General features: G+C 44.9%; 1 protein-coding gene across 1 annotated transcript; it reads left to right on the top strand.

Annotated features, from left to right (window-relative positions):
• The first annotated feature begins 821 nt into the window (after nt 1–821).
• On the top strand, nt 822–186262 carry EXT1 (exostosin glycosyltransferase 1). Its single transcript, XM_009471107.2, has 11 exons — nt 822–2083; nt 155919–156012; nt 159219–159326; nt 163078–163197; nt 168226–168358; nt 169698–169816; nt 170544–170639; nt 173398–173487; nt 177213–177373; nt 178364–178535; nt 181081–186262. The coding sequence occupies exons 1-11, from the start codon at nt 1131–1133 to the stop codon at nt 181264–181266; spliced, it is 2232 nt and encodes a 743-aa protein (XP_009469382.2). The 5' UTR covers nt 822–1130; the 3' UTR covers nt 181267–186262.
• The last annotated feature ends 78873 nt before the right edge of the window (nt 186263–265135 follow it).

The raw sequence follows: 265135 nt of genomic DNA on the forward strand, positions 1-265135 counted from the left end.
GGCCGGGGGGTGCGGGCTGCACCGGGTGGGGGGCGGCGGACCGGGGCGGACCGGAGCGGAGCGGGCCGGGCGGGGGTGGTGAAGGACCCCAGGCGCTGCGCTGGGCCGGGCCCCGCCGGATCGGATCTGAGCCCAGCGGGGCGCGGCGGTGCCGGTGCCGCCGGGCGGGACCCCCAGTGCTTACCCCTCCCCGCCCGTCCCAGCGGCGGCAGCAGTAGCGGCGCCCCCCGCCCCTCAGGTTATGAATGGGTGCAGCGGAAGCCCCGCCCCCCCGGACGTGACGCCCCGCCAATGGGGGCGCGGGGCTGCGTGGCTGGATGAGGTCAGCGCGGCGGTGCCGGGGCGGGGGCGGCGCGCGGGGGGCCGGGTGAGGCGGGGGTCGCAGCCCGCGGGCGGGCAGGGCAGGGCGGGCAGCGTGCGGGCTCTGCGGCTCGGCGCCCGCTGCCGCCGCGGCCCGGGGGAGGCGGGGAAGGGGGGAGGGGCGAGGAGGAGAGGGAGGGGGCGGAGGAGGGGAGGAGGAGGAGGAGGAGGAGGGTCCTCGCCGCCGCCGCCGCCGCTCCGTCCCGGGGGCCATTCAGCGGGAGCGCGGCGAGGAGCGAGCGGCGCCGGGGCCGGGCGGGGGGCGCCGGGCCATGCAGGGCTTCGTCAGGCTGCGGCGCGGCGGCCGCGGGCTGTGAGCCGGCGGGGCCGGGCCGGGCCGGGCTGGGCTGGGCCGGGCCGGGCTGGGCTGGGCTGGGCTGGGCTGGGCTGGCGGCGCGGGGAGGGAAGGGGCGGGCGGGAGCGTGGCGGAGGAGAGGGCCGGCAGCGGCGGGAAGGCGGGAGCGGGGCTGCCCCGGTGCCCGCCCCGCGCGGGGGGCCGGCCCCTGAGTGCATGCGGGGCGCCCCGCCGGGCCGCCGCCGGCCCGCCGCCGCCCGCCGCCCCTGAGAGACCGGCGGGGAGAAAGTTGCGGCGGTCGCCCACATGCGCGGCCCCGGCCGGCGGCTTGGGGAACGGCGCCGAGCGGAGGTGGGCGAAGAGAGTTTGAAGCGCTCGCCGGCGGGAAGATGGCGGAGCGGAGCTGAGAGCGGCGCCCGGCGAGCTCGGGCCGCCCCCGCCTTCCTCCGCAGCCCCCCGGACCCCCGCCGGACACATGCAGGCCAAAAAACGCTACCTGACGCTGCTCTCCGCCGGCACCTGTCTCGCCCTGCTGCTCTACCTGGGAGGCGTGCGGCTGCGGGCGGCCCGGCACCCGCCGCCCGGTAGCCGGCATGGCCCGCCCCCGCGCCCCGGCGCCGAGCGGCCCTGGCCCCGCTTCCCCGACGCCCTGCGGCCCTTCGCGCCCGCCGAGCGGCCGGGCCCCGAGGGCGGCGGCGGGCGCGTCTCCCCCCGGCAGCGGCGGGACGCCAGCGCCGGCCTCTACCGCGGGCGCCGCTGCCGCATGGAGTCCTGCTTCGACTTCGCCCAGTGCCGGAAAAACGGCTTCAAGGTCTACGTCTACCCGCAGCAGAAGGGGGAGAAGATCGCCGAGAGCTACCAGAACGTCCTGGCCGCCATCGAGGGCTCCCGCTTCTACACCTCCGACCCCGGGCAGGCCTGCCTCTTCGTCCTCAGCCTGGACACGCTGGACCGGGACCAGCTCTCCCCCCAGTACGTGCACAACCTCCGCTCCAAGGTGCAGAGCCTTCACCTGTGGAACAACGGCAGAAACCACCTGATTTTTAATTTATACTCCGGCACCTGGCCCGACTACACCGAGGATGTGGGGTTCGACATCGGCCAGGCCATGCTGGCCAAAGCCAGCATCAGTACTGAAAACTTCAGACCCAACTTTGACGTTTCTATCCCGCTCTTTTCTAAGGATCATCCTAGGACAGGAGGGGAGAAGGGATTTTTGAGGTTTAACACCATCCCTCCTCTCAGGAAGTACATGTTGGTATTCAAGGGGAAAAGGTACCTGACGGGGATAGGGTCAGACACCAGGAATGCCTTATATCACGTCCATAACGGAGAGGATGTTGTCCTCCTGACCACCTGCAAGCATGGCAAAGACTGGCAAAAGCACAAGGATTCACGCTGCGATCGAGACAACGCCGAATATGAAAAGTAAGTGAGTGGCGTCCCTTCCCCGTGCGTGCGTCCCCAGGGGCATGCCGGCGTACCCTGCTCCGCAGGCGGCCCTGGCCCCTGGGCAGATGTGAGCAGATGTGCACCGAGGTGCTGGCAGTGGCCAGAGGAAAGTCGTGGTCTCTCCTTTGGGCGGGTCGGTCACTGCCCCGGGCCCCCGCGGGCTGCCGGCTGGCCCGGCGCTGCCTTGGCTGGGGAAGCCGATGGGGAGGTGTTGAAGGGCGACGCGGCATCCCGCAGCCGTGGCATCGCTCGCCCCGCAGACTGATGACCTGCGTCCGCAGCCCTTCGGCTTTGCGCTTGCAGCCGGCGGCGAAGACACTGCTGGAGGATGCTCTGGCACCTGGTGCTGCCCTGCATCCCCCCGGTGCCTCTGCCGGTAGATGCCCTGAGCCTTCCCTGTCCCCAAACAAAGTTTGTGCGAGTCCTCGGCCCTCTTCAGCACGCGGGTGAGCCTGGCTCCCGCCGCGGGGTAGATGCTGAGGGTGACTGCTGGGATGCTCGCTCCAAAAAGCGCTGCCCGGCGTCTGTGTATCTCCACAGACGAGGTAGTAACTTGCCTTGCCGTCTTTTTCCTCTCGGTTCAAACCGGCACAGCATCAGTAAGGAAAGGAGGAAAAAGAAACGCTGACTGTGTTCATGTCCTGTGTCTGAGTTTCTGATTTTTACACGAGGATACACCGGCGGCGCGAGCACAGTGTGTGTTTTCTGTGAATGCTTGGTTTCTTGGCTTTCCCCGATTTTTATTTTTATTTGCTGGTAATGTCACTGTGTAGCCAAATTTTGTGTCGCTGTGGTGCTACCCTTGTCTTGCAGTCTGCTTTTCAGGTTTGTATATATAGCTGCCGGGAAAATCGCTTCCTGGGAATTACCTCCAGGACTGCGATGCTGACTAAGCCGTTTGCAACTGATTAGTTCATTTAAATGCCGACCACCGCTATGTTTGCTGCAGAGTAGGTGTCTATAGATGAAGTTTTTTGCATGAGCGTGTTTCCCGTGTAGCAGGAGTCAGACGCTGAATTAAAACAGACCAGACGTACCGCACTGGGTTAGTAGCGTGTGGTGGAGCTGCACTGAGAGCTGCCAACAGCTGGAGGGGTTTGCGATGCATAGAGGAACGTGGGTGGAAAAATACTCCTGGAGAGCAGTCGGGAAGAAACTACGGTGGCATTAATGCTGATCAAAATTTCCAGCTGGCTGCCTGTTTCTCCACCGAAACTAGCCAAGGGGGTTGGGAGAGACGGGGAAGGTCAGCACCGCAACGCCGGGAAGCCTGCGTGTGCCTGGGCGAACTCTGCTCGCCCTCCGGTTACTGTAAATCCGCCGCAGAGGGGGAGAAGACAGCAGTGCAAATACTTGGTGGGCTTTTAATCCCATTCACTTCCAGAAAACTGATGGGCGAGTGGTGAAATGATGCACACGTGGAAGCAATCGAGCGGCAGTACCGAGTGATCAGTAGAGATGCTAAGCTAAGCTCGTGTTAGTCGTGACCTGGGAGTGCCTTTGGCTTGTGACCTCCTTTAGGCAATATTTGTTGGGGGGGAAGAAGGGAGACCTGACAACTGTAGCCTTGCAGGCTGTGCTGGTTTTTGGCATAGATCTCAGCAACTGGAGCTGATTTACAGATAGGAAAAGTCCTGGTTATTTGCTGTGTTCTACAGCATGTGTGCTGTTGAGTTGTCATAAAAACAAACGTACCCGCCCATCGTTTGGCATGATTAGGGCCATATTCAGTTTTTTTACAGCTATGCCATTTGGTCTAGTAAAAGATAGACCTTTCCCCGTAAGTTCTGCCCCTCCTAAAGTGTATTTGACGCTTATTTTGTAGCAAGGGGTGTACATAACGACCCTCAGGGGGTACGGAAGCATTAACCCAACTGATACACCGTGTTATTCATACAAAAAACCATACTTGCCGCTAAAATGCGGCCGTATCTGGGGTGGTGTATGGAGACTTCAACATTCGTCGCAATGCTGCTGTTAAAGACAGGAAGTAAAAAAAAGATGATTACAAGAAAATAAGATTACTCCAAGAATTGAGGCAGGCTGAATCTGTGGTCGGGCCACTGAGATGAACAGGCTCGCTCTGGTGAACGACTGCAAATGCTCTTGAACCCGGCATCTTATCTGAGCGAGCGCACCTGCCAGAGCGTGCTGCTGCCCCTTCGCGCTCCTGCTTCGGTGCCGATTCACGGCAAAGTATGCCATCTGCTGATCTCCCGGCACTGCGTCCTGCGGTGGCCTGCGTTCGCGGGCTCTCCTGTGCAAGTACAGACCGCGCCTGGCACTCTGCTCCCTTTGTAACATCCAACAAGGTCACATCCCCGGGGTGGTGTAACGGCGGTCAGCCGGTTGAACTGCTTCTGTGCGGCTGTGTAACCCAGGTGTGAAAGCTGTAGGAGGGACTCGGCTGTTCACCCCACCTAAAGCAGCATCCGATCAGGAACGAGGCTGGAGTGCTTGGCAAAGGGGTGTCTCTAAATGCAGTTTTGGGCCTTGAAAACTGCATGCAGAGCTGCTCTCGTGGGGCTTTTTGGGCTTGGATTTAACAATGCATCCTCAAGGTTTTAATCAAAAAGAAGAAAAACGCATTCTCCAAGATACATACGTTTGCATATCCATATAGAGTTGGGAAAGTCGCATATCGTGCTCTTCTGTGCCAGTTTTCCCATCCTCTGCTGTGACGCTTACGCTATTTCACTTCATGTGAAGGATAGGAGCATGGGTGTCCTGGCCATGGAGAGCTGGCCCCGAGGTACTGCTCCTTGCCAGGGTGAAATATGAATGATTGGCTCTAGGTAGAGGCCTTGCCAAGCCGGGTAAATTAAGTGACCAGATTTTAAAACATGATAATCTCATGTTAACAGTGTGGTAGGGTTATGTTGAGTTATGCTTGGTGCCAGTGCACATTGCAAGATAGTTGGGATGGGGTTTCATCTATGGCGCAACATTCGGTGTTGGGTTCGAAAAAGGTCCGCCTGTCTGCAGGATGTGTTGTTTCCTCTCTAGGAGATTGAAAAAGCCAAGAAAGGTGACTTCTTGACCTGTGGACAATGCATAGAGCGCCTTATTTCATTTGGAGGAAGGAGGGACGGGCATGTGCATATTTGACTCTGTCTCCCTGAATTGTATTGAAAGATCCATCTGTATGTTACAGCTCATTAATTTGCATCCCAGTTACGCATCTCAGCAGATAAAGCTGATGCAGACTAAAATGAATTGCATTATCATGATTAGCCTACTAGCAAACAGCATATAAAGGAAAACGAAGAAAAACTAGTTTCTTTACGGTGCCCTTGACTGTCAAAGTTGGCCTTTGTCACCCAGCGCTAGGGCAGCTGGGCTTTCTGAATTCCTCCACGGTAGGATTTCAGCATCAAGCTTTCTGTTTCACAAAGGGTTAAGCGAACAAACAGTGCTGCTGCTGAAGTTTGAAGACAGCCTCTTAAATATTTAATGACAGTCTAAATATATACATATGTACAATGTGTTTTAAACAAAGGCAGAATTCATGTACAGGCTTAACTGGTTCCAAATAATTACTTTTTGGAAGGTAATATAAATGACTATGGATACCAAAAGAAATGGAGGAATGCAATGTTCTAGTAAAGCCAGATGCAGAGAAGAGATTTGCACCAAAATGGGGGTCTTTCTAGGAAAGTAAATAGTGATATCTGTGGTGTACCCCCCGATCAGCAACAGCCCTGCCCTTGGAAGACTGAGAGGGCAATGGTATCCAAAAACATAAGGTCTTGTCAAAAGCTCATTCAAGGAGGCTTTTTGCTCATATCTGTGAAGGATAGCCGAAGTTAATGATGGTAATGAAACAAAGGGGTAAAACAAATAATTAACAGGGTTGAAGAGAGGAGGGTGGAGAAGAGGAAGTGAGCAAAAAATGTATTTTTTGAGAAATGTGAACTTACCATGGAGGACAGCTAGTGTAGCGAGATGTTATCTACAGACTTAAGTTTCTCGACTAGTTAGTGTTCAAAAAGCCTGTGTGATGAAGACTGAACTGAGAAAGGCAGGCAAAACACGCAGGACCTCACGAGGTGGGACTAGTTCTGCCAGAGGAGGTTGGAGATATGCGGTTGAGGAGGAGCCTACGGAAGGACCTACCTGGGGCTGCCGGGCGCTGGCAGAAGAGGGGGAGAGCAACAGTACACTGCGTGCTTACGCCTGTGAGACATCTCTGCAGGGCACACGACAGCGTTGAGCAGGGTTGTGTATATACTTTTACAGGTGAAAATATCCAGCCAAACATTTTCATTGATCACTAGTACCTGGTAGGTTTACCTGGTGTGCACTCTGCTGGTGGAACGTGTGTCGGTCATGGCTGAACCTCCTACCCATGAAAACGCTGTCCTGAGCAAAGGTTAAAGTCGTGCAATAAGCACAGAATGGGAAGAAAAGCAACTTCTAGTTTCGCTTCCTTCCCACCAGGAATAAAATACGCATATAAAAAAAGAAGTGGTAGTATTAGACGCTAGGGCTGACTTTGCCACTCACAAGACTGGCACAAAAACGTGAAGTAAGGCTTAGGCATGCCTGTCCAACATGTGATGATAATCTAGACGCTGCATACGCATGTATGTGCATGTTTGAACAAAGCCAAAATTCTTGCATTTTCAACGGACTGAGCTTCAGTGTATTGTACTGAAATATAAATATAAATGCCATGCTTTATCACTTACTGAATTATTTTTGGAATTATTTAAAAACCTTCACAAGTCAGCTCCTTTGCATCTATTTAGGACAAGGCCTAGAAATCACACGGGTTCAGGGTAGCTGTTGTCTGGGACATCTGAACTGAGATGGGAACCAGTCCGTGCATCTTGTATATCACCAGCCTGCTCCAGGAGCTTGGATGAAACTCAAGAACTACTGAGAGAGCTTGGGCATTTTCCCAGAGTGTCTTGGCTCCTGCAGAGACCTATCCCCACCAGACTGCTTTTTTATTTTAATATCAATTTTCAAGAAACTGGAAATTTGCCTGTTTTACAGTGCGTTTATTCCAAAATGCAGTAAGCAGGTAAATAACAAAGCTTGAACGTATGTCTGAGAAATATGGGATTTGCTCTATCGTGTTCCTCCTCCTGCTCTCTGTATGTATTGCAAAGTGTCCTTATGTGCCTGTCGATGCTGATTTAATGCAAGTAGTGCCCTGGGGGGGTAGGAGCTTCCAGCTGGGAGGCTCCAGGCTGATGCCCTGGCAGGAGCTGGGAGCAGGGGCGACAGGAACATCCCTGAGCTCACGGCCAGCGGTGCAGTCCGCAGCCTGGCTGTTTGCACCAGGCTCTTCCCTCTTGGAAGAGGGATGGAAGAGGGTGGACGCCTGTGCGTGTTTCCCCGTGCGAGCGGTGCCGAGCGCCTCAGCGTGTGTGGCCAGGTGTGTAGGGTCAGGCACCGGCAGAGGAGCACACCCTGCCCGTGGGCCTTAAACCAGGCACCCTCCTAACCTCAAGTAATTAAGTTTTCTTGTGGGGTGAGTTATTATTATAATTGCTTGCCCCAGGCTTTTCTGCATCTTTCTGTGAAGCATCTCATAGGAGGCTCTGTGGTGACAAAGCATTACAGTAGGTGGCTGATCTGGTCCGGAGCAGGCGTTTTCTGTATGCAGAAAAGTAGGTGAACGCTGCTTTCACAGCCCGAGGGGCTCTGCTTTTATTTTTTCTGCCTAGGAAAATTGTTCTGGGATAATTTATTGATAAATAATTACCACTTGGCGATAGAACAGAACTCAAACCAAAAAATTATCTGAGTCATTTTAATTTTAAGCAGAATTAATCCTGAAACGGGTAGTTTGAAGGGTTTGTTGAACCCGGATCAGAACTGAGCTAAAAGTAGTGTTTCCAGCTACCTGTTTGGGCAAGCTAAAGCCCTGCTGTGCCCCCATCGAGGCACTCTCGTCAAGAAGGTGCTGCACAGCATCCCGCTGTGCCCCTGCCTTCTTGCCCTCCCTGGCGGGTGTTCCTCAGGGCAAACCCCGACTTGTGCAGGACTTTTTGCGCCAGCCTAAGGCAAGCTTCACTGAAACTGCTCCTAAGGGAGAGGGATGGCCGAATTTGGGGTTCTCCTGGTGGCTTACATGCTGCTGCCTGCTGTTCCCCGCTGCATCGATGGTGTTCCCAGCCATGGACCTCTTTGCATCCGTGCAGCTCTGAAGTGGTGCATCTCCCTGGGAGGGTGGGATTGAATGAGAGGAGTTTCAGCTCAAGACAAACCCGAGTGAAAAAGGCTACTGGTTTGCCTCTGCTAGAAATAATCCTTTTGCCTCACATACAGCCCTGGAACAGCCCACTGGAAAGTAAACTGGCAGCCGCTTGCGGGAAAGGGAGGTAAATGAAACTGGTCGGCACAAAGCACTTATTTACTCAACAGATGTGAGTCAAGAGAATGTGCTGTAATCTGATGATTTCTGGAGTATTATCTGTGATTGTTTTCCCTTTCTCTCTGCAGGGTTTCTTTCAGAAAATCCACAGAGTTTTGTGGTCTTGGGTAAACAAACCGTTTTGCTAACCAGAGAAAAATAATCGGTAGGTACGTAGATAACTGTCTGGCCTGCGAAGGGAGTTTAATGCCGTGTTCCGTGCTGCTAAGGTGACCGACTTCTCAAGGACTTGGCTATATCTAGATGATGATGCAAGATATATACTCCTGTCCCATGTCATATGGAGATTAGTTCAGCATGTGGGAATGTGTGAGTATAACTTCAGGTTATATTTAAGGTTCTGCAGTTTTCCACATTGCCAAGTATTTTGGGACGTATAGGTTTCAAAACCTTCTCATGGTTTACACTGGGCAGTAGATTTGTTCCTTCTCTTCTGTTCATCTAGCTATGCTGTGCTTTTACTTAAGGGTTTGCATTGCTCTTTTTTAATCCAAATTTCAGGAGGAAACAGGACATACATCATCGCTGTCTTGCCCTTAATTTAGCAGCCTCCTCAGTCAACTGGAGGGAGCATCAATGCTACATAATACAACTCATCCCCGCATCTCTGGAGCAGGCAGGGAGGGAGCTGGGGCAGGAGGGGCCTGCAGCACCGGGCATGCACAGAGACGATTAAAGATCCAGGCCAGAGGATGGTGGGAGTCATTATTTCCTCCACTTATGGAGCAAATTATAATTTATAACAGTTGACACCTATGCATTAGAAGAAACCGAAGAGCGTGCTTAGAGCAGTCCCTGTCCTGGTATTGCAGCCTGGGCGCCACGGAGCCTGGGAGGTGGCTTGGAAGCAGAGAGATGGGAGATCAGCACGCCGCGGTGGCGCGGGAGAAACTAGTTTAAGGAATGAATTCCAAATGAGAACAAAAGAGAAGAGATTTGTTTCACATGAGAAGAGGGAAGTAATGCTTTAAGAAATAAAGGCCCTATCTCAGCAAAATGTTGTGCCTAACTGCTTTGCTGGGAAAGAACTGTTGTGAGTGCTGCCAGGCTGAAGGCTTTCCAAATGCAATCTGACGTCCTAAAACGTTATCGGTTCTTAGAATAAGAAAACATAACTTCAAGCCATTCAGGAGGGGTAGGCCTCCTCAATAACAAGAGAAAGATGCTGTTTTCTTTAAATATCTTGTGTTTTCCGTGCTCTTGTCTCCCACCACCTTTCGCTGAGATTTAACCTCCGTTTTTCGGGTGGTGTAGTGCTGTGTCCTCGGCAGGGATGCAAGTAGGGTGCTAAGCAGGTGTTCCCTCAAAGGTGGTAGAGTTGGGGTGTTTGTGTTGGCTCCCATTTGATATTCCAGTAAGATGGATTTCTCCATGCTCCTGCAGTCCCTGGGTGAAGCATGGTGCTAGCAGGGCTGTCGCAGGAGCTCCTGCCTTCTCCTGCCTGTAGCAGACGTGGCCTGGGGACCGCAGTCCGACGGCCAGGATTGCCACTGGCCACTGTGGTTACATTTCTGTACGCCTTTAAAATGGGGAAGAATGCTTTGCTTTCCGTAAGCCTTTTTGGGGGTTGCTTTAGGGATTTATAATGTTTTAGAGAAAGTGCTATGTAAAATTGAAATATTATTCGTTAATGTTTTCTGTGTCCCTTTCTCAGGAAGCATCAGTGAGTGTACGTCTAAATTGTGACTTTCTGACAAGAGGTGATAGTCATCAGAAGCAGCACAAAGCAGCTCTTGTCTGTGTGTATGGGCGGCGAAGTCCCCACGAAAGCTTTTTTGGGGTTTGACACTTGTCCTAGGTCAAGATACATGGTCAAGTTTGGTATATGAGCCTTTTAACTCTCCTTGCTTCGCTCAGACGCTAGCAAAAGCCACCACTTTCCAGGCGCTGAAGCACTGCCATTTCTGTTTCTTTCTCCAAAGGCTCTCACGGTGCAGTAAACAAATCCAGTAAAGCTCTTCTGCCTTAAGTTGACTTTTTTCCCCCGTGATGGTTTCTAGTCCAGAAATACATGAAAATGAAATAATTCCCAGGCTCCTAAGTGAATTTGCTGTTCGTTCACTTTTTCCCCCTCTAATATACTCTTTGTGTTTATGAATGAAACAGAATTAGGGCTAATTTAGTTGATTGGCTGCAAAACAAAAGTATTGAATTCTAAGAATGGGAAATGAGAAGGCCTTTCTGAAATGTTACTTCTTTGCATAATTGTAATAGATTATAATTATACAGTTGGGTGTTTAGCAGTGGATTTGCTGTAAACATGGTCATGGGAAATGTCTCGTCGCTCACTTGTGTCGGTTCGAGTCCCAGTGCGGTCCCGTCGATGGCAGTACTGGCATCTCTAACGACATTTTCTCTTCGAGCAGGATGGCGTGTTATAGAAAATGCTATCTCCAGTTCCCCTCCCAGCTCCTCCCACAAAATTACCGCTGGTCAATACGGCCATGTCAGACCATTGACACAAATCAATAAGAACAATCATTCTTCAGCTCCGAAACAAAACTGAGAGCGCAGTGCTGATGGGCTGCGCGTAGCAATACTGGCAGCGATTCCTAAATGGAAAATGCATACCGTAATGTTTGGAAAGTGTACATGGGGGACCTTGTCCTGTTAATAATTAGTTCTCTGAGGCTGTAAAAAGGAGCGTGGTATATATCATTTCCTACAACTGCAGTACACGTTATGACCCCCGCAGCCGTCAGGCTAATGGAGAACATCACCTGCGGTGCCGGAGAGGGGTGAGCGTGGCAGAGTTTGGTTAGGAATCCTGATTTTCTTCATTCTCCTAGAAGATCTTGACTTCTGATAGGTGTTTTTTGCCCCGCAAATAATTGTGAACATTTTATCACAATACTGGAATTCTTGGTGCAATCAGGTAGTTCAGTGCGTAACTGCTAGAAAGCCCATTGAAATTGTAGTTGCTGTAGTCTGCAAGAATAAAATCAGAGGTTGCTTCTAAAAATCAGAACCTTTATCTGAAGGGAAGGACAAATCTTTGTTTATAATGTCTGAATTTGTATCTCTGAAGGCTTGTTTGGATGTGTCTGCTCATAGACTCAACCAGCTGCTTCAGGAAGATAAACACATAAATGTTTCATCTCCTTGATTTGCCACCAACCATTGTGCTGGGTGCTAGCAGATTTTTCTTTTAATTAAATATAATTTATGTAATCCTAATGGGAAACATAATTATAGGATTTATTTTTTAATACTGTGATTTCAGAATTACTTTATAAAGAAGAGTAACATTTCCCCCTTAAGGGCTGTTTAAAAATGAGCAAACAAAATAAAAAACCAAAGTACACTTTGCTAAAAGTAATAAATCTCAGGCAAGAAGCAAAAAAAAAAAAAAAAGGCATCTGATATGTTGGAGCTGCAATAAAGCTGAAAATTAATGATCAGTAAGTTGGTGCTGCAAGAGAGTGAATGGAGTTGAGGAGATGCCTATAGCTTATTAAATGTCAGCAGATTTTAGCATAAGCAGTAGAAAACCCTGATCAGAAAATGCAAACCAGTGCAGCCTGCAGTTGGAAGATCCAGGGCCACAAAGGATGTGGGAATCGTGTGTGCAGCTGAAACGTAAGAAAGTGCTTTGCAAGATCAGGGTCTGAAATTGCATGCTAAACTCTCTTAGTTTCTGATCGGAGGGATTTAAATGTTTCAGTAAGGCATGACTGTAGTCTCAGGGAGGGATTTATTGTACTGTAAAACCTTTGCATGAGAAGGCAAGTATGACTGTTTAAAATAATTTAAAACAAATAACATCCCTTCACCCTCCCACTCTCTCTCACGCTTTTTTCCTAAAACCGAAAGGTAAGGCTACTGCTTGAATTGTAATGGAATAATATATCAAGTGAGTGATCACATCAGGCATGGACACTTACCAAATCACAGCGAGATAACTGTGAATAACTCTCTAGTTTCAACAATTTGCATGGCCATTAACAATTGATGGGTTTCCCTTAGAACCGCATTATCTATGGCAGCGGGATCTATTCCCGTGCACCGCTCCTGCATACTAAGTGCCAGAGAAATTCTCAAAAGTGAGAGTAATAAAAAAACGTGATAGCAGCAAGGCGAATGAAGCAGGTAGGAATTTCAAGGCGACATTTTTTGAAGGTGGGGAAATATTTCAGGTGATCATGCATTTTTGTAACTGCTTTCCCCCCCTTCCCTGCCTATTTTCTTGAAGTACAGTTCTGCAAGTTTTAATTCAGGCTGGTGTTAGGTTTCCCTTCACTGCTTGGCATAGTCTCAGGCTTGACGGTTGATGTGGCATGTGGATCAGTTTAAGCAAGATTTTAAAATACATTTTGGTTTAGTTTTGGATTGGACATGTGTCTTGAGGAGCTTTTATGCATATTCAACAAAAGATAAAACCGGTGCTAAATTTAGCAGTCCTAGATTGCTGGGTGGCTCTTTCATGGAAGTGATTTCAAGCAGGTGTCAAAGATGTGCTTTCCTTACGAGAATCATGCCACCATTTTAATAAACACGCGACACATCCCTTATTTCTGGTGCTTTCATCTCTGGCTGACAGCGCGTCAGATCTTTCCAGATTCCTCCATCAAGTTGACTTTTCCAGCCTCAAATCCCTTTTCTCTCTCTCTTTTTATTTCTCTTTCTCACCCTCTTCCCTCTCCCCCTTTCTTTTCACTGTGCTGTTGTTGTGGCAAGATTAAAGCGACGGAGGGAAGCAGTGGTGGGGAAAGCTCGGATAATCAAAGTGAGCGAGCGGCTGGAGCTGTGTGAAGGCGGGTGGGTGACACATCAAAGCCGGCGGGTACGGGCGCTCGCTGCTCTTGCCTCTGGTTGCAAATGACCCCCCTGCCATAAACAGAGTTCCTGGGGTTAATTCGTGAGCTCACACGTACACAAATGCGAGTGCTTTTCTACGCCCTTCCCAAAATTTAATTGCGGAGAATGGTAATAAAGCCTTAGCTTTGTTCCTTGGAAGATGGCTTCTGTAGACGTGGCGTGTTAGGAAACAAGTACCTGAGTTGTTGATAGCAGGAGGTCGTCGTTCACCTTCAGCTACCTTATTGTCCCATCTGCCTGTAAATGCCGTTTCTGGGTTGCTGCAGGTAGGGTGAGGAGAACTGGAAGATCTGAGCCGTGCCTGGTTGCCTGCGGCTGGGCCTTGCATGGGCAGAGACCCAGTGTCCCCCGTCTTGGCCACGCGCAAGTGCTGCTCCCTGGGCTCTGCACCCAGCGCGAGGGTGTCGGGTGCCCTCAGCTCAGGGGAAGCCCCGAATCCCCACTCATCTCTAAGCTCTGTGCACGCCTCTTGACGTGGAGCTAACCATGGGGCTGCCTCTTTTCTCACCTGCTGCCTCTGCCTGCCTTGCCCTTTCCCCAAACCCTGCTTTGTCTTTGCTGTGGAGCTCGGAGGTTGAGCGCTCCACGGTCTGGATGGACTCTTGCTCTATGCTTGTGCAAGGGGATCCTGGTCCTCGTCTTAACCGTTTGCTCTGAAGGTGTCAGAAAATCATTGCGCATTGCACCTGCCATCTTTCGCAGGACTCTTCTTCGCTGCCCTCAGGCTGCTTGGTGTCCGGTTTGGTTACTGCTGCCGAGAACCAAAATAACCAGCGGAGCCATTAGGACATGCGTCTCTTGGCTTTGTGCATTGAAACATCAGTGAACTGCAGTGAAAACAGGTTTTCAGCTTTTGTTCTGTTAACTATTTCTGGTGGCCTGTAATAATAGTCCTTTCTAGCAAAAAGGTTTTTTTACTGTAATTTTTAATGAAAAACCTTTCTGACACAGGTCATAGTAAAATAATTAATGCTGAAATTGTCTGCATTGTTTAGTAGAAAACTGGAGATCTAAGGATTTAAAGATACTGGTTTTGATCCCAGGTTGCCCTGCTGGTGTGGTTACTGGTTATAGCAGTAGTTCTTATTTACTTTAATTTCAGTCTTGGGGTAACCGTGTTTCACAATGATCAATGTGCTGATTACTATAATTGCATTTTGTGGTACTGTGGTCTTATAATTAACTGACTGGACTAATAAAGCGTGGAATCTAATGAATATTTGTAAACAAACTTCATTAGGAAGTAGGTTGAGAATATGCATTGGAGGAGGATAATAGAGGAGACCCGTCCTCAATTTCAATAATTACAATAGATGGAAACCTGGAAATGAACAGGAAAGCATGGAAACCATCCCACTGCTACTTACTTCGTGTTTGCTGCTGCACCGTGTCTTTGAAAATCTCTCTTTTTAAAAAATTTTTCTAGAAAAAGATTCCCCACTGCAATGAGATCCTGCATTCACAATTTCAGTCTCTTTTGCAGAACATTAAAGCATTATCAGGCATGATGTTGAAAACTGGATTTACGATGTAGGGCTGGTATCGGCCTTAAGTAAGAAGTGTCTATTGTCACCCTGTGATTGGATCTTAATGCAATTAAAATGAAAAAGGAAACCACCATTGAAAATGGGAAATAGATTTCCTAGTGGTGCCTCTGGGGGGTGGATGGCTGACATCTGGCTGTTGCGGAAACGTTGGCTGTGTTTTACTGTCCTTGAGGAACTGTGTCCCATTCTTGCTGTTGTACTGGGTGTGCTTTGTGTGCTGCCCGCCGGTTGTGTCCCTGTGTTTCGGATGCCTGCTCCTTGTTTCAGGCGCGGGGTCCGGTCCTACACACTATCAGACCATTTGGGAGCACGTTGTATGAGCCTGGCAAGTTAACAGTTGAACGATCCGGCCCATTTTGGATGGTTGCTTTATTTTAAGGTCGCCAGAAATCGCTTTACACCTCCTTGCCTTCTCTCCCCTCTTCCCCCATCTTTAAGCTACTTGATTCTAAATTACAGGTTTTCCTGGCTGAGTCAATGTGTGTATCTTTTACAGAAGTAGCATTAAATCCTACCACCTCCCCCCTGTTTTTTTTTTAAGCTTTTGTTTATTGCAAAGTTTGGTGTTAATTTTTCAGGGAAACACATACAGAAGGAGCCTTGCTCAGAGAGCACCAGCCCTGAGCCATAGGCTCATGAGTGGCTGCTCTTGCAGTAGGAGTTCGGGGGGGAGAGGGTCTTTCAGCAGCTACAGTTCATGCATTTGCTTCCTACCTGCTGGTTTCAAACAGTATTAATTTTTATGCATTTATTGTGTTTAATTAAACACAGGGCTGCTTACAGCAGTGCTCGCAGAGATTCCTCCTCCTCCTCCCCCCCCCCGCAAATGCAACAAATAGGCATCTGGTATTTGTTTTGTACAACACAATCCTCATAAAATGAAAGAGTAATAAAACATAATTATCTGTAAAGGCTTGTTTTATAAGCCTAAGAATGAGCTTGTTTCTGCCTTGTTTCGGTCTATTTGTAAGATAAAGGATGCCTTTGTATGGTTTTAGCCCATCTCCAAATTAGTAGAGAATCCGTTATTACAGTGTTTTAAACCCTGGTGTGTAAGGGTGGAAGGTAGTGTGAGTGCATGCACAGGATGGCACTGGTGGATCTCTAGGGGTGGGAAGAACCTTTTTGTGTTCCTTTTGGAAAATTTTCCCTTCCAGACAATGGGTTTCATTTGAAAGCTTTGCTAAAGTACTAGGGAGAAAAATCTGTGGGCTACAAGAACAAGGTCAGAGTTTGAGCTGTGGGCCTTAAAGCTGGGTTTGAGACCTTTCTGCTTATCCTCGTCAGCATAAAGGACAACAACATACATCCACGTTTGTGCTTGGATGTGTGTGAGGACTATTTGATTTGGCCCTTGCTGCTTTTCTGACAGACCTTAACTGCTGCCATATCTTCATCTCTTTGGAGCATTGCTGGCTTGGTCCACCTCCACTCCGGTCATCAGGACTCCCAGTGATGGATTCAGCATTTTTGAACAGCTAATTACACTCATTTCACCTTAGGTTTGCTGTTTGTTTGTAGGGCAGTATGCCTTTTTTCTTCCCTTTGGCTTGTTCTAACCCTGCAAAAGCCCTTCCTGCCACCGCTAGCGGTTTTTTTTCTGGGAGCAATTAGATCATTTAAAGCAATTAGATATTAAAGTGAGATGTGCGAGTGGCTTATGGTTGTTCTAAAGGTAAAGTGTGAAAACCAAATCCTTTTAGAAAACTCACAGTCTAAGCCTATTGTTTGTTTATTTTTCTTTAAAGTAGTAATAAGCAAAAATCTACTTTTTTGTAACGAAAACAAAAAACTTTGGGGCTGCAAGGCACCTTCAACTCCAGCGTGCTTTGGAATATGTTTGCTTTGACCCTGTTCTTCTTTGCACAATTAATTAAAGTGATAGAAGAGGAAATACAGCTTTGCTCAGCTATTATGTGAATTGTAGCCTTCTCAAAAGCAGGTATGACTTAGGTATTGCTTTCTATCTGCAAGGCGAGCCTTGTAATTTTGAATCTTGATGAGCAGCTGCTTTTGTTCTCCTGTGAGCCTCGGAAACAATGGGGTTGGGAGCACGTAACAAATTGCTAAACGATACCCTCGCAGAGAGAGAAATCTCCCCCTCCTGAAGCGCCTCATGCCCTGCATCTTCCGTTCTGCACAGAGGCTGCGACGATGCAGCCGCGGGTGCAGCGACCCGCTGCTGGGGCCAGGAGATGCTCCCCCGGCAAGCGCTGCTTCCCGGGCAGCAGCGGCGCCTGGGCACGGCCGTGGGCTGAGCTGCTGCTGCCCTGTGTTGGAGTTGTTTTCTTGAAATACATTTTCCTTGAAATATGTTTTTCTTGTCGTCTTCTCTGGAGATAGGAGTGTAACAGGCAGGTTGCTGGCTTTGGCTGTTTAACAGCACTGTTGTGGCAGCTTTGCGTCTTCAGCCAGCGAATGGCCAGCAGCAGCAGGTAGGGTGTTAGGAGGCACCTGGCTGCCTTATGTGAGCTTACATTATTTTCCATGGCCAGAATTCTTTGATCTATTCAAGTAGAAGCCTAGCCTCCTCCAGAGAAGGAGAGGATGGGTGCCAGATTGCAGGCCGATGTGTAAATGTGTCCTTCTGCAGCAAAATTTCGTGTCACACGTGGGCTAAATGTGCCATGTATGTCAGAGGCTGCAGAGTCCAGCTCCAAGTTAAATGGTCTGAGATGTCTGACACCTCCACACACTATATAATATTCCACTTAGTTTTTCATGCAAGGTCTGGAATGCCTGTTATTTTTTTTTTTCTGGGGTATTGCTTCTCTCATGTTTAGAGTTGGGAGATACCTCCCTGGAAAGTCTACTGGTCCTCAATTAATGAATGTCTGCAGAATGTTCCAAGACCGGTGTTGCTTTGCATTCACAGCAACAGAATTGTATTTAAAAGTTTGGGTAGCTTCTGATTCAGCCTCCTCATGTTTCCAGAATAAGTGGATTTCATTTTACCAATGTAAATGGCAGGGGGGGAAGAACCTCCCCCGAAACCATTAGCTTCAGTCGTGCTATCGGTGTGACATGGGCTTGTTATTTGTTCTCTTTCTCATTGTGTGCAGAGTGGTAGCATTGGGTGTGTTTTCTTTTAAATGTGACATAAAGTGAAATCCTGTTATTTGCACACATTCTGTGGCACTTGTCTTCAAAGTATCTAGGCAACCTTTATGTAGATGACACTTCTAACTCAAACTCTTCCATCATTATGAGTGTGGTCCTGTGAAGAGAAGTAGGGTGAAAAAGGGAGGGAAGAAAGAGCTGGCTTGAACTCACGTTGGGCAGCTTGAGTCACTTGTGAGACTCTTTGTAGGAAATACAATACACTGAAGATCTCTGCTCCCATACACTTAAATGCTCTACTTCAAACTATTCCATGTTTTTCCTTTGAGCTTGGGCAGGTAAGGGGATCTCCTGGCCTTGCTGGAGCTGACAGTAGAACTGCCAGGAAAAGGGGATTTCAGGGCTTCTACAGTCCGGTGCCAAGTGGTGGACTTCCTTGCATGGTTCTCCGCTCCAGGCTCAGGAGGATGAGTGCTCCAAAATGTCTGCAGCTGCAGCCCTGGGAGGTACGTGTGTTCAGAAAGCTTTTGAGTTCGGCTGTGCTTCCCAGAAGACAAGAGCTGAATGGGAGGCTCGAAAGACTTCAAGAGGAAGCCACCGTTGCTTTGTTAGTTTGCTTTCAACCCCCCCCAAGGAAGAAGTAAAGATTACTTAGAGGAGATTCTCTGAATAAAGGCGTGTCCGTGGGGTTAGGTGTGACCATGACCCATCAACAGTTCAGATGGAGCAGGCATCACTACTGCAGTGGTGTGATCTCCAGTTGGGAATTGGTCTCTGAAGCCAAAGCCACTCAGATATGCCGCACAGGGAGCGATGTGACCCTAGACTTTGTGGCAAGCTGGGCGAGATCTCTTAGAGCAGTTCTGGCTTCATTAGATCAAGCAGGCATCCTCCAGGAGGGAGGCAATGCCACATACTGTGGCTAGTTTGACAGAAATGTGATTTGTGTCCTCATGCTTAATACTAATCGAATTGGGGCTGCCAGATGATCAGCAGTGTGCACATTGGTGTTAAGGAGCACCAGTGAGTGCAAGGAAGAAGGTGGGAATGCTTGGATGGGGCAGTTGTGGAGGACAGGGGGCATTACCTGGGTATCCCCAACAGAGACCAGTTAAGGCTGTTGTGGGTCTGTCACCCAGGTGTAGCAGAGCTGGACCTTGATCTCCAGCAGTAGAGGGAAAGTTTTAAGAAAAATCCTTAGTGTTGATGAGCAGGTGCAGCTGGGATCAATTGCCTGCATACCTTATGATCAATTAATTGCAATTTAGCTTCACTTACAGCTCCTTACTTTAAATCTTTGGGCCAAACCCATTGCAAGGGAAAGAAAAGCGCTTTTTTTTTTTTTTTTTGCTATTGTTTGTAGATGGAGAAGCCTCTGCCTATTATTGGAGTCCTCATTTAATGACAGAGTTCAACATATGACCAGACGTTCCCTGCTGCCTCGAAACACCCCGCCTTGGTTGTGTGATCTACATGGACCGTGGCTGATGTTTGTGTAACTCAGAACAATCGAGCCCTGCATTTTCTTTAATTAGCCCATGGCTTTCTTATGAAAACACAACAAATCAACCCCCACAGCCCCTCGACATGCAGCATACACAAATGTCGCTTTGGCCCCCTTGCCCTGGCCTGGTGCTTTTCACTACATGATGCATTCCCCATCCAATTCTAAAAGAATGGGACGTTCGGAGGACCGATGCCAGAAGACTGGGACGGTGGTTTGGGGAGATAAAACGTTGGGTGTCTGTGATTTACATTTGCTGGGAGGCGATTCGCTTGGGCTCTTGTTGCATTCGTGGTGTCAGCCCAAATGTCCGTGACCGCGACGGCGTCTTGCCACAGGCAGTTGGGCTGGCCCAAATGAGGAGGCCGAGCTGGTGGGGGGAGGGACGGGAGGCACCGTGGGCCACTGTGGCCCCACACGCTGGGTTTTGGGAGGTGGCGGTCCCGGCAGCTCACCCAGGTGGCCCGGGAAGCTGGTGCAGAACAGAAAATGAAGCTCAGGTTTCTCAGACTCCTGTTGCTGGATCCCCTTCCCCATCCTCGTGTTGCCCCTCTGGTCTTTATCAACAGCTGAGCCTGAGTGTCTAGCCACAGCAGGACAGTGAGCGTAGCGGTTTCTTAGGGAATGCTGAAAGGGAAAAGTTGGGGATGGCCTAGACACATATTGAAAGTGCACGGAGGAAGAAACCAGATTTCTGTGTTTGAATGCTTTGGGCGGTAAATGAAAGCTTCCTGTCGCAAGGCAAGACAACTGTGTTTGTAGCCAGAGATTGGTTGTTGTTTTTTTTTTTTTTTCTTTTTCTTTCTGCTGTACAGAACAGTGTGATTCCTTGTGAGACTTGTTGGGGCAGCCGGGAGGAATTGCATGCACTAAACCAAAAATCATACCGTAATTAGATACAGCGCATGGTGTTGCTAGTAATGTATACATAAATAGAGACTCCAGCACTCAGCTCTTCGGTGGAAGACAAGTCTTCTATATTTATCAGGTTTTGCTATTTTTGTAACATGCCATGTTACACAGTTGTTAAAAAAAAATACATATTGGTTCCTAAATATTACTGTTGTATCATTCTGGAATCAATTGTACCAGACCTTTCTCTTTGACTCTGACCTCACCGCGTTTAAATAGCTGGAAATTACAAGTACTACTTCTCCACAGGAGCATCGAAATGGTGACAGCCGAGTTTCTGTTGATGGTCTCCTTTTCTATAGGATTGCTTTCCTCTGCTGGGAGGAGGTTCTTCGTTCCTACGGAAGCCACCAGGAGCAGCTGCCGCTACGGATTCCCTGTAGGACCAGGACGGGAGTCTGCAGGGCGGACTTGCTAGTGGAGGCAGCGGGCGGCTCCTCAGCTCGCCATGAGCTTGACTGATTGCAGTGAAGCTGGCAGGGTCAATTAGCAGAATAATAAGTCTTTGGAGCTTAAAGAAATAGAATATATATTTTCAAAAATGCACTGTCTTAAAATAGTACCTACCTCGTAAAAGGGTGAAAACAGTTTTTACTGCCTTAGACATAGCATGTGAAAGTAAAAAAAGAAAAACCAGTCTGCTGTGCTGTGCAGCGTAGTAAGCAGAGATGAGGGTTTTGTTTGCTCCAGCTCCGTTTCTTTTGAGCAGTTTTGCTGTATGTTAGCTTGTTTGTCTGCAAGATGCGATTACTGACTTTTTAGAAGGGCTTCACGATCCTCACATAAAGCTACTTCTGTTCCTAAATGGGGGGTTCGGGTTAGCTTTCGGTAATATTTTACATTTATATAAAGCTATGCTCCTGCATGTGGGAAATGTAGCAGGGGATGTTTCCAATTTCTTTTTTCAGATGAGGTTTTGTCTTTCTAAGGCTGCATCCAGAGCCATTCACAACTAGCCTTCATGGTTACTTAGGAAATGGTGAAAGTCTAGGTTTGTCTTTTTTTTTAATGGGATTTACACTTCCAGGCACAGTAGTTATTTCAAGTTAAAGGACTTAGTTAAGAGAAAGACAGGGCTGGTGAGACAGGAAGGAGTGCTTGATGAGTCGTCTTATTGATAGCCTATCTATATGTATAATCTTGACTTCATTTCTCTGCTACAAAAAGCTAAAACCACCATCTTGGACCTCATGATTAATGACAGATTTGCCTGTAATGAGGATGCTGCTGGTAAGTATCCCCGTGCAGTGATATTTCTTTATTTGACCTCGTGTCTGTGGGTTGGTCATGAAAGCTGAGATGGATATTGACTACTCTAATCTTGACTGTATGCTTAATTACAGGGCAGTAAGAGTCAAGCGGATAGCATTTCGGGTAGTTGGTGCAGAGAATAAAGCAACATGGTAAACTGAGCCCTGGTAGTTCACTTGGGACAGTGTGGTCGGTTGTTATTACGTTATGGTGGGAGAAGCTGCCAAGTGAATACTACTGTACAATTAAGTGGGGCTGTTAACGGCATGACTGAGCCAATTCATTAATGACAGTGGTGTATTCTTGTATCTGCTTTCCCTTACAACTGCTGGGTGAAGATACTCAGGGGAAGCAAGACCAGTGGGAAGAAGGGAGGAGGAAAGGAGACTCCGAAGATCTGGTGCAGATGCAGTGACTTTCTTTAAGCCTTTATTCCCTGAGTCATCTGAAACGCAGCCGTTTCCCAGACGGGTTTTGTGGAAACCTGGCAGTTCGCCGTCAGAGCGATGTATTCCTGACGAAACATCTTCATGTAGATGTTGTTTCTGTACATCTGCTTGTTTGGTAGGTTGGAAAGAAGTGGAGGAAAGGATGGGTGTCCTTTGGCAGAGGATATTGTCAGTTACTGGTATTTTCACAGGCAAATAGCAGTAAACTGCAGGGGCGTTTGAGATAAAAAAATGCATAGGCAAAGGTGCCATCTTTGGGGTTGCAAAGGAAAGCCAAAGTGAAGAGCTGGAGGCTGCATGCACTGCAATATTTCCTTAAATATAGACAAAGCTGTTGTCTGACCCATTCCTGTTTATGATTATCAGCATCTTTGTTAGGAATTAGTCTGTTGCTGGACCTTGTAATTTTTGGAGTTAGATAGTAAAAGAAGATAATAAAGAAGACCCTAAAGCAACCTGCTGTTAGGAAGTAGTAGCAGGAATGGCTTAGGAAAAAAACAACACACATTTTGTTTTAAACACTAAAATACACCCCTGTAGTAGGGGGTATGTTCACGACCAAGGGCACGAAGGTCTACGCTTCCTGCTGTAAAAAAAAAAAACAAACCCAAACAAAAAAAAAAACCAAAAAAACAAAACCAAAAAAACCAAACCAACAAAAAACCCAACAGAGTCTCTGGTTGAGCTTTGCCGGTGTGGGAGATGGCCTCTGCCCTGCCGGGGTGGCTCAGCTCCAGGGCTGGATGCTTACTGGGCGAGACGTCTGCTGGGCATCAAGAGAAGCAGGGCGAGCTTCAAGGAGATATCAAGGAGATACATGTTGTGTGTGAAAGCTCAAGGATGGGAGGAGGGGGAGAATTAAGAATTTGCAAAGCAGCACTACATCTTTCAGCGCAACAGCTTTTTCTTCCCTCTCAGCTCTGTTTCTTCCCGTATTTGCTAGAAGTAGGGTTACACTGTTTTGGTTTGGGTAGCGAGGAGGTGAGAAGGTTACTCTCAATTTCTAATGTGAGATATAAACTGTAAACCACATGGGCAACCACATAGTTGAAACAAACACACCTGCAGCAGAGATGTTCACCATGGCTAGAAACACATCCACGTTGACCTGGAGGGCTTCTTGTGTGAGGGCATTTGTGTCTGGCACCTCGATTCAAAAACAAACCAAATCTGAGAGCTGCCAGTGCCGGATGGTACACCACAAGAAACATGATTTCAAAGCACAAACCTGGTGTGAACTCATTCTGCTGATGCAAATTTACTTACAAACCAAACCGAAACACCAAAGTGTGACGATTTGAGGTAGACCTGGCAGGGTTTGTGCTGAGCCAGCTATCCACTGGGGTATCCTAACTCAGATCAGGTTCTGTCTCGCCTGAAACTGGTGTGAAACCAGGATGGAGGCAGAGGGGACGCAGCCGGTGGGGAGATGCCTTCCCCACCGCAGGCTCCCTGGGTGTTGCAGCTGGGCTTTGGGGAAGGCCCAGGGCTGATGGAGCCCTGAACTTCTGCAAATGGCTCTGGTTTAAAGAGCGTGATTTTCTTTTAAACATGGTAAAAGTGGTGTGTGAGATGTGTTTTTAGATAGAGTATGTTTGTCTCGTGTCCCTTTGGCAGAGTTTATGTCTCTCTAATCACTTACGTTAAATTGTCTTCTTTTCTGTCTCCCTCCCATTATGCAAATTTTATATTACGTGTTTATGTGTTTTAGGTTTTTTTTTGTACAAAGAATTGGGCACGGTTGCATCGGGGAAGCAGGTGTTGTGGTGGTATTTGAGGCACTTTGCTGTGACATGGGATGGGAGATGCAGGCAGCAGGCGGGGAGCGGAGGCAGAGCTGGTGCAGGCAGGGAGGAGGTGCCCAGGATGGGCAGCGCTGCCACTGCGGGCTTTTGTAGCCTGGCTGGAGGAGGTCCTCAGCGTGCCGCCCAGCACTGCTGCACCAAGAGTTTAACGGTGGTTGAAGCTTTGCCATAAATGATATCTTGGAGAGCTGTAAAAGATGAGGCGTTGCCTGCTTTTGGTCCCTGTGCAAGGGATCAAGTCAGGCAGCAGCCCGAGCCTCAGCTTCCAGAGACTGAAACATCCAAACGATGTCATCTGCTGTGGTATTAAAATGCAATGCTTGAAAGTGTCTCACAACACCGCGGTTTGTTCAGTGCCGCAGTTGGAGGACACTGGGAAGCGCTGAGGTGACCTCTGTGTGTGCGTTTGGGCAACCAAGCACAAATAGGATGCCTTGTAAATGATTTTTTTTTTTTTTATCTCCTCCTTTCCTTTATGGGGCCAGTGTGTGTCTAAGTACTTGTTATTGAAATAAACTCTGAGCATGTTTGGACACCACGTCTGACAAATGGTGACTTTTTTCTTCTTAATCACAAATGCAGTCTGTGTTTTTACTCCACTTTTTTTTTGTAATACCACAAAGGCTGATCCGACATGCAGTGCACGTTTTCCCTGTTAAATTATGCCCTGGAAGTTTTGACCTCTAGCATTTCATAGTAGCTTGTAAATTATGTATGGAAATGTTCTGTATTGTTACCGTATGAACTCCACGGAGATGGGGTGTCTGAGTTGCTCAGTTTGGTACTGAGCTTGGGAATGTTTCCCTGTGCCTCCCCAAACTCACAGCATCGCGCTATTTGATACTCATTTATTGCATTGAAGAGAACTTTTGTCTGTGTGTGCAGAAAACCTGGAGTTGCACTTAGCCAGATTAGAATAATGGATCACCTGAAAGAATATTGCCTAGTATTTATTGCTGCTCACCAGAGGATAATTTCAATAAGAATTTATCATATTTATTCAGCAGCAGTCTACTAAATTCAGATTTGTTTAAACAAAGACTCGAGGAGGAATCTGCTAAATGCTTATGGTTATATTCATTGCAGGCATAAGCTACCCCATTTCACTCAATGTACTTGTACCTGCTTATGTCACCAATTAATTTGGCTCTTAATGTCTTATTTTCAGCACGTTACTTTCTTTCCTCTGGGTACTGCAAGTCATGTTCATCCCTGATGTAAGTCTATTGTGGATAATGGCATCTCTGATGCTTTCTGGCTTTGGATGGGTTTGATTTGTTGTTGTGGCAGAGTCTACATAAACACTATTGCAGGGAAGAGTGATCTAATACGCTGAACTTGAATCTGGGAAGGTCTTGAATACAAATTCTCCTGTGCTGTGTTTGTGGCTTTGAATAGTTCACCTGGTCTGTCTTTTTTCCCTTATTTAAAATCAAGCTCAATGCTTACCATGTGAAAGGTTCTGCTATTTGGTACCTGTACAGTGTTTGTGTACGGAAAGTGCAAGTATATTAGTAGTTTGAGATTTTTGTTGGGAGATACTCTAAAAATGAGGAAACTGGGAAGGAAGTCAGTGGCCAAATGATGACTGGGAGCACACGTGGAATGGGTGAGGGGTATGTATTGATAAAATATGAGCATAAAGCTGCACGGTCTTCTGGTATGCCTTGCTCTGTTTGTGTTGGGGGTCACTTCAGGAAGCCAAATGGATGCTGTTAAAAATAAATGCTCTTAAAAAAGATAGAAGTTTTCACCCAAACTGAAGTTTCTTGCACCAAAGTTAAATTTGCAGAGCCTTGTCCTCTGCAGGAATGAGAGTACTCTGAGTCAGTCGAGTATGTTATGTCTGATGGTGTCCAAATTTTGTTCTGGTATTGGGGGGGGGTTGTGTGATTTGGGTGTCTGTGCATGTTCAGAACCGACGTGTAGACCATGTTTTTCATTTACGCACACACACACACACACGTTTTTAATGGAATTGAATACACTGTGCCTTTCTCCGTTTTGCTGGTTGTCATCCCACCAACTCCCCCTCTTTTCTTTGCATTTAATCGTCTTTACAGTTAGGCCACTGCAAACTCTTTGAAATAACATTTACCTCGTATGTTAGCTGTGAAAACCAAACCAACCCACAAAGATTGAAGAGTTGGTCTTACAGAGCACAGGCGCCACAAACAGAAAGCTCAGCACGTGAAACACTGTGCGTTTTGCAGGTTTTATTCACGACCGTTTCATAAATCCATGCGTCAGACCTAGCCGCAGCAGTGAGAAGAGCAGCACAACCCAGCCCAAGTCCTGCTCCCCTTTCTGTGCTGGGCAGGGTTTAACCAGTGCTCGAGGTCCACAGGAGAGCTCAGGGTTCACAAAAGACCGTGACAACTTGGAAAGCTCTGCCACGGTGAAAGTCTGGTGTTTGGGCCTGCAGAATATGGAGGGTTAATAATGTTTAGGAAGAAAATGCAATGATGATGGCGATCTTTTCTGTGTAAAATAAAGCCAAGGAATGCCATGGGTATTAACCTAAAAAGGCCCACCGACAGTTGTTGGCTTTCTAGGAAATGTTTGTGTGTGTTGGTGGTTTCTTTTCCATCACAAATGGATTTTTCTGTGTCCTGGGAGTGAGTCACAATATTTTTTCCACTCTGTTTTTAATTAAAAAGTAAAAGAGAGGAAACCTTTTTATACAAGTGGCTGGAAAGCTGAGCAAGCGATAGGAGATAAATAAACCAGTACAGATTAATTGAACCAAGCAATGGAAGTGACAGTGACAGTGCCTTCAAATCCTTGACAAATTTATTAATATGACTAATACGTTGGTTTCTTAATGTTATCTACTCGTGCATTGCAAACAATTTTACATGGGCACTATGCTTTCTGAAATCCAGAGTAAAACAAAGCAACTGGTGTCTCGGTCTTTGCCATTAGAAATAGTATTAGAAGTGCAGTGCTGATGCAGCAGGAGCTGCATATCGATTAAAATTATCAGCCAACAGGGAGCAAGAGAGATCTGGGCAATTTTTTGTAAAGTCTTCCAATATACATTTAAAACAGCTGGGCACGCTTGTCTGTGTGGTCTTTGCGCTGCAAGTAGTTATGTGCCTGGTGACCTTCTGCAGGCAGCACTTACCTGGCAGCCTCAAAGTTGCCCGTGTGGTTAGTATTCATCACGTAGATGTTACAGGTTTTTAATTGCCTTTGTGTCTTGGTGGCAGGGCTCTGTAGTTTATCATCCTTATTATTTGCATGGCATTAATGCTGGAAGACTGGCATCAGAACTGCAATGCTGGTGTGCTGGGGCTTGTGGATACATAGATGGTATGAGATGGGGCTCCTAACAGAAGGCTGCTATCGTTGGCTGCATCTGCGGTTCTGCTTGAAAAAGAGAGGCGAGAGTCAACATACGGTGTTCAAAACTGGTGCTTTTTATTCTGGCTGATGTGATCCTGCAGGACCTCTCTGTTAAAATAGCTGGAGGTGGTTTTAAACGGTGCTCTCCTGCGTTGTCAAGAGGGAGCGAACCACAGCACCAAGATCAGTTGTCTGGAAATACCCGCTCCTTCCGTCTGTGCTGCTGGTGGGGAGATGGGTGCGTGATGGGAGAAGCTGGAGCTTAGCTGGATCTGCTGCAGCTCCTGCTCTGCCCAGGAAACCCAAATGTTCCTCTGCATGGCCTGGGGTGGGGTGGGATTGGAGGTTCAACTTCTTTGCTGTTCAGAATGAAATAGTGATAAAAAATCTGCAAAAATCAGAGTTTGCAACTATCGATTTGGGGTAACTGATTTATTTTGAGGACCAGGGGAAGGAACAGAACTGGGTGCTTTGGCAAATTGTAGTTGTGTTGATTGGGCCTTGGAGCATCAGATGTTTTGCTCTCTCTCCTAAAAGCACAGGGGTATCGAGGTTTGTATGTGGCTTTGTTATGAAATTGAGATAGTGAAGACAAGTGGCCTGCATGGTGTTTCTGTAGATGTGTTTTGCTTACTAACCACATCTGAGCCTCACTGCAGGGCGGAGATCACTGGAGATTATGTGGATTTTGGCCCTTACCTCTTAGCATGAGACAGGGGAAGGTGGCACTGAGTGTGCACCTCCATCCTTGGGTCTGGGAGCCTCCTTTCTGCTGAAAACCAAAATCTGGTGTTAGGATCATAAGGGGAGGTTTTAATGGCTGTGCAGCTGAGCGGCCAGCTACCAGGAGCAGTGTTAATGAGTGTTTATGACCCTTCCTGGTGCCGTCAGTGGTTTTGGTGCAGTAAATGGATACCTTTTTAGTGCTGGTTTGAAAAGGGACAAACTATTTTTGTTCTGTTGCTCCTGATTTGCACCAACCGTGCTGTGACCTCTGCCAGTCTCCGTGCATTAACAAACTTCTTAAAGGTTTTACGGACACTTTCCATTAGCCACGCCATAGCTGTTGCCATGAATATTTAATGTCAAGAGCAATACTTTTTATTATTATTATTCTTTTTTTGGTCGCTCTGGTTCGACAAAAGTGGATATTCATCCTCAGACCAAGTGGTAGCCGGCACGCCCTGCGCACCCCACTTGTACCTTCCTCTTCACCCTCTCCCTTTTTCGGCTGTAGCTGTGAGAAGGTGTACCCTAATGCCTTAGTGGCCTTGATGATTTTTTTTTTTTTTTTTTTTAACCGCCCCTCGCCCTTTTTATCTGCAGTTTGGCAAGGACCTAAACTTCTCTTCCTCCTCCTCCCCCTATCCCTCCTCCGCAGCCCCCGGGAGCGGTGCCATTTCTGATGGGATTCGCAGTTGAACTTCACTCGAGCACAGTGGCCGTCCCGTGCCTCGCCTGGGCGCCGGGGGCTGAATTCCCTGCACTTCATGGGTCGCTGGCCCCTCTTTATCTGCAGTAGAAACAGAGGAATGCCTGCAAGGCAGCCATTTCTGAGGGCGCACATGGATCCGCCATGTCTGGGGCATCCCCCGAGCATTTCATTTCTTTGCTGAAGAAAACACGTTTTTCCGATTTGTAGCCTAAGTCCTCTTCATTGGTAATTTATTTGATGAATATTTTTTCCCTTGTCATCTTTTTGGTATCTGTGTTGTCTCTTGTCCCCCACTTTTTGTGCACATCCACAGTCTGTGTTCCACCTTTTCCTCTCAAGGAAGGCTCTTACTTCTTCCAGGAGGAAGAGGAAGGCATGCCCAGGATACCCAGCTGCACCGGGCAAAGGTGGTGGTGTTTTGGCATTAGAATAACTTTTGTAAATGGCGTGTGTGTCTGCTTGGGTACGTTTGAATGTGTCCTAATCACTGATGCAGAACAGCCCTGCTGTTGCTGTAGGGTAGGGGCTTACGTTCCCCGCTGGCCAGGCGGAGATGCAGGATGGATGATGGAATTTGTCCGAGCTGCGCAGCATCTCCGTGTCAGAGCCAAGGGCAGGACACGGGACTCCTCGCTGGCCATCCAACGTGGGTGCTCTTCGCAGGCATTGCTTGTGCTCTGAATGAGGCTCGTGGCCACCAGCAAGATGAGCTACAGACCAGGGATTTCTGCTGGTGGTGCCCAGTGATGCCAAAAAGTCAGCAACTGGTTTTGGGAGTCTTCCACACGTCTGTGCTGAGTGCTTCAGAAAGCCGCTGCTGTGTCCTCCTCTGGAGGGAGGAGCAGTAGCAATCTGTACACCTCGGAGGAGACCTACTTGTTTTCATTCGATGACATTCCTACCTGAGAAACGAAACCATACCAAAACATACATAAACCCAATTAAAGTCAGTGCCTGTTGTACCCAAAGTTACGAATGTTTCCTTTGCAGTGGCGGGATCATTGATCATTTGTTCCCTTTTAGTTTTCCCGAAATGGATCTACTTTCAGGTCTTTAGTAGCTCCCAGTGCCACTCATGGGGTTTTTACTGGGTTTAAGTTGCCATCAGCCAACAGGAAGAGTGTGCCCCCAATGTTAAAATTGTTTTAGGAGGGTTTTTTTAGGTGGAACCTCTAAAAATAATAAAGTGGAAACTTATCGATACATTATCTGTGCTGAACACACCTCTCGGTTGTATCTCATTGTGTTTGAGCTTGTCCTAAGTGATTTATAGACCCAGGTACACCCTCCCTAAATCAGGCGGCCTCATTGTTTAGCATCTGTGCTGCCTCAAGTGTGAGCAGCCTGTAACAGAGCGCCCTGGAAACGCATCAAAGCCGTGAACTGCTGTGTACGAAGGGCAAAACTGCCACCATTGGTTTTGGCTCCTGGTGCGTATCTCCTTTAATGCAAGTTTGGGGGTGGAGCCCATAAATTCATTTTATGTGAACCACAGTCACTGATTAATTGATTTCCGTGTGTGCACATGCTGGTGCTGGTTAACGTGTAGGTGGCCAAATCTGTCAGAAAGCCCCAGCGAGCCCTTTTTGCAGAAGCAGGTTCCCACCACCTCTGTGCTGTGTTGGTGTGCTGTAGGAGCCTGTGTCACGCGTTTGGGTTTCTGAGGTTTGAGAGGAACCGAACTGCATGCTGTAACTGATGAGTATGTAGTTATCTCAACTGTGGTCCACACTGGCGAGAACACAGGTAGGATGCTGCACGCGTTGTCTGTTTGGAGAAGCCTCGTGCTGGTTGAAGGCATCTTCCTGCTGGGGACTGTATCAGTAGGTCTCTTTTTCTAATTGTTAATCTAGGTGTAACTTGGCCTCTGGTCAGCCAAGTTATAACCACACGGCCCGGATTGGTTTGTATGTCAGCTCTTAGTGTTAAGGTGAGTCTGACTGATTGAAGAATATTTGTCTGATGGTAGGAGGAAGGCTTGGAGGCAAGAGGCTTTTCCTTCACCATCATTCCCATGACTGGAGCAGCTGCAATGCTTTGTTCTCCAAAGCCTCCTGCAAACCTCTGCCTTTGGTCCCTTTACTTGTAAAGCCTAACTCAACCTGAGCCATGGAGAGTTTGAAAGCTCTTGCTTTGCAAATTGGTTCCTGAAGCCTGCGATTGCAGTCATGACATTATGGTTGTCATAACTGCGGGGGCCTCATCTGCCCCGCGTCTCTCCCAGGCTGCTTTTCTGGGATGTGAAAATTGAAATGTTCAGTTCTGGACGCAGGTGCCAACTGGTGGTTTGGGGTTGGGGAAGGAGGGCTGGGGCTTGAGAGGGCAAAGCTCTTCTCATCACAGCTTCCCTGAGGTGACACTGGATAGTGACGGGAGTGAGACTGGCCTCTGCAAAACCCACTTGAAATTTCACAATTTGCTCCACAGGTAAGTAATAGCTACGAGGCAGCAAATGCATTTGTTCTAACTCCCTGGGATCCAAATTGGCTCCTGTCTGCGCAGACCTGCCAGGCCGGCAGCTGCTCATCGCAGCGGTTGCAGACACGTAGGGGCGAGGGAACGGGGCTGCTGGTGTGCCGCTCTGCCCGGCCCCCTGCCCCTTTCGCTGGGGAGGGAGGGAGGGAGGGAGGGACAGACCGCGTCCACAAGACCCTTTGGGACGGGAAGGGAAATGCTGCTGGTGTCCTGCAGGTACGGAGAAGAACACAGAAGGCAGGAGGAGTGTAGCCATATTGTCGGTGAATATTTAACTATGGTTTCAGGTTTTTCTTTCTAAGAACAAAGAAGAAAATGTTTCTTGGGTAGGGAATTCTTAAGAAGTGTAAAGCATTACTGGAAAGCAAGTGGTCGTTGTGTTGTAGAGCTAAAGCTTGCTTGCTTTCCCATGCGAAAAGCTGTTGTCTCCTTGCAGGTACCCCCCATCACCCATGGTATGCTTCTGTGCCAGATTAAACTGATGCAAGTCGTGTTGTTTCCCTTGGATTTAGAGTGAGAACCTGTGATTGATCTCTTTGCCTACCACTCTGTGCTGAGGATGGGACTGGAGCTGGGGTGCGGTTTTCCTGGAGGTGAGCAGGGCTGCCTCCTTGCCAGCACAGGGCTTTTAACATTGGACATGCATAACAAAAACGCACTAACAAGCTCCTCTCTTTTTAATTACCTTGATATGACATGCATTGGAAACAGCCAGGCTTCCCTGCTCTTCCCTGTCCTGTCCCTGGGGGTGAAAACGTCTCTGATTGCTTAAACTTGGTTTTCCCTAAATGAGAGTTTACAAGCAATTGGGAAACTTCCATCATTGCTCTAGCCTTTTATTCAAGATAATATTAAGAGACATCATAACATCACAGTGTCAGAGCAAACAAAGCGCTATGTAATTTTATCCCATATTAATGCAGAGTGTCGCAGATGGTGCTGTCATTAGACAGCAATCTATAAAAATGGCCCATGAGACAAAGCCCTGGCACAATTATTTATTCTTCAATTATTTATTCAGCCCTTTAGGATGTGTAATACTGACAGACAGCACAGAATGTACTGCCTACCAATTTGCAGATCTTGACTGACTGAGTCCTCCATCATGGATGGAATAAAACACGTATGGGGGGAGGGTGATGTAGCATAGCTTTGGGTTTTATTTTTTGCTTGTTTTCCTGTTTACTACATGGCTTCAAGGCTACCTCTTTTAAGCAGCCTTCTACACCCTGATGTTCATCTTTTTATTTCAGTTAATTGCAAGGAAGACTTAGTGATCTCGGCCCGAGGTTTTTAATCCCTCGTGTGTTTGGAGCCAGGGGCTGGTTTCCCCGCGGGGCTAACATCAGCTGGCCAGCCTTGCGGGGCAGGCTAATTGGGCGGGCGCCCGCTCTCCTGCCAGCCCCATCAGTCCCGGGGAGCTCTGCTCTCCTTGCCGATCGACGGTGCTGTGGGATTCTGCACGGACCCCATGGGAAGCAGGATGGGACCTGCTGGTTACCAGTCAGATTAATGGGCGAAGATGCAGGCTCGTTTGGTTCAGACTCTCCAGCCCAAGCCATTGCCTGCTCCTGACAGCTATTACTGTTGCAGCGGCATTTTCGGAGAGGAATTTATCGCCTGCCAAATTTTTACTGTTGCTTTACCATCACAATGATGTCACTGCCATCAAAAGGAGCACATCTGCCTCTGACTGTACCTTTGCCTCCCCTGTGATGAGACAAATATTTCTGCGGTTGCCCCCTGTGAACCAGAACTGGGAACTGATCTGGTTTAAAGCTAAAGACTGGTTTAGGTTTAGGCTTTGGGTGACTATGTGTCTGCTTAAGTGTCATTGTCCAAAATGGCTCACATTCATCTGGAAAAATCCTCCTAAGTGGCTATGTTATATTAAAAGTAACTTTAATTCTGTAGGGTTTTAGAGTCCCAATAAAATGCAAATTTATCTGTCACCAGTGTGTCCTTTCTCTTTCCAGTGTATGTCGGTTAGGTTCATCCCTTTGGCATCTATAGTGTCAAAGCTCCTGCCCCTGTACTGAAGCACACCTGCAACTACTGCCCCAAAGGTATCCTTCTGTATTGTTGGGTTGGTTTTTTTATAAAATAAATCTAAAATGTTCCTTTGGAAAGCCTCCCTTGCCTTCCCCATAGCACTTCTCTTCATACCCGTGATAAAAATGAACAATAGCCCTTTCACTCAGAAACACAATTTCAGTTATTTATAGATTATATTAACTACATGTCTTTAAAACTGTAAAATCCAGCCCTGCCCTTTTATTTGATGTTGAGTCATTCTGGCAAGTCCTTTGTATAAAGCTGGTAAATTGTGGGCCAGTGTAAGTAACCTCCCATTTTTTTAATTTACTGATAAATCTATAACAAGTGGCTTGTAACTGACAAGATAAAGTCTCTAATTAGATTAGTTTGTAATTTCTAAAGTGCCTGTTTAGAGAGCCAAGTTAGCTAGTTTTGTTCCTGCTGAGATAGGATCTCTTGGCCGCTTGCTGTCATTTAAGTAATTCTTAAGTTTGCAGACAGTCTTGGTCTGGATTTTGAAAGTGGATGGGGGAAAATGTGGGTATGGGCTGTACCCCTTCCGCCGTCTCAGCCCTAAGGGCAGCTGTAGCTGCCGTTGCTTGACAGGACGTGTAAATCGTGTGGAAAGGAGCAGGTTTTGGTTCAGAGCTGGGGGCTGCCGTGCTGTCACCTGTTTAACCCTGGCAGCCTCCCCCAGCTCCCCCTTTTCCAGCTGGCATGACCGAGACTTCGCCTGCTTCAGCGTTCCCAAGACAGCAGGTCCCGATCCAAGCAGTGCCTGCGTGGGACGTTTTGTGCATGCCGGACCCCGGGGACCCACCGGGGCTGTAATCCCCGGTGCTGGGGACATGCTGTCTGCGGTGGGAGCCGCGGTGAAGCCAGCGAGGGGATCAGCCCGATGCCTCCCGGCAGCCTGTGCCCAGGCAAGCTGTCCCGCAGGGGAGGGCTCACCCGCTCGGGTGGTTTCACAGTTTAACCTGATTTAAGCTGCGCCCCTGGTGCATTAGCCACCAGTCACGCAAGCAGAAATGGGTGAAAATTGCACCTCCTTATTGCTCTTTTTTTTTTTTTTCTTCTCCTGCCCTGCAGTAATTTTTAGTTAGAGAAGCCCCTCGAGGGGGCTGGGGCAGCAGCTGTGGCTGTGCCCTCTGGCAGCCAGCCCAGGCCCACCGCTGCCATTGGGATGGACATATTTCCCCTTTTTGGGAAGTCACTTCCCAGTAAATTCCCCCAAAGCTTCCTATCCTCACCCTGCTATTTAAAGAGCGACTAAATGAATTCGGTGGGGGTGAGTGAAAGAGGCAAGACTCAGTTCACCCTGGCCACGGCTAATCCCCAGGGTCCTTCTCCCACCCACCTTCCCGGGTTTCGGGGGGGAGCCAAAGCCGGATCCTTGGGATGTGACACTGCTCTGAAATACCGATTGCTACGGTTACCCAGGTCTGTTTGTCAGCGCTATTCAGTGCTGCTTAATCCCCCTTTGTGTCCACTTTGGAATGATGGCTGGGATTTTGCAAGTTGGTTCATGCCTTATTCACAGCCCTTGGGGAGAAAGAAGGTGAAACCGCACATGGAAGGCATGGTGAGTGTGCGTGCATGTGTGCTTCATAAGGCCTTCGTATAATGTTAAGAAGAATATATATGAGTGATGCTAGCAGCTTGACTTAAGCAAAGAAATTTGTGGCGAAGCCTGAAAAATCTCTGCTGACATGCAGGCTTTAACCCAGGCAGTTGTGCCAAAAGATGCAGAAAAGGCTTAATGGCAGGAGATAATGCTGCTGTGTCAGCACACATTTTCAGCCCTAGCTGTGAATTTCCTGGCTTTTGTGTACTTGAGTTAAACCCCGATGTTAGTAGCCCATCACCCCCTCCAAATAAGTACCCTCAAACAAAGAGAGAATCAAATCCCAGCAGTTTGATACTTAGCGGGGGAGACTGGTGGGGAATAACGTGTTTGGAGGCATGAACCTGATGAACATGGAGACCGATGTTACAGTCCGCGAGCGACCTATTAAACCTGCAGTAGTTGGGGTCAGTATGGACGTTCCTGGCCAGACTTTCCCAGAAAAATGTATTTAGTTCGTGGATCAATAGCTAGAGCTAACGAGTCCTTGGGACTCGAGATGCAATCACCGGTAATCTTTGTGCTGTTGCCAATAGCAAAACATATGTGAGCTAAAAAAAAAATCTTTCTTAAAGAATTGTTTGGTTGTACTTTTTTAACGAATGCAGGCTGCAACCAAACACTTCCATATTCACGATGACTGTGTAATCTAATTACTGTAGCAACTTACCTATTGCTTTTTTATATTTTGCTGTTTAGTCCTTGCACCCTGCAAGTTCCGAGGCAGGAGCGTGTGCTGCCATAATCCCTGTTGTGTCCTAGGCGCTGGAAATGCCATGAGCTCCTGGAGTACGGCAACAGTGGCACCCGGGGCATTCGCATGCTAAGGAAACATGATCATTCTGACAGCATCGAAACAAGAAGACAGGTATTGGAAAGAATAACAAAGATACCTAGCAACATTTCAGCAGCAGCAGGATTTGGTTTTGAGACTCTGATTCTGTGCTGGAATCCATTAGGTGTGATCTCCAGGTGTCCTGCTCCCTCAATCTCCTCTAACAACTAGCATTCAAGAGAAAGGAAAGGGAAATCTCTCTCTTGAACTTGAAATTGTAACTGGTGTGCGAGCGAATCTATCTAATTCAGCAAAGTGGGGGCAGAGGGAAGGGTTTATCTTTTGCCCCAACCAAGCCCTTTGCGGTGTTACAGTGAGAAAACATGCAAAAGCATAATGTTCTTGGTAATCCGTCCTATGTGCGTGCCTCGAGGTAGCCCTGGGACCGCCCTGCGTCCTGTGGTGTATTCCCTCCGTTTGCACCCTGCCTGAGCTCAGCCATCCTGCCAGCCCCTTCCCTGAACGCCGGCCGGGAGCGGGGCAGAGGACTGGGTGTCTGAGGGACTGATGCCAAACGGGGGGTGATGCCAGATGCAGCCCTGCCAGTTGTACCCCGGGTGGATACTTACTGTGACCAGTGTTAAGGCTTAGCGTGGTTGGAAATATGGGCTTGAGCATTGGTTTTGCAGACTAAATAAATGGGACACATAATTAAATCAAATGCAGACGTGTTTTGTGCAAGGTGGGTTGTCTGGATTTGCATGATAGTTGCTGAAGAGAAATGCGCGCTCCAGGGTGCAGTTCTCCTCCTGATGTGGCATTAAAAAATAGGTCAGATGACACAGGCCCTACAGCTGACCATGAACTCTGCAGAGAGACTAGAAGACTAGCTCAGATTGTAGTTACTTGATGAGTATATGACTTGTGCCTGGATTAGATGAATATGGGCTTGGACTTGTGCTTAAAACCAGTCTAAGCAACGGTGGTGCTTTCATGGAAGAACAAATATTTCAATTTCCACTACCTGTGGAAAAGCTCCATGCTATGTTTGTCTGGAAAATGAACAGCTTTCCCTGTTGCTTGTTTTGGCTGTTGTACTGGGACAAAGCTCAGAGGTACCATTCTATGTTCTTTTGGCATCAGAAATTTCCCCTGGTGTTTTTGCCTTTGGCCTACCCTCGCAGGCAAGCAAGCACACCCATGGGCATGCAGGACCCCCCGTTCGCCCTCTCCCTTGGAATTCTCATGGTGCCCTTGCTACTAAATTGTTTTGTGGCAAATGGCCTGTAGGAATGAGTGGGGCCATCAATCTGTTGTAAGTCACAGGTTCTGGAGCACGTTGATTTGCAGAGCTGATCTCTAAAAATTGCTGATCACCGTGGTTGCGTACTGCTTATCGTTATGAGTGATGCTTGTGGTCCACAGTGAGGAATACAGTGCAGGACCCATGAAATGACAGGTTATGGAATGAATCTGCCTATTTTAGTAAGGTTTGAATAGCGTGTGGAAGATCTATGCTGTGGTGACTGGAGATAGGAGGAGGAAATCCTTTCAAAAGCCAGCTCTTCTTTTAAATCACCTTTGCCCCCTGTATCCAGATTGCTGAGCCTTTGGTCCCACTTCCCTCCTCCATCTTCCCAAAAAGAGGAAAGTATTTCACCTTCCACTGTTGTACATGGGTTCAGGTAACACCAAAGCACGTACCAGAGCTAGTTAGGATCACTATAAAGTGACTGCCCTGCTTTAATCCTGAAAGTGCTTATTAAAAGCCCCCTTTCTATGCAAGGCAGCGCCTGTGTGCTTCGCATACATAGCTGGCTTTGGACGCGGGTGTTTCACGGGTGTCCGTGCGCTCCTCGTTCAGAAGCGCAGCTTGGGGAGGCCCTGAGGGGGCTGACCCAGCCGCTCGGGGCTGCTGCAGCTGCGCCTGGGGTTTTGCTCTGGAGCACTTCAGCTGCCTTGCACCCGCGGGGTTCGGAAGTTCATGAACTACCAGCGCTGTGAGTGGGAAGAAGGAAATGAAGCATCTTCCTCCCCCTTTTTTTTTGTGAAACTAATACAAACCCAAACCTTCTTTTTCGTCTTTCAGACAGAAATGAGTTAAAATATTAATGAATAGTTAGCACTGTCACTGAGTCAAGCAATCACCATCTACTTATTTTTCTCCAGTGGGCCTCCAACTTCTGAGTCATATGGACAGTATAGATATTGCACATAGCTGCCATGTAAACATACAGATCGTGTTTTCAGTAAAACCAGAAAACACTAAATTGGAAAGTGAAGTTTATTCCACGTTACTCTGCTTCTGCCACTTCACTCTGAAAGCAGAATTTGGCCCGTTCTTTCTTTGACTTTTTAAAGAAGTGGAACATCTATTACCCGTTTACTTTACCTCTCTAGTACTTCAAATATTACAAATAGATGTAGCATCTAAAATAAGGGGGAAGTTTTGTCAGTGATTCGTTGGTGTACAGGATTTATTTTTTACAGAAAAAGAAAAGCAGACAAATCAGGTGGAATTCTTGTCTTTGAAGATTTTCCTACAGAGTAGTGGTTTTCACAGTTGGCTTCTATCATGTGTGACTCATTCTTCTCGAGGTGGTGGTGGACATAGGCTTTGCTGACTGCTCCTGGCCGTGGCTGGTAGCCTGCCTAGGAGCCAGCTTCAAACTACGCAGAGCAGGGAATGTGTCATCTAAATATGTAAGTGAATAAAAATAAAAATAAAAAGCAAGTCAGCAAAATAAAATGAAATCTGAAAGAGGGCATGGGAGGAGGCAGCAATGAGGATGTTCTTTTCTCAGTTTCTCTTTCTCTTCAAGGTTCCTTCAGATTGTGAAACCTGATGAAAAGGATGAATATGGGAACCTTGTAGTAGTCCCCAGTGGAGCTCTTCTGCATTGGGCTACAGGTTTTCGGAAGTATCTTGCTGACAGACACAGAGAAAATGGTAGCTTCTTGTGACTGCATAGGCTGCTTGGAAAAAAGTGCTGCTTAATGGATACAATATTACAGAGCCTTAAGGATGAACTGTGGTGTGTTGTTCAATAGCTGAGTTTTGTCAGACAGATACAAGTCTTCATTTTGGAAAGCAATGCTTCTGCGCCATGCAGAGAAACATCCAATAAAGGTTTTAATCTGTGGGAAGCTGAATTTCCCCTGTGTGGTGTGAGACCTAGATGTCACTTAAATCCCATGTATCTGCGAAAATACTTCACAGGTGGATGAAAGTAGCATCTCGGCTTCGTGGTGACCCCCTGCGCTGGGGACCATTTCCTCCCTGGGAACATCACAAGGAAAACCTGAGGGAGCAGAAATGTTAAGGATCTTTATTTCACTTGGTCAGTCACTTGCCTTTCTGTAGCATCTTTTTTCCAGGCCTCTACAATGGTAAATCAGGAAAAAAAAAAATCGCATCTTCAGCTGGTGTCTCATGGGCTGGCCCATGCAGAGCCTGTGTGCTATAGGAGCTGAACCCCCTGGGGCAGGATGGTCTCAAGTAGCTGGGGGGCAGTAAGGCCACGCAGGGTTTGAGCAGTTAGGTACTGAACCAGGGTTTGCTCAGCAAATGTGGCTTGGAGCCTGCGGCTTGCTGCGTGCACAGACCTCTGCCGGGGGACAGGACGGCTCGCCTGGGTCGTGGCGGCGTAGCTGGCGTGTGGGCATGCTGCAGTAACCCTAGGTGCACGTCTCCTCTTGCCTCCGTGTTGGGAAAAAGGCTCAAGTTGCCCATCCGCTTGAAAGGCGCCTGCAGAAATGATTTGAAACCAGCTTCCAGAGTTTCATTCTGGGGAAAGTCGGGGTGTGGGAGAAGAGACGGCTGTGAACAGGGGGAGTGGGGTGGGAGAAGGCAGCAGGCCGGCGTGTCTGTGTAGCCCCAGTTTGGGATTGAGTGGGCTACCAGTGGTGTGGTGCTTGCGGGAGGATTAGAGCAATAAGGGCTTCGGTATCTCTGAAATGAGAAAAGAAAGAGTCTGGTGTATTGTGCTCACGTTCCTGAATGAAACTGTTTTACAGTGGTTCTGCTAAAAGGTTTTAGCACCAGAGAGAAAATGGGAATGTTTCAATTCTCTTTACAAGGGCAGTCTATTTGCATTAATTCTTTTGTGTTACATTGAAGGGAATGTCCTGGCAAAATGTCATTTGAAAGGATTATTTTAGAGTTTAAATGTGTCTTGCCAATCCCTTCTTTCTTTTCTTCACCTCCAAGAAGAGCAGGGAAATGTATGCTAAAATAAATTCTGGCTTCCTAGCTATTTAGGGGCATATGAGTAAAAAATAATTCAAAAAAACTTAAGGCTTACAGAATGGAAAACATTTGCTCCTGCAGTTCATTGCAGCTGAAGGAATTTGTTACATTTACATCTCCACTTTTCAGTTTTGGTTTGATGTGCTAGGACACAGGTTTACAGCCTGAAAAAGGTAGAAGCTTGGCTTTGATGTTCATGTTTATTATACAGTCTTGTCCAGGTCTGGCTTCTCTCCTTGTCTACAGCACTTGGTGAAGTTGCTTTTATTGAGATTTCGATGTATGTAAATTCTGCAAAGCAGTGATGAATTGAAAGTGAATAATAATTTAGCACTTGATTTTGAGTAGTACTCTTGACACAGTGAAATTAGACTTTTATTGAATTCTATTTTTAATATATTTAAAAAAGAAAGGAAGATAATTGACTGTTTCTCACTGAATTTTATAAATGGCTTTATAACTGTTAGTGGTTCCAAAAAGAAATAAACTTGAGTGAGGCGTAACGGGATCTGCTCTATGACTTTTGGCAGAAGATAAGCAGTACTGCAAGATGTACTTTTCACAGATGCTGCAGTCTGAACAAAACTTTGTCATAGGCCATTCCTAATTTCTCGTCCGCTTGTGACCATATTGTGTTCTTCTTGTAACTGCTTCTGAAGAGCTGGGACAGTCAAGAATATTAGTATTTTCTACTGTGACTTAGCAGGTGAGCTTGGTGGGAACTGAATACCACCTAACCTGTTCTGTAAACCTAAAGCTATAGTTGGGGAGCTGTATGTCGGCAGTCAGCTGGGTTTCCATTTTCTCCTTGTGCCCCTGCTGATCTTGCAAAGTTGATTGTTGGTTTGCCACTGCCCTCTTTTGCTATATTCAGTAATCAAGGATTGAGGGCATGCTTGTGTAGCACATTTCGTTCTTAAAAAATATTTTAAGCTTGTTTCTTTATTGATGTTCACCTCTGATAACTTTTGACCTTACAGTGGAGGTGCAGCAGGGGCCAAGACCAATTCTGAGCAGAGAACCCTTGTGCTAATAAGGTCACAGGGTCCTTCAAACAGAGGTGAAGCTCCTGTCCTACCAAAAAAGGTCCCCTGGTGGGTAAGCATGCTGTTCTCACCCTAACAAAACGTATACTGTACTCCGTGTGTCCATGCTTGTAAAAGGTTTTCCTTGTGGGAAGTTGCCTGAGAATTCACATTTGGTCCTGTCATTCAGGTAAGGTGTCTTGTGCAGCATGGCCAGGGCTCTACATTGCCAGAACAGATGACTTTGAGACTTTAAGCCAGTTGACAGAACAGTTATTTTGGATATATTCTTAAAAAAAAAGTGTTTTCTTCTGATGCAACATATCATAATTTTCTCCCCAAAATAAGGTCATCAGCACAAATACAAAGATGCACTCTTTACTGACACAGACATGGGACTGTTGAGTAACGTCCAGGACATAGCATGCTGTCCATTTTGCTTGCGATGTTTAGGAAGTATTTCCTCAGCGCAAGGAAAGAGAGTAAAAAATGTAGCTTGGGAAGCCTGAAAACCACCCCGACATGCTGCCGGTCCAGCAGCCACCTCGCCTAAGCACAAGGCCAAGATTTCTCGGCTCCTGGGTCAGGTCTGTGCAGAGTGGTGCTGGGATCCATAAATCAAGGTTATTCAATAACATAGTGGCTGTTAAACTGCATTTGCCTTTCATTCAGCGTTTATCAGAAAGAGCCATATAGAACTGAATAAACAAAAAAAAATTCCTTAATTTTAGGAGCAATTATTCTCGAAAAGAAAAAAAAGGCAAACCAAAGGAAACTGTGCAAAATACATTTTTGTTTCCAAGGGATATAGTAATGAGAAAAAGTTAGGTCATTGTGGAAAAAAAAACACACAGAAAACCTTTTTTAGCAAGGACGTGGAAACAGGGCTTATCTTTTTGGGCAGCTTTGCCTAATAGATAAGGTCCTGGACTGGAAGCGGGTTCAAATCCCAGCTCTGCTGGAGAATTTTTGTCAACTTAGACCTATCGGTTTGTGCCCTTGTAATTTCTTTTTGCGAGGTGAAGATAATAGAGTTTGCCCTCTGAGAAGTGTTGAGAGTAAGGATGAGGTGCTTGTGTGGCCCCCTGGTATGTTACAGTGCTAGGACACCCCTATGCAGGTACTTAGGATTTGAGGGCTGCAGTTGTGCGTGACAGGTTGTCCTGCTCGCTTTTATGTCCTGACTGAGATACCACTTTTTTTTCACCCGCCCTTAAGGAGACTGTTGTTATCTATCAATGGCAGTGCTCTCAGAGACCGGTATGGGGGAAAATGCCTCCCTTCCCCACCCACAACTTCAGAGATACCAAGTGACTATTGGTCACTGCAATACCTTTGAGCCAAGGCCCAGATGGTGATTAATTAAGCCTTGTAGCAGACTTTTGGAGTGTCTAAGCATTATCCCAGCTTTTCAAGTGGTGAATGAAGCATGGGGAGGTTGATTGGTGTGCTCAGGATTATACAGCCATGTGCACAGCCAAATACAACCCCAACCCCAGTCTCTTTGGTATTCCTTCCTCTGTCTGAGGACGAGGTTTAATGTATTTCACGCTACCAAACCCAACCTATAAGGGCTGGACCAGCGTTAGAATAGGAATTATCAAAGAGCTGGAGAACTAGAAGAGAAACTGAGGATTTACTTTCTGAATCGGGTGTCTTCCAAGACCACAGAAAATGAAATCTTGTGTGCTTGGTGTTACAAAACCTAGACTTGCTAACCCAGTGCTGAGCCAGACCCAAAGTGATGACGAGCAATGCTTGCTTGTTTTTCAGTTTTCAATATAATGCTGCACTCCTTGTTTCCTCTTTTTCTGATATGCAGTGTTTTCTATAAGCTGCAGAACAGCTATGATGTTATGGCACATGCTGACAGTGTCACGGGTACAAGTCCTTGAAGTCCACGGCAATGTTGGGAGATGCAGTGGAGAACGTCTGTTAGAAACAGGCCAGGCACACACTGGTGGACCTAACTTGTTACCGCAACTGTAAACCATGGGAGGGTAAAAACAATTGAATGAGAGTGTCTAAGCTTTTGTAAAGTCCATTTAAATTCAGCATCTAATGAATTTTCACAAGGAGCGAGCCCAAAGAGATGCATCACCTCAAAGCCTTCAGTTAAAGTGAAGGTGTCTTTAAGACTCATGTTTCAGTATCCCACTGGGGAAAACCAGATTTCTTCTATCTTAGAGCTCTAAGGTAAAAATTAACTGAGAAACCCAGTGCTGCTCCCCTACCCCTGAAGTATTCCAGGCCTGCTTTAAATCTCCTAAAGGAGCAGAGAAGTATAGGTAATCTATTGGAAAAAAACCCCAAACAGTTCCTAGAAAAATAAACTTTCTTTCCAGATATCTTTAAGGTGGTCATTGGGTCCACCAGTATTTGTAGCATCAGAAGCACCTCCCACAGGGTCATCACTGACCCTGCAGCCCCACATTCACTTCATGCATATCTGCTTAACAAGCTGGAAGCCTTTAAAGGGTGCCCAGGTTCCTCCTGGAGTTTTAACTGTGGTAAATCAAAGCCAAGCAGAGGCTTTGCAAGACTTCTATTTCAGCATCTTTTAATTTTCAAATGGTGGTGCTAGATTGTTGATAGTTATTTTTTTGATAGAAATTTTTTTTACGTGTAATCATTGTTTAATTAGCTTCTAAGTGAGAGAAGTAGTTGAAATCTGCCTGTTCTGAAGAGGGAAAACATTGTGGGTTCATCTGTCAGTGAAAACCGACGAGAATGGATGTAGTTCCATTTAAGAGCGTGTTAACTCCTTGGTTAACCAGCACAGTCCCAAACAAAACGTGACCACAACCTATGTGTTTATATTGGCCACGGCTTTTGGTATCATCAGGGTATGGGAAAAAAATATTTCATATTGACCCTTGTGCAAAAGCCAATGGTTAAGTTGCAGGCGACTTCAAAATGCAGTTACTCCCTACATAAAAAATGTACAGTGGAAAATTGCAGCTCAACCATGTGGAGAAATAAAGCCAGAAGAGAGAGTATATTTTCAGTAGCAATTTAGTGCATGATTGATCTTACTGATAGCAGTAGTGTAGTGTTCATAGCTGAGTAAGCCCACCAGCAACAACTTGCTTGTAATGTGTGTGTTGGAAAAATGCAAAGAAAATAAATTAAGTTTTAAGTAAAATTTACATTTGTATTAGAAAATCAACATGTTAGAGTTTAGCATGCTTAACATTTTATGAGAGCTAATTCCCTTTCCAAAATTGCTCTGTTTGTTTGTTTTGCCATTTCCTCTCTCTTCTGTGTCTGTTTGTCTTGATATCTCTAGTATATTGTTTTTTTTAAGATTAACACCTGAAAGGCAAAACCAACGATTTCAGATGCAGTTAACTTTGCCCCTGTGTGTTCATTTTCTTATTAAATTCCCTGTAATGCTTCCTCCCTTCCCACCAACCTCTCTGATGAGACAGCTGATAAAGTCATGCATCATTTTCACCTGGGGGTGTCCCAAAGCGGTTGTCTCCTGCCTGGGTTATGTGGACAAGAACCCATTTAGAGGAGCAAAGGCAAAGCACAGAGTGGTGTGAAAGACTGGTCACACCTACGGAGACACGGTGCCTCTGCGGCGGGGGCAGCCCTGCAGGGAGGTGTTGGTTTAAAGGGCTGCAGCCGCGCGACGTTGGCTGGGTACCCGGGGCATGGGTTTGCTCTAGTCGTGCTTTGCGGTTGAGTTCTGATTTCGGTGTTTGCAAGCACAAGCTCATTCTCCCTGATGATGTGAAGGGAAGCTTTTAAGCTGAAGTCTTTTACCTTGTGGAAATTTGAATATGAAAGCTGTCAAAACCACCTGCCAGTGGGTGAGTTTTCCCTTCTCGCCCTGACCTCTCTTTTACAATAACTACACATTCACATATGCTTCTGAACAGCCACCGTAATCGTAAGGACGATGTTCAGAAAGGGTCTGGCACAGGTGGGCAGCCTCGATGGGCACCTTCGCTTTTCCAGCTCTCCCTTGAGCGCTTCCCTTTGTAATGAGGGTGCTCAGAGTAACAGACATCCTTGAGCACTGCAATACCAGCGTCTTTATATTGGTTTATCCTTTTTCCAGCACACAGCTTTTTTTGCCATCCAAAACAAAGCAGCGGCTCTTACCTTCCTTCCCATCCCCTGCAAAGAGGGGATTTGAAAACAGTTCTGGTAATAGCCCCGAGTCCTGCGCTGAGGCAGCACTGATCGTGGCCAGCGGTGACCCTTTCCCTCACGCTCCTTGCGCTTCTCTGGCGGTTCTGCGTTCCTTGTCTGCAGACCTGCAGAAATCAGGCCACTGGGCTAAATTTCAGGTCCTAGCTGTTGGCACCTGTGTTCACAAATCTTAACGTGGTCTGGCAGGTTGATGTCTGCAAAATCTGACTTCTCTTTTGGTTTATCAGTGGTTCTGTTTGGCTGAAGGCATGTTGACAGTTATCTCGTCCTCCCTCATTGGGCTTTTGTGCGCCACTGAGACTTGGTACATCTTGCTGCAGCCTTTTAAGATGCTGCCGCTGTCAGCTGTTTATAGCTCTGCTGGAAGATAGGCTTGTAGCAGAGTTGGTGAAGCCCTTGTGTGCACCTGTATGTCAGCTGGGCTTCCGGGTTATTGTCCTAAATATCAGTGTAACCTGCTAGTAAAAATAGGTTTGCCCCCAAATCCAGGTAGTAGGATGGACAGGCTAAGGCGCAGCATGCCTCCCCTTCTGCTGGGAGTGCGCACGTGTTCAGGTGTGGAGTTTGGCTCAGCTCTGAAGCTCCTAGAAGAAGAAGTCCTGCTGCCTCATGCTCTTCATGGGATCTGGCAGAGGTGCGACTGAGCAAGCTGCAACCTTCATGAGCAGCTCAGATGGACTGAGCTCTGCCTAAGCAATGGGACTGGTATGAGCCTGAGCTGCAGCTGGGGTACAGCAAGCAACGAGGACAGAAACTGTTGAGGTCACTGGGTGGAGGACATGCTTGAGCCTGATTCTTATGTGTAGATACAAGAAAAATTCAAAGGCTGAAATAATAATGACAATATCTTGGAGCACAGAATGGACCCAGTGTTATCTAGATCCAGACAGCCTTGGTTTTGAAACAACCTTCTGTATTTTCCCCATTTGGTTATATCCAGATATTGTTTATCTTACTAAACTTTAGTTTTGATCTGTCTTATGCCAGGGCTGGGTTTTTTTTTTTTTTGCGTGCCTACAGTAGTTGTGCTGGGATCTCTAGATTAATAACACTGCTTCAGTATTTGCGTAAGGGCCTTATATATTTCAGTTCCACTTGGGAGGATGTAGATACCTAGCTTTTGAGCATGTATTAAAATGTCATTGTGGGTTATAAATTATTACAGGCTGTTCACATAGTGCCTTAAGATTTGCATGCCCTAGACTGATAAATAAAATGAGTGATCATGTTCTGAGTGAATTCAGGCTCTCTACCTTACTCCTGTTCCTTTGCAGAAGGGCAGACCTGATGTTGCATGTTGGATTTTACATGCATGGTCTGTGCAGCTAATCTTGTTTCATAATAACTTACTTTAGAGCCATTTTATTGTGAGGTGTTATCTTGTGGCCTGGAAACAGCAGGTTGTTTCAGCTTAGTTAGCCCAGTGGCAGCAGATCTTCAAGACAGTGCTCTCAGGTTGAAAGTCCACAGTTTGCACAATGGGCTTTAGGCTGTGTTCAGTTCTTTTTGTGTTATTTCCTCTCCCTTTTACTCGTTCATGACTGCCACACCATTTTTGCTCTGTGAAGAAGAAAGTGAGTTATTTCCTTTGGGAGGGTGTCTTCCCGTGCATAGAGAAGTGGCTTTGAGTATTTCTGTTTCCTGCTGCTACACTTCCATCACCCCATCAGCTCCTGTTTTGCTTATACAGTCTCCGTTTTCAGATGTGCCAGACAGGGCAGTGGTGAGCTGTATGGAATATTATAGGACATGTTCATATATGCCTGTTCTGGTGTATAAAGTAGACTTAAAGCTGCTGCATCTGGCTGACAGACCTGGGTAAGTGGTGGTTGTGTGCCACTGGCATGTCACAAAAGTAGAGTGCCCTGGTGTGTGCTACTTCCATCATTAATTGCTTCCAGTATTTGTATACGAGATGTGCTGAGATCTGTACATGAAAGTGGATAACATCTCTATCTGAGATGGACAAAGTACCTGCTATTAAAGAGTAGTTTGTATTGCTCTGAATTAGTCTTCTGAAACGTGAACACCTCGTCCAGGATGGACGCTGCTGTTCTAGGCAGTGAAAAGAGAGAGCAGCTCCAGAGGGTCGTCGTGCCCTCCTCAGGTTGGTATCCACATGGTTTACACCCATGTCGCTGTGGCCATGGACAGATGGAATAAAGCAGGTTTTGGGGAAACGCATCCCTTTCTCTTGACTTAGAGAGCCTGTATAGCTGACTTGCAGTGCCTGGCTTTCAGATGGCTGAAGTTAGGTGTCAGGAGACCCATCCTAAGTGTCTCACTCCAGCAGTGGATCCCTGATGAGGTTCCAGAACTTTACTTAACAACTTTGTCTCTCATCATATTATTTTCAAGTGCAAGCTGTGGATATTGTGGTTGTAACTGTGTTTTATTTTGAGGCAATTCTAAGTACCGTTCCTCTTGCCAAGCCTAGTTGTGTCTACATGTGTTTGCCCTGTTCAGTGGAGCTTTTCTTAGAGAAGCACATCTAGAACGTGTGGAGCTTCTCAGAAGATGAACAGAAGGAGATTCCTGAAACGTCTGTTGTGAAGGGAAAGAGGAGCATTTTCTGTGAAGAATGTAGAAAAAATTAACAGACCTAAAGCAAATAACCATCTGAAATGTGCTGCTTTTGGGAGGTTTCAAAAGACCAAAGGAGATCATGGAAAACAAATTATTCTGCTAATGTAGGACACAGCTTAAGTCCATGAAAATTATTAGTTTTTGGAAACTTTTTGTAATCATGTCAAACTCCTTACTAAACCATCTGGACCTTTTTTTACTTTCTTGGCTTGGTTAGTATGTGTAGCCTCTTTTATTTGGCGTGAATAGCATGGGGGCCAAAAGAAAAGACTTACTCCAGAGAAGGCAAGAGACCTTTTCCAGAGATCAAATTCATGAAGAGATCATGGGAGACAGAGTTTTGCCCTGCTTCGGGAAACTGCAAAATCTCAAGGAGCTGATGTGGCAAGTAGCAAAGGAGCAAGAAACGGTCATGCTAAATCAGACGCAGGTGCAAAGAGATAGCTGAACTTTGCCCAGGGAGTCATTTCTATGAGTCATATATATGTGTCTGCCTCCTAGCAGCCTGAACGAGAGAACTTTTAAAACCCTATTATCTAATTAAGATAACAAGGCATTTGAGGAAGAATCTTTCCCATCTGGATGATTTTATTGGATCAGCTAAATTGTATGGCTTTGTTAGCTGTAGTCTGCCTCGACTGAAAGCTACAGCTGGTGGAAGAAGATAGAAGAGGTGGCCTGGAGTGAGCTCCAAACTGCAAAATTCAAATCCAGATGTATTGCACCTCTGAAATTACAGGAGTCTGGGAACAAGTCTGACCAAGGTGTTTTGTGTATTTGAAAGTGTGACTTTCTTTTTCCTCCAGTGTTGTTGACCTGTTCGAGATTCATCTTGCTTTGAAGTGGCTTGGCTCTCTTCTGCAGTTGTCAAATTTCAGGGTAAGAATAATGGAGGGGAAGTTATTGTGTCTTGAGCGTATATGGATCAAAGACGTGTGTATGTACGTGACTGTACGTGTTCTTCATTTTCTCCTGAGGAGAAGTCAGATTTCGTGTCACGTGGCATGGGAGTGCAGAAGAGGTACCGCCTGGGGATGAGAGGCAGCGTGTATCAATATCCCCAAATATATATTGACAGATGCATTCAATGTGCCTGTCAGAATAGAGTCTTCTCCCTGAGACAGAGGGCAGCTGTCTGCTGCTGACTTGAGAGGTGTTTATGAGCAAATAAATCTTTGTCGTCTTTCCGTCTGCTAATGTGGATGTGCTAAATCAGTGGAAAGAAGTAGGAGGAAGGTGCAGGAGCCTACCTGCCAATGACAGTGTTTTGCCCAGATCCTCTTCTCATCAAAAAGCTACCATCAGAACTGTTTTTCTTACCACTTCTAAAATGTTGTTAAAGTACCCGGAAAGGGAAGAGTTGTATTTCTAGATACTGGGTCAAAGTATGATCTATGTAGAATATTTTTAAGGTAATAAACCTAGTGTAGTTCTAGACACCAATGAAAAAGCAAACATGCTTGCCAAAGAAGCTTTTCCCTTGTTTGTCCTGTGGTTTGTGGTCTGCTAATTAGGTCAGTTGGTTTATTCGAACTATACAGAGATTTGTTAAAATGCATACTTACAAAAGAAGGCATGGCCATCTCCCTGCAACAAGATGGCAGTTCTGAGTCAAGCCTTGTACTTTCTTGATTCCTGATTATATTTTTACAAGGCGACGTGATGCATGCCGGTTCCCTTTGTAGAAACCTGTGTTACTTTAGATAAATGCTAGAAATCAGGTGTAGAAGACTGGAAATTAAAATATTCACAAGTTTGCAACTGTTTGTGGATGGAATGCGGCTCGTTGCTTTCAGTCAGAGAGAGACTGGATATTGAATTTGTAGGAGATGATTCCAATTAAAATGCTTATTGTTTTGCTTTTCCTTTTATATTGGAAAATGCAGAGCCTGTTCTGTAAAAGTTCCCCACGGCTACTTCAGCACAAATATATCTATAGTTTTTCCTTCTTCATAGCTCCTCACTGCTAATTATAAATCCCAGTGTTTGACTCTACCTGCAGTTAAGAATTTATCTGCATTTTTCTGGAACTTCTTTTTTTCCCCAAGGTCTAAACTGGCCATGGCTTCATCAGATTAGGTGGGAAAAGAAAACTTAGAGTTATTAGCTAGGTCTCTTTTTATGTGGAGGACCAGGGGCCATGTCTGGCTATGTTCTCTCACTCCTTTTTTACCCCGACATCTAAACCAAAAATCGGTGCATTCTTGCCAACAGGCAAATTTAATTCCTTGGCATTCCCCAAGGTTCCTTCCTCCCACTGCCAGCTGTTCAGAAAGTAGCCTGGAATTAAGGATGTTCATGTTATATGGTCCTTAGCTGTGTTACTAATTTCCTATGATCTCTTAAGGATCAGTATTGTCTGATTTGGGATGCGTTGCTTAAAACACTAAGTAGCTGTTCCCTCCAGGGCTGCACAGGAGGGACAGTGCCGTGCCCAGTGGTTAGGGTTTATAGGGTTGATACTTTGCTCTCTGTGCAAAGGTTTGAAAGTTCCTTTTGAGCATTTATTGTGCTTCATATTTTATTATTTGAATCCCTCTATTATTCTTAAAAACACATGAAGAATTTCTCTTATGCTAATTAAAAACATATTACATGCTTTTAGACCAGGCCAACTGATGCAAGCTTTTTAAAATTGAATATTTTAAAAATTATTTTCAGCTGCTTGCAGGAAAGAAAATGGGTAAAAAGGAACTATTCTTTTTTTTGTTGCCTTTTTCCCCTCTCGTAACTTTGACTACAGATTTTTAAGTTGATTTTTTTTTTTAAGAAAAACAATCTAGTTTTGTCTTGTTACAAAAGATTAGGCTATTGTAATTACTAGCCAGAAGTTTGTACATTGAAGATGTTAACCCATGAGATAAATCTGTTTGGAGATGCTGGAAAGGAATTTGTCTTGTTCTACATTTTCTAGAAAGTAAAGACAGTAGTGAGGGTTGCTTGGTGCCTCTTAACTTGTTTTCATGGTCATTAATTTACCCTTAATTCTTTATCTCCTGTTGGTACCTTTAAGATGGATTTTAATGTACCATTTTGATACATTAAAAAAAAAAAAAACCACCAAATTTTGTAGTATTGGTGGTAAATTGCAGATAGGCAGTTAAATAGAAATGCATAATGATGTCTTTGCTTTGTGGCTGGTTTGGTTTTCTGATTACAGTAGTGCCAAATGCCGAAGTTGATGGAAGTTTAAAGTTCTTGTCTCACCTTAGCCCTTGATGAATTTGAATTTATACTCCAACTGTGCCATATATCCTTGTTTCAAATTAATTTCTGGAGCATAAATTTTTGTAGGCCGTCCATTTGAGTCTCTTCTGGCTTTCTGAGTGTTCAGCCCTAAGTGAAGTGACCGTGACAAAATCCATCCTCTGGGGTTGGGGGTGGGAAGGAGCCTGGAGTCCTTGTGCAACGAAGGGGAATTCAGTGAGAGGTTCCAATTTCTCTCCAAAGAGTTCGTTGCGTTTCCTAGCAAAGGCCAGATACTTGTTCCTAAAAACTGTTAATTGGATTGAATATGCTTGCAAACAATCATGGGGATAGTAACAAAGAACTGGTGGAGCGGATGGACAATGCCTGTTCTGACCTTCACGATAAATGACAGTCCCGTGCTCATTATGAACTGGTGGGGTGTTTCTCCATAGTTAAGGTTGCAACTAGTTTCCCATTGTATTTTGTTTCATCAGGTTATTTGTTTTGTTGTATGAGAAAACTTGGATTCAAAGATGTCTTTTGTCAGCTAACTTTATTTTTAACAAAGCTTTTCTTGTGTGTTCTCAGTGCTAATTGAGGTCCATCAGTGGCTATATGATTTAATGGTATTAATAGGAATCTATGAGCACAAACAAAACAGAACGCTATAAATCACAGCATGTGCAGAGAAATGTAATTCACTTTCTGTGGTGAGGTAAAGAGCAAAATTACTGAGCTGTATTATATTGCATACCCTGCAGGTCATTCAAAGAACTGGGATTTCAGATGTATCCACTTTTGTAGGATAATGTCACATAAACAGAGTATAGTATAAATATCAGTGACTTCTTTGTTTCCTTTGTGTGGCCATAACCAGTGCTGCTGTTGTCAGGGAGTCACAGCTGCTTACCACGCTTCCGCATGCTCACGCAGAGGTACAGAATCATAGAATCACAGAATCATTTAGGCTGGAGAAGACCTTTAAGATCATCAAGTCCAACCGTTAACCTAGCACTGCCAAGTCCACCACTAAACCATGTCCCTAAGCACCACATCTACACGTCTTTTAAATACCTCCAGGGATACTGACAGTAATTTAGTTGAGCACATTTGGTGGCAAATATTGTTGTAAACTAACTGAAGATAAGGTGTTTTTCAACTGTCCATCTGCCTGTGATTCCGGTAACCAAGGTTGCTTGCCCATGATATTATATGGAGATGCCTTACTTTTACTGGGACAACCTACTTTGTATTTCATTGTCAAGTAGGTGGCAACTATGCAGAAATTTTTACATGAAGATGGTGAGAACTGCTCTGCAATTACTGGTCTTGCTGGGGCATGTGGAATAGTGTTCTAGAAACTGTTTTTCAACATGCTGTATTTTAGTGTATGGACTATAAAATTGATCTTTTTATCCTTTTGCTAGCAAGACAAGTTTTAAATTTAAAAAAGAAATACAGCAAACATATTCACAGACATATGCCAGTAATGATTGCAGCTGAATAGGTGTTATTTCCCATCTTTTCTCTTTTGACCTTGTTAGCTAGAAAATCTAGGATGTCATCTCAGACTAATTGTACTGCTGGAGTGTATGCATTTTACCTGGCTGAGGGATGTCTTTTGATGTACATAGAGATTTAATTATCAATATATCTCTTGACAGCATTTCAAGAATGGTAGAGAACAGAACAAGTGTGCTATTTTTTAAGCTGTCGTTGACATCTTCGAACTCCATAGGATGTTGACAATGCATAATATTATATAAAATTTCATGGTGTGATATTGAGAGCTGCTATCAAGACTCAGAATAAGAAAAAAAAAATTGCTGAAGGAAGGAAAGACGCTGTGGATGGCAAGTTATTTCTTCTTGGAATAATGTGTCAAGAAATCTGTATTTTATTGCTGCTCTTTGCATCCCCCTGTTACCTTGTACGCAGAACTACCTACTGTATCTCGTGTGTTACCCCTTCCTGATATAAACTTCGTGTGAAGATCAGTTACTGAAGCTGGTAAGCCGCTAGCCAGTGTTAGTCCATGTGCTGTTTCCTGCTCTGCGCTTGGGATTTATGGAAAAGGAAGGCAATTAGTTGCTCTAATGGGAAGCATGCAGAGAGTACCCAGTGTGGGGTGGATGCAACCGAAAGTCTAAAGAGCAGAGCAGTTCTGGCTGCTGACTGGGATCAGCTCCGAGGAGCATACAGGAGGTGAGCAGGGTTTTCTTTTAAAAAAAGAAAAACAAAGAACGCTTTATCTTGAAGTAGATTGCAAGTTGTTTCCTTGGGTTTGTATCTGTAGTAGGAAGAAGTGAAATCTCATATTAATGACATTATAAATTCATATTTGGAATACTCAGGGTGGGGGGGGTGGGGAAGAAACAAGTTAAAAAACGACCAGCAAAATAAACTAGGACATTTCTAGTTACAGATGCAAAACCAGAATCTAACATTTGAAAACAGAAGAATTACAATTGCACTCACTTAAGTGCTTTTAACTTTTGATATGTTGTAAAGCCACATGTACAGTCCTTGAAACAAAATGCAATAAACCTTCTGCCTTTGTTTCTTTTGTTCCAATAATGTTGTAAACCATTTAGGATTAGCATTTGTAATCTGGTGCTACTTCCTGGATCGAAGTGTCACCGCACATGAAGTATGCATGTGTGTCTCCTGTCATTCCTCGTGACTTACATGCAAGGGGCATGCAGCTCGGCCTTGCTTATGCTGCCTTGGTGTGGAAAGGAAGGTCCTCTGCTTCACTTGCAAATATTTCAGTTTTAAACCGCAAAAGCATAACCCCCTTTTTTTTTTTTTTCACTGAAATGCTTTGATATGGTAATGATCAAAATATGGTGTGATTCCAAATGAGGTATACAAACTTTCTTGTTCTTGGCATGAAAATATTACTCTCTGGAAACACCTTCTGTGTCAAATGATGGATATGTTCCTGTGATTTATGTAAGTGATTGTCAGGAGGTTTTGTGGCTCATCCAATTTTAGCAGTTAAGTACTCTTTCCTTGTCACTTATGACATACTTGATGAATTTCCATGATTAGCTAATGTGCTTCATAATTGTCAAAACTTTGCCATGGTGTTCCTTAGAAATATTGAGAAGGGGGAAGTCAGCTCTACCTCCCATTTTTTCTGTATAGCCACTCATTTTTTTCAGTTCTCTTATTTACCCTGTCTAGTAGCCTTTTGCAAACCTCTCAGTTTGCTTTGGTTAACTCTCTCTCAGATTCATGCTTTGTTTGTCTGTTCTCTAGCAAACAGCGCTGCTATTGACTCGGGCACAGTAATACCTTAGTGCAGGAGCACTCCAGTTGCATTTAACGGGACTGTTTTGGTAGTAAGACACTGTGCTGCTGAGAATGTGACACTGGTATTTTCCATCCCGTGTTTTATCACTTGAGTTTTCTAGAGAAATGCTGATAAAAAGTGGTTTTTTTCCCCTACATACAACCTTTTCAGATGCCCTTGGCCTCCATTTTGAATTGGTGTACGCCTTGTTCCCTTGCTGTCCCTGTCATGAGTGCGGACGCTCCAGAGACCTGTCGAGTATGTCCCTCCTGTCACCAGAGAGATGTTGTTGTTGATGGTGCCTTTTATAAATCTTTAAATCTGCGATTCGGTAATTTCTGGCTTCGTGACTGGTGAGGCCCGTAATGGCCAACCTCTGCCCTGCGCGGCGTGGCGCCAGGGAAGGACCCCACCATTACAGGCGGCGAGGCCAGCACCTCCCTGCTGCTCTCTCTCCCCCTGTCACTTATCTGTCTGCCACGGCCGGTGATAATTACAGTGCAGGAAACCGGGAAGGCAGGGAAAATGCAGAGCCTCACAGCCCCGCTTTGGGTCTCGGTGCTCTGGGGAAAGGCAGAGAGGGCACAGCAGGGCTCCTCTGGCCGGCTGCAGGGCCAGCACTGGCCAAGGGGGCAAGCGGCCCTGCCAGTGCGTGGTGACGCCTGCTGTTTCACGTCTCTGCGGAGAGTGGGGCCCCAGCTGGTGCCCGCAGCGCGAGGGGTGCTCCTGCCTCTGAGGTGGAGAAACCCCTGTGCTTGTTCCTTAAGCAAAGCCCCCTCCGAGAGGGCAGGATTACTCCCTAAAAGGCAGAGGGATCCAGTTTATCCGCTGTGTCCCCCGGGCTGGCCAGGCGTGCCTGCCGGGTACCCCCGGGCGTCCCTCCCCGGCACCGGGGGAGCGGGGGCCATCGTGCTCCTCTGCCTGGCTCTGACGACTGCCGCGCGTGAACCAGGCTGTCACTCAGAGCTCCTGCGGGCAGATATTGAGAGATCTCTGTTTGATATATGACTTGTGTTTGAGGCGCGAATACATAAACTGCACCCTGTAAGGCTCTGGGGATGTATTTTATTAGTCGTTTTCCCTCCTACCTTCCATTTCAAACCTTTTTGTGAACTTGAATCCTCCCCTTAATTTGCCTGAAGGAAATGTGAGTCCACTGTTCTTGTATCTCGTTATGGACTCCTTGTTGCAGCAGGAGCCTTTTATCTTCTGGAGGCAGCGGCTGGGGGTGCCTGGGGGAGGATGCTGCGCGGCGCGGGCGGCGCAGCGCCTGTCAGGAGCGCTGCGGGCGTGGGACTGAGCACTAACGCTGCCGTCGTAACCTGATTGACTGGGGCCCTTGTATGTGCCAGGGACACCAAGAAGTTACCCATGGTAGCAATTGGTGCATCGTTGCTTGTTCCTAAAATAGTGTTATGGGGTTTTCATCTCTTTTGCTTTTTCTTTTCCTGGGTAAATTTTGGAATTGAAGCCTTTGTCCTTGAAGAGTCCCCACAAAAATAAAATCTCTCTGAGATGAGAAACCAGTGGATGTGCTTTCTGAATTGCTTACATAAATAACTAGAAAACTCATTTTCCTGTCTCTTGAAAGTATCGCAGCTCAGTATATCAGATGCGGTGCAGTGTTCCAGGCTTTCCCCTGGGGCTGTGCAAAGGCCGGTGTGTAATTACGCGTCTGTTTGCAGGAAAGTTGTGATGGTGAGACCTATCAAAACTTTTTGTGAATGAAGGGAAATATTTCTTCTACTGGGTTCTCCACTGCTTCTCCCTCTCTGCAAAGTTCAGCCTGCTTCTCTGCATCTTCTTCCCTGGAAAACACTGGATGTTGGCACCTTTGAAGACTAGACCCACCAAAGCCCATGAATCTTGTGGCAAAGTTGCTTGCTTTGTGGAAAAAGGGCACCAAAATGTTTTTAAAACTTTGAAAATGAACACTCAGAATGAAATCTGAAAATGAATATTCATAGAGAAAGTTCCTCAGCAGTGCTAATGTCTAGATGACTGCTGATCAAAGGCTTTGACATTTTTGTTGTGGGTTTAAGCAGGGATGAATTCATGCCAGAGCTGGCTCCTTCTGAAAATCCGACCCAGTTGTAGATAAAACATTATAGGAGACATAATGCAAAAGTGAAGAGGGATGGGGAGTATTTTAAAGAATGCTAAGCAGATACCAGTGAACAAATAGTAAGGTTTTCTAAAAACTCATAAACTGAACCCTGCTTTTCATATACCTAATGCTGATGCCATATTAAAAGCTGTCCTTTTAGCAAAGGAAGGAGCAAAGCCCCCTCCCTGTTCAGCATCAAAAGTGGTTTGAGAAGAGCTTGAAATTAAAAAAATAAAATAATGTTAAAGAGAATTTCTCATTTTTCTATTTAAAGTCTTGGCTGCATTAACAGAGTGGTCTGACAGCTCTGTAGCACTCGGTAGACTCCCGCTGACACGTACACCCATGCACTGTATCAAAACCTTTCTGTTTTTCCCTGCCCACGAGCCCTTCCAAGGCCAGGAGGAGAGGACGGGCTCCCTGACGCAGGCATCCGTCACCTTGGCATTTAGGCAGGTCACTCGCTGCAGCGAGACTTCAGAGGGAGCCTTCTGGTCGCCTCGGTATTCCTGGATAATTCCTAAAAAGCCCGCTGCCCCGAGCAATTGATCACAGAGACGCTATGGAGCAAATTCCTGGATGACACCCGGTGTCGGGTTCCCGCCTGTGTTTCCTCTTTCTGCCCCAGCAGGACGGTGTCCAGGGCCGTGCGGCGGGCACGCCGAGCTCCGTCCGCAGCTGGCCCCTGTGGGCTGGGGGGAGTGGGTGACCCGTGGCTGTCATGTGGCTCGTTGCTAACGCGGAGCTGACAGTAATACTGACGAGCGGCGATTGCATCGGGCTGGAATAGCTGAGGCGGGTAATATTTATGGCTGCATTAAACCCCACGGCCTGAAGCAGCCTGCCGGCTAGGCTCTCCGTGCTGCATTTCCACCTGCTTCAGATGTGTTTCCAGCAGTGCATTTCCCATGCGTTAGTGCGTGTGTGTACACGTGTGCATGTGCACATATTATTCCCCAAAGCGGTAATTTCCAGTGCAGTCTTAATCTCCAGTTTCCTTTTGTAAGGACCTGTCTGGCTGGAGAGTAGATGGGAGCCTTTTTTCCGGCGGGTCACAGGCAGGGCAGCCAGCCAGTGTGGATTTTCCTAGTCCTGCTATGCAGGTGACCTAAATCTTTTTACCTGACTGGGTTTTCCTTCTCAGCGGTGACGCATCTGTGATCCTTCCCTGCTCAAGCCTAGATTTCTCTCTTGAACAGACATTACCGAATTTGTCTGTGTAGTAGCTTTTGCATTTTTATGCCAGACCTGTTCTATGGCCTGGACCTAATAGCTCCTCAAGGACTGAGCTGAGATCAGCAGTTCCATGTTTATTTATTGTCCTCCCTCCAGCGAAGCACTGTGGATGGTGTTTAATCTACAGCTGTTACTCCACTTGGCCATCCCCGTTCTCCTCCCATTCCTTACTGAGTCTGATCTTGTATTACATGAATTGCAATGTATATTAAAATATCTAAATGCTTCATGCTGGCAAGCATTACAGTATGGGCTGTGACCATACGGGAAGTTGGAAGTTTCCCTGAATGTTCGTAATGGTGAAATTGGCCCTGGAGTGTGGTTTTGCCCGTCATGGCCACCACAGCAGCTGATAAAAGTCTTGTGTAAAATGGCATGAGGATGATAGCATTGTGGAGGGTAGAGCTGTTACAGAATATTCTTTTTCTCAATTACACGATACAAAGTGAGATTAAAGCTAAGTGAAATTTCTGGCCAGTACAAGAAAAATGTCAATCACTAAAAAGTCAGTGACCAGCTTTTAAGAGCAAGGTTCGTTGCTGGAAAATCTGGATAATCAAAGCCAGTTAGTGCTTATGAAAGAAATAAATTAGATTTTTCTAATGTAGATGAAATTAATTTCATTTTTCTAATGCTTACAAAGTCAGCTTCCTAAATGATATTAATCGACATTGCATAGGAGAGTCACTCAGTTTTCCCAGTAACTAGAGCAGCTGTGACCCGGGCCCACAGCACCAAGGTCTCCAGTTAGGGGACGTGGTAAGAGATGGGATGTGAAGAAAGATGAGGGCAGCAATGTGCTCTTCCAGGTGAGGTCGTTATGTTCTTTGTTGGGAGACGACCGTGAAGGGGTGAGATACCTTCTTCTGAGAATACTTGTAAGTATTATCAGGGGTTTATTCATAATTATAGTTCCTCCCCTTCCCTCACTTTCTGTTATCTCTGAGTTGTTCACCTGTGCGTAGGTGCAGAGGGCTGATGTAAAAGCTGTGATGCACACAACTTAGTGTCCATATTTTGAAGAACTGTTGGGTTCAAAAAGTAACATTTTTCTCTCCTGTTTATTGTCCAGCTGGCTTGAAGGAATCTTTTGGATTTCTTTTCCACTACAGCATATTTTTTTTCCCCTGGATATGGTGATAAGGTCTGTTAAAGTGACATTGTCTTGTCTTCAGAAGAAGTTTTGAATTCTGTCCTTCCATGTGGTTTTTGACATCTCTGTCTTTTGACCCTCACTTACAAACTCCTCCTGGCTAACGGGGTGGTGTCACCTGGATTGGGCCTGGTGATCCTTGCATGTGAAAGGATCCTTGCTGGGTCCCTTGCTGGGCAGGGTCACTGTGCCTTGGGACTTCTCCAGGTGGAGCAGCCAGGAAAGTGGAGGCAAATCAGCATCCCTCAGTGAAGTCAAAGCGCATACATTAAAATGTGAATGGTTTCATCCAGGTGTGAAATGGCCTTAAGAAGTACTGGCAGAGAAGGAAGTGTTGGGAATTTGGTTTCACATTTTGGAGTGTTGTCAGCTTGTGACTTTTAGAAATCTCTCTTAGATCTTGTTTTACATGAAGACAGTTGAAATCTTAACAGGCAATCCTTAACATCCATAAGCTTAATAAATACCTATTTACATCACCAAGCTAAATGTATGAGCTGAAGAACATGCGCTAGAGAAAAATCTGAACACTAGCAAAAGAGATCTTGGGTCTCTCTGCTAATGGTTGTTCAGTGGTTTGGCTTGGAGGCGCTACTTGATCAGGTTCTGAAATGCTGAATTTCAGGCTGGGAGCTCCAGGGATGGGCTGGGTGCCCTGGGTGGGGAAGGTGGCCTGTGCTGCTGAACGGGCTGCAGAGGGCTTGAGCCAGCTGGGGGTCTCCGGCCCATCCGCGGGATCGCTGAGGCGGTCCAGCAGAGCCGGATGATCCGGGCAGTCGGAGTGCCTATCCTGCCGCAAGTTAACGACCATCTGCTACAAGAAAGGCTCAAGAGGTGGTATCCAGAGTGACAGTTTACATTCAGGAAGTTCTCACCAATTAAGGGCTTTCTTTCTAATGAAAGTTTGCTTTTGCACAGTGAATGATTTATGGCAGGGTTTAAAATGTATTGCTTTGACTATGCCTACACACTTCGAACACTCTAAATAAAATCAGAAACCTTTGAAACAAACTCATAAATATTGTTTAAGCATTCGGAATATATTGCCTTCTGGAGGATGTGTAATGTAGTTTATCACCAAGCAGTTACAGGAAGATATTTAAACTATGTAGATGTTGTTGCTTAAACTCCTAGTAATATAATTATTCCATTAGTTACTGAATCCTGAAATAACCTCAAGCCCCTGAGATCTGAAGTAGTTAATGCCAGGGGGGCATATGTTGTATTTTAAACAAAGCAAGCTATTTTAAACAAGGATTAGTTACTTGTCTTTTGTAATGCTTTTGCAGTTGTATATTCGAAAAAAAGATTCACATATTCTGTCTGCTCAGATAATACAGTGAAATTTCTTACTGGATTTTGGAACCATAATATTTCCTAATGAAACACAGATAAGAAGAAGCTTCCCCCCAAGTAATTTGAAGTCCTCAGCCCCTCTGTCGCAGACAGATATGTCACCCTAAAACAAATCTGGCATGCAGTAGAGCAATCAGCCAGTGCTCTGTGGGGTAGGAAACCAGCACTGGTCATCCAGCTGGTGGACCAGTAGAGCGCAAATTGTCAGGAGTGCCCACACAAACCAGATTTACCTATGTAAAATGGAGTACTGGGTTGAAGGATATGCGCCCTGCAAAGCCAGGTTCTCGGGATGTAGAGGTAATTATTTCTCTTTTTTTAAACAGATGGAGAAAATCAGGCAAGGTTATCGGTATAGGAGGAGCAGGTGAATACTCTGTCACTGTAACTGCTGGTGGGTGTCTATTCTGAGCTGTCATAAATGCTTGCTGTGTGTTTTGTACAATGCAGAGCAGGGGTTGGTAGCCGAGGAGCCTGTGCAGGTGTTTCTGTTCATAGCATCAGTATCGCAGCACTGCTAACGAGTGTGACATCCACGGACATCCATGTGGGTCCCCTGTGCGGTTTTGATAATTAAGCATTTAGGTGCTTAAATCGTCGTTTGAGTCCCCGGGAGAGTTTGGGCCCACAGCAGCCGGCTGGCTGGAACACGTCAGCCCAGCTGGCGGTCGCCGGCCCGCTCTGGCCCCGGGCTGGTTGCGTGACCCCCGAATGATTTTTGATCCTGTTCGACTATGTCTGTACATGCTGCAGAATTGGACCCTCCGGACTTGGCTCCTTCTCTTTTGACTACGCAGGGGCATGCAGTTGGGCCAGAAAACAGCCTGGGTATAGTAACTGGCTCATTTCCTTAGTTCCTCCTTTTGACTTGATCCCTCCATTTCCATGCTGCTCCTTTTTTGAAAATTTTTAAGCCATGTAACAGCAGTGAAGGTATAAATATGCTAGAGGACTTGATCAAAAGCTTGGGGCTGAACTATTTTCAGGCTTGTATTTAATAGATGCTCTTTATACTGGGTAATGACAAAACAGTATCCCTCATGGGAGTCCTTACATTGTTTTGTCCTCTAGCCCAAATTAATTATCGATGTGAAAGAAGGGGCAAGAGTAAGAGAGGGCTTATTTCATCTAAGTTATCATCTTCTTAAATATTCTCATTGTAGACTGTAATTTTCTTTTACTTTGAGCACTGTCTAAGTAACCTTATATCAAGCATTGATCCTATTTTCTTGAGACATTTGCATGGTCCATTGCTTTTGATTTATTGAATAGCACATTTGAAGTCCTGTGAAGCACACCCATTCAGGCAAGCCGTGCCAGCCAGCCATAATTTTACTTGATATTAAATTGTACACGTTGGCTTTGAAAAAAACAGCTTGTAGGACTGTGTTCTCTGTGTTTCTTTTGAGTCTCTTCCAGAACTACAGTTTAAAGTTATTTCTGGTTCCACCTGAAATGTTAACTCCATGACATTTGTGTTCAAAAGTCTTCTGGTGAGGAGAGGGTCCATGTGCTACCAAACATCCTGAAACTAAAGAGTTAATAGTACAGCTTTGTTTCCCTCTGAACTTATGTATCTTTGGGTATTTGGATACATTTTTCTTAATCAGTTCTGACAAGAGATTGAAAACTTCCCAGTAGCCTAGGAGTTAGCTTCAGTAATTAAAATTTCTATGTAAGTAAACTGATTTTTTTTTTTTTAAACTTTTAAAGAGAAACAATCTGATAAGCAGAGTATAACCAAGTGCCCAGGTGGAATACAGCTATTTTCTTGTCTCCTTGCATTCTTCTTGGGGATTGAGAGCAAAATTCACATGCCTCCAATGTCAGGTATTAGAACATGTATGTGCAAGATACTGTTGGAGGAGACAAACCAAATCAAGACTGGGAACTGTTGCATTGCCAATTAATTCTTCCTTTGATTCTTTCCTGTCTCTCACTATGTAGACTGAGACATCACTGAATTAAGATCTTGCAGATAAGTATTTCTTTGGCAAGTTTAGAGAAATTAATTTTAAACTTAGAACTGAAACATTCTTATTATACAAATTTCTCTTTATTCTTAATCCACACTGTGGTCTGTGCCTGTCTTTTGATCAGCATGATTTTGTTTTGGGGGTAGTTTTATTTTTGCAGTTAGTGCAGCTACTGCAGCTGTATAATACCAGTTTTGCATACAACCAGAATCTGGCCTTAGTTAGCAGGTGCTTCACACTCAGTGGTGATGATTTCCTTTCTACCAGCCCAGACTTTTTAAGTGCCCAATTGCCACATTTTCTGCGCAATCGGAAACCTTTTCTAGACTAAAGTGCTTGTGGGCGGAGGTTATCTTTTATCCTAGACTTGTCTGGAGCTGTTGTTAAACACTGGATTTCCTTTAGGTGTAGAGGACTAAACCACAACAGAACCACAGTCCTAAAGGAATTAACAGATCTTTTTCCCAAAGTGCTTCTTGTCTTAGTCTCAAAATATGAAGCGTTTTTTTTTAGTGAGAGGAATCTTTCCTTCGTCCTCCACCCTCCTCCGGGCACTGTCTTCTTTTTTGGTTAACCTTAGTAAACTGCAATTACTGTACAGTCCTGTCTTTAATAATGCAGTTTTTCTTTCTTTCTGTGAAATACTTCTGCCTTTTGTAACGAAGCAAGCGGTGGCTTGATTTCTTTTTTTTTTTTTTTAAGATGAGATGGCAATTCTGATTTCAAGGCTCAGAGCATCTGCCCATACGAGGGAGTGGGCATGGCTGCCCACGCCGCCTGATTTTCCAGGGCTTGACATTTTGTGTGTGAATAATTAAGTATTTCACCAAATTCTGCTTTTGGGATGGCTGGCTACCTGTACTGGTTTGCCTGTCGTGTTGCAATACGCAGTGTATAGTCATAATCCTTGGTTTGAGAGGTAGTAATTATTGAGCAGATGTAGCATACGATGATAGTGAGGCTTTTAAGCGGCTTACTGATATAGCAGTTTAAAGAATGTTTACCGGCTAGAGTAACATTACTTCTGGTTGCCTGTCTTAATTCATTTCAGATTAATCTGTCTTGTAGTCGGAAGGAAAACAAATCGAGTCAGTAACTTCAAGAGTTATGTAAAACCTGTACAGTGCTAAATAATTGTGTGGTTTTATGTATGCTGCCGAAATTGCAATGTCAGTTTGACACAAATTCGCCCAAACAGAATGCTAGATGATCTGATCTCATCCTCAAATAAAAGCCTTGAAACCTCTCTTTATGCACTGCTCAGGAGTTTACCAATCTCCTTGTCTCCCTTCACAGGATGTCTTGGGCATGTTTGGTTTTCCATATGGCAATTAACGAGCTCTGCCCTCATGTGTGGGGGGGAGCGTGGGGGAGTCCGTGCAGCGTGTGTCGGAGAGCGGTGGTCGGAGGTGTATGTGAATGTGCACACAAACAGCATAGCCCATTCCCAAACGCTCATGTTGAACAAGTATCAAACTGAATCAGATAAGGATATGACAAACCAGAAACGTATAATTGTATCAAAAGCAAACAGACTAAAAGTGACTGAATATTTTGGCAGTGAGCCCTACTGAGGAAACTAGATTAAGTCTTTCTGTTACATTACATGGGAAGGAAGAGAGGGTCTGGATTCTCCCCTGCTCCAAAACTCTTAAGCCCAAAATGTGATTCTCTTTGTTTACAGCTGTTGAAAAATCGGTAAAAGGCAAGCCGGAACAGGACGAAGGATGCCAGTGCCAGCTATTAGAATTTGTCGTCTGGAACCCCTGGCTAAATCCTTTTGCTTGTTGAACTTTCTGTAGTTTGTGACTGTTAGTTAGTTTTTCCTATTTATTTTAGAAAGGGGCCAGTGGGAAAAGTCTGGGCTCCCCGCCCTAAACAAAATAAATTGTGATTTCATCATGTTTTGGCCTTATCTCCGTTGTTCTTTATTCATCGCAGGCATTCAAATCTGTCCTGACTGTTGGTTCTGCTCTTTCACTGCATCCAACTGGAGCTTTGCAATTGTGGCTTAGGGCTTATTTCAGTGTACATTATCAGCTGCTCTATATCAAAGTTCATCCAATTTCCTTAGTTGCTTAGTTCCTTTTAAATTTCTGGCTTTGTCGGTTACTTAGGCAAGAATCTCAGTTTTTTCATTTGATTTTTTTTCACCCTTTGTAGTTAGTGTGAGACGCTAGGAACAATAAATATAGACAATCTGAAATCAGAGGGATTGGTAATCTTTTGAGTCCAGTACAGACGTAGGGTTTTGTGTCCGTCACCTCACTGCTGAGCGTGGCTTCAGCATGGACGAAGGTTTGTGCCTGATCACTGGATGAAAGACAAGTTACGTGCTAAATTCATTTAGGTTTCAGTATGCACAGAATTGTGTTGCACGTAATTATGACCTCTGTTTTTTTAACATCAGTTTCTTTGATTCTTTTTCGGGAGAGCATGCATCTGAAGTCTATATATCTATTAGTCTTCTTCACTGCCATTTAAATTAAACTAAAAGGCAAGCTTCAGTGCAGTACACATAACCCAATGTGTTATGTAGTATCATCAACAAAGAGTAAATGACCGCTTTGTTGTTCTTCGCTTACCAGTGACAGTTCATGAGAAAAATTCCTCTACCTCAAAGGCCAAATGTGTGACTTCATTCTGTGTGCCTTGGGACAACATTTTTCTGTGGTAACTGGATACACAGACACTATTTCAGTCTTAAGAGCTGAATAATTCTGGTAAATGATGCTTATCATTGTTTTACTCCATTATCTGGTGTGTAGCTTGTTGCCTTGACCCTAGTTTGTAAAATGAGATGCACGGCACAAAGTGTGTCGTTATCTCAGTCTCTAGATGCGAGTCCTGCGTCCTCTGAGATGGAGCCCCGAGGTGCTCTGTGTGTGGCAGTGCAGAGCGAACGGGTGTGGAAGACCCAGCCATCAGGTTTAGGGGTGCTCTGAGAGTAAGGGGGGGATGAAGCGGAGAGAGGAAGGAGCTGTCTGATTTTAATATCCATCTTGGGATAGAGGAGGTCAGAGAGCATGAAGAGGAAACCTGCTCCTCTGGGAATCCTGGCTCAGTGCACATGGCTGTTTCAGCGTGAACCTGCCTCAAGACCTGACTGAACTGACCCCTCCTTGGTTTCTGACGAAACTTGCTGCTTGCACAGTTCCTTCTCCCGTGGCTTTGACCTCTGCAAAGGTCTTTGCAGAATGAAAAGAAATAACCATCATGCTGATTCTTGCGAAAGATGGATGTTTGCTTGCTTGCAAAAGAAAAAGTGTTGAATAACATGTGCCACCTGGAAAAGAACAGATAGTTTTTTCTCTGTCTCTAAGTGTGTGCTTGTGAACACAAATAACATGTATTATGATAATAATACATCACCCAGAAAGCAACACTTCAGTGCTTCTCTGTCTCTACTAGGACATGAATTAAAGTGAAGCAACAGAGATTGGGGGGAGCATCCTGTGGGAGGAAAATACAGTGCTTTCTGCCTTTTCACAGGAGAATTGAGATTTACATTTGAAAACATTCGGTTCGTCAGCTTTTGTGTCTTCATTTTGCCATTGAAAAAGTAGGTGAAATAGGATAGGTTGGCTGTGAAAAAGCAGAACTACAGAAACAGAGCACAGCCAGCATTTGTTTCTGGTTTGTTAAAACAGGCCATGCAGATGTCTGTGCAAGAACGCCAAAAGACTAACTCTCAGCAAAGTTCAAGATTTTCAAACTTTCTGACAAACCCTAGCACTGATTTGATACTACCTTAAGAGGGAAAATTCACTTTAACGAAGCACCGGTGCTGTTTCCTGTAGCACTTTGTAACTTCTGTAAAAGCCTTCAGTCTGAAGGCTTGACCTGTCCTGAACCTGCGGAGCGTGCGAGGCCTAATGAGAATGGATGCACATGGGATGTTTGAACGTGGGAGTGATCAGACAGGCGCGGGTAGGGAGTACGGGGCTGAGATTTGAGCTTCTCAAAGATACAATTTTTTTGCGTTTCTCGGGGATTAGGTCATGAAACCGCCATTAGCACTAATGGGAATTTGTGTGGCTTAATCTTCATAAACAGCATTAACATGCACCCCGCAATACTTAATGTGTTAACGTATATGAAAACTGGCTTTCAGCTAGCACATTTGAACGAGGCAAGATGGGGTTTTGGAGGTCATTATTACCACACATTAAAGTAAAATTTATGTTGCACAACTCAAAACTCTTAAACAGATGGAGCTGGAATTGCTCCCAGCATCTGGTCAGAACGCCAGAGCTTCCTCGGGAAGGGGGAGAAGCGGAGTAAGAATTCAAACCAGCCCTCCACTCCTTTTAAGTAAGTCCTCACCATGCAACGTGAGGAAGCTGTGATACAAAAAAACTTCCTTTGCTACCTGGCACATCGATTTTGTCTTTCCTGGGGGATTTAAAATGAAGGGGACAGGCTCCAGGCCGCTTGCTGCTGGGTTGAGGGTTTGCAGGAGAGCTGGCGTGCGGTCTCCTGTGGGGAGGGGGAGACGAACCCTCCAGCCTTGCACTTGCTGTCTGCTGGCATCTCCTGCCTGCCAGAGGAGCAGTGCTGAAACATAAAGAAATGCAAGGCTTGACGTCTTTATTGAATAGCAGAAAAGCAATGTCTTGGGCCGAGTTAAAGGTGGAGAGGCACGAAAGGACTATAGTTTCAGCTGTAAATCCGAAATGGTGTCATTCCTTGCCTGACCCCAAAGGAAGAGGGCTTTGAGGCAAGGCGCTTGCACAGGCACTCTCCAGGCTTTTTTCCCTGACTTGAAAGATGTGCTGAGTACTGTAAGTGATGTGCAAACTGCTGCCAACCCGGGAAGTTGTGAGTTTCTGCCATGGGTTGATACCGAAGGAGTCCGTCTGACTTTTCTTCCGACAAAGGACTGCAAGTCACCCTTCTACGCAAGCTCTTGCTTCTGTACCATCTCCTTCTTGATACCTATGTATAGCTTTTATGTGGTAAACCCTCCGTGTGAAAATAAAAACACTGGGAGTATTATGCCCGTGGCATTTTTTAACTTAGAGGTGAGATTACCTTAGCCTTTGCTACACGTGATTTAAAGTCTTGCTCTTTATGTCTTGATGTACATTTTAACGCCGTTACATTCCCCTGCTTGTAGACAGGATCCTCACGAGGAAGGGCCACAAACATTACCTACTAAACCAGGAATTTTCGTAGTCTGTAAACCACACCGTAAATTTTAACCTGACCATTTAAATAGAAAAAGGCCTGCTACCCATAATTAGCACTGTATTCGAAGCCCGTGCTGCTTGCATATTGTTTAAAGAATTTAAGAGAAATTAATTTCATCTGTGAGGCTTGCTTTGTAAGTAAAGGGTAAACCAAAAGGAATTTCCTGGGATTGTTGCATGTATTAGATCTGAAGAGCATTTGGGGTGGTGGTGTGTTTAAAATACTGTGAAAAGTGAACCTTAGGCACAAAAATTGAGGTCATTAGGATTTCTTTGTACTGAGAAATGATTGCATATGGACCAAAGCAAGGAATTTATCTGGATATCTGCCACTGCCTCCTACCTCACTCTTCATGAAAGCATTTTCTTCCAAACATAGCAGAATGGGAACTCATAGCTTAAAAGAGCTCGTGGTTTAGATGCCTTTACAATCACGATGCAGACAGGGGAAAAAAATGTTTAAAATTCTTAGGTTTTGACCAAGATCCTGTTACGTAATTCAGGGGCTCCTACGTACAGAAAATGTGAAACAGAGTTTTTTAAAAAAAAAAAGATCAGCTGCCAAAGACCATGTTGTAGTTTAGTCAGGAATGGTACTCTGTTCATGAGGGTGAAGGCTGGGGAAGAAACTTTTGGATTAACATGGATTTAATTCGTGAATTTTTTTTTTTTGGTAAAGGAAGTCTCTCAGACAAGTAGAAGAGGAGCCTGAACTAAGGCTGTACTGCTCTTTATATCAAGATGCAAGACTTACTGTAACGACAGAAATGATGGGTCTTTTTGTTGAAGTGGCCCATTGCTCTTCCCACTCCTACAATTTTAATGGCATGGGAGGAACTGTGTGTACCAGTAGCCTTGGGGTCTTGTTAATTCTGATCCTTGGTGTACTATAAAATATACTTCCACGGGTTGTAATTAGTGGAAGCCCCCCCCAATAATTAAATGGCATCTGCTTTTCATCAGAATCATGGCTTAGTTAACCCCAGAGCCATCGTTTTCCACAGGCTCTCCATAGTCTCCTAGGATGCTCGGACGTGACTGTTTAAATTGCTTGCTGTGGCCCGTCATTGCCCAAGAAGATTAACGGAAATAAAGAGTCCTGGGTTGTCCGGTTTGGCAGTCAAGATGTGGAAAGTGCCATCTGCATAGCAGCTGCTGTTTCTCTGGCCTCGATTAATTTATCTCATATTGTGTAATAGCCAACATTTTTTTCCTTTGTGCAGTATTTGACCTTCTGGGGCCATCATTTTCTGCTGGCTTGCGTGGGTGGTTTTTTTCCCCTTATCTCTTCTTTAACAAGCCTCATTTCAGGCCATGCTTTTAGGTCCTTTTGCACCATTCTGCCACCTTGATCTGGTTTTGCAGAATCTGGGTGAGCGTGGGCTCGCAGGGAGAGAGGGGCTCATGCAGCGCCCTCCTGCACGTGTGTCTGCGTGTCCCTGGTGTCCTGCTCCTCTTGTCTCACCTCCGTCCCCAGGAGCTTGTCAGACCCCAGGCCCCTGATGGATTAAGAGAGAAGGTCTGCCTGAGGCTTTTTTTGAGACACAGACTAGGGAGGGAAGTAGAAAGCAGCTGTTGATGAATTTATCTTGGAAATGCAACTGGTCAGTCTTGTTGCTTTCAGGCAATCTTGCAACTTAGTTCATCGAAACCTCTACAAATTTTGCATGGCCCCAGTGGTTTTGCTCTTATCGGCTTTGTTCCCTAATCAAACAAAAAAACCCCAAACCAACTCATTTGGACAGAATTACAATGCAACATCTGTCTGAAAAGCAAACAGTGTTTGTGAATATTATGGTTATGAAATGGTTGCTCCGAAACAAAAACCAAACACAGAATGAAACAAAAACCCCCAGCTTCTACAGCTTTGCTCCGTAAGTATAGTGTATTGCGGGGAAGAGGAGAAGGGGGCAAATCCAGAGGGAAAGGAAGGCAGCTTGAAAGTAGCCCACTTCTTCAGTTGAAGAGTTTTTCTCATTACTGTTGCCTAGCTGGAGCTAGCTTTGAGGATTATGTTCACCTGATCTACACCAGGTTCATTCAAACTCCCCTTTTCTAACCAGGTGTTTCTTTGCCTGGAAATGAAGTTTATCTTGCTGTTTTCTTGCAGCATGTAACCATTTTACACAGAGAATATTTGACTGGAATTTAATGAGGAATGCTTTTGGCTTTCTTCCCTCCAGATATGAATGTGGGTCTGTCCCATTCTCCCCCTCCATCTTCTTTGTTTTTTTCTCTTGGAAGGGGGGAATTACTTAAATGACTTAAACTTTTATTGTACCATGGAACAGATTCTCCTTCACAGCTCACTCCCAAGATGGCTCGGAAGGCAGAGCGCCACGCTCAGAGCACTGGAAGCAGAAGGCAGATAAAAGCTCAGTTTTTTGGATTCAACTGTATTTGCTGAAGAATTGTCACAATTTTTGCCACAGTCGAAAACCTGTTCCAGCTCCAGAGCTCTCTGTCAGTCCTGATCTGTTGCAAGAAAAAAATGAGTATATAGATAGGGAGATTTTACTTCTGTTTCCCAGGGGTTTTTTGCATTCATAGGTGATAGGTATTTGTAGGTGGCCTTGAGATGTGAAAAAAAAATATTTTTATTTTGGATCAGGAGAAAGATATACATCCTGTCATTTTAAATACACTAGGGAAATTACATTAAAGTAACATTTCCATGCAGAAAAAAAAAAATATCCATCAGGTTATTGATGGATTCTTCAAATGTGCTGAAAACTTTTAGATGCTGCTGCTGACTTCAGTAGCACTCGAATGCTCTGCAGGTTTGGCAACTAATCCCATTTGTACTTTACCTTTAGCGCTGGTTTTAGAGTTTTTTGGCTTATTTGCATAGTTTTAGCAAATAGCTCTGTTCTCCTGCGAGGCACATGTGGAGGCCAAAGAAAGGCGGCCGCATGTTTCGGAGAGCTCGGGCAGCTGAGGCACATTTGGGCGGCTGCTTTGGGGCGCTCCTGCCGTGCGAGCGGCAACGGGGTGTGGGGCTCCATCCAGGCAGCCTGCGAGAGGTGCGGAGCTTTGCAGGGCCAAAGTCCTGCCGGTGAGGGGGTGGGAAGCACGCAGTCAGACTTGGTCTGATTTAATGCTAAATGCCCATGCGATGCATCTCATTAGAGCAGGCTGACAGGAAACCTCCTTTTGTTAAGCCCCGGGATAAAGCATAGCACGGGTTTGCTTGCTTTGTCTCTCCCCAGTGGTTTTTGGAGGGGGTCGTGCCATTCCAACCACTGAGTGCAAGCGCCTTATGGCTCCCTCCCCCAAGGGAAGGGGGAGAGGAGGCTGGGGTGCTTTCAGCGTTAGACAGCCCGTTGCTTTCAGGATGAAAAAACATGATTTGGCAAGATTATTTTGTGCAGTGTGCTGCCTGACAAGTGCAGGACAAGAGTTGGGGCTGAGCCCCGCTTATCGACGCCCTGGGTCCCAGCTGATGGCGATCCCTGTTCGGCTGCCTGCCCTCTGGAGGGACGAGCGGCTGGGCCGGGGGCGTCCCCTCTGACCTCTGTCAGCCCTAGGAAGGGAGGCCCTGGCATCTCCACACTCACTGAGCGCCTCTATCTGCAGCTGCTGCTTAATATCAGGTAAAAATGACCGAAAAAGCCAGACAAAGCTCCTAGGATAACAGCAGCAGTGTAGCAGGGGAAAAAAAGGCGATGTCCAGGGTGTCTGTCTCATCCCCCAGCCTGTAGCAAAGCAACGGTAGGATTAAACCCCCGGTGAAAACCGAAGGTCCTCCCACCTGCAGCCTTTGATTTAATCTCGGTACTTTAAATCCACCTTTTGCTCAGTGGTTTTGAGCCTAGACCTTTTGATAGGAAGGCAAAGGAATAAAAATATCTTTGTGTGCAGGTTGTGTTTGCAAAATCAAACACTTTCTCTCCCACTCCCTCTTAAACCAAACAGATCCCTCCCACGAGAAAACTGGCAAATCTCGGCGCCGATCCCAACCCTGTTAAAAGTGTCAGACCAAAATAAAGACTCCCAAAGTGAGTGATAGCACGAAGAAAGGAGGGAGAAGGAAAACCCCCGACTTCCATATGAAGCTCTGCTTGCTTGGAGGGAAATAGATGTCAGCTTTCACTGGAGACCCAGTTTCTTGCTCTGCTTTGCCTATGAATGTCTGTGCCCTTGATCAAGTGACTTAATTTTTTGCCTGTATATTTTCTCATTTGCAATAATATATTTCTTAATATGAACTCCAGTGCTTTGGTATTAAACACTGGTTTTAGCGCCATGGAAAACTACAAATAATGAAGAATTAAGCGGAGGATGTTTATGTTGTTGTTCTATCTGCTATTCAGGGGAGAAAAGCGTCGAAGAGAAGGGAAGTGCTACTTTATATAAACTAAGTCCAACCAGCAAATTGGTATCAAAGTCTGAGTATTTCTAAATTGGTGTAATCAGTGAATTATCCTGAAACTGTTATTTTCAGGTGTGGAGATCATCACTTCCTCTTTCCCTTTGATCAACAAGGAAGATGGAGACAATTTCTCAAAGCAAATGTAAAATATAATGTAATTGCTACTGCGTTACTTTTTCCTAAGGTTTTGTATTTGGGGGTCGGCAGAAGATCAAATCAAAGGGGAGAGGGAGAAACACATGATGCCAACAGGAATGAGTCAGAAATTAAGCACGATTGCTGGGAGTTTGGGCTTTCCACATTAGCAACCAATGCCTCGGTTCTGCTGGGAGAACAAGTCCATTTTGGAGCCATCTCAGATACTGGTTAGTCATGTTTTCCAGCAGCGGAGGGAAATTTTCCCAGTCTGCTGCCCGTGACCCTACATGTAACTGTGTAGAGCAGTTTTCCATCCTGGAAAACTTGAAATCAGCGTGGAGAGTGTGGGTGTATGGAGGGAGGAGGGGGTAAGGTGGACGGGAGAATCGGCCGGTCCATCATTTTGTAGGTGGCATTGGCACCTAGGAGGATGATGCTCCCTTCTGACCAAAGGGCTAGAAGGAAACCACGTGTTTGCAAAATGTTATCCAAATGCAAAACAAAATTGGGGATTTGATCTAATGTGGGTCAGAAGGCTTAAATACGTTTCAGATGGGAACAAATTGTCGAACTTAATTATTTGCATTGGGGAGCTGTTAAAAAAAACCCACCAACTTCAACCCTCTGTGAACTTTCAAAAAATGAACCAGGTTTCTGAGTATTTCAGTGGATGGGGGGAAAACTTGATTTGCAAGACAAAGAGATCTTCTCTGCAGTACTACTGGCAGAGCCTTGCATTTCATGTAGGTGCTTCTGTTTATTTTTTCCTTCATGTATCTTCTGTCATGTAGCATATTTTTAGACAACCTCTTTCCCTCTCTGAGCCCTGCACAAAAAACATTTAATTGAAAATGAATGTAGAAACATCTGATGTTCAGTGGTGTTCAAATTTTGGATTCAGCTCGTCTGCTGAGCTCTGCGTTATGCCAGTGGAAAAATGCTGGCTGTGTTTCATCACATCTGACTGTTGACTAAGTTAGATGCATTTTAGCCGTTGCCAGATGTACAAGATACAGTAAAATGAGCATTTCCTGTAGCAAATTAAGACTTGTTGGCTCTGTGAGGATATTGGCTAAAACTGCTTGTTTGCACTGGGGATTTGGCCAGATTGTGCCGGTCAATACAGACAATAAACTGAGTTAGCAGAGGAGATCTCCTGATCCAGCCTGAATTCGTCTTATTCTTCTAATTAGTTAAGTTTGGGAATTGCAGGCTTCTGTTGTCACTGCTGTCTGTGATATCGGTTCTAGATACACCCACCATTAAGCAAAGCCAAACACCTTGCAGCATTTCTTAGCCAGACTGAACCGGTGAAGATAAGCCTCTCTGGAAGTGGGGGATGCTGGATGAAATGACTGAAGGAGCCTGTTTTCTGGGCCAAATCCCAAGCTGTCATGAACTGAAGATGCTGTGGGCTCAGGAACACATCGTATGGCTGTGGCAAAGGGTCTGGCTCATCACCTGAAGGCTTGTTGGTTTGCAGATAAACTGCCCATGGGTACTGGCAGGCAGGAGATCCATGACTGACTGCCTCCTGCCCCTAAGCTGCTGAAGGTTGGGGTGCCTACGGGGCTGGATTTTAGGGTCATATATAGTTCTTCATAGTGCTCATTGATTCCCAGGAGTGGGAATTTGGACTGTGGGATGTTGTATTGCAACTGCTGCTGTTGTGCGTTAGCAGATCTGGGATCTCACAGGGAGTTGCGGTTTGCCCTTCTGTGTCCCTGCAAGTGCTTACCAGAGATGCTGCCTGTCCTAAGCAGCAGATGAGTGGTTGTGGTAGATACAAGAAGTAAACGGGGAAAATTGCCGTGTTAACATGAGGTTGCTGATGGGAAGAGTAAGCAAGGATCACAGGGAGAGCAGAGAAGCTGGGTTAAGGCAATTTTGTCACTTGTCCTGTAGCTGACTTGGCATTTACTGCTTAAAAAGCTTATAAGCGCTGTTAGGGCAGGCAAACTAAAAAAAACAAACAAACAAAAACAAAAAAACCCCCAACCTTCCTGTGTACGAGCCCTGGTTATAGTTTAGTATCTGTATCAGAGAGGCCTTAGAAACCCGAGAGGAGCAATGACACTGTAAATACCTGACATTTGCTGAGCTTTAAAGGGGAAGGTTATCTGCCTCTGGAAAAAAAAAAAAATACTCACGGAGCCATTGAGCTATGAGAGGTGGAGCAAAGAGGGTTTTTTTGAGCTGGCGCAACATTTAGGACCTTTAAAAATATTTTTTTAAATCCCACCCATTCTGTTGGATGCAGTAAGTTGACCTCAATGGTGTCTGAGAGTCAATAAGGCCAGAAAGTGCCGTACTCCTGGCCTGGCGTGAGGGAGAGGATGGGTCACAGCCAAGACTGGGCTAATCTCGCCTGAGTTTAGATATCCAAGAGAGAAACATCCATGTTAATATCCATGAATCTACTATAGTCAGTGCAGAAACACAGAGGTCTTTGAGGGAATAGTTTAATCAGTGACAGTTGTTTTGAGATTGAAGAGCCCTAGAGCTGTGCTGGGTCTGTGAGACCTCAGGCACTGGGAGACCTGTCCCGGGATGAAAGATTTTGCCGCCAAGACAGCAAGTGCATATATGTATGTATGTAAGAGAAAAGCAAAGATCCAACAAGCTGTGGTCCCCCCCCAGCCAATGCAGCAGTTGCTGAAAGATGAAGCTGCTGTAGATGTGAAATTTTGAGCTTCAGGGCATGAGAGAGATGCTGAATCCGTTTTTCCCTCTCTGCCAGCACCAGTGCTGCCATGTAATGGGGGAATTCCAGAAAGTTGAAATTCAGAGATTGGAGGTCTACAGCTGTCTCTCCTCATGTCATGTTCGGTCTTGTTGCTGTTGAAGGTAGACTACCCTGCGCTAGAGCCACCTTAGCCGCTACATGGAAGGAAGTTATCTGCCTTGCACTGATTATCCTGTCATGAGACAACAGGGCTACAAAGTAGGTGCATGTGCAGTGTCAAGAGCAACTCTGCAGGGAGCTGAGAGCTTGGAAAGTCTGGGGAGAAAAATCCTGCGCTAATAATGTATGAGGCGTATAAGCTATGCCTTGTTTAAAAAAGATGCATGGGTCCCTGAGGAGTGGAGTAAATGGGCAAAGGCAAGGTTTGGGCCAAGTTGTAGTATTGCTTTATCTGTCTCCTTCAAAAATGCAAACCGATCTAAAGAAGGTAGTCCCTTTGGGAATATGTTTAAAAAAAAAAAATTGCAGTTATCTACTATTACCAGATCCCTTGGCTATTCAAAGCAAAGCTTAAGATTTACAATATCAAACCAACCCTGTTATTTAAAAAAAAAGAAAAAAGAAGTTGTATTGTGTAGGGCTGGTGGAGGGAGGATATCTCTCTATCGCATTTGGTGACCTGTATTAACATAATGTAAAAGACACTCAAAATTCATCCAACTGGGGTCTTCATCAATATCTCACCCAAGACCCCCAAATCCTTAGGGCCAGTCTAGATCCCGTTTACCCCTGTAAATAATCCCATGCAAATCAATTTACTTTCATGAGTAGACTAAACAGGATTTGTCCGTAATTAGCATGAAGTGGAACAGATTGTAGGCATGCTTATCTTCTAATATGGAGGTGCAGCCAGCGGAGGTTAGACACTGTGCCACTTCATCTGCAGAGCAGGGATGGCAGGACTGGCGGCTACCGGGAAGCTTTTGCTGAACGGAGGACCTTGGCCCCTTGTCATCATTCTCTAGTAAATGCTGTGGAAACGAGCAAACCTCAAAGTAAGTTTGCCAGATCAAAACAGTGCAAGATAAAACCTCATGTGGGATTAAAGTCCTTCCGTTTTATTTTTCCCTGTCACAGCACTGAATTCAGAGATGAATGCCATCTCAGTTGTTCTTAGTTATGTTGCATTTTTTCAGATTAAAGCCAGTGGTACTTCTGACTCAAATTGTAAAGCACGTTTCATCTTTAATTTATTAGTTCTAATACATTATTATTTAATATTTGATCTCCCAATTGGCTCTAAGTAGCTTCTTTCTAATACTTGAATCCCCCAAGCAGTAACAGTTTACTTACTGGATTATTCTTCATTTGTGTTTCTTATGCTGTCAAGATGAGGATGACTTTATTTCATGGTTTGTGACAACAGGCCCTCTTTCAAAGTTTTCTTTAGATGGGGCTATTCTTCCTCCTGTTGGGTAAGCGTTAAGCAATGATGGCCCCACACACGTGTCATCACCCTGAGTGGGTTATTTAACATGCCAGTGTACATCCATTCTGGATGATGCCCCCAGATGCGTTTGGATGGGTCTCTGTGCCTGCAGTGAAACTTGTTTGTGTCCATAGGATCTGAGGAGACATAGGATCTGAGAAGACACGTGGGCACCTTGTGGCTCATGTGTGAATGCAGTCTTCATCCTTAAGTTGGCTTCCTAATGTTGTGTGTTGCAACTGAAGTATATTTGGTTACACTCCCTCAAAATGAATGTTTCATTTTCCTTTGTAGGTTAGATTGGTTCTTCTGGTTCGTTAAGCATCTCTTAGTTTCATGCTTGCTTTGGCAGGGATGATAGCTCCCGTATACAGGGAGGGATTTCCCTCTCATCTGATATGGGCTGGAGGTGTGTTGTGGCCCTTTACACTGAAGGTAATAAAATGCTTTATTAATCTTTATTATTTTTTTGTATTTATAATGCTTTTATCAAGCCTCTTACGTGATGGATTCCAGCACCTACTCTGATAGGCCAACGTTTACAAAAAGTAAATCCTGTGTCTCTGAAGATACCGTGTTCTTGTCCACACGACTCGAACCTGCCTAAGCCAAGTTACGACAGAAAAATAGGAGTGAGGTCAGTAGAATAGCATTAAATTTACTCATGCAAAACTAACAGGAAAAGTTGGCCTTTACAAAGGTTAGTTTTTGCACAGGGAGTGGATGGATAATGATAGCATTTTTATGGCGCTTTTCACTTCCAACGTTTGGTGAAAACTACAGTTTTAGTATTTAACCTGGGACATAGAAAGCCTTGGACTTTCTCTTACCCTAAATGAAATTAGTAGCAAAATAACATTGAATTTAGCAGGAGTTAAATTTGTTCAGGGATGAGTAAACCTGTTTTTTCATTTCTGATTTGGGAGCTGCTAGCTCTAAAGCTGGGGGTTTAAACAAACAAACAAAAATGGAATGGCAATATTATGAGATTTATTTACACAGTATATGCAGTGAGCTGTTAACTGAGTTGGTTGAAGAAAATAAAATTGGGTATGTTTGATATATTGATATAAACAAATAAAACCGAATCTGTTTGATAAGTTGAGCACTAGTATTTACATTTACTGCATGCGTGTAAATAGGGGTCTGGCAGTCTATAACCTGTGCAGCGTTCCCTGCAGAGCAGAAGTCCACCTCATGCTAACCGATGAAATAAGCTCTTGATAACCTCTGATACTGAAAGAAAAAATGTAATTGATTTGATGTGATAGCAAGCGTTTTGGGGAAGATCTGTCAGCGAGGCAGGAAGCGACCCAGCACTTAATATCCGGGTTTGACCTTGGGATTGGTTGTTGGTTTTTCAGTTTCAGTAGTAATGAGCACTTAATATTCACAGCTAAACCTGCAAACAACAGAAAGGAAATTACAGGCAGGTTTCAAATCCATGTGCAGAAATGAGCAAAACTGAAATTTTTCATGCCTCGTACTGGATAACATAAATATTGTATTTAGCTTTAAGGAATAACCTTTGAAGTGAAAAGTGACAGCTGGCTGAAAAATGGCCTGGAGCGTGGAACTGAAAGGCTTCTACTTACAGTAGATTTTTAGGGATTTTTTTTTTTTTTTTAAAGTTGGGTCACTTCATATTTTCCAAATACCAACCCTCCTGGGTATATTTGTAGGCTCCCAAATACCTCTGTATCCGTATCATGTTGTGAGTAGTGCCTGCCAACAGCGCAGCCTTCCTCTCTTTCCAGTAGTTAGGAGGTGCCCAGGCAAGAGGTGGGCGTTGCGTCAGCTGCGCCCTTCCCTCTCCAAACCCCAGAGCGCCCAGGAGAAGCTTTTCCATCTCAGGGCCCGCCGCCACCTCCTGCTTCAGTTACTCCCTGGGCCGCTCAGCCTGACAAAGGCAATTTGAAGAAAAGCCTGGTGCTACAGTGGAGCCGCCTGAAATGAATGTGGGACGGCGGCCGCCGGGCAAGCAGGAGGCCAGAAGGCCCCTTCCCGCTGGCGGGCGATACCCCCAGCGCCCCTCCAGCCCGGAAACAGGGCACCGGGGGAGCCTGAGCTGAGGGGCGTCTCGCGTGTCCTTTGCCTGGCTCTCGTTTTTTACAGCTTCTTGTTGATAATCAATGACACAGATCTGTCACAGAGGGCTACTGGAGTCCGTTGTTTCCAAGGCAGAGACCCCGGCCCCGCCACGGGCGAGCAGCTGGCTGCCGGGCCGCCCCGGGGCGCAGCCTGCACGCCCCTGCCCGACGCGAGTGAGGAGCGGGCACGGCGGAGCAGCGGCTGCGAAGCGAGTCAGCATGTGTGTGCGCGACTAAAGAAAGGGGAGAGAAAGGAAGCCAGTGTTTCTCTCTCCAACCATCAGATGGGAAGAGCAGCCAGCGGGTAAGACTAGACAATCTGGAGGATTGCTTTTAAAACATTCGTGGCTTTCACTGGTGGTCACCGGCCGTGTGTGGAGTGGTTTTCAGGCAAACAGCCCCTTGTGATGAGAGCTGCCAGATATCTGGGAGGCACTGGGGTGCTGCCTGCATCTGTGGGGATGGCCTGCCTGCATCCCTGCCCATGTCCCTGCCCGCGCCCCTGCCCACGTCCCAGCCACAGCAGCGCGGGGGCCATCAGCAAGATCAGCAGCCATGCTGAGCACCTCCCTTATCTTAGGTATTAGTAATCCACACTTTTATTCCAATTATTACTCTGTCTTCCCTGCCATACAAACCTCAGGGCTGTTGCGCTCATCAGTGGCTGAACGATAGGCCTGCTCTAACATTCGATCTGCGGATCAAGAAATGGTGCTTGTCCTGGTGCATGTTTTGGCATATCTCTCGGGTCTAGATTAATTTTATAATTGTTACTGTAGGGTTCAAAACTGCTTTTTCTTTTAATTGTATTGAGACAGTTGTAAACTTCATTAAGACAGCTGTAAAAGTGTAGCTAAGGCCAGCACTGCTTGAGCTTAGCAAAGGAATGGATTTATTTACCAATGTATCTGTTTGTGTTCACAGTGCTTGCCAAATTTGTTATGTTTTGCCCAAATCCAAAACTGAAGAGCAAATGAGAAAATTCACACTTCCACTGTTTCCTCTTGCCATGTCTCCTGTAGCACACAGATATGAACACCACAGTTTGCTGTTGCGGCTGGCGACCAAGTCAGTTTGCAGGAGAGTGGAGGTGGGGATCGGGTGCAGGGAGCCAGCGCCCTGGATCCGTAAGCGTCCATTGATGGGAGACCACGTATTGCTGCACAAGCAGGGTGCGGCGTGTGGTGATTCAATCCGTAACGAATTTTCCCATCCAGGTTTACAAACCCTTGGAACAGGGCTTAAAAATGGAATTTCTAAACAGCCCCAGCGCTGTATGAACGGCAGCTCTGTTATAATAAGAAACTAGCAGACAACTGCTCCTTCTGCTGTTGTGCGCCTCTCTGCATGGGGCTGCCCTCGCAGCAGGACCATGTGTCTGTGCAGGCTATAATGAGACTGAGCTCTGGCTGGTTTTGTTTATGAGTGAAGGGCAGGGCTTGGGGAACAAAAAAAAAAGTCCACTTGCTAGCGGTGAGAAAGCTACGTTGTTTGACCAGAGAGGGAGTTTAAGAATTAAATTCACCCTGCTTTTTTTTGTTTTAAGTTTTAATTAAAAAGAGGAAGGTTTGGCCTTTCTGTGCCAAGACAGCCTTTCAAATTAATTTAAAAGGCATTAGTGAGTTCTGCTGAGGTCTACAAGTAGGTGACTCTTCTGTCACCACTGCTACTCATTCCTTTCCCAAGAAGCAAGAAAGCTAAACTGATAAAACTCTGCCATGTGATACAGCTTTGAAATGTAGAATTGAACACGACATTTATTAGGCAAGCCAAAAAAAAAAAGTCTTGTTAAAACAGCAAGATAAACAGCAATTTGGAATGTGTGTAGGAGCTGTGTGAAGGGTCGGAGGAGCAGGAGGGTTGCAGCTCAAGCTGGGTTTCCACAGTGGTCACCCAGAAGTTGCTCTGAAGAAGTGGAAGACCAGCGATGCAATTCTGGCCTTGGTTTACGTCTCATTTTTAAAAAGCGAATCTAGTTGAAATGTTTAAAGCAATTTCTATGCCATGGGAGTAGCTCCCAGATCTCTCTTTCTTCCCGGCAGCAGGATAAAGAGTCATTTTACAAAGACCTTTTCCCTAATAAATAGGATAGCAATCTCATAAAGAAAGTAATGTGCTTTTTAGGCTCAGTAACCATATTGAATTAAATGTTGTGCACACTGTAATTACATTTGCCTGTCAGTTGTATTAATGTGAATTTCCTTGATTAATTTTTCAAGTTAGTTGGTATTAAGTAGGTAGGAAGTTTAAGATCCCCCTAGACCTCCTCTGTCAGCCCGGCTCAGTTAGCAGAGGGAGGGTGAAGCTCAGCACAATCAGTGTTATTTCATTAACTCGACCACTTTAATAAGCACTTTGGATCTTGGTCTTTCCAGTCATTTGCAGTCACCCCATGCAATATGGTACAGTGTGAATCCCTGAGCTGCGAGGAGCAGTCCCGTCAGGTGTGGGGCGCAGCACTCAGAAGCAGTGTAAATGCCCAAATCCACGTGTGTTGTAGAGTTTTGACACCTGGATGCTGGCAGGGGGGTGAGTCTGTGGGGCGTAGCTTTGGCCACGCTGCCTGTGCAGAGCAGCACAGTGAGTGCACAGGTTGAGTCATCTCCCTGAAATTGTGTGGAGTATGTGATTCCCAAGGATACGGAGCAAGAGTTTGATAGCAGGGGTAACAAGACTTACCGAGGCGAGGTAACACCCTGCTCGTATACACTTCCTAGTTTAAAGCTGATCTCTCCCAGTTATCATCCTAAATGTCAGCTCACTGCCTTTACCAAAAGCTTTCAGTTCATTGCTCTGTACAGGCTCAGTTTACCTTTTGAGGAACTGAATTCTGGTCTTGGCCACGTGGAGAGTATTCTTTCCTCAGAGAGATACCTGGATAGCCAGTTACTGTACCCAGATATCTCACAACATGCAGCGCAGACCGTCTTGAAACCAGTGGATGTTGATATGTAAGTCTGACCTTCTCTGAATTAATAAAATACTTGAAGCTATTTTAGAGAGGAAGCTGGAGTCATTTGCACAGTGGGGGTCTGTGCATTACAGCTGTGCTTCTTTTTGCTTGGTGTCTGCAAACTTTATATTAAGCCTCTATTCCCGATTCATCTCTCAAACATCTGTGTTAACTCATGGGGCTCGGGGAGTCCCGGTGTAAGTGTGAAGTAGGAATGAACTGAAACAAGCTCCCTTAAACAGGGACCCCTCTTCTTGTGTAAATCAGTCTGGATTATAGTGATCCAAATAAACAATCATTTGGATGCATACATCCTGCAGCACTCTGTTTCTGTTACACAGCTCTGGGGAGATGAAAAAAGTCTGCTTAGTGTCTACTGAGAAGGAAGAAATAGGAGCAGGGCTGTGGAAAAATTTTTCAAGACTGGGAGTCTGTTTCATGTTACAGTGGCTTGCCAAATTTGATATAAAATTTCTTAAATATTGGTGCCTGTACACAACTGATTAGCAGTTAGCAACTGTAAAGCCATGGGATGCACTGTACTTTTCTTTCCAATGCACATAGCTTTTGCTCTTTCTTAAAGAACAGTATTTTAAAGCATTTTGGAAGAACATACAGAACCAAATACACATGATCAAGTAAGAAGAGATTTGGGAACAATCGGAAGCACTGTATAGGAAAGTCCAAGCTTATTGCCTTAGGATGACTTTTTTTGCTCTTACCCTCTTGTTCCCCTTCTGGTTTTAGTACACTATGAAGCATAGACTGTAGCAAACCATATGCTGCAGGCAAAGTTCAAAGTACCCTGCCGCCTGCAAGGCAATATGGTCAGGAACGAGTTCTCTGTGCTTTGCTTTCTTGCACTTCCAAGTAGTTGGCACATAGGCCAATTTTTAGTTTATTGTTATTTAAAACCAAAAAAAGAAGATTCCCCCAAGTAACAGTAGCTGGAAGATAAAAGATCACCACCAGTCAGGCTCTTGTCTTCCCTCTGCTTTTAGAGCAAGTGAGAAGAATACACTGCTTCAGCTGCATTTCAATTTCAGCCCCCTCCTAGCTGGACTGAGTCCTTGCCGTGCCGTACACTCGCTGTTTGGTTTGTTGTGAGCAAGTGCTTCTTTTTCCCTGTGACCAGCGGCTCATCAAGTAAGAGAAGGTGGGATCCTGGCCTGATTAAATAATACTGTGAAAGCTGCTGGTGAGTTCAGTGGAGCCATATTTGTACCTGGAGTTAAAGATTACAGAGAATGAACATGGGTACGGAAACCCAAATCATTGCACCTCGTTGTTGTGTGCTCCAGGGTACAAGAAATAAAAAGTAGCAGACCCCAAATTTCTTACCTAGTCTGCTGTTGACCTGTAGCAAATGAGGCAATACGCATTGTTGTTCTACAGAAGTCTTTTCTTCTGTAAAATGGGAGTGCTCATAAATGTTGCACCAGTACTGTAAGGACTAATTCATTACTGCCTGAACATTGACGAAACTTGTATTTTCTTGATTCAGTCATGTTGGTGCCTAAAGTGAGCAAAAGTTTCAGTAACCACAGTGTTGAATGTGATGCTAGGGAAGAGCATGGGCTAAGCCAGTGGATACATAGAAAGCCTGGAGAATCAGGGAAGCATTTACATATTTAAAGTTACAGCAGACTTACTTTTGCATTTCTAAATAGCCTGCATCTCCTGTTCTTTGGATGAGCTTCTGTCTTATCTCTATAGGGCAGAAAAGAAATTGGCCCTGTTCCACTTTGAAGGGGAAGAAACCATTCTGTGGGGAAATCCACTTGCCCTAGGGATCTAATGAGTTGAAATATTTTGAAATACTTGTGATTTAGATCATAATGAATAATACTAACGTTTCAAGTTAAAACTTAACGCTTTAAGGAGGTGGGGGTATTGGTATGTGTTGCAGGTAGTGGTAAGTCGTGTTTGGCAGTCTTCACAGATATTTTTGGTGTGCCCAGCGTGCCTAAATGCTCCTTAGTGAACCACAGAGAACAGGCTGGGATTGCTGCAAGCAGCTGAAACCTCTGGCACTGTCTCAGTGTCAGACAGGACCAGGGCAGGGACTGAAGCAGCGTGCTGTGAAGGACCTCTCCGTTTTCTGTAGGCGTTGTCTGGATGGCACTTGATAACCTTCTCCAGATCAGGCCCAGACCATACCTCTTGTGTTCTCTTCATGTAAATAAAGGCTGTTAAAGCAGGCCCAGTGTAGGAAAACCTGAGTTATTCAGGCAGCAGTGTGCCTTAGGAAAAGAGCTGCAGCATTTTCTTGGGGAAAGTCTGATTCATCACTTGTCTGCATGCCTGGACAAGAAAAGGGTCATATTTCTGCTAGACACCAAAGCGAGGGGGGGAGGGTGTTTCTGACTTGATTTATCAACTAGTAGAGATGAATTAGAACCCTCAGGGGAGGGAAAACTTCACAGAAACCGAAATATTTTTACATTGCAGATGACTGTGGCCTCCAGACTTTTTCTTGTATGGCATTTATGCAAGCACACATTCCAAAACAAAATTAAACAAACAGTCCCTTGAAGACTCCTAATTAGCCACTTTGCTCAATAGTCAATTAGAATAACCATGTAGGTAAAATATGACTGCAGTGCAGAGAATTTCATTTGAAGTTTCAGTCCGTAAGTAATGTTTAGGAACAAGTAATAGAGTTCATCAATGAATGTGTTTTGCTCGGAGCAAATTCGGCACTGAAAACGATTGGTAGGAGGGGAGGGTGAGATGCTATAAACCTGATGAAGTCTTGTAATTTAAAGCAGAGGCCTAGAGTTCAGAAGATTTGGGAAGATCATGCCTCTGCCAGAAACCTTGATGTGACCTCAGGCAAGTCACTTCACCTTTCTGTGCCTTATCTGAATAAATATCTCTGTTTCCTATCTGTAAAATGAAGATAATGCCTCATATGTCTTCTGAAACTTGAGTGTTAATAAGGTAGGTAATCATCAGATAGGAAGTCCTCCAGAAGAACAAATGCTCACTTGTATACATTTCTACAGCACTCAATAGCTAATTTTTTTTTTCTTAGGCCACTTGTAAAATACTTACTCTATCGAGACTTACTTGGCTCATCTTCCTTGTGAGGAGGATGGACCTGAACAAGACATTTGGATTCAAACCCTCTGAATACTTGAGGGAAAAAGAGCAGCTGGTTTCTCTATCCAAACTTAGATCTAAAGTGGAATTTTGGATGTAGTTGTCAGCAGCACAGTGAGTAAAACTTTGCTTTGGAGCCTGACACCAGAGCCCCGATAGGATGTGAGATTTTGTGGCTAGAACCTCTTTCTATCAAAGCATGATAACTATCAAGACATGCTAAAGAGCATTACACAAATTCCACTACTTAGAAAATACCATCTCTGCATGTCTCTTGTAGTTCCGTTTCCAGAAAAGGGCACAGCTCTCACAACTAGTAAATTATATACCTTCTATTGATACTTGATACACTGCACTACTAGCTAGTGGTTTTAGCTGACTATTCTGGTTTTTGTAGTACAGAGAATTACTTAGAAGTGCTAACACCCTAGATTTGTCTTCTCCCTACTCTACATCCCCTATTATAGTCACATTAAAGTGTCTGCTTTGTACTTGCTCACCCTTTGCTAACTGTTAGGAAAACTTAAGACCTTACCAAGGGATGCCTCCTCAGAAAGACATCTGGTTAAGAGATAATCATGCTTCTGAAATATTATGTCCGAGGTGAGGTAAAATGCAGAACATTCAAGAAAAGATTAGAGAGGAAAGCCTGAACACTTTTGGAAAAAGGTAGGTAAAATTTGATGCGCTTTTAATGATAGGTGTTAAAGTCATGGCTTAACTTTAGTATTATAGTATTAATACCACAGTATTAAAAGAGCTGTCACTTAAAGAAGTGCTTTGCCTAAACCAAAAAAGTGATGTACTGATTTATTAAAAAGCCAAAGGCTTGAAAAAACTTTTCTTAAAAGCCTGGGGAAATTTTAAATTTAGCTCGGGTGCTAACTACAGTTAACTAAGGGGCAACATCTTTTAGCTATATTCCTAGACAATTGTAATTCACAGGACACTGTGAAGACTAAGATCCTCTTCAAAATAACTTGCAGTCCAGCTCGTGACTTGGATCATGCATTTCTGCATGTGAACTGACCACCCAACCAAAATCAAAGGCTGCAGATGTAGCTGCAGGACTAAAGCCACAAAGACTGGAGGTGCGGGTTTGCATGGGAGGATGACCACAGCAGCGCAGGCTGCACGAATGAACCCTGTCAGATTTTTGTGTTGTTCACAGTGTAAGCGTTTTAAACGAATACAAAGAACATTTGATAGTTCCTAAAATCTTTTTGCTTAAATTCAAAAGCAGCGTTATGATTCTTGAAGACTGCTTTGGGAAGTTTTAAAAGATTTCCTTTTTCCAAGGTTGTACGTGCAGAATTCGGGAAACTGAGTCGCTGGATAGTTTCCTGGGATTGGGACAACTAAAAATAAAAAAAAGCAGTCATGGAGTATGTGAAAACATAGCCCTTTATCCATTCCTTATGGTAGACAGGAAAGGAGAGGTCACAATTGGTAACAGTTTGAAGTAGAACTATTTAAATATTTTGTACTTTTCCTACCTCTATTCATAAAATTCAAATCAGGTATTCTACCTGCAGGGACCTTCAAACAGGTCATTAAAAACAACCCAGCAGTTAGGAATCAATTTATTCTAAATTTTAATTTAAAATTGCACTTGCATAATTTTCCAAAAGGGTTGGAGCCTTTGTAAAACTTACTTCAATCATTTTTATTTTTATTTTTCAAAAGAAGTCAGGTGATATATCTTTACTTGTCTTCCTGATTAAATCTCTCCATACTGGAGAGAATTATCATTTCCTTCCCAACCTTCCCTTGTCTTTTGAAAATACCAATAGATAATTTTACCAACTTAGATAAGGAATCCCATTATAACTGGGAAGCCAATTATCTGTCAAGACGTTATTGCAATATTATTAGAAAACTGGATACTTAAGCAGCAGGTAATTTTTTTTTTCTGTTTCCTGCATAACTATCATGCACTCTGTTTTGATTAGATCCTAATGATACCAAGAACGTTTTAAACAAATACTCAGCCCGTGCAAATGAAAAACATTTTGCTTCTTCAGTTGCACTTGTGCAGCAATGGTAATTAATACATCTTGGGTTATTCAAACTATATCTGATTAAATCACAGTGCACCAAAGAGGGCTTTATAAAGAATCTTCCCATGAACCCCGCCGAGAGATCTGGGAGAAAAAAAGGAAATGTGTTAAACAATGTCATTGTGCCTAAAGGTGTCTACCAACAGTGGACTCACACCTATAGATTCCCTTGCCCATAACCCAGCTCCTGCCCCGGACCACCCATGGTGAACGAGACCAACTTGATTTTTCATATTTTTTATGATGATAGCAGGCTTTGCAGTCGTGGGCCTGGCAGATTGGCCAATTCCTGTCAAATAGTAACTCTGTTAGGTGCTTTACCCTGCAGTTATGTACCTTGTCCTGGTAGAGGACAACCTCTCCAAAAGAGCAGTCCCAACACCAAGGCATGTGCAGTCTAAGCCGTATCTCCCCAGTATGACCCTCACCAGTTGGTACTAGTCCTGGACTCTTGCATAAGTTTGTTCTATAACAGTTGGCATAAAGGATATGCCAAGCAGGATCTGCTTGGAATAAGCTACTGTGATGAGTTGTCCCTTGAGGACCATCGCCAAGCTTACATGCAAGTAGCCTCCAGGATTAAAGAACCTTAAATGCACTAGTTAATTAATAGTATTGTCAATCCCTTACCTCAGTGATGTAATATTTCCAAGCCAGAAAGAGAAGTTTGTTTTGGTTTTGAATTAAACATGTTTTAACTTCGCCAGTGCCCTTTCTGAAGGCTGAGATTAAGGCCCCATCAAGGAAGGGATACATTTTTCAAGGAGCAGTGCCAACCTAACAACAGCAAAAAAAAGAGCCCTTGTATTATTTTGCATGGGATCTCTTTTTCTCCATTCCTTCCACAAGAATATGTTGTAACTACATGAATTTAGAGGAAAGAGATTGCTGTTTTTCAGATGATTTATTTCACGTTTGTTAGGCAACTTCACTCTTTCCCCTGTGTCATCAGCTTCCCCTTGTTGTTTGCACGGCTCTTTCCTATAGCTACAGGAAACGGGTTCATAAAAATAGGAAAATATGATGTTAAAACAGCAAAAAAATAGGCAGGGTAGCTAATGGGCAGGGGACACTAGTCAGATTTTAAGGTTTCCAGTGTCTCTGTATAAGAGCCATCTTCTGTTGCTCTCCATATTGGTTCTTGACTGGATGGTAAGCAGGCACTAGCCTTGAACACTGTGTCATTTGCAAAACCTCATTTTCTGTGTGTGTTTGGGCATGTCAGCAGGCCTTTGAAGATTTATTAATAACAGATTATACTCTTTTTAAGAGGTGTTTTCAGTTCCTGGCTTAGATGAGGGAGTGGCCCATTTACCTCTGCAACCACCCGTATCTAACTGTCTAAACCAAATCATTCCAAACTCCTTTTATAACATAACCACCAAGAACTGGCACAAAATCCCTCCTCAGTGAAAGGTTGTGCGGAAGAGCATCCATGATGCTCCTCGGGGTGGCTCGGTGGTCTCCATGTCAGCTTGCGCACGAGCTGATGCATGCGGTCTGGGAGGACCTGCAAACCCACCTGTCCGGTGCTTGCTGTAGAACTGAAGCTCAGCCACATGAAAAAGCTTTCGGGTTGGAGATCATGGGAGGCAATGCCCTGGTGTTTTGGCTCTGCTAGACTTTTCTACCTACCTGCCTGCCTGGAGCACCAGAATGAATGCCTTGTGTTAGTGCATTTTTTTTTCCCCTTTGAAAACTAAAAGGCATTTTGTAAGGGCAGAGCGTTTCAGTAAGTCAACATGAGTTGCACCAGAAGGTCTCCCAGTAGACAGAGAAAGGAAGAGACTGGATTCAATTTAGTAGATTCATTTTAGATGTAGTTTGCTAATTTATTGTTCAAGTTAACCATGTAGGATCAGTACTCCTGAACACTCGTCCTTCATGAAAAACAGAGGAAAAAGGAGAAACAGAATAAGAGTGCGATGTGCTGAAATACCACAGAAGTACCGGGGAACCAGCCTCCATTTTGCTCTTCCCAAGTTGTACTTTCTCAGTGCTGGTGCCTGTGTTAATGTTTGCCACAGAGTGTACGAATCTTGGATCTCTCTGTGGATTTTCTGTGGGAAAATACTTGGGATCTCAAACATTGACAATTTTTTTAATTATAGCCCGTGGCAGTCCCAGCTTTACAGAAGGAATTTCATGGGGAGGTTTGGCTGGAAGTGGCATTTCTGTCCATCAGTGTACTTCATTTACATTTTTTAAAATATTTTGATTGTGGTTAAATAACTGGTAATCATGTGCAGGTGGTAGATTTTCAGTATGATCTGCATTACTTCTGGCAGGGAAGGAGAAACCTATCTTTATGAATAAATACTTCTTTCCTGAACTTAAACACTGAGATTCCATCTTTGTGGGAAAGAGAGTTTCTTTTCTCAGCCCGTGTTTCAGATCCATGACTTGCCCTTTTTGGGACACACATACTAAATACACTTTTAATCTCACAATATGCCCAGGTGTTCATTTTCTTCTTTTTCTTTCAGTTCTGGAGCTGTAAGTAATTCTGGACTCATTCCATCCACCTGGTTGAGTGCTTTTTTCTATTCTTGATTTCTATTTTTCTCCTTCTCTTTCCCCATCTCTCTCATGTTTCATTTCCTAAGCTTTTCTGCCAGAACAGCTTTTTATTTCAATCACCTCCGGGAATGGAGTGGACATAATGAATTGGGTATTTTATACGGGCTCCATGGGGGAATCAGGTGTGATGCTAGGCACCGCCGAGGCAGCGCTCCGAGCCCGTGCCAGCGGGCGCAGGGCGGCTGGCTGGCAGCGCCGTGCAGCCAAGGGGTGGGAACCTGTGACTTTTTTGCAATTGCTTCTGGTCCATAAAGCAAGCACGGGCCCGTCACCCAACTTCCCTGCAGTGTGGTTGGGGAGTATTTTCGGGAACAGAAATGTAACTACAGCAGAGATCTGTACTCTTCCATCCTTGCTAATCAAGATTGCTGATGAAACATTTATTTGTCAGGGTTGGATGTTTAGCTAAATATAGGAATACACTTCTGCAGCGTGAAGATGAACATCAAGGATTTTGGCACGGAATAGTGTCAGTGAAATGCAGATGCAATGAAGGTCTCTTGTCAAACTATTATCCTCCCCATGATCTGAAGAGGTGCTGGATGGGTGTGATTAATTTCTGTTTGTTTGTTTCTTTGTTCTGTCCTGGGTTGTTGCTACCTGTGTTACAGTTCCATCCTCAGCCTCAGGCATGGAGCAGGACTCCAGAAGAATCGGGAAGCAACGACACACATTTGCAAGAAATGATCCGGTTTCTGGCACTGGGGCAAGAAAAAGTCTTGCCCTGATCTCATTTGTCTAAGCTGCTGTTGAAAACTTCCATGAAGTTAATATCACAGCAGATTTAGGAAGCCTTGTTCCAGTGTTTCACTACCCTTATTGGTACCCAACTAAAATGCATTTTGTTGCAATTTGAGATTTTTTTGTCCATCCGCCATTGGATGTAGTCATCTTCAACTTTATTTTTTATATTTTAAATTCAATTTTTATTCAGCTTTACTATTTATGTTTTTACTTAGTAATCCTCTCGTATTTTAGACTTTGTACATCTAATTCTATCATCCTTAAGCCATTGGTTAAATTTCTTAAATCTCTTCTGACTTTTGTTCCTCTAGTCAAGGATTGGGCTGTTTTAAATTTGTGTGCTGCTGTATCTGTCTTAAAATGCATTGTCTGAGCCTGGACACAGGAATGTGGCTGAGGTCTCGCAAGGGCTGAATAAACAGAGCAATTATCTCCCATTTCTTATGTATGCCACTCCTCTTCCTAAAAATCAAGATTTTGGGTTTTTTGTAACGGCATTACTTTGTTGACTCATGTTTATGTTGTGATTCGCCATGACCCTCAGATGCTCATTCCTTGTTTTGCATTTGTGCGTCAGCATTTCCTTCCAAAGCATATTATGTAGTTTGTTAATTAGCTCTTCTGAGTGTACTAAGTTCTTTGGATTGAAGAGTAGCTCATATTTTCCCGTGTGAAGGTTTTTTTTTTTTCCCCCTTTATCCTTGCTCTTTCTTCTGTTGCTACGTGAAAGACAACACACAGAAAACAAAGAAACTGCCAGATATTCAGAAGAAATGGAGAAGCCAAGAATATACAAAATAAACAGGGTGAAAAAGAGAACACTATTTTTCTTTTTCAGCTGTGGTAATTTTAACTGCATTCTTAAGAATAGCAGGGGAAACAGTTATCAAAAATACATTTTTAAAGAAATAAAGGGTACATTGAGAGGGCACATTTAAAAAAAAAAGTAGAAAAATGAGCCACAACAAGATGGAAGGAACTATTAGATCTATTGCTTAGTGTTTCTAGGGACGATGTTATGATTTAGCCAGCTAGAAATGGCCGTAGCAGCTTTTGTAAATACGATGGATAGTGGAATAATTCATGGTTGACTTTCATTTTTCAATTCAAATATGTTTGCACATGAATTACCGTTTGTCCTGGGTATATTAAAATATCATCTTTCTGGATAAATAGATAGATCAGTGCATTCAATGTTAATCATGCCTTCAAATTTATTTTACCTGGGAATCATGAAGCTGAAGCCTTCTAAACATACGCATTTCTCAGTAATTTTGGTTTTTAATTCACTCAGGGAATGGGGAGTTAAAGTGGATTGCTAATACCATTTTATTGGGAAGGGAAAAATTGGGGTGGGATGAGCTGATTCAAGTCCAAATGTTTTGAAATTCATCAAATGGGCGGTGAGCCGTCAGTTTGCACCATCTGATACCACAGTGCCAGTGTTACTGGCCAATATAAGCTCTTGAAACATCCTGTAATGCAAATAAATTCATTTTACTGGGAAAATTTTAGGAAAGAATAGCTCAGGCTTTCATGCCAAGGTAAATGTTTCACTTTTATGCTAAATTTGTAATGAGAACATTTCTGCTGCTCGTAGGTGCTGCTCTCAAACCGCTGAACGCTCCTCTCGGAACACAGACCTCGTGTGGCCATCAGGCGGGGTGGAGCGCTTGCGTTTCAGGAGCGTTTATCTTTCTGAGGTCCCACCAGAAAGGATCCTGCTTTACAGAGCAGAATCCACCCGGCGCCTCCCCCCGCCCCGGCAGGAGGAAGGCAAGAGATCTTGAGTTTGGGCTTTTACTTACCTAGTCTTGATTCCTTTTTCTCTGCCCGCCTGAGGCAGTGGGGTAAGCCCAAGGATTAGGAAGATGTAAGGGGATACACGGCGACACACAACCGTTGGCGGATGGTGGAGTCCTTCATGGGCTTGGCGGAGCCTTTGCCAGATATGGGGTATGGTGCAAAAGGTTTTCCCATCTCAGGGTGGAGAGGATGGGGCAGGAGCCAGCTGCTGGGTATCTAGTACCTTAGTTCCCCTATCTTCAACCATTCTTTCCCTTTTTATGCCGGTGATGGAAGGCTACCAAATGGAGCTTGTGTTTTGACCCTTAGCTGCCATTGCAATTCACCCTTTTGTTACCTTTCATCCTTTCTCTTTGCACCGAGGAAAGAATTTATGGGTGCTCATGGGCTGCAACATGGGCTGCAACAGCAAGCATCGAGAAGAGAGGTCATCCAAAGTTTGGAGGATTGCTAATTAGCTTTTTTCTTCATGAATTAGTCAAAGCTAATTAGTGTCTGTCTTTGCAGAGGTTCTGATGCAAACACAAGAAGAGAGTAGTTAAGTCAGGAATTTTAAAGCACCCTTGTGTTATTAACAGTGCCAGCAGACCTTAAACCCCCCTCCCTTTCAGTTTTTTCGGACTTTCCCATGGTGGGTAAGATTTACCTGTTGCCAGACAATGCCTTTGCAATGCTCTGAAGTCAAATAACACATCTAAATCACCAGCCAAGCCAGACACGATAGCAATTCCTTCTGTTTACATCTTGGAGGCAACTTTGCATCTGGAGGAAGGAGTCTGAGGCTCACTGGGGGCTCGCTTTGAACGCTGCCCCATCTCCCCCTGCCCTTTCGCCTCCTGGGCTGACCTAGCTGTAAAAGTGTCAGCCTGGCTGGAGATCCACAACCAGCCAGACATGATGCATAGCTCCTCGGGCTCTCCGTGGTGTGCCGGTGGCTGTCGGGCTCAGGGAAGCTTTTCACTGGATTGCTGATGCAGAAGAGAGGCATTGCACTCCCGCTGCCAGCCCCCATGCTTATTTTGGGGGGACGTGGACAGAAAATTAATTGATTTCCAGACATTCCTGTTCCATAGAGCAAGGCTCTGTCGTTGTTCATCAGTGTAAAAGGAAATGAGGATTTATAGCATTACCTGTTAAATTTACAGGGGAAAAAAGATTGCCGGAATTTAAAATTATCCTGTTGGGAATATTTTTCTGTTTTTAATTATAAATTAGTATGCAAATAGTCCAAAGTCACTTTGGCTGCTGTTGTAAACTGCAACGCCTGGAAAAAGCTCCGTACGATAGATAGCATAAGTGATGAAAGCAGCATGTAGAAAATGCTCAGTAACTGCTAAATGAGGAGGAGAAGGGGAAGAGGGCAGAGGATTGAGCTTGTTCACAACTCGGAGGTCTTACAACACAGCAGATGTCCTCTGTATTTGATTGTCTGGGCCCTTGGGGGAGTCTGCTGCTCAACATGGTCGGCATCAGTTTGCCGTGCCGCCGCCGCTGCTGGTCTCGCCTGGGGAAACGTCGTGTGCAGCCGGAGTCCAGGCATGGTTCACCGGTGAGGACGCCGGCATCCTTCGTGGGGGGCAGTCAGAAATATTTCCATCCCCATGCTGGTTAACCTCCAGGTGCCCAACGAGAGACGTGCCATCTGAAGCGGAAAATGTGTTGCTCTGTGAAGCAGGGATGCAGTGTGATCTAGTGTGCTAAATATTGGTGCCCGAAACTCCCGGTTCAGTTTCCCTGTGTACCTTGCGCAGACCTCTGGGTGTGTTACCACATTTCTGCTGTGCACTGGGCCTGACTTGACCGAAATCTCCAGAAGTGATCTTGGTTTACCTCAGTGTAGCTGAGATCAGAGTCAGATCTCTATCTGACCTCTGTTTAGCACATGGATATAACAACCCTCCCCACTTCCAGGATTAATTATTGATCACAAAAAGCTTCTTTTTACACAGAGAGCATAATGTAATTACCATTACTTTTATATACTGCTCTCCTCCATCTTGCTCTTGGCTTCTGGACTTGCTGTCACAGAGGTTGTCACATCAGGAAGGTGGCTGTCTACAGCTGTTAGCTGAGAGAGACCATTTTAATTACCTTTTTTTTGTTTCAGATTCAAGTCACAGTTTTAGCCACGCTTAGATTGGTTTCTCAGCACGGGAACTTGGAGATGGCTTCTGCTGAGCCCAGTGGGGAGCCCCGTCCCTTCTGTGGCGGTCCCTCTTTGTTTCCCTCCCCGCTAGCGCTGCACAAGGAGCGGGTATTATCCTTTTGATAAGCGTGATATTAAAAATTAACTTTGAGTTTTCAATACCTGATACTCCTGAAACTTTGTAATGTACTCCTTACTGCCTGGCATTTGTGGTGTTTGAATTGTACCTATCTATAAAAGGTCTTTTTGTTGGGAACAGCCAATTCTTAATGAACAAAAAGTTCAGGAACGTTAGCCTAAGCACCAGACGATGGGGAGTATCAGCCTTTCAAGTTCCTCTGGTGCTTTGACTGAATATGCATGACAGTCTCTTAGAAACTTCCTTCAGGTTATTTAATTCATTGAATGGTGTAGTTTCATGTTGGACATTTACCGACTGGGAGGAGGATTGGATTGGATCCGAAATGTTCGGTGCGCCATGCTTACAATTTATCACCTATGGGAGCTGATAATTCAGGTGCAGCGGAGTACAGGCACCAGGAGGAAAGGCAGTGGTGGGGACCGCAAGCTCGGCCATTTGAACACTGTGCTTGGCTCTGTGCTGGCTGTGCTGCTCGGGGTCCTGTCTGCTTACAGTCGCAGCGCTGGCTTACAGCTCAGCGCCCCTCAGACTGGAGCTTCCCCCTTCCTTTTTAAACCTGGTTTGCTCGCGTACTGGGCTGGAGGTAAAAGGGCAGGTGCTGATCTCTGAGCCCAGTGTAAATCTGGCGTGGTGTTCCCTTTGAAGTCAGCAGTGTTTCCTCTACGTTTGCATCTGAGATCCAGATCCGGTACAAGGTGATGGGAGCTTTTTTTGCCCTTTTTTGTGGTTTTTGTTACTGGAGTGCTGCTACTTAGAGAACAGGTTTGGTTTCACTGATACCTAAATCAACACAGATGTTTTCCTGAACAGAAATTTCCATTATGGGCTGAAGCTAACGTGATTTCGTAAGTCAGATATCTCTGAATCATTCTGAGTTTTTCTGTTTACAAGGGATTGTTGTAAAATCATAAAAAATCCCCAGCCACCCCTCCAAGAGACTTTAATACAGCTGCTTTCTACCATGCTGCTGAGCTTCACCAACCCTCCTCCTCGCCCACCGCTTCCCAGATCTTAAAACAAGCTCAAGAGCTCTTGATAACCTGTTGAAAAAGTTACTGGTAAGATTTTATAGTAAGGGCTTTTCTTTACGTGTGTGCTTTTCCTCTTTCTGCCCTGATGAGCTCTCACCACTCAGTCTGCCGTGCTGGAAGGGGACAAGCATCTGCAGGAAAGCAGACATTTTGGGGCTGGTGCTGCAGATGGTGAGGTCCGATGAAGAGGCTGCTCTGCCCTGGGCTGGCCTGGCTGCTTTCTGGCCACGCATTCAGAAAAGCTATTGCTAATAGCTGGTTAAATGGATAAGATCACTTTGGTAATCTGATCCCAATAGCCTTATCTTACTGAGACCGGTTTGCAATTATAACGAAACACATTTCAATGGAAACACGGTTAAGCGCGTTAAACCGCTCAGATGCTTTAGGCCGTGAGTGGGAATCCTCGTGGGGTCAGCGTGGACATGGTCAGCTCGTCCCTGCCCCTCACCCCGCTCCCAGCACATCCCCGGTGGGTCCGGGAGCCGCGTAACCTGGAGAAGAAGCCAACAGCTCGGAAGATTACGTGGAAGGGGGGGATTTGCTCTGATGAAGTGACATGCATGGACCCTGCCAGGAGGGCTGGCTGCCTTGCTTGTCTTAATGCCAGTTTTGACTTTTTTTGTACCAAAGCAGCACTGCTATAGTTTCATCCCGAGGAAAGAGCTACAGCGGTGGGGAAGGCAGGCCTGACGGGTGTCCTCTAACAGAGCGGACGCGGAGCTGCGCAGCACCACTCGCTGTTTTAAACCGGGCTCTTGCCCCCGCGGGGACCATAGAACCGCGGGCTCTGCGTCCCCCTCCACCACCGGCATGGCTTGGCTGGCCGGGATGGTTCACAGCTTGGGCAAAAGGAGCTGATTAATCCCTTCAGCTGCCTAAGTCTAGACAGGAGCAGAAGCATTTTAGGCATGTTCTGTTTTGTTTTGGTTTGGTTTTTTTTTTCCTGAGGAGTGTAAGATGAGGCTGCATTCTTTGCTATAAAGTTATTGCTGGCTCACTCCGTCCGAGCAGAGCAGGACGCAAATTCCTTCCTCTGCTTTCGGCTTGCAGCAAGTGCCTGCAGTTGACTGTGAGAGCCTGGGAGTCACTTTATAAGGCTTGCGGTTTCATGCCCCTTCAGCCCCACATGGCTTTCACCTGACACCATTTTTCAGATTGTTTTTCTTTTTTTTTTTAATAGAGCTTTTTGTGTGTTCCAGAGTTTTATTCTGGTTTGTTTTTTTTTTTTACCTTTCTGTCTTTGTTTAATGCTTGCATGTCAGACTAAAATAAAGAAGACTCAAGAGCACTTCACATCCAGCCTTCCTGAGAAGCAGACACTTCTGGGCTGGAACCATAAACTGACAGGACAGAAGAAGGGAATCTTAGGCCAAACCCAAGGACCCAGAAATAAATGGCAGCATTCACTGTGCCATGGAAGCACGTCATGCCGTTAAACATTCGTTTCACTGAGACTTCTGGAGGACGTTGTCGAGCTTCAAAATAGACTAGAGGATAAACTGTTGGGAGCGTCATTACCAAACTATCTAGAGAATCCAGCGTCTGCAGCTACAAACTACTGGTTTCTATTTCTCGAGCTAAAGAGGAATCTCTGGGAGGTTGCCAGCAGTGAACTGGGCTCTGCCACTGGAGGACAATGGCGCAAGTAGGCATTAACCCTCGGTTCGAATACAGGCCACAATACTCACATCAGACAGCTCTCAAGTGCTGTTTCAGCAGATGCAATGAAGAGGAACAGCAGCCGAGCTGGAGAGGGGCAGGACCAGCAGCGGTGGCTCTAAGGCACAAGTTCAGCTCCCACATTTTCCTGGCTTCATCCTCTCCCTGCCACTGTCCCCTTGCCGTGGGTCTCGGGTGCATAAGTTGCCTTTGTGCTTTTGAAATTATCCCTCTTAATCTTTTCCACTGCAGATCTCCTTATTTAAAGCGCCATGCATTCTTATTTGAAAGGCAAATAAGGACCAAATAATGGAGGACCTTTTTTTAAATCAAAAAAGAAAGAATCTGGGGCTTGTGTACATGAAGGAAATCACAATGCAGCCTGCCTTGTGCTGTTTATACAACCTGGGTTTAGATCTAAACACTACCCGAGAAGTGTCAGTGACCATAAATGGGCAGGGCTAACACACAGCTGGTTTATATGGGTAGGTTAAAGCAGAGATCACTGAAGCGAGTCTCATAATCCTCGAAGAACTGAATGACTAGCAGCTGCTTAAGGCGTTATTCCTATTCATAATGCCTCTGCAAGTGCACTTGAAGTTGGTTACTCTTTTTGGAGACACGAGGCAGAAAATGCATAAACAACTGAGCCGGGGAGAAAATCAGGGAGCTTGTTCCCAGTCTCTTGGTCTAAGTTCAAGTCTAATTGCCGTAAAACCAAGCCAGTTTAAATCTAATTCAGGAGGGTGCCTGCCCCCCGCGTGAAGCCGGCGTTGGGGGCTGCCTGGCAGCACTGCTCAGTAGCCGTCTGCTCAGAGGTCAGGTCAAATTTGTAGCAGAAATGAGCACCTGGTCTTCCAGAGACTGAATGCCTGTTTTTCTGAGTACTCCACAGTCTTTAGGATTTTAGTCCTCCCCGGGTAGGAAGAGCTGTGCTCCAGAGGGACTGCAGGCACAGAGTCCCTGCTGGGCCAGCTTCAGGCGTAGGTCACGCTGCTGGGTCTGCATTGCCTACCGCTGGCGGGCCACCGGCTCCGCGTGCGATCGGCCGATCCCTTCTCCGGGAAATCTGGGATAGGGAATGGCACTTAGGGAAGGGTCCGGCCTGGCTGGGGGGGACGTTACCGTGGGGGGGCTGCAGAGATGCCGTGGAGCAGGCAGAGCATCTCTGCCTGCTAGTGCTGTGGCAGCATTCCTGCTGTTCTCCCTTACGTTGCGGAAAGGTCAATGCCTTCTTTTATATTCTCTTTTTTTTTAGTGTTTTTTTTTAAAGAGCATTAAATACAAAAAGGAGAAAAGCAAATTTATGTGAACCCTGGGTTAAAATTAAAGGGGAACGGGATATTTAAGGTCACATTGTACCATAAAAAGCACAGAAGAGTTTGAAGTTGCACTGGTTCTGTAGGTGTGGAAATGCAGGTTTTTGTGCATGTATGTGATTTCCCACATGGATTTGTGCATGCCTTTCTTGTGTAGTGTTGGTAGTGTTCATATTGCAGGGACCATCCTTTAAATGTTATTAATCAACCTGTTTCTTTCCCTATAGTAAAAAAAATCTTTGCATTAGCTTTCCTTATGTCTAGGTTTCTAACGGAGAAACTGTGCTGAACACAATTTAGCCAAATTAAAAAATAAGCTTTGCTTAAGAATGAGGAACTGATTGAGGGCTCCACTCCTTTCTTGTTGGGGGTGATGTAAATCATGAGTAAGTTTATTGGAGTTGATTAAATTATAGTGGTATAAGGAAACAGTGTATAATGAGATGTGAGTCAGGCCCAGAAAGTCCCATGCAGAGATGCCAAATGGCAGCAAGGGATCATCAGAAAATCCCACAGAGCAACTTGAAAGTTAATTATTAGGGACATTTTCTCTTCTGGAGCAAAGTCTGTTGTTTACTGAAGCAGGTTATGAACCTGTACAAATCCTGCTATGCTTATTTGGCCAAGATCACACCACACCATGGAAAAAACTGTGTTTTCTTTCTCCCATTTGTTAGTCTTATGTGCTACCCTGTTTTATGCCTTGTGTTTCCCTTGTGGTTTCCCATCTGGCAGCTTCCACCCTGTGTATCTTTTCAAGAAAGGAAGAAGGTGGAAAAAGGTTTTCCCTGGGGATGTGGGGCGCAACGGGAACATCCCCCGAGTCCTTTCTGCTTGCAAGTAGATAAATAGTTTAGTCCATAAGTACCTTCACTGAGCATCTTCAGAGTACATAGCGTATTTGTGCTGCCGTGCATGGGAAAAGGCTCCCTTGGCTCACATCTTTACATCAGTTCCTAGCAAGAGGAGCAGAAGAGAGTGATACCGTCTTATCTGACTTCAGCAATAGCTTCAGCCATCGGCCAGGGGAGGATTTCCCGTTACAGGATGGGGGTATGTTTCAGTTGAACCTCATTGGTGCTATTTCTAATCCTCAGCTAATTAATAAACAAAATTATACCCCAGAGAGACATTCTGGTATGTTCTTTATAAATTCACACTTCCTCGTGAGTAAGAAATCATTGTGGTTAAAATTGATAGGAGGAAACTGTTACAAGGACTGCAGGATACTCGCATGGCAGAGGCTGTAAGTGTCCTTCAGCTTGCGTGTGAGTAATGCTAGAAGAGTGGGAAAGACAAAGAAAAGCTCATTAAGGGCCAGTGCTGCCCGAGAAGGAAACTAAAATTTGGAGGAGAATCAGATGTGACTGCTGTATGCGAGAGCCTATTTTAGGGCTTCCTGCAGAAGAGTGAGCATTCAGGGGTCGGTGGGTGCAGGAAGGGTCGCTGTTGCCAGAATAGGTATGTGTTGCTCTGAGGCTGGAAGCTCTGGTTGCAAGAGCATTGCCATGGAAATGTTTTGGAACAGGGGAAATAAAAAGTTTCTGCAGGGGGACAGTGAACCAGTCCAGGATGTCTCACCAGCTAGCATGTCTGGAGGGCTAAGGGGTTTGGGTGAGGATGTACACCCTGGTGGGAAGGGAGTACTGCGATGCTGGGACTCAGGCTCCAAGTGCAGAGCATAACTGATGGGGAAGGTGATGCCTGATAGACCAGACGCCCCAAAAGGGGTGAAACAGAGATGCACAGACCATGGGAGACTGCTGGCATGAGCTGCCCTCTCTGGTATGCATTGAGAAGATGTTACTCTGCCCTTTTTGCTTCCTTCCTCCGTGTTTGATGGTCAAAAAGAAGCGCGTGCTGTTTCCTCCCCACAGCTTCTCCAGGGAATGGGGAGTTTGGGAGTTTTCTTCTTGGCGCGATGGCTGACATCCTTTGCGGTCCAGAAGGGACCTCCCTGGACCGTGTGAGCGGCTCTGCGCTCCCAGCCAGATGCAATATTGCACATGGGGCTGTGGCCCAAGGGAGACGGGCGTCAGCCGAGTCCTTCGGCACGAGGGGGCGGGAAGCCGAGCCGCTGGGCAAGCCTGCCCTTAAGCGTTGCTCCTTTGTAGTGTTCAAAAGTGGGGAGAAGGCTCTCACAAGCACAAAGGTTGTACTCCCTACGTCTGTACCATTGAAACCAAGCCGGAGGAGAGCTGTGAATTAACTGAGCGTTAGGGGAGGATGGATAAAATGGGCTGTCCTAGGCAGTGGGTGAGACCAGCCCTGCCTGCACATGCAGCAAGCCCTGCCTGAGGGGTGAGGAGGAGCTGGGGGGACATAGGGGTTGGGGATGGGGCAGAGATGGGCTATCGGGTACCTTGTCTTGTGCCAGGTTGACTGCTTGTGCTAGAAGGTAATACAACTTTGCAGAAAAAACATAGTGGAGGGAGGAGGAACAGTTTTCTTTTGTTTAAAAATATCATTAATGCCTAAAAAAAAATTGTAAAGGTTTTATGAAATTGTTGCTTTGAAGAAAATACAAAAGGTTTGCATTGTGTGAACGCAATTACCGAGAAAAGCATTCACAGGGCTTGTGGCAACCAACCTCTGCGTGGCGTTGGGTGTAGTGTCCTTGGAGCTGGCTCTGGAAGAGACGAGCATTTTGCAGAGGGGGTAGCAAGGTTGCCGTCTGAGTTAGCCTGAATGTTTTTCAAGTAAAAAAAAGTCACGCAATTCCCATGAACTTGTAAACTAGCTGTTCATAGTTTTGGCATTACCTCTTTAGGAGCAATCTGAGCCATCTCTGGCTGTGGATACTGTAGTCATCACAGAGTGACTTCAGAAATGTGAGTCAGATCATGACACCGGCTTCCTGCTTGCTGAGTAATCAGTCTGCATCCGACTTGCGGTATGTGCTGCTTTGCTAGCACACCCCGGCCCGTTCCCGCTTCGCCGCTCAGTATATACACCTTTTTTTCTTCAGTTTTTTTGTTGTATTTTTTTATGGGTTGGTTTGTTGACTGGTTGGCTCAGAGCAAACGCTGCACAGCACACCGAAGTGTGCTACATCCCAAGGTGGATTTTTGGGGGGTCTTTTTTTGCAACTATTATTATTAGTCTTCATGAGTGCCCCTCAGGGGAAGGGTTTGAGAAGCCTCTGCTTTGTGCTCCGGTGCCTGGCGGCGCGCCAGGGTATCCGCTCGCTCAGGCTTTGCACGGGCAGGCAGCGCTGAAAACCGAGAAGGGGTACGGGGGGGAAGCATGGCGGTCAGACTCAGTAAATCAGGGAGATTCAGGGAGATGCCATTCGAATTGACTCCCCACCAGCTGAACAGAATACATCATGCATCTAGGCTGAGGCTGACATTTTAATGGTTTGATTAGTTTAGGAAGAATACTTTTATTGTGTGTCTTCGATTATATTAAGTACTGTGTGAAGTTGTTACATTGGGATGAGCTTTTATTGCCTTCCTGGATACAGTGCAGTCTTGTCTGTCTATCCAGAATCCTACCAGTAAGCTGGTGGAATCCTCTTAAGTAAGGAGCTGTTAAATTAATAAAGCTGTTAATCACATGGAAAAAAAAAAAAGAGATAGAGAGGAGGAGAAAATCTTATGTAAAGATGCCAAATTGTAGCTTGAAGGGTTCCAGCTGGGATGGTCCTGCAGGGCCGGGTGGAATGGCTCCTCTGTTACAGAGCTGCTTTTCATATGGTGATTTTTATACATCCTCATTTTCTTAGATGTTCTCCATGTCGGGATTTGAGCCTTGCTCCTAATCAAACGTAACACTTCGATCGCGCTGCGCTTCTTAAATGTTAATCCCAACAGAACCCCTTTATACTCGATAAAACCCTGTTATTATTATCCTCTGCACAGAGGCAAAAATTACAGGCAGAGAAGTGAAGTGAATTGCTAAAGCCCTTCTGCAGAGTTGCCATCAGGGCCGGTTCTGGACTGACAGCCTGTGTTCAGAGCGTGGGACTGTGCTTCCACATTAAGTACAGTTTTAGGACTACATAAAAGGTATTGTAGGTGTATTTAGATCTGATGGAATTGACTTAGGTCTTATTGAAGTCAATGGGATTGAGGTGGCTTGCCAGACTTTTCAGTGCTTTCAAAATTTTGCTTTGCATCCATTACTCGTCAAAGTTGCATGGAAGAAAAGGCACTGGAATGGAGCATGATAAATAATTTGCATGCAAAATAATTGAAAATTGACTTTTTCTGTATGGTTAGCTACATGCGGCCATTATCCATGCTGATAATGACCTGGTTTTGATTGCTCTTTATTCGCCAAGCGTGGCTGTGACATGGTTTGCAGCTGCAGTAGGCACGAATGCACATGTGTCTGATTGTTCGTGTGTTGGAACAAACGGGGTCCTTGTCAGGCTGTTCGGTGTCAGAGTGGTTTTAATCTTTGCTGCTTTTTTTTCAGGGAGGAAGCGATTGCTTTGCCTCAGCCTTTCAGCACAGGATGCCCTGCCTCAAGCGCATATTTTGTTTTAAATGAGCTTGTTCACATCAGGAAGCAGGCGTGATGGTTCCTTCTTGGTCTAGAAAGGTCCTTGCATGTCAGATGTCCAGCATATGATGGTAAATGAAAGCAATTAAATTAAAAACACAGAAGAAAAAAAATAGATATCTTTATGGAGCGTTGGAAGAGTGGCACAGGGGAGCTGCAGAGCAGAGCTGCAGTGCTGACTGGTGTGCAGGGGCCAGGTCCATGCTGGGATGTGAGCGGTATGTGTCACCGGGAAACCTACAGGCAATCTTAAGCCATAATATGCCAGTGTTTTTGCATTTCTCTTTGAAGTCAAGGGAGTTGTGTTCTCCTAACGTGACCTTTGTATTCTCCTTTGGATCTTATTGTATTGACTGGAGGCCAGCGTGTCATTAACAAAGCGGCAGAAAAGCAGAGCTGTCTGGGCTTTTTTTTTGTTTTAAGACCCTTTCTGTTACAAACAGGCATGCCTGCGCTTTGCCTGAACAGGCAGGGAGGGAAAGGGAAGCGGCAGTGCTGGCGTACCACTGCCGTCCTCCGGCAGGACCCACACGTGGTGCCCCAGCTTCGGCCCCGCTCCCCGCCTCGGGGTTTGCTGTGGCTCTCCACAGGGCTGCTGCTGCCTGGTTCTGTGCCACCAAGCTGCTCCTAGCTGCCATGGCTGCACATCCAGATCCGCTCATCTGAGCTGATGAGCCTCACCTCTTGTCCTGTGAGCGGCTGGCAATGGCGCCTAATACCAGTAGCTGATGGGTTTTGGCATGAAGGGCAGGGTATTTGGCCTCATCTCCCCTGAATCCCCACTCTTGGCTTTCTTTCAGAGAGAGGCATTCAGAGCAGATCCATTTGACTGAGAAAATCTCTTTTTTAGATGATGAGCTGTGTCAGACGGATAAGGCTTTCGAGGAATGGGGACTCCAAGCCTAACTTTAGCACTTTGGCTCAATCTGCTGTGGTGTGTTTGAGATGCAGCAGGATTAGAAAGGTCAATCAATAGAAGCACTTTCCTGGCAGACGTGGAGCTTGCCAGTGACCCAGAGCTGGTGCCAGCTGTTGGCTGCTGGATGGCTCCAGGCCATTTTGGGGTGTCTCACTCCATCGCCACCTACAGCGGGGCTGGCACATGTGCTGGCAGCCTCTCAGCATTTTGCAAGCAGCCGTGAGCAAGGACCACATGTGCTCTTAGAGCCGAGAGCCCCATCTACATTGAGACCATGAAGCCACATTATGGAGGTACCGGGTCTGAAGAGCATGTCCCGCTGCTCCTCAAGGACCACTGATGGGTGCAGTCTCCCCGCACAGGCGCTGGGACGCGCAGCCCTGCACCAGGCTCCTCGGCATCTTCCTCCAGACCTTGCATTATTTCCCAGCAGGAGGGCACTAGAGCATCTCATCTCCATCTGATATTTGGCTTGCACTGGATGCAAGCAAAAAGAAATCCAAACACACCCACCAGCAGACCAAGGGACCTGCGTTATCTCCTGCAACTGAAGTTGACCAAAAAGCCTTGGAGGGCCCTTAGTGTACCGTTGAGAGAGACGCTTTTGCATCTCAGGAAGAGCGAGTGATGGTGACCTCAGACCCCAGGCAGAGGCAATATCTTTAATCTCATGTTGTACTGGATTCTTAATCTTCCTTACATTGCTGTATCTCATTTGCACATATTTTCCTGTGTACGTAGAGATAGGGGCTTTATTCAAATATTAATCAGCCTGACTGATGGTGGAGATTTGTGCATCTGACAACTTGACATCAGTACTGTGCAAGCCCAGTTGTTTGCAGGGTATTACAGAGCACCTCCTTGAAATGAATGTTTCACGGGACAAGTTTGGGGTTTTTAGGTGTTAGCTTTCCAACTTTTATTTACTTAGAGAAAAGGAGAAGGGACATGATTCTTTGGCACATTAATATCCTTATATGTTGCCATCTCAAATTTTGTTAGATGCTCGCTGAGGTTTTAAAATCCAATTTGTATCAGATTGCCAAAAGCTGTTAAGATTGCCTTGGGGATAAGTGTTGTTGTTGTTGTTGTTGTTGTCTTGCTTTCTCTCCGTCTCTTTCCCTCCCTCCCTCTCTCTTACACGGTACATTATCTACCGAGGTAAATTTATGAGCAGCCAAAACAGGGCTTGATTGATCATCGTGCAGGACTGGCGATAAATGACACCCCGCACTGTCGTTTGGGAGGTGCAGGGCGTGCAGCTGCCTTTCTGTTTCTGTCAGCGTACAGATAATCCGCCTTCGGTTACAGAGCGAGGAAGGCAAAATTGGGTTTTGTTTCTTATTTGTTGAGAGATACCACTTTTCTTTCTGTTTTTTTTTTTTTTTAATCCGAAGCAGCAGGCAGAAGCGGCTCGCTCCTGCCGGTGGGGCTGGGCCCCAGCAGGGCCAGCGCAGGGCAGTGGTTTGGGGGCAGGATCTGGCCCCTGCCCGGGCCCTGTGCTGGGCGGCGCAGAGGGGACTCTGGAGGTCCTGCTGCTGTGGGGGCCAGCAAGGGGCCGGTGGGATGAGAGGACGTGCGGCTCCTCGAGTCCTTCGCTTGTGAAGCAACCCCGGGTTAGCCAACAGCTCTGCAACAGCTCGCCATCTGGGAGATGCAAAAGCGTTCTTAAAATGACCTTTTTTGTTTCCTTTTTTTCCTTCCAGCCCTTTCTCCATGAAAGCTATCGCATCCTGGCTGTCAATTTAAGAGTTCGTTAAACCATTCCAGACGTGTTCATAGGATATCTGCTCTGAGCGTACATACACTGTGCTCCCTGGACCCCTCTGCTCTGTCACAGAAAAATAAGCTTAATAGAGTTAAAAGCTAAAATACAATATCCACTGAACTATGAGAATTGACTGCATAAGCCTCCTATGTAAACACAAAGCACCAATTTGTACAGCTCTGTGGTTAAATACTGCAGATTAATTTTTTCCAAATGTCAAATGTCTGTATTTAAATTTAATATACATGTTAAGCCTTTTCCCTCCTTCCTCAGCCTTTCATTTGTAACAGGAATCACTCCCATGGAGTCAGCTAGAATTACTCCTTTCCAAAAAAAAGGCCTAATTTCTGGGCCCCATGCTAGGCGTGGAAGAGGTTGCTTCCCTAAACAGGCTTTACCCACTCGCCCACGCCGGGCCGGTACATCCCAGGCTGCGCAGAGCCTTTGGCCCCACAGGGCTGTGCTCAGCTGAGGCAGGCAGCTGCCTGTATGCTGCCCGTATGCTGCCCGTAGGCTGCCAGCAGGGCTTCCTCCCTCCTCATTCTTGCAGTTCTTCAGCTCTTCACATTATTTTGGGAGTGATGGGTGGAAGAAGGAAAACCTCTCCCCCGTCTCTCTTCACAGTGTCTCCTTGCATCCGTGCATGTTTTAAAACCACAATAAATATGTTTTCTGGCCCAGATTCTGTTGCTAGGGTCTAGGCGCTGGGGAGTAATTGTTTGAAATGGTGGCACGCCTGTCAAGCGATGCGGGTTGTCTGCTGACACGGGTCTCCAGTTGTGCCTTGCTGGGGATTAGGCGTTCGGAGGGGAGCAGCGGTGGCCACCCCATCTCCTCGGCCTCTGCAGCATCCGTGCTCCCACCCCGCACAGGCACGCGCAGCCTCTCCATCGCCTGGTCCTGGGTTTGCTTGTGTAGCACATCATTGCTTCCAGGATGAAATTGCTCTTTCTCATGGGGAAAATAAGTCTCCTTGGCTTTATAGGCAAATTAGTCTCAAGGTGTTAGAGGAGGACTTGCAGGGCAGTAGCTTTGTGGATGACATTGGAGGCAAAATATGAGCACCAGTACATTGGGTTTTTTAGATTTTTTTCTGTGCGCCACTCATTTATTTAATTAACTTTTTCCCTTAATTAAGTCAAGTAAGTAACAGTAAAAAATAAAACATCATGCAGCATCATGCTTTATTAATAATCTCCACAATGTTTCTGACACTGTATCTTTTACCATGTATTTATTTTTTTAAAAATATCGAACAGGATGCATCTTTTGTTATTTGCTATTACCTTGTTCGCTTTTACCTTTCTGCTTGTCTTTATGTATTTGAATAATTCCCTTGAATCGACATGATTGGCACACACAAATATTTATGTGCATAACCGTCTGCAGATCAGGTAACGGGTGGGAATTAATGTCGATGTAGTTCAGGAAAAGGTGGCGAAATAGGAATAACCCTTTCACAAAAGCCATGAAATCTAAAAATGGCCCACGTGGCAGCATCTGAATAGCAGGCCTGTACAAAAGAGAAATGACAGTGACGTTGAACCTGGCGGTAAACACTTCACGCTTCCCTGTGGCATCGCAAACCCTTTGAGCTCCGTTCTCCTGGTCTATGCAGGGCCAGCTGGACCCCACGATGTGTTTTACAGCCTTGGAATTCTCCTCCCCAGCATATATTCACTGTATACGTCAGTGTGGCGTGACCATGCTCCCTGGCCTGCTGAAGACGAATGCCCAACCAAACTCAAACCTGTCCATGCCGTCTCTGTGTAGTACTTAGTCTTGGGAGGGGTCCCCTCGTAATTTTTCTTGTTGGTTTTATTGCTATAACTCAGAAGAGCTGAGCTGGTCTATAGAGGCAACAATGCTTTATCCTCGTGAATGAACAGTCTGAATAAAAGGTAGCATCTCACCAGCTCTCATTATTTATTTATGTTTGTCCCTGGCTGTCATAGAACACATAAAAGTGCACTGGGCAGTGTGTGATGTGGACCAGCTGAGGAGCTTGGCTGTCTCCTGATGGTATCCTTAGCGTCTTCAAAGCTTTGTTTCCTCTTCATCAGGTGCCGGGCATAACCAGGAGGCAGCGTGCGGGAGCAGGGATGGAGGCAGCAGCCGCATCAGCGGGTAGCGAGGGCAGCCCCCAGCTCAGCAACTTGGCTGAGACGGCTGGAAGTGTCCACGGGTTTTGTACTGCACGTAATGGAAGATGATCCAGGGAGATGCTGGTGCTAGCTGTGTCTGAGCGTATTCTAGGTTTGATTAGCTACCAGTTACACCGTGGCTGCTCATCTCCAAACGCAAGTGTACAACTGAGCAGTAGGGTCACAAATGGGGGCATGCAATTTTTAGCAGGTCATGAGAGGCGGTTATTGTACTGTTGCTGAGTTATAACATCTTCATACAAGATATGCTTGTGGCAGTGGAGATTCAATTTAGGGGTGACTGATTTACGAGATTGCACCAGTGATGTATGCAGCAATCTATGCACAGGCTGCTCAGAATGGATGCATGGGGAGTACTTCTCTGGGTATAAATGTGCCATATATTATAAATATGTAATGCTTATATAGACCAGTTTATGCCTTCCAGTAGTATGTGGAAGGAGTAGGGAATGGAGAGGTATCTGCCTCCACTCAAACATGGAGCATATTACTGGAGGTGGCAATATCTCCAGGATCAGAAGGGGCTTCTTAAGTGCATCCATTATACATAAATCTCACATGTGTGTGTAAAGATATATATGTAAATGAGTGCTGGGAGATGGAGTTTTGTATTCTGTCTGTGTATGTAAATGCCTACTCGTGCACTTAAAAGTATACTGTTAGCTGTAGGTTGCAAGTATAGCGAAACCATATGGCTTAAAAAATAACTTCAGCTCTGTGCTGTGAAATGGATGAGAAATGCAATGTAATATGCGGAGCTGCAGTCACTACTTTTACCTCTGGGATTTTGACACATCCATTAACAAGGAGACCTTGGTAGTGCAGTTGTTTTCAATCGCTGTGAGTCTCATGGAAAATTGAGGGGAAAAAAATCCACAAATAACTGTTAATATTGTTTAAACTGTAGTATTGAAACTCACTCATTTTATTTGGGATCCATATGCCCACATAAATAATATGTTTATATATAAGTGTATATGTATACATATTATTCTCATATGTATGAGTAAACATTCATATAGTACCTTCCATTCTAAAGTGTTAGGTTATGTAACCTAACATAAAAGACCTTAAAATTTGGGAAAAAAATGAGTTAAACTTGTACACAAACATGTTTTATTTCTTTTTGCTCATTAGTAAAACGACACAACCTCTATGAAACAGGTTATCTGCTTAAAAATATGTAGAAAGGCATCATCCCACTTAGAAGACCCAAGTGGAGTGTAATGTAGTATCCAACTTAACTGATGACTTGAAAACTGGGTAGGCATTATACCCAGAGCAGGGCTGAAGGTGACTGGGGACAATAATTTGATTTTAGATGGAAAAGGATTTTATTGGCTGCAAGATTATCTGGGAATCCAAGTACATATAATGGTATATGCATAAGGAAAACTCAATAATAGATACGCAAAAATAATAGAGAGATTGAAATAAGTAAGATAGAGATAAGTCTCAGCAGCAAAATCCAGATGTGGATTTCATAGCAGATACTTTTTTAATGAAAAATTTTGGGAAATGTTTTCCCTTCTTCCTTCCAGCTGGCTCTTGCTTGGGCCCCTCTCTAGTATCAGCCACATAAGAGAAATGCCAGTCATAATCTAATACTGCACTTGGTGAATATGAAGTATTAAGAAACAATGGGGAAATGAGAAGAAGAGACTGTAGGAGAACTAGTCTCCAGACCTGGCCTTTTTTTTCACGGGTTTATCCGTTCTAGGAAAGAGGATATATAATATTTTTCAGTAATGTTTTCCACAGTTATTCATTTGCAGCTTTGTTTTTAGCCTGGTTCTTGAGTCTCTGATTTTTTTCTTTCTTCATATTTGCAATGTGAGTCTGATATCCACCGTCATCACCAACAACCTGAAAACAAATTACTTTCATAAAGTGGGTGAGTTAAACCTCTGACTGTCCCTAGCCTCCACTGCCATTAATGGCCTTTTTGTTCATGCCCCCAGACGCCGGTCTTAAAAAACCCTTGTGCCTAGACATGAGTCAGAGGATAGATGTTCAAGCATGAATGACAAATTGGTTTATCGCAAATATACGAAAAAGAAATGAGGTGCAATGATCTCAAAGCTAGATAGGCTTCTGAAAAAGCCAGAGTGACCTTGTGCAACGTGTGTGCCGAGTCGCTAAATTTAACTGGGTGCAGTCTTGTTAAGAAAGTGCTAATGCTTCTTGTCCGGGACGAAAATGGGCTTTTTGGTTCCCTGGGCACCTGACCTCTTTCGGTGCAAATATTGAATAGCTTGCACATCCTGACCCGCTTCTATTTACAACCCTTCCAGCTGAGCCCAAGGAAATACCGCAGGGAGCAGGGGAGGGAGGAGACCGAAGCACGGACCAAGTTGGAGAAGGGAGGAGGAGGAGAGGGAACCGCATCTTCTCTTCACTGCTTTAGGCAGGAGGTCTAGAAGTGGAGGAAAGTGTTTTGACCCGGAGTGTTTTACCTGCAGAGCCTTAAAGGCCACTCTGTTAACCTGCTGGAAACAGGATCAGTGCTAACGCCAAGCAGGGGATGTGGAGGGGTAGGAGAGAGCTCATGGACCATTCCCCCTGCTCGGCGTCGCAGCTGCAGCGGTGCCCAGCAGGAGCACACCATTCCCAGCACACAGCTTTATTTCCAGAGCCATGGGGGCTGTCTTGGGTGGGCTGACACCTGTAGCTTCAGGTGTTTCCCCGGCTGTGCGCTGCTGGGGTCGCCAAATGTCCTCCATATCAGTTGTGCAGCAGAACTGGGCTGGCTAATCTCAACCGCATCCTCTTGGCCGCCTCAGTGGCATGACCCACAGCCAGCCTGGCAGCGTGGAACAGCAGAGCTGTCCAGTTGGAGGACTTTTCCCGTTCCCCTGGTGTACAACGTGGCCTCACTTGGGCTTTCTCTAGAAACTCAATTGCCCTACATATTTCTGGAGTCGCGTCACCTCTGCTCTGTCAGCTGGGGCCACGCGAGCCGTTGACAGCAGTGGAAAGATGACTTCATGCATCTTGCAGCCTGTGCTCCTGTCTCTGCTTTCGAGGCTGGGCTGTGTTTGGGGTTTTTCTTTTTGTTGTTTTTTGTTTTTTTTTTTTCGACAGGAGGATATATTGTGGCTTACACTCTCTTTATGATTCACTGTAATCTCCAGGTCCCTTTCTGAAAGCCTGTAATCTAATTAGTCGCTCCCCACCCTGCATGGAGTGTATTAATAACAACAGGAACAGTTCATTTCAGAAAACCCTTTGTAAGCTACGTGTTTGCCACGTATGCATGGCATAGTAAAAAGCTTACAGAATACTTTTTAGTCATAATCTCAAAGAGTTTTACAATGGAGATGGGTACCCCTGTTTCCATTTTATGGATGTGGAAGCTAGCCCATGGAGAAGACAACCGATGGGCTTTTTGCCACCCCAAAGTGAGCTGGAAGGGCAGAGCTGGAAAGGAGCCAAGCGGTCTGGAGTTCGTGTCCTGTCCTGTGTCTACCCTGCCTACGTGAAATGTGCTCTGTGCTCTGCTTATGTCTTATCTGACCCACTTCGCATTATTTCCCCATTAATTCTTGTCTCTCAAGCTCTTCAGTGCTATGGGATGGGCATTCTCGTCTCTGCGGCCATACGCGCATCAGAAAGATAAATGTTAAGTCCCGATATTCACGTTGGCTTCCCACCAGTCAATTACAATTTTTGCTTTGGAGAGGCAGCTCTTTTGAGAAGCCAGCGAATCAGGAGAATAGGAAGATGTGTGGTTTGCAGCTAGTCTACTGGCTGGAGGTGTTTGCTTCTTGAATTGCTCGTCGTCATTCTGCTTTGCGTATGAAATGTCTTGTATCAAATTACCTCTGTGCATTTTTGTCCTCTTTTTATATGCCTTCAAGGTACGGTGGTAACAATTATTCTGTTTTCATAAACCTGCTGGACAGCACTGCAGCCACTTGGTCAGATCTCCTATTTATTCGACTTGTTTAGGCTTGCGGTGGTAATTATTTTTTCTCTGAAGCATACGATATAACCCATGAGGCCAACGTGAGGTTGCCATGAGCCATGCAACGCAGCAATCACTGGCAAATGCTGATTACCTTTGTGCTCAGATGATTTGAGAGGATGTTGCATGAAGGTGTAAATAGATAATTTTCTTTTAGCTTCTGTTAGCAATGCAACCAAAGGGATTCCCACTCATTTAGCATTATTCCAGTTCACTTTGCAGCAGCCTTGTGAGCCAAGAAATACCCTGGTGAGCTTCTGGTCAAGAGTGGCTTCCTAAGTACCACTAGAAAAGCAGCCAGCCCCCCCCCCGGGAAAATTACTCCTTTTTTCTTGTCCATGTTCATTGATAGTAGCTGGCCTTAACGTTTACACCACCTAGTCACTATTCAAGGAAATAAAAAGGTGTAAAGTAATTTGCCTGATTTCTTTTACACTCATTCACAGAAAATCAAAATGAATAGTCCTCTTGAAACTGAGGGGGGTTTCTTTTCCCTTTGCCGTTTCCTTCTCCTTTTTCTTTGTGTTCAAGCAGGACTCCCAGGTCCTGCGACAAAGAAGGGGGGGTAGCAGCCTTGTTGCTAAAACTTAGGAGCTTTGAGAATGAGGTGGAAGTCTCTCAAAGACTTTTCTGTTTTCTCTCCAAGAATGGTTACAGTCGTCCCTAAATGGATTATCTTCTTCAGCAGGACAGCCCCGCTGAGCGTGAGAGAGCATTTTCCTTTCTTACAGGGATTTAAGGGACCTTTTTAATTGCCAACATAGCAGCAAACTATTTTGTGTATTAAATATGGGGAAGGGTTGGAAACTGAAGAGTTTCCATGGAAGGTTATTTCCACAGCTTAGAGAAAATTCTTCTTTTGGTTTTATGCGCCTTGTGTGGCTGCTGGATGGGCGGCCTTCGCCCGGGCAGGGGCTGCTGGCCAAGCAGCGTGGTGGCCATGGATGCCGCTGCCTCATCTCCCAAAAAGGCTGCTGCCATCAGAGCCAATCCAGTGCCATGGGATGGATCGGGGCTCCCCCCGATCCGTGTCTCCCTGTGCTAAGTGGGGTGCGTAGGGGCAGAGTGTTGGCAGAAGGGCGACCCAGGCTGGGCAGGTGTGAGGCTGGTCTTTGACTGCAAGTGCACGAGCGGGTTATTGCGATCCTTCAGCCAAGTTTTGCTCTGTGTCAAGGTCCAGCTGGAGAAGACTCAGTACTTTGACTAATTGCCGTTACTTGGTCCCAGTACTTCCCCATCAGGTATTTTAATTAAGTAAGTTTGAGTTCCAACTTAGCATAAATGCAGACTTCACACTGACTCCCATCATTTTGGCTGGGTTTGTACCCTTCACCAAGGGCCAGCACACTGCCACGTTGGAAATTTTAGGCTTGCACAGGACGACTGCTGATTTGAAATTGAGATAAATATCTTTTTACCGCCTCATAAACGGGGGGAAAAAAAGCAGAAGGACCAAGGTCGCATTCGTGCAGATTCATGTCTGAGTGGGAGCCCGGTCTGGAAAAGAAAGCTGGAGCGTTTTGCAGGGATGAAAGGAAGGGTGCCTGCTGGACAGCCCCCCTTGGGCCCAGAGCTGTGGTCGCACCTCTGTGTCGTAGCCGAGCTGTGCCCTGTGCTGGGGACTTGTCGCCGTCCCTCCCCTCGCTTCGCTGGGGCTGCCGCCATGGGGAGCCGGGTGGTGGCCAGAGGAAACCCGGTGGGAGAGAGGGCCTGTGGGTCATGGCCCATCTAGAGGGTGGATAAAAAAGCACCTTGTTTATTACAGCAAATGCCCTAACGAGGCTAATTCTTCATGTGTTTATTACGAAAGAATTCACTTCAGTGGCATTTTAATTTTCCTGCTCAGTTTTCGGCTTTAAACCCAGTCTCCCTCGTTTTAATTACTCGTATATTGATGCCATTTCCTCCGAGCCGGTTGCTAGGCGAGGGCAGGCCTCCTCGGGCTGTGACCGGCCAGCGGCTCGGTGGCCGATGCAGGCGCGTGGGGCGGCTTCCCCGGGCTGGGGCGGCCGGCGGCACCCCCCTGACCTGCAAACGCACCCGGGCTTCACCACCACCTCCGGCGGGGAAAGCACTTGCAGTGCGGGAATTACCGGTCCCATTACCACTCTGGTGTCAGGGAAATGAAGCTTTTCCATTACAAGATCACGGTAAATCACAGGGGGGGATGACAGCCTCGTTAGCATGGGCGAAGTTACTGTAATTTATGTATAAATAACTCCTTTGTGTCAAGATAATTCAGCTACCTTGAAATGCCTTCTCACAGTCTATAGAGATACCTGTGATTTACGCACCATAGTTCACGGCATTTTCCTAATTACATATAGACATTTTAAAGGATTTTTTGGGTGTTTGTGCTTGCAGGTCAGCCCTTAGCGGTACCCCCCTTCTGCAGGAGGTCCTGGAGGACAAGAGGCAGGTTGGCTCCTTCCTCCTCTGCTTTCCAGGCTGGGCTGGGACAGCGGAGCCGGTGTGCTCTCCAATGCTGGGGCTTTGCTTGGCAAGTTCACGCAGGATCCAAGGGCCACGAGCCACAAACCGCCTGAGGAGCAGAGGCACCAGGCAAAGCACACGATGCCCCCCACGGTGACAGGCCGTGTCATCGGTTTCCATCGGTTCTCAATACCTTCCTTTGGGAAGGATTTTTGCTTACAATTAAGCTTGGCTTTATAAATGGGGGACCGTTTCACCGCTTCCCTTTGGTCATATTGTTTGCTTGCTGAGGAGCGGTATGGCTGTCAGGTTTAATTTTGCGTCTACGTGAACTTGTTTAGATTTGCCTGCCTCCTGGTGGCTAACGCCAAATATCTGAAGGCACTTTTTCTTTTTTACTGCGAGAGAAAGGGTATTTTTTAAGTAAGTGTTTAAAAGTGTTTGGTGTTACTGGACTTGCAAACCCCGTCTTCCTTCTCCGTCAGAGCATTTTGACAGCCTTCGTTTTTTTCCAGCACATCAACACACTATAGGCACGTTCAATAGCATCAGTATTTTTTGTGTTAGCAATGTAGTGCTGCACAACCTTTTACCGACTGTAGTCTTTAGCCAGGTGATGATACACGCTGTCCGGTCTTCGAGGTAAAACATGAGCTGCTCAGGTGGACTCCTCTGGCTGGGAAACCCGCGTCCCTGCTGCCCCAGGCAGGTGCGCACGCAAGAACCTGCACCTCTCGTGTTTCTTCCACGTACTTTGCAGGGAAATAAGAGTCTCAGCCTTTTTGGATAGACCAGGCATGAAGCAGGCTGGAAGGTGGTGGCTGCAGGGACACAGGCTCCCCTCTGCATTTCTAGGTCTCTCTCCCTGGCATGTGCATTTTGTCCTGGCGCCCTGCGCAAGGCTCACTGGAATTACAGGCTCGAAAAGCCGGAGCACGAGTCTCTACGTTACAGTAGCTCCTGGTGTGGTTGACGATTTTACCTCTGTTATAGAAATTTCCACTCTACAGAAGAGCCAAGTAGGAAAACAGCTTTGGAGTTCGGACTTCAGTTACCGAGCAGTTAATGAAAGCGCTACATTCCTCCAGAAACTCATTGCATGTTGCAAACGGCAGCTGAATTGCATCATGGCCCAGTACGGTGCGGGCAGGCTCCTCCACCCATTTGAAAGACAGGAAAAAGAGAGGTGGTTCAGGTACTGTATGTGGACACTGAGGGTGTAAAGAAAGGAGTACCGACTTACTGTACACACACACTAACAAGAATAACTTTAAAAGAGCTGAGACAGCAGCCTCGGCTGGTCCGATGCCTTTGTCTTGATGGACAAAAGGCATGTTTTCCATTTTTGTTAAGCTTAACATGATTGAACTAACAAGATTGAAAATGCTCCCTTCATCGCTTCTGAGACACGCTCCCATCTGTGGCTGCCGTCATAGCGTTGGAGCCTGTTGAGGACCATTGGCAGCGTGTCCTTCATCGCGCCGTCTGAGACGGAGCTTGAGGGTATGCTCTGCCGTACCTGACAGGGGAGGCGTGACATTTTGATGATAGTGTTGTACCATGCAAGCAATATTTGGGCTGTTTTTTCAATTAGCCTTTGTCCAGCTCAGAGCACAGTGGGAGGAAGAAAAAAAGAAAAAACTAATGATGAGCTGCAGGCAGGCCAGGCTGGAGGCGAAGCGCCCTACCAATCTCCTTGGGGAAAAAACAAGGCCTTAGACATTGAACAATTTTGGAGACTTCATCCTTGACTTATTTTAGGGGGAGGAAACCCAGGCCTTAAGGCTCCAGTGGTAGAGCAGGACCTTTTGGTGGGTGCTCTGCGGTGGTGGCTGCAAGGAGAAAGGAGGGTTGATGGGGCTGGCAGATGCTCCGGCTGGTTTTTACTTGATACCTGGGCAGCACGGTGTTCAATCCTAGATTCAGAGTGGTCCAGCATGCCTTGAGCACCGTCTTCAGGTAAGGAGCTATTACAGAGAGGGACTTCAGGGTGTGGGTCTGAAGTATCTTGTGGTGCCTTTTCATGGCAGAGTGGTAGTATTACCCTCTGCTGCTGTATCTGCAAAGCCAGGCTCTCCGCAGTCGTCTTTTCCGATAGGGGATTTTTGCCTTAAATACAGAACTTGATAAAAATAATGATTCATCTGCTGTTCTCACGACTAAAAACAGTCATTCACCAAATAGTTTAATGTCTGAGCCTTTAAAAAAAAATGGAATAACTTAGACACTTTATAGGTTTTTTTAGCTTTAGCCTCAGAGACAGCAAGCAGGCGATTCAACTTGAAGAGAAAAACACATGTGCACTAAGGGAGTTTTGGAGTTTGGGGTTTTTTTCCAAGCCTTGCTTGGCTTTGGCGGGCTCCAGCCCCATGCTCCCCAAGCCACGCTTCCCAGGTGCATGTGTACTGCAGGGCTCGGGGGGAGCGAAGATTGCGGTGTCCTTCAGAAAACCCAGCTTGCCAAAGGCTTGAAATAAAGACTTTGCAACCGAGCTGCAGAGTTTTTAAGGGGAATTCTTTGGGGATGGAAACAAATAGCTTGTCATAGCATTTCACAGGATTTAGCGAAAGGCAGTGCTGCAGCAAGGGGCGGTTTGGATATTATTTTTTTTTTAAATAATGGCACGGGGGATTTCTTTTTCCTTTTGTCTCATAGCGAGTAGAGCATGTATGACTGACTTCTGAACCAAATACATTCCTTTCAGAAATTGGAACTAGTGTTAAACTGTGATTTGACCCGCTGATGAATTAATGAAACGCTGAAGCACTGCAAGTTTTAAATAACTCGCTCAGTCCCACAGGAAATTCAGAGCAGACCCGGGACCAGAGCCCACGTCTGTCGCTGCTGGAGCAGGCTTCTCCAGAGACTGATCAGGGCATGAAGTCCCTGGCAATTCCTCATCACCATCTATCTGGGAGAAGCTGCTGCTGCAGTGAGCCTTCCTCCAGGAAGGGAATCTGAATATTTTGGTTAATCACTTTTTTTTCCCATGGTCCATTTTTTTCCCCATTTTCATTTTTTTAAGTTGTCTGGATTTCCAGTGAACTAAAAAGGCACAGGATGCACGTGCCTAGATGCTTCTGTAGGTCTCGCTGTACCTTCTCTGGAAAGGATGGAGCAGACTCCAGAACGTGGTGCCAAGAGGATCATTTGCAAGGGAATGAATTTGCTGTAAGATGTAGTGTTGCCATGGGTAAATAGGCATGCTCGTAGGGGTTTAAAATACTCAAAGGGTCTTGCACAGCTCCGGAGATACAAAGGAAAAATGAGTTTAAAATTGCAAGCTCACTGCCACATTGGGGGAAGGCTGCTGCAGCAAGACATTGTTTAAGGGCTCTGTTTTCAGCATGCTCCTGAAAATGTGCTCTCGGAAACAGGGATTTGTGTCTAAATGGGAATCCAGACATACAAAACACTTCATTTATTCATGTAAATGTCTGCATAAAAATGCAAATGTGGTACCTATAGCTATTGCCTCCGTATTGGGCTACAGTATAGCATATAAAAGGCATACTAATGAGTTTTCAGCAAATTTTCTGGAAATACTTGAACAGTCATGGGCTCTGATGTATAAAGTTACCTTTTAAAGTCATTTAAAGAAATAGATACTTGATTTTGCATCCCAATGGCTCAGCTTCGTCACAACTTTGAAAATACTTCCAATTTAAAAGAAATCTGAATCTAGAGATCAGCTTTATTTCTAATTCTGCTGCTTGTTAACTTCACTCTGGGGTATATTTCCTAGATACTTCCAACCTCAGCTTATGCATTTATTTACTTAATTCAGGGTTTTGTAATTTTTTGAAAAGCATGTTTTGATCTTCAGGCAGATGCAATGCAGCTGAATCCAAAACACGGTATTTAAAAAGGATGGCTGAGGAACGAAGCCGCCTGTGCCTGGCAGAAATGGGAGTAGGCAGCAACATTGAGCTTACCAAGGAGTCAATTTAAAATTGGTGATTAATTTTAATTTTTAAACTTCCCTTAATTTGATACGATGTTGTAAATATCATTTGATGTTCTCCTGGTAGGAATTCCAAATAAGAATGTATCGGCTGACACTTAAATGAAATACCAGGTGATTTGGAAAGGTGGATATTGTCGGTGAGTTGTGCATAACCTGTGCCAGCGCTAATGCTATGCTGCCATTCTTTAATCCTTTTTTTAGAGGAAGAGTTAAAATACCATGCTGCCTGCGCTGCCATTCATCTGGCACCGCTTTTGACAAGAACAAGGAGGTTTATCTCCGGGTAAGGCCAGACACTGTCTGAGCTGTCTTCCCAGGAGAACAAGAAATGAAAAATGAGAAGGAGAAATGGAAAAGAGGGAACTCCGGCGCGCAAGTGCGCGCGTGGGGACGGACACACACCTCCCCACGGCTTGTCCAGGGGGAAGCAGCCTTCCTCATCTGCAGTGCATCAGAGGGAAGGATACATAGCAGTGTTTTTCCAGGCATTGTATGTTCTTTCTCTTCTCAGTCACATCTGGAGATGTTCAGCTGACTTCCCAGGATTTGGGGATAATCTAGAAGGGTTAAGTTTTCAATGCTGTGAGTCTGTTTTGCAATAAGGAAAAAAAAATAATCAAGTTTGGTGACTCCTGGTGCTATAGATTTCAAGACATGCCTGCCCCATGAGGTTCATTTCCACAGTCTAAGCTATTTTTAATCTTCAAATTGAGACCCTGTGCTCTGGCGTATCAGACGTAGTAGGGTTATAGTTAAATATGTGAACCTACAATATCAACTCTCACTCTCTTTTCTTCTCCCTCTGCTTGCTTTCCTGATGATTTTCCCTGCCTGCCTCCCTGGCGCTGTCTTCTTCCCCGACTCTTTGAAAAAAACAGCCTGGCTAAAATGGACAGGTTTTGTTGCTGCAGGCTCAGATTTCAGGAGCCTTGTCAGACAACCAAAGCCAGCAATACACTGGAATTGCCTTTATCCAGCCTGGGAAGTCGCTGGTGATCAAACGTGCCACGTCCTGGTTGAAGAAGCTTTCCTGGAGCGGGAGCGATCAGCTTTCTCCACGACAGCCTTGTCTCAGGGTGCCTGCTGCCTCCCTCAGCTCTCTGCTGAGCCAAGCCAAACTGCCTGGAGATGCCCTAATGAGGGACAAGCCAGGATGCTTTGTGCTCTAATTAATAAAAAATTAACCTCTGGTCGCTGACTGTTTCCAGCACTCCCAGCAGCACTTGTTTGCAGGGAGGCAGCTATTATTGTCTGTCTCGTTCTTTTAGACTGGCACAAACAAGAGACAAGGGAAGCACCCTTTGCCAAGAGATTTTCTGAAGATTTTTTGGAAAGCATCATATGTCCACACATATATGCTTTAAATCATCCCAGGATTAAGTGTACCAACCTTAATATTTAGTACTGGGTTTGAGGAGGGTTTTTTTCCCCCCCTACTTTTGCTCTTTTGCTGTCATCACAGTGAGCTTGCAGAGAGCAGTTTGTCCTCATCAGAAATTGTCCAAAATATGTATTTTTTGTTTTTCTCAGGGGAGAACATGATAAGACTAGCTGGCTTTGGGAAAACAGCCTTTCTAGCCCTGCTTGTGCTCACCAGAGTAGGCAAACTCATCGTTGACTTGGAGCGGGGCGAGGTTTGGGTCCCACCAGCCAGTTCCTGACCAGCTGCTGACTCCGCGACCTTGGAGGAGTTACTAAACCTGCGAACTTTATTTTCTCCAGCTATAAATCAACCATTATTTCCATAACAGGGAAGGATTTTTTGTTTTGAAATGATGGCAGAGCTTTCGGGTCTGACTTCTCAGCTCCATGCAGTGTTGCAGACTGTAGAGCAGTTAAATTGGTTGGGCTCAATCTTTACATTTCGCCCGTTCCATAGTTATAAATGTTAATGGAGGTAATTCTTCCTGGAATGACTAACTATGTTTTCAGGCTTGTACAGGATACTGGGAACCTTAATTTTGTGTTTTTATGCAGAGGCAAGATAATAGCAATACAGGATAGACTATGCTGCAAGAGGGTCATGAATGCAAGCAGTTTTGGAGTCATGAGTGGGTCTGCGGTAGTCGATGTTTGGCAGCAAACATCATCTTGGTATGATTTTGAATTGCTTCCACGGTGCGTAATCGTAAGCCTGGAGGAAGGATACAGCACTGGCCCACAAGTGCTGCTTTTTGCTCATTTGTTTTTGTATGTGCTCACCAGATGAGCACTTTTATGAAAATACCACTTCTGTCCTTCCTGAATTTCCTTTCACTTTGGCTGCTGATAAAGGTTTTATTTGATGAATAGCAGAATAATCCTGAGCTGGTCAGCCTTGGTTTCTGTGGCATGCTGGCTCTTCAAGGAAGGAGAAGGAAGGGGAGAGGGGAGGTCAAATTTATCATCTTGAGATGTCAGACCACCGTGGAAAGAAGCAGATGTTATCGTCCTTTGCACAGAATACCCCTGCCAGATTTCAGCAAAACAATGTATTAAATAGCTGATAGCGGCACAAGAATGTGGTCAATCTTAAATACCTTCTAGCCGTGTTAGTGGCTGAGCAGTGGAAGTGAGGAGATAGCTGTTGGAGGTTCATAGGCAGCCTGTCTAAAAGGGGATGCTGCAGTGATGGGGTCTCGGGGCTGTGGAAGCAGCCCCAGCAGTCGTACTCCAACACATCACGCTTCCAGCCCTCGGCCACCGTCACCAGGCGCAGTAGGTTTCATCTTCTCCCTCAGTAATGCTCTCCTTTCCTTTTCCATTGCTTTCAAGAGTTACAATCCACCAGCTATTACTGGAGGTCACTGTTGGTTCCTTGCTGAAGACAAAGGTAGAGTTTCATGCGGGCTGGAAAGAGCAACGTGCCGTTTGCAAGTAGGATAGTTTGTGGGAGTGATCAGCTTTTATTACAAGTCAGGAGGAGGCTATTCTTGTTCTTTAACTACTTTGATTCTTTTCTGCCTTGAGAGGAAAGGAAAAAGAAACCCTTTATGGAATATTCATCAAGATAAATCAAATTTGGCCAGGAAAGAGTGTTTGGGGAATAATTTTTTTAGAGCTAAAGGGAGCTATCTGATGAGAATGCTGTGCTGTATTCTTGGTTGAGATATATATATACATGCATATGCATAGAAACAAATATACTAGCTTGGTCTTTTTGTTTATTACTGTTGGTTTTGGCACTGAAGTGATGTAGTTCTTAAAGTGACACAGGAGAATATCTTCAGTGCGTTCAGAAATCAGAGGAAAAGAATAAAACCATCTCGGTGAACTGAGATGCTGGTGATCTAGCACACCGATTTTTTACACTTTTTGAAATCATTTCTAGCCAAAGAATGTAGCAATTTAAAATGCAGCAGCTCTCAGCTTGCTGGGCCCCTGCAAATGTGATAGTAATCTCCCAAAATTACCTATTTCAAGTCTAAATGTTTAATGAGTAACTGCCTACGAGTGGCAAAAATTAATCAAAATGAGAATGCTTTTAAGTCACATCTTTTAGCTGCTTCTTTTCAATAATAGATAATTATTGACATTTCTAGGAAGCAGATGTAGCCCCAGAAGAGGTAGCAGTGATACAGCAAACTCCTTCAGTCCTTCTTTCGACCTGAGTGTGGGGTTCCTTCTCTTGGATGAAGCGAAATCTTGGGTCTATCGATGGCAACAGCAGTGCTCCCTGCAATTGAAAATAGGCTGTTTCCAGCATTTAGTCATTTCTGTTTTGAGGCATATTCAGTCTTTGAGGTCTCTGCTGAGAATTGCCAGCAAGGGGAACAATAACCAAGGTTATAATTTTTGTGGTGCAGAAATATTAGCTCTCTGGCAACTGGACTAAACATACCAGACTCATTTCTCATAGGACACCGGAAAAGGTTCAGCGCAGACTGTAACTCAGACAAATTGTTGATATTTCGGAGCACAGACCAGGAAGGATTAATTTGCCCAATAACTCTCTTCATGTGGTCAGGAATTTTGAGCTGCAACAGTCCATTTGGCAAGTGACTTTGCTAATGTCGTCTGCAAAATCCAACTTCACTCACTAAACTTGAGAGTGTATTTTTTTTTGTTGATGAGTGCTGCTATCGGTATAAATTTCCCCTCTATCTATGAGAACGTAACCCTTGTCTCAGATGTGTGCGCTGAAGGAGAAAGGAGCAGAGCTGTTAATGCATTAAATCGGTTAGGGGTGTCGGTTTATCAGGCTTCGCAGGGTTTGGTTCTAGTTCAAAGTGCAGATTCTTGAAACAGTAGAGATGGCTGCTGAGCCTTACTGGAATTCGGGGTTTTTTTGGTCTTTTGTGTTGAGAACTGTGGTTCGTATAACTTGGGAACCCTTTTTCCTGCAACCTCAGGAATTTCTTGCATGTGTGTCCCCAGTGTACAACATACACACATTTCTAATGTAAAAGTGCAAGCTCACATATATGAAATGTATTTTTACTGGGTTGAGAGCTACATAAGTACAGTAAAGGGGTTTTGTGCATGCTGATGTGTATATATGTGCATATAAAGGTCCTGAGTCAGAGATGCGGCTAAGCATGCAGTTCAGTCTATGAACCTCTCTCTCATTTAAGTTACATTCTGAATTAATTTTGATATTGTTTTTAATCTGAGAGCCATCAACACATTTCTTTAAAACCAGTAAATCAGCTCCTTTGTGGATTTTCTAGCTCCCATCAGGTCCAGGAGTAGTAAAGCCTATTTCGGAAAGTGCTTTTGTAGCATTTCTAAATGTGAGTGCGGCTTCTGCAGTTGTTCTTCATGAAAAGCACTTTTTGACAATCTCAGAAAATGTAAATTTAATCTTGATAAGTGCTTTCCCTGAATGCAACCTTTCCTCTGTAGTGGGAGAGTGCATATTACATCAGCATAAATGCATTCAGATAGCTCTATATCCAGGCAAGTGACCTTTCATTCAAAAGATGTTTTAGGATCATTTTGAAGACCCTATTATCCATCATAAAGTTTTGTGTAGATTAGGAAAAACGTAATAGAGTTTTAGGTTTTCGGTAGTTTTTTTCCCCGTGTAACAAAGCGAATCAGGACTTTCCCTAGAAGTCATTTCCCACACTGTCTTCTGAGCTGATCGCTGTCATTATCTAAGGTCTAGAAAGTGCTATTCATTCATTTTTTCTGCCCTGCGATACAGCCAGAGCTAGCAGGTAATGCAGAGCTTTCTATTGTAAATAAATAGCACAGGTGAAATGGAAAAACTGGAGTCTTTATTTTGTACTCGTTGTTGCTTCTTTTCAGTTCACAAATGAAATTTTAAGTTTTTCAACAGCATTTTCAAGAAGCTTCACATCCTATCTTATCAGGAGAGTCACAAGGAAAAATACAGTGAGATTGTTTAAAAACAAACAGTAATTTTTTAGAGATCTTGTTGTGTGTAGGTAGTGTAAGTGTGAATGAACTACCTGGCTTGTAACCCTGAGACAGTGGTGGGATGTTGTGGGTTGAAAACGATCCCGAATTTATATTTTCTTCAGGCATTCAGCATCCCAATATTGTTCTGGTTTCCACAAGTATAATTGAAAGGGAGGATTTCTCAGAGCCCCCAGGCTGTTTTAATGAGGGTATGGTGTGTCAATCACGACTGAGCCGTTACCCTCCGGACAGCCAAAGCGCAGCACCAGCTGGGTTTGAAGGTTCCCGCGCAGTCTTGCTTCCTCATCAGCACTGTGAGGACCCCAGGAGAGGGATCCAGGCATCCCAGACAGCCGAGATGCATCCAAGGCATCTGCCCAGGCCTGGCAGATGTGGTTCGGGACACGATGGACATCTGCACCCTTTTGGAGTGGCAGCTGGAGGCTGGGCAGAAGACCCTGGGACACCTGAAAAGCTAGCAGACATCTGCATTCGGGCGTATGAGTTGCTCTCCCGGGATCAGTGCCAGTCAAAGTTAGCCTATTAGAAATTTTTTGAGCATATTTGTATGTGCACTAGGTGAGACCTTTGTGGTGCGTGGACGTGGTACGTGGTTATGGTACTAGGAAACCTTACCCCAGATTTTATTGTATAGTATGACTTTGCATCTTGCACCTTGACTTTCCTATATATGCCAGTTGAAAGGGTTTCCTCTCAAATGGCTTGTGCTAGCATAGAGCAGTATTCTTGGACCAGTTTAGGGCCCCCAAGTCTCTTCCTTACATATTATTATTCCAGTTGTTTTACATTCCTGTCAAGGCCTTGGAAAATATTTTGCTTCTTTGTTTTCAAGTTTTCTTAATGACTGTTTAGCTTGTCCAGCCAGCGCCTGTGCCTCAGCAGAAGGCACCCTTGGCTTCTAATCTTCCGATGCTCAAATAAGCTCAATTTCAAAGTTTGTGGAAACCAAGCTTTTTAATCTGATGATTGGATGGGAGCATAAAGCTAAGAACTTGGCAGCAGAGAGAAGAACGAGAGGATTTATCTTCTTTAGCTTAACACTTTGGAGGTTTCAGCCTTTGCCGTCGCCTTGAATTCTGCGATGATTCATGCATGTGGATGTGCGGAGGAGTTCCTGGGTAAAGCATGTGTGGGCATATAGATGTGCTGTAGTGAATACCGTGGTTGACGGTGATTTGGTTGAATTGCAGGTTTCTATAGACAATAAAAACCAGAGGGTGAGCTATGGCAAACGTGAGAGTGATTAGCATTTCCAGTGTGAAACCCTTCGGTCAGCAGGAAAGAGGAAAAGCAAAGCAGTTTGACACAAGAGAACAAGAACATTTCTTATTGCCTAGGCTGCTCCCCGAGACTTTGAAATGCCCCTCTTTGTCGAGGAAGCATGCAAATGTTCTCATTATTTTCTGTAATTTGCATTATTAAAGAAAAGTTATTACCCAGGCTCAAACTTCCTTAGAGCACTGAGTCAAAGATACTGTTTTGCTTGCTGACACTGCATGCTCAAATGGACCTAATGGCATACTGTTCAGGAGTATTTTATTTTTAAGGACCCTTAATTGCTTTAACATGCCGTGCTGTAAACAGGCTGAATCGTGGATAAACAGCAGTCCTTTCTGTCTCTGTGGTTAGGTAGGGTTAAAGGCACTGGCTCAAATGAAGAGTTAATCCTTATTCTTAAATCAAGGGAACTAAGTCCTTAAAAGGAACAGAAAAAAAGCCCCTTTAGTAGTTCGCAATCCTGATTTTTAGCCATGGGTGCTTCCAGAGCAATCCTGTCTCTGATTCTGGAATCCTATTTGTGGCTGTTTTTTTCTGTTGTCCGGGTTTGTCTCTCTCCCTGTTGATCACGGACCCGCGTTGCTGCTTTGAGGCTTGCCATGCCTTTTTCCTTTTTCTGAAAGTCCATCCCTGCGCAGACCCTGCATCTTTCTCTTTTTGATGGGCTGGGGATGCCCTGACGGAGCAGGGCTCTCCTCTCCTCTGGCAGTTCTGGAAAACATGCTCTGCCTGAAGGAGCTGGAGCAAGCTGGATGCTCTCCACAGAGAGGTGATGCTGTCGGCCACAGCGGGAGCCCTGTGGCTGCTGAGGGCACGAGGTGGGAGGCAATGGGGGTCTGTGAGACTGATTCCCAAAACTGGCAGCAGTCCCTCAGATTTTAAAAACAAATCACTGTGAAATGACCAGAGAGTTTTCCGTTGTGGTTTTCTTACCCGGGCTAAGGACAATCAAAGCGAGGTGGGTTCAGGGTGAAATGAAGTGGTGGCAGCGGCTGCAGCGCTGCGCTGGTGGGCGGCCGGGGAGCCCTGCTGCGGGAAGCACGGCAGAGCGGCCCTGCTGCTCCTTTTTATTCCCGATAAGGAAAAGGAGAAACGAGTTGTTGATGTCTGAGAAAGGCAAAGGGCAGAGGAAAAAGCAATAAAGTGCTTGTCTGGGACACAGGCTGGAGCAGCGGGGAGGGAAGCCGTGGGAGATGGAGGGCTGGCACTGATTCCAGCCTTCCCTCCGGCACCGAGCTGCGTTGAGGAGCACATTTGACTGCAGAAGTACAGATGCTGATCCACCCTGGAGGTCAGTTTGCTTATTCATTTCTCATCACTGGCTTTCCATTTACACCAGGGAGCAGTTCAGCTCTTTGAAAGACTGCTGGTGTGAGGCATTGCTCTGGTACCCATGTGGCCATATCACATCGGCTTATCTTGCCCCAGGGTTTTGTCTCTAAGGATTTGAGTGCTGGTGAGGATGTTTCCCGTGGTCCAGCTCTCCTGCGTGTGTACACAGACACAGTAGGAGATCTGCGTGCTTTGACTCCAGCTGTAGGACAGGACAACTACGTGATGGGTTGGAGTTCTGTGATAACAGAAAGGCAATTTCTCTAATCCAGATTGGCCTCTGCTTTTCTTGGAAAATGCCTTGTTCGCTCTTAGCCCCTCAAATGTTCTGTAAACAGCACTGAAGAGTGGATCATCCTAATCTGCCCCAGCCATTGATACACCATGTCCTAGCTCACCAGGACCGTTTTCACACGGTGATGATCTGCTTGCTGAAATGGGTATGAGGTTGCTCCCCAGTAGCCCCTGGCATGGGATGGGATAGCTGCTGGTGCTCTCGTCCCAAAGCCAGGTGAAGGTGGCCTCCAGGAGGTAAAAGGGCCTTTCCTCAGGCTGCAGCAGAGCCGGGCTGCACAAGCTTGGGGGCTCTCGCTGAGCTCTTCGGCCCAAGAGGGTGCATCTTGCTGTGGCTTCCCAGGCTTGCGCAGCGAAGGGCAGGGGGGGATCTGGGGGCTCTCTGGAACAAGGGCATCACTTGGACATTTGTCACCCTGCAGGACCTACCAGGATGGCATCACATTATTACACCAAATAATCCAGGAGTCCAGATGAGTATTTAAAGTATGTTGAATCAAGGGAGATGATTGTGATCAGGCCACTTTGTCTTCTTGACTTGGAGTATTTTCTCCTCAAGGGCGTTTAAAACAACGGAGTCGAGCCTTCAGATTCGTAGCTGCCACCTTATTATCCTATTAGTCAATTATGGCTGCTGAGGAACAGGAGTAAGTGACAGTATGGCAGATTACAGCAATTTATTTGCAGTTCTCATAGTCTGGTACCACATATCATCAGGCTGTTTAAATTTAATGATAGGGTTTTTGCATGTGTTTTAGTGTAGTTAAAGTTGTAATCAAAATGTTTAGGAAAACCCCCACTGACCTGCATAAATACTCCCATCTTCAGCACTGCTTTCATGCCCTGTTGTAATCTTTATTAGCAGAGCTGACTCACTAATTAGGGGAAGCAACCTGCCTTGGAAATAAAAGATCTTTTTTTTTCTTTTTTTACCACTTTACAAAGCTTTGAGGAGTAGAAGTTGCTGGTGACTCTGTGTCTTGGCTCTGCTTCTGAGCTGTTCCCTCACCGCCCACCCAACTGAAATTAAAACCTAGAAATAGGTACATGTTAGCGTATTTTCCCTCAAGCCTGGCATGGTATATTCCACGCAGGGGAAAATGGTCGCCCACTGGGCTTTAAGCATCAGGCAGTGGTGATGTTCTTCAGGAGGTGTCTGCGGTCAAACAGCGCAGCCTCCAGTGCGGTCCCAGCTCCCATCGCATTTGGTCTTCAGACATCACGGTTGGAGGAGAATGGAGAAACTACCAAGGTTTTGTCTCATCATGTTTCATGGGTTTGTAGCTGATGAGATGACAACCATGAGGTCCAAAAAGCTCAGACTGGGGGATCCTCCGCAGCATCTATGGCCTTTCAGCAGAGGTTTTATAGGGCTTACGAGCTGGCTGCTGGTGACTGCCTGCTCCCTCGGGACACTCAGCCTGTGGTGGGATGTGGACCAAGATGCCTTGCTGCTGTTGGCCCGATGTGCAGCCATTCAGTGGAGCATCCAAAAGCTCAGCAGCTCTCCTGGCCAGGGTACATAAACACCTGGTTTCTGAAAAATTTAAGAGATTTTTCTCAAGGATTCAGGGTCTAACTGGGATATTCAGTCACTTCATCCTGCACTAAAATAAAGGTATAATCATCAAACCCAAGAGCACATTCAGCCAGCGTGCTCAGAGACCAGGTGGGGGAGATGGATGAGATTGCAGCTGCCTGCCACTGTGTGCTTTGATGCAAAGCAGCAACCTAAATGAAATAGGGATATGTGGGATGAAATTTAGGGATAAAATGTTTCATGATATATGGGGAGCTCTACAAATAGCTGCTAAGCGCTGAGTCCATAAACCATGTTGCTTACACAGAGCAGAATGGGTGGCCGGGAGACAAACGGCTCTGGGAAAAGTACATGAAGAACGTGTTTCTGCTGTACTGCCCTGAAATGGAGTGGGGGATGATGAGAAGGCCTGGACTGAGGTTGTAGCCACAAGTGGACAGACCTTTCTCCTCTTCCACCCTTGAGAGGGGCTGGCAGGGCAGGATCTTCTTCACTTTTGTTTTTCTCGTCTGCAGCTCAGGTTTTTGGTTGAGTTGGGGCAGTTTTTTTTACTTGCCTTTCCATTCATCACCTGCATTTATTTAGTTACTATGTGTGAGATGCCTGGATCCCACTGCAGCCCTTCAGCAGCAGCACTTCAGGTTTTCTGCCCTGTTTTACCAAACCGCCATCAACTGCCCCCAAAGGTGAACCTCACCAACCCCCTCCGACTTGCCTCTCCGCCCTGCACTGGAGCTTTCCCAGTGGGAAACCGGCCAAGACCCCATGATTCCCATTCACAGGAGCCTCATGCACGTCGGTCGGCAATCCCAGGGCCGTTGGCACAGGGACCGCAAAGGGACCGTCTTCCCTGGGGACTTCCATGGGGCTGGGATAATCCTGCCTTTGCTTTGGAGGGAAGAATATTCTCTGAGCAGATGAGTGGCATCAGATTGAGATTCAGAAGTTGCTAATTAGTGAGTAATGGTATATAAAGCTGAGCTGGGCCTCCAGAAATATACCGGTCGTGTGTACGAGTTAGGGAATGGTTTACAAAGGATGGGTGTTACTTTCTGCAAGGGCAGGGACAATTAAATGGATTTTCTTTGAGCTGTTAACCAAGAGGCACAGTACCATTTATTATATCCATATTGGGAATATGTCACATAAAAATATAATTGATGAAAGTATTATCTTGCTTAATTGGGAAATCGAAAAAGCCACTTTCCCTTTATTTACAGATTATTAGCAGCAGTATCTCGTGTTTGGTCCATGATGGTTTGCACGTAAGTCACAGGCTTTGCGCATTATATTCAGCATATAATTCTCTTAAAGGACTCTGGCTTCTCAGTTTCAGAAATTACAACTTCTAGGGACATGCACTTGAAGCCTCATGGTATTTTACAAAGGCGCAGTACAGCCAACACCTAGGATAACTGAAAGATTAGGAGGAAAAGTAGCAAAAATATTTTTTCTATTTTATTAAGTAGGTGAATTCCCTAAATCTTGTGTTGGACCTCTTCATGGGAAGGAGTTTCACCTTGACTCCCTGTGACAGTGCCTTGCATAGTCAGGATAATTATTTTTCCAGTAGTGTTTGGTAATAAGTTGCTCTCTTGTGGTTTTGAGGATGTTCATCCAGTAACAAGAAACTTATTTTTAATGGAAAAATATGGTTATGAAATCATGAAAAATATGGGAAGAGTCTGAGGCAGAGATAAAATTCAAATGGAAGAAAACAGGAAATGAAAGAAGTAGAATTGGCCCCATTTGGATTTTAAGCTCTTGCTTTTCTTTTAAACTTCAATTAGTTTTTAAATCAAAAGCCTGTTTAAACAGAAATCCAGACTTTTTCCACCACTTAAAATATTAAAACCAAATATAATGACAAACTGATTTTGCCTCAAAAAATGTTAAATCAAATGTTTTCACTAAAAATGTTTATTTCAGTGAGTGGGCAGTGCCTACTGAAAAGAAATTAATCAGTGAAGGGTTGAGGTTTTTTTCATAATCATCTTTAAAGAAGATGTTGTCCTCAATTTAAAGCACTTTTTCTTTCAACTGTGGAACACATTTTTAGTGAACGTAAGACAGATTTCCTTCTCGTCAGCTCAGGGACGTTCATCTCCGTAGCTGCACCCAGAGCACAGCGGGAGAAAGTGGGTGGCCGTGCCAGGAGCGGGCAGCAGGGATGGGACAGGAGCCCCAGAGCACTCCAGCATCCTCCTGCAGAGCACAGCGCTGCGGTGGAAACGTGCCTGCTACCCCCAGGGCTTCACCCAAAGTGAACCTGCACCCGTGGTCGGTTTTGGGTGCTTATTTGGTGCCTGAGAGGTGTTGCCATGGGGGGGACAAAAAGTTGAAAACCAGTTGATTTTATTCTGTCAGTGTGAAAACAGATTTTAAAGAAACTTCCAAGCAGAAGCTCACTGTCTGAAACATATGGACATTTTTCAAGCAGAGTAATTTATTAACCTCTATTTGAGTAAGGAGAAGCCTACTGAGATGCTGTTTTCAAGCTTGATACAAAACGAGAGAGAAGCATATTTCTGAAAGAAAAATTACTCCTTTGGAGCCTCTGCTCCCCGTTGCACATTTTTGCCTTCCCAGGCTGAGTGTTCAGGTGCCACCATTGCAGAAGTGACGGGAAGGAAGGCGGTTTAGGCAGCGAGCCAAAACCTGCCCACTTGAAACCTGGGGAATGTTTCTGGGCTGCAGCCCATCACCTAAAGCTGGTCAAAAGGTCTTGGTTGACTTGGGGCTACGGTTGACTTGTGGCTACGGTGGACTTGTGGCTACGGTTGACTTAGGGCTACGGTTGATGCGTAGTCCCTAAAGGGACATGTCATTACACCTCCCTCATGTTCGGTCCCCACTCCCTGCACTGCAGGAACCAAATCCTGCTCTGTCGCCCCAGTGCTTTGGATGAGCACTCGTAGTTCAGCTGTTTTACAAGGGGACGTTGCCACGTAGTACGGGTCCTTGGCTGACGGGGTGCCAAACCAGGTAGGTATTCATCCAGCCCCTAACAGGGCTGAGCCTAGGAGCGTGGCTTCTGTTCACACAACCTTCCTTCCCCCTTGCTTTCTGTTTTCCAGCGACCTCCTTGAAATACAGGTTTATTTTCTGGCAGTGTTTGAAAATCCACAGCATTATGAGTGATAATGGGCAATGGCTTAAAGCATAGAAAGTTCAAAAGCGCAGTTCATCAGCACGGTAGAATAAAGCCCAGGTCTCTGAACACACAGCAAACCCTGCCAAATAACCTTTCAAAAATTGGCCAGTTTAAAAACTAGCTTGGGCCAGGATTTGCTTTGGTCCATCAGACATTCATTACTTCTGCTCTTGAGTTGCACAATGTCCTCATTTTTATAGGGAAAACCGCTCGAATCATCGGGAGCCGCTTCAAATGACTGGTGACATGACAGAGCCTCTTATTTACTCCTAGAATAACCATAAGCATTGCACGAAGGCAACGACATGCCTCGTGTCTGCTGCTGGTTATTGCCAGGAGCCTGGAGCCGGACAGTTGGCTCTGCGCTTGCGAGGCGGCTCCCTGGGATCGCGGTGGGACTGGTCTTGCCGAGGGAGCTGCTGGCGTGCAGCGGTGACTGCGTGTTCCTAGGTTAATCTGGAAGCTCTGGAGCCTAAATAATTAGGAGCACTGAAATTCGACAAGATGCGTTGTCCTAATCAGATGATGTCAGAAATTTATTATTTGTATCTCTTTATTATAAGGGATGATGTTAAATTCTTATTCAAAGGGTTTCAGGCTTTGTGTTTCCTTTCTGAGAAGGGAGGGCAGTGTGGAAGCTCTGGCTGGGTTGGTGCCGTGTCCTTCTCCAGTGCTGCCCCGGGCTAAAGGCCTGCAGGAGATGCATGGACCGCCTCTCTCCCAGGCGGACACTTGTCCAAAAGGACTCCCTGGACCAGCTCGAGGTGATGATTTTGGCCGTTGTCTGTCCCATCTACCCCCCAGTGACCTGAAATGGCCATGGCTGGGGGCACACAAGACTCATGCGGGACTGCCCCACACCACAGGCACTGTCAGACAAGCTAATTTGGGGGTGCCTGCCTGAAATGGGACGTGTGATCCGCTTCCATGGCACCCTTGTCCAACTTCTCTCCCAAAGTCCAAATAAATAAGAAGTTTACCTGTTACTTGGAGCGGACCATGTCAGCGTGAAATAAATGGCTGCTTCGGTTCATTTCTCAGCACCACGTTTGCTCACACCTCTCTCCCGCACCTCTTTGTGTGGTAAAATACCTGAATGCTGGGTTCGAGGCAGACGTGGCGCTGAGGTGAGCGACGGCAGCGGGGCAAGAGGCAGCGAGAGGCCATGCTGCGAATGCTCGTCATGGCTTCGTTCTCCCTGGGGATCTAGAGGGATCCAACCCCTTTCCAGTGCTCTCGGTGGCCATGTCCCAGAGCTGAGCAAACACGCCAGGACAGATATGCAGGACCGCATAGGCACCGTTCATGTATTTATTTTAACGTGAATTAAGCAAACATATAGCTTTCGACCTCCCTCGTGGTTCTCAGGATTAGGCCTTTAAATCCCATTGTGTTAAGCAAATAGGCGAATATCAGATGACATGCTGGTGTTCCCCAGCCAGGTGCGTGGAAGGGAGTCCCTCACGCCTGGATGTGCCTGGCATTGGGAGGCATCACGTCTCAGTAGTTACCACGGGAGCTCGTCACCCCCCAACCTGGACTAAGGGATGCTGCGTGGTTCAGTGCTGCTGCCTGCTGCTCAGTGTCTTGCCAAGGAGGGAGAGGCCTGAGACAGCCTTTCCATCACTAAAATTTTCCTTGCTGGTATTTTTAATTCTTTTTAATTGGTGCCGCACAAAAAGGCAAGAGGTTGTTGTTCAAGCAGCCTTTTTTGGGCATTTTTTTTCTCTCTGACAGCATGAAATGTCACATCTGTCTCCAAAGAGCCATCCAGTCGCAAGCAAAGTGCAGTCAGCCGGGCACTGAAGAGCACGTCTTTGAGGGGGGGATTTTCTGCCTGTTTGTGTGTGGGAATGTGCAGGATGTGAATCTGAAGTGTTAAAGACATGTTTTTGGGCGGGTTGGAAAGAATTAGGATGAGATTTTTCCTCTGTGTGAAAGGGGAAACATGCGGTGGATGATGCAGAAGCTGCTTCTGCTGTGGACAGATAATTTCCTCCCAGAGATGCGTGCAGTGGATGTGCAAGGCCTGACTCAAGGGTATTCACAAAACATTCTTGTAAGAAACCAAAACCTCAGAGTTTTGGGCATCAGCCTGAGAACTGAATCCAGGGCGCCGAGGCTCTGCTGGAACGTGATCTTGCAGTCTGTTCAAAAGTGATTTAAAAAAAAAGTAAAATCAAGCATCTGCTACCAAGGGACTGATGCAGAAAATCCTTCCGCTAGCTTCACGAAACAGTGGAGCGGCTCCTGCATTGTTTTTAATCTCAAAGGCAAAAAAAGCCCTCCTCACCCTTTTCTCCACTCAAGCCTGCTCACTCTGCAGCCTTGTCCTTCTCTTCTCCCCACCCTCTGCTCTCCCTTCCTTGCAGTGCCGGAGGGACGTGAGCATCCTCTCCCGTGTGTGGGCACGTCCCCGACCCTGCTCTGGACTTTGGCTTGCAAGTAGGATGCTTGTCTCAATGAAGCTGGGTCAAAAGGATTGGTGCTGGGACTTACTCTGTGTGAATGAAACTGATAAGCTCTGCTTTGGGTAGTTTATTATCCCAAAATATGGGAAATTATTCTGCAAGTAATCATAAGGCGCAAATGAGCTGTGGCTAATGAGGGTTCACCCTGGCTGCTGGAGTGACCGAGCCGAGTGTGCTCCTCGCCGCCCCCACACTGGCTCCAGCCGTATGTTTGTATTTCCAGGGACGACGGTCTTCACTCATTCCCCTCTTCTGTCACCGTTATCCTGGTTCCAAGTATCTTTACTGTAAAAACTTCCCACCAAGAAATTGAAACATGAAGACTTTTTCTGATCTTTTTAATATAGAATACCTAAAAATAGACTGCATGGGAACAGTTTTCCACTTGAAGAGCAAAATCCTGCAAAAATGTTTTAATGCAGATTTGGGACCTAATTATTTTTTCTCACTCACAGCCATAGTTTTGCCACAGTGTGAACACCAAGTCCATAACACTCCGGCTTCGTCCACTTAGAACCTGGCATTTTCCTTCCCCTCTTTAGGGCTTTACTGAGAGAGCAGAGAATCGGACTAATGAATGCCATCCCAAAAGTCCCAGAGCTGTTCCCCCCATTAATTCTACACCTCTCATTTCACTGGTCAGCTGGTTCAGCTGGATGGCCCCAGGTTAGTACAATGAGTCAAAATATCTATACTGGGCAAAGGCAAAGCATCCTTAACTGAAAAAATGGCAGGAGAAATGCTATAGTTAAAAATTGGTGTTTCAAAGCATTCATTAGATCAGCATTGAGGAGTGTCCAGTATGTGATCAGATCGTTTTAGAGTTGGCTAAAGCGCACAGAAATGTATGGATAATGTTGTCAAAGGCTCTTAAAAGCTTGCTGTCAGCAGCAGGGACTTCCCCAGGCTATTCTGCCTAAACCACAGTGTCACTCCCATCTTCTTTCCTAGCGAATGGTGCAGTGCATCTGCCGTGCCGGGAGGGGATGGGGCTCCTCAGCCACGAACGGACCCAAGACCAGTTTGAGCTGAAGGGAGCTGAGTGCGTTTGTGGGTGTGTGTACACGTAGGTCAGTTCTCCCTACCTGCTGCTCTGGCTGGTACGAGGGGAGATCTTCTTGTCCCTCCTAAGACCCGCATGCTAATAGCTCACTGGTAGGGCAAACAGGGTGGACAAGGCATGCAAAAGACATTCCAGTAGATTTGCAGAAGTATTTCTGTATGTCTGCAGTTTTGCGTATAAGTATTGTAGAAATATCCAAAGCATCAGGCTGCGTGCTCGCTGGGAAAAATGTGTGCTAACCATCGTGTTTCTTTGATTGACTCCTGAGAAGCAGAGACCTTAGCTGGCAGGGGCTGATGATTAACACATTGTGGTGGTGCAGATTAACAGACTGTGCTACCTCTTCGGTATTAAATGCGTTGGTGGCCTCAGACCTCTATTTCCTATTTTTCCATGGACAGATGTCCAAATTGTTCTTGATGGCCCTGACGGAGAGGCTGGGGTCAGGGCTGGAGCATCAGCTCCCTGCAGCGAAGGCGTTAGCAGTCCTTCGCTTCCACCACGTGCGTTCATTCATCCGCTTGGGTTTGGAGGCTGCTGCAAACAGGACTGTGTTGCTGGGAGCCTGGGCTGGTGCGAATGCCGCAGCCTTGTGCGGCCCTGTGCTGGGATAGCGGGATGGGTTCATCTGGATGCTTTATCACAGCTATTTGTTTTTAATCTGGCGATACCTCTAAGCACGCTGAAGAAGAAGCTGTGCCTGCTTCCAAAAGGCCATCTCAAGATCCACACAAGACAGGCCCAGGAGAAAAGGAGGGTGTGGAGGAGAGGGCTTGGGAAATGTCTCTGCCCTCTCAGCCTGGTGAAGTCCTCATCTAGAGAGACTTGAGCAGTTTTCTGTGAGGAATTGCATCCTCTCCTCAGGTGGGAAGTCCCATGCTGATGGGCACATCTTCCCCTCCGCTCGACGTGGCAATGTTTTGCTGCTGCTCTGCTGAAGCTGATGTAAAAGCCACGACACATGTAGGGGGTTCCTCAATACCAGGGGTACCTCCAGGGCCCCCCTCCTGCTTTCCCTATGAATAAGTAAAGACCTGTGCTCCTTTGACCCCCCCGCAGTATGTCTGAATTCAGTAAATAAACCGTAGGCAGCCCCAGACAATTCAATTACAGACTGTCACTTGGCTTTAAATCACAGCTGCGTGATTATAGGCAATGCCCTTTGGTGGTGTGACAATTTCAGACTTTTCCCCACCTTATTTTCCTCTCCCAACAGCTAAAATGAAAATATTGAGCGAGTCTTAAATAAGCTAAAGCTTGTCGGGAAGATCTGAGAGCATATACTGTCGTTTCAGAGGCAAGCCAAAAGCGGTATGCATATGAAATGTATTGTCAGCGGTAGACCCTGCTTGAGCGAGGTAAAAAGTGTCATCTGCTTTATATGAAAAATGTAGAAGAAATTGTGCTCTGCTCCTGCAATCCTCTGTATCGGGACAGTAATTTAGTGTGGCTGACATTAAGGCAGATGATACTGAGTATATTTTAATAGCTTAAGCCATTGCTAAAACAGGAGCTGGTTTTAATCAACCTTTTTCATGTTTCACAACCTTTGCATCTTTGGTCAGTGGCGGATGCATCTGTAGTTTATTAATAACTAAACCAGAGAAGTGTTGTCTGATTGCACAGTTTTGAAGTGGTACATTATAGCCAAGTATGCAAATATGTACAGCTTATAGGACAAGAAAGCTTCAAAGTGCGGGAAAGGAGGCAATCTCCTCTTGTTATTCAGGGGTTCGGAGGTCTTCAACCACAGGCTGGGGATGGAAGAAGGGTTAGGAGCAGCACGAGTGGGAAAGATTCTCAGATATTTAATCAAATCAATTAAATCAATTGATCTATTTAATTAATTTGATCAGTTTTCCGTAAGGGAACAAGATTGCACCCATGTCCATTGACAACCACATTGACCCACAAGGCGACCCACGGGAACCCAGTGCTCCCCCTGCTCGTCGAGCAACTGGTGTGCAGCAGCCTGCATTTCATAGTTCGGTCAGCAGCAGCTCAAACAGGCAGGGTTTCGAGTCAAAGGGTAGAAATAATTGAGGGCATTTATGAGGAGATTTTTGTGGTTTATTTGTGAAGTCACAAGAGCTTCATTTTCAGTCCTCAGTGGTTGTAGGTAGCTCTGTCTGTGACCACTGCAGCAAGCAAATAAATAGCTGCACTGCTTAATACTTCGGTTTGCATATGAGCAAAAATAAATGAATTTGAAAGCTTTTTGGAGGAATAATCAGCCACGTTGAGCCATGCGGGCAGGTCCTCCTGATGTAATGGGATGTGATAGGAAACTCGAACAGTTCATCTCACTGCCAAAGCCCTCCTTGTGCTCCTGGCCCTGTACCTGGGTGTTTGCTTTCTGCATGCTTCACCTGCAGCTGTAAAGGAAACAAATACGAAATAGAGTTAAAACTAGTTTCAGACCCTGTCTCTGCTCCTCAGTCCTCCACAACTTGTTTTCCATCCATTCTCCTCCATATCCCTCTTCTCCTGCTTCTCCTCTTCTCCCTGCTTATTCTGAAGCCGTTCCCTTGCCAGCTGGCACCCGTGGGCAGTTTCCTTCAGCCTCTGTCTGTGGTCGGTACGGATCCGCAAGGAAGATGTTACAGTCCCTAAGGGATGATTATAAAATAACTCCCCCAAGGTTTGGCTTCTCCTTCACCTCCGGACCAAGGTACACCACGGACATGCAGAGTTTAAGCATCCTTCGCTCATTTTATATAGAATATAATGTAGCCATGATAGTCACGTTACCTATTGCTTGTCCTTTCTCTGATCTCCCAGAAGTTCCTGGCCTCAATTATATTGAGAGACAATTAGTTCCATGTCTTAATTATAAACTGTGGCTTAAAAAAAAATTAAAATCTTGTAGTGCTTTAAATCCATCTTCTTTTTATTGGCTGTTCTTATTGTACGGGTAAAAATGAATGGGAGTGCCAAGCCTCCCTGCTTTGTATGGCTCGTTGTTTTGCATTCCCCATCGGACTGGCTCCGGTCTCCTCCCTGAACTTAAACACTTGCTTTCTTTTCGGGAAACTGTTTCTACTCCCTCTCATTAGCTGTCTTTGGACCCAGACCACCTTCTCTTGTGGGCGCATTCGGGGCTGCCTGAGCAGTGCCATTCATATCATGCCACTGAGCTTTAATGGTCCTTTCCTCCTCCTTCATCCCATTGCTTTCATATTTTTCTTGCCCTTCTGACAGTTGCTATACATCTAGGTATACATCTAGTCACCTGCAGAGTCGGTCGCTTTGCAGGTCATCCCCTCTTCCAGGTCAGTGCATGCTCAAAGTAACCACTTTAAAAATTAAATATAAGGAGGTGGGGGTAGATAGTGCACTTCTGCCTCCTTATGTCTTTGCCTTAAATATTGCTGCTAAAAATGTGAAAAGTGTGATTTTAAAATTGATAGTGTGCCCCAAGAGGTAGGGGTTTCACTCTTCCCCAGCTTTACTGGTCTTCCAACCTAATTCACCCACCCCCAGAACAGCTGGCTGGTCCTACCCCTTTTCTTTAATTAAGAAGAGTGCTGCCACCACTCTTGATTCCCGCGGAGGCCATCCCACTGGGCTGTCAAACCCCACGGGAGGTGCCGTGCCCCCCGTGGCCCCAGCCCCTTTCCCGGGGGCTCGGCGCTGCCGCTGATGGGTTCCTGCCACTCCAGTGCCCGTGGCCACGAGCAGCGCTTGATTTATGGAGCCTGCTGTGAGCACGTAGCTCTGGTGGCATGAAAACATCCTTGGGTGCATTTCGACGGCCTGGGGTTTGCAGGACCAAGAGATCTGGCTGCTGTTCCTAGCTCAGCCCCTGCTCCGTTGTGTGATGTGGGGCAAGTCCCGTATTTTTTAATGCATTACAGATACAGTTGGAGCGCCTTTCAGTATAGGAGCAGTCCCTTGTCCATGCATGTACGTAGAAGAACTGTAACTTGGTCTTAATTGACTGTGGTGCAACTGCGGTGTAATGAACTATAATAAAAATACTAAGTTGTTTGTCAAGTGAAGAAAACAGCTGTTTGGTATTAAGGTCTTCAAGAAGTAATTCTGTGCCCAGCGTATACATAAAAAGTATTTTTGTTTGTGCTAATGCTGTATAAAAAACTACTTGGAGAGTTAGTAACTAGGGAAGGGGTTTTTTTTGTGGTTGTTGTTGTTGTTGGGTGTTTTTTACTGAGCACAACAGCGCATCTCCTGTGCTTTCGAGAAGGTCGAGTGGAGCTGTGACTGATGCCACGCAATGGTGAATGATACAATCTCTCCAGTAGCTGGCAGAATTGAAACCAGCAGCCGCATTTTGTACCCACACAGCTATTGAGTTGGGGGGGGGGGAGCAAGCAGTTCCATGCGGCAATCAAGAACACGGCATCAGCTTTTTCTTTTCAACTCGCTTTGCACAAGTGCCGTCAATTAGAACTTGCGATTTCCCAGCCAACGGTGCTACCTGCGGAGGGAGGCGGGAGGAGCGGGGCTGGCCGGGGACACGGGTGTAATTCTCAATAGCAAATGAGCTGTGGCATCGCTTGGGCTGAGAGAAGAGTTTTACCAGCGCTGATGATGGATTATTTGTGTCTTTAAATTCTGCTGCAAGTTAAACGGACGTGGAAACCTCTCAGGGTATTCACGTTTCCACACTAGGTGTAGTAGTTTTGTGTTGCAAATGTATTAACAGCAGGTTTACACCAAACATGCAAAAACAAATTGGAAATGGGGAAATACAAACACATTTTCTCATTAGGGGATATAAGTATGTGCTGACTGTAGTACAAATATAATTTTTGTTCCATTTGTGTAACCTTTGGTATTTTAATGAAGTCCTGTTCCTGTGTGCAGCGTATGGTTCACAGTCAGATAATTTAACACTAAGAAAATCTGCCTTGAATAAATTAGAATATATTTGCAAATTAATTGGTTAATTAGATTTTAGACATCTCTTGAGGACAGGAGAGAAACAGATGTGTGCAAAAGCCACACAGATAGTTTGGGGATGAGTGTTTCTTATAGGGTTTTATCACTCCGTTTTGTGAAAAACAGCCTTTCACAGGTGCCAAAGATGAAAAACCCCTCGGCTTTAAATGCAGACCATTAAACTCCAATTTCCGTGGTGCTGCTGGTATTTTTTCTGGGGCATGGGCAGAGCCATTTGGACCTGTTAGCCGAATGACTGCACTCAGAACAGGTGAGATACCTCTTGAGCTGCTTTTTTTTCTGACAACTAAAAGTATCCGTGAAGCCGTCTGGAAATCCTCTGAGCTAAACACTGGCAGATCAGCAGAGAGATGCCAGCTGGCATCGTGGTGAAGACAGGCAACTTGTAAGAAGCAGCAGATCTAAGATGGGGCCCAAGATTTAGAAGAATGGCCATTGAAGAAGGAAAACTGACAGGGCAGGTTTTTTTTCTCAGCTACGTCGGTGTAAATCCAGAGCAACTCCACTGAGATTCACACCAGAGTAACTGAGAGCAGAATCTGGCCAACATCATCCACCTGACCCCAGGAGAGGGCTGGGATGGGGAACAGCTCGCTCACCTTCCTCTTACAAGCCCTTGGCACCTAATTTTCAGAGGCGTGAGTTCAGTTTTGCTCGGTTTGAGGACATGGTACAATCATACAGTAACCACCAATGTACTTTTACTGATTGGTAAAAGTAATTAGAGATTCTGCTACCAAAACCTGCACTTGTTTATTTCTTATTAACTTAGACCCCTTCAGAAACAAGCGCTGATTAAATCTACTTTGGAAATTGAGGGAATTCAAATTTTAAAGACTAGAGTTGCTCCAGAAGCTGAGTGGGAAAGGATTTTCAGCTTAAAAGCAGTGTGACAGCTCCCTGAAATCCGGGCTGATCCTAAGAGCAGCAGAGGTGGGTAGGTGACATTACTTGCATCTCTTTTTCACCTCTGCCGAAACAGTCCTGCAGGCTAAACCCAAATCAGAGGACATTGATCAGTCCCTCTTGGAAGGCAGCCGGTAATCACATTACATTGCTTTTGCAGTTTTATCTCCTGGATCCCAGTTTGGGTGTGTTCAGAACCATTTGGCAAAAACCTCATCGTTAAAAGCAATATTTGCAGTGTACAGTAAGACAAACAAGAGCCCATTTGCGTGCGTCATCGATCATTTTACAAACAGTCCTCGGGCTAAGGACAAAACTCGCTCGGTACTGGCTGTTCGGGGTCACGGTACGGACGTCAGAGGCAGAAGCGTTTTTCCTGCTGGTATAACCTCTGTTAGGCACCGAGACCCTGATGCTGCTGGGAAGAGCCTTCAAGTCATGTTCTGTCTTTGACCTTGGTGTGTTTTTCTAAGCAGCGGACAGAGCAAAGTAAAAGCCTTGCTGCTGTCAGTGTGTGAAAACTACAGCCAGATTTTTCAAACTCTGGAGGGTGAAGCTTGGGGGCTGAGGTTACGGAGGACACCGGCTGCTGCACCGTGTCCCTGGGCAGAAGGCACCGAAGCAGCCCACGGGGCCACCTGGCCACAGGCGCCCTGTGTCCTTGGCCCAGGACTGCTGTCAGCAGCCACATGCCTTCAGGAAGAGAGCACAGCTTTTAGCGGGGCTGTTGCAGACCGGGACATGCAAAAACCTGGCTGCTCGATGCACTAATTTATGAGAGCGTCGGGGCTGGCCCCTCAGGGCAGCGTGGCTCAGCAGCGTGTGGGTAAGAGCCTTGCGCAGCGGGATCGTGCCTGCAGGCTGCAGTCCTGGCCTTTGGGGACCCAGCCACTGCCGGGTCCCAGCCAGCCCACGGGGATGTCTCTGCTGGGCACTTGGCCTTTCAATCCCGGTTAACCCCAGAGCCAGCTCTCCCTGCGGAGGCCAGGAGCTCCTGTTCCCACGCAGCATCTGGCTGTCTCCTGAGCCTGCTCCCTTCTGATCTCGGCACTTCTTTCCTCTCCTGTGCAGCAGGGCTTACCGAGTCCTCTGCTGCTTGGAAATGAAATTGGATGAGACAGGTACCAGCTTTTGGTGGGATCTGGTTTGTATTACTGGGGAAGCAGCACTGCACCACCGCAGCTGGGACTCTGTGGAGCAGCGTATCCTCCAGTCCAGCCGAAGCTGCCCTTCCACATCTAGCACGTGCAGATTAGTTATGTTCCTGCAAATGAGTAAGCGTGTAGGTGCATTAAGACCCGAGGCTAAGAGACTGCTGGTTTGCAGCTGTGATGAATATAAACAGCTACAGAGGATGTACACGGACGTTTCCCTGCAGCATTTGTCTAAAAGCGCAGTGATTCAGTAACTGTGTGCTGGTGTCCTTGGGCAAAATGAATTTGCACATTCGTCAGGAGTCAGGAGGTTGAGGAGAGACCCAAAAATTACCAGCTACGATAAAATTCACAGAGTAACGGGTTAACATCATCTGCCATAACTTCTCTATGGGGCTTTTGTCAAATCTCTCATTCAAGCAGTGTTTGCCGAGGCTTTTGACATTTGTGGCAGCGCTGGGACAGACAGTAAGGTCATGTGTCACTTTAAAGGCTTAATTTTTTCCAAATTCCTCACAAAACTGGAGCTGAAAGCTCTCTCATAAATGTCTTGGGGAATCTGCTGAGGCAGCAATTACATTATCCTTCAAAACTCCATGGAAAAGGTCGCCGCAGAACCACGCCGAACCTGTCAGGCCACAAAGGGAGAAGGGGGCGAGAGGCGCTGAGAGCGAGGCGAGGTCCAAGGCTGCTCTGGGTGCCGGCTGAGCGGAGCTGGGAGACACCTGTGGAAACCGCAGCCAGCTCGAGATGCTGTGGTGCGGGCAAAGCACAAACCACACATCTCCTCGCCTGGTCGGGTTTCTGCCGAAGATGTATTTACTCAGCAGAGCGAGAAAACCCGAAGCAGAGGAAGGTGTAAACCAAGAAAACTGTATTTGTGAGGTGTGACTGCAGCGCTCAGACCTTCCTCCCCTCTGAACGCAGACTAACCTGGGGGACGATAAAACAGGCAAGGAGCTGCCTTCAAATTTATTTCTTGTTCTTTCTCTGTTTCTGCAAACCTCCCATACCAGAATATTAATGTGTGATGAGAAACTAGTTTTAAACAGGACTGCTCACTGCAAAAGATAATAAACACCAATGTTCCCGACTAAGTTACAGAGGACTTGGTACGTTTCGTGGAAAAACTGTCCGCATTACTAGACAGAGATCATAAACCTTTGAAAGGTGGAGGGAGGAGAAAGCAAAATATTCCACATAAGGAAAATGCAATTGTGGTAATGACTTTGCTAATCCCTAGGCTTCCAGTTTTATCCATTCGTGTTTCCAGTATCTGCAAATGAACTCAGGAGGGTTTCAGTAATCCATTAAAAAAGATCATTTTAAAATTTCCACCTAGGCATAATCATTTATTGGTTTGGTTTTTTTCCTCTGTCTTCCCTGATAATTTATGGATGCCTCTATTAAGGTTACCAAAATGATAATCAAAGAGTGAACCTTTTCACTTGCTACTTTGATTGGGATGATCATCCTTCTGGAAAAGTCATATGAAGAGTTTTATAGGAATGAAACCAATTGAGATCTATCGAAATACAATACTGATCTCTGTATAACAATAGATACTGCTTAAACTGTTTCGTTCATCAGATAAATAATTCTTGAGTAAGCTGAATGTGTTGATCTGAAGTAGCAAAAATCCTGAAGGTTATTTGTTATTGAATGTGGTCTGTTATTGTTTAGTCTTACAGAATTTATTGTAACTCTTAGTAAAGCGATCTAAGTAGTGCCATGGGTTGCTTATCAGAAGATACTGTCCCTTTTCATGTCTCCATGCATTTCAGTACTAATCTAATTGGATGAAGTTTGCACGATGGAATATTGGAGGCAGAGGTTTTGTGCTCGGGGGGTCAGAAAGCACCAGATACTAGTAGCTTTTACAGAAAATGGAAGGCCAGATGGACCAGGAGATTACTCCGTCTGATCTCCTGCGCGCTGCAGCCCGTTCTGTGTCACCCGCTTTACCCCTGCGCCGCATCCAGTAAACCGGGATGAGCTACAGCGTATCCTCCGGCAAAGCGCTCGCTTCCGATGGTGAGGGATCACTTCATGGAGGAGCCACCATCTCTTGTGGCAGTTCGGTTCAGTGGTTAAAATACCGTCGGTGCCGGGGCCTTAGTACGGGTTTCTATTGATGTTTGTTTCACTTCCAACTTCCACCTCTTCATTCTTGTTGTGCCCTTTTTCAGCAGGTTGAAGAACACTCAGTTCCTTTTCTTTTTCTCCCTGTAGAGCCACTTACGTGCTGTAATCAAGCCGCTTCTTCCTCTTCTCTCTGATAAGCTGAACAAGCTGAGGTCTTTAGTCTCTCTCAGAAGGGTATTTACTACAGTCCCTTAAATGACTTTTCTGTTCTTTTTCTCTGTGTTCAATTACTCAGCATCTTTCTAAAATGGGGGGGTATTAGCACTGGATGTTTTCTGGTATCATCTGCCTCACTGACTCTGGGTACACAGGGACAATTTCTTCTCTGTGTGTACAACATGGTTGATGCGTTCTAAGGGTTCATTTGCTCTTCTGTAACAGCCTTGAGCTGCTTGTCCATGGTGACCCTCTAGTACTTTACAGAATTGCTCCTTTCTAAGGTAAAAAGTCTGGTTTCAGATGCCAAGCATTATGGAGGATTTTGGTTTACTGTGTTTTGTAGTCCCTTAAACAGTATGTAAAAGATGTCTGCACTGCACAAGGATGCTCCAAAAAACCTGCTCCAGGTCTGCACCTTTTTAGCCTCCTATGTCGGCAGAAATTGCTGACGCGTCTAAGACGTGATTTGAGGCACTGCTGTAGGAAACTGCCTGTATCACAGCCCATCTGGAGTCTGACAGAGGGAGCTGGGGGAGAACAGCTGCTCGGAAGTTTGCAGAGAGAGCTCGTGGTCTCATTTATACCCCTTGGAGACACGGCACGCAAAACCCAGACTCAGCTGGGAACTGTGCAGCCTATTTTCCTGCCAGTGCAGGGTGCTGCAGTCATGATTTGTAAGAGGTAGGAAGCTGAAGTTACCCTGATACAGAAGCCTGCTTTACAGACGTCTTTGCATCTGCTCTGGGCTTATCACTGGAAGGTTAAAAAAAAATTAAATATTTTAAAACTAGTATAACTAGTATCAAAATTAACACATCTCTATAAAAAAGCAGTCCAGTTGCATGTTGTACTGCGTCATCGCGTGGCCTCTCTTATGGTCAACATCATTCCCCTCCATCTGTTGGCTGTTAGCACTTGGCCAAAGAGCTGTTGTTCCTTGGACTAATCTGATCACTGCTGGCATCCCCTTGTAAACCCTTTTGTCTGGATGGTCATGTTTTCCTTGGCAATCTGCAGAGTGCACCATATCACAGGTCTCGCTCTGATCTGAGCGCTTGCATGCCGATGCCTTTCCCTTCCCATTTGTCCTTGGGCCTGAATTGCTGGAGGAGCTATAAAAAGGCAGTGCAGGGCAGGGAGCAGGTAGAGAGCAAAGGGCTTTTTTGCCAGGCAGTGCCAGGCTGGCCCTGCACGCTTCTCAGCAGGGCTGGAGGAGATGCCTGGCTGTATCCCACTAGGGCTGGGGCTGGTAGAGCTGCTCCCAGGTGTAAGTGTGGTATAGGTGTGCTCCAGCTACTGACGGCAGAGCAGAATTGCAAATACACTTGGGAATTCCCTGCCCTGCAACCCCACAGTTCATTCGAGGTGTTTCACTGCCTGGCACATCTCAGGAGAAGGTACCACCATACGCCTAACCTGACCTGTGCTCTCATTAGGTGGCTACGAAACCTGTGAGCTTGAGATTTCCTTGCTGAGGTATAAAATTTCTCATGGTTAAAGCCTTATTTGTAGTGGAGACTCCTCCCTCCAAAAGAGAGAGTCCTTTCAAGCCTGCGCAACCTAATAAATAATTCTGAGACAACGGAATTTGTTGGTTTCTTTAAAGAAACATAATTATTTTAAAATGACAAACTGGTTCCTTTGTTGATGAATGTTTTATGTCCTTGCTGCTATGCCTGAATAGTTTGTGTAAATAATGTATTAGCACGTAGCACGTAGCACGTTCAGGCAGACACTGCCCAGCGGGGCAGGAATGCTAAAAAAGTGAAAGCAGGTGATTCTGTGTGGTGCTGAGCACCAGGGCGGGAGTGGGCATCAACAGGGACCGAGAAACACCGTCTGCATCTCTTACGATTGGTCCCGACATAGCTCAGATGCCTGACACTGTGGTGATGCATTAGGGCTACAGATGCGAGCAGTCAGGCATTCACCATCAGCAGGTACGTGGTTTCCCTGGGACTCTTAGGAGCAAAATGAAAAGCGTCGCTAGGAATTGCGATATGGTGTGGTTTAGGTAGTGTTTGGCACTTACATTTGCAGACTGGTTTTCAAAAGACTCGCTTTTCACGCTCGAGGGGAGCTCTCCTTCAAAGTGAGGTTTTCAATTTGCTTTGGTTGGGTATTGCTCTAATTTTGTTCTCAAAATGGGCCTTGATTTTTGAAAAAGTAATTTTGCAAAAATCATATGTGAGGTTCTTTGTGTATCAATCAGGGCAGGGTCAGGCAAGAGAAAAAGGATATGCACATGCATCAGTGGTTTCCAGATGAAAAATCCTTTGTAAACAGTGCAAAAGTGTGTCCATGTAAGTATGCATGGATGCAAACATGCTTGTGGGGTTTTTTAAACAGGAATTTTGCATGCTCAGGCTGGGACCTACAAGTCCCATGTGCCACCATGGGCAATCGTAGAACCATAGAAAGGTTTGGTTGGAAGGGATCTTCAAAGATCATCTAGTCCAACCCTCCTGCTGTGGGCAGGGACATGTTTCAATAGATCAGGTTGCTCAAAGCCCCAGCCAACCTGACCTTGAACATTTCCAGTGATGGGGCATCCACAATTTCTCTGGGCAACCTGTTCCAGTGTCTCACTACCCTCAACATAAAAAATGTCTTCCTTATATCCAACCTAAACCTACCCTCTTTCAGTTTGAAACCATTACCCCTTGTCCTGTTGAAAGTGGGTGAGACTCTCTCCAGCCCTACTGAATGAAATATGGTAACCCTGATCTGGTGCAACGTCAACTGAAGACCGCTGGAGTTGCCTTAACAACTGTATAAAAGGTAAAAACCACCTAACAAAAGCCAGCTGCAATTCTAAACTTACACTTAATGGTGTGCAACTCGTGTTTTCCTCTGGCTCAGGAGGAGAGGAGAAGGGCTCCGAAGGGGACTTGGTGATGCAGAGATGCAGAGGAGCTGTGCTCTTGTTCTAGCTGCCTTTTTTGCTGAGAAGAGCAAATAATAGAAAACTTCGATTTTACTGTAGTCAGCAGAAGTGAACGAGCACAGAGAAGGAGCAGATCTGTGGAGTGACAGATCCTGTTTTACCTGGCCACTCTGTGAAGCACAGTCCCCATTCTGAAACTACACATGAGGTGGCCTGATTTCGCTTTATGTTAACAAAACTGAAAAACAATTATCAGTGCATTTTTATATTTCTTCCTGCTATCTCCTCTTTTCTCTCTCACAGAAAATGAAAGTTATTTTAATACTCACTGTTGACTGCAATAGAGAAAAAATTTGCAGAGTTTCCTCCCCTTCCACAGTTCATACTCCTGCACTGTTTTATTGCAGAAGTTGGTCTTCATTAAGTCCAGAAGATCAGCACCCGCTGTCAGTCAGTGGAAACCCACCCTGGACTGTAACAGTGCTGGGATTTCACCCTAAAGTTCAGTGCTACAAAATCAAAATACACGGTATTAGGGTTCTTTTTCCCCGCCCCTACTTTGTGTCCTACTCCACTTTTTGAGGTAGCTTTGTCTCATTTATAGAAAGGAAAAAGAAAATACTTTGAGATCCTGAGATGAAGGCAAATATGAGAACTAATAAACAATCCAAATATTGAAGTATCTAGATATGTTGTGGTGTTACCACTCTTGGGGACTAAGCTGCAGCTGACTTCTGAGTAAAAATAAATCGCTTCTGTGCTTCATTCAAAGTCATTTGAAGATTTGCTGAACTAATTTTTCCTCCAAGCATGGTCACGTTTTGGGTCAGCATGCCTAGATGACATGGGGCTCCATCAGCAGTTCCTGTGTAAAGTCCCTCTTTTTTTTTTTGGAAACAAATCCAGTCATTCATAGAAATTAACTCCTGCATAATTAGAGCCAGTATTGCACATCATCTTTGCTTTCCATTTTTAGATGTTGCGTCTGGAGGACGATAACTTTTAAAGATGCCAACAAGCCACTTAGGAGCTCGATAGCCATAATGGGAAAATCTGTGGAGCTGAATAGAAAATGATAAGCTTCATAAGGACTATTCTAAATCGTTTGGTAAAGAACTCAGCCAGTGATTCAAAGCAAGAATAGAAATGATAACCCCTTCTAATTCAATCTCCAGGGGTTTGTACTTTCTCTACTATCCTGCCGAAGTCCCAGTCCTACAGGAAGCTTAATGGAGAGGACGGTTCTTTGTGCCGGCATCCTCTGGACTCTGGTGGGTCCAGTTATTGGACTGTGGCACAAATGGGTGCAGAGCACTGATTTTATTCATATTTTACCATCCAGGGCTTGTAATCAACCATTTCTCTTTCCAGGTTAGTTAAAACATTCAGTAGCCCCAGATACTGAAGAATGAAACTCTAGGAAACTGATCCTCTTCAACATTTTTTAACCTCAAGTTTTCAATAAAGAGCTATTTAAAAATAATTAAGAGAGATTTGGAGGGCTTTTTTTTTTTTTGACAGGCAGGAGGGAATCATCAGCTTCAGAGCCGGCAGGTGTTGACAGGTGAGAGATCACACAATAAGTCTTTTATTTCTCCACACTCTGAGGCTTTCAGGTATGTCCTATAATCTCAAAATTAGAGTGGGTGGCAGATGAGCTAAAATTTGTTTCTTTGTTCAGAAAATGCAGTATGGATTTTTCTTTGTTTGGGTCTTTAATCCAAACTGATGCTTTAATAACTGAAATTCCAGTAGTGGGCTATTTTTTTTTTTAAGTTAGAGAATAAATCAATAAGAAAACTGGCTTTGCAGTGGGAAATTACTGCAAAGATGTTCAACACTGGACTGTCACAGTATGTGAGGTTGGTTAATGGGACCAAATGGGGCTAGCTAGGACAAGTGTTTGACATTGCTTCACTGCTAGGAGAAGGCTAAAGTCCAAACAAAGTTGCTCTGTGAAGGACAGAATATAATATCCCCAATTTTAAAAAACAGAATCATAGAATCACAGAATGGTTTGGGTTGGAAGGGACCTTTAAAGACGATCTAGTCCAACCCCCCTGCCGTGGGCAGGGACACCTTCCACTAAATCAGGTTGCTCAGAGCCCCATCCAACCTGGCCTTGAACACTTCCAAAGATGGGGCATCCACAGCTTCTCTGGGCAACATCTTCCAGTGTCTCACCACCCTCATTGTAAAAAAAAATCTTCCTTATTTTCAGTCGAAATCTACCCTCTTTTAGTTTAAAAGCATTATACTTGTCCTGTCACTACAGGCCCTAGTAAAAAGTCTCTCTCTGACTTTCTTGTAAGCCCCCTTTAAGTACTGAAAGGCTGCAATGTGGTATCCCTGGAGCCTTCTCTTCTCCAGGCTGAACAACCCCAGCTCTCTCAGCCTTTCCTCATAGCAGAGGTGCTCCATCCCTCTGATCATCTTTGTGGCCCTCCTCTGGACCCGCTCCAACAGGTCCGTGTCCTTCCCGTGCTGAGGGCCCCAGAGCTGGACGCAGCACTCCAGGGGGGGTCTCACCAGAGCAGAGCAGAGGGGCAGAGTCACCTCCCTCGACCTGCCGGCCACACTGCTTTTGATGCAGCCCAAGAGATTATTTCTCTGTTGAAATGCCAAAGTACGCTGTCAAGAGTTAGATATTACTTTCAACTTACTCCTGCATTTTTCTATGCAGAGTACTGGGGAACAAGGCTGAGTAGGTGAAGCCCAAGTTCAGGCTGTGTGGCAGTTTCCCCATCAGTGAAATGGAGATACTGCTTTGTTCTGCTGGCTGGCTGAGGTTCTTTATATTAAAATATTCAGAAAGGTGTTTGTGATCTCCAGAAAATAGCAAGGTAGAGGTACCATAATGATGCAAAGTGTTGGCGTAATTTGTTGTTAGAAAGAGCCTGCCTGAACCACTAGATCATCTTAACAGGTTGGTCTTATAAAGATAATTTACCTTGTAAAGGTCCAGCAGCTTGATGGGCAATAAGTGCCAGACAGGCACATTTCAGGCAAAGAGGATTCATACACGTTTAAGTCACTTCAGAGGGGGTGGCAGGGGAGGTGGATCCACGTAAAATCTTACCCGGTGGCTGTGTGCGTGTGCGTTCCTGTGCGTGCATCCGCGCATGCGAGCACCAGCGTCTTCGTTGCTTTCCCACCGACCTAGAGGGTATCGAATTCACAATATGTGGTGCTGCATTTACATTCCTCGGAAGATACAAGCGAGCAGTGCGTTTGCTTCCTCGTGGTCTTTTCTTACTCAGGCGTGTTGTGCGCTTTCTTGCTGCTGGCACAGCAAGGTGCTGCTGTGAAACAAGCACTCTTAGAGGACTTCAAAGCCTAGGAGCCAGCGTTTGGTGTTGGAAGAAGCGCTACGCGATGCTATTAGCGGGTTGCTGGTAACTGGGGCGTAACGCTGCCTAGAGGGGCACCTCGGCGAGGTTTGCCTCTGACTCACTACTTACGAACCCTCTCTGGCACGCTTGTTAAATAAGCAGTTTTCTTTAACCATCAAATGATGTTGGTGAGACCACATTCGTTACTGTACAAGACTACTTGTTCTAGGTGCTGTAACCGCCACACTGGGAGCCAGTTGGATAGTATTTGGCAGGCCAAATGTTGTACGTGTTTTGCATGCACCATATAGATTTACAGGGCATTCTGTGTAAACATTTAGACAAAAATCGTTAGAGCGTTTTTATTTGTTAGAATGTACACTGACTTTAATGGCTTGTGTATCCAAATGTTTCTGTGCGTAATATCAAAGTGAACTGAATCCAAATGTGATGTCACTGAAGACTTTAAAGATGATTTAAATTTCAGTGGTTACTGTCCATCTTAACTGTAACAAAGTTCCCTTAGCAGTACGTTAAAGTGAAAACTCTACTTTCCAGTTTTAGTTTGTTAATCCAGCCTTCTGAACTGAGAGAAGATGCTGGCATGGAAAGGAGAAAACAGTTGCACCTTGACATTAGTTACTGAATGTTTCCAGAGTTTCATTTCCATTGCCAGGCCTAGAAGAATCGTGCAGGGTTTTCATTAATTTAGCAGCATTTTCTGATTGGGCTTATGCTCATACCCCTACTGGGCCGTTACCATGTGCCGAAATCACTGTTCCCGCACGCTGCTGCGGTACGTACGCCGTAGCGTCCCTCGGAGTCCTGCAGCCAGGGCAATGGAGGCAGCAGCGGCGGCTGCGGTAATGAACCAGGCTGAAAGGAATACTCCAATGGCTGCCTTTCAGCACTTGGCAAGAAAATCCTTTTTATGTTAGTTTCAAGGTCGTCAGATATCATTATAGCCAAGTATTAAAAATTTCAAAGAAAGGAGGCAGTGTGTTTGATTTATAGAATAATTATCTAGCTTTAGCTCTAACTTGGCTTTGGCAATGGTTTTGCAAGCACTCGAAAATTAAATCCATTTTTTATGGCACTACAAGGTATTATCTCACAGCAAATGATAATTAAACACCTGTGAAATCAATTAGCCCTTTAAGCAGGGGAAAAAAAAAGTTTTCCAATTATGTTTTTGCACCTCCAAACTCTCTAATTCCAGAACCAGTTCTTGCGGAGAGGGAGATGAACTGCCAGCCAGTAGCCTGTTAACCAGCATTAAGATCACCCCAAAGCCTTGCACAGCCGTAAATCTGAAAGCAGGCAGTTCGCGGCGACGGCACCCTTCCAAGTAGGATGCGTTAGCCTTTCGAGCTCAGTCTTGGGCAGCTATCTATCTGACGCACAGCTGAGCTGTCAGCTTTTCTACAAAGACAGTTACTCACTTGGTGTTTTCAATGCCAAGTTTTACTTGACAGTTTATTTAAAAGCCAACATACCTTAATGGAAACCAAGCAACGAAAAGCTCCGTGTGACAGAGTGGGTTTCTTTTCAGGCTCTCCAGCCAGTAGTTCAAAGCCATCTGTATTAAGCATTCACACATGGAAAACTGGCCAATTGGTTAATAGCTGAAACTGAATATACTGGAAAACTGGGAAACACTCTGCCATTTAGCCTTGTGTTGTAGGTGTTTAATATCTGTCTTTGTTGTAGCACTTGAACTGATGCAGAGACTTTTGGAAGATGCAGCGTGGATTTGTGGGCTTGCAGATTCAGGGAGGGAGCCCTGGACATAGTTGGTTAAGTGCCATCGCAATTTTTGGCTCGGGAAAGAAAAAAACAGCTTTAGTCCCATCTGACATCTACAGAGGTATGTGCTGACACTCCCTGCCAAAGATGAGCTCCAGCATCTTCCAAAAGATGGATTATGTGTGGCACTGTTAAAATATGTGCTGCTGGGTTAAACCCATTGTATTTGGTTTGGGTTCTGCTCCTGTATTTCCATCTGAATTTTGATAGCCATAACATACGGCTGGTTTTCGGTGAGTGCTGTATCACTGGAGAAGAGGGAGGCAGGTGAGGACTCTGGGGTTAGCATTCCCAAGGTCTGTCTAGCCGCTGGAGAAGCCACCAGTCATCTGTATCTCAGGTTTTCCATCTATGAAATGGGAATGGTGATGGTATACAGTATCAGTGTTCAGAGGATTAGATAAGGAAATATGTATGCTGCTTTGTGATTCCTATGTGACAGGTGACATATAGCTGCATAAAGTATGATAATCATTGCATCTGGGTCGCTGGACATATCTGCTGGTTTAAACAGCCACCGCGTTTTTAGACCTCTCTTCAACCAATGGTGATGGTGATGTGGCTTTGGAAAAAAATAGTTTATATTAAAATTGGTAGTGAAAATGTTTCCCAGGCTAGTTTATAATCTCTTAAGTGTAGTGACATGGGGAAATGCTTAAGCTGTAAGAAGGAATGTATGGCATGGCTGATTACTGCAGAGCCTCTGCAGCCTGCCCGGGCTCCTTGGGATAATGGTGAGCCAGGAATCCCAAGCAGCCCTCTAATCCACGTGCTGATTGACAAGGTCGGCACATCAGAAGGAAAAAAAAAGGGGGGGATGGGGAAAGACAGAAGCAATGTGGTGGATCAAGAAGTTAAAATGGTAACAGCATTTGGCTGAGCAGCGGTTCTCCTTCAGATAATTGCCCACACGGCGTTGCAGTGTTTGCACCTGCATGATGGATGGGGCCGACCATGTTTTCTCAGCTATGGGTGGTAGCAGGGAGGGGATATTTCAATTAAAACGTGAATAAATTAGAATTGATTACAAATAGAGCTATTTGTTTATGCTGCCTAAAAAGGTATTAGCTGTGAACAAGGTGCACTTAATCATTACAGAAAGAAGCTTGAAAGTTAATAAAACACACTGCTGATCCTTACAGAGGGATGCCAGCTTTGGGTTAAATCTGTAGCTATTTTAGTTTTAAAGCCCCAACTGTCATTTTGAAGGCATATGCATTTTGGATTTTAACGTGTTTGAATGATGCAGCTGAGGCCCAGGCCAAGCCGACCCTAAAATTGGCAGTAAAATGTTACCTCTGTGCAAGCGTGCAAAATGAAGGAATACAGGAATAGGAGCAATAAGCATGTGCCCCCTCTCCCCGGGAGTCTCCTAACATGGAAACCAGGAGCTTTCTGGAAATAAACACCCTCTGAGCAAAGCAGAGGACTCCTCTCAAAACTTGCCTACAGTCAATGCTCGGGAAGATTAACTGCCAGCAGTGAAGGAAGGGAAAGCGCCAGAAGGAGTGGGACACCGAAGCGGCACAAGTAAGGAAGGAGGGCCCGGCCGGCCGCCCGCGCAGTGCCCCGCGGGGCTGGTCTTTGCTCCGATCCCCCAGTTGCAAGCGGAGCCTGAAGAACCTCCGTAGCCGGGTAGAACCAGAGCATCTGGATAGGCAGGTAATGCAGAGCTGTCCCCGCAAGCTGGCAGCACGGGGTTTGCAGAAACCACAGCGATGCAAGCTGGAAGACTGTAACAAATCTCCCTGCCATCTTCAGGCATTACCGGCTAACAGAAATAAGTAGTTCTGAAAACAGATCTAGCCCCCATTGCCAGGGGAGAAGAAGAGGAGGCTCTGAAAGAACTTCTTCTAAACACTTGACTATTTTCCCTGTAACTTAAGGCCCCTCCACCAGTTGCGAGCGGGGTTATAATACTTCATTGCCTCCCTGAGGTCGTGTTGAAATTGGTCAGTGAAGATGGTGGGGAAATCAAGCCCGTCGTTGATGCGATGCTGGTATTTGCAATAGATGCCAGAGCGGTACTTAATGTACAAGTGTCCTGCCGTAGCTGAGAGGGTGTTCCTGGATGTCTGCACCAGCCCCGATTTCTCTCCTGGACAAGTGAAGGAGAAATTTCTAGTCCAGCAGAGATTTAATTCAGATACCTAGCTTTAATCATAGAGATTATCTCACTGACTTCACTGAAAGCATTTCAAGTCAGAGTTAAGGGATATAACCTTATGCAGAGATGCTTTCAGGTGAGACATGTATGCTTCCTACGTGGAAAAAAATGCAAATCATACATAAGCAACCCTGCCTCCCCGACAAAACACCGGCAAAGCTCTAACCTCCTGCTGCGTGCATGGTTCCTGCAGGCCTGAATGGTAAGGAGTCTGGAACTGAGGGTTGCCCTGATGCCCCTGTCCCCCCCATGGCCTGTGGGCTGGAGCTTCATTCACCAGGTGACTTTTTGTGGCCAAGGTCTCCTCCGAATGCTGCCTGGCAGTCCAAGAAAAACATGAAATGGTCTCTGCTGCAAACTCGGCTCTGAAGTACTATTTGGGACATGTAAACAATTTCCTCCGCAAGCGATGCTTCAAATTACAAAGCTATGTTTGCAGCTTGACAGAGATGTTTATGTTTTTGTGGCTGGCTACATGTGTTGTGTGAAAGGCATTTCCGAATTTGTATTTAAACATACTGGGCTATCTTCTGTCTTCCAGCTAAGGCAGGGTACCCCCATTGCTTTGCGTGCTACCCATGAACTAGAAGGAGTAAAATTAGCACCTTGTGTTTAAGGGTTTCAAATAGATGCTTGATCCTGGAGTGGTCACTGAGGGGGATTAAACTGGAAATCAGTCCCTTAGCGCTGTGCTCAAAGATCGTGTCGAGTCACCTTAAAACATTTGGGTTGAAATTGCAGAGAAATTTGTTCATGAGAAGAATCCGTGGTGCAATTCATTCACTGCAGCAGCTCTCAATGCTTTACTCTGGGTCTGCTCTTGTATTTGCGGGTTCTCCCTGAAGTGAGTGGAAATTTTGTGCCCATACATCAAGGTTAGGATGAGGTGCTCTGTGTACGTATGATGTAGATAAATTGCTTGATGACCGTGAACCGTGCTATTCCAGAGCTCAGCAATAAATCACACGCTAGGCTTTAAAATGCACAAATGGGAGCAAGATGCTAACTGGTTTCCAGGTGGGAAATGGTCAACAAAATCCTTTTCTTTTTTTTTTCCTTTGTAAATCTATCCTACTATCAGCAAATTAGATATGAAAGAAAAGGTGCCCAATATAAGGCATTGCTGGCATATGGAGGACTTACTTGCGCTGGCCTCGTTGTCTGCTTTTCTTTGTGTTCCGGTTCTGCCATCGATGTTTTGTGGATATTGTTGCATTCCGGGGTATTAACAGGATTTTACATTTTTAGCTAGCTAATGATGGGGGACTTCTGACTGGCATATTCTAGCCCTACGGGGTATTCTATTTCTGGTATTTATTAACATTTTCTGTCATACAATATACAGTGAAAGCGATGAGCCTCAGACCTCTTGGTATGTAAAATAGGAATGCTTAAAAAAGGCAACTTTTTTATTCTTTTGGTATTCTGGTTTCCTAATTTCCCCCCCGTGTGCTGTGTCACCGCTGGCTGGTGAGCTGGGACATGGCTGCCAATCAATATCCCACACGGAGAAAAAGAAATTGCTGCCACTCAGGTGGAATATGTATATATGTATTTTAACCAAAGTTGAGATATGATTTTAAAAAAAATGTACTTTGAAGTCTGTTTTGTAGTTTTAATTAATGCAACGGGGGCTTTTATTTTACTCTCAGTGGAGATAATCCATTCACAGTGACCTTTTCTTGTGCAAATTAGCTATACACGCTTGTTTAAGCAAATGGGCCTTTGCAAGATGTCTCTTCCTAAAGACGGAGCTTATGATTGAAAATTGGCTTACTCCCATCTGTCTGGGCTGTGTGAGAATACAAACGTAGATCCGGACTTTTTTATATATAAAATATAATCATATACATATGTATATACATACACATATACACACATACAAAAAAAAATTGCTGTGCCTGCAGGCTACAGTTAAATTAGATTATTAGTGTTAGAAAATTTCAGTGCCACAAGTTACTGTGAAAATAACATTTGTCTGCAGAGTCCAGGACGCTCTGGAGAGCGGAGGGTGTTTAATCTGGATCCTTTTGTCTCAGATGAGGTGGCTGCCATTCGCAGTTCCATGGGTTCGCTGGAAGTACAATTAGCTAATAACAGGCTGGAAACTGTTAGGATTTGATGTGTGGTTTTGGCGAATGGTTTTGAGGTGATTGATGGAATCAGGAAAAATCCCAGGAGTGTCTATAAGGGCTTAAAGTTTTAATTCGGAGGAGCAGGGGTCATTGCAGCTATGTGGTTAATTGCCAAAATTTGGCAGTTTATCCCTCTCACCACACTTGACAATAACCACCAAGTGAGTCATTGTAACCCCCCTCCCCGTCCCTTTTTTTGTGCCTGCTTGATAAGGGAAGATTTCTTTGGCAGAGTTTGAATATTTTTTGCTTTGCATAAACCTCTTGTGCAGAAATGAACACAATTGTGCATGACTTTGACTAAATCTGAATAGAAGTCAGGGTCACAGAAGTGCCGCAACAATGCTTTGGGTATCAAAATATTTAATATAAGTTTGTTGTTAGAACTAATGCACGCCTGTTTATATAGAAATGGCTGATTAGTGCAAAGGCAAAATTATTTCCTTCCTTCTCAGTTTCATTACCACTCTTCCCAGCTCTCTCCCATGGTGTTTGCTCCTGAGAAGGAACAAAAAGGAGCCGGGGAGACGGCTGACACACGCGTGCATGGAGGGAGCTAGTGGTGAGCGGTCTCGGTCAGGGATGATTTTATCCAGATGTGTCTCAACAGCTGTTTGCATTTTCACACCCAGTTACTCTAGGACTCGCCACTAATTGAATTTTCTCTTTTCTCCCCTCTTCTTGTTAGGTATGATTACCGTGAAATGCTGCACAATGCCACTTTCTGTCTGGTTCCCCGTGGCCGCAGGCTTGGCTCTTTCAGGTTTCTGGAAGCCTTGCAGGTAAGAGCTGCAGTTTAAAGCATCGGCTACGCTGGCTGCAATTCAGCGTGCAATAGCAAGGAGGTGGGGAGGAGGAAAATGTGTTTGATTTCCCTAGCGGACAGTAATCCACTTTGCGAAAGGCTCTATTCATACTTCTGGAGCAATTGGCAGCTTCTTCCCAGGAGGGGCTGAGCACTGAGCTCATCTGAAGGTTGAATTGCGTTACCTCCAGGAAGAGGGTTTCCCTGGATGTGGTGAGACCGAGAGGTTGGACCAGTTTAGAGCAGTATTTTATCAAGCTGTGAGACTTTCCATGGGAGACACTGGCCTCTACAAGTAAGCCCCGGGGCAGTAAAAATAGCTTTTTGTTTTCACTTAGCCAAAACAGACCTGCTTATGCATTGCCTGTCTTGAGATGGTGCTTGCTGAACATGCAGAAGGTGGCCTGGAGGTTGTAAAGCCTCAAATGGAAGCTTCACATGAAGGTGGATGTAGGCTGATCTCGGGGAGCTCGCAGTGTGTCTGGGACAGCTCCTGAATCCCCTTCACCTTTTAAAAACATTTTCATAGAATCATAGAATGCTTTGGGATGGAAGGAACCTTTAAAGTTCATCTTGTCCATCCCCCCTGCCAAGGGCAGGGACATCTACAACTCGATCAGGTTGCTCAGAGCCCCATCCAGCCTGGCCTTGAATGTTTCCAAGGATGGGGCATCTACCACCTCTCTGGGCAACCCGTTCCAGTGTTTCATTACCCTCATTGTAAAAAATTTCTTCCTTATATCTAGTCTGAATCTACCCCCTTTTAGTTTAAAAGCCATTACCCCTTGTCCTATCACTATTGGCCCTGCTAAAAAGTCTGTCCCCATCTTTCTTATAAGCCCCCTTTAAGTACTGAAGGGCTGCTATAAGGTCTCCCTGGAGCCTTCTCTTCTCCAGGCTGAACAACCTCAGCTCTTTCAGCCTTTCCTCGTAGCAGAGGTGCTCCATCCCTCTGATCATTTTTGTGGCCCTCATAACCATTTTGGTTAATGGTCTCCCTTTTTTGCTGTTGGCCAGCAGCAGAGGGCAATGCGAAGGGGCTCCTGAGTCACTGGCAGCCGGGCTGCTTGGCAGCACAGTGATCAAGCCCGACACTGACCTACTCTGGCTGCAGCCAGCGTGACCTTTTTTTTTTCACAAGCTTCAGCTCAGCCTGGGGTCTTGAATCTTCAGTCAGCCATACAGAGCACCTTGGGAGATGCTGCAGGTCCCCTCTAGGACTGGCATCTGGATTTCCATGGGGGCTGGAGTGGAGGGAAGGGGAGGTGGAGGCACTTCTTGGTGTCAGTGAGATGGCAAATGAGGGCACCTTGCAGGGTCCTGTCTCCAGGTGTCCTTTTGCATTTGGGAAGTGTCCCAACATCGGCAGTAAAGCTGTTAATGAATAGCATCACATCACTTTTCTTCATCAACCAGAAAATGTCCCAGACGCTATTAAAGAGTATTATTTACTGCAATGCAGAGCAGGATTCCGGTACCTAAGTGTAGGTGTATAGTGTCATTTTAGAAGCCCAGGGGTACCCTTCTAGCTTTCTGCTGCTTCTCCTGTGTCATGTCTGCCAGCCTTTGATGGGTTTCTTGGATACGCTAGAGCATGCGCTGGGCGCTTAGGTTTAACCACTGAACCCCACACCTACTGTCACATTTGAGATCCAAGTTTTGGACTGTCACTTACCTCTTTGCTCCTACTCAGGAGAAGATTAATAGCCTGCAAAGTGCTGTTCCCTCTCCAGCCTCTTCGGAGGAAGAAGTGGGACTGGCTTATTGGGGATGACGAGTCACTTCGGATCCTCCCAAAGAGCACTGCTCAGCTCTTTTCTCATCTGGGCCACAAGTCATGCAGCTTCTGTTAGATACATCATCTCAGGAGAAGAAAGCAGGGAGCGTACGTCACTGTACAGAAGTTGGAGGCTTCAGGTTGATGATGATAAAATGCAGGCACTGAGTATTTTCCTAGCAGGCTAGCAGCAGTATTCACCGATTATGATGAATTCACAATTTCTGTCTGGCTCCAGGGCATGTTGAAAGACGTAATCCACATTAGTGGAATGTTTTAAACATGAAAACACATTGCTAAGTGTTTTCTGGTTGGCTTTTTTCATGCACTAATGTAATTTCCTTACAGAAGATCACAGTTCTTTACACGTTATAAGCACTGCAGTAATGCGGAGACTTGACCAGTCTAAGATCCTGTGTGTAATACATGTTACCAAGGAAGGTACAGCAGTTTGAAAGGTTCCCCTTTATGCCATCTTTTGGGAGGTACAGGAGGGACTGACCTTGGTTGGGACCAAATTCAGAGCACTTAAGCTTGTCTTGATCCAAAAGAAACTGAACCAGAGCACAGGCTCAATCCATATCCTCTGGTAACAGGTTCTTGCATCACATCGGGAGGCTTTTGGATTGGATCGTGTTGTGATCTGGCCGACCAGAACATAGTGGCGATCACTTATTTACGGAAATGCTGCCCTATTTACTGAATTTTCGCAAACTTGCTGTCTGTGCAGAGGAACTTGCACAACTCGTAGAGGGTTAAATAATTTAGACAGATCATACTGCTACGAAATAGATACTCAATGTGTGTGCTTTTTGTTTGTTTTAAGACAGAAAGCAATTCTTACTTTTGTAGACAGGTGATGACAGATGAGTTGTGTTTGTGTAGTTGCCTCTGTTTGGAGAGTTGATATCAAACAGGATAGGGAATTCACTCCTCCTTTGTGGCAAAAGTGCTCTGGAATTAAATATGATCTGTATTTTCTGTAGGGTTGTCTTGCAACATATTATAAAAATGGAGGGAGTTCGCTCCCTGCTGAATGGTTCACAAAGCAGCGAGGGAGGCCATCATTTTGTGTTAAATTCTCCGGTGTTACATCTGCAGCATTTTAACCGTTCTGCCCTCGTCTGGCAGTGTAAGCACCGGATTTCAAATGTCACTCTCCATACAAACCCCACCTCGCAGTGAATATGAATAAGCGCAAAGTGGAAAACCATAAAAATTTGGGCTGCCCTCCCGTGGTCTCTAGCTTCTGGTGTTCTTTGCCATGTTGCCTCTCCTGACCACCTTCACGAGAGCTGGCTCAGAGCTTTTGCAGAAAATGACAGTAGCAGTGTTGGTGCGAACCTCAGAGCTTGCCCTCGTGGTTGGGTACCCGCTAACGGCTGCGATGCCTCTGTGTGCTGCAGGCTGCCTGCGTCCCGGTTATGCTCAGCAACGGATGGGAGTTGCCGTTCTCGGAAGTGATTGATTGGAACCAAGCTGCCGTCATAGGCGATGAGAGATTGTTATTACAGGTAAGAAAAAGACGGCGGCCTTCAGTGGATCAGTTGATTATTGCTGCCGCCATCTAAATGGACGGGGAAGATGAATCCAAAAGGTCAGGGCTGTAAAAGAATTTTTATCATGAAGGGATTGTCTGTGTCACACTGGTTATGAACTCATTTAATATGACATCATTCATTTTTTGTCCTGAAGGTCATTGCAGCCACCAGGCCACATTCTTAAGCGCAGGAGACACTTATTTTTCCTAAGAGCGTGAAATTTCTTCCGGTGCCTCTCTGAGGCAGAGCTGTCCTGGACCAGGTGCTGTGATGAGAGAGAAAACATTTGAAGGCAGGTTCTGCTCTCGTCCTTCAGAAGTAGTTTATCCTCAGGAGTCCCACCAGCGCTGCGTGGCTGGCTGGCACATACGGAAGGGACTCCTCAGGAGAGCAGGTATTTTTCTCAAGCAGGAGTTACCACCTAACATTTTTGTGGGGAGCAGAATATGTCCCTTCTCTGATGTCTGGAGCATGTAACATTGCTTTCTGAAGCAGTGTTCATGTCACTTTTTGTTAATCTCCTTGAGATCATGGAACAAAAGCAGGCTGAGAAGTTAGAAATTCCCTGCTACCTTCAGCATTTCTTCTGCATACCTTCTACTTTGGTTTTAAATTCACTAGATTTTTTTTTTCTGTTTCCCTAGTGGGCTTTTTGGTCTAAATACATTGTGTAAAGTATGTGGAGAAGTAATGTTAGAAAAAGTTATTGAAAAACTCGTTTCCCCAAAGTAGCATTTGATAAAATGCCATTGCCCAGCATGAAGCTGAGATCCATGAGATCTGGAATAGCCACTAAGTAGCCACTAAGAAGGTTTTTTTTTTATGGTTGAATTTAACTCATTTCCAAAGTGGCAGGCTATTGTCAACCCCGGAAAGGAGCCTTCAAATGTACAGGTGTCTTGGCAACCCAAAAATGAAGTACTTTTGAAAATCTCTTTCGATGCCTATTTACTTGTCTGAAGAAGTAAATATTTGTGAAGAGCTGGCCTAGCAAGCCTTGCAAAGTGCTGCCTAGTCTCCTTAATGCGATACAAGCTGCAAATACAAAAGGGCCATTTGATTTTCGCTTCTGTGGACAGCACATTTTTCTGTGCAAAATTATTTCTGTCTTTAAATAATAATAATTTGCTGATCTTCATGCTTTCCGGTAACATGCCATTCGTTCTCTTCACAGCTGCTTCCATATTGAACAGCCACTGCACCGTTATTAACAGTGTTTTTAAAGAGCTGGCAGAGGGCCTGAATGTCTGCTCTGGGAAATGTTTTTGTTGTGTTACAGTTTTTCATTTCCTGTTTGAGAGCAGCTCGGATGTTTTTATTTGCATATTCTCCTCATCATAGCACTGGGAGAGCTTAATCCAGCCTTTCTGCATTGATTTGTGCAGGGTGGTTTTTCCCTTCCCCCTACTTATTACTGAAATGACCTTTTATTAAGACATCATCCCGTTCTAATAATTCCAGTGTAATCCTGCCAGATTAGTATTAATACATCATTTTCCCCACTTGTCTTTCTGGACAAGTAGATTAATAACTAATAGGCAAATGCAGTTAAAATGGGAGCTCTGATTTTTCTTTCCAGCTGTTGTAATGGAGCAGGCACCAAGGCTTTTTTTTAACCTCGGCACTGCGTTTGCAGGCACTCGCAAGCGTGGTGTGGTCTGTAAAATCATCACTTCTTGCAGTACCCTTCACCGTCAGAGCAGCCTTCCCTTTCAGAAGGCGTAGTTGGGAATGAGTATTGATTTTATTTCTTGCTCACACACGTATGCACACACACGCAAGGTTGCACATAATGCAATGAAATGAATGAGTGAATAGAAAAAACGCCATATGACCACTTGTGAAGTGACTTTGGTCATGTGTTTGCTGTTGATAATGATCCCAGGTGTGATTAATACACATCTGTGTACAGCCAGTACAGGTAATGTTCATTAGCCCTCTACTTATTGGAACTTACTGGAAAAGTAATGAAAAAAAAAAGAATATTCACCTCAAAAGATGAAATTTGATGCAGTTATTTACCATTCTGGACTACTGCCGTGATCAGTTAGAAAAACATGTACTAACACATGTTTTTAGCTTCTATCTTTCATACTAGATTTGCAGGGAATATTTTACCTCAAGACCTGTGTTTTCCCTAAAGGGCCTATAGCGAAGGAACGTAAAGTACCATCTTCGACAGTCTGACCGTTTTCTTCTGTTCCACCTTGCTGTAGTGCTAACTCTCTTACAAGCTCAAATTCTGTATTATAGCTAGCAGTGTCTCTAAGATGAAGGTCTAAGAGTCAAAGGTCTTCGAGAGCAGAGATTGTCCCATCTGACACTGCGCCCTGTGGAGCCATGGTCCTGTTGTACACAGTGTGTAGTCCTGGATGCAGACAATGCAGTAAAGAATTTACTGATTCTTGTGGAAATTTTTTACATATAAATTCTTAAAATCTCAAATTTTCTTCAGGAAGATGTTTCATGTGAAATCATTTGATTCTGGAGCATGTGAAAGCAAATAACGATCACTGCCGCCTGTCAATATTTTAGGAATAAGCAAAGTGTGTTTTGGTCAGGCAAGGGCGGGATGTGGTGGGGTGCAGGCAGACTTCAGAATGAGCTGGGATGTGCAAAAAGCAACACACAGCCCAGGTCTATGCTTTTACAACTAATGACTTAGGTAAAAGATTTATGAGAAATGAATGTCTGAGAACAAGGTGGGCCTAATTTGAAATCACAAAAAAGTAGGCACAAAAGCACAACTCTTCATTCCTAGAAAAAAATGAACACAAATCAGCAGCGTATCCTAGATGGCTTTCTGGTGCTGTGAGTAGCCCTTGTAACTGAAGCAAATTGCAGTTAAATTCCCTTGATAATGTCAATTTGCACTGTCAAAGTGGTGTACTGGAGGCCTTAGTCAAGGTCTTAAGTTAAAGAATGACATGTACGTACATTAGTTTCCCACCAGTGTGGAAGAGGGATGTGGGGATGGGTCAAGACGTAGAAGTGAAGCCCTCCACTTCTGATCCAGTGAGCAGCTACTTTTTTAATGGCAAAGCATCACAGCAGGACAATTTGGGGTTTATTTGTAAGGCAACTTACACCAGAATTAACATGTTGATTTAATGGAGAGGGGAAAAAAGAAGCAGTGTTTTCCCTTGTGAATAACAGGTGGCGTGGGACACATTATTCTTTCCACCCACAGTAATTAGTAAAATGCAATTTGATCCGCAGGCTCCCAAAAAGTGGAGTCTTTCTTAAGATGTTGCTATGTTTTCCTTAGGGCACTTAGTGTTTCCATGCTGCAGTAAATGCAATTCCAGATCCCTTTAATACACTTTGAGAGTGGGGATTATTGGACTCCCAAGACTTGCAGGTACTAGTTTGTTAAAATACTAGTCCATGGAAAGCTTTGTGCATGACGGATGTATGGAGGAGCTCCTTACTGTGCCACGCCACAGCACTGGGGAGAGGGAGCTTTTGTTACTATAAAATGACCAAAAACTAAAAGAGGGCAGATTAAAAAAAAGTCATATATTGAGTACCAAAGGTTATAAAGGGTTGTGTCTCATTCCTTTTACATCAAGGCTTTAACTGTTGACACCCGCACCTCTGTCAGACAGGAGCGCTGAAGCTGTGCAGCTTGCTAATAGAGGAGAGGGCTTGTCAGCAGCATATTAATTTGATGGGATTGCGTTGTTTTCTGAAGCCTCTGACTGTATTACATCTTGTATTACAGATTCCTTCTACAATCAGGTCTATCCATCAGGATAAAATCCTAGCACTTAGACAGCAGACACAGTTCTTGTGGGAGGCTTATTTTTCTTCAGTTGAGAAGATTGTATTGACTACACTAGAGGTGAGTAAAAATTGTCTGGGACCTTGCCGAGCAGCAAGGTTTTCATACCTGTCCAGCTGCTCCTGTCCTCAGCCGGCATCGGACCTTGGTTTTCATGACATGCAATTGGTCACTGGGAAAAAAGTCCAGCATGTTGATAAGTTTTCTCCCCTAAGAAAATACTTTCTTCATTATCGAAATCCACATTAGAAAACTGACACAGTGAAAAATGGGAGCTACCTGACACATGGAAAAGTTGTCACGTGTGATCTTGCCTTCACAAGGCTTTATGGCTCTTGAATCACTACCCTTGGTCATTGGTAGTGAATATGTTTCTTTAAGAAACCTTTCTGGAATTCATTTTGGAAAACATATTACTGTAGAGCTCTTCCTTGACCATTCTTTAGTATTTTGATGCCTTGTGATGGGGCTATTGGTCTGGCTGAAGGAAAAGGGGGGGCTTGTAAATCACTGTTTTATCTTCACACACAGGATAAGGGAAAGGCCTGATCATCCTTATAAAATATTAATCAATAATCATAATTAGACTTCTATTAAACAGGGAGACAGATGATCTCAAATGTGGAGAGAATCCTTTCTGAATTCAGAGACAGAGAGATGAAAGGCTCTTTAGAAGTAGGGCCCAGGCTACAATTTTAAAAGCAGGTTTCTCTTCTAATTGTTTCACAATTTTGCACATAAATTTTTGACACACTTTTACCACTGAAAGTGGCTCAGTTTGTAGGTGCAGATGCATTCATCTTGTGCTACTGCTTCTGCAATTGCATCCGTCTTTGTGCACAGTTGTAAAGTTCCACATTTCCTGCTGTGCCTGCTTCCCCCTGAAAACTGCAAATGAGTGCTGCTGCCTGCAGCACAGGTTGCCCGTGGCTGATCTACCTCCAGCTGCTGCAAGACAGTCCCTTAGGTTTTTCTGTGCCAGTGAAGAAAACCAGCCAGGGAACGTTTTCGGAGCCCCTGGCATAGCTATCCTTGCAACGCTCTCCTCCCCCTGGAAGAGCATGTCTTCATCTGTGCTGCCTGCTGGGAGCTGCTCTGCATCCTCAAACTCCCGATAAGCACTGATGAGATAGCGATAATTATCACAGCCCACGCCAGGATCGGACTAACAAAGCTGGAAGACCACATGCCAGTGCTCGCAGTCTAATTTACCCTTACAGAAGTACCCTTAGGGACAATCAGGGTGCCTCGTGTATCATCTGCCCCTTCCTTACACACACTTTGTTATCATTAGGGATCGCTACAAGGAGAGGGGTGCACAGCTCTCCTCGATGCCCCTCTCCTGCCCCTGCTGGGGCTGCTCTCGAGGGGCCGTAACCTGCGGCCCCCATGGCCTTGGTGTCCATTACGCCAGGCCCCAGCGCTCACAGATGTGTCTTTAGCACTGCCCCGGGACATGTTGGCCCATGTGGCCGCAGGTGCCCAGGGGACAGCAAAACCCGTAATAAAGCTGAAGCAGCTGGGCAGCCAGCAAGCTGGAGTTGCCGCTTGGAGGGGAAAAACTGAAGTGAAAACAAAAATCTTCCTGGAAGGTTTAATTTAATGAAGCCGCGTAATGTATGCCTGGTGTTGAAGTTATGTTCTGGGTTTTTTCATTTGTTTGCGAGGGTGGTTTTGGTTTGAGGGGGTTTTTGTTTATTTTGTAATTCAAGACTCTCAGAGATTTTTGAGACAGCTAAGAAGGATTCTGTTCTTACGAACAGATACTTGTTTCACATTTCAACTTGCCTAAGTAAAGTCCTGAGTTAACTTTCCTTAGGAAAGGAATAAGACAGTTGAGAGGGATTTTTGGTGTCCGAAATCTGCAAGCAGTATATCCTCTTCTTAAAATCTGATGCCTGGAAGTAAATTCCTAGCAGGATTATTTTTTTCTGGTTAATGTTATCCATTTTCTGTTGTAACACTGTTGTGTCAGAATGCTCTGATGATGCTAGAGAGCGTCAGAATAATCACTTGCCTTCTAACTGCAGTGCTGGTACATATGCACATGTGAGGATATCAGTACAGAAAAAGTCTTCACCAACTCAGGTGTCTGCAAGGACATCACAGCTCTTCTCTGCCCTTTATCCTGGATGCCTCTGAAAACATTAAGTCACATTTTAAGGTCCTTGACCTTCTCACAGCATTTGGTGGCCTAAGCCAAACAGCTCATAGCCCAGAATGAGAGGTTTGAATCATTTGGCCAGCAACCCCATATTGCAGGCACAGAGGAACTGCCCGGTGCCGAGGAGATGCTGTGGGTTAGGAAACGATGTTCATGACTGTCTGCCGCAGGCTGGCGAGTGGGAGCGCTTGCAGCGCAGCAGTGGACTGCTGCAAACACCATCCAGACACATGCTCCAGTGTATCTGTGCTTTTTCAGCTTGGTCTTCTCTGAAAACAAAGCCAAACCATCCCTAAATCCCTGTGCGGCGTGCTCAGTCCTCCGCTCGGGAAAAGCAGGGGAGAGGGACAGCACAAAGTACAGACAAGAAATGCTTGATGCTTGGCTGGGGCATGTTGAGAAGCAGCAATGATTAAGGCAATATGTGAACTTTTTGAAGCATGAGGATGAGGGAGACAAAAGTATCGGATCATTAATGAATTCCAAAAAGAAAAGGGAGATCTCACCAGAGATCTTAACCCCTTCCTCCTCTGATTAAACTTCCTGTCATGCCTCGTCATTGGAGAGACCGTGTAGCTGCTGTCTCTGCAATATGGGCAGCGCTAAACACTCTGCATTTTAATTCATTGGTCCTCCATGTTATCTTTTTTTTATACTTTTCTGTTCTCTTTCTGCCAAGTTGTCTTTTCTTCCCTCTATCATGACAGACAGCTAGGTTTCTTCTGTAGACCAGGAGCGTGATAAATTAATCTTCCCTTTGTTAGCTGTGGTAAATCACCGAGGCCGGCTCCCCAGCCTGGTGCGGAGCCGCGCTGGTGAGGTTTGTGTGCCTGACGCGCACCAAAGGCTGCGTGTGCTGCATGGCACCAGGGGCCTGCTCCGTGTTAGAGCTGCGCTCGCTCCGGGTGCGCCGAGGCAGCCTTGAACGCGAGCCATGTGTTTCCCCTGCAGCCTTGTTGGCTACCAGCACAGTGGAAAACTCCACCGTCTGTGAAAAACTCCTGACCGTGTAAATTCGCAGACTTCTCCTTATCTGCTTATGCCCCAATTCTGAGAAAGCAGGAGGAAGGAGCTGTAATATTTAGGCTTTGTGGTAAACATTCGAAAATATGTACTTTCTAGGTTCTGTCTTTGTTTAGTGGCATAACTTGCAGATGGAGAAACAGCAGTCATCGTCTTGTTTTTTCCCCACTACCACGCCGGAGATCTGACAACTGATACACCTAACATTGCAAACAGAAATATTCAGATACGCTCTTGTCAGTGATGGAAATTAAGTCCTAAGTCTGTTATTCGGAGACCGAAAAAAAAACTTAAATTAACTTACGCATGTGAGCGAATTACTGCATATTAGCTATGGTAATTGGCTGTAGGCAAAATTCAGACAAGCATGCAAACACCTAACATTTGCCCCAGTTTAGCAGTGCATGTATCGCCACCAGCAGTGGGTTGTCTAGCACAATGTAACTAGTGTCGTAATGGGTTTTTGTCATGGCAATCAAAAATTCCAGGAAAAACACTGCTTGTGGCAACACATATTCATGTTCTGTATTGACCAAATGTCTCTGAACTCAGCTGCTTAGAGGTTTTAGCTTGTTTAGACTCCAGCAGCTGCTTTTGTTCAGCTCGTGTTGGGTCTTTTTGCTTGCTTTTGGTTTTCCTATGCCATGGGTACATACCCTCTTTAGTTCTGTAGATTTTAAGGCCGGAATGAATAATGAGGGATCAGATTTAGTCCAACTTCAGAGCCATAGAGTTTCACCCAGATACACCTATGGTAAGGCCAGAGACGTTAGGTTAGGAGAACCAACGTGTGCTTGGCACTTGAGCCCTGTGCAATGCATAAACTGCCAGTTATGTGAAATCTCCTTAGGAGATCGCAGAAAATGAGCTGCAGAAGAAGGCAAGGCAATCCTGCTTAGCTGGCTTAGGGGAAAATTCTTTCTTCACCACCCCCTGGCCCTTTGCAATGTCCTGTCTCCAGACCTGCCAGCCTCTGATGCTCTGAGGGAAGGCAAATCTGTAAGAATGTGTGGCCCAACAGCAGATTGCACTTAGAAAGTTGCATCTTATTTGGAGGCTGAATTTGTCCAGTTACAGCTTCCCACCACTGAATCTTGTTATGCCTTTGCAGCAAGTTTGAAAAAGCTCCCATCAGCCTAAGAACCATGGTTCTTGCATACAGGCATCTGATGTGAAGTAACTGTAATTAGTTTTATAAATACGTATTTATTGTACAGCCTTGTATCTTTTCTTGTGGCCTGTGGTATTCTAGATGATAAAGTAGATGACCTAGCAATCTGTTCTGACCTTAAAAATCCAGGAATATATGTTTGTGGCCCTCTACAAAGGCAGACAGTAGTTGCCAGAGATCTTTTTCTGTTTCATCCAACAAGGAACTGGTAGAGAACTGAGACGTGGAATCAGCGATGTCTCTGAATGCTAATATCCCTTTATAATTAAGCAAAAATGAATAATTAGTGCAGCCTGATTTGCTGAAAGTCTTTGTGGTTTCGAATGCTCTCATTATCTCAGAATAATACCTAGCTTTGTAATGCCATCCTCAAATAATTATCTTCTGTGAGTTCTGGATAGTAAAACTGACAATGAACTAATCTGGCTTACAACTGCTAAGATACTCTAATAGACAAAATATTTGACTTGAAATACAAAATGCAATGAAAAGCAAGGTCCCCATGTCCAGAGAGACTAATGAGGTGCTCTGAAACCTATTGCACAGCGCCTGAGCTGCTGAAATGGTGTCGAAGTGTCATTGTAAGAGAGATTAAGCAGGAATGTCTAGTAATTTGTGTGCCTCAGCTTTTTGCAAAATGGGTGATGATGCCAGTCAGCTGGAGTCCATGAAGCTTCTACCAGTGACTATTACAGTCTATTTAAAAATCATCACCTCTCTTGTTTTTCAGATTATTCAGGACAGAATATTTAAGCACATATCACGTAACAGCTTAATATGGAACAAACATCCTGGAGGGTTATTTGTACTGCCACAGTATTCCTCATATCTGGGAGATTTTCCTTACTACTATGCTAATCTCGGTGAGTGAATCCTTGCTATAATCTAGTGGTATTTGGAATTTCTAGTGGAAATTTGTAATTTGATCTTTGAGTAGCATGTGCCAAGTGACTTACCATTCATTTCTAGTTAATGATGCCTGTCGTTTATCCTGTCTCGATCTTCCCTGCCCGCTGTAGACTGGAATGTCTCTGACTCATCAACATGCATCACATGCCTCTCGCTTGCAAAGATTGTTTTAAAAAAATCTATATCCCTTCATACTTTTCAGTTGCCAGTAATTAATGCCCGAGTCGCTGACCCATTCATGGCCTGAGGGGACATAAGAGGGATACCTTTTTGCTTTCTTTGTTTATTTGTGCTTGGCAAATTGGAAAAGCGGTAATTTACCCATGACACTTGTTATTGGAGTGCATAGTTGGTATGGATTTATTCTCCATACTATGTGTCTTCATATGGATCCCACTAGAAGGAATGCGTAGGGCTTAGGTTCATGGCTTTTTCCTGAAGCGGAGCTTAAATGATGAGTTCTGCAGGGGAATGTGCCTGCAGGCTGAAGTGATCCTGCTTACCAGACTGCTGCTACTTTTGGCTCAGCCTGTGCCATCCCACTTGTGTGGATCTGTACTGCTCACCTGCTAAAAATTCACAGTTACCATGTTAAAAAGGGAGAAGAAGGTTTCTGTGGGAATTCTGATGAAAAACGACTTTGACCCCACAGAGATGAATTTAGATGAGACTGAGAGCAGTAATGAAGGGTAGACGCCAGTAGGATCTGTTATTTCAGGCAGAAAAGGAAATCATAGTGAGACAAAAATATCAGAATGGAAGGCAAGGATGCAAGCAGAATTATCAGCTCAGGATGTAATTGAAGCTGCATGTGGATGGGGATCGACCCAGAAAGAGCAAAAACCTGACAGAGGCTGTAACGGAACTGAGGAAACTGAACGAGCTTCTGGAAGTTGTGGAGATAATCTGTAGAAAACATCAAGCATCCAGAGCCAGGCAGCAAAACAGAGCCCATGTCAAGGAAGACATTTGGTTGAACAAACTAAATGTCAATATTATCTGTGGGACAAACTGGATGAAGGAAAGAGATTGCAGGACATCTGTGGAAACAGTGAGTAAGAAAAGGCAGTTATTGTGTTGCAGTCAGGGATTTCAGAGGGTGTGGGAGTTAAAGGGAAGCATGATCTCCTCTAAAGCATCTGGTATCCTAGTATCTGAGACGAAAGGAGATGGCCTAAAAAAACAGGGCAAGGTTTGCATTAAGTGTAGATTATTTTTCCATCTCCAGAGTCCTTTAATCTGTACTAACCAGGGCAATTTTGTCTTTACTCAACGCATATCTCTTCACTTCAGGTCTGAAGCCTCTTTCCACATTCACTGCCGTTATCCACGCAGTAACTCCCCTGGTTTCCCAGTCTCAGCCTGTGCTGAAACTCCTGGTTGCTGTAGCCAAGTCCCAGTACTGTGCACAGGTAAGCAGCGCTATTTACTGTCAGTCACAATGGAGACAAAACTGCTGTCCCAGGAGCGAAGAGCCTACTGACTTCAGATCTTCTCAGTCCCGTCTCAAACCCCTGTTTCAATTCTGATGTTTCTTTTCTCTGACATTTCTACTGTCTGGGACCTGCATGCATGGGAAACAAAAAAAACAAGTATAGTGGGAGCAGAATAGAGACAGTAATTAAACCCCTTTTGTTTCAGGTAAAATAATGACTGCACTTTAAAGATCAGGATTGCGTGTGCTGCAAACTGCAAAAGGATGTCTGTGCTTCAAGAGCCCCTACGTGACCTTCCTTCCTCCTGCTGTGGCTCTTAGTCTCAGCAGTGCCAGAATTTTGGCTTCTCTAAACGAAACCCTGGGGAGTGCAGTAGGAGCACCCTCTTGCAGTGGAGTGTCACAAGTGGGTTAGCCTTTATGGAGAGCCAAAGTAAATCAGTGACATCCGTATGACCTGGCCGAGATAGAGATTTGCTGAGCTCCTGTCCAGCCTATATTTGCCTGAGAGGACGTATATTGTAAATAGTCGGGATGGGTGAAATTACTGTAGGAAGTGTTATTTTTATACAGATTTTTATCGTTGTTGTTGATTTTGAAATTCCTAACTTGAATTTAACATTTCTGTCTGGAGATCTGAGTCCTTAGGGTTTGGACTCCATTGCCACAAAGGTCTCTGATCACGGTCCAATATTCTCTTTCAGATTATTGTTTTATGGAATTGTGATAAACCCCTCCCAGCCAAACACCGCTGGCCTGCCACTTCTGTGCCTGTCATAGTCATTGAAGGAGAGAGCAAGGTAGGTGGAGAGAAGCATGGTGAAAGATTGTGTATATTCTCCAGTGGGACCAGAATTTATTTTTCCGGCTGCTTTGGTGAAAGCTTTGTAGTTCCCAACGGTGTGACAGCTCCTTTCTATTCCTTGGCCTTTTGTACTAGCTTGGTCACAGATTTGTGTTTCCTGCATGAGCCCCGTGCTCTCAGAAATCATCAGCATGGCAATTAATGCCATGAATCTGAGATTCACAGGTGGGACCCAGTTCTGAAATGTGGCCCCGAGAGTTGGTAGCGCTGACCCCATCTTTGGAGATTTCTGTCTCTCTGAAGATGCATGAAAGTAGCGATGCAGCTGGATTCATTGAGCCTGAGCAGTCAGGTGCAAGATTTGAGGGTCAGCTGTGGACTCAAAAGCAGAGGAAGAGATAAGAACGAATGGTGTTAACCTGCCTTTGAAAAGTACCTTTTCTCATGGCCTTGTAGGATACTGCTGCCAGTGATGGGGCCCCACCACCGTAAAAAAGGAAGGGACAGGGGACACTAGCGTGGGAACAAAACCACCGTGTCATCTCTTGCTGTGCAACACTCTTGTTCCTTTGCACTTGCACAAAGTCGAAACAGACACCACTCAGATGAGAAAAGAGGCTTTTTTCATCCACGCTGAAGTGGATGATTCCTTTCCAAATGCAGGCCTGAGAGAAGCAGGGCTTCTTGCTTCCAGACTCAGACTGAGACAGATTTGGGCTGGTCCCCTCTGCGATCTCTGTCAGCTGGCTCTTGAGCTCTGCGTTTGCAAAGGGAACTTTCAGTTGCTTTGGCTGCACAATCCTATTTTGGATTTATAGTCCTGTCTTTGGTCTTTTCCCCCAGTCACCTTAACAAGGGGAAAGCGCGAGCCCTGCAAGGTTGGCAGCTAATGGCTCTTGCCTTAGCTAGCCATGTAAACTGTATCAGGAGAGTTGCTGCGGGGACGAGAAAAGCTGTAGTGATTTCGGAGCCTTTTGAACGTTGTGGGGGTTTTTTCTTTCATTTTGGAAAACTTGCAGAGGTGAGGCAGAGGAGAAAATCTCTGACCGGTTCTACAGTGTTTGTAGAAATTGGCCCCAGGCACTGTTTAGATTACAAATGAGTCTCCTGAGTACACAAAGGTGTGTTTATAGTGGACAGTCTCTTCCCCCTAATATCCCAACGTATGCCAAATGGCTTCTTGCAGGGAAAAGCTGTTTGTTTGGACAAAGCTTGCAGAGCCAGAGCAGTGCAATTCAAAGGTTGCACAAAGGAGCTGCTTTTCATCTTCAGACTTAACTGGCAGGCACAGTCGCTCTGTGCAGGTGATCACAGAGGTCTGCCTTTACCTAACCTTCACTTTTCCCCGTGAAATCAAGATGTATTATCACACCCATTTTACAAAAGGCAGCATTAACTACAAAAACAAATACATGGGTAGTCCCAGCTGTTACCATTTGACAATTTTACAAGGTCTGTGAAAGAGCTGGGGTGAGAACACTGGTCTCCTGCCGGCTGCTTGCTCTGCTTTGCCTTTGCGTAAACAAACCAAAACCCTCAACCCCTGCCAGATCACCTCTTCCTCAGAGCCACCGCCTCCCTGGACCGAGGCCATCCTAGCGCGGTGCTCTCCAGACAGACACCAGGAACACCCTGATTACGGAGACAGAGCTTTGTCTGAAGTGAGGCATAGATTTAGGGACTTGCTTCCCAAGAGGCTGCAGGGGATGCAGAACTGACCATGTCCATTATGAGGAATATGTAAAACTTCTCCATGTCTCTGTTGCCATACAGTGATTTCCTCTTACCGGGACTGATTTTTGTAGTGTTTTCTTGGCATAATAAATTGGAAAAGAAGTCTATTAACTAGCCAGGCTATTTTTCCTAGCAAATGAGGGAAACAAATAGTGTTGTGTCCTTGTTACTATTTATCAGTTCTCAAAAGGTGCTAATTAGTCTGCTAAAGAAACCATATGGATTCTCATTTCTTGCTGTTATCTTTTTGATCCCACTTTCCCATCTATTTCCTATTACTTTGAGAACTGTCCTGCCGTAGTTTTTAAAAGCTTATTCTGCATATAGATTTTATATATATAGATATGTCACTTAAGAATGTGACTTTTTAAAATGCTACAATACCAATATAATTCTTGATGCAGGTGAAGCTCAACCAATGCACATGTTCTTTAGCATATTCTCCTTTTCTGATGGAGAATGTTGCACCATTTGGCAGCAGCTCCCTGTGGATACAACAGCAATGCACAGAGATGGAGCTGTACCACTTTACAGGGGAACCATCCTGGCAGCATAACGTCCTTCCCACACAGCCTGCACCACTTGGCTTCCCAGCTGCGTAACTTTATGAATGCTGCAAAGTCCTTCTTAGCGTTCATTAACTTCGATCCTCGCACACCGTAGGAGAGCGGAGGGACAGTCCTAGCTACCGGGGAAAATGTCCTCCCTCAAGAAGCAGTAGGTACATCTAATTCTCATTACGGACCATTGCAGTTTGTCACAAAAGGAAAGCAGCCTGCTCCAGAGAGGGAGGTCTGTATAGAAATTACTCCTCAGGTAGAAGGTGTAGGCTGACTGCTGGGGTGACGAAAATGACAGTCTTTTACTCTTGAGCTGAAGGGTCCTTTCCATCAGAGAGAGATATGCGATGTGCCTCAGACAAGAGGAAATAAGAGTGAGGAATAAAATGGAGTATCTCCCTTGGGAATGAGTCCTTCAAGTGATTTTTTATCTCCCCTTCCTGCCTTGGATACCCACAGGTTATGAGCAGTCGCTTCCTACCCTATGACAACATCGTGACAGATGCAGTGCTAAGCCTGGATGAGGACACCGTGCTTTCAACCACTGAGGTAAGGGTCTCTGTCGCCTTGGGAGTCTGCTGGCTCCTCAGCTCAGCCTGAACACAGCAGACAGGCTCTTCTCTTGGCTTTGCCAGTGAGCAAATGTTACAAGATTTCCTGCTACGCTCCTCAGATTTAACGTGTTGCACTTGTTTCAGCAACCCTGCCACTGCCTGCCATCAAGGAGCTTTTCGCCCTGGTTAATTGGCTCATCATTAGCATATGGTTCTTCCGTTCTTTATTATTTTAGTAACATAGCTGCAGGCGGGTGTAGGCAGCCAAGAGCAGTCAGCTTTAATACCCTGTTCTCACTTTTCTGATTGGGGTAGCTTTTCCCCCCCCACGTTATCAGTAGGGTGTAGGTGGGGAAGGAAGGGATGTCAGCAGCAAGGAACTGCTGTCGCTCCAAAAGACAGCGTTGCCACCCTAATGCAGGATTTCACTGAGGAATGCTCTCTCATCATTGTGTCGCCCCATAAAATTAGAGATCTTTGCTAGTTTAGGTGTTGGAGTGTTTGTGCCAAGAGCAAGATAGCGCTAAGAAAAGAAAAATACTGTAGAAAACCAATTTTTACAACTGGGATGAGTATTGATTTCTGGAACCTCTTCCTGAGAACCACAGGGGAAACTGATGACAGTTTATATAGAGTGCAATATTTGGGAAATACATTATTAATGATGGCCAGGGAATAGCTTGAAACACTCAATTTTCTTTTGTTTTCCCTTTTTTTTCTGTCATGTTCATGGCCATTCCCTTCTTCCCACTTTGCCTTTATAAAAATGCTTTTTTGTCAGTGAAGGGGATCTTTCACTGATGCTACCACTGCTTATATGTCAGTGAAGAAATGCTTAACATTAGTCACCAGTCACTGCTGTATACGCTAAGACGTCACTGAATTTGTTCGAAATGGAAGAGACTGCAACTGCTTTTTTCTGCAGTTCGGATTTTTTGTGCTGTGGTTAGACTGCTCCAGAAGGAGCCACGGTAGCCCTCTTCTGCTGCACAGACGGAAAAAGTAGTTGGTGTTGAACCTATTTGATACCAAGATTGCACCTTGGTAGTTCCTGCTACATGAGGAAGAATACGGCTGCTGCCAAAGCACTTGTGTGCAAAACCCTGCACATCCAAAAAAACCCAACCCAAAACCAATAAAAGGCATTTATCCTAGGGCTGGAGTTCCTAAAGAGGTTGTTGCTCAGGATGAAGGGTCCTGTTTCAGCTGCCCTGGGGGCCGTGGTAAGACCTCTCAGGGAATTCATTGCACTGAGGTGGTATTTACAGCAATCCAGCCTGTGGATTCCATGAGGATTTGGGGCTTTGTTTTGTTTTGACTGGTATTTACTCATCATCCAGACTTTGGAGTCATTCAGGCTTCTGGAACGCATATGAAATAAATAGTGTTTCTCATTCAGCTTGGCCGTGTTTTACCCTAAACATTCTGAAATGCAAATACTTGTTGTCGTGTGAGACGACATACACATTTCTTTGTGGCTTCTTCCCTCCTGTGAGCAGCTTGCAGCCGATATTGCATGTTTGCATGGTGGGTATTGGCTCTATGAGCCCCATGGCCCCTGAGCTGTAGAGAGAACCAGCTGGCCAGCTCTTGCCAGCACCCACCTCGCAGCTTCGGCATGTCTCTGCTGGGCTGCCAGGGTCAGCAGCTCTCTTTGGTGGCTCCCTGTGAAGAACTGGGGCCTTTCTATGGCTTCACTTCCCATCATATGGCTTATGCAAAGAAACAGCATGTTAAAACAATGACATGAAACGTGTGGCATGAAACTTCCCTTGAAACTGCCTCCTCATGGGTGGTTGTTGTGACAAAGCTTCAGGGCCCAGAGAAGGCAATTTAGAAACATGGTCAAACACGATCACGTTCCTGTTGAGAGGAGTAGTCACCAGGCACGTCCTCCGCTCTGTCCACCTCTAGTGTAGTAAAGGTTTTCCGTTCACAGCAGAACAGCGCATAATTGCTCTTGTGCGAGGAGCTATTTCACATGCACAGAGGGATGTTTGCGCAGGACGTCATTAGAAATCAGCACGGGTCAGAAGTGATAGGGGGGTTTAAGAGACTGGCAGCCTGGTTGGCTTTTCCTGCTGATCAGATGGGTGGTAATGCTGCTGGAAATTGTATAGGATGAGGACTGTTTTTTTTTTTAATGAAGGGAGCTTTCTCTTAGGGTCGTTGCTTTAGTGCATCTCCCTGGTACAAGGACAGATACTTGAAAGCACAAGTGAGGGCACTGAGTGCAGCTCCTTTATTATTTATTTAAGTTTGAGATTCTCAGACTTCTCTAAAGAAAACAGATGTCACGTTTTATGGGAAAGGCCTTTACAGGGAAAAAAAACCCTTTAGTTCTTTCATGTGGTATTGATTTGGATGAGATCAGAACTATCAAAACGGTAACTGGTTTGTGCACATTGTCTTTCTAGTTGGCCTCAGATGCCTTGAAACAACTTGAAAGAAAATAACCAGTCCCTAACTTTGTGTTCCAGTACATGTGCGACTCTTCTGTTTCAGAAAAACACTTATAAATGAGAGAAGTCTGACAGTAATCACACAAAATGTGACTGTTCTCAGAGCAGCTATTCTTTATCTAACCTTTACACCCTTGACTTTGGCTGCGTTCTTGGAAGGGTTTTCAAGCATTTTTGAGCAAAGTTTTAGGTCGCTCTGGTACTGGAAGGAACTTGGTGTGCAGTGCAGAAAGAAAGCGCTCGTTTTTTGGGTTTGACTGGGACAATTAGAATTGTCTTTAACTGCTTTTAAAATTTCAGTCTAGCTTGAGCTCCAAAATCTAAGTTGAAGTGGAGGGACTTCCAAGCAACTCTACAGTGATAAAAATCTTTCCATATGTATTTTTACCAAACTCTTTTCAAATCTAGTGCTGACAAGCCTTCTGCAAACTACCCCAGTAATCCCTTTCCTAGCGTCGCCAGGATTTGCTTGGTGGGATCCTGGGGTAGCAATGTCCTGTCACCTTTTCAGTTCTCAGAGTGAGTTATTAAAATAGTTACAGCAAGACAATAAAATAAAAAAATCACTAATGGCAACATTTGACATCTTCTTGTGGCTCATGCACTATCAAGCATTTTTCTTAGTATAGGCTCCTAAAGCCATTTAACTACATGGGAATCTTATCTTCCTCTTTATTAAGCTGTATGTTTAACCCTTTTGGTCATATAGGCAGTCTTAAAAGTATGACTTGCATGTACCTCAAAGGCTCAAAATAGATGGAAAACATAAAAGGACTCTGCATTGATTGCCTGTTTTAATCTCACCGAGCCACCCTTATAATTAAAGGTGTTTGACTCCTGAGTTTCCAAGCTTTGTGTTGACAGTACTGAAGTGGTAGGTGAGATGCACGAAGATGTGTAAAAGGTTCAGTTTACCACATAGCTTTACTACTCCATATTGCATCTAAGTATAAATACATGCACCTACACCCATTCTTTCTGTAACTTGAAAAGGTTTGATATGTAAAGGGCAAGCCTGAAAATGTTAATGTAATGCTGTGATACTCTAGGCTCCCTTTAACAGGAACCATTAAAATGTGCATAATTATAGGGCAAAATGTCAAGCAGTCAGTTTAATTTACTGATGAATACATAGAATTAATGTTTTGCAACAGTTCCAAGATTTTGAATTATGAATTAGTGGCAAGGTAATATTTTGTTTTGTTGACATTTGTTGAAACAATTTCGGTATTCATTTGGCCTGTGCCTTTGTCTGCAGGTGGATTTTGCCTTTACAGTTTGGCAGAGTTTTCCGGAGAGGATTGTAGGGTACCCTGCTCGCAGTCACTTCTGGGACAACACTAAGGAGAGATGGGGGTATACCTCCAAATGGACTAATGACTATTCCATGGTATTGACAGGAGCTGCTATTTACCACAAGTAAGAACCCAAAGCATCTGCTGTCCTCCTTCTGTATGAAACAAAATAGTAAAGGGGGGTGGGGGGTGAAGAACATTCTTCCGGGGAGGGGAAAAAATGGAAAGATAATAAATGGCTCTACTTTTTATGGGGTAATAATTTAAGTTCTTGGTTTAGCTCTGGGGATCTGGTAATCATTATTGCGCTTGTTGGGTCTCTTTGAAGTCACTTGTATTTTGAGGCAGTCGGACTGCTCTTTTTAACATCAGGAATTACACACTTCAAAGAGTTCCCGAATTCATTAAGCTGCTCGGCTGAATGGCCTGTAGCATAGCAAAAAGGAGGTTACTTCCAGACCAGCTCTGGGTATGTGTTGGCTGACAGCTGCAGACTGCAAAGTCTTCTGGCTACTCTAGAAATGTAGTACCGTGGACACGTCATGGATCAGCATATTGCAGCCTGTTGGAGAAAACTCCCAACTTCAGCAGACCAAAGACCTCTCTAGATTTTTGGAGAAGGTCAGCAAATTCTGGAGTATCTAATCCACATCCCCTCAAAGGAGAAGACAGGCCATAGGGGCTGATATAGGTCCAAAGGAGAGTACTTTCAACAATAAGGACGGTAGTAGGCCAGTTTAATAGAGTTCTCCCCAACTGAACAGTTTTGAAAGAAGAGGTGGAAGATGAATTCATCAGGGTTGTCTATCACATTATAGCAATGTGGTGCTCTCTTTACTACTTCTCCATTATCTTGATACTTAGGTCTGCATTATTTCTTTGAACACACTTACAAAAAAGGCATATGTTTTGTTTCTCCATTAGCAATATTTACTGTCTTGATGAGATACTGATTTGTTCTCCCTTCTTGTTGGAGGATGAGACCAAGGAAAGGAAGTGGTATATCCAGAGTTGAGTACAAAACTTGTGTCTCAACTGAGAGAGAAATTTCCTGGAGTTTGTAATCCCTGAAAGCCCAGTAACTTGTATTAATAACGCTGCTCTTGGTTTCCAGATATTATCACTACCTGTACACTCATTACCTGCCTGCCAGCCTAAAGAACATGGTGGACCAACTGGCCAATTGTGAGGACATTCTAATGAATTTTTTGGTGTCAGCTGTGACAAAATTGCCTCCAATCAAAGTAACACAGAAAAAACAGTATAAGGAGACCATGATGGGACAGGTATGTATCCACAGCATGTTTTATCAGTTGGGATGTATTGATAATATAATGGTTTGACTTCTAGGGTAGGCTTACAGAGTGATACAATTCTGTCAATCTTTTTGCAGTTTTTAGTTTAGCAGAACTGTAAATAGACTTTAGATATGCTTATTATAATGAAGGAAAAGGAGAAATGGCAAACATCTACTGTGGATGACAGCTTCTCTTCATAGTTTTCTCACACAGTGTTACTCACAGTGATCCCAAACTCATGGAACTGATGATTGTGGTGACCGAATTTCAGTTAAACACCAGTTTTCTAAGTAAATATTCTAGACCTAAGACCTAGGCATGGAATGCTAGAAGCAGAAGTAAATTCTAGAAAGGTTTTACATTTTGAATTATTATTAATAAATATAATGTACCAGGCCATCCCTGTGCTATTTTAAAGTATATAGTGTGATTCAAGCACTGACATCGGACTGTCACAACAGAGGTAATTCGTGATGTTCAAGCATTTTTTCCCACAAGGAACATTTTGTCCCACAGTGATGCCATCACTCACTAGCAGCCGTGAAATGCTTGGTTTAGATCCTCTTCCAGCTACTGGATAACCACTCTGTCATTGCAGAAATGGATATACCTTCTAGTAACAGCAATACATGGTAACCTGGAGGCACTTTCCTGCTGCCCTGTGTGAGCAAGCGATGGGAGAAATAGCAAATCCTGCAAGACCTGCAGGTCCTAAACAACCTCCCATCTGTGCTGCCATGGTGTCTGTGATCCTCACTACAAACAGGACTGTGATTACTAGGGGGCAGGGGAAAGAAGGGCCCCTCCATTTTCCCCTCACATTTTCTCCTATTAGCATTACTTGGATCTTTGACTGGGGAGTGGCCATGCCAGTTTGTAGACTCCGTTATCTGTATGCCACTGCACTTTCATCTGAGGTAGAGGTAGCATTCAGCAACTCTGACTCATCTGAGCACCCAGGAGACCTTCTATGAACAAGAAGGTGCCATCCAGAAAGTACCCATTGCTTCCAGTTTGAGCTTCACCTCTCCACAGGGCCATGCTTTGGCTGTTTGGCAAAGTCTGAACATTCATTTTTCTTTTTATAGCACGGGTGACTTGAGTCAGCCATGAACTATAACTCTCTCCTAAAGACAAGTTGTTCCTGCAGCTCTGGGAAATGTAATGGACCATGTTCGTAATTCCTTGAAAGACAAATAAAAAATTAACATAACCTCAGTGTTGTGACAGAGATTAATAGTCATATGGAAATTCACTGTTAATGGCCAGAATGTCTGCTACAATCCTCTAGCAACAAGCTTTTGCTTGCTCTTTAGTGGTTCGGTATAATCAAGAGTCTGTAATCAATGCACATTATAACCTACCACTTGAGCTGAACTGGACAGCCCTTGGACAAAGATCAAGTCTGATATCCCACGCATTTGGCAAGTCCCTGACTTTATCAGTTTCTTTGCATTTTAATTAACACACTTTGAGTTTATGAATTTATATTTGTTTTTAAAGTATAGTGGAAACATAAGTGTTGTTCAGAGATGCATGAGAAGTGGCACAAAACAAAACTTAGGTTCTCAACATTCGTAGTTTATCTTAAATAATAGTTTTATTATGTTTATACATGTAGTTTAGGTACAGATAGAGAATAATAGCTGCTTCAGAGCTGTTAGGGCGTTATTTTTCCAGAGGTACTGAGCTTCATGGACTTCCATAGGAATTACAGCTGCCCTAAACTTTGGAAAATCAGGCCGCAGTATTTTGCATGTATGCATGCAAAGATCGTGGTCTTTTCCTCAGGTCAGAGTTTAACGTGATGTAATGTCTTCAGTTAATTTTCTCTGTCCGTAAGATGGTACTGTCATATGCACTGGCCTCAGCCGGTGGGATTCCTGGAAGCACCCTGCTTTTCTCTGCAGGATGTCTACCCACATGAGTAATGCCAAGCACTTAAGGACTTCTGCTGAACTCAGTTACAAGTTGGTTGAAATTACTTGTGTATAAATTTCTGCAGATCTGGACTGCAAAAGTGTGTTTTTGACCTGAGAAACCATAATAATTGCAGTGTGTTTTCCTTGTACGGCTGAAGGCTGTGGGCAGCTGCTGACTGTAGGATGTGCACCTCCAGTGGAAAGCAGTGGCCTGCTTGTCTTTTCTGGTGGTTTTTAAGGGCTTGTTCTATCTGTGAAATAGCTTGAGGGTTTAAAAAAAGAGTGAGGCATGGGGTGAAGTAGCGTGCTGGCAGGCTTTGGGAGGCACGCTTGCGGGTGTCGTGCTCCGGGTCAGGCTGGCTCATGGTCGAACTCGGGTCACCACACAGCGCTGTTTTGAAAGTCGGGGGCAGCCAGCTTCCCATCGCCGGCTCCCGCTGCAGGCAGGGTGGCCTTCCCCTGGTTTGAAACCCCTCGCCGAGCAGATGTCAGCTACCGCAGAGGCAGGCGCTCTCAAGCCCCGACACTGCTCTGCAGCATGGCGTCAGCCCTTTCCCGCCATTTTGTTGTGTCGCGGCCGATGTCTGATTTCTGCTCTCCTCTCCACACAGACGTCCCGGGCCTCGCGCTGGGCCGACCCCGACCACTTCGCCCAGCGGCAGAGCTGCATGAACACTTTCGCCAGCTGGTTTGGCTATATGCCGCTGATCCACTCTCAGATGAGGCTCGACCCGGTCCTCTTTAAAGACCAGGTCTCCATCCTGAGGAAGAAGTACCGAGACATTGAACGACTCTGAGGGGCGCTGCTGAGGGGGCCGAGCCGCCCCCGGCCCGCGCAGCCGCCGGCGCGTGGAGCCAGACTGTGCCACCGACAGCAAGCGCCTGGCGAGCGGCGTCCCGGCACCACGGGCGCGCTGCTCCGGACTGCGTCGAACCGCCCGGCAGGCTTCTGTCCCTCAAGACTAGGTCGTGTACAGTTTCATTATGGAACATCAAAGAATTATTTTTGAAATGATTGCTATGCAGGTTTAAACTTTTTTAATGATCAAAAAAAAAAACCTATTAAAAACAGAGTTCTTTCTTTAATCAAAATTGTGTTGGTTGTGAATATTTCAAAGCTGCCATTTCTTTCTTTCATGCATTTGATTGTCATTGCAATTTTCATTCATTTTCCCCTGCAAAGTTAAATGCTTGAATCTCACAGGGAGAAAATGCAGCAGGTTCAGAAACAAACTGAGCACAAGCAGGACAGAACCGAAGTATTAATGTTTCTCATTTACTGCTGACTTTAAATTTTTTTCCTCAGTTTTCCCCAAGCCGGTAGCGGCCACTATGGCAAAACCCCTTTGGATGGATGGAAAACTGGAGAGCCCCCAACGAGCCAGACGAGAGCATAGATCCTCCTGGTTGGGGACCCCATTTTTAAAGGCATTTTTAAAGCCTTGCCTTGAAGGGGGAGAGGAACGCTACTGCCAAGGAGCAAACCGGTGACCTGGAGCACAGGGAGGGCTTCGTGCACAGCAGAGGTGCGGTGCCGGTTGTGTGTTCTGGTAGGAGAGGCGCATCCCGAACGGCCCTGCCCGTGGGCGATCACCGCAGGGGCGGGCAGCATGGCCAGCGTGGCGGCCGCATGGGACACACACAGCCTGTGTGAGTCCCTGCTGCCCAGGGGCACTGGTGCCGCTTGGCCATGGCAGCTAAATTTCTAGAAATAGCTTTGTTCTGAGGGCAAAAGGGGTGTTGGTGGAAAAAGAAAGCATGTTAGTGCTCGCAATGCAGGAATTTGGCCTGTAACAAATTGGTTTATATGAAATCAAAGCATGGGCTTTTCATATTTTTTTTTCTTTCTCTTTGTTTTTTTTTTTTTAAGTGCAAATAGGTGGAGAAATTCCCTCCTGGAGGTCTGACACCTGAAATAAAGTGTGTGGTCAGACACTGGGTACTGGTGGCAGCGGGTGCTCCCAGGCGTTCTTGGGGCAGGGTAACTTGGACAAAATACCTGCCCCTGAAACACCAGCGTTGCTCACGCTCCAAAACGGTTTTATCATTTCAAATGGAAGTATTTTTAAATGGAAATATTCCAGCTATTTATTTCTCTGTAGTGCTTTGATTATTTATATGTTTCTTTCAATTGAAGAATGAAAACAAAAGCAGTGATTTGGGTCAGGAAGATGCCATTCCAATTTGCTAAGAAAATAAGCACTTTAAAAACGTTTTGTACTCTGACATTTTGATGAGGTGCATTTGGGGCGCTCTGTAGCAATCGCCACCCCCAAGAGCTCTGTTAAAGTCACAGCAAGAGGGTTTAGTGCCGATGCCCAGAAGACCAGCAAGCCTCTCTATACCTCATTCCTTTGTAAACAGGCGGTCCAGTGTAGCTGGAGTGCTAGGAAGGGTGGACCAGAATTGTCACCAGTTTCATTCGGGCTCAGGCACCAGTTTATTATGCAGCTTTAAGCAACTCCCATAACCAAGGCATGCCTCAGCTTCCTCATTTGTAAAAGTAATAGTTACTGGTTGTAGAGGGAGTGCTGTGAAGCCTAAATAATTTCCTTTGCTGGTAAGGTCAGGATCCCTAAACGCAAAGTTGCTTTAAAAGTGCAAAGTACATATTGCTAAATGTTTGTACGCAACCTGACATGCAAAGACTTGCAAAGAATGCTTTGCTTTCGTATGTATTGCAATATTTGAACAGAGCACAGCAAGTTAGGGCAGGAACATCAGGTTCCTGACATTTTGTGTTAAATCTGAACCAAATCTTTAAAGGAATCTGCCAAAACATGTGTGAGACTGCAGCTAGTGACTTACGCTGCTGTAAGGTAGAGGTGCCACTTTCCCCCTCCTCCTTTTGCTCTCCCAGCCCCTGGCCATGAAGTCTTGCCTCACACCTTCTGCCATGCTGGTGCCCACCAGATGCTTCTGTGAGCCCACTTAACTCACTAAAATCACGGAGAACTGTCCAGTGATTTACTGGATTTTTTAAATGCCATTTTAGAGAGTTAAATCAGCATGTGGAGAAGTAAAGAGGCAAGAGTAGGTAGGCAGGGCTGGGGAGGGAAGGGGAGCAGGTTATGCTCCTGTCTTTGTAGGGCTAATTCAGTGCTAATTCAGCCCCCCACACCCCATAAAAACCTGAACTGCACTTCTCTGTGCTCTCATGTCTGCACTTGCTGATCAGTAGGGGAGGGTGAAGTCCAGTGGTTTGATTTTCCAGGGTGAATAGCTCAGCAACTCCTATGCCACTTTTTCCTCTTGAAGGTCAGGCAGCTCTTTCAGGGACTGGAGTAGGCCTTCTCCTTAGACTCCGTTTTTGGAGAATGTGTCAAACAGTGGATGAGGTTAGCAGGGCTCACGCGTTGCTCATGTCCCCGTTTGCAGGCGGGGGTGTGGATGTGTCCAGGAGCATCTGCACCTGGAAGCAGCTCATGGTCTGTAGCCAGCAAGAGGGGCCAGGGAGAGGGAGAGGGGAAGAAGGGAACCTACAAAAAACAAGAATTAGAATTCTGCTTGGGTTTTAGTTAATGCCATTTTGGGGCACGTGGGTTGGGTTTTTAGTAAAAAAGGGAGTAGCTAACCATTTTTGGAGTGCAACGAGTCAGGCCGAGCTTTTAAGCTGTTTGACATTCCGTTACCATCACTTTTTGGGGTGGCTGAAAGAGACTGTGCTGAAGCTCGCTCTCAATGTGATTCGAGGCCCTTTCTGTTTACAGATCGCTAATTAAACAAGTAACAATGAAAGGCTTAGCTCCAGAAGGGATGCGGATAGGTAGGAGAGTTTCTCTTTGCAGCACGTTACCCGGGCATAGCCGTCTCTCTAGGAAAGAATGTGCCTCGCAGCCAGTCTGGAGAGCCGCCGTTGGTCTCCGTGTCCACGGCCCGGGGACCCAGGGGAAGAGCTGGATGCAGATCCGGCTTAGAGACTTGGTGTGTTACGCTCAATGCGGACGTTATCGGCCAACGCTCCTAAGGACAGTAGGCGTGCTTCCGAGCCTCCCGTGTGTATCTCTTGGATAGAGCTGTGTTGTTTCCTTAGTGAATGAAATCATCCTTTTATCACGTCCTATGTGCGAGTTAATGGCTCTTTATTCTTTTTTTCTCCCTCCCCCCCCCCCCTTAATTCAGATGGTGCTGAAACAAGGTTCACTCCTTGTTGCTCCTTTTGTAGTTTTGTTTGTTTTTTTTTTTTAATTATTTTCCTTTAACAGCAGGCTATGTTAGCCTTTACTTTACAGGTACTTGAATGCCTGATGACTTGACTGAGTGTTACGCATGTGGCCTTTTGTAAAGGTTACTGACCTTAATTTAATCAGGGGTGAGATGGATGGATGAATGTGAATAGATCCATGCCATTAAAACAGAATAAAAGTAGGGATTAGAGTTTGGGAGAACTGATGAATTTTTAATTGAATTTATTAAAGAAAAAAAAAAAAGAGAAAGAAACCCTTCCCAGTTATAATTTGAATGAGATCTATTGCTGGAGGAGGGTTTCATAATGAGAAAAACGCGACACACAAATAGGGGCAAACTTCCAAGATAGAAAGTGCCTGGCTCTCCTTGCAGTCCCTTGGGCCTCTTTCTATTTTGTGAAAAACTCTAATTATTACCATAACTTTTTCTAGATGTGAATGTTTGAGCTTTGTAACAATTTCATAGTGAACACACTGGTGTGCTAATGCATGGCTATCGAGCGCTTTGATCTTTTCCATCGGAAAACGTCATGGATTTGATCAATTTCAGATTGCAATTTCTTTTTTAGAGCCAACTTTGACAAAGAAATTAATCTTTCACCAATGAGCGCCTTTTAAAATAGCTCATTTACCAAAAGATGTCATTTGGAGAATGGAAGTAATCATTTGACACTGAAGCAATGAAAGAAACAGCTAGAAGTAGGCTTGGATTTTTTAAAAATCTTTACATTCCCAGTGTGAAATGCAGTGTCCTCCTCTTTCTCTCTCCCGCCGTATCGAAACTAAAAGTCTACGCAGTGTTTGTCATAACATCTGTACTGACTGACAACAATTTTATTAATTCCTCCAGTGAAACATCCTCTTACGGCACGGGGTGGATTGGCGGTCTGCTCTTCTTTTCCAGGCTGGCTCTGCCGACTGTCGCAGAGATGTGGCCTTGGAGGGCGTCAGCCTGGCGGAGCCGTTTCCCTGGGCTTCGGAAGGATTCCACGGGGATGGGCCTGGGGTCTTCCCAGAGGGGGCCTGCCCCGCGCAGGGTCTTAGCTGGTGTCTGCTGGAAACAAAACCGCATCCTCTGAAATTTTGTACATCTCACCCTTGTTTAAAACTAAGTCAAGCTGGCCTTTATACCACTATTTTAACCGTCTTCACACACGTTTTTTAAGTTGGAGTTAAATTAGGGGGACTCATCGGATGCTTTTGGATGCTCCCTCCCACCCTTTCGTGATGTTTTTAGTGACTATTTCACAGTGGATTAGTGATGATCCAATGGGCCTTGCAACCTTGTACATAATCCTGTATATTTATTTTGAGAGAAAATATGTATAGTGTTTGGATGATGAGAATGGAAACCTGAAATGGGAATTCTTAGGTGGGCAAATGTAAAGCAAAAAAGCAAACAAAAAATACAATCTTATTTTGTATAAAATGTACATTTTTGAGAAAAATTTTCTAATGCATTACCAATGTTTTCATAGTGCTGACACATCTTTTTTAAAGTGTTTCTCCCTCTTTGTTTGACTATTGATGACATGGTGCAATTAAACCTAAAGCAAGTGTGTGAGTGAGAGAAAAAGAGAGAATGAGAAATTAAAAAGCCATATAATTTGGTTTACTTCATTAACCTGTATAACATCCTAGGTTTACCATCTAAGATAGGTTGTTTTTATAGATAGTGTCACCAAAGACTTTTTTTCTTCAGATTTATTTTGAAAAGTTGTTAATAAAGGACGTACATTTCTGTTGCAGTGTGTTTTTATTTTTAAGGTAGAATAATAAATCTTGCTTGTGCTCTTGAAAATGCAAATTTGGGAGCATGATTGCCATGTGTCTCACGTTCAGGGTAGTTAAACGAATGGCTCTTTATCTGCTTTCTCCTCCACTTGAACTGAGCAATGGCTAGATGTATATCCCGTGTCTCTGTTACATATACGTGGTATACATATACGTGGTATAGCATCTGTACACGGTGGTGACTAGTCCAGCAACATTGACGGGTGTTTACTGTTCTCCCTGAGGGCAGAAGAACATTCCGTCTGTGCCACTTGTGCATGGCAGGACACTACGCCTGCCTTGTAACACAGTCATTGGTAGGTAACAGTGACTTTTAGAAGGAGTCACCGTAAATGTGCATGTGCAAAAAGGAGTGCTCCACCAACCTGGAGGCCTTTGAAGGCTGAGCCCTGCAGGCTGAGAATATATTCATTTATTGACTCAAGTTTATTGTTAGCGAGGGTATTGGAAGCCTGTCACAGTCATGGGGGATCGCGTTCATCCCACCTAACTCTAGATGCCTACAAAGCACCCCTCTCTGTCAGAGCTGGACCTCCCCGTGTCCCTGCGTGGTCAGTGGACAGAACAAAGTATTGCTCGGGATTCTCCTCCTCACCTGTGTCAGACGTGGGCTTTACCATGAGATAAGTTGCACCTCATGTGTGTTGGTTTCTCTCTGCTGACAGTACAAGCATGCTGATTGCAGGTCCTGCAGCACAGATGCCAACATCTGGTCTGATGAATCCCATGCTGGGAAAGTTCCTGATAACACCAATGGGCTCGGGATCATGGCCTTTAGATTTGAGGAGCTGGTCACTGGTTTGTTCCCGTCAGAGAAGTCCAGCCTCATCCCTTCTGGGCTTCAGACTAGCAGAGCATGGAGACGTCCTTGTATTGTAATCCCATCTGATCTGCCAGTCATAGAAGACTGATGTATCTTGGGAATAGGCTGAAAGATGCGGGTGAGTCTGCCCCGCTCCTGGTTTTCTGAGTCACTACGGGTTCCTCCAAAACAGAGCATCCCAACAGCCATTGGTGTTTGATGTTGGCTATGGGCTCCCTGCCAGAAAACAGCAAAAAATGTTACCCTGAAAACGGTCTGAGAACAGTGTTCCTACTCCTTCAACACTTGAATTCTTGTGTTGTGGCCATGTTATTTATACAAAACAACTTGGGGTGGAATTCATTTGATTAAATGCAGATAGCTACATTTTGGTTGACAGCTGCCTGAACATGAGCCAGCAGTGTGCCCAGGTGGCCAAGAGGGCCAATGGCATCCTGGCCTGTATCAGGAATAGTGTGGCCAGCAGGACCAGGGAGGTGATAGTGCCCCTGTACTCGGCACTCATGAGGCCACACCTCGAGTACTGTGTTCAGTTTTGGGCCCCTCACTACAAGAAGGCCATCGAGGTGCTGGAGCGTGGCCAGAGAAGGGCAATGAAGCTGGTGAAGGGTCTAGGGCACAAGTCTTATGGGGAGCGGCTGAAGGAACTGGGGCTGTTTAGCCTGGAGAAGAGGAGGCTCTGGGGAGACCTTATTGCTCTGTACAACTACCTGACAGGAGGTTGTAGCGAGGTGGGGGTCGGTCTCTTCTCCCTAGTAACGAGTGATAGAACGAGAGGAAATGGCCTCAAGCTGCGCTGGGGGAGGTTTAAGTTAGACATTAGGTAAAACTTCTTCACCGAGAGGGTGGTCAAGCATTGGAAGAGGCTGCCCAGGGAAGTGGTTGAGTCTCCATCCCTGGAGGTATTTAAAGAACGGATAGATGCAGTGCTTGAAGACATGGTATAGACGGACTTGGCAGTGATAGGTTGACGGTTGGACTCTATGATCTTAAGGGTCTTTTCCAACCTTGATGATTCTATGATTCTATGATCTGCAGGAGCTACCAGAAGGCTGGTGTCTACATTAGCAATTAGCACGGGCTAGCTGGTGTAGAGCTGCAAACCTGACTTCCACGCTCTACACATCTTGGAGGGGGTGATTTAGATGTGGGGATGGAGTGTGCCAGATGTACTTCTGCATTTTCCAGCTTAGTTTCATCTAAAAAGGATCCAGTTTGTGTGCTCCAGTGCTGCCCCATGATGTGAACCAAAATAAGGTAAGCGGCAAAAATCGGGATAGACATCTCAGAAGTGCAGTGCTCAGCTGAACCAAAGCACTGCCATTGCTGTGCACCCCTCACAGCCTGGTAGACAGTGGAGATCAAACCCAAAATAAATCAGGTGAACAGGGCACTCAGGGACTTGTGCCTGCTTCATTTCTGTTGTATAGAAAAGCGGTCTGTAAAGGAAGAGCAAGCTGCATTGGAGATCTCCGTGTTGTACTTGTTAGGTAAGGAGAACCCCATGTTGAGCGTCGGTTTTGCTTGCTAACCTGCCACACTGGGAATAAAAACTGATTCTTAGCTGGAATAAATCAGAACCAGGTCCGTGAAGTCCCTGCGACCTTGCCTGCTTACATGAACTGAGGATCTGGCCCAAAATACTTAACACAAAATCAGTTCAACTTTAAATGCACTTTTGAGGGGATTTTTGAACAATCTCACTGGAACTCAGTGAGCTATCACTTGAAATGAGACAGATAAGAGAGCTGGCACTGAACAACGCCTTATTTTATTTTCTCTTAAGTGATTAGTAGAGAGAAAAGAAGTCTCTGCTTTCCCTTTCTAAAGCTATTAGCTAATTGTATCCACAATGTTATCAGAGAGAAACAGATTTTGCTCAAGATTTTGAGCAGTGTGACGGTGACATTCTAGTAACTGTGTGACGTGCTTTATTCCACACTTTTGTTTCTCTCCATGGCGCTCAGGGCTGTATGCGGATTTTATGAGCTGCCTGCTCCAGGTACTGCTAGTGCCGGGTAGCTCGTTTTACACATTACCTGCATTTCTATTGCGCATTAAGGACGGCTGGGTGCTCCACGCTGCAGTGGCTCCTCTGTGCAGCGTGGGCTCCTCCCCGTTTCCTTTCCATAACTGACTATTGTTTTGCTGCTGGTGTAAAGTGAATTAAGGATCAGCTATTTTTCTTTCCAGAAAACATCAGATAAAGCTGTTCCTGAGATTTCACAAGAAGAATGTAATGTTAACAACAACTGCTGAGGTAGTGACTGAAAAAAACAAGACAGCACTCTTGAAGTTGCAGCAGAAATGAGAATTTTGCGTCTACAATTTTCCCTCAAATTTCTCCCTGCCTTTCTACGTAGAAGCAGCTCCCATTCACGATCACAAAACAACCACAAGGCAGACCAGTTGCTGGCAACTGAGGGATACATTTTGGCTTTTCTTTGTTTCTAAAAAGGATCCATATTCGGTTCCGGCTTGTATTAAGCATCCTGAGGTCTGTGCCAACCCCAGCGGGGTTTTCATTTCGTAGCCCTGTAGAAGACTGAAAAGGTCCTAAATTTTTAGGAAGAGTTTGGGACCTTTTATGGCACTTTGACTTGGAGGTGGAGAAACAGAGGCACCTGCAGCAACTCTGCTCTTTTGAAGATACAAGTCTGAAATAGACTAGTCAGATATTAAAAAATGTTCAGTTTTTAGTTCTACCATGATTTGCTATGTGAGTACTAGGGGGTTTTTGCTGAAAATCTGCCCCATTTTACTGTCTCATCACTTAAACCTGCTGTGGAGCTGTATGATGCAGCAGATATAATGCACTGGTGGCCTGATTGCCATGTACATACTATTGCTACCACTGATGGAGCATCAGGGAGCTGGGCAGACAATCTGAAAATGGACAAGAGTATCTGAAACTGGGTTCAAAAACCAGGAATTTAAAACACAGTCATGAAGGGCAATACAGCAAGAGGAAACAGATTTTCCTCTTGCTTCAATTGGTGTAAATCCCTCTTGTTTGTGTTGAAGACAATGGGTTGTTTTGAGCCTGGAAAAGGGTGGAATTAGACTTTCAAAGCATGAAGTTACAGTACCTTTTTATTCGGTTACATCTTGATCCTGCTAGATAACAAAGCACATTTACAATGTGAGCAGCACCTTGTGAGAGGCTGCCGAGAAATCACACAATCCTCTGTTTTCCCTGAAACAGGCAGTTAGGGTACTATGTTAATGCCAACCAGTGACTACATTAAGATTATTTTTAATATCCAGCAAATCCTCAAGAGAAGCTGAAATAAACCATTTGTCACTTTATAATTTTTAACGAAAATGTATACCGGTTCATTGCAATTCCATTTCCCTCACAGCAGTAATAGAATTGTTGCTATTAGGACTAAAACCAAGTCTGGCTCAGGAAGATCTAAAAATTGGGAATTGCTTGTGATACCAAGCAATAATGTTGTTTTCAAAATCCACAGATGATTTAAATGCAATCCCCTTAAGTATTGAAATCTGTCTAGTTCACTCCAAAGGCAAATAAATCCAACGTATATTTTTCTCCCCCTCTCTTAGAGCAGGGCCAAATTCCGCTGTCAGCACCCTGGAGTAAATCCAAAATTATTGCAGTCTTCCTCATGCTTTCCCCGAGCCCCAAGCCGTGGTCCCACAGGAGGTGAGCGAGCTTCTCAGCCGTGTGGCATTGGGGTGAGCATGGCTTGAGGTCACCTCAGGACTGAGTCTTCCCCTCAAAGTCAATTGAGAGGGTGCAGTGGCTTTGCCACGCAGCTTGTGCTGCTGTGCAGTGCAAGTCCAAAAGTGGGACATGATGAAGAGGGTGGGGATGGGCTTAGCCTCCCTGAATTGCTTTTTATGGCCCTAGTAACAGAAGTCTGATACATTCGGAGGAATAATGTCAGTACTAAGTAAAGCGCCAAGGAAGACAGTTTTCATGTAAGGAGACAGAGGACTGGTTGATAGGATTCTTGGTCCTATTCCCAACTCTTCTAATGATGTATTCTGAGGTAAAAACCCATTTAACCTCTCTGAACCTCACTGTTCCTAAACAGCAAGTGGGTATTCATAAATATCCTCATTTTGCAAGGAAGAATGTGAGCTTTAGGGGTTCATGCCAGCGCTTTATGGTCCTCGGGTGAAGCACTCGGTTTAAGAGTAAGTATTTATGACATCATGTGGAAGAAGCTCTGGACCTGGTATGAGTAGCTGGGAGCACTGGAGGTGGCTGCTTCTAACCCCTCATTTTGTTGCATATGTAATAGGTTGCAGTCTCCACTCATTTATTCTATTTAACCTCTAAATGAAGAGAAGGCTTGGAAAGGCATAATGATTTATGGTGACACACAGCAATAACAGTATCACAGTCACAACCACTTACAAAAATGGTTCAAAATTGCTATCCCTGTATAACAGAGGGGCAGACTTTTGAGGTCTGGTCTTGTAAGGCATGGCCACCCCAGCCTGTTGAGTCCCAGTTCATTACAATTATGGATATACACTGTCTGCAGCTCCAGCTGTTCTGGAGGTTACCTGTGTTCTCAGCATCACTTTAGGAGATGTCTGAGTTCAGTGTGGTGTTTCTCCATCTGCTTGCAGGTTCTCAGCATGCTGCCCGGAAAGGAGAATCACTGTGGGGGTGGAAGCAGCAGTGGGCAAGTCCAGGGCAGGTGCCCGTCATGCATGGAGCCTGGGAATCCCTGCAGACCTTCTGACCAAAGCACCCATGGGGGTTCTTCCCAGCCCAGCTCGTCCACAGTAAGCCAGGTTAGAGAAGCTCACAACTTCAGCTCTTGGGCCGGGTGGTGAGCAGTGGAGAAACCTGCCTGGTTTGTGGAACAGGACTTTTCAGAGTTGGGCAGGGGGTAGCTGTTGGATTGCCTGATGTTGTCTCTCAAGGAATTTCAGAGGGTCTCAGAGGGTCTTCAGCATCTTCCCTGACTATGGTGGCAAGGGGGGGCAAAAAAAGGCAAATCAATGCCAGGACAAGGAGAAGAACCCAGCTTTCCCAACAACTAGCATCTTTCTAGGACTGTGTTGCCTTTCTTGCATCTCCACTGCTCTGGCATTGGATACCCCCCAGGGTGTCATGTAAATGAAGAAATCTGAGTCCTCACGTAGCCCTCGGAGTTGAACTTTCTGAGGACAGCCTGCCTGGTTTGTGTGTATGGACTGATGCCATGCAAATGAGTGAAGTCCCACTGTATTCTGCAGCTGGCAAACTTGACTGCTTATTTAGTTTTCCAAGATTGTACCAGGTTTTCCTGGATTTTTGGTCTGGAAAAAAAAAAAAAAAAAAAAAAAAAAAGCAGCTGTGCTGTTTCAATCAAACTAAACCCAGGAAACTGTCAGAATTCCTGCAGGGCTGGAGCCCTGACTGCGGATCCTAACAAGGCAAACTCAGTGGCAGCGTTAAGTAAGCGCCAAGGTGACCTCTGAAAGGTCCTAGCAAATCCAGTGTGCCACGCAGGAAAGCGTGCGTGTGCGCGCGTGTGTGCAGAAATGCTAAAAACCTGAGGGGCCCAGACAATTTGTTTTGCATCCTGAGATTTTCCAGCAATGGCCTCTAGTGCTTTTCATGTGTTATGCATCAAATGTAATCAGCCATACGGCACAGTATGATGAAGTAAATGCATTGGGTCACTAAAGTGCATTAAGTGCCATTTACTGCATCAATTTAATTCTGTCCCTAGTCAAACTTATAATAACTGTCTCGATCCCTTATTGCTGCTTCCCTTTTTCCTTTTACTGCCAAGCAGGCAATAGCATCCATTTTCTTACCCGACAGACTAACTCAGTCTAGCTGATAACCCAAGCCCACTGTCATCAGTCCTGCCTTGAGCAATGCAGTAAATCAGAGGGCTGTAGATATTCCAGGCTGGCAACCCGCACAGGCTCAGCATGGGTTAGGTGAGCCTGCAAAGCCAAAGGCTTTTCTCACTGCCAAAGCATGGCAGCTCTGGCGCTTGAGAAATTCAAACCTGCCCGCATTGACTTTTTTTTCTCTTATAAGCTACACTTTGTGTGGGAAGTTTTCCATTAGCAGAGCAGGAGTTGTGCACTGCGCAAGAGGGAGGAGTATTAGCACGGTGGGTTGGAGTCTGGAGAATGGATGTCTCCATCAGAAGAGTTTCCTCCGCAGGAATTTGTTCATGTCATTTGCACTATGTCCGCGTTTCCCCTTGCGCCACTGCGTAAGTGCCAGAGCAGGTTGAAGGTCAGTGCGCAGATTAATTCTCCGTGTAGAAAAAAGCTTTTCTTCCTTCCTTTTTTTTCCTCTTGAGTGCTTACACAACCTCATTCTTTACTAAAGAGTGCTGAGTCTTTCTTTTTTTACTTTAAATTTCCAAAACACTGGTTTAAGTGTGCTCTGTCTTGCACTCTTTTGCAATTACCCCTTTTTATCTGGTTACAAATTTATACTACTTTGAGTTTAAATCACATCATATTAGGGGGTTTTGCAAACCTTGTGCGAACAATGAACTTTCCAGGCTAAAAGAATCTCTTTGGCTCTGTGGTAGAAAGTTAGTATATGAATACTTAGAAATAGGCAACACATCAGCTTTTTTTCACCCCACAACATAATTAATTTCAATGTTCAAACATGGGCTGGGGAGGGAGGAAGATGTTGCTGGATAGGATCATTGCAGCACTGCTGCTCCTGGGAGCCTCAGTTTTCTCCCCTGTGGTCCAAAGCAGCCGACTTCGAAGGGTTTACCATAAAACACTTGCTATGGTGTAATTTTACACAGTACATCATTGTCTTCAACTGATTTAATTGTATTTTCATTCATGATCTACAATTCCCACCATCTGAAGCGTGCTGATAAAATGAGGCCTGACACAGCCCTAAGAATATTGTAGGGGCCAGTTCTGCTGGTAAACTCCAGCTGCTTTGTGCCAGTTTGCTAACACAAAGCAGCTGTAAAACCAGTTTAACTGGGTTTCTGTTTTCTCTGCTGCACCACAGCGGCTCTCAGCAGTTGGAGTATAGCAGAAAATGGGGTCCTCAATATTTAATATCTAGTATATGTCCTCTATCTGGGGTATACATCTTGCCCTTGGAAGGAGATGTATTGCACGTGTCTTTCATCTGGAGATGTTGTGATTATACCTTCAATGAAGGCATCTGGAACCATCCCGTTACGGGCAACAGTATGCTATTGCTTTGCTGTTGACAGGAGGGCAGGGGTGGGATTTGCCTGCTCCTCACTAGCTGTCTAGTATATTTAAAAATACTTAAGGGAAAGAAAAGGACAACCTGATTATACTGAAGGTACAAATAAAAAAATAAACCTGCCATTGGAACAGCTGAAGAGCGAGGAACACCCCAGAGCTGCCTGGAGAGGCGTTCTGGGACATGAGAAGAGCCCGATCTGGACCATCCCCTTGGCAGTGGAGTATGACGGGGCAGTGGCACTCTCGCAGGGCTGTTGTGCATTTTGGGAAGCCAGATCTGCCTCCCAGTGACTTCAGAGGGTCTGTACAGCCATTTCCACGGAGGAGAAGGAAAGGGAAGAGACAAAGGCTCTCCCTTCCAGCAGAGCCATCAGGAGCTCACATGCTTCAGGAGGTGAGAACTAAGGGAAAGGAAGCTTCCAAGCTTTGGCCTTCCCACGACCATCCTCCCTGCTCTGCTGCAGAGCCTATTTCTTTGTCTGCTTCTTCCTCTTCACTCTTTTTTTTCTGTTTCTTTTGGAGAAGTTCACTTTTTAGGACTAATTAACAATTAATTTGGCTAGAGAGCAAGCAAGCAGAAAGATGTGGTAGAACATATGGAGGAACGCACTGTGCTCGGTCCCTGCAGATCTGAACTGAGAAGCGAGGTGCAGGAACTATCAGTTTATGAGCAGAATAGGCTGGGAATTAGCTTTGGAAAAGGAAGAGAAGCAAAATGGGAGCAAAGTTCCACATCATTTTTCCCTGAAAATTGTAGAGAAGGTGAAGAAAAGCCCTGAGGAGTCATTAAAAAGATATGAGAGCAACCAGGGAAAGTGGCAAAGGTTTCCAGACTGAAAAGGAAGGGGAAAACAAATTGGGACAGATTTTCTGTAAAGACCAAAAACATCAAAATTGTGTCTGTATAGCCATGAGAGGGACAGAAGGTGTTCTGTCCTGGGGGACTTCGGGGACCAGAGGGAGACAAACCCGTAACCTACTGGTGGAGGGGAGAGGGAGGTGAGAACGAAGTGAGCAGAGAGAGAAGGTCACATGTTATTTGCCTGGTTTCTTTTGCAAGAAATCCCTGGCGAAAAAAGTTAGATGGGACAAGCTGAGGATTTGAAGAGTGGGAGAAAAATGTCTGGCTGGGAGTCTGGGTTGGGTTGTATCAGAAACTGGTTGTTTAGCAAAGGCAGCAGGAACAGAAGATGAAAGCTGTCTCTGAGGCATAGAAATTTGACTGGCTCATGTGATTTCCACTATCAATATTCTGTAACATGCTAATGAAGGCATCGACTCCCGCTGCTGGAGTGAGATATGCTAGACCCAGACCTGGGTCTTTGGTGTTTGGTGCAAAGAAAGGGAACAGAGGATACAGAGGAGAGCGGGAGAGAGCTTGCTGACACCCAGGGACTGGACATGGGGAAAGGCTGGAAAATGGCTCCAACTATACAGCTAAAACAGCGCAGGGTCCATTCTCCAGCCCTGAGGCTGAGTGTCATGGCCTGGCTTGCACCCACTCACCTCAAGTTTTTCCCTTCCCTCCTTTTCCACCCTCAAAACCAATATGAATATGGCTGGTAGGGACAGTCCCCAGCCTGTGCCATCCCCAAAATTGTGCATGGGTGACGTCTGGGAGACAACAAGTTGGCACAGGCCAAAACTGCTCCAAGGAAGCATGTGCACAGGGAACAGCACGGGCAGCTGGGTGCTCTGGCCCTGCTTTATTTACTGGCAGAAATACTGTCAAGCTGTTCATGGACTGAAAAGGGGGATCTACAATATAAAGCTAATGCTTGGTGATGCCTGGGGTGCTCGAACAGCCAGAAGAGCCACCAGAGCAGATCACATGTTGTACAGGCAGCTAGTGCAGCTTTTTATTTGGTAGAGCCTGCTTTTGCTTTGTGTGTGTGTGTGTGTGTGTGTGTTGGCGTTGGCCAAGGTCAGGCAGCATCTTGGTGCCTGCTGGAGGAGGGGTGCTGCCTGGGGTACCGTGGCTGTTGGGTCCTTGCCCTTCCTTCTCCTCACGCTCATCTTTGCCTGCCTGCATCGTCTCGCCTTCTGGGCTGGGGAGCGCTCCATGAGGTCAGGCTGCCCTCGCTGCTCCTGTCTTGGTCTGGACTGGATCACATCCATGCTCTCCTGACAAGGGAATAGCTCCCTGCCATCCTCACTGCCTCTTACTGGGCTATTCAGAGGCGTGATTTTCCCCAGGGCTCAGCTCCCATTTAAGCACCTGCAGATAAGGGCCAAATTTCCTGAAGTGCTCATCAGGCAGCTGCTTCCCCTGGGACACTTAATCATAGGTTTAAAAAAAAAGCCATGCTGAAATGTTCGGAAAGATCCAGCCATTTGTAAGCCCTTGGGAGCAATGACTGTTGTTTATTTTATGTCTTTGCCTAGTATCATGGGGCTTGGCATTGGGCATGTCCTGATGATTTATATAAAATTAACTCTTTAGTCCCCACCTTGGAGGAATTGATAGCAATTTGCTTAGTGTTTTCTTTGGAAGCTGAAGATTCTGATGGAAGATGAAGGCTTCAGATTCCTGCTCTGTCCTGGTACACAAAGAGGCTGTTTGCTCAGCTGACACCATCAGATAGAAATGAAACTCCCGTTTCACACTGCGTTGACAGATGGTGCTGGAGGAAGAGGTGTTCATGTTTAGACATATCTGAAGAGGTCAGAAGTCCACCTAGGACAGACCCATTTACATTTTAAACGCAGGTTAAATTTTTCTCCTGGGTGGTTTCCTATCAGGGTGAAAAAGGCAGCAGTTGCAAGAGCTGGGCTGCTGAGAACAGATGCTCTGGTTCAGCTGGCCAATGGCCAGCCGGGAAAACCTCTGGAAGTGAAGGGCAGTCTTGCCACGGCCTCACCCTGTGCTCTGCCCTGAGACCTGCTTTGGCAACCGTGCGGGGACAAGCTCACAGCTGGGCACCTGCAGGCGAGGGCCCATGGTTCCTCAGCAACCTAATGCTTTAAAACGCTTTCCTACTAATGGCTACAACACCACTTCTGAAATGCTGGCCTGCAGACTGAAGGTTTATTTCTTTCCCTTTTTTGCTTTTCAGCGGAGAAGTGTGGCTGCTGGAAGCAGTATTCCCTCGGTCAGAGCAGGGCGGTGGGGAGGAGGCTGAGGTCTGGAAGCAGTCAGCCCTGGTGCCCTGCTCTCAGCCACAAAATAACAAGTCTTTCTGTCCTGGAAAGTAACATTCAATGACTAAAGCAATGACTAAATGCCCTAAAGCAGTTGTGTCCCATCTTTCAACTGAGAGGTCACGTAGCCTAATATAGAGACACTTGAGCTCTGTATACCTTCCTATAACATGATTAGATGAGTCTACAGTACATGAGCAAAATATTGATCCCCTTGATCACACGACGGAGGAGGCTGTTGCAGCCTTCAGAGGTGTAGGTAGGGAGTTGGCTATGGTCAAAATGGACCATTCAGCCCGACTGTGCCTGGTTTGCAGTGGTAGATTTACCCTGGACTGTCAGGGGCTTTCTCCTGCTGGACACAGTTTGGGAGGACACAGGGAAGGGATATGATGCAGGGGGGGCACATTCCCTTCTTTGATCTGTTACTGGGATGTTGCAAGAATTTGGCCAAATCACTTCTCAATTTCTGGGCATCAGTTTCTCCAGCAGTAGAACAGGAACGATGCCATCAGCTCCCTCTGCAAAGCCCTCCAAGATGGAGGTTAGAAAGCACTAATGAAGAGCTGGCTATAATTACATCCAAATTTAGAAAGAAAAAGGGCTCTTGTTCTCTTGGATCTAATGTAATAAATAAATAAATGGAGCAGTCCTGGCTTTATTGCCAATTCCATGAGATTAGATGGAACTTAATTTCCGACATTTTTTCTGCTGGTGGCCGTATTATAAAGGCACCCCACAGAACCAGCTTGACCTCTGGGTGCCTCATAATTTTCCTGGGTATGAAGTCACTCTCTTACAGAATTAGTTTCCTCAGCATGCCTTTGTGGGGCTGGTGCTTTAAATCAGGCAGACCCAAGCAGCTGTAGCCCTGACACGGTCATTTTACAGCTGGTTGCTGTTTGTCGCCTCTCCCTCTTTCCCAGCTGGTAAGTACTGTTTTACCTTTCTTATTGCTGTGGAGATGACATTATCTTACACTGGAGAATTTCCCTGCCATACAGTTGCTCTGGATAATGTTTGTGTACAGATGATGTTTATGAAAGCCAGGGGGCAATTTACTTGCTGCAGTGGGCACCGTTGCAACATGTAAAATCATCGTACACAAATACCATTGACTAAACTGCTCCCTTCCTTCTCATAATTCATTATCGGAACAGGTTACCCGGGGATGGGATGGAATCTCCATCACTTGGAGCCTGTAAATCAGGCCTGGCTGTCTTTCCAAGGACCGCGGTCTCGCCGAACTGCATGGTGTTGGGCTGAATGGGGGCATCTCCAGGGAAAACTGACGGGCTCCCTTACGCAGGCGAGCAGATGAGGCGACCATAACGATCCCCCTGGCCTGAAAGCCTGCAGATCTACTGCTGCAACTCTGGCTGTGCCAATGCAGAAATCAGAAGACTGATGGGTTGAATATGTCCCTCCACCTCCTTGAAATGTCTCCAAAGGCCAGGCCTGTGATACACATTGAGCACACCAGTCCGCTCCAGAAATGGTAGATCCAGCTTGCATGGAAAACGTAATTGTTTTCCCTGCCTTGGCCCCTTGACTTGTTGCCATCTGTGGAAACCTGAGTAAAGACTGCCCAGATCCATGACAGTCCTGACTGCCTGGATCCATGACAGTCAGTGGAAAAGGGCTCTCTCCTAGCCAAGAAGGAAAGGGAGTGATGAGCCAAAGCCCTTGCTCTGGATGCGTTGCTCTCCCAAATCCAGCTGCTGCTGGTGGCCTGAGGAGGGAAAGAAGTGCCTTACCACTTACTCCATGAAGCCTCTGCTTTGAAATAGTTTCCTGGGCTCCTTTGCCATGTTCATCATGGGCTTGTCTATCCCAGCAGCCAGCTCTGACCACCTGGGATCACCCCTCGTTTGCTCATCGGATGGGCGTCACAGCCGGGAAGGCAGCCTTAGCACCGGGGTGAATATGTGGACATCTCCCTGCAGGCTGGTGTTGCACACAGGATGGCAGGAGGCTTCTTAGACTCCAGTGCTTGTGGTGTGGCTCTGAAGATCAAGACTAAAAATGAACAGTACCACTCAGCTTTTAAACATAAAACCATACTGAAATTATTATGAGGGGTGTCCCCTTTTAGTTCATCTTGCACTTTAACTGGGACAATAAAAGTGCCTGCTTGTGATAAGAAGTTGCTTCTGTTATTGATCAATTATTGATCTGTGCAAAGAGTAGGTTTATACTATTTTATTAACGTTGTGCAAAGAACAAGAATAAAGTTATTATTTATGGTCAGGAATACTTGTTTCATGCTCTCCGTGATGTCAGTAGCCACCCGCTCTCCTTTGGTGCTGCCCAGTCTGCAAATTCATCAGGGCAAGGGAATTCCTGGCTGGCACCTACCACAGCGAGACTCTGACCTCCTGGCTCCCAGTGATGGATACCCTCCTTATCTCAGGTATAAAGTTTCTTTACCTCTAGACTGTGATAAAGAGGGTGTGTAAGGACTGAGATAAACAGATTTCTGCTGAATTTGTGTTCAGCTTGTGCTGACAACGATTCCAGGTTGCTATTGCATGTGGCGCAGGCGGTCAGCAGCTGTGGGTCTGCTCCAGGCCTGCCTCAGCCCTGGTGCCTGGGGATGGCAGAAGCCGGTGCCTTGTCCTGTCACTCCTGGCAGCCTTCCCCGCTAGTGGGTGCAAAGGACACTCCTGCTCATGCTGGGGCTCGCTCCCATGAGATGGACCGTCTGCAGCCCCAGTCCCCAGAGAGCTGAACAGGCAACCACTTCATGTGCACCAGCTCACTCCAGGCTCTCTGAAATGTCTCTGTGTTCACTAGTTTCAAAAATACAGGCCAGTAGCAGCAAGACAGTGTCCCCCACTCTAACAGAAAAGTTCTCTGCCTGTGGCTGATAAAGACTCTGCAAGCATCAGCCCCTTGGTCCCCAGGAAGGTCCTGGGATATGAGAAGTAATATTACCCCTATTTTCCATCTAGGAGTGAGGAATTTGCCTGTGCCTGTGCACAACTGGGAACTGGAGCCACATATCCGTAACCCCAGCTCTATCATATTATTGGGTCTGCCAGTATTTTCCTGTGTTGGGTCTGTGTAGACCAGTAATGGCTGTGTCGTTGCCTGCCTGTGCAGCTAATATAAAGCAGCATATTCCATTTTCACTTAATACTAAATAATCATGATGTAGTTGGAGTTTGCTGTTTATGTTAAGGGTTGTTTACGTTCTGCATGAGATGGATGTCATAAGGAGAGGCATTTTTTTATCAGACCAATTAATATATCTGGAAGAAAGCAGGCAAGTTCTCAGGCATTCGAGCCCTCTGTCTGGTCTGAAACAAAAGCAACAACCTTCTCGCTAAGCTTAGACTGAGAAAGATTGCTCAGCAGCCACGGTGTGACATCCCTTTTCATCAGCATTACTCTCCCTCAAGCAGCCCTGCTGATCTCTGGCCCCGGTCACGCTGCTGCCCGTGGCCGGCCCAGCTATTTGTGTGGCCACAAAGGCAGACCAGAATGCTGGTGCAGCTGAAGAACATCATCCCTTTTCATGGGTGGCGTTGGCCACGTTCCCCACCAACCCACCACACGGTCGCAGGCACGCTGGCACCCACCAAAGGCAGGCACGTGGGAGGGAATAAGCGGCGGCAGGATACTCATCCAGTGCAAGCAGCACTGCTGCTGCGTGGGAAAGAGTGATCGGACCGCAGTTGTATCAGCTGGCTGGGAGGTAACAAGGGGAGACCCATCCTAGGCTGTTCCCAGGCTTCCTGTCAATCTGCAATCAAAAGTAACTTTGACGTAACAATTAATTAACTGCAATGTCAGCGTCACAGAGGCTATTTCAAGCAAGCGGCTCCCAAGTCTTTTCACCCTCACTGTAAGTCCCACTTGTGCTGCACGGGGGTCTGGCCAGTGGTACGGACGCGGTGTGCTGAATCGCCGGGCACTGCTGCATGCGGTCTAGTAACACTCACCTGTAAAATGTGGGTTTTGGCTGCAGTGACTAGGCGAGAGCAGCAGCACTTTTAGCCTTAATGCTGTCAAATCTGGGTTCCCTGTCTTTTGTCCTCCTCTCCATTCAGTAAGAGGTTTAGTACCCGAGTTCTCTTCTAAGCACTAAGAGCAAGAACTGAGCATGAGTGCTTAATTTCTTCCACACAGGCCATGGTAGGAACATGAAAACTTGGATTCCTTTCTGAAAAACAGAGAAGGTTTCAGTGTTTGAAATGAAATTTTCTTCCTTCACCTATATTTTTTGCCCTCAGAAGGCGGAGAGATTTCAGGAGTCATTTTTGTTATCCTCCCTTAGGCAAAAATGGTAAAATCAAGCTTGGAAAGATCTGCTGAGATGAATCTGATTGATTGAAAAATTGCCCCTCTGGAGCTTGGCGTGGTGGTTACAACACAAAAATTGTCAGGTTGGGTCAGCTCCTTGCCCAGCTCTGGGAAGATCAGCTGGTTTCTGGTAGCTGTCCCGGTTCATCCAACCCATGTGGTTAGGTCAGGCAGCTATTAGTTTTCCTCTAGGAGGATAGGAACAAATAGCCTCATACTTAGCAATTTCTGGCCTAGTCTGCACATCCCATATTTCATCTGCTTCCTTTTGCTGCTCGACATCATCCATTGCAACGCGCTGTTAGTTAAAAGGCCTGCGGTTTCAGATGGGATAGTGTGTTGGACAAGCAGCCTCGTCTCAACTATTGATGAAGGCACAACCCAAGTGACGCTGGACCGAGACTGTGTAGCTCTTATGGTGACTGCCTCTATCTTAGGAATTTGGCCATCTGCTTGCATGAATACCATGGTTTTTTAATGTCCTTGGCCATCTACCTCTGCACTCCTAACTTTCAGACCACCTGTGTGTATAGCAGTAATCTTCCCTCTCTGCTGCCGTATACTAGCAAAAAAGGAAGAAAATACAAAGCTTTCAGCAGTAACCCTGGGATTAGAGGAAAGAGTGTCCTGATAACAAATAGTTCTAGTAGATCCATACGGGACTTTATCTTAGAATTAATAATATTAATCTCCCCCATTTGTAGCACAAATTTTAACTCCAAAGCACAGAACAAAGACTTGTGTAATTCTCCTTTCAGCACCTATCCTGTGGCACATATAGTTATTCCTCTTGTATGACTGGGAGAAAGAATATGCATGAAAGAGGCCAGAAAGTCCACAGGTCTTGCTGAAGAACTCAGTGGTCCCGTAGCAGGTGTATGTGAGTCTCCATCTCCCTTTGCTTTTCTCTTTTATTCTGTCTTTAAGTGAAACAAGTGAAGTTGCTTTCTGTAAGAAAATATGTGGGTTTGAATGGCTGTGTCTGGTCTCCCCTATGACCTACCTCGATCTTGTTTCTTTTGGAGCTTGGCACTCACGAGCACCTCCCAGACTCGTCCCTCCTCTCTACCACCGAGGACTTAATGCCTTTTGTTCTCCAAGGATTTCCAAGAAGTTCCCAGCAAAAGCGGCCTGCAAACCCCACTGCAATCAATTAGGGGAATCCGACTGACTTAGAGAGCATTTTGTCAGGCCCAACAGACGATGAGGATCACATGCAGCAGCGTTAGGAAGCTCAGATCAGGGGACTCCCCAGCAAATGTCTGCCATTATGAGATGTGTCGCAGGATTTCATCTATCTAGGTACAGCTCTAGGGCCCTCATTTGCCAGGGTTTTTTTTAAGAACAAAGCTGCAGGGTACTAGGGGAAGGTGCTTTTTTTGTTTGCTTGCTTGTTTTTAAACTATGGAAGGAAGCTGAACCATTCTGACCCTGCCAGGAGCTGAACACATGTTGCTGAGATAATTTTGCAATATCGATTGGGTGCTTGGAAGTATTAAATTTTCTTCTGCTGGCACATAAAACTTCTCACCCTTGTTTTTGTGTCTTCATCCAAAACCCTCACTCTGCTCTAAGATTGCTAATTGTTTGCACCTAACTTGGTGTGGTCCAAACAGTAATGAAGTCTGACAACATTTTATAAAACAAAGCTTTATTGAGGCAGTAAGAAAGATGAGCAACAACATGCCCAACACAACCAATCACTGATAGCAAACACAGGATCATAAGCGATGCCGTGGCTCCTGTGCGCTGCCAGGGACACTTGGTGTTCAGGTCATCTGGCAGCAACAGTAAATGATGCAAATGACTTTTGAATTCGGGTGAGAGTTGCGCCATCCCTTGGATCCACCAAAGGAAGTGAAATTTGAGAGAAGGATACCTTAGATGAGTAATGTGGGCAGCATCTTGCCTGCGCTGCCGACGCTGGGCAGGGAGCAGGGTGTTGGCAGTCTGTCTATACTGCCGATATTGGTCAAGGGGCAGGCTGTCAGGAGGCAGAGAGTCACTTGGCCACTGTCCTGTGGCTACAAAGACATTGCAAAGTGGTCTGTTACTATATTTCGGGCAAATGTGTATGTTTGAGTGAGTCCTTTGTTCTCAGCTCATCTGGAAGAATCGTCAGCACCGATAATATCAACAGAACTAGCTGCTCACTGCTTTGAAGCAATCCCCCTCCCCTTCCATCCCCTGTGCAAACAGAGCAAGAAAGGTCAAATGCTCTTTACTGTTAGTGACCTGGCTGTCATTTACATTTACTCAGTGCTTTACACTGCATCGTCTCAAAGCCCTTCATGTCACCATAGTAAGCAGGTTTTTTTCCTCTACTGAGCAGATGAGAACAAGGATGACAGGGACAGCCCCAGGCAGCAGTGGGGCCAGGTAGCTGAAGGTGGCTCCTTTCAGAGTGTGCGGGAAGACAAAAGCACCATCAAGGGTGAATGATCCGGTTGTCCTCTGTGGCATCTGTAGTACAACATGCCATGGACCAAGGTGGGAGTCCATTGCCGTGTCTCCTCTGAAGCCTCATCCAGCCCTTTCTCCTGTGGTGCTCTGCAGTGCCGAGCACTCCCGTACTCTCCCAGGATTTGGAAAAGTGGTGGAATATGCCTTCAGGCAGCAAGTCAAGCATGGTTTGTAAACCACACCGTGTTTGTTGACATCTCTTATGTCATGCTGTGTAGCAGGAAACCCATCCTCGCTGTTGGAAGTGCCCACCCAATAAACAACATGTCCTTAGTCAGGGCCTCATTTTACTTCATCTACTCCTCTGTCATGAGCAATATTCTCATAATACTTGCAGTGCTTTTCTGGTGCTAGCATTCATATCCCCTCAGAAGAAGAGCTGTCTTTACCAATGTATTGTACTAACGTTCCTATACTGAATCCTTCAAAAATATTGACTTTTCAGAGTAAAGTGGAAAAGGTCCAGAATTGCATGAATCAATGAACTAGGCATATTTACTGAAATTCTCTTGGGCAAGGGCTGACACATCTGAAGATTCACTTAAAAAATCTCTGACTGTACAAGGGACATTATGATCTTATTGAATAAAAATGAGTGTATACAGGAGAACAGTCCAATTCTGTTAAATACTTTCAGATCCTACGGGACAAAGGTGTTCTACAAACATGAGATGATGTTTATTATGACTGGACTAGATAAGATCATGTAGTGTGAATAGCTCACTAAACAGTTATGTGTTAAAAAGAGGCAGAGAAATAGCAACCACAATTTATGCTCTACAATATCAACCAGTAAGAGGAAATACCTGTGCTGGCTTGATATTACACTGACAATAAGCAGTCTTTCAGTAGAGACTAACTCGCTAGAGGCGTGTGTGATGCATATGACAAACCGTGATTAAGAGTGATGCTTTGAAGGTGTAGGACTGCAACTTTCAGATGCATTCAGTGCTTCCACCATTTCAGAGAATCCTTTGCTCATAGGTCAGTGGTGCTTAGCATATGCGAGGTGCCCTGCACTAACTTTCAGTATTCGGAAAGTACCCAAGAAGTGTCCTATGGGTAGGACTATGGACCCATTTGATATGGGGGTTTGAAGGGGTAGGGGAGATGTTGGAGACACCCCGAAGAGCTGATGTAATGTGAGGGTGAGGAAGAAAGAGGAAAGCACTAAGAGCAGGGAGGATCAGGACTATTCAGTACCTTACCTGTGGCTGGAGGAAGATCCTCTAAAGAAGAGGCTGCTGCTGGCAGAGGGAGACAGCCCTGCTCCATCTGTGCTGAGGCACTGTCCTCGCAGCTGGGTGGAGCACAGAAGTCCCAATGGCATGTTAGTGCCGGTGGTTTTTAGAGAGCAGTCTGAGCAAAACCTTTTGGTGCAGAGACCAGAAAATATTTTTCTTCTCCTTTCCATTCTGCTTTCATGCAGGCTGGTTCTGGATCCAGCTGCTGGTTCACAAGTGTGTGGAGTGAGATGTCCACACCATCCCCTGCCCTAAGCACAAAGGTGTGCCCAGGTTAATGGGAAGGCATTTGTCTGTCAGGGCAGCAGGTGTAGTTTGAACAGCCATTTCCTCTCTTTTCTGCCCTATGTACAATTTACTTTATGAGCTTGCATCCAGCCCAGGCATGAATATTAACATACATGAATAAACACAAAGGCATTTACTCCTTAAAAACAATGCAGTTCTCTCCTCACTCGAGGAAGGAAATTCTACTGACTCTGTTGGTGTCCCTCCTGGCTTGTGCAGGTCTTTCTGAGCTGAGACTCAGTCTCTGCTTTCTTTTCATCCTTTAAAACCTTCACACTGCAATTTACTGTATTCCTGACTCAAAAGCAATATCCACTATGCAAATTATTGGCAGAAAGAGATCATTTTGTATCCAAGGTCAGCACAAATTTACACTGAATGCATTATACTGCAATTGGCTTGGAAAGGCTTTTGAGTGCTAAGATTGTTTATACAGTTTTTATTTCTTTATCTTATGCAGAAATGGTCTTACACCTAGAAAGATATTTTGATGTTTTAATGGAAATCTCCAGTCATTTTGCACAGAGAATTGGAAAGAAATAGGAGTGCTGAAAAGGACTCTCTGTCCCTTGCCATTGCTCTCTCTGAATCCGCAAACAAACCAAGAGCAGCTGGCTGCATGTGCAACCGCAGCCTTTGCATATGTACAGTCGGTAGGTGTAAATGAAAACCAGTGATTTACCAGCCCCGCTATACTAATGGCTGACAGTCACATGCCCTGGGCGACTGTGATTCACTGTGTCAGGCAGGATCTGTCATGGCAAATATTGTGAGTGATGCCGGTTGACATGTTGTGTCATCCAAGGAATCTGGAAAATGAACAATGTGATAAAATTCCTTCTTTTTTTATTAGCCTCTCTTTTAAGGAGATCTTCCTGATAATCATGCCTCCTGAGCAGTTTGTTTGTTTGTTTGTTTGTTTGTTTCTTTCTTTCTTTCTTTCTTTCTTTCTTTCTTTCTTTCTTTCTTTCTTTCTTTTCTTTCTTTCTTTCTTTCTTTCTTTCTTTCTTTCTTTCTTTCTTTCTTTCTTTCTTTCCTTTTTGGGGGAAAGAATTTCCATCTTATTGAAAAGGAAAATCTCAATAGCATCCCACAGAAAATATTAAAAAAAAAAAAAATCATTCCTGAAAACCATTCAGTTTGAATGTATTCAGAAATTTCTGCCAGAAAATTCTTCCATTGGAATTTTTTTTTACCAGCTCTACATAAAACTTAGCTGAGCAAAAAGTTTCTTCAGACTGGGGAATTACATATCAGACTATGTAAGAAAAATGACTTGCTGATCACACTTTTACACAATCATTTCATGGAGTTTCACTGCCCCATAGCAGTCTATCTTTAGCAGGATCATTATGAGCTATTGGATATTGAATTAACAAAATGCCAGCTGGATTCCGAGGGTAGAAGGGTGTAAATCAATAGTAGCTGGAAATAAAGAGTGTTGTCCAATAGCTAGATGACGAAAATCAGAGCTCTCATTTTGTACGCTTCACTCAACCTGAGATACTGATTCCCGTTGTGACCTTGGGCAATCTTTCCACCTCCTTGTGTTTCATACAGTTTTACTGCATAATTGAGAAGCAGCAAGACTTTACCAAACCCAGATTTATGCATCAAAATCTTGTATATTTGGGGAAATTGATTTCCAGAAATATTTCTTACTTCTACAGTGGTCTTAAGCAATCAACTCTTTGGAGTGCTATTCAGTTTCTGAAATGGGAGTGGAGTGTAAAAGAAGGAAGCTACCAAGAACTAATATGAGAGAAGAGGAGCATATAAATACGAGGAACGGTAATCATGAGCTGCGATACTAAGAGTACATTCCTCTCCTGGGAGGATGTCTTCTTGACTGGGTGCAGCCACCTAGAGTTGCATGAACTCCATCTGGTCTGGAATCTGCTTAATAAGCCAGCCATTTATTGCCCGTGTTCTTTACATGAACCCCCAAGGGATAAAATATATTAATACAGGCCCAGACGGGAGCAAAAGGGACTTGACTTGCCTGTCCTGCTTGCACAGGCATACTCAGAGCAGCAGATTAATTTCTAGGTGCTTCAGAGAAGTAACATCCCCTTCTGATGTCCTCTTGCCAGGATGTTACCTGCAGCAAGTTATAACCGAACAACCGCTGGAGCAGTGTAAATGTAGAACAGGACATTTTCCACTGGAAAACAACAGGGCAGAGAGGGGGAAAGAAACTGAAATGACATGTTGTTTGTCCTGGCTACAATACACAGACATTATTAATAAACAGCACCAGGAAACCTTGGGATGCATGGTTCTAAGGGTTGAGTTTACACTTAAATTTTGTATTTCTAGTTTCTGAAGAGATTCTTGGACAACAATGTATTACAGACTCCAGATCCCTTGCTCAACTGACTAACAAGGTTAATAATTTATTCATTTATTTCTTAGCTTCTTTTTAACCAAGAAGTGTGTACGGCTAACATGAGGCAGCTGTTTAGGGAAGGCTTGAGACCAGACGTGACATTTTCAATATGAAGATAAGACAGATGTTGTCAGTCCATAGCATCTAAAAGTTTCCTGTTACCTGAAACTTATTTTGTAAAATAAGTGGGGGACCTGGGTGCTCTTTCTGGGACTGACTCACTTCTCTGAATGTGGAAAATGGCAAGTCAGCCATGGTGATAGTTAGTGACATATGTTAAGTTGGATAATGGACTCCTCACCTCAAAACATACCAGGTGCTCACTGCTGTGGTGCAAGGCAGGCAACATGTGCCGCCTTCTTCACACTGTAAAGTGGCGCTTTGGTGGCTGGGGTACAGGCCCCACTGTGTGTCTCTGAGAAAAAAAAACAAAAATACTAATTCTGTCTTAGGGTCTCGGATGCATTGCATGGGGCACGAAGGAGGTGTGGGTCGGGCTGGTGCGCAACTGGTATGGAAGGTGGACCTGGCTGGTGTGTTCTAGAGGGCGGATATAGTGAACTGTGGGCCTGCAATGGCTTTGCACCACTGGATCAGGGAGTCAGCAGCCATGTCGGAGGCTGATAAAGCAGCACCATATGTCCCAAATATGTCCTACCTGCCTTTGGTGCTGTTGACTTCTCCGTTTCCCACATGTGGACAATCTGCATGGAGGGCTCAGAGCACACTGCTCTGCCCGGATGGATGGAGCCTCTTGCAGGATCACTTTGTTGTGTGAGGTGAATGTGAATTTGAGGAGAGCTGCTGGGTTTTTCTTTCATTGGCATAGCCATGGGTTTTTTACTTACTTGACTGAGGCAGAAAAGTATTTCCTCAATCTCCCAGTATTTTAGAGAAATACATCTAAGAAAGGTCTTTCAGATGAAAAAGTAAGACCTTCAAGGAGGAGTCAATGAGCAGGTTTGCTCCAACAATTTCATGTAGCGGGAGATCACAGACAGTGGTGTGGAAGAAAAGTGGGAAAAAAGCCAAAAACCTTGTATTTAAATGGTACCAGTAGCAGTGAGGATAGTGCCTTCAGACAGCAGGCGAGGATAGTGGAGTTCTGCAGAAGGAAGGTTCCTGGCTTTAATATCTTATAGCAAACAAGAAAGAGACATTTGACATCAACAATATAAGCAAAGCAACATCAGCAACACAAGCAAAGGACCTTTAGTTTCTCAACAAGTCAAACTGACTTGCAGGTGGTCAGAGACCATGACTGTTCAAGCAGTTCTCTATCCTGTAACACCAGGCTGCGGTGCCTACTCAGGATAGCTGTATATGGAACAAAAGGTTTAGAAATATTTTATGTTTATTACAGTCCAGATTTGCTCTTCTCCCCAAAGTACCATCAGGACAGTGAACAAAAAGAACTTACCACCTTGGGAATAATATAGATTTTATAGTTGGATGACGGTTTCAGGTTAAATTAATCTAGTCAACTGTATTACTTTGAGAAGTGCTAAGAGGAGGGAGCACTGAGATGGAAGCTATGACAGCTCTGAAAGCAGGGAATAGGCTTTAAACATGGAAGCAGAGGGTCCTGTAGGGAGGACATGGTTTCCAGTTCATTTTTGTGAAATTTCTCGGTTTCTACCACATGATGCTTAACCACTTTTTTTGTATAAATGGGAATTTGACGGTAGGAAAAGAGTCATGTGTGTCTTTCCTCAGTTCTTGTCCCAGACAGTGACCTGCATGGCTGTGACCAAATTGACACTTTCTTTTTGATCAAATAGGATCTCCCCAAATTATTTTATGCCATTTTTAATTTTCAAAATTAGATTTTAAAGTTGCTTTTTTTAAACAAGAGGAAAAAAAAATCTTATTTCAGTTTCTACCCTCTCCCTTTTCTCCCTTTTGACAGGAAGGCAGATGTAAGTAAACAATATTGAGTGTTTACTTAAGAGGACCACTTTTGATTTTTTTTTTTTTTTACTTGTTTACCTTTTTAAAAGAGAGAAGGTGATCTCTGTGTTACACAAAGTCAAATTTAGACTGGAGCATCTTTCTTTAAGAAATAATGCTCACTCTCCTTCCCAACTTCTTCATGTGTCCCCCATCCCCCTTAATTTTACTCTTTCAAAAGGGAGACTTTACTAAATAAAAACTGTGGGGTATTTTTGAATCCAGTTCTCAATTAAGAATAGGTTTTTGCTTAGTAAAGAGATTTTGCTTTTTATTTTTTCAGTCTTTTTTCAGCTATTCAGAGGTACAAAATAGATTCACCTTCAATATCTGATTTATTTTTCCTTTCAAAAGTCTGCCAATGCTGAACTTTTCTCTAATCTAATTACACGCAACATTTTCAGATTGAAATTCCTTACTTAAAATAATATAAAAAAAAATGTTCCTGGCACATTTAAATTTACTCTGCACGTAAGAATAAAATATATATCCATGATACTAACGCAAAGCTTGCATAGTGGACCTGAGTGCGTGCTTTGAGAGACTGGCAGTGAATCCTTGACCTCGAAGCTAGGATGTGTAGGCAAAGGGTGAGTGAGATTGCCTTAGACTGAAGTTAAGCTCTCAGCATATTACAGTGCCAGTTCTCCTTCAGCATCCCCTCTTGCATTGACTTTTGTATCCTTTCTTGGGTTTACAACCCAAAAGCTGAGCAGTGCCAGTTCAACCTACTTATTCTTTCTTGATAAGTTCTGTTTCTGCTACAACTTTTTTGAAACAAGGTGACCCAAGTTAATGCCATTTTCAGGACATTCTTTTTTTCTTATTCACCTTTTTGCTCTTTGTAGCTCACCTCTAGCTGGAAACTTTCAGAGCACCTTAATGGTGTTTCCCATAGTAGAACATTTCAGTGATTTTTCTGCATTGTGGTCTGTTGGTAGGTCACTGCAAAGCTGAGCTTGATTCCCCCATGTACTTTGTGGATGATCTTTAATGTCTCTCTTCTTATTTTCTTCATCTGTACAATGGGGATAGCGATTCCTTTCCACCTTTAAAAGTGTGAATGTGAACCGCTCCAATAGGATTCAGCATCATTACTTTGCCTTTGACTTCATTCATCTGAGGTTTAGCTACTTTTACCTAAATTTCTTAAAGCCTCCTTAACTCAGGCTTTCCATTAGTTTTACTGTTTGTTATCTCAGTAGTATCCTTGCATTCTTTTCCTCCTTTTGAGTCTGCAAATCTGCCCTATTACTATTGCTGTAAAAGTGCATACATATGACATGGCCTTGACAGATCAGATGTTCAGCTATCTTGCTCTGAGCCTGTCAGCATTCTTCTGCGTATTTGGTTCACAGTTAATACCCTGTGTTTTTCCCATCCTGCACAAAGATACAGAAAACATAAAGAAATAGTTTATAACCTACAAAATATATAGCCAAAGGGGAAAAAACAGGCAAAAATGGGGATGTGAAAAATGGGCACAGAAAGTTGAAACAGCTGACTTTGAACTCTAACTGCCTCACTTGAGATCCAGTCCTGCAACCACTGAACCAGTGACTATGATTCTTCTGGGGCTAACCTCTGATAATCCATTATATATAGATTTTTTGCTATGTATGGGAATGTCTACCCACAAACAAACCTAGCCATCTACTCACACTGCTTCCCATTCAGCAGTTAGACCAAGCCTTTATTTTCCTTTGCTTTCTTGCTCTTCTGCTCCTCTGTCTCTGGTCTTCTCTAGGCAGAAATTCTCCATCAGTCATGAAGGACTGCAGCCCTCATCCAGACTTCATTTCAACCCTTTGCTCTTTACTCATTTTGTGAACAGAGAAACAAATTTATCTTCCCTTGTTATTATTTAATTCTGCAACTAGTTTTCTTTGGTTTGCAAGGCACTTTGGGCTGTGGATTTCAGGAGAGGTGGCATACAAAATAAATGTCTATTGACTTGGCAAGGCTGAGGATGTCTCATTGATTCCAATGTTCTCTGTATTATTTTCTGTCTGTTCCATGCTCAATATCCCCTAGCTTTTTATTCTCTTTTTTTTAGATTGCTGCTGCACACTGAATACATGTTTTCATTGAGCTGTCCACAATAATGACTTTATCTTTGTCCTTGGAGGTTACAACTAATTCAGAGCCCATAAATGTTTACAAGTAGTTTTAAACTGTTTCCCGCAAACCACATGTGTAGGCTGAGTTTCATCTGGTATGCTACTATCCAATTACCTAGTTTGGTTTAGTCCATTTGGAGCTCCTTACAATCTCCTGTCTTGGCTAGGCTGACTTATTTTTGTTTCATCAGCATGTTTTATCCCTTCCTGTTTCCTTTCTGCAGGTTAATGAATGTGTATTTTTTATTACACTTTTGTGATGAGTTGCAGTGTGATATACGGCTGTTTCTTTGAAAGGGAAATGAGACAGCTGTCTACTGAGAATGACCCCAGTCTTGGGTTATAATCTTTGGACAATGCTATTTGCTGATCTCCTGGGAATGGGTTTATTGACTTCTTTTTATGGCATTTTAAATTGTAATTGTTTACAAGCATAAGAACACATGGTTTTTCGTGATCTGCATTTATCTGAAGATCTAACAGCCCCTTATTATTGTGAATATAGTCTGACAAAGTCCCTGCATTACTGGAATAAGGGTTTTCTCCCCCATTTTATGGATAGAAATCAAAATCACTTGGGAAAAAAAAAAGATTACAAAAGGTAACAGGAAAAAGGTCTACCCAGCGCAGTACCTCATAGGAATGGGACAGAAAAGCAGCAATACTTTTAGGATACTTTTCCAGCCTTCAGCAACCTGGGTTTCTCAGGGATTTCCACAGGCAGAGTTGGTATGTTTGCATTTACTAGCCCTTCATGGCAAACAGGCGTGTAACCCAGGATAAAGAAAACTCTGGTAAAAATGGTGGAAGTTTTCTGAGTGGTTCCTGCTCTGGTGGCTGATCCTGCTGGTGAGGTTCTCTGGGTGGTTTCTCCAGAAGTAGGAAAATTGTTCTCAGACAGGTCCAGGCCTGGACCATAGATCTCTGGTGGAGAGAACATGCCTGTGGACGTATCTGTGTATCTTCAACATGGTCATCGTCATCATGCCCTTGGCTCCAGGAAAGCTGCCCCGCCTTTGGTAGGCACTCCCATGTCTGGGTTGTCGATTGTCCATATTTTTACATCAGCCAGGCATGAAACAGCATGGCTTTAACCACTGGGGAGAACTTTCCCTGAGACTTCTCCAAATCTGCACAACAAGACAAGGACAGTGCTGGTGGAAACAACTTTTCTGCCTTGAACTGTAGACTCTACCTTTGCTCCTATATGTTCCTTTTTTCCTCTCTTGCTGGTTAATCTCTGTTCCTAATCTTGGCTGTAATTGTCATTGCTGCTATTTCTCTTGCCAGAGACTCTCAAGGGGTTTATTCTTTATCATGTCTAAGTTTCCAGGGTCTAATGGGGCCTTTCATCGCGCTCTTCTCAGCTGGCTCCTCTTTGAACCCCACAGATCATAGGACTGCAGGATAATTCAGGCTGAAAGGGATCTCAGGAGGTGTCCAGTCCAAACTCAGTTCAAAGAAAGGCCAGATGTGAGATCAGATCAGGTTGGCCAGGGCTTTATCCAGTTTAGTCTTGAAAACTTCCCAGGAGGGAGACTACACAAGTTTTCTGGGTAACCTGCTCCAATACCTGACTGTCCTCACGGGGAAAACCTTTTTCCCAATACCCACTTTGAACATTTCTTGTTCCAATTTATGCCCAGTGTCTGTCATCCTCCCACCATGCATTGCTGTGAAGAGCTTGGTCATCTTCTTGATGACCTCCTCATAGGTCCTGGCAGGCTGCTGTCAGGTCCACCGGAAGCCCCCTCTTCTCCAAGCTGAACAAATGTAGTTCTCCAGCTCGTAACATTTTTTTCTCAATTTTTTTAATGCCTTTCCGGTACTGGGGGGCTCAGAAGGACATGGTGTCTAGATGTGGTCTGAGAGGTGCTGAGCAGGAGGATAATCCCTTCCCTCATGCTCCTGGCTGCGCTCCCCCTAGCACAGCCCAGGATGCCATTAGCCACCTGTACTGCCGGGGCACACTCCTGATGCATGGGCAGCGTGCTGTCTGCCGGGACTCTCCAGACTCTTCACAGTAAAGCCGGTCAGCCCCAGCCTGACTCTGGGTAGAGTACAACCCATTAACCACTCTTCTCTGAAGCCCAGCCCTCCAAACAATTTTTACCCACCTGGTTGTCCACCCATCCAGGCCATAGTGTCTGAACTCAGATAAAAGAATGTTGTTAGAGACAAGGTGAAAAGCCTTGCTAAAGTTGACATAAGTGATGTCCACTGATCTCCCCTTGTCCACAAATCCAGTTATTTTATCATAGAAAGCAATTGGTTTGATCAGCAACGATTTACCTTCAGTAAATCCAAGCTAACTCAGTTTAAGGGGCTCCTTGCTGTGCTCTTCCCAATGAGTGGGATGGGACATGTTCAGCCCCAGAGTCTCAGAAACATTCTCAGAATCTAATTGCTTTGTCACTTTTTATTCTTTGACCCTGAGTTCTTTTTTGTGTTTCATTTTTCTCACTCGGGAAAGTGCATTTCTCTCTTTGGCAACAGCTCATCCTCCTCCCTCATGAACAGTGAAGCAAAAAGTTCATTTAATTTTTCTGTAATGCCTACCTCTTCGGGCATCTGGTCTCTGCTCTTCTGCCTCTGTGAGACCCTAATGATTCCTTTGTTGACCTTTTCTTCTTTATATATTTGAAAAAGAAGTTCTATTATTTGCCTCAAGTTCTTCTGTAGTCTTCATTTCACCCTTTCCTTAGCTTTTCCTGTTTGTTTGGTGTGGGATTTTTTTGTTACAGGCATCACCCCATGCTGCAAGATTTCTCTGTCTTCCTTACTACAGTACCTGCTGGTTTTTATGACTTACATTCTTATCTTTGATTACTTTTTGTTAAATCTGAATTTGCTGCACTTCATCTAGCAGGAGCACAAGAACATTTGACTTTTTTATTATTTTTGGTATCACTCTCATTTTTTTTTTCCTTTTCTGAGTTGTTTGCTAATATTGCTGTTCTCTGAAATGCTGACTACTGTAATTCTGATACTTATATTAGGAAACCTGCAAATACACAAGACTCCATTTTCTTTTTAATCCTGCTCTTCTCTCCTGTTTGGGGAATACAGGAGCAATGGAGCAACCCAGGAGTCCTTCTGCCATGTGGGCTGCATTGAGAGCTTCCCCACTGTGCAGCACTGCTATCTATTTTACGTGCATATGATATCTCAGTTACCAAAAGGCGTGGGTGTGGCACTATCTGTTCAATGTCTTTCTCGCACAAAAGCCCTTTGAGGAAGATAGCATCATTTCATCCATTTCACAAGCAAGGATCTAAGGAAGAGAAGGTTAAATAACATATTTAGGCCACAGAAGACACAGAATCGTAGAACTATACTGACTGGATCCTTTGGGGGTTGCACAGTGTCCTTGAATCCACTGGTTTCTTCCCAGAAGAAAATCTTAGATAATATACGATGAAGTATCCAAATATACTTGCCAGAATTGAGCAACTGGCAAAACAAAGGCCAGGTGTCACTCCTGGATTATAGGTGTCCAGAAGGGCTGGTGTGCATTTTTGAAAGGGTGGGAGTAGTCTTGTTTTCTTGAGTTTTACATGAGATTTGCAAGTATAAAGGACAATGTCCGTCCTAGAGAAGAGTCACAGACAGATTTGCTCTTGGATTTGTTTGTTGTTTGGTGTTTTTTTAAAGAAACCTCTGGTATGCTTTTCACTTCCTTAGTACTTGGACTTAGGTTATTTAGGGTCTCAGCTCTGTGTGATGCTTATTTCAGTCAGGGCTTTCATTCTTAGAAGTTCTGTTTACAGTGTAGAAGGCTGCTCCTTTGCTTCAGCACAGAATTTTTCCCTATCTGAGTATTTCAAAACGTTTGATAAATCCTCCCATAATTAATTCATGGCATATTTTACTGAATACCTGTGGATTGGTAGGGTTTTTTTTAAAAAAGATCAGAATAATTGGGGAAAGAGTGTTAAAAAAAAGGGAACTACTCATAAATTAGAGACACAGCTGTAACCTGCTCCCTCTCCTAGTCTAATCAGAAACCCATCCTGCTTTTGGATATGGAGTTTCCTTCTTGTTCTCTTTCAAGGGCCTTTTTTTTTTTTTCCCCAGCTTGGTTTTCACTAGGGAAGAAGAGTGATTAAAAAATAAGGCACAACATCTTTAAGTATTCCCAACTGTTACTCTATTGTGCATCTTTATACTTTTTCCAAATAGAAACATGCATGTAATATGTATAAAATGCACATACAATATTTACAGAGAGCCAGTTTTCTAAAAGCAGGGTGATGATGTTAGCCCCAGCTCCATAGCCCTGTCATCAATTACTTGGCATGATTTCTGGACATGCCAAGTGTCAGTAGCTCCTTCTTCACTGCTTGGGAGAGCTCATTGCTTGAAAGAAGTGCAGTTGCTGCCCTTACCCACATGGCTCATCCTAACTAGGGAAGAAAATCTGAGGATTCAGGGAACTGCTGGAGGCCCCGCTTGAAACCTCATAGCAAAATAGGAAATGGCACCTTGCCAGACCGGCAGCCCCCTGATCTAGCCATCTAGCTTTGTTTAGGGATTCCTCATACATGCCTTTCTCATTTCATAAAGGAAGGCATTAATAATTCCTGGCGGGGGACAAGTATCTCCCCCTCCAGTTCTTTACCACCCATGAAGATCACAGAATAAAGCCTCCAGTGAAGGACATTGTCTGACACTCAAACAGCGGAGGTTTTTGTCTGTGACTCTACAGCAGTCAATGGGCAGCTGTGAGAAGATGCCCAAGCCTGGTACTTCTCATGCCTGCCCACGCTGTGACTCTGGCTGCCTCACTGTGCGTTACTTGCCGTGTAATTTGGGTGGCCATACGAGGTGACACAACAACCTTGTAGGTATCGGTGTCCACCCAGGGTTGAAGGACAGCACGTGCTAGTGATCCCTGCCAGCAGAGCGGCTGGCGCATGGGCCACACGGGCGATGAGCTCAGTCTCCCAGGTGGGTGGCCTTTCCAGCAGCATACAGTAGGCACGATGGATGTCCTCTTCCTCGCCCCAGCTGCAGGCATTTTTGCTTCCAAACTCATGCTCATGTGGGATTTTTGAAAGTATCCCATGTCCTGCCTCTAACCAGGTGTACTGGTTTAGGCTGGGATGGAGTTTCCGCTTTTGCATCGAGCAATGCAAATGGGCGTTGGTGGGTTTCAGGGAGGGAGTTACCCTGTCCCCCCCAGCCTACACTGGGCAGAGACATCCCTTGCACATACCTAGCATGCATGTTACAAGATGCGGAACAAAACTCCGAACTTACCCTTATCCTACCACTATAAATGCTGCCTCAGCGGCCCTTTGGCCAAAAGCTTTGGATGACCAGCTGTACTCCATTGCTGCATTGTATCTGACATAACTGTTATTCCATGCTGTACTCCTTTACCTTATAACCCTTAACTCTTTTTATATGAAGGATCATTATGACTACCAACTCAGTAAACATTGTTTTAATTTCGGAAGCAGAAAAAGAAGGGTGAATAGTGAGCTTGAAATGATTCACTTAAGTTTCCAATGTGAAGCAGAAATCCCAAGTGCTCATGGTGTTGAGGCTGCCTGTGGGGAAAGAAAAATAAAATGTGTTTTATTGTTCATGGATTAAAAATAAAGATGTTGCTCACCAACACAATAGGAAAATCATCAGACAACTCTTTTGAAATTGTTTGGTGACCTTTCTTATCCTGTCAAAAGTTAGTGAAGACATTTTAAAACAAAACAAAAAAATTATCAAATGTTATAGGATGAGAATTGATATGAAAACTAAAAGGACATTTATTCACCATTGGGATGAATTTCTTGGCATGAGAAAGGAATAAGTAAAATGAATTTAGCCCACCCAATGTGATGCATGCACTTTGACATGACAGTCACACTGTTTGCATCTTGCAGGAGATGTTTCATATATATACATACTGGCTACTCCACTTCTTTTCCCTTGGTCTATGCTCTATTCATGAAATTATATGTGTCATTTTGGTCTACATAAAAATATTTTATTGTAACAGAAACACAAGCCCACTATGTAGCCTGCGGTTCTCTCTATGAAATTTTAGATCATTAGTTTCAATGTTTTAGAGCTTCAGGCACTGCTTTGCAGTGATGGTCTAGTGAGCTATGTTACCCACCGCAGTTAAAACATGTAAGACTGCTTTAAAAATGTAGTATTTGTGAGAAATAAAGCAGTCATTCAAATCTGTTGGGAAAATTTGCCAACATAGCTACAATATCTTCTCATCTGCTCTCTGCTTCCATTATTGATCGTAATGGGCAAAATATATTCAATGGAAATTACTCACACTGAGTGACTGTAATTTCGTAAGGGAAGGCCACAGAATAAATGAAAATTAGTTTTATAGGATGTTGCTTTGTAATTTGAGACAGATCCTTAACTGGTGTAAAATGGCAAGTTTTGCTGAGATCAAGAGTGGTAAAAAAATTTACTCTGGCTGGAGTATAAGACTTAATCAGAAATGTGACACTTTTAGGTTAATGGATCTGAAATTTCCTGTTGGTCATATTTATTCAGCTATCTTTAAAAATAATATTTTCTTCAAGATGTTAGGCTTCATGGAAGAAATCCCATCCTTACTGAAGTCAATGGAGAAAAAGACATCCTGCTGTCTTCACTGGAGCATACGCAGAACTAGTGCCTTCGTATGCTGTTAACAAAAATGAAGGGAATGGAGGGAGAAAAAGAGGCAGTGGCTATGCTACAGTTCTTAAGTCAGAAAATATCTGTGCTGCACTTAGTATTTGTGCTTGCATAACATGTAGGTGTCCTGATCTCATTCACACTGAACACCTGATGCCCACAGAATATAAAGGTGAGTTTTAAGAGTCTCCAAAGCCAAGGGCTTACGCTTTGGTAGTATATCATGAAACTACAGAGAAGGGCAAAGAACTACATCTACTGAGGATGTGGTGTTTTTAAAAGAAGACTGGACAAGTGGCCAAAAAGATATAAATACTGCATCTAAGTATGACTGCTGCATGCTTGGAGACTTGAATGAAAGGCAAAAAGACAGGGACAGATAATCAGTAGTCAATCTGTCTGCGTTTAGCACCAGTGCATGAAGCCATTGCAAGGTCTTGTGTACTATGCAAGCTATGTGAGCGCTCATACAAACACTTACTCAAGCTCCTTGTGATGGGATGAATTTTAATCTTTTGAACGAGTTTATGCTCTTTGAAAAATATTTTTTTTTGCTAATATATACTAGATTGCTTTTTGGAGCCCCGATTTCTAGAATTACACAATCATTTTTCTGATGGCCTTGTAGATGGACTTGGCCATAAATCTGTTCAGAGAATGTGCAAGGATGTCATGTAAACCTTGTAGCCTGGGAAGCTGTGGTTATTCTACTGAGGGGAACTGCAGCTGCTGCTATCTGTGAGTCAAATAAACCTCTGCCTTATTATCGCATTGCTATTTAAAAATATGGAACAAACATCTCTCTTCGGATAATAACAGAAAAGTTGATTGTTCCATGACTTGGGGGCACGAGTTTCTGAGGTCAGTAGGGACAGCAAAACAAAATTGAAATAAAATGAAATTGTTTGCTGTTTGTGGATCTCTCTGAAAAATAATTCAGCTTCAGTTTCATTCCAGTGGGGCCTGGGGAGCTGGAAAATATTCTTGATCAACCACACATTTGCAGAGTTAGTGCTCTTTAAAAAAAGAAATGTTTTCATATGATTCCTAATTATATTCTTTTCTAATGAATGGAGACAATTTCAGATGATTTGTGGCAGGAGATAGACAGAAATTATGAAAAATCAAATGGGAACAATGTACGCTGATGACTTTCCTTGAGTCTCTGTAGGGCAATTATTATTGCCTTTCACGAGACATAGTGAAGAAAGTGTATCAGGGAATTGGTAAAAGGTCGTTCTACATTTCTTTCTCATTTCCCTAAGAATACAAAGACTAATCTTTATTTAACTCCCTTCTCTCTAAAGTAGATCCATTAGCAAGTCAAGAATCAAGCTATCGTGATAGGCATCCTCAGTGCTGTCACACACTGATGCTTTCCTTCCCCTCCATCCAGGGTCTATAGAAAGCTGGTGGCATCCAGCACTGGATTTTCTCCCGCATATAAAGCCTTGTAGAGCCCAGGACTGGTCTACACTGTCATTTCTATGTGGAGTCAATTTTCCATCTTTCCTTCCAGCATCTCATAGGGCAAGTCTCACTAATATTGAGGTATTAATGTTTAACCTGGGTCTGTGGTGAAGTACATGAGGCCATCGGATACATAGACAGGAGGGACCAGCTGCTCCAGCCTCCTGCTCAAAGCAGGGCTAACTTACTCCAGGTTGCTCAGAGCCTTCTCCAGCCTGGTTTTGAATACCTCCAAAGACGGAGGTGGCATTGCCTCTCTGGGCCCCTGCTCCCTCTGTGAAAGCTTCTTTCCTTGTGCTGGGTTGGAATTTCCCTTGCTGCAATCTGTGACCATTGCCTCATCCTTTTGCTGTGACCCTGAGCAGAAGGACTCTGGGGACCAACCTGGGGCTGCAGCCCGATATGGCTGGCAATGAGCACAGGAGGCAGTACAGTGGGCCAGCTCTGACGGTACATTTGGAAGTGTCCCATCCTTCTCCTGTTAAAGGAAGGTGCCAGAAGCCCTCCATTGATAAGTGCTACTGCTTTAGGCATTCTCTTCATATTACTTATTACAGATTGGCTCCAGCAATGAAGTAAGACTTCAAAGTAAGCATAAGAAAGATTAATCTTTTTAGTAAGAGTCAAAACTGTAGTAATTTTCACTTACACTGCCTTTAGCAAAGCAGTATTCGTACCCAGTTCTTTCACCTTCTCACCTTCAATGGTGCTCTACAGCATCAAGGTCCACAGCATAGGTCCACTTGTCAGGAAGGAATTTTCTCTTGTATTTGAGTTGGTTCAGTGTTTAATTTCATTGCTATTCCCTTCCTACCACCTTCACTCCTGCCTCCAGCTTGTGCCTTGAGACAGGAAGAGCACAAATGTCCCTTCTGCCTTCACTAAGGTCTTCACTTCAGAGTCCAGAAGGGAGCTGGCCCTAGTGGTCCCCTCTCCAGCTGACCTGCACCATGGGGCTCAGCAGTAGCTCTACAAACATCTCTGATAGCACTGCTGCACAAATGGGATCTTCCAAGAGGGCGCAGCCAACATCTGGAGGTCAGAAACCACTGCAGCCATCCTAAGCTAACTGGTTCTTATTCATGAACTGGGACTTTCAGGTAAATAACTCCAATCATTGCAATTTCTTCTCCTAGGAGAATGTTTCCAAGACTTTTATTGTGTCTATTGACCTGCCTTGCTTTCCTGTAGCCCTGCAGCTCTACAATATTCTCTCTGAAATAAGGGGACCCATAATTCATGTAGTGTTTATTTGACAGCCTTTGTGTAGTCAGGGTAAGGGAAGACAATGCTGGGGAGGCACATTTTCCCTGTTCCACTTGCTGTGACCCCAGTATGTTTTGTCTCTTCTGCCTGAGTTGATGTGGTCATGTAGTCGGCACAGACTGAAAATGTCCTGTGGTTGTAACGTTCAGCATTTTAGCTTCTGACTGTTTGCTGAGCCTGACTCACGAACAAGTTTAACAATCAAGCCGGGTTGAATATTTTGTCAATGCGACATTTTTAGAATAATACCAGTAATTTATTTAAAAGATGTTCTCATTTCATAAATATTTCCATAAAAGCTTGAGGAAGCTTAATTATATGGCAATTCTTCACCCCATTGTGGAAGAGCAGAATTATAACTTGCTTCACTTTCCCTGCTCAGCAGCTCTGTGATTTCTGATCATACCTCTAATTGCTCAGAAGCAGAACCTGCTCACCTTTAAATGATTGTTAAATGATTCAGGAATCATATTTATCTGGAGCAATTGTTCCGCTGATCTTCACAAAAAACCCATGATGGGAAATGCATCACTCATTTTGTAAATGGCAGTTCTTAAATCTCTTGTATTTCTTCCTTTCACCAAATGTGCATCTTCTATAATATAGCATTGGGTCACTTTTTATTTTTCTCTAAAGAAAATCATGCTAATTACAGCTTGTTTAGATAAGTAGTTAGTGAGAGATACAGTTGCTTGCATAGCCTGGAAGAGCTGTTAGAAAAGATTTTAGCAACTGAAGCTCATGGGAATATACAGCTTAAACTTTTCAGAATGAGACTGGGCATCCAATCAATATTTAAGCCTATTTCACGACCTTTTCCCTTGTGATTTTCACTTGCTGCTCAGCTAACCAAGAGCCTGTGATATGACTCTTTCTATTCCAGTACGTCTTTTTTTGCAAAGATTGATAGGGGAATTCTTCTTAATGCTGAAAATCATTAGAACTATTTCACCTCACAATTTCTTTGTTAGACTACAAACAGAATTATAGATGGGTACAGGAATCTGAAGTCTGAATACTTCATATTCACAACAGGCGAGGCTCCGCTCTCAGCTACACCAGTGCAAATCAGGAGAATTTTTTAAAAAAATCTGTAGTTACTTTAGTTTTTAGCTGGTATAACTCTTAAGAAGATTATTTTCAGGAAGAAAGTTCTTACAAAGCCAAAAATGGTACATATGTAAATTGCTGTTCTTTCTATTTATCAATTTACACTCTTGTTTTCCACTGAATAATCATTTCCTGGTGGAATTCAGGGATTCAGAGACATTTAGTAGCTCAACAAAGGCAAAATATAAAATGCAATGAAGACTCCCTCTAATTTCCTTTAATCTCATGCTGAGTTACTACCTGCCTGACCCTGAGAGAAGTATTACTTCCTGAATACATAGCCTTGATGAACAATAAATTTTTCTTTCATGACAGGTTTATTCCTTTGTTGAGGAATTGCTTGAGAGCTATTTCATTGTATATAGTGAAGGTGTAATTGGACTACAACAGGCTTATTCCTTTAATAGGTTAGGCGATAATTTCACATCACCTTTTAGTACACAGGGCTTTCATTCTGTTAAACTGATTGATTACTTTATCAGGATTCATTTGCCAGCATTTGTACAAAGCAGTGCCTTGCAGAGGGAAGAAGTATACGACTTTACTCCTTTGCCAAGAGGGCAGGATCTGGATGAGGCGAGATGACAGCAAAGCAGCCTGTGCTGCACAGAGAGGTCTGCAAGGGAGTTCAGACCAAGTTGTCCAGTCTCCCGCTTCATTCAAGCCAGAACCAATTTAACCATTTGCCTTCCCTGCCAGACATTTGTGTAAATTGTTCTTAAAGTCCTGCTCATCCTTTGCAGCCTGAATCTGCAGCCATACAAACCTCTCTCTTACGCCTCTTTCCACCGATGTTAGGGAAACCAGTGTTGGTGCCCACAGAGGCGAAGATGTACTTTTGGAAATTGCACATCATGACCGAGCGGTGCCTCCCCATTTGTGAAAGAGAAATTGTCCCTAAGTTCTGAAAAATATTTATCATTGGCTTTTCAAAAGCACCTGCTGTTGTTCTGACAATCATCTAAATTGGATTGTGCTGAGGAAAAGCTGACCTTCTCCTTTCTCCAGTAAGGTCTTCTATTGGAATTCAATAAATAAAATCAGTCAAAACCCACTTAAAATTCCTCTTAGAATATTTCCCTAGATAGAAGCCAGAGTAAGGAATATTAGGCTAAATTCACTCTTGACATAAATCCATGGAATCTAAATTAATCTACCTTTTGGAGCAACCTGATTGTGGCATCAGGTGAAGTATCCTTTTGGCATGGCACCCAGGACCTAAACTAAGTTACATCAGCAGAGAATTTGTTTTGCTATCACTGCAGTCAGAGCACCAGCTCTGATTTCAGTACCACACTAATAAATCTTCCTCGCAATGTTGCATGATGAAGATTCAGCACAAAAACTTACTTGGGTTTCCTTACAATTTTCATTTGCAAAATTGATCCAGACAGAAAACTGGAAGATTTTCTTTCAGAACCAAGATAGATGTTTCTGTGAAGTTTTGAAGAAAATCTATTAAGCTATGTTTGAATCTCACTTCATTAAACATTTAGGCTGACTTGCTGTTTTGGTATTTGTTATAATGGCTTTCGTGTCTCGCTTAAAAACTTGTTGCATTGTTGCCCTCAGTACAGAATTTCCAGAGAGCTACAACTTTTTGGAAAACAGAGTGCTAGTTATGTGTGAAGAAGCAGTCATCAAATGAAAACACTGAAGTAACAACATCTGCTTGGATATTTTTGCCTAATAATGTTATGAGGAGCCCAAAGCACAGCCTGCAGTAGTGAGGGTTCCCAGCCATTATCAAACCTAAATCCCCTGGATGAAGCAAGACAGACTCTTGCCTCTATATTGTCTCTCTCTTGTCTGTATATTTGGCTATGTAAGGTCTTCTTTTTGAGGTACAGTTTTCATGCACATTAGTCACCCCAAGCAGTCTGCGCAAAGTTGATCCTGATCTGCACTGTGCCATTGCTTGCCAGCAGGCTTCACTGCTAATCTACCGTGAAGGATGCTTCATTTGCTGCCAGGTGGGTTGCACAGAGGGGCTGCGTTGTCCCACTTTTCTTGCCCCTGTCCAGAAAATTGCAACCATGCTTTCAAATGGGCAAGTGGAAAAAGGCAGCCTCACATACCATGCACACATTCTGCCTCATTTAGCACCTACATGCAAAAAAAAAAAAAAATGTTAATAGAGCTGCCAAACCAATTACATTAGATTAAATTAGATTAGTGAGCCAAAAAATTAAGACATCATGGCAGACAGGTCTAGGAATGCTGTGGCAAAAGGGAGTATGGGATACTCAGCTCTAGAAGAAATGAATTTGCTCAGTGAGCTACCACTGAAATAAAAATATTTTTAAAATGTCAGATGGAACTAAAACATTTTAGACATATGGTGCATTAACCAAATGTTTAAACATTTGCCTTTAGCTGCATAAATGTAAAACTGATGGAATGTGTTTAGCAAGCGATACAGATTATCTTTAACTGCATTAAACTGCACATGTTCATTGTAATGCAGGCCAGTTATAAATGCAATACAGACCACGTCTCTCTAATCTCATCTATTGGTGATATCTACACTTTTCTATCGCTTTGAAAATTGTTGGTCATCTCTATCTCAGGGTATTATTTCTGCTGACTGGAAAGATGAACATTGAACATTAGTAATCAATACTCCCCCAACACCCAAACCAAGTAACGCTTTGATGTCTTTAATTAGGGTACTGGGCTGGGCGTCAGAAGGAGCTTTTGCTACACATACTATAAATGGTCTTGGGAAATCACTGCAGTTCTCTGGGTTTAGGGAGTTTGCCAGATTGCAAAGATAGCCATCTGATAAATCAGAAGACGCCTCCTTTGTCAGCCCCTATCTGGTTTATATAGATGCACTGGGAGTTGTAGGGAGCTTGGACAATTCAAACAATAACTGCAGAAAATACACACTCAGTGGCTGTTCTCAGGTGGATAGCCACCTCTCCTACAATGTATAAAACTTCTGGGGTTTTCATAAATATCCACCAATTGTCTGAATAGGAAACAATGCAACAGAAAACCAAGCTCCCTATCATTATGAGTAAATCTGTGAAGAAAAGAGTCAACTTTTTCTATTGTACAACAGTTACAGTTGTTCTAAAAATTATATTGTTTAAGAACTGCCAAACCAAACAATTTTCTGAACTTTGAAAGTATATGTCTTGACAATCCTTACTTTAATTGACCATGAAAGCTTCTCAGTGAAGCAACTGAGACCTCTACAAATTGTGTGGCTTGAGATGATGTTTAGGGCTGGTTAGGATTCCTACATCCTATTATTGAAACCTTCAGACAGGCACACAGGTTTGTTAGGTGGGAAAGGACAGGGGCTGATAAGTCAAAGAGGAAAACGTAATTGCTGAGATACCAGTTAGAAAGCAAGTGAACTGACTGCAAAGAGGGAAGGAGAGCATCTGATTTAACCTGTGGCTAAATAGTGGCTGTGATATCTCGAAACCATCTGCAGGTGCTGCAGAAATGTTTGAGGAAGGCCACTGAGCAGAGCCTGCTAATAATTAATGGTCTGAGTCAGAAATGGTTTAAGTCTTGTTTTAAAATCAAGCAACATCAGAAAGCTGGTGATACTATGTGGCAGTGATGGATTAACCCTTTTGCTTGCCCCATGATGAAACCGACCACAATGCTTCCTCAGCCTCTTTACCCAGGGACTAGAAGTAGAAAGCTCGATACATTGGCATAGCTGTGCTGGGGGTGCAAGCTCTGAGCAGGGCTGGTGAGCACAGCACAGCCCCGGCGGGGTGGCAGGAGCTGCTGTGGGGCTTCAGGGCTCTTTGCTGCCTGTTCCAGCACAGCTCTCCTCCTCCTCCTCCTCCTCCTCTTCCTCCTCTCTGCTCTCCTACAGTGCTTAAGTAAAAGTGTTTTTCTCTGTTGTCAAGACCACAAGAGGGACATTTTGGATTTTATTGCTAGTTATCCCTTTATCTTCTGGGCTTGCTAGGAAAGAGCAGAGCAGGAGCTTTTCCTCCCCAAATATCTCACACCATAACTTCTAACACCAGATGGGGCACCTGCTTGCTCCAAAGAGCATATGCAGGTACACTGTTCTGGCACACGTATGAGCTTCATGAAGGATAGTTTGAATCAGTGTGATTTCCAAACCAGAGGAGAACACAGCACGCTCAAGACAAGTTAAAAAACGTTGGCAGTTGTTCTGCTAGTCGTTGCCTTCCAGCTGCACTCCCTGAAGAACGTCGAAGCTGGTGAGCCAGCGGGCTTGCTGGCTAGCGGAGATGTCTGCTCTGTGTGCAAACGGCAGCCCGGTACGGCCTCGCAGCCAGCTCCGCTTCTCGTGCAGGCCATGCGTCTGCGAGCGCGGGCTGAGGCAGAGCTGGGGGCTCTCCCCACGGCACTTGGAGAGCCACCTTCCTCCAGATGCCCACGGTGGGGGTGGGAGGGCTGGGCCAGGAGGTGGAGGCCAAGCCCGGCGAGCTCCCGGCTGCTCAGCGCACTGCTCTTTCCAAGTGACAGAAACATGCCCAAAGCGATTACTCACCTGCCTGAAGCAAAAAAGGCCCATATGTAACAGGACAATTTGGCCTCTAGTTGGTTCAGCAGGTTTCTGTATCACACTAAGAAGTGTTCAACAATATCAAAACTGACATTTTTCTACATTTGTATTTGGTTCAGTCAAGGACAACCCAAAAAGTAAGTGCAAAAGCAAGCTGACAGTATGGGCTTGGGTTACCTTCAAGAGAGCTGGGAGAAAGGGATGGGCATACAGGCAGAAGAGGGAGACGGGGATCTCCAGAGTCAGTTTGTCATATTAAACTGTTCTCTTCTTGTCTGCGACAAGTACCTCCAGGAGCTGAGCCCGGGCTGCGCCTCTTCAGACGGGCTGTGGACCCACAGGACATGTCTGGTGGCACCTTGGGAGAGAGTGCCCAGATGAGAGGGGTCACTAGCCAAATGGCTGCAATAGTAAAAGACAGCTCATACTCTCATGAGCCTTTTCTTCAGTCTTTTATCTCCTATTTCTCCTTTTCACATAATTTTTCAGGCATTTGGACCAAAGCAGACAGGGACCATACCCAAACAATATGCAAGGTCTTAGACTGTGCCGGGAGAGGCCACTGCCCAGAGGAATTGAGCAGCCCTGTTTACTATGATATTGACTTGCCATTTTGGTTTTCTTTCATCTCTAATCACCAATTTGTATCCTGAGATCTCAAAGCAGGTGCAAAGGTGGATAAATGCTGTTTGCTGACAAGGGCATGGCACAAGAATAGTGGCACAAAAGGGCAATAACCTGCTGAGCTTATGTGACAATTGAACCTCCCGTACAAGCAAGAATTTATTTAGCTCTTGAGAGCACATCTCTCCAGCAAAATTCAGAATCTCCCAGACACAGGAACACTGAGCCTCAAGCATATTGCCGTCTTAATACTGAGCTTCTGTGAGAAGTATTTCTGTGTGAATTGGCCTTGTTACTCCAGATGACTACAGTGCCTTTCCCAAACAGCAAAACTGTGCTAAAGAATCCCATATAATTTAGAAAGAGACAATGAGAAGCCAGTTCTGTGAAAGGAATGAGTTTTATGTGACGATAATAAATTTGGGTGTGACAGACATACTGAAGGAAAGCTGCTTTAAAATAATACATGTGTGCCTCAGAAGTTGTGGCTATCTGCCCACCCGTTCCTGCTCGCACTAACTTACCCAGATGTACGTGTGCCTCCTCGCTTGGAAAATACTTTCTAACTCCCCTGCCTTTACGACTGACTGGCCTAAGTCCAAAGTCTCAGTAGTATCATATTTCTGTCTGCATGCCTTAGTGTTCACAGCTAAACTAATCATGGCAACTAGAGCCGGTTAAGTACCTTAGTGTCTGGATGGACGGAAGAACACTGCTAGAGATTAATTTCTCTGCTTTAACACTAAAATCCATGTAAGAAGGCTGGGTCAAATCATCCTCACCTCTTAATATGAGGCTATGCCAATGGACATTATCACATCTCTACTGAGCATTGAGGGGGGTCAATTGGCACCCAGAAACCAATGATTGACCCCTTTTTGGTCAAATTGTGTGCATGGCAGCTGGTATGTGATATTGGGCAATGGGGCAGATGGCATTTACTCGACACAAGTGGCTGCTGTCCAACAAATATGATTTTCCATGAAATATGGTAAGAGAAGCATCTTCTTTTTTTATGAATGTGGACCTTGCTTTAATGATCTGGCTGCCTCACAACTGTACCTCTCAGGTGGTTCCTTGGCATTACTCTCGACACGTTTCAGAAGTTGAAGCAAGTCCATGGTGCAGAACACCACTTGCTACGGTGACTGTTACACTTGCAGCATGGACAAAAGTTGCACTGCTTGCCCATGAGCTTGAAGATGGAATTCAAAAGCTTCAATGACAGTACCAGAGAGATGACTTCTTTTCTTGAAACATAGTTGTCATTTTTTTGTAATACTTAACCAAAAATATGGGGTCTCCCGTTTCACCTGCTGGCAGCCACAAGCAGTTCCCAGCACAACAGTAGGTCTATAAATATCATTTGATTTCTCATCCCAAACCTGAGGAAATCTGTGACCCTCACTAGTTTCTGTGGCTGTTGCAGATGGATGCCATTCTTACTAATCCCTGTTCAGGTTTTAAAGTGTGCAGTGGTACAGTGATGAACAAACACATTCATCTTCCCCTTACTATAACTCTTTGTCTTTGCTTGAAGCCACTCCTTCTTTAAAAATAGAAAACATTTTTGGAGGGTAACAAATCAGAAAGCATGTGTTTTGCTGCCATCTTTGATGTGAAGCTAGTGTGTGACGGTAAAACAGCTAAATTAGATCAAAATGTGGAAATAGAAATAAACAAGATAAATGAACTCATATCAGAGAGGGATGTGGACTAGCAATGATCACTTCTTTGAAAATATTGGTCTTACCTCCCTGAAGGTGAAGGTGTCTCTGTTTCCACAACTGAAAAACCAAGATAGACAGGCCTGCCTATCTTTACAGGGGTGGTGCTATATTTGTGCGGAAAAAAAAAATTATCTACTTACTTATTATGATAGAAATGACACTACAACAAGAAAAACTAGGATAGGAATGGTAATGCTAAAGCAAAAAAGTCCAATTGACAAAGAACACTTGGGACACCTGTAAAACAGACACCTGTCTTCATAAGGGAAGTCTTTCTCTATTAGAGAAGCCATGTCTTCAGAAGGTGTGTTTTTTGGAGGCACTCTGACTATGTAATAAAAAGAATTCATTGAGATGGATCACAGCGTCCTATTTGTATCATAGCACATCACTGTATTGCTTGCTTGGGTCTTAGGAGCTTTTGACACATCAGCCTTGATATGCACAAGTTTATCACTTCTTTTGTTATCTTGATGGTCATGAATTCCTAACTCCTTTGAACTAGATTTTTGAAAAGACCAAGTGGAAAAAAGTGCTTTCAGTAAACATCTGTTAAGAATGTGAGACACAAGAAAGGAAACTTTGCTGTCACCAAAGCTGCCTTTGTTCAGAGTAATCTAACTAGTCATCTCCTGTACTTGGAGCTATCTTGTCAGCTAGGTATTGTTTCTCTTCTGCTGAGAAAAATCAGGCTGACTTTTGTGTTACTAATTCCCCGAAGAAACCAGAACCTTTACACTTCTGAACCATTTCTCAAAGTATTACCATTTTGGGGTTTTATTTCACATTCCATGCCGGATTTGGGATTTCCATTTCTTATCCGGCTCCTCAGTGTACAGCCCCCGTCCCCTCTGTCCCACCTCCCTCCACCTGATGTGAACACCGCCAGGATTTCCTCTCCGTGCATAGCACAAACAAGGGCTTCTCCTCCTCAGTGGCCTCTCCCCCAGCTCCCCAGCCAGCATTTGCCTGGAGGAAAGCCAGCTGTGTCTGAAATCACTGAGAGAACAGCGGTATCAAAAGACACTGCCAAATAATGCAGGAGGGAGCTGAAAGAGATGCTCTGAGATAATATTTCAAGGCAGCCCAAGCTTCTTTCAACATTTTCTTTTGGATCAGACTGTAAACCAGGTGATGTTCAATCAGATTTCAGGTTGCAGACCCATGTTTCTAAGGCTTTCTCCCTCCTCACCTTAATATACAGTAGTCTTCAGATGGCCATTCTTGACCTGGTCAAGAAATGTCTTTGAGGTCGGTAGCCAGCCCTCTGCAGATTGCTTCAGAAGTGAGGCAGATTGGTGCATTTTCTCCTTTTGCACTTTTTCTGATAAAACTATTAATGCTCTTCATGAGCCAGCTGTGGCAGTCTGTGAACCATTAACCTTAATCCATTTGACATTCTCCTTTCCATGTTTTAATTATATTTACAGCTTTCCAGGAGGTTCTTAGCCTTTCTCTTTTTATCACGGGCTTTTCTCAGCGGACCCCAGCTTCACTTCAGTTTCCCCCACATGTACTTAGTAACCTAGGCAATGTACCTTTCTTGTGGCCACAAGATTCGACTCGTAAGAAGTGATTTGAAAAATAGGAACATAAGTATATTTTTTATATTTGTATTTCCAGGGCACTTATCTACTAGTGATTTTCTTAGCCCTTTACATAAAAAAACAATAAGTCAGGTAAAAATAGAAAAAAATCTAATCGTTGCTGAAGGCTGTCCAACAGAAATGGCTTTTGCACTGTTTGCAGCTTGACATTGATTCTCACTTGGTTTCTGGAACCTGCTCCTTGCACCGCAGCTGCATCTCATAGTTGTTGTAGCCCAAAGTAGAGCCATGCGTATTGTTATTTTTTCACATGGACACTGGGCTTGAGATAAAAGGCATCTGATTTAGTGCAGAAAAGTAGCTCACAGCGCAGTTTTGAAAAGAAAAGTTCATCAGTTCTGTGAAGCTGAAGGACCTTGTCAGCGTGCAGTGATTCATAGCTACCAGAAGAGTTCTCTTCTGTCACTGCAAAGGCTAAAGGTCCCATCCATGCTGACCAGTGGGGCAGGCCTCTGCTGTCATTCTGGTCCTCAGGGGTCAAAAAGCAAAGCAGCTCAATCTAACTTGAATCACTCTGTGGCTGTAAAAAACTGAATGCAGTTCATCGTGCCACCGCAGATGCCTCAGTACCTCTTTCTCTGCGGCTGACCCTCCGAAAGTGATGGGTCCCTTGGAAACTTGGACTCTCATCTGACAGCTTCACATGGTTGACCTGGGTACCCAAAAGCATCTCAAGAGACAGTAGATGCCTATTTGCAGCTAAATGAATTGTGGCAGGTTTTGTCTACCTTATATTGCTGAAGAAAATTGTTTAACCCCTGCTAAAAGAGATAGTCCTTAAACTAGACCAGAGCTTACATGGATTCAGTTCCCCTGCAGATCTCTCTTAAATAACTTTTTGAAGGGCTCTATTTTTTTCCTTCCGGGCTGCTAATGCTAGTAGTGGCATGATAGAAGCTGTATCAAGTCATGACTGGGTTTCTCTGAGAGGCTGGAAATTGTAACCCAGGGCTTTCTTCCATTACTTCAGAGGAACATGGCTTACAGGGCTATGTCAGCAGAACCACAGATGATCATATTAAAAGAAAGAGATTCATTGTCACTGTGTTATTGTGCACTGCTATGCTTCCAGGTATCATTTCTTTACCCTGCTCTCAACCTGGGAGTCATTAAAGCATTCTGCTGAAGTGAATTCTGTTCTTTATCTTTCATAAAACCAAGGACAGACCATGTCTGGATTCCTACAATGCATTTTCTCCTACCCTCTCTGTAAATAGGGTGTCTACTGTCCCTCATTACTGCAAAGTCAAGGCATCTCTCAGTCTTTCACATCACGTCAGTGAGGTAGGGAAGTAGAGTGACTGCCATTTAATGAGGGGGGACTAAAGTCCAGTGGGAAGAAAATTGAGAAAGGAGAGATTCAAACTCATTCCCAACCAAATTCCCGAATTTGTTTCTTACTCTGATGATGATCCTTTATTGCCGATTAATGAAAGGTGCTGAAATGATCAATAGCTGGATGAAATCTGGCAAACGGTCTGATCAAAGGCTTATGTAGTTTGGTATCCTTGTGCGTGTAGGGAAGAGTGAAGATGTTTGTATAACGAAGACTATAAGAACAAGACAAACATACATGATACTGGGAGCAGCTTTCAAACGTTTTCAGCTCAGAGTTTTTCTGTACAAGAAATGATTGTTACTTCCTCTCCCATTAACTTGTCGGGTGTTTACTGAAACCATGCAAAAAATTTTCGTACACAAAGCCCTTTGGCAAAGAAGCAGCCCTTATTGACTGGATCCCCTTTACCCGGATGTTTGTCAGCTCCTTCAAAGGCCTGTCATAGAATTCTAAGGCAGGACTTACCTTTATAAAGGCTGTGCTGACTTCCAAAAATACATCATATATATTCAGGCATCCCCTATTTCTATTTTTACTGCAATTCCTACTAATTTGTCTGGTAGCTGTGTCAGTCTTAGCCATCAATAGCTCCCTCAGTCTCCCCTACAGAAAAGGAGGACGTTGCAGCTTTCCAGTTCCAAAGTGGTTTTAAGGGAGAAGTTAAAGTATCACAGCTGACCATTGAAAAAATTGGCAGAATAGCTCAGTATTCAGATTTTTAATCTGCATAGGTTCATCTTGACAGTATCTGAATGCCTTGCACTGATGCCTTAAGTGATGTGATTAATATCTATCATGTGATGTTTACTCTTCTCCCCTTCTCTGGAGAGAAGTGTGTGCCCTGGAATGTCTTATTTTGGTACAGCTTTATCAGCTTTGGTTTTGTTTGGCTTTGTTTTCTTTGAAAAATGCACATGTTGCTCTGTATTTATTTTAGAGAAGGCAAGGTTAGACAAACAGGGACCTTAAGTCTTGAGGGAGCTCATTCCACAGGCGCAGTCTGACCAGTTCTGCCTCCTCCACAGATAAGACTTGCCCTAGTTTTAGAGAAGTCCAGTTCCAGCAGAAGAGCAAAGTTACTGAGTATAGGTTTTATTGAGGGCTTTAAGCAGTCTTCAAGATATTTTGGGCCAAAGATGTGAATCATTTGAATGATCCATCACATCATGAACTCCATTTGGTAGTCTTTGGAAAGCCAACACCGGACTTGGAGGAAAAGTCTGATTTCTTGTGGTCAGCTCTATTATTTGAAGGGCTGTGTGAACCTCTCAGGTACAAGCTGGATGCCTTAAGGCAGACATATCACACCAGTAATGCAGGAATAAGTAACTGAAGTGGGTCACTGCTAGGCATGCAACACATCCCAGCCAACTGCAGAAGCCACATGCAAGCCCTCGTGCAACGAGTTAGCACTGACAAGGAATGACTGCTCCCCAAGCAAAGACCAAGGGGACCCTCCCAGAGGGGCTGGGTTTGGGCTCCAGGCTTCTCAGCCCTGCGACACACCAGACTCCCTCTCCACATGGATTCCGCACGTGGTTTCAGGCTCACAGAACACGGATTGGCTGAGAAATTAATGCTGAAGAGAAGTTCAGCAGAGGGAGCTTCCTCATTAACATTAATCTGTATTCTGGTGTGTCGTGGGATGCCTAAACAATTGCATTCCTGGTGTTCAGGAGCCATCCTCATGTTCCTGCTAGCACTTTCTGTGCTGCTCTGCGCAGCCACCAAAAGGGTTGTTACAGAATGGCTTTAAGTCTTTTCATATGCAAGAGGTTGAAACTGATGCTTTCTAGCCCTGCTAGCTCAGGTGCCTCTGCTGTGGTCGTTTTAAATCCTCTCAGGCTGAAGCTGAGCAACAGAAAACGATAAAAAGCAACAAAGAACTCACTGGGAATTTGGTATGAAGGGAGGGCATCTAAGCTTGCTGGTGCACTCATAGATTTTTTCAGGCATGCATCCAGTATTAGACTCAGACTCTTAATTTCCTTCAGGCTATGATTTCATGTGGCTCAGTTTATTCATAGGTACCTGAAGAGTTTAAAAGTCTCATACAATCCAGAAACTTCCTAATGACCCCAGGCAGCTCTGTAAAGCCAGCAAGCACTGGAAAAGTAATAGCAACAGTAATAGTTGCAGATTACTTCCTAGAGCTCTAAGGCCTCCCTTCAGAGCACGCAGCCAGGCAGGGTTAGCTGGGTCATCTGCCGCATAGGATGCACCCAGGCAGCAGCCTACGTCGGGCCTTTTTGCAAACTACGGAGCTTACTCCAAGGTATTGCTTTTTACTCCCACCTGAGCCAGTTATAAGGGGGCTGTGGAGTTTAATATGAGGTGTAAGAGATAAACCAGATTTTAGTTCTGTCAGATCATTGGAACAGTGCAGCCACTGTTGTGCTCCTGAGAGCAGTCCCCCCAGCTCCTTGGCCCGATTACAGCTCGGGAAGCTGCAATCTGCCTACTTACAGTCTCCCTGGAGTTCCTGTTGGCAGCATTATTCTTTTTCCACTTCTTGTCCTAATTTAGTTGGGTTATCTTGCTGTGCACTGTTAAACACTACTACAATCCGTATCAGAGGTGGCTACATGTCAGGTTTGGGTGAAGCGATCTCTCATTAGGGGAGCCTGATCTTCCAGGCTTCACTCCTGTGAATAATCCGGAGGCGTGTAATTAGGCTTCCAGAGGTCCAGCGCTACTACCAGGCGATGTACTTGGAAGAGTAACATCGCTCAAGTGGCCGAGTTTTAAGCGCACATCTATACAACATACTTGCTGCAAATGTGAAGTCTTTGTTTAAATTTGCTGTCTCAAACCAATTTGAAAATAAACATTTGGGGAAAAGTGAGAAAGTGAAGGGATTTACCTTGCTTGCTCTGAAACCATTAAGAGCTTGGGGCTTCGAATGCTCTTGTATACTGAACAATGATATCCACAGCCTTTCAGCTCAGTTTGAGTTCAGTGGAAGCCAGAATTAAAAATGCAGCCCACTGGGCTCAAGTGTAAATGGATTAAAACCAGTGAAGCAAAGACTCCACTGTTCTTGGGAGTTTTGAACAGATCTGCAAGCTATAAGGATGCTGATCAAGAACTTTGAGAAATATTTTTTAAATAAATGCTAAATACTAATATGTCTGTTTTACCAGCAGACATTCATTTTTCTTCCTTTCTATGGCCTCTGGGCTGAACATCAGCGACATGTGGCGAGACGTGGGCACCTCCAGAAAGCAACCCCTCCCGTTTGAAGACAAGATCCAAGATAAAGAAGATGAATTATCCCTAGGGCTACCTTTTGCTCTGTTCTGACTATGGAGGAAGCTTTTATTTGTCAGTTGGCAGAATGGAATACAGCCACCTTGCTTAAGTAAATAATGGGAAAGGCATCTAAGTTTCCTGCATGTGATGTAAAATAGAACCTGGATTTTTCTTTCTTGAGCAACAAAACATATCGGCTGTGAGTTTCGCCCAACAGGAAATACACACAGTATGTATGCACATATTTAAAAATCACACAACTTTAAGGCAAGTTATACATGGTGAGTTATACATGCATTTGTTTTCAGATGCAGTCAATACTGGCAGGAGATTTTTAGGTTTTGATATACTGCTCTGATGATTGCCTGTGTAGGGCGAAATGCATCCTTAAACACCGCACTGTCAAAGTAATATCCACAAATCATTCAGCGCCCATCACTGGCAGATAGTAAATATTTTATACCTTATTGAAAAATAATATTTCTTCTTCTCAAGTATTGCTCGTGTGCTCCCTTTGGGCAACTCTCAGAACAGCCTTTTGGGATTCATAAAAACGAATAGTTCCCTTTATGCTTTTAAAGCTTTTGTCACATGGGCTCCCCAAAGCACTTCCATGGCAGCAATGCTAGTCACTTAGTTTGAAAGATGAATATACATTAAGGGGAATGTGGGGAGGGTAAAACTTCTTTCCGCTGTTCCAGCATGAAGATGTCACCTATGCTGTGTGCAGAACTGCCACTAGCATGGATGGTGTCTCTGCAGGGGTGCCATGGAGGAACGGCCCTGCTCTGGGAAGATGTTTCAAGGCAACGTAAAGAAAATGAACTGTGTGCCTTGGGAAGGCTACTAGGCTCAGTAGAAAGAGTGTGAAAGGAAGGTGTCATATTTCTTTTTTTTTTTAATCCGTGCTATTGTTATTTCGCACATCCTGATCCATCTTTTTATTGCTGTGGTTGTAGCTGGATTGAAATTATTTGCTTTGCTGATAATTTTTGCTTCAGAAGACAGACAACCCTTACATCATACCAGATAAGACTGACACTGAGGAGGGTTTTTGCAGTGACGTTCAGGCTGGCCCATGGGCACCTCTGCCTTGCCTATTTTCCAGCTGCAGGTTAGCATGGCATTGCTCAGTTTTCTACATTGCTGTAGCAAGCAATGTCTGTCTTAATCCAAAATTAGACAGTAAATTGAATTCTGCCACTCCTCATGACCTGTGTGCTTAGCAAGGCTGTTAAAACCTGCAAATAGCTTGCCCTCACATTATCCACATCACCACTAGGTCCCAAAAACTGAGCTGGGGATACCTTCTGTAGAGCAAATTTTTGGACTTGTCCCATGGACAGGCTGGCCAAACATTATGTGATGGTAGGGTTGCACAAAGGTATGTCACTCTATGGGGATCTCCTTCTTAACGAGTACCAGAGCTCTGCTCGGGTCCATGCCGGAGATGACACCAGCTGGGAGGTGGGTCTCAGCCAGGCACTGGGTATCGACTCGTGTCCCCCCAGCTCTGTGGGCAGCACATGAGCTGTGGGGGTGCACTACCAATGCAGGTACTAAATATCACTGCAGAAACTGAATAGGGTTCTGCAGGTGGAGAAGAGAAGATCACACTGCCCACAAATAATTTCTCCCCCCTTATCTGTTGCTGAAATGCTTTCCCTCCAGCGGTGGAGCAGGCTGACATTGTCTGGGCAGTCCCTGCTCTTCGTGGTGTGGGGAGGAGGGAGCAAGCTGAGCCATCCATATGCTATAGCCCTCATAAAGCTAAAAAATGGCACCAGTGCTGCGTGCTTTTAGCTGCTTCTGTTGATGATGCTGGCCCAAGTTTCATTTGCCATGCTTATGGTTTTGAGAAACAGCAGTGTGTCGTTATGTCCCTGGAACCTGGAGATTCCCTTTAGAGGGGAGAATCCCTTTATAGGGGAGAACAGAAATAATAATAATAATAATAATAATAATAATAATAATAATAATAATAATAGTAGTAGTAGTAGTAGTAGTAGTAGTAGTAGTAGCAGTAGTAGTAGTAGTTGTAGTCACAGTAGTAGTAGCAGTAATAATAATGTGGCTTCCAGAACACTGTTTGTGAAAGCAGTTCACAAACTGCCCTTGAGCAATTCCTCCAGACAAGATTTCCAACATGTATTCTTCCCTTTCAAACGTCTAATGGAGTGTTGAGCCAGCAAGACAGCTGGGAAGTTTGAGTTTCTGCCTGCACAATGGCAGCAGTGTCTGTGCTGTCAAAATTAACTCTGCATTTTTTCCTGCTCGTGCTGGAAAAAAGATCTTTCTAACCTTTGAAAAATATACTGTGTGCTCAGAGATCTTCTGTTCCTCCTCTGGTTTAGTTCAAACAAAGCTGATCAAAAAATTTAATTCTAGCGTCATTCAGATAGCCGGTGATATTCAAATATTGGTATCATGAAGGTTTATTTTAACCACACGATCTCAGGGTGTGTGGAAGGATAAGCACAGTGGACCACTGCTTGGCTAATGAGGGGATGAGCACTGCATAAAAATCTGAAAAGAAGCATCAGACCAGCTCTATAGATATTTCCAGACCAGGTTGACACAATACCTGCTGATACTGGCACTTGCCAGGTAAATCCTGCTCTGGGTTACACTTACCCAAGGAATTCCATCATGCTCTGTGGGGTTTTGCAGCTGAAAGGGAGGACAGGATCCAGCCCATTTTATTACACACCTAATTGCTGTTGAATGGTGATTTTGTGATTCATTTATCAGTCAATGCACAAACTGCATCAAAACATCAGACACATGAATTGGCACTTTCTGACCTGAGCTGTTAGACAAAGAAGGTTTGTACAGATTTGTAATATCCATTTTGACCTCTCTGCCTTTGATGGTAATAGCACATGTTCAGCGTAAGCCCAGTTTTTAAAATATAAGTGACCCCCTTGAGGATCTGTTCTAAAAAATTCAGGCTTCTCAATGATGGAAAGCAATGTTTTTCTCTTTAAGGGAAGGAGAGAGGCAGGTAAGGAGGAGTACTCTGCTCCGTGGATATGGAAGGCACATGTAAATGCAAGATGCCATTTATCATTATTTGATATATAGCAAAATACAGTAATTTCATTTAGCAGCAGGTTTTAAGAAGATTAAACATGCTAGGAAAATTGTTTTAAAATAACAATGTAACGGGATATTGTAAATTATTTTGCAGTAGGCTGTCATGCCATGTCACCATAATTCTTCAATATTTAATTAAAAGTCGCAACGACTTAATATTCAGGTCCTGTCAAGAAAACTAATTGGATACAGGGACCAGCTGCTGGAGAAGTTTGGATGTCAACTTCAAATGGTAATGTGAGTGGTTCCCACTGGCTTGTGGGTACACATTTAAAACACTCGATCACCACGGACTTATGGAAAAGGCTGGTTTTGTTTATAATAAAGTCTTGGCATTTTAGCCAGTAAGATTCATCTTTAATGACAAGATATACTAACGCTATTTAATTAGAGACTGTTTTTCTTAAAGCAATTCTCAGTTTAGTGCTCTGTGATAGAAAGTTCTCTCTTGGGAAAGGTGATACCCACCAGTGTCCATTATCTTAGGCACCTCTGCTTCTGCATACCCAATAGACCTTCAGTTTCTCCCCTGTCTCTGAGATTAAGTTCTTCTAAGGTAAGGTTGGATATTTCAAGTCACTAGTCCTCTTTTTAGCATTGTAATCATTGCACTGGGCTGAGGGACCACTAGATCAGGCTACATGATATGTGAGTTTGGGACCTGTAGTACCCATCGGAGTGGGGCCAGCCACCCTGGCCAGGTTTCATGCTAAATAATGAAAGCCTTGACATTAAATGCATTGCAATGAATCACATGCCTATTCAGGGTGATATTTTATAGCTCTGCAGTCTCAGAGCTGTGTATGTTTTTTAAAAAATAAGTTTTAAATTACAAGTGCTTTGTATAGCTCATTTGTAAACTCACAAGTACCGGGTATTGCAAGGTATCTGTATTTCAGCATTTATCAAAACACAGAACACTGTTTGCAAATTGCTCAGGAACAGAAAAAAAGTTTATAATGATGGAAACTGGCATAATAGGGATTTATAAATATTGTGTTAGCAGAGCAAGTAGCCTATGTAATTCTTCTACCTTTGCAGCATTATAAAATACCCACAATAAAAGATACTCTCTTTTCTAGTAAATTGTTGTGATTTTTTTCCATCATTGATTTATATTGAAGTGCTGAACTCCAACACTTTTGTTGCTAGCTAGCAATTAAGATGAAAGCAGTGTCCTTTCTGAGAACGGCATTCATTCAGGTGATATGGAGATCTGACACAGTTTTACTCTTTTACTCAGCAGTTGTTTGCAAAACAATAGAGAGGAACTGTACTTGATTTCATTGCCTTAGAAAGAAAGAAAGAGGGGAAAAAAAAAAGAAAGAAAAAAGGCTGGAAATATTTAGCTTACAAAGAGACGAGAAATGGGTTTTGCAGGCAGCCAATGTCATGCTGTATGGAAGCTAATATAGCAAATTCAGAGTAAATGCAAATTCTGTATGTTAGGCAAATTAGAGATGGCTGAATTAATCATGAATAAGTGACCAACATTGTGCTGCTTCTGTCTGAGTTCTCCAGCTGATGCTGATTTCTGGTTGTGCTCTTGTTGCTGTTTAAGCAGATTCTTCTATGGCTTAATCCTGTGAGTACCTGAACTGCTTGCAGATGCCAAGCGCATCAAGACATCTTGTGACAGAGAGTGAGGAAATGCCTCTCCCGAGTGGGGAGATGCGCTGAACCGCAGCAGAGTCCTGGCCCTGGGACTTGCTCCCGGCTCCTCTGAGACAGTGAAGGACCTTGGCCTGGGCTCTTGGTGATCTGGATCTGGCCCTGGGGAGCAATGTGCGCCCTACTGAGCCTCGTGCTCAAGTTTCACTGTGCTGGCCTTGTGGCTCTCGTCCAGCGGCTGAGAGACACATACACTCACGAAATGGAAGAGTTCAAGGCGGGCAGGAGCCACTTGTCTTGCCTGGCTGAGAGCTCTTCATCAGCCTCATCAAGAGGACAATGCTGGGCGAGCTGCTATGCCAAGTGAGTAACACACTAGGTGTTACTCCTGCTTATATCACATCTTCTGTCTTGACAGTGCTTGGACAGGGTCTCTCTGCAGCCCAGTGACACGACTGCCATGGGGAGGGAGAGCAGCTCTCCTTGTGCCCCGTGATGCAGAATGAGCATCCACAGGACCAGGCAACGAGTCTCCTCCAAGCTTTTATCCCATACCAAATTCACTGGAGGAAGAACAACATCCTTCTAGGCTTTGGGTCGACATCAGGTGGTAAATACCTCATTCTTGTAAAGCTTGTTCTGCCATAGAGAACAGTGTTCCTCTGTGTTAGATTAGTGTACATCTTCCACGTGCAACTTCTGCTAATTTAATGAATTATTTAGCAGCACCGTGCTCACGGGCTCGTGCCAACACGGTAATGGAATTCTGTCCTGGCTATGGGTATAACCAGATGTTCACAATTTTTCTCCCTCTTTCTGCACAGATTTTATGCAAATTGCAGGAAGAACAGCACTGCCATCACCACCTTCTCTGTTAATAAATCCCATAATGGACTCCATGCCTGCACAACCCAACTCACAAGGGACAAGCTGCCGGGTGTGATCCTTAGTCTTTGTGAGTTAAAGATGCTCAGTGGTGGGAAGGGCCACCGGGGCCATTTCTTCACTCACCTGCTCCTGCTGGTGTAAATCATTTGTAACCACAGTCAGTGGATTTACACTAAAGTGTTGTCAGGGGACAACCGGGCTGGGCAAACTCAGGAAGAATGAGATAAGCTACAAAGTTAAACGGTGATCAGAAGGTGATGACAGAAGCGTAGTAGGAAATCCTGAGCTGTTGTGTGTGACAGTTTTACAGAAACCTTTTTCCTTTTTATTTTTTTTTTTCCTAGGGATTGTTTTTCCAGCACTGGTGCAATTTTACGGGATACGCATGGAGAGAAGAGCTGGTTCTCACTCTCTCCCCATTTCCACCATTCCGTGCCCTCCTCAGAGGATTTACTTGTGATTTACACTTGCAGAAGTGAGAAGAGATTCAAGCTGTGCTCATGCAATTATACCAAACAGGGGAGAGAGGCCAGCAGAACTGAAGTCAGTGGATTTTGGGGCTGGGGCTGTTTCTGCACAGCTGTGCTCCCTGCTCAGCCATTTGAACCACTCCGGAGTGAGACAACGCGGATGCAGCTGCTCTGGAGTCAGAGCGGTTTAAGTCCAGGGCTGCTTTTCAACTCGTAATGACACCCCTGCTTTGCAAAGTATTTAAATATGAGCTTTATTCCCAGCGACTTCATTACAGAGCTTAAACCTAAGCACGTGCCTAAATATTTTCCTGAAGCGGGTCCTTGGTTTGATAGCATTTTATACATGAGGTCAAAGTTAATAAGCATCAGGCCTGCTACACGACAGTGTGAGAATTACCCATTTATAGAGATCTAGAAATGTCATTTATAATTCAAGTCTTTCAAGGGAAGGATAATTGTCCAATTTTGCACTGCTGCATGGGAGAAAACAAAAGCAGGTTACGTATTTGTGTGCTCTGTGTTTTTTGGTTTTATGTCGTTTTGCTTTATAAATTGCTCCAGGTTTTCAGGGGATTGAAATCCACCTGATGCCATAAAATGCTTCCTATAAAGCAAAGTCTTGCACCCTGCCGTAGCTGTGGGCTTTTGTGGAAGTGGTGTGCTTGCTCCAGACTCCATCTGTAGTCCTGCTCACCCCGAGTGCCTATTAATTACATGCTAACTTCATACCCTGGCATAGGGACTGATGATGGATGATCTCTGGCCAGAGTGATCTCTGCTTTCTGGTCACTTGAGTCGCCTTGCCAATGAGGCTGTATTTCTGTTTACTCGGTTAATGAGGATCAGTCTTACGAAACACATGGCAGGGATTCAGTATACATTACCAGTTAATAGAGATAATTGAGTGGAAGGAAAACTAGTTTCTGATGTCACAAAATGTCTCTTGTGATAAAGCATTTGGAATATAATGGCTAACATTTCATTTAGCACTTACGGAGATTTGTGTACCGGTTAATACGTATTGTTTGTGAAATTATAATGACATAATAATTGCTTGCAGATACATTCCTATTATATTGGGTGAAGCCTTCCTCTCCATTTTTCTTGTCTATCCAGTCTTACTAATTCTCCAAACACGCCATCAGACATCTGGTGCCAGGATCTGAGTATCTATTTTTCTGTCTCCACATCTAGACTCCTGAAAAGATAGCCAAATCTTTTTCTTGTTTTGTTTTGTGTCTTTTTTCCCCCAGAAACCTAAACACTGAGATCAGTGGGAGTTAAAGACTGAGTAATACTTCAAATCAGGCAACTTAGCTATGCTATAGCACATATGTATGTAGCAGATCAATAGGTAAGTGCCAGGAAAGGACACTCAGAGCATGTAGCATGATTTCTAGACTTGGTAGGACCACTAAAAGTTCCTGTTGGGCATTGTACAGACTTTCTTCAGCACCTATTGACCCTCATCTTTGGCAATATTAAAAAATCTTGGCTCTGGTTTGGGAAAACAGCTAGCAAACTAACACTGTTTACCTGGTTGTTTGACCATCCCCCTTCTGATTTAACCAATATTCACCAATATGGATTTTTATTTTGAAAAAATCAGACTCAACTGAGACAGAATTTTACCATTTTTTTCAGTAAGTCCTCATATCATTTTCAACTAAAAAATGTGTTTAACTCACAGGTATATTTACTTTTCCAGCATGGAGAACCTTGGGAATAAGAGGAAAATAGGAATACATTGGGGGAAATAAACAGTACTTTCCTTTTTATGTATAGAAATAAATAATGTCTAAAAATCTTTCTGCCTCCTACTTAAGTAGACTAAAATCCTAGAAGCTTCTTATATGTGCTGGCTGACTAAAAATAGAGAGCATATATCACATTATCATTCATACAAAAACTGCCGGCACAGCCTGTGTAGTCCCCGAGCTGCTGGAGGCAGGGAGGATATTTCGTGGCAGTACCAGCATATGTGGTTGTGCTCTCCCCTTGCTTTTTCTCAGAAATGGGATATTGGACAGCATACCCCTTCAGGCTGATGTGTTATGACCAACATTAGCTTCTTAAACTCAAAAACACAAGTTGATAGTCAAGATACTGGCAATTATTTGAGTACTGGTAGTGTTTGTTGAAGTATTAATCAAAATAAGAAAGAAAGAAAATATGTGAGAGTAGAAAATGAAGCAGTTAAACTTTAGGCTTTGCATGTTGCATGTGTGTATTTTGCTTCATTTTGTGCACTGGCATGCAAGTGCTCTCTGTGGAGTTGTCGTAGGAGCCAAGCACGTGTTGCTGAAAGCATCTCTATGAGTCTCCAGACTGCTAGTGTACGCTAATTCAGCTAAAGGGGGACTAAGGGAGCCTGTGGGTGAAAAGAAGAAGGTGATTTGTTCTACCAGGTAGACAAGTAATAAGGAAGAAACTTTTTGGTGAGGGAGGATCCAGGGTTTGGGCTTAGGCACCCTTTGGGAGTCACCCTTTGTATAGCCCAACCCAAGAAGACGATGTGAGCCAAACTTTCTGACGTTACATCTAATTTCTTGATGTACTGCAGGAGGAGGTGGTGAGTTCTTGAGCTGATGCTGGGTGGGCTTTGTCTTAGGTGGATCGACAATTGCTCACATTGGCATACAGACAAAGCTGACTTCTCCAAGATCATTTGGATGGAAATATGACCAGGGAGAGGAACAGTTTACAGAGAAGGAGGAAGGTACTTACCACGCTCTGCTCTTCCTGCTGGTGCAGTCCCCTGCTTTGGGCAGGGTGGCACTGTCACAAACCAGAGCAACACACGAGTGAGTCCAGCACATTAGCAATAGCTCTCTGACCATGGACGGCAGTCAGTGTGAAATAACCTATGAAACACCTGGAGGGAAATGTCTGTTACAAGGGTGGTGAGGGCTGGTGCGGTGCCCTGAGGCAGCCACCACAGCTGCCTGTAAGTTGTCCAGCCTTTGCTGATACTACTTGCTTACGAGGAACTTGCAGAGATGTAAGACATGAACAGGAGGCCACCACAAAGAGCTAACGATGTAAAACCTCCATTCTTCTAATATTCACGTGTGTTTTAAAGCATTGGATCTCCATTAATTTAAGCAGACCCCACTGATTCACTCTGGTAACTCTGTGCACCATGGGTTCCCATGATATCTTTTTAGTCTGAATGAAGAAGGCTAGCACTGCAGAACTGGATGGGCATACAACCAGTTTTCTTTGCCTACAATCTACAAAGGCTTTCTGTTCATTTTGTATAGGAATATTGTTCTGTAGCACCAGCCCATGCTGTCGCAGCCAAGCTTGCCATACTTTGGGAACATTAACCCAAATATACTTTTTGAAGTATGTGAGAGTGTCTCGGGGGAAATCTGTGTCTCAGACAAATTTCCAGACAGGCTTAGTGCCTTCATTTTCCTTCGTTCCAACTTGGAAGTTTTGTTTGACCTGGAGCCTGTTCATGGTCCAGGGATGAGGGAAGTGATCAGGGTGCAAAGTTGGAAAGTGAAAAGAAAAAGCTAGGGTAAAAAACAATAAGTAGGAAGGAAGCTATTGGTTGTGTGATCCAACCCATGCTGTGGCTCATTATTATTACTTGCAACAGCAAATGTTGATGTAAGTGCTGCAGAGTGCCAGTAATTAGTAGGCATGCCTCTCCAACTGCTGCAGCATGTGGTCAATGAGCTCCTGCCTCCAAGAGATGTTCTGCACTGTAAGAAAAGAGATTTATGCTACTGATAAACATTAAAAGAGATTGAAACACAGCCTATATGCCACATTAGGAATGAGATTTCTCCTACACCTATGCATTGGGAAAAACAATCTCAGGCTGGAGAGCTGGTGGAGGGTGAGGCTCAGCATCTAGGGTGCAAGTCAGAATCTAATTCTCTGTTTTCTTCCCCTCAGACTCCCATCAATCTGTTCAGTAGTACCCGGGAAAAAGAAATCAAACCCACATAACATGGAATGCTGTTGGGTGGCTTAGAGACTTTCAATTATGCATGTCCAGCAGCGTTGTCATTATGGCTGATGCCTTCCACAGTTTCCATGTCTGTGTTGTACAGAATTCTCTTAATTATATTTTTAGTCAAACTCTTTCTGCCACTTGTAGGCTACACACATTTTACAAGCCCAGTAAATAGGGCACAAGCAAAGAAAATGATAAAGTAATGAAACAGGATAGAGCACTGTGCTTCTTGCTAATGGGATAGCCTTTAAAGCAGGAGTTGACATGGTGCCAGGCTAAGTGGGGGCAGTGATGGGTCTGCAACCACGTCACTTGGCAGCTTGTATGGTATGCCACTTGGTGTGGTGGGTCGGGGAAGGAGCTTAAATTCCCCGTTATTCCTGGGTAGATCCCCATCCTGCTTCAATGCTGAATGTGGCTTTGCATTGCAGACCTACCCTATGGCACATTGCTTTTCCAACATAGTAAAAGGCTCGGCCCCAAACTTCCAACCTCTGAACTGCTGAATGAAGTGCTTTAGAGCCTCATGAGGATAGAGAACATCTTGGGTTGTAGTCCAAGTTCTTTTAGTCACATATTGCTGCACCAAACATCCTCCTGGCAATCTTTTATTAAGCTACATCTTAAAATGAATTTGCTATTTACTTCTGCTTCTGTTACAATGCAGATCCAGGAATTAACTCCTCTGCTCACTAGGTAGCTTCTTTCAACTTTTGGTCTAATTTTAGAAGATTATTTTACAACCACGAGCTCTTATGCTAGCAATAGTCTCTATCTTTAACTGCCACTTCTGCCTTGTTCACGCTTGCCTTTCTGATATTTTTATAGAGAATGACCATATTCTCTCCCAACCTCCATTTTGCTAAGCTAAACAAGTCAACCTTTCCTAGTCTCCCCTCAAAAAATAAATGCTAAAATCCCTGAGCATCCTACTAGGCCTGCTCTGCCCCATCCTGGATTGAATTCTTCTTCATTACTGCATGGCAGTAGAACTGGGTATGGGACTCTGGGTATAGTCTTACCAAGGTATTACTCAACTTGCGGCACTAATTGTGTGTTATGCATGTGGGCACTACCTCGCCTGTACTCTCTTTGGCATGAGCGATATAGGACATGGGACTAATTGTAATTGTCGTCCAGCTTTCAAATCTGTGAACAGTTACACATTTGCTTCTTGTTCAGCTCTTGAGAGGGGCACCTCTATTTTTCTCCTACAGAAAGAACCAGATTTTAAATTAAGAACACACTGACAAATATTTTAATAAACTACATTCTGCTGTTTTGTTTCACACTGGGAATGAGGATCTTAGAGATCAGAGAGCTTTTTGCATATTCTTCTTAGCTTGGCTTCCTATGAGCCCATGCTTCTGAAAGCACGTGCTGCACGTGTGTGCGCGTATATATATATATATATGTGTGTGTGTGTGTGTTACTAATAAATTTTCAACCTCTTGACTAATTTCAACCATATTTGACAATCTCAGAGGTACTGTATCCCTACAGATTTAATGAAAATCGGCAGCCAAGTAGAGGAAAGAGCTGTGCTGTCATCTCCACTGAAGGAAAGGTCGTAGCACAAGCTTTCTCTAACCCTTCTACCTTCTACCTAGATGGTAGAAAACCCTGTCAGGTTCCTAGATATAGGAAATAGTTGTTTGGAGCTCACACGTTATGATATGCTGTATAGTCAAGCCAGGACACAAATCCATAGGAAACCAGCCTCCACTAGTTCTGCTGCTCTAAGGTATTTGCTATATTTACGTATTTTCTCTTGCTTAGAAAACTGGATATCTCTGTAAATGCATATCCACCCTTCTCTTTCTGCTGCCTTGTAATATGTCTGGAAGTTGTGTGTCTGTCAGACATACATGTGAATACATCATGTGAATTAAGTAAGTTCTGCCTTTCACTCTCTCTCTCTCAAACACACCTCTCTCTCTACCTATTCCAGCTGTTTGAATGCTTCATGTTTGCATCCTTTTCTCAATCTATAGATTTTATTGATAACTTTACAGACAACTACATTACCACCATCTGCATCTTCTCTCTCCTCACCACCAGGTGCTCGACCTATAGGCAGATATGCTCTGGCCATATACAGGATGCAGAAACAATGACATAAATAGGAGGTAATACGCTGTCTGGGGAAAGGGGTGATGTTGTGTTGGTCATGCACAGCCATGGCATTGCACAGTTTATAGCTACCCCAGAGATTCTGACTAGAGTCAAGATTTGGCCACAATTCAAGTGATAGATCAAAATATACTGTTATAACAGTATATAAAATATACTGTTAGTAATACATATTCGTTAACGAAACATGGGTCCAAGTTACTTAGTCCAATAGTTCACTAGCTGCAATACTGCATGTGGTGCTGGGAAGCTGTTCCAAGAGCTTTTAAAGAGAAAATAACAGTCCTTCTTGGGTGCTCTGTGTTTTCACAATAAAGGGCCATAAATAAGACGCTGCTAGTAGACTCCATTTTCTCTGATTACACAGCTATCTGCCTTTCTGTCTATCAATCAGTCACACAGTAAATCTCTCTTTCCATGAAGTATCTTGCCTTGTGCAAAATCAATATGCTGTCAGAGTACTTTGCTACCTTACTGGCAACACCAGCATGGCGTCTCCCCTAGTGAGTGTGACTTTGTGCAGGAGAAGAAAAAATCACCCTGTCTTAGGGCTGGATTTAGTAGAAGTCTGAGAGGTCAGATCCCCATGGGGACTTTGTCACTTTTTTGGCTTCAGTTCATTTCATTTAGTGTTTAGGATCCCTTTACCTGGCCCCTTTGGTTTACAGTCCCTGGGGGCCTCCGACATCCCATGCCTCAGCAAACTTGGCCAGACCGCAGCTACGGTATCGGCACCAGTGAGCTTCTGCCAGTTCCCAGCTCAGCATTATCAGTGTTAAAACATTTACTGCATGTGCAGTTCTCAACAGCTCTTAACTCCGGCAAATCAAAACCAATTTTAACCGGAACACTCCAAGACACTTCTCTACAACAAGGGCTATCTCTCTGTCTGACAAATTCAGACTTGCTTCCCCCAGCTGCTTTGGCGTTAAAGCTGTTTTAAAAAAAAAAAAAAAAAAAAAAAGAGTTGCAACAATTTTCTTCTTTATAGATGTTGAAAAAAAAAAATCATTCTCTTCGTATTAAAAAATGGTGGTGGCTTCATGCCAACAAATCAAATGAGATTTCAATTGCAGGAGCAAATAGAAAAATTTCTCCCTGATCAATAGACATTCAAAGTGTTATCAGGAATTAGCCAGAGGGAGCTGGAATGGAAATACCTGGCTGATCTCAACCGCTATATCTAATGCCGTGTCTCAGGGCAGTCAGAACCTCTCAGGGCTGTGGATCGATCTAGGTTTTGGGGCACAGAAACGTGAATCCCTGTGGTCAATCATGTCACTCGCACATGTCACGCCAGGCACGTGACTGAACCCTCCTCCTTCCGACCGGGCACCCAGGCACTCACTTAACTCATGGCTGCAGCATCCAACGAGCTCTTTGAAGGCTCCAGTCAGCCTAAAATCTGTAAAATTCAACTTTTTTTTTGCTCCCCACCTTGTTCAGCTTCATTGTTGCATTTGCAGGTTCAATGTGCGCATGACCAAGCTGTGAAAACAGCAACCGAACAAAATGATACCCTAAGGTCTGATCAGCAGCAGACTGGGATCTACTTCTTTCAGGCTATCATCCTCGATTTGAAATTGGAGCAGGGAGCACAGCGTGGTCATTTTATTGATTGGATTAGAGAAAAATTGAGCTGGCTGATCTGTATGATGACATTATTGAGTTGTGTTTGCAGCTGTGACAAACAAAAGAGTTTTCATTGGATTATTGGGGTCACAGGGAGAAAAGGGAAAAGAAAAGGTAATACAGAGGTGAGCAGGTATTAGGCTTGCTGCCTTTCTGCTTAGACTCTCCAGCAAGAGCTCTCCCCTTCTCTGCTACCCTGTCTCCCCAGCTCACTGCTCTGTTGGCTACTGCTGCCTTTCCAAACACGACCCACCGCGTAACCAAAGAGACAGGGGAATTAGTTGCAGTTCCTCACTAGTGGGTGCTCACATTACACTTGTTCATCACCCAAATGAGAATATTTGTGACCTTAAAAAAACAACAAAATCCATTTGGAGGGGAACATCCTCTTTAAGGAACTTTTTTATGCGAGCCAGGTGTTTAAAAACTGTGGTGTTGTAGGACACCTACTGACAAGCAGGGCATATCACAGTTCACAGTACATGGGCAACTGAGTCACTTGATTTATTTTTACTGGCGATTTATTTTTACTTTTGTTAAAAGTATGTGATTGAGAAGGAAGAAATTGGTATTTTGTACTATGTGAATATGTGACAGTGAGTGAGTAATTGGTATATATATATGTGTGTGTGTGTGTGTGTGTATATATGTACTCTACCTTACGTTTTATATACCTCTTTTACATGTTTAGTTTATAGACTGGTTTTAAAACCACCGTGTCCAGCAGCTTCATTGATTCATTGTATTTATGGCTGAGGAAGAACGTTAGTAGCAAATGTTGTAGTCAGCACAATAGAGCAACCTACAGGTTATGCTTTTGAAATGATCATATATTTTATTTATATGGTGCCTGTCAGTCATAGAAGCCTCCTGTGAAATATTACTGAAATGAAACACAGCTAAAACTCCTCATTAAAATGACACAGTCTGATTCTCCACTGCCGTGTATGCTGTGCCCTTAGACTGCTGAAATCAAACCACGTGGAGAAGAACCCTATACAGATATGGAATGGCTCTACAAAATAAGAACAGCAACATTTTACATTTGCTTTGCTTTGGTGTGTTTTGTCCTGCTAAATTCAGACCTGTGACTGTCCCTACTGCTGGGTTCCAATATTGGGGGTTTTATTCCCAGATTAAAATGTTCATTATCTCATCAGCTCTCCTGTGGCACAAGTAGGAGGACTGAGGGACAGATGACCGGGCACACAGAGTTGGAGCCGTCACCCTCCTCCCATTATCACAGCCTGTGTCACGATTTCACCCCACAGTTAATTTAAGATGAAGAATTCCCTCACCGCAGCTCAACCCAATTCAGCACCAATGTCTCGACAAAAGAAGCAGAAGGAAATGGATCTTTTGAGGATCATCAGCACAATTCAAACCTTAAATGAAACCAACAAGCAAACAAACGAGCTGTAATTTTATCAGGTGGAAAGAGAAATCAGTGGAGCTATTAAGTCTGCAGCAGCTGAGACTCTGCTACTTAAGTAAGTTGCACAAAGCCACTGCTACAACTGGAGCGTTTTTCAGCTCAGAAGGCAGTGAGTGGGCCTCATGCCCAAGGAAAAGATATCGACACTGTACATTTTTGGAAACTTAATTTCCATGCTGTGAAATTGCCCATGTGCTAGACTTGTACGGATTTCAATGGGAAAGCTCACCGTCAAACCACATGGCGCCCAGCCCATACAGAGCTTTGAAGAAGATACTAGAGAGGTAGTGTCAAAATCACCATGAAAATGGGACCAATGGCTAACGGTACAACCAAAACTGGTCCTGTAATCTGTTTACAATGCTGTCAAAACAAGGTTAGAGCTGTAGGAATCTCAGCAAGCATCGTTGTCAGCTGCAGTTTTCTTCTAAGAATGAAATACAATGGGAAAAATGTGGCTTTGTGGATGATCCAGTGCTGAGAGGAAAAAAGACTCCAAAAAATTGGTTCATTAAGATTTAGAAGTTGACACCTCAGGCTACAAAAGTCCATACATGCCACACAGCTCTCTCTTTTGAAAGGCGCACTATCCATATGCAGTCATGGCATATTCATTAAAACTGCCCAAACAAACAGCTCTGTTTTCCCCAGTGCTGAACACATCTGTGTATATACCTACACATGTCTGACTTTCACAGACAATAAGCACATTATACATATCAGCTTCCTCCGCCTCACTGAAAAACAGGCCCTAGCTGTTGCGAAGAATGACCCTAAATCAGAATGACCCTAAATCAGAAGTCCTTGGAAATAAGTACACCAGCTTCCTGCTGGAGGACAAGACCTCATATCTCCTTATGACAACAGGTCTTTCTGGTTTGACAGGCCCAGGATGCCCAGACCAGTACCCACATTGTAGTAACTGGGAGGGCTCCCACTGCTCCAGTGGGCATAGAATCTGGCCTTTAAAGACATTGTTGATGTGATCAGTTCCTTACTGTAAAGGATGCCAGTGATGGAGCCAGCAAGGAGCAGTAGGATAAAATTTAACAAGAAAAATGTGGACTGAACATCGGTAAAACTTTCCCATAGGTGAGGTCTAATCGGCCATGGCATGATCCTATCGGATGTTTATTGTGTGGTCCTTTGATGGGTGTCTGAAAAAAACACCAGAAGACTATTACAAAGAAGAGTTCTGCATTGGCGAGGCATCCTGCCCTGCTGTGTTTCATCCTTGCACTGTTAGGATCAGTTTACTCAGGAGATGTTCACCTACTTAAATTCAGTTTAAAAAAAAAAAAAAGGTTTTAAACCCTCAGGGAAGAGTTACCAGCTTAAATATTATTTTATTAATTTAATGGTTATGTTTTTATACTGATTATTGAAAATTATTTGAAGTGCCTGTGGGGGAATATGGTAGTGTTACGGTTACACCAGAGACACTGTGAACACAATTCCCCTCTAGTTTACTTAGTACGACCCCACGGACTTCAAACAGGTTGTAGAGGAAGCAAAGGAGAGCAGAAGTTAACCCCACAGACGATTAGTTTATCCGCTGGCGCTCAACTGGCACATGGTTTGGATTAGGAGGAGCATTCCCATGGCTGGGGACAGCCATGGCAGAGGGATTGCTATGTTCTGGACGGTGTTAGCTAGAGACACTTGTGTTAGGGCAGAGATCTAGACAGTATTTTAGTATGTGGCGGTGGCTATCCCAAGTTTGTTTTAAATATATATGGAGTTTGTGTGTGATTGTTAATTTAACTAACAAACATGTTTATTTACTGGCTCGCTGGCTTTTTGTGTTTGGAAAAGATGACTCATCTGCTACTTGATCCTGCCAATGTTTATTCTGCTGGTGGGCTCACTCTTTACGGGAGTAATGAGAGTAATCCCACTCGTATCAGGCCTATTAACAAGCATACTTCCACAGGATCAGGTCACAGGCTAGCTGTAAATAAAAATATCCACCTCCTCGCCCTCAGCACTGGTGGAATTTCAGGGATGCTCATGTCATCATGGCCTGTTATAAGGTTTCAAAGCCACCACATTAGCTCCGTCCAGTTTTTCTAGGGATACTATTAAAAAGGGCACAAAACGCAAGCGAGGGATTTTGATGTTGCTTAGCTGAGGACACAACAGTGAAGCTCTTGCAGCTCCATGCTGTTCAGGTTCCCCACAAACTGCCCGGAGGCAGATAAATGTCTGAGACAGACTGTGGCTGACCAGCAAAGCAGGGAGTTGCCTGAGGTTGAGAGAAATAGTGAGAAAGCAGTTGAATGCACAAAAAAAATCAAGGTTCCTGGGGCCAGGAGAAGGGTGCATGAGCAAGCACGCTGTGCTGCAGCCTAGTGATCAGGGCACCCAGTGAAGGCAGACGAACGGTCTCTTCCCCCACCACTGCTGGTCCCCACCAAGGGCTGTATAGATAGCCCACGACTCTCTCTGTGCCAGTCAACTACAGAGTGACAGGGAGGCTCCAGGGAAACTGTAATTCAGTCATGTGTACTTCTAAGTCATCTGAATGGTTCCTGGAAACTTTTTTGGCTTGTGTCAGCTCTCCGTCTGCCAAAGAGCATCTAGCCACAAGCTGGGAACAGGAATGGTCCAGGGCCTCTCTGAGGAGGCAGTCTGCATGTGGCTCCCCATCACTGAAAGCTTCGATGCAGGCTGGCCTTTGTGGCAGCTTGGCTCTTCTATGACAAGGTGACCCGCCTAGTGGATGAGGGGAAGGCTGTGGATGTTGTCTGCCTGAACTTTAGTAAAGCCTTTGACACTGTTTCCCACAGCATTCTCCTGGAGAAACTGGCTGCTCATGGCTTGGAGGGGTGCACTCTTTGCTGGGTAAAAAACTGGCTGGATGGCCAGGCCCAAAGAATTGTGGTGAATGGAGCTAAATCCAGTTGGCGGCCGGTCACAAGGGGTGTTCCCCAGGGCTCAGTACTGGGGCCAGTTCTCTTTAATATCTTTATCAATGATCAAGGGGATCGAGTGCACCCTCAGTAAGTTTGCAGATGACACCAAGTTGGGCGTGAGTGTTGGTCTGCTGGAGGGTAGGAAGGCCCTACAGAGGGACCTGGACAGGCTGGATCGATGGGCCGAGGCCAACTGTATGAGGTTGAACAAGGCTCAGTGCTGGGTCCTGCACTTGGGTCACAACAACCCCATGCAAGGCTACAGGCTAGGGGAGGAGTGGCTGGAGAGCTGCTTGGTGGAAAAGGACCTGGGGGTGTTGGTTGACAGCCGGCTGAACAGGAGCCAGCAGTGTGCCCAGGTGGCAAAGAAGGACAATGGCATCCTGATTTGTATCAGAAATAGTGTGTCCAGCAGGACTAGGGAAGTGATCGCCCCCCTGTCCTCAGCACTGGTGAGGCCGCACCTCGAGTACTGTGTTCAGTTTTGGGCCCCTCACTACAAGAAGGACATGGAGGTGCTGGAGTGTGTCCAAAGAAGGGCAAGGAAGCTGTTGAAGGGTCTAGAGCACAAGTCTTATGAGGACCGGCGGAGGGAGCTGGGGTTGTTTAGTTTGGAGAAAAGGAGGCTGAGGGGAGACATTATCACTTTCTACAACTGCCTGAAAGGAGGTTGTAGCGAGGTGGGGTCTCTTCTCCCTAGTAGCAAGTGATAGGACAACAGGAAATGGCCTCAAGTTGTGCTGGGGGAGGTTTAGGTTGTATATTAGGAAAAACTTCTTCACTGAAAGGGTAGTCAGGCACTGGAACAGCCTGCCCAGGGAAGTGGTTGAGTCCCCATCCCTGAAGGTGTTTACAAGATGCGTAGATGTGGTGCTTAGGGACATAGTTTAGTGGTGGACTTGGCAGTGCTAGGTTAAGGGTTGGACTTGATGATCTTAAAGGTCTTTTCCAACCTAAACAATTCTATGATTCTATGATTCTGGGTACATTTAATTTACCAGGATGGCTATAAGCTCTATATGCCCACTCTTATTTTGGGTTCTGCACAAGGGAGTTTTAAAAGCTAAGTGTTGTGGTGTTTACTTGTAGTTGCACGAGTCTTGCTCCTAATTGCCAAGTACATGAGTATCAGTGAAAGCTTGACGCCCTTGACGATGTGTCTGGACCTTGGATTTTAGATTACACAGGTCTTAAGTACCTAAGAAGCAAAACAGTTATTTAGCACTTGCAGAAATAAATACATCATAGCATTTGTTGAAAAAGGGCTGATGAAGATTTAGCAAACATCAATGTTGTGCGCTTTGCTACTTTCTAAACTTGCACTTGGCATCATGCTTACACCTTGAAAACCTGTCTTTGATTCCCAGTAGGGTCAGATTTGGAATGGGTTTTGGTATCTAAAAAGACATCAGGTCCACCCTGAGGGCATTCCCAGGATCCCCCAGCTCAGGCAATGGGCAACCTCCAGTCTCCACGAGTCAGACCATTTGTCAGCCATGGTATGGCCCAGCCAATGTTTCCAGGGAGCGGCAGCAAAGCCCAGGGGACTGGCCATGCTCCCCACAGCCAGAGCATCGATGGCCTGAGCACCACTGAGGAGAGAAGAAGACACAGATTACCAAAACAAGCAGCAACTGACATCTTTCCAAGGTGTGCTACATGTGGCAGAGAGACGCCGCTCCTATTTCTGTCTCTGATCGAGCCACGTGGACAGTCTTTTTTGCGTCCTTTCAGCAGCAGGTTTGGGCACAGGCTCCTCAGTTGGGGGGGGGTGGGTGCTGATCTCCAGCCCCCCAGCCCGCCCAGGCAGTCCCAGTGCTCCCCCAGTGCTCCCCTCGCCTGACCTGCCCTATCTGCCACCCTTCAGCTTTTTAATCACAGGCTCTCTGCTTGCCCCAGACAAGCCAGCTGTGACTGCATGCCCCTTGTGCACATACAGTTACATGTTTTCCTTGCTTTCCTTACACCAGGATACTACAGTGCACAATATAATGGGATAATGTGCTAAAATGAGATGCCAGGGCTGTCTCTTCAGAGGGCTAGGCTGCCAAACATTACACCCACTGGATGTTAAATGAAGGCGATGACTAAGTGTTCACACAGCGGCTTGCTTTTGCTGAAGAGTTTGGCAGACTGACGTAAATTGAAAGTCTGCTGCGGGCAGATTTCCTCCTACTATTTTTGATTTCATGCAAATAAGAATTGCAGGACGCCAGGCAATTTCTACCTGTGACTGACATATTTAGTGTTGACAGTTCCACACTGTTTTTATATCTAAAAGCGTGGATTTAATAATACATGTGGGGCAGTTGCAGATCGCAATATCTCATCCCAGAGCCATCTCCAGTTCCCCTCCCTACTCCCAGCAGGCTGCATCCAGCCCTGCGGCACGGCTTGCTTTGACACACGCATGTCTATAAAGTGTTGCAGTCTGCTGCCGAGCTGCCAAAGAAAACACAATGGTGCAATATTTTCTGCTAACAAGCCTTCATCCTGTGTGTTTCACTCCCCGGTTCTGCTAGATAAAAGTTTCCTGTTAAAGGATTAAGGGGTAGCTTAGTCAAGCAAGCATTCCTCGTCTTCCAACTGATCCAGGCAAGGAAGCATCTACTGCTCAAAAGCATTTAAGCTAACCTAAAGGAGTCTGGGAGGGAGGCTCAGCAAGGTGAAGGGCTGCTGGCAGAAGAGCAGGGGCATCAGCTTTCGGGGTGATGGGGAGGCCGTAGGAAGCAGCTGCACACGGGCGGCAGCAAGCCCCACGAGAGCAGAAACCAGGACGTGTGTCTGAAGAGTCTGAAGCACCAGGTGCACGTGCGGCTTCATTCCCTCAGCTCTGGGTTGCACGTCGGTGCCACAAAAAGTGTTGGGAAAGGACTGCAATAACGTCTTGGATATGAAGAGCCCCACCACCCGCAAGCAGCACGGCTCCCTCCCGAGGCCAGGAGGCCATGCCTGGGGACGGGGGCTGGCTGCGCCTGCCTTTGGTAAAGCTCACTCTTGGGTAAGTAGCCTGCAAGGCTCTTTCCACTTGTCCCTGCCAGCACAGAAACCTTCCTCCGTGTATTTTAGTACACTGCCCAGCCACCGTGAAACGTGATGGCTTCATAATCTCTTTTCCCCCGCAACAACCAGACATGAAACCAAAATCGACACCAGAATAAAATGTTTCAAATCTCACAGCTACCTCATTCAGACCACGACTTTGCACCCCAGCAACTACCTGTTCGGAGGCACGCGCCCTCCCCTTGCAGGTATTCTGCAGTAGATGTCTGTCTTTCCCCATCATGTTTTAAACAAGGCTTAGGCTGTGCCTACCTGCCTACAGACATTTGCAACAGGGAACACGCAACCTGGCCAGTGGCACAGTGTGGATTACAGCCCGACAGCTCAGGGCTCATTCTCCAGAGGCAACTGGCAATCCATACTTCTAGCATACAGCCTCAGTCTCCACCAGGCTCCCCATGGAGGACCTAACGCATAATAATTTTTGGTGTTTTTTTTCCTTCCAAAGTGTTTAAATGATGTGCGACTTTTCCACAGTGGTGTTTTGGTATGGTGTGGTCTGTGGGTTGAGGAGGAGCAGGGAAGCTTCGTGGCTTTCTGGAATAATGGTAACTAATGGATGGTGAACAGATCCAAACCTGGGGGAATCTTGTCCATACTGCCTGTGGAAAACAGTCTCTGAATGAACTATCCTTAGACAGTAATTTAGTAGTTCACAGCGATCTGTGGGAAGCTAACTGGAAAGGGACCTGTGGGCCAGGATCCCTAGCAGAAGGTGGCACCCTGGGTACCTAACCTCTTACTCCATAATTCGTACAGGCTCTCGGGATATCTCATCCCTCCAGGAGTGTGGAAGCAGGTGCCAAACCAGGCTGCAGGTGTCACTCTTCATTGATGTACTTCAGAAATAGTCTTGGCATTAACCTCATGGCTAGCACAACGTCCTGTGATGCTGTATTCACATCGATTTGCTCACAAGGCTACCCTTTCCCACGAGCTATCCAGCTCCACTGGGAGAGAACAAGTAGAACAAAAGTGAGAAAACTCATGAGTCAAGATAAAGACAGTTTAACAGGTGAGGGAAACAGAAAAAAAACAAGTGGGACAAAGGAGATCACTCACCCTCTCTCAGAGGCAGAGCAGCCGAGCAATGGCCACCTTGGAAGCCAGAACTCCACTGTCTTCTTTCTCTACCCCAGTTTTTATTCCTGAGCATGGCATTTGTTATATGATATGGAATATCCCTTTGGCCAGTTCAGGTCAGCTGTGGCTCCCAGGTCCACTGGAAAGCTGAGTCTGCTTCATACAAACCCAGACGTCTCCGAGCGCCAGAGTTCAGCTAATCGATGCAGGATTTCAGTGATCAGCACTGGTGTGCAAAAGACAAGTGCAAAGCAATTAATGGCCAAACCACCTATGCCTGGCAGCTGGCTAAAATGTCTTTTTCTGGTTTCATTGTTCATAGCATAGCTTTTACATGTTTGAGCTGTTCAACCTAAAACAGTGACTCAGGGCTATGATACTGGGGCCAAAGACCTCTGTAAGTGTTTGTGTTTACAGTCCAGCTTCTATTTACATTCTTCCCTTCAGCAGCTAACATCAAAGTGGGAAAGAGAAGTGGGTGGCCCATCCCGAGGCTGGTAGTAATTATTGCAATTAGGAAGCTTCATAAGAATATACCCAACATTCAAACAGAGCATTCAGTGTTTTGTAGCTTTACTAAGGAACTGTGAGTGTTAATTTAACTTAAAATGCTTGAACTGTCTTTTATCACAAGCAACCAGTTTTTTTAGGACTTTATGGATTTCCAAGAGCTCATGAACAAAAAAAGCTGCACTGGATCCATCATTCTCATTATTTCTTCTGATCCACCAATTCTAAGTTTCTTCAAGAAATCAGAACATCATTTGAGCCCAATTGCATGCACCACACCAGTGAGAAAACACAGCTGCATCCTGCCACCGCCCCTCTGCCTGTTTGTGCGGAGTGTCTCCTTTATTGGCATTCAAAGCATTGACAGGGATCAGCCCACCTTGCCTCAGCTGTGCCCACTAGTTCATAAACTTCATTGTTTAGTATCTCTTCCAGTGCCTGCTGCTTATTTTCCATGCTCCTTGCATCCACGTATAGCCATTTCAGTACATTAATATTCTTCGTCTTCTCTTGCTGAGCTACTCCAGCTTCAGTCTTATTTGTAGGCTGGCAGTACATGTCAGATTATTCGAGTTAGGTGAAAATTTCTCCTCTTTCCTTCATGCTGAGTTTTACAGCTATCCAATAAACTTGCCTGGTTTTGAAATGGGGAGTTTGGTACCCTGTTTTGGCAGAGTAATATTAACCACGAATTGCTTACATCTAAAAATAATACATGATAATTTTGTTCTCTCTCAGAAGCTGGCACACTGCATTCTCTAAAGGGAGATGAATGAACATGTGAAAACATTTTTGGAACAGTTGCTTGTCTATAACCAGTCGATATGAAATCAAGATAGAACTTATACTTTATCTCTCCATAAAGGTTTATTCAGCTACATTTCAAACATCATTCAGAGCGAACCCTCTGGAAGCCCAAGAAACAAGGATTTGATCTTTCTAGAGCTTTCTATCCATAGGGAGACAATAGGTCTGAATATTCATCGCCTGGACAGCAAGCACAGATTGCCACTTTTGCTGAATTTCTTCTTGAAATCAGGGAATCGTGACCATCTTTCATTTTGCTTTCTAATTCTTGAGAAACTTCTGGGCATAGCAACACTTAGCGATTCCCTACAAGGAGTCCTACGTGTTAATTAAATCTCCTGAGACTCATCTCTTCCAGCCTGAGACAAGAGCCAGACATTTGCCAAATGACATCATTTCACCATGTGCAACTTTGCTAAGGTTCACCCTTGTCAGCCATGCGACAAAAATTGTGGTCATGCCCTGATCATTTCTCCTCAAGACTACTAGAGCCTCTTCATTTTCATCTTTTTCCTTTGCAACCTATTTCAAATGCCTCAGTAAATCATCTGCCTCAACAGCGGCACCTCTGAATTCTTCCATCATTTTCCTTTGGCCTCCTGCATTAAATTTCAGCTACTTGTGCTTCCCTTCAAGGCTCCCCAGAACACTGCTCTGACCTATAGCATCAACTGCAATTTTTCCTGCTCCCGTTTCCACTCAGGCAGTACATCACACCTCGGTGATGCCTTTATCATCTCCTCCATCCTCCATACCATCCTCAACAACTGAATGTTTCTTTTATGCAATTTAGAAAGGAATGCACCTCTGTTTTCATACATCCTTTCTCAAAGCACACCTTCCTCTGTTGATTGGTGCTCCGACAGCCCTCCCTGCTCCAGTACGACACTGCCAGTCAGATGAGGCCAAGCATTGCCAAAACTATGCAGGATATCACATTCTGGCCACTGACGAGCTCCAGGCTTGTATTTACAATTCATTGGTTAAAAACCCCCAGAGACAGCAGCATTCTTCATGCCTTGCACAGTACCAACTACTTCTAGACATCAACAACTAATAAAACTAAGAGGTCTGCAAGTAAATCTTACTATCCTTCTTATTTTACAGATGGAGTGGTGTTACGCTTTTCAAATCAGAGACCCTTCCCAGGTACAAAAAAAGCCAGAGTGAAGATCAGGGTTTCCTGAGAACTCCTCCATCCTTAACTGGCTGGCTGAGGCTAAGCCCTGGACACTTTTGTTCTCCTGCCATAAAGTGTCTTCTCCTATTTGGTCCTAGCTGCCTTCTTCTGTATTTAGAGAAGTCCTAGAAGACAAGTGGCACTGCGGGTCCATCCTTCCGAGGAGTGGTGGAGGATCTTACCTGGCTATTGGAGTCCTGCCAGGCAAGAAGCTTCACAGATCTAGTGGCTTAGCCAAGAATGCTTATTGCCATCAGAAAAGGATGGTTTTTCTAGCTGTACAAAATGTGAATAATGGGAGCATAGGTTTGTGATTTTATATGTGCAGCTGGTGGTTATACAGGTGCGTTTGTAGTCAGAAGAGCTATAGGAGACTGTTTCTTATGCACCATTTACAAGTGCGTGAAGCAAGCAAAAGGAAGAGGGTGTGTTGTATATTTTCTCTAATGGAGTATTATCTGGCAATTCTGCAACGATCTGGTGAGAAGGTACTGCAGCCATGTCTCATGCCCAAGCCCGTAACTCAAAATTCACCATCATCACAGAAGCAGCATTAGAGGACCAAATGCAATGCTAACGGATGTTCCAAAGACTGCAGGAAAAGCCCTGCTGCTGTTTGAGCTGTAACATAGGTTTAAGGGCCAACATATCTGAACCCTTGACCAGGGAAGCAGTTCACTGTAGCTGGAGACATAGTCTGATGGTGAAAATACCCGGTGCACCTTGCTTCGGTGGGCCTCCTTGCACAGTGCCGCCTCTCTCTTTATCCTTTGGCCTTTGCTGCTGTAGCTAAGGGGAGTACTTGCTTGGTCGTCATTGTGTAATATTTTTTACTCTTCCCTTTTCTGGATGCAGCTATTTGATTTGTACTCAGGAGCTGTATCTTCCAACAAGTATAAATTATGCACGTACTCTGTGTCATCTTTCAGTTTTCGTGAAATACATGTTTGCTTTCTCTCTCTGCAGTGAGGCTTCTGTGTATGCAAAAAAAGACTTGCATAAGAGCGAGCACCTTCCAGACATAACGTCGGCTCTTTTCAGGCCTGACTTACCCTGCTGCATCCCTCTTTGCCTCAAGCTGAGCCTGATGTGCTACCAAAGGTCAAAGACCTGAATCTGTGTCTTTCAAGAAAATGCTTTAATCACCAATGGGACGGGTGTTGCATCTCCTTGTGCAGTCTCTTGTGCGTTACTTAGTAAATGCCTACTAGCCCCAGCTCCCAAGCGTGAGAGGTGACGAAAGGGTCAGTATGGGAGTTTTGCCAACACTTAGATGCTATCTAGGGATCACAGCAGCTCAGTTACATCAAGGCTTAGCGAGCCTGTGATTTCCTGTAGGCAAAAAACTTCATTACAATAATATAGACATCTACAGGGTGAGATGGGATTTGAACACAAGATTTGTAACAAGTATTAGTGTCACCTTAGTTGTTGGACACAGCACTCAAAGCAGCAATACAGCTCTTGGAGTACTCAGGTTCCAAGTGCCCAACACTTTAACAACACAGTAATTGCAGATGCAAATGGCCAGAATTACCCATCTTCCATTGCTGACTGTGTTAGGTACTGATGCAACACAACATCACAGTTACTGTTTTTAACAAATTGGTCCCTTTACAGTTTTTCCAGTGAGATGTAGGTTAATGAACCAACTTTCTGTCATGGACCCAAGAGGCAGAAACTTCTCTGTAGCTATTAAAAAGGTTCTTGCTTAAAGGATTCATGTTTATGGAATAAAATGAAGATCAGAACATGCTCTCTAGTCAAGGAACTCTTCCTATCACAGCTATCCTTTATAAATCATATACATGCTACCTCAGCTGTGCCCTTCTGGAAATTTTGAGGAAATTTATGGGCCTTAAAAGTCAATGTTCTTAGACATTGTTAGACTCAGAAGAGAGGCAAAATCCAGAACAGAAGAATCTTTCAGTTAAATGCTTGAAATGTTCTGGTAACAAACTCTTCCACCACATTAAACTAGAAGGCAACTAACAGGGGCATTTCTGATGCTCTCAGATGCTTTGATGCTACACAAGCACGGATCGTCTCTAAAATGTACAAGATCCACCCTATAAAGGTCACTTTGTGCACTCTCTGTCTCTCTGAAAAAATTTTTATAGCAATTACTTGGAAATTAAGTGCTACTGCATTTGCCATCAGCTTCAGTGGAACCAGGCTTTCATCCACTTTATATCAGCTTTAGGGTTTCTTTTCTGTTTTCCTGTTTCTGGCATGATCCAGTCCAGAGACTAGCTGCAATCTGTCATCTGGTAGTAGATACTGCATGTATGTTAGGGGGGAGAAAAAGAAAACTAAAAAAAACCCCCGCCTGCCAAGTCCTCCAGCCTTAAACCTTTGGTGCAGTACAAGGTTTACAAGATGATTCAAAATCTGCATGTGTAGGAAATAAGGAAGATGGGCTGACTCTACACAGAAAATGGGTTTGGGACAGACAGAGATTGATGGTTTTGTGACAATGACAGTAAAGTTAATAGCTGATATAGGCAGACAACAGACTCCATTTTAAATTTAAAATTGAAGTGTGTGTTGCTGACAGCATCATACTGACCATTCATTGCTAGACCTAATTTCTCTCCGGTAATGACTCCAAGAAGCTGAATAGATAATGATGTGCACTGCAGAACATTTGGGAAATAGGATTAACTGCTTTGCATTTTTTTTCCTTGGTTTAAAAACAACTATTTAATGATTAGTAGAGGTGGCTATCCTTGAACACTCCTGAAGGGTAAAGATTAGTCACTCCTCTGGGAACATCTCTGTCACCTCTATTTCCTTTCCTCTTAGGAGACAGAAAGGGTGTAAATTGTGCTTGCAACAGACTGGGAAGGCTGACACTGTTAAAATACAAGACCTCGACAAAAACCCTGGAGATGATGTATCACCAGTCTCCTGGGCAGTTGCACTCCACGTTCACATTTGCACACTGCAGATAATTCCTGCCTTTCAACAGCCTGAACCCTAACTTCAAATGCAAATGGTCTTGGAGCTGGAAATGGAAACCTGCTTGCACTGAAAGGAGACAGTTTTTCACATATTCTAATAAAAAGCTGACAAACAAAAATACATGAAACAAAGGGAAAGCAAACCCTTCGGTCCTGGGGGAAGCAACTCTTTGCTCTCTATTTCTGTCATTCATCCCTCCTGTTTATCTACCCTGCTCTTCAGGGACAGAGATACCTATCGGTTTTGTACATCTCCACCCATACAGAGATCTTAATTGGCATATCAGCATAGGGTTGATCAAGAGACTTTCTTTTATTATGTGTCACTTTTAAAAAGTACACAGACCATAATACAGGGGGCTTCTGAAATTTTACACACACGGCACATGGAAGCAAGCGACTTCAGGAATAAATAGCTGTGCTTCAAACCTGAACGCAGCCAGCGCACACGCGTGAGGGTGAACGTTGCTGGCCTTGTGTTACCAGTTTGGGCTCAGTCCTCGTAAGAAGCCCGTTTTGTTAGGTGCCATGCTAACATGTAGCAAAATGGTAGCAGCACATTCCATAATCTGCTCGATAACCGTATTTCAGAGTATCAGCAGGCTGAAATTTCCACCTGTTTACCTTACTCCTGCCTGTGATGAGTTTGCACAACGGAGGGATTCACTGTTTCTCTGCTTGCTTTTTTGTTCAGCAGGAAAACTAGCTGAATTGTTCGAGTCAAGTTCAAAAGCTCAAATCTGAAAGCCGTCTACTCTTTGCGTTAATTAATTCCAACTCCACTCTGGCTTTGTAAAGCTAATTTAAATTATAGTGGTCTCTGCAACTTCATGGAGCTGTAAAATAAATAAATCTAATTGTAATTGGCTTAACTACCGTGCATCTGCTTATTACTTTCAAAATGGTACAGTGGGGCTCATAGTTTTTATAAAATCTAAGCTACCAAATGATTACGATGAGAAACTGGGACTGTGGCAATAGTAATTAAACACATGTAAAAAAACATTTTCTTATCTGTGAGAAAAGTGCAATGCCTACGTTCTATTTCCAACCCTTACTTCTGTCTTCTGTGATTGCTGGAGGGCATTTTAGATGTGGTTGCTCAGACTATTCAAGACCTTTAAAAAAAGTTCTCGTTTCCTAGAAAGTAATTAAAACCTCCCACACTGAACAAAAATATATGTAACATATGCAAATGCTATAAAAGTAGCATGTGGTTTACATAACAATTTATAATGCTACTTGATATTTGAGGCAAAATACATGTTTTACACACTTAGATCACCCCTCTGTGTCTGTGCAGGAATAAACTTGCTCGCCCAGTGCAGACTGTGACACAAGCTCACACTGCAAGGCACGCGAGCACTAGTTGGTTTTAATATCAGCTGGGGAAGGGTGGATAAATAGCATCACATTTCCCACTAGTAAAAGGCTTCCTAAGTTCTACTGAGTCAAC

The sequence above is a fragment of the Nipponia nippon genome, unplaced genomic scaffold (assembly GCF_047370975.1).
Source record: "Nipponia nippon isolate SJK-2023a ecotype South Korea unplaced genomic scaffold, ASM4737097v1 scaffold_1, whole genome shotgun sequence".
Classification (NCBI taxonomy): domain Eukaryota; kingdom Metazoa; phylum Chordata; class Aves; order Pelecaniformes; family Threskiornithidae; genus Nipponia; species Nipponia nippon.

Coding starts and splice junctions, on each gene's coding strand:
- EXT1 (XM_009471107.2), top strand. CDS start 1,131: ATGCAGGCCAAAAAACGCTACCTGACGCTGCTCTCCGCCGGCACCTGT. Junction 156,013..159,218: donor GGTTTCTGGAAGCCTTGCAG/GTAAGAGCTGCA, acceptor TGTGTGCTGCAG/GCTGCCTGCGTCCCGGTTAT. Junction 159,327..163,077: donor ATGAGAGATTGTTATTACAG/GTAAGAAAAAGA, acceptor CTTGTATTACAG/ATTCCTTCTACAATCAGGTC.